At 42.8% G+C, this 288,358-nt stretch overlaps 3 protein-coding genes across 8 annotated transcripts; 2 read left to right on the top strand and 1 right to left on the bottom strand.

The window, feature by feature from the left end:
* The first annotated feature begins 83,011 nt into the window (after nt 1-83,011).
* SVIP (small VCP interacting protein) lies at nt 83,012-90,594 on the top strand. The gene is made up of 4 exons (XM_030560183.1): nt 83,012-83,155; nt 85,898-85,948; nt 88,495-88,614; nt 89,447-90,594. Exons 1-4 carry the CDS (start codon nt 83,093-83,095, stop codon nt 89,459-89,461), a joined length of 249 nt encoding a protein of 82 aa, XP_030416043.1. The 5' UTR covers nt 83,012-83,092; the 3' UTR covers nt 89,462-90,594.
* Nucleotides 90,595-111,321: 20,727 nt separating this feature from the next.
* Nucleotides 111,322-268,348, bottom strand: GAS2 (growth arrest specific 2). 6 transcript variants are annotated; one of them, XM_030560179.1, is made up of 10 exons: nt 268,273-268,348; nt 262,413-262,557; nt 244,792-244,866; nt 228,139-228,300; nt 216,477-216,601; nt 192,466-192,607; nt 176,407-176,470; nt 167,974-168,118; nt 163,315-163,422; nt 111,322-113,980 (listed from the first exon to the last, which is right to left on the bottom strand). In XM_030560179.1, the coding sequence occupies exons 4-10, from the start codon at nt 228,278-228,280 to the stop codon at nt 113,762-113,764; spliced, it is 945 nt and encodes a 314-aa protein (XP_030416039.1). In that variant the 5' UTR covers nt 228,281-228,300; nt 244,792-244,866; nt 262,413-262,557; nt 268,273-268,348; the 3' UTR covers nt 111,322-113,761. The 6 variants fall into 6 exon arrangements, with proteins under 6 accessions (XP_030416039.1, XP_030416036.1, XP_030416038.1 ...); XM_030560176.1 differs by lacking the exons at nt 244,792-244,866; nt 262,413-262,557; nt 268,273-268,348 and adding exons at nt 228,542-228,572; nt 240,975-241,123; nt 241,734-241,858; XM_030560178.1 differs by lacking the exons at nt 244,792-244,866; nt 262,413-262,557; nt 268,273-268,348 and adding exons at nt 228,542-228,572; nt 241,734-241,858.
* Nucleotides 268,314-272,161, top strand: FANCF (FA complementation group F). Its single transcript, XM_030560175.1, has one exon. It carries the CDS (start codon nt 268,371-268,373, stop codon nt 269,427-269,429), a length of 1,059 nt encoding a protein of 352 aa, XP_030416035.1. The 5' UTR covers nt 268,314-268,370; the 3' UTR covers nt 269,430-272,161.
* The last annotated feature ends 16,197 nt before the right edge of the window (nt 272,162-288,358 follow it).

Genomic DNA, 288,358 nt, shown 5'->3' with positions numbered 1-288,358 from the left:
AGCCCAGAGAATACGTTTGAGTGGCTGGCCCATGTGATTACACCCAGCATAAGATGTATGAAGCCAGGCCTGTCACCTAGAAGTAGGGTGACCAAACAGCAAATGTGAAAAGTTGGGATGGGGTGAGGGGTAATAGAAGCCTATACAAGAAAAAGACTCAAAAATCGGGACTGTCCCTATAAAATTGGGACATCTGGTCACCCTATTTAGGAGGTGCATTCAAGGAACTAAACAGGGTCTAAAGCACAGCCCTGTAGCCACGATACCTGCTATGTACCTAAGGTTCTAAAAAGAGGAGTTTGGAAACAACTCATAATTTGTATTTATCTACTATTTTGAGTATTCCTCCCCAAAAGGATGTCAAGTTTGGGGCAGTCCCAAAAGATGCAATAATGTGAAACTGTAGGGAAAAATTAAGGTTTTAGAAGAACATAAAATGTGGGCTTTTTACTCTTATTTTGAAGTCCTATTGCATTTACGAACAACTTAATCCAAAAATGAACACATCAGAAAACAGGCTGGTGACATTATAGGAAATCATGCCTGTAGTTAAACATTAAGAAATGATAAAGCACCTGATCTCAATGTCTTCTTCAGAATTGCTAAAGATCAGAGGTCTGGATTTAGTTTAACTTGATTCATAGGGTTGCCTTAAAAGTTTAGGAAACCAGTCACATTACAGAAATTGCGAAGAAGCCTTACCTGTTTTTGTTTTGTTTTGTTTTGTTTTTTCAAGAAAGGAGAAAAATTGGCTTGCTCAAATTATAGGGGAATAACACTGCTGGTTACACAGAAGATGTTTACAATCATACAACTGAACAGATTGAAATATTATCTCAACCCAAAAATATGAGAAAACCAGTGTGTTTTCCACACAGGTCGATTTACAATCCCTTCCATATAATCTCAGTGGAACATAATTGAAAAATAATGTAGAGTGACAATAGGAAGTTGACATTGCATTTATAGACTTTGCAGCCACTTTTGTTTCAGTGCATTGATTAGCACCATGGGTACTGCTGTGCCAGTATGGGGTGCTTGAGAATTTTCTCTAAGTTGAGGCCAAGAACTGACTTCACGTTCTAAATGTTGATCAAGGTGGCCCTCTGTTTCTCACTGTCTGCAGAAAGTCAATACAATTCATCAAGTAGAACATTTGTACAGGGCCCTTGACAATATGACCTTATTGCATTTTGTCTATCAGTAATATATATCAGTCTAGTAGATTATCTATCCCGCACTCTGATATCCTGACTCAGGTTTTTGGCTTTCCTCTGATACACAATGAATGAAAAACACCTGTGCATAATATGTCCATATTTTCTACTTTGAATTTTCAGTGTAGAAGACAAGTTTTTAAATAAAATCATGACTGCCTATATATAAACATGTTTCTCATTGCCTCATGCGACAGGAAGCTTAAATGAGGTAATGCAGCAAGATCAGAGATGAAAGACTATACACAGTCAAAATGCATGTGTTATGGCAGGTCAGTAGCATGCTAAACAGAAACAGGACAGGTTTGTTTTTAGCTTGCTTTGTGAAGCTGAGAAAAACAAAGTAAAAAAATTCTACTAAATGAGCATGTAAGAAATTAGGATTAAAAATGTCTTCCAGCTGCCTGAGATATATTGAATGCTATTTTGCAATGCTATCAGGAACTTGGAGGATTTGGATTTAGAATTGCAAAGGAAACATCAGTTCTTCAGTGACACAAATAGCTTTTTGAAAGTCTTTTAATATCAGTTAGAAGTATGGAGGAAGATGGATCAGTTCAGCTCTCTTTCACCATCTGCTAAATAAACTCCAGGTTGATTCTTATCTTTGTCAAAATCTGTGTAAAGTGCCTTGTGTGTTCCATGTATCTGAAATGGCCAGCTTTCACTTAAGGTGAAAGATTTTATGTGGACCACATCTGAGAAGAAGTCAGGTTTAAGTAGTCAAAGATCAAGATAATGTACCTGGAAAGATGGAGCAAGTTCACCACTCTTTATTGCATAGACTACTGAAAGTTTATTCAAAGGTTCCAGCTCCTCCTTTTGCAGTTAATAGCACAAAACCAAAATCATTTGTCTATATATAATCTCTCCTTCATGAAAAATGCAATATTCAGGCAGTTGTTCCAAGAAGTCCAGACTGTGTGCTCTTTTTATAATAGTCTTCTTACCATTTTGCAGTCTTATGAGTTATGCTTAACAGGATTTGACCAGAAGCTAAATGGATCCCAGATGTCTTTTTTGTATTTTATAATCAGTTTTATGACACATCTGTGCCAGCCATATATTACCAGAGGACCCTTTAGATAAATGCTAAGAGGTGTTTGTAGACAGGGAAGACTATTCTTCCATTATAGCATAGGCTATGTACATTGGGAATGTACATTAATCCTAACAAGTGTTACAAGTGTTAATCCACTCTTTTAATGAGCAGAGAATAGCTCCCAGCATCTTTTATATCACTGTCTAAGTCCATGTGGAAAAGAACTAGGAATTCATTCAAAAACTCTAAAAAGCCGTGATGGGTGAACCTCAAAAAAGGTTTAAAGTTCTGTTCAGCTAAAGAAGATAAATTGCTGCTTAACCAAAGCAGAACTTCTAAAATCTTGCTCTCTGGCTGAAAATCTCACAAGAACAATTTGTCACAAGAATGGGGTCTCCCCCTACGTCCAGGTGGGCTAGAAATACTATGACAGCCGGTCTCATTGTATATTGGCATTTCTCCTCCAAGCTGTATGAAAGTAAAGTCTGTTGATTAGAGATGTTAGTAGATCTAGAACAACACTAACAAATAGTTGTCCCCTCTCCCCGACAGCATCTTGCTACAAGTTCTTCCCAAAGAGCATGTTTCATAAACTGGATTACTGAAAAACTTCATATGTAGAATATGTGACTAGGACTGACCAGAACAAGAACTGTATCAAAGTTTCCAAATTAGTTTTTATTCCCCCATTGGAACAAAACATACCTGTTAAAGTTTTTCATGAAAAACATGGGGCCATTACCTGGTATTTAGAGGACCCAGAGTAGCTGCTCTGCCTAATTCGAAGGCAAGGACTTCTCTCCACCTACCCATTGTATACCTGGAGAGCCTGCATGACAAAAAAGTTTCAATGGAATTGAAACATTGATGGTTTAGACAAATCAGCTTTTCCTATCCAAAAAATCTTGTTCAAAAATTCACAACCAGCACTGCAGGGCATATTCAGAAACAAATGCAAGACTCGGTCATTTCTGTTGCAAGAAAAGCATTCTAAGCTCTGATCCTGCAAGGACTGACCACTCTCAATTTCCATTTATTGTAATGAGAGTTGAGTGTGGTAAACACATGACAGAATCAGTCCCCAACTTAATGAAATGCTGATTTCTTCCACAACAAACCTGAAGTCATGCTTGGCTCTGAACTGTGACAGGAGCTCTATGTTTTATGGCTCAGATAATGGAAAAACTGGAACTCCCCTTTGAAAAGCAAGCAAGTTAAGTAACGGGAGAGGTGAGGTAGTGGTCTCTGGTGTGCCGTTATTTTGATTTCTTGCATTTGCCAAACCAATCACTCTCTAGTTATGTTTTAACTGGTGTTATGCCAGAATTACTCGTACTATTTATATAGCACCATTGGTGTGCATGACATTTTACAGGCAGATACAGAGGCTCCTCATGAAGTATACAATTCAAACCTATCCTGTTGTTGCTATTACATATTTGTGAAGCCCCAACATTATGCTTATCACTATTAGACACAGAAGTTTATCTTCTAAAACTTGTCGAACTCTGATTTGGTTTCAGGATTTCTCTTTAGAATTCATGTGGTTCCCAGGGTACATAGTGAATCCCTGGCACAGTCAACAGCGCCAGCTGTATGCCATGCTCCGTGCTGTTCACAGCTGCACTGCTGTGTCTGAGTCTAGTTCCCAAAGATCCATTGTTAAGCCACAATCCTGCAAACACACATGAAGTTAAGTCTACATACCTGATTAGTCCCATTATCGACAACAGGACTACTCATGCCAAAAGTTAAGCAAATGTATATGTGTTTGCAAGACTGGGGTCTTCATCCTCCTCTGGAGGGGAGGAATCTAGTCTTTCCTACCGCATTAAGTTCCTTGCCTCTGAATGCCAACAAGATTTCTAACTGTGGTGGGTTTAATTAGGTGGACTCAAAACACTGGGAAATAGACCAATAAAATCATGTCCATTTACATGATTGACCCATGTGGTTAAGTCACAGGTGAAGATGACTAGAGTGACTGATTTTTAAAACACCTTTTGATTGTTCTGTAACAAATTGTGTCCAAACACCGAAACTGGTCATCCATGAACTTTGGGAATATTTAGATCTGAACCCAACCCTTACATCCTCCTCTAAGGGTATGTCTACACTATGGGATTATTCCAATTTTACAGAAATCGTTTTTTGGACACAGCTTGTATAAAGTCGAGAGCATACGGCCACACTAAGCACATTAATTAGGCAGTGTGCATCCATGTACTGAGGTTAGTGTTGATTTCCGGAGCGTTGCACTGTGGGTACCTATCCCATAGTTCCTGCAGTCTCTCCCTCCCATTGGAATTCTGGGTTGAGATCCCAGTGCATGATGGGGCAAAAAAAGTGTCACGGATGATTCTGGGTAAATGTCTTCAATCAATCCTCCCTCCATGAAAGCGATGGTAGACAATCATTTCATGCCCTTTTCCCTGGATTGCCCGGGCAGATACCATAGCACGGCAGCCATGGAGCCTGTTCAGCCTTTTTTCACTGTCACCGTATGTTTACTGGATGTTGCTAACAGAGACAGTACTGCAGCGCTACACAGCAGCATCCCCTTGCCTTTTGCAAGTTAGCAAAGACAGTTACCAACACTACTGTACTGTCTGCTGCTTTGCAAGTTGATGATGCTTACCAGTCACACTGTACCATCTGCTACTGTCATGGCTGCTCCTGGCCGGCCTCGGTGAGGTCGGTCGGGGGCACCATGGACAAAAATGAGAATGACTCCCCAGGTCATTCTCTTCTTTAAGTTTTGTCTAATGGAGAGTCAGTCCTGCCTAGAATATCAGGCAAGCCTACTAAAGAAGCAGAGAGGCAAATGGCCACTCTGGGTCAGAGTCCCAGACATCCCGCAGAAATCATGAGCTGCCTGCCTGTCATAAACAGATAGCTAAGGGTTAATGTTCTTTTACCTGGAAAGGAGTAACTTGAAACACCTGACCAGAGGACCAATCAGGAAACAAGACTTTTTCAAATCTGGATGGAGGGAAGTTTGTGTGTGAGTCCTTTGTTCTTGTCTTGTGCCAGTCTCTCTCTCGGCTATGAGAGGATTTCTGTCTCTTGCTTTCTAATCTTCTGTTTCCAAGTTGTGAGTACAAAGATAGGGTTTTTTTTTTGTATTTACATGTGTGTAGTTGCTGGAGTGTTTTGAATTGTATTCTTTTTGAATAAGGCTGTTTATTCATATTTCTTTTAAGCAATTGACCCTGTATTTGTCACCTTAATACATAGAGACCATTTTTATGTATTTTTCTTTCTTTTTATATAAAGCTTTCTTTTTAAGACCTGTTGGAGTTTTTCTTTAGTGGGGAACTCCAGGGAATTGAGTCTGTGCTCACCAGGGAATTGGTGGGAGGAAGAAGTCAGGGGGAAATCTGTGTGTGTTAGATTTACTAGCCTGACTTTGTATACCCTCTGGGTGAAGAGGGAAGTGCTTCTGTTTCCAGGACTGGAAATAGGGAGGGAACACCTGGAGGAGGGAAGGGAAATGGTTTATTCCCCTTTGTTGTGAGACTCAAGGAATTTGGGTCTTGGGATCCCCAGGGAAGGTTTTTGGGGGGACCAGAGTGCCCCAAAACACTAATTTTTTGGGTGGTGGCAGCTTTACCAGGTCCAAGCTGGTAACTAAGCTTGGAGGTTTTCATGCTAACCCCCATATTTTGGACGCTAAGGTCCAAATCTGGGAATAGGTTATGACACTGCCGTTCTAGGGGGTGCCCCTGCAACAACACCACCCGTTGCTTCCCTCCTCTCTCACCTCTCCTAGGCTACCATGGCAGTTATCTCCCCATTTGTGTGATGAAGTAATAAAGAATGCATGAATAAGAAACTACACTGACTATATTGCCTCTGCAAGCAGAGATCAAAGCGGGGAGGGCAGCCTCCAACTGCTATGATGTTCCAGGCAGGACTGAATCTTCATTAAACAAAGCTTAAAAGAAGAGAATGACCTGGGAGTCATTCCCATTTTTGCCCAGGTGCCCCCGGCCGACCTCACCGATGCCAACCAGGAGCACTCATGAGATGACGACGATGGCTATCAGTCCTACTGTACCGTCTGCTGTCCGCAAGGCAAGGAAAGGGAAGGGGATGCTGCTGTGTAGCACTGCAGCACCGCATCTGCCAGCAGCATCCAGTAGACATACAGTGACACTGAAAAAAGGAGAGAAAGGATTTTTTTCCCTTTGCTTTCAGGGACGGAGGTGGGGGCGACGACATATACCCTGAGCCATCCGCGACAATGTTTTTGACCCTTCAGGCTTTGTGAGCTCAGCCAAGACATCAAATGGTTTTTGGAGAGTTTGGGAACTGTGGGATAACTACAGGCGTCAGTCGCCCCTCCCTCCGTGAGAGTCTATTTCATTCTTTCTCAGCCCTTGTCTCAGCTCTTTAAGTTTCAGCACTGTGTTGAGTCCCTGTTGTGGCCTCTGTCCATCGTAGCCTTGGAGATTTTTTCAAATGTTTTGGCATTTCGTTTATTGGAACGGAGTTCTGAAAGAACAGATTCATCTCCCCATACAGAGATCAGATTCAGTATCTCCCGTATGGTCCATACTGGAGCTCTTTTTGATTCTTGGACTCCATGGTCATCTGTGCTGATCAGCACTCCATGCTGGGCAAACAGAAAATGAAATTCAAAAGTTTGCGGGGCTTTTCCTGTCTGCCTGGCCCAGTGCATCCGAGTTCAGATTGCTGTCCAGAGTGGTCACAATGGTGCACCATGGGATAGCTCCTGAGGCCAATACCGTTGAATTGTAGCCACAATAACCCTAATTCGAAATGGCAATACCAATTTCAGCGCTACTCCCTGTCATAACTTTAGTCCCAGATTTGGACCTTAGCGTCCAAAATATGGGGGTTAGCATGAAAACCTCCAAGCTTAGTTACCAGCTTGGACCTGGTACTTGCTGCCACCACCCAAAAAATTAGAGTGTTTTGGGGCACTCTGGTCCCCCTGAAAAACCTTCCCTGGGGACCCCAAGACCCAAATCCCTTGAGTCTCACAACAAAGGGAAATAATCCTTTTTCCCTTCCCCCCCTCCAGGTGCTCCTGGAGAGATACACAGACACAAGCTCTGTGAATCCAAACAGAGTGACTCCCCCTCTCCGTTCCCAGTTCTGGAAACAAAAGCACTTTCCTCTTCACCCAGAGGGAATGCAAAATCAGGCTAGCAAATCCAACACACACAGATCTCCCCCTGATTTCTTCCTCCCACCAATTCCCTGGTGAGTACAGACTCAACTTCCCTGAAGTTTCCCAGAAAAGAAAACTCCAGCAGGTCTCAAAAAGAAAGCTTTATATAAAAAGAAAGAAAAAATACATACAAATGGTCTCTCTGTATTAAGGTGACAAAATACAGGGTCGATTGCTTAAAAGAATATTGAATAAACAGCCTTATTCAAAAAGAATACAAATTAAAGCACTCCAGCACTTATATTCATGCAAATACCAAAGAAAAGAAACCATATAACTTACTATCTGATCTCTTTGTCCTTACACTTAGAAACAGAAGATTAGAAAGCAGAAACTACTTCTCCAAAGCTCAGAGAAAGCAGGCAGACAGACAAAAGACTCAGACACAAACTTCCCTCCACCCAGAGTTGAAAAAAATCCGGTTTCCTGATTGGTCCTCTGGTCAGGTGCTTCAGGTGAAAGAGACATTAACCCTTAGCTATCTGTTTATGACACTCCTGTCTTCGGGGTGGAGTATAGATATTGATATTAAGAGCCCTTTATATCGAAATAAAGGGCTTCATTGTGTGGACAGTTGCAGGGTTAATTTGGTTTAACACTGCTATATTTGAGATAAACTCGTAGTGTAGACTAGGCCTAAATCTTACAGCATTTTAAATTTTCACAAAATCCCTTGCTGTTCAGCAGCTGCTAGAGCCACTGGAGTGAAGTCTTGTAGTTTAGGCAAAAGCCTATCATTTCAGATGATTATTTGAAGTTTCATCTCAATTTCTGCGTGGAAAGAAATTGATTTGAGATTGCAGTCCAAGCCATAGGCAATATTAATACACATTCACAGATACCACTTCAGGAGACATCTCATTAAGGTTCACCTCTCTAATGCAGAATTGGATAGTTTCAGAGAAAACAGTGTATAATGCCTGCCCTTTGACTGACTGTCAAAAAGGTTGACATTTAGTTTTGAAATCTGCCAATATTTCACCATCTCTGGAACAGACAAGCTGCCAGATTTCCTTTGAGGAGGAGGAGACAGACACAGAGAGAGCTTTGCATCAGCTGCATGAGTGTGATTGATATGGGACCAGATCCTGCAATACTTACTCCAGCCTTACACAAGCAGACCTCTCACTAACTAAGAATTCTAGGATTTGTCTCACTGATTTCAGTCGTAGTTTAGATAGAGAAGGATTCCAGGATTTTGCACACAAATTAAACTGTACTGAATATTTTACAAGATTTCCTTTTCAAAGAGCCGTAAGATTTGCATAAGCATAAAATTCATAGTAAACAGTAAATACCTGACCAATAATTTTCAAGGCACAGAACTGTTTAAACATATCAATGATCACTGCAAAAGATTTAATCATAGAATATGAAGAGCTGCATGAAATCTATGTGCTTGAGTGTATTGTGAATGGCTTATTAATTGGAACTGGTCACTAACATGGGTAGTTAGTTTTAAGAGATCAAATATTCATTATTAATGGCTCACTGGCTCTTCATTATAAATGGATTAGATAAGATCAATGTAGAAAACTAAAGGTAGATGAACTACCATTAGTTTCCATTCAGAAGTTAGTAGAAATTATGGCTAGATCCTTTGTTGTACAGACTTACAGCAGCAGCTCTGTTCCCAGATCTCCCTGGCAGCCTTGGGAATCTGTGGAACCCACTCTTCAATGCCAGCCTAACCCCTCTTAAACAGCCTTCTGAAAACCCTAGGTTTGGGGGTAGGGGGACGGTACTACAGAGGCTTCTAGGGCTAGAGCTACAGAGGGATTTAGGTGCTTAATGGCACTTTAGGCACCTAACTTGAAAATTTAGATCCTCAAAACTTCCATTCAGCTGTAAAGTCCTTAGGCACCTAAGGCTACATCTACACTATGAGTAGAGGTGGAATTCCCAGCTCATGTACACATACTCAATTAGCTCTTAACCTAGTACACTAAAAGTAGTAGTGTAGCCATGGTAGCATGGGCAGTAGTGACAGGCCAGCTGCCCCAAGTACAAACCCTACTGAACCCCATGGACACATAGTCAGGGCAGCTAAATTGTGCCACTGCTCCTGCTGCTGCAGCTACACTACTATTTTTACCATGCTAGCTCAGATGAAAGGCAGCATATATTATGTCTACAAGACAAGTTTCCATCCTTGGAATCTAAAAGAAGTCTGCCAGTGTGTGACCCTTTCTTGGGGCATCCAGAATGAGTCAGTCACCCGTCTGCCTTAAAAGGAGAGGAATTTGGTGGTGGTATACTGTGTGACATTTCCCTAACACACTACTTTGATAGCTAGCCACAGGGGCGGCTCCAGGCCCCAGCTTGCCAAGCGCGTGCTTGGGGCTGCAAGCCACGGGGGGCACCCTGCTGGTCGCCACGAGGGCGGCAGGCAGGCTGCCTTTGGCGGCATGCCTGCGGAGGATCCGCTGGTCCCGCAGCTCCAGTGGACTACCTGCAGGCGTGCCTGCGGAGGTTCCGCTGGTCCCGCGGCTTCAGTGGAGCAACAGGACCAGTGGACCCTCCACAGGCATGCCTGCGGGAGGTCCACCGGAGCCGCTGGACCGGAGACCGGCAGAGTGCCCCCCGCGGCATGCCGCCATGCTTGGGGAGGCGAAATGTCTAGAGCCGCCCGTGGCTAGCCAAACTTCTTAGCATACAGCCATTCCTAACCTTATCTTGCAGGTTAACACTTGGTGTTCTTCAGTTTCCCAGCTGTCCAGAAGAGTTTCCCTGTAGCATCCAGCAAGTCACCAGATGCCCATAAAGTCAGCTGTCTGCAAAGCAACTACACATCACTTTGTTGGCTCAGGTGAGGATGCACACCTCACTAACAGCAGTGATGAATTTATAATAAAAAAAGTTTGAGATTCAAGTGATACTATGTAGAGATAACAGAAAAAAGATTACAAATGAAAAAAAATCATGCTTTCCAGTGACTACAACTTAACAGGATACAATCCTTGTCTAAGGCCTGGTCTACACTACGTGTTTAAACCGATTTAACGCTGTACTCATCCACACAACGAGGCCCTTTATATCGATATAAAGGGCTCTTTAAATCGGTTTCTGTACTCCTCCCCAACGAGAGGAGTAGCGCTAAAATCGGTATTACCATATCGGATTAGGGTTAGTGTGGCCCCAAATCGACGGTATTGGCCTCCGGGCAGTATCCCACAGTGCTCTACTGTGACTGTTCTGGAAAGCAATCTGAACTCGGTTGCAGTGGCCAGGTAGACAGGAAAAGCCCCGCGAACTTTTGAATTTCATTTCCTGTTTGTCCAGCGTGGAGCTCTGATCAGCATGGGTGGTGATGCAGTCCCAAATCCAAAAAGAGCTCCAGCATGGACTGTACAGGAGATACTGGAGCTGATTGGTGTATGGGGAGACAAATCTGTTCTATCAGAGCTCTGTTACAGAAGACGAAATGACAAAGCATTTGAAAAAAATCTCCAGGCTATGATACAGAGTCCACAGCACAGTGCTGCATGACATGCGTAACGGAAAGCCAAAGAATCAAATGAATGCTCATGGAGGGAGGGAGGGGGTACTGAGGACTCCAGCTATCCCACAGACCCCACAGTCTCCGAAAATCATTTGCATTCTTGGCTGAGCTCCCAATGCCTGTAGGGTCAAACACATTGTCCAGGGTGGTTCAGGGTCTATCTCGTCAATTTACCACTCCTCCCCTTCCATGATAGAAAAGGGGGAAAAATTGTTTCTTGACTTTTTTATATGTCACTCTATGTATACTGCATGCTGCTGGTAGACATGGTGCTGCAGCAGTAAACAGTAGCATCCTCTCTCCTCCCCTCCCCGGTGGCAGACAGTACAGTGCAGTAGGACTGATAGCTGTCATGAGCCCGTGAGTGCTCCTGGCTGGCCTCAGGTGAGGCCGGCCGGAGGTGCCTGGGTAAAAATAAGAATGATTCCCGGTCATTCCCAGCAGATGGTACAGAACGGCTGGTAACCATCCTCATCATAGCAACTGGGGGATGAGCTCCATCAGCCCCCTCCCTTTCATGTGTAAAGAAAAGATTCTGTACTGCCTGGACTATCATAGCAGCGGGATGCTGGGCTCCTCTCCCCCACACTGCTTAATGTCCTGCCTGGACTATCATAGCAGCTGGAGGCTGCCTCCCCCTCATTTTATCTCACTAAAAACTCTGTTTCTTATTCCTGCATTATTTATTACTTCATCACACAAATGGGGGGGACACTGCCAAGGTAGCCCAGGAAGGTTTGGGGAGGAGGGAAGCAATGGGCGGGGTTGTTGCAGGGGCACCCCTTAGAATGGCATGCAGCTCATCATTTCTGCGGGATCTGACATGGAGCGGCTGTGCTCTCTGATACACTGGTTCTCTAGTACACTTGCCCCATACTCTAGGCAGGACTGACTATTTTTAGATACCATAAATGAGAGATTGACTTGGGGAGTCACTCATTTTTGTCTTTGCGCCCCCGGCTGACCTCAGCCAGGGGCACCCATGACAGCAGCAAATGCTACAGAATGACAGATAATCGTCATCTCATTGTCAATTTATAATGGCGCAGCAGACGGTACAGAATGACTGATAACCGTCTCTGCTGTCATGCAAAGGCAAATGAATGCTGCTGTGTAGCGCTGCAGCATCACCTCTGTCAGCGGCATCCAGTACACATACGGTGACAGTAAAAAAAAAAAAAGCTGAATGGGCTCCATGGTTGCCGTGCTATGGTGTCTGCCGGGGCAATCCAGGGAAAAAGGGCGCGAAATGATTGTCTGCCGTTGCTTTCCCGGAGAAAGGAATGACTGATGACATTTACCCAGAACCACCCACGACAATGATTTTTGCTCCATCAGCCACTGGGATCTCAACCCAGAATTCCAAGGGGCAGGGGAGACTGCAGGAACTATGGGATAGCTACAGAATAGCTACCCACAGTGCAATGCTCCAGAAATTGACGCTAGCCTCAGACCATGGACGCACACCACCGAACTAATGCGCTTAGTGTGGCCGCATGCACTCTACTTTATACAATCTGTTTTACAAAACCAGTTTATGTAAAATCGGAATAATCCTGTAGTGTAGACGTACCATAAGGCAGTTCTCTCACCTACCACTACTTTCTGTCACCAGTGTCACATGCTTGGGGATCCACTGTCAAGGGAATGCAAAGAGCTCTGCCCTCTATTCCCTCAGTAATTGATATCAGGAGGCCATTAGTCCCCAAAGGTCATCTTTGCCTCAAGAGTCAGGATGACCACCTGGGGTTCAGACTGAGGTGTGACTTCCAGTGTGATGATGTCATGCTGTTTCTGCATCATCCAGAGAGCTATTTACCTCAGATGCAGATGAACTGCCCACTATCTCTGGCATCACCATGCTCAGTTTACATTAGACCACACCATCAAATCAACATGCCTTTGTTGAAGACGCACTTGTTAGTCAATTCTGTGCCCCAAAAATGTTAGAAACATATTTCTAGCACACAGACATAATTCATTGCATGATGTATGTACAGAAGGTATGTAAAATTAATGATCAGTGTCACCAGCTTTTATGTAAAAAGTCCTACAACATTCTTTGCAAATAAATACTATACAGCAATGTGTTAGGAATTACAAAAGTAGGCCCTCTGCCAGTTGGCACTGTGGGGCTTTTAGGGTCATACAGTGGACATTAGGCATATTCATTGGAGCAGGGACTTGAAGCCGACTCTCCCACATCCCAGAGCAGTGCCCTAACTGAGAAAAGAAAATAACCATTTCTTGAGTTTGTCAGCAAAGCAGAGATACTGCCACTTGCAGCAAAAACCCTCATTTATAATTGAAGACCTTCCTTTAACTTATAGCAGTGGTTTTCCTCTCAGAGAAGAACTAATTTGTGCAAGCACATACTTGGGAAAAGTCGGGGGGAAAAGCTATTATTCAGGGTGCTTCTAGCTATGCTCAAACTTAAGGTTGCCTAATGCTTCCCATAAGACTATTTTCAGTTGTCCTTAGCTTTTCTAAGATTCCGTTATTTGGGTTGAAGTTTCCCATGTCAGGTGTGCACCTCATGTGGTCTTTTTATTTTTTGGATGGTTTCAGCTAAAATGGTTCCGCTGTTTTACAGAATGAAAGCAGGTGAAATAACTTGTTTTGCCCATATTGAAAATATTCTTACAACTGGTTTTGAGAGAAACTCTAGCATCTCCCATGCTTTGGAGCAGAAACTTGAAATTCATGAGAGGGTGCATTCTGATGCCAGAAGCTTGCCTTTTCCTAGCCTCATGAAAATCTGCCCAAATTTGGCCAAGTTGTGAACCTCTGAAAAAAATGTCAGTTCACTCAGACTTTAGTTTGGGAGCTAAATTCTCCTAAGATTCTTCATGGAGCATACTCCAGCCTTTCACAGCAACTAGTCATAGTTACCAGATTGTGTCTGTGCCATTCCCACAAAGTAATTGAGTATGCACCAAATCAGGGACATGGGGGTTGAGCCAGACTCCCCCATCAATTCATCCTCCTGGACAAGGCCACTGTGGTGCCAGGCACAGGAGAGGAGAACAGGGAGATTGTCCTTCTTGTGCTGTCAATATTCTTGCTGCATGGAAAAGGAACAGCCAGCCTGATAAAAGTGGGAAGGGTGGAGGGTGTGGTGCTTGGGAGGGTTGAATAGGAGCAGAAGTAAAGGGGAGCATTGGTGAACTGGATGGAAGCACCAAGCCAGGACTACTCCTGGGGTTGTGCTTGTCCCTACTTGCTTCAGTCTATCTCAGAGTTTGCACAGGTTCAGATGCTACCACTTTACTCACAATTATCTCTTGGGCAGGGAATGTAGACCCCTGTACCAACACCCCAAATCCTGTCACCTTCCTCAGTCCCTACATAAAGTAGAATCATACTGATTCCACCCTTGTTTCTTCATGTGAACAATCTGGCTCTCAGCATGAATGTGAAACCCAAGCATCTACAGTCAGATCAATCCTGTCTTCATTAGTTGCCTGGGATCAAGAGTGTCTGATGAGGTGGCAGGGGGAGGAAAGTGAGACACTATTTAGATCCTCTAACTTACTTCCAAACTAGATAGTATAAAGAAACCAAAGATGAGAAATTTGAGGATACTTTGTCAACTTTAATCAAGTATTAAAGTTTAGTATTTGCACTGGTGCCTGAACTATTAATTACATCTATATTTGTTAAGTGACCATTTAGATCCTGACCTAAATCAAACTGAGAATAGTGGGGCTACTGGCTGTTTATAAACATTTTGCTGGATCAGTCCCTTAAAGTAGATCTGAAGTAGGAAACCAGAGATTCCTCCCCTCCCCAAGGCAACACAAATAAAGAGGACTTTTAAATTGGACTTAAACTATCAGAGAATCAGTGGGATTGGGCACATGCCCCTACAGTTAGTGTGGAAGCAGAGCATCCATGTGGATGGCCCAGACCTCTGGTGAACATCCAGGCATCTACTGGTTCTGGGCACTGAACATCTGGCTTCTATTATAGGGATCAAACATTGTCTGTTTCTTAAAGAATCCTCTTCTGTATAGGTTATTCCCACACAGGATAGAATGAGACACTGAATAGTGACTTCACGATTTGGCCCATTGCTTTTGAATATGTACAAGCTAAATGGCTTTTATATCTATTTGAAGTCTAACTGTGTCTGTTTATTTAGGAGATTGTTTTCTTTTGTAAATTCTGTGTGAACTTTGTTCAGCCAAGAAAGCAAGAAAATTTCCCATTCTTACCATCCACGCAAGCACTCCATTCAGTATTAGACCATGGCAGTGACAAATTCATATATAATTTGATCTGAAAAATACTTCAGTTTCAAACAAAAACCAGCTTCTGAAAAATCAATACTATTTTAGCTGCAAGGTTAGAACAAATCTAGGAAGAACACACGCCTAGCTAGATAGAATGTGATAGAGAAAGAGAATCACAAGGTCAGGGTTTCTTGCTGAGGGTAAAGTTTCCACAGCCAGAAAATTAATCTTTTCATGAAAAAATAGTTTATTTTGAAAAAATGTATACATACACACACACACACGCTAATGCATCGAGCTAGTGTAGGCACTAGAAGCCAGGGTGGTAACAAGAAAAGAATCAAGCTAAATTTGAAAAGTTCTTAACTTAATGGTTTCAGCAGAAAGTTGCTATCACTGATCATTTCTAATTCTTTTCAATTTCTCAGCCTGAATTAAACAAGCAGGCCATATTAAGGTAATCAAGTGTTTTCAGATCTCCAAGAAGAGATTGAAAACAAATAGACTTTTGGCATAGTTAGTGTTTTTCATTTAGGAGTAAAACATGATTTTGGAATGTTTTCTAAGAGGGTTCAATCAGGGCACCTCATTACCAGAAAGCAGCTAATGAAGGGCCTAAGCCAAGCCCCACTGAAGTCAGTGGAAGACTCCCATCGGACTTTAATGGACTTGGATCAGGCTGGTGACAAACACCATCATTGGTTGTGGGACTAACGGAATTATTCTGAGCAAAGAGTTAGATAGGCATTTTTAAGAGTAGGATACAACCACTGCTCTGAACACTACAACATCACTATTGCAGTCTGTAGTGATTAGGACCATGACTACAGAATACTATTGGCAGCAGCCCTGTCTAATATGGCCTTAGAACTATGGTTAACCCAATCCACCAAAACTGGATTTCTAACAGTGTTTCGATCCATCATAGGGGAGGTAACAACATTTAACACAATGCTAAAAGCCACATTATTGGCTATTAGGGTCCAGTCTACACTAGAAATATTTGTAACTATACTCAAGAGGTAGGTAGCACAGTGAAGTTTAACAGTATTACTGTTATATGTTTCAGTTACACCTAGAGATCAAGGCCTCCTTGTGCTGGGTGCTGTACAGTGAGATTGTGCCTGCCTTGTAGAGCTAACAACTGAACCAAGGAGGAGAGGGAAAACAGAATTATAGAATATCAGGGTTGGAAGGGACCTCAGGAGGTCATCTAGTCCAACCCCCTGCTCAAAGCAGGACCAATCCCCAACTAAATTATCCCAGCCAGGGCTTTGTCAAGCCTGACCTTAAAAACCTCTAAGGAAGGAGATTCCACCACCTCCCTAGGTAACCCATTCCAGTGCTTCACCACCCTCCTAGTGAAAAAGTATTTCCTAATATCCAACCTAAACCTCCCACACTGCAACTTGAGATCATTGCTCCTTGTTCCGTCATCTGCTACCACTGAGCACAGTCTAGATCCATCCTCTTTGGAACCCCCTTTCAGGTAGTTGAAAGCAGCTATCAAATCCCCTCCTCATTCTTCTCTTCTGCAGAATAATGAAGCCCAGTTCCCTTAGCCTCTCCTCATAAGTCATGTGCTCCAGCCCCCTAATCACTTTGAAGCAAAGAGAGGGCTGGGCTAGGCTTAGTGGCAAAAGCCAGAACAGAACACAGCTTCTTGACTCCTATGCCAATGCCTTATCTGTTGGACTGCACCATCTCCCCACTGCTTTAAAATGGTAGTATAGCAAGTTTTATATGGTATTGCCTAACCCTGACATTCTGGGGCATCATGTTATGGCATGCATCAACTGTGCTGATATACACAAGAAGAATCTGCTGTCAGTTACATCTGTCTATAGAGAAGTTTGTTACAGTGAAGAGTTAATCCAGTTTCACAGCGCCATTGAGTGCTGAATTTGGCCCTGGTCTTTAAATTGCCTCTTGATGTGTTCTATTTCAGTTTCTTAATACGGAGCAGTTTGGCAGTTTTCCTGTTGCTGTGTGGTCTAAAGAATGTGAGATAGTGTAGAATTAGATATTGATCCTATTCCACAGGTACTGATTGGGCCTGGCCCTGATAGCTGCTGCAGAATGTGCTGTCAGATGTGCTATCTGTAAGAGCCCTCTATCTTTGTCATTTTGATCAGTGACAAGTGTGTGTCACAAAGTCAACTTTTCTACTCTAATACTATCATTTGCAAAGGCTCAAGCTCTCTTTTCATTATCTTTAGCAAGAAGCTTTTCAGAGATATTTAGTAAAGTAACTACAGAGCAATTGCTCTTATCTCTGCAGTCTCAGCTCGTGATCAGGGGAATAGCAAGCTACTGTGAAGGGCTACCCAAACAAACACTGTTATTTTGATTCAGTTGTGTTTTCACCATTCACAAGATCAATACCGCAGTTATTCCACTTGCAGATGGACTGCAAATTAGCATCCTCAATGCTTTTTCCATTTTATTATCACATGTTTCTGAAAACAATTGGTTTGGACGTTCACTTTAAGGTACCGAAGGAGAATTATGCACAAAGTTGTTGGAAAAACTGCTTAACTGAGTCTTTTGACACAATACCGAGCAGTTGCAAGTCTCATACATGTTGCATTCATTCCAAGTGGGTAAATATAATTGACATCAATGGAGACTATTAAGGTATAGGAGTCTATTTGTGGCACAAGATATTACTCCACAATGTGAAAGTGATGCAACTGGGCCCTGATGGAAAGCTTTAAGTCCTCAAGGTGCTGTGCAAACATTTAGAATCAAGTATCATTGTCCTTATTTTAAAGATGGCGATGCTAATGAAGAAAGGCAACTTCCCCAAAGTCACAGAAGACCCATGATTAGAACTCAGAAGTTCTTGGCATCTAGTTCTATACCCAGACCATTAGAGGACAACTCTCTAGACATATGTACACTTTTGACCAATTAAAAAAGCTTGAAAATTCAAGATTTCAAATAAAAATCTCCATTTCTGTATTAATTTGTTACAGAACTCAATTGTTCTTCTAGGTAGAGCTCCAAGCAAGGGACAATACACAGGCCACTCCCAGGATGGGTCAGCACAGGAGACTTTTAAGGCACTTCTTTGCTCCAAGGAATTAACTTGGTGCTTGTTTTTTCCAATGGCAAAATTACTACCATCCATGCACTGGCTTATCTGTGCTGACTGGCTCATTGGAGAAACAGAATCAAGGCTCTGCTCATTTCCACCTGAATGCTCATACCCAAGGTCTGGCCACCGGAGTGGAAAGGTTTCCTCCTCCTCCTTATGCCCCTTTGTGGGCAAGTAGTCCAAGCCACAAATAAGTACTATATTTATCAATATCACTGATATGTGGCCATGACCGTATTACGGTAGCTGTGATGGACGAGGAATATTGGTGGGCAGTATCTGAAAACTATTTTCATGAGTTAAGATTCATAATACTGCTTCACTCTAAGTTGTATAATAGCTCCCTCCTGAGTGTCCATAGCTTCTCTATCACATACTTGGTTTAATCAAATTTTAATATATACATACTTCTCACAAGTGAGTAAAATAGGCTTTAAAAAGCCACATGTACTCTGGGCTGGGCTTACTTGCTGGTGACTGAGAACACTGGGCCAAATTTCCGTCCTTCATTATGCACATGCCTGTGTGTTTGCAGAATTGAGCACACTATTTTTTCCAGTGCATTTCACTGTGGTTCAAAGCATGCAGTAAGTCAGCCAAGGAATGACCTACGTATGTTGTTTTTCCAATTTCATTTTTGTACTTCTGAAGATTTGAAATCTAAACACCATTTTCTCACTTGTTTTGCCAATGTGTTGCATTAAAATAAGCCAAATATGTTTCATACTGTTTTTAAATTCAAATCCTGAGGCATCTCACTCACATCCACCTGCATGATAATTTATTTATGATAGAAACTAATAGAAAACAAATCCTTGCAGTATTGAAACTATAGGTTAAGAATTCTTGTATAAATTCCAGAGAGTTGTTCAAAGACTTCTAAAAAGGACAGAATTACAGTATATACAGGTTTCTAGAGAACAGGTTTACTTACTAAATTCTATAAGAATGGATATCAAATGTAAGAATACCAGCTAATTCTATTGAATCTCATAAATTTAATCAAATCATTAGAGCAAAACATTTCTGACAACTTTTAGTAAATGATAGACCTACAGCTAGAACAGATAAGTTAGACATGGTCAAAAATCCAGACCTGAATTTCCCTAACTTTGGATTGTTTGAAATGTAGATCCAAATTTGAGTCTTTTAGGAGATAAAATAGATCATGTGGCATACTTAAGTAATCATCTTGGATTCTTGTTTAGGACAATTTAGCAGTCTACAACTCTGTGCTTTTTAAGCTTAGAACATTTTTTTACTGTGTAATAACCTTTAAATCACTATACAATTATGGTAAAGAGATGAAATTTAACAGCTCTTGCAATAAAAAATTCTGCAATTCAGCTTAACTATTCATTAATTCAAAGCTTCTACATTTGAAAGCTGAATTTTGCTTTGCATTTACATCTTAATGCAAGAAAGAGAAAAGTAGCAAGCTTAAAAGACATTAGAGCCTAGAATATATGCCTAGAATTTGCCTTCTGAAAGTTCCTGTGAAAGCAAAGGCTTGTGAGGTGCTTCTACTTAATCCTTTGGAATGTCTCAGGTATCTGAATGAGATGCCATATATCTTTAGCACAGCTACCTGCATGATTTACAATAGTTACTCAATTCCATCTTTCAGATTCCCCTCATATTCCCTTTTTACACCTTTTCATGTACAAATCAAGTGTGGGATGGGAATATACTTAAGACAAAATACTGTAAGATACTAGACCACAGGATTTGCTAGTTGTTACAGGAAAGCCAATCTCTGTTCCTAGGTCTACCACAGATCGCCTCTGACCTCAGGCAAGTCACTTGACCTGATGTACGGGAGAGTTTCTTATCTATAAAATGGAGAGGATACTTCTTTTGTCCCCAAGTTTACCATCCAAAAGGGCAAGGATGGTCATTTACTTTATATATAAAATGGGGACCTGTTTTCAGCGGGGCCCTCTGAGAAGCACTACTGCACTGTTTAAGGGTTGTCCTGGGGCAGTCATATTTAGTAACCAGAGCTTCTGTGGAAGCACAGGACCGGTGGGTAAAGAGACATTGTCCACAATCCAATACAGGTAGATCTCAGGACATCTGAAAAAGGGTTGGTGGGCCTGATCTTTCCTTTATTTTTCAACAAGGAAAGGCAAACCTTTGAGCAGATTACATTCCAAGAGGGTAACCTCACTATTGACTAGTTACTGGACAATTTTTAAAGCACACATTAAAATTATAATCCACATTTATAATCAATCATGAATTGAAGCACAGCAGCAGGAGAATGCTCACATCCCACTATTACCAATGCAGATAAGATAATTATATCTAATTAAATTAATTCAGTTTAAATTTGAGTTTCTTGGTATGCCTTAAAGTTTTCCCAAATACGAAGTTGGATTATTATTTCAATTCAATGTCAACAAAAATCCACTGAAACAATGTAGTAAGGTGAAACTGATTTGATCTGTAAAAGATGGATAGTTGAGGGAAAGGGGTGTTTTACCAGTTAACCACCAAGAAATTTTACTCCAACTCCCCCTAAAAAAGGTCTGATCTACAGAGAAACAAGACATACTAGGCCAGATCTTAATGATGATTTCCATGCCAGTTCAGGAACGTTACTTCTGCTATTTTAGTTGCATTGGGGTTCTTTGCTAGGTCCCAGAGACCACCACAATCAAAGATAAGTAACAAAAAGTCAGTTAACTATGACTAGTTCCCCCACAATAGTCTCTTCTGTATGTCTATGGGGAGCTTTTAACAGATTACATCTTTGAGTGGGTCCTCCTTTGATGAGGACACTGCTGTAAGTTAAGATTGTCACAGCTTGTGGTAACTGCACCTAAATTCCCCCTCCATGGTTTGCTCCAGGAGAGCCTAGTCAGATCTAAGGTCTTCAGCTATCAGACATCTGTGAGCAGACACTCATGTCCCACAGTCTTCTGACAGGGGCTTTAAGGCCGAACAACTCCCTGCCGTACACTGATATTCCCCAACAGGCTTTTTAAGATACTTTCAGCCTCTGGCACATTTATTCTTAGGGCAAAAGCATGACAGGGAAGTCAATAACAGGATTTGAATGCTCACTAAACATACCAGGAATGACCCATCTTCCACATGGGGAATCTGGTATGTCAAGAGTCTTTCCAAAACTTCTGCAAGGGCTGGAGCCACCTGAGGACCAAAGATTGTATCCCTTTACTGAATCAAAAGAAAGGCCCTAAGGGGTTTGTTTAAATAGCCTTCTATACCAGAGCCTTGATTTGTTCCCTAGCTTCCTGAAAACGGTCCATTCCCTTATTTCCCATGAGACTGAGCTTCAAAGGCTGGGAATCTACATAGCCAGCCTTGTAATTTTGCATTAATCACCTCTCATGATCCCAGATTCTGCATGACTATTCCCTGCTTCTCCCTCTTCCACAATGAGCCTAGAACACATCACCTGTACTGATAGATACAGAGAGTTATACACATTCTACAGCTCATACTATTTTGCCCATCTCTGTAGCATAGATTGACTGTTTCAGGCTTTAAACAGCAAAAACAATATGGTCCCCAAAGACATTGCAACCACATGGTCAAAAACCAGTTTATATTATTCCCCAAAAAACAATAAAGAATCCTATCTTGGCATATCCTAGATAAATGAAATCTTTGCCCATATATAAACTTAGTTAAGGGTAGCTAATTCCTATCTGGTTTATCATTAATAGCCTGAACAGTTTATAAAATGGGTAAAGGTGATGTTATCCAAGTATCAGGAAACCAAAGGAAGTATTTTAAATAGAGCAACAAAGTGGGTGAGCTAATATATTCTGTATGGGAAAGAAGCTTTGGATTAACTCACAACGTCACAGCTAAATGCAAGGTGGAACAGATTGTTTAGCTAAACTGTGATGCTTGGAGTACCTTTCATAGCTAGGAAGAACTCTTTGTGCTTCAAAAGTTTGTGTCTCACCAAAAGAAGCTGGCCCAATACAAGATGTTACCTTACCTGCCCTGTCTAATATCCTGGAAGCAAGATGGCTACAACTGCACTGTAGCACAACTAAAGAGTAGTACTGAATCTAGCAAATTAATGAATATTAAGGGCTTGAATTCACCATTTCTCACTGTTCACCAGAGTAAGCTTATGTTCCCTCTCTAGGAAAATAGTTTAAACTATCTGGTGTTTAACAGGAAAAGCTGTTACTATCTTAAATTAGAAGAGCAATTCAATATCCATGGAAAATCACCACAAGAGAATTTAAGTCCAATTCCTGGGCAGTGCTTTTGTCAAGTGTCTGTCATAGATGCTCAAGTCTTGATGATTATATCAAGTTACATAAACTTGCTGAACTGAAAACTTGCTTTTTCTTGATGCTGTATTGTGGTTTTTCCAACTTAGCTATCTGCTGCAGCTTTCTTCTAGAGGGGCTGCTAGACAGAGCTGAGCCCAGTATTGAGTGCTACTGTTTAAGTTAAGAAGTGTGAGCAGAACGTTATTACTGCTTGCTCAATTCAGAGTTCAATATTCTTCTCTTTCTGCAGCTTTACACAGGGAGGAAGGGGCACTTTTTAGGGGGTTAGCTAGATTCAAGTATCAGCTGCTGTCATCCATTCATTGACTCACTTCCTTCATGGGCTGGTCTTAGGAAGATCTTCAGCTTGCGAATGTGAAATCTACTAATGTTTATGCAGCTGGGCACTTCGTTTTTGTGGCTGGCACTCAAAACATTTTAACTCTTCAGTCCATTTTCTGAGATAGCATTTTAGTTCCACCAGGATTTATTGGAATTCTACTTCAAACGAATCTCACATGTCACAAAGGTCTTTTTGCTCTCCAAATAGTCATTTTAAACTAAAATAATTCAGAAAATAATTTTTTAAACAAATGGTCATTAACTCATTGTTCTCTTAATATTGGAGAGGGGACTCCTGTCTGAGTTTGGTACAGAAGTTACTTACACATTGCTAGACAATTAATTCCCCCAATTAGTACTTTTATATTTAATAGTTGTTACATTAGTATATGATCAACAAATGGCCTTGCTATGCTTGTACATAAAATGTTTTACATACTACATGCTTCACAGTGGCATGCTGAAGTTGGTATATGGAGGCTGCTTTTAGATACAAAGTCCTAGCAAGTGAACGCCGTGAAAGATACTTATGCCACTTCAGTATTTAAGGAACAAAAAGGTTTTTCAACTTTAAAAAGAAACATGTTAGAAGCTATCAAAACATTTCTGCAGCTACATTTTCTTTAAAGTTAAAAGAATGAAGACCTTAGAGTGCTTCTAAAAACAATTATAATCAGGACATATCTAGAATTGTGTGGTTGCAAACTGAAGGTTCGCCCCCTCAGGCAGTAGAGGGGAAGCCCATTTTTACCCATTGTGACAAAGTTCCTCCTCTACCTTAGTGGGTCCTGCGCTTACTGGCGGATTTGTTCACCTCAGTGATCTTCCCCTCTTGTGGAACCCACAGTCTGGGTCAGCTCCTCTGGTGTCTGATCAGGAGTTGGGAGGTTTGGGGGGAACCTGGGCCCGCCCTCTACTCCGGGTTCCAGCCCAGGGCCCTGTGGATCGCAGCTGTCTATAGTGCCTCCTGTACCAGCTGCATGACAGCTACAACTCTCTGGGCTACTTCCCCATGGCCTCCTCCAAACACCTTCTTTATCCTCACCACAGGACCTTCCTCCTGGTGTCTGATAACGCTTGTTCTCCTCAATCCTCCAGCAGTACACTCTCTCACTCTCAGCTCCTTGCCTTCTTGCTCCCAGCTCCTCACACATGCTCCTTCTCCTCTGGCTCCTCCCCTGCCTGACTGGAGTGAGCTCCTTTTTAAACCCAGGTGCCCTGATTAGCCTGCCTTGATTGGCTGCAGGTATTCTAATTAAAGTAGCTATCTCTACTGCCTTCTAGAAAGATCTTAATTGGCCCCAGGTGCCTTGATTAACCTGGAGCAACTGCCATTTGGTTACCAGGGTACTAGGGATTTGTTTAGCCTGGGGCTAACATACCTGTTTCTCAGTACTTTACTGAAGCCATCTGGCCGTGCCCCATCACATATCCCCCCCTCTGCTCAACACCATAGGGTTGGGCAACTTGGGAAGCCAGGCAGTGTGCTCGTGAAAGACCATCAGCGTTGCCGTGGTGGCATCCAGCCCTGTGCCGTATGCGGACTGGAATGGTTGGAGGGATAAGAACCACCTGGTGACCCTTGCATTCTTTTCCTTATTTCTCTACATCCACTGAAGGGCTGCATGGTCTGTCACAAGAGTAAATCGCCGGCCTAAGAGGTAATAACGCAGTGTCTCCATGGCCCATTTAACAGCAAGGCATTCTCTCTCGACTACTGCATACTTCTGTTCTCTTGGGAGCAGCTTTCTGCTTAGGTAGAGGATCGGGTGTTCTTCTCCAATAATTTGCGACAGAACCGCCCCCAATCTCACCTCGGAAGCATCTGTTTGCAAAATAAATTCCTTGGTAAAGTCCAGGGCTACGAGGATGGGGTCATTACAGAGAGCTGTCCGAAGGTCTATGAATGCCCTCTCTTGCTGCGTCGGTCCACTTCACCATGTCTGGACCTCGGGCCTTCATCAGTTCCGTTAGAGGACTTGCCCTACTGGCGAAGTGGGGAATAAAACGTTGGTAGTAGCCTACCACACCCAGGAACGCATGAACCTGCTTCTTTCGGGTTGGACGGGGCCAGGTTTGAATCGCCTCTAGCTTATTAGTTTGAGGCTTCACTATACCCTGTCCTACAATATATCCTAGGTACTTAGCCTCTGCAAGTCCTATAGTGTATTTAGCAGGATTAGCGGTGAGGCCAGCCCGCCTTAAGGTGCGTAGTACGGCCTCAACTTTCTCCAAGTGGATTCCCCAGTCTGGAGTATGGATGATATCATCTAGGTATGCGGCTGCGTAACTAGTATGGGGGCACAGCAGCTTATCCATGAGGCGCTGGGATGTAGCTGGGGCCCCATGTAGCCCAAAAGGGAGGACTGTGTACTGGAATAGCCCATCCGGGGTGGAGAACACTGTCTTTTCTTTAGCTTCTTTGGTCAGGGGAATCTGCCAATACCCTTTTGTCAGATCCAGTGTAGTCAAGAATCGGGCACTACCCAGTCAGTCAACCAGTTCGTCGATGCGTGGTATGGGGTATGCATCGAATTGGGATACTTCATTCAGCCGGCAAAAGTCATTACAGAATCGCATGGTACCATCAGGTTTAGGCACTAGAACTATTGGACTGCACCACTGACTGTAGGATTCTTCAACAACACCTAATTCTAACATTTTCTTTACTTCAGCCTTGATTTCCTCTCTTTTGGCTGCTGGGATTCGGTAGAGTCTCAGTGTTACCTTGGCTCCGGGGATCATGTGGATATGGTGATAGGTCTCAGTCATCCGCCCCGGTTTTGTAGAGAACACATCTCTGTTGAGATTAATCATATCGGCTGCCCCAACCTTTTGATTTGGTGTCAAGTCGAGTGATATCCTCACTTGCTCGTGTTAAGTTATCCTTCTGGGGAAGGGTCTCCTGGGTGACCAAGCGTGCCTCTCGATCATGCCAAGGTTTTAGAAGATTGATGTGGTAAATTTGCTCAGGTTTCCTGCAGCCTGGCTGCCGCACTTATAGTTTACCTCTCCCACGGCTTCAATCACTTCGTAGGGTCCCTGCCACTGGGCCAACAGCTTGCTTTCTGCTGTGGGCACCAGGACCATTACTCAATCCCCTAGTTGGAACCGTCGAAGCTTTGCTTGGTGGTTATAATTGGGTTCGTTGGGTCTCCTGTGCTTTCTCCAAGTGTTCCCGTACAATGGGTGTAACTCAAGCTATCCAATCCCTCATCTGTAGTGCATGCTCGACTATGTTCCTTCCGGGATTTGGCTCCTCTTCCCAGGCTTCTCTGGCTATATCCAATATGCCCCGGGGATGGCGCCCATATAGTAGTTCAAATGGAGAGAAACCTGTGGAGGCTTGTGGGACTTCCCGGATGGCAAACATGAGGTAAGGCAATAGGGTATCCCAGTCTTTCCCATCCCGGCTCACCACTTTCCTGATCATGGCCTTGAGGGTCCTATTGAACCTTTCCACAAGGCCGTCTGTGGGTGGTATACAGAGGTCCGTATGGCTTGTACATGGAGCAATGAACAGAGATCTTTCATCAACTTGGACACGAAAGGTGTCCCTTGATCAGTCAGTATCTCCTTGGGTAGCCCAACCCGGGAAAAGATCTGTAGTAGCTCCTTAGCTATTGTCCTGGAGGCTGTGTTGCATAGGTGAATGGCTTCTGGGTACCGGGTTCCATAGTCTAGTACAACCAGAACATGTTGGTGGCCCCGAGCTGTCTTCTCTAGGGGCCCAATCAGATCCATGGCTATGCGTTCAAATGGTACTTCTATTATTGGAAGAGGTATCAAAGGGGCACGCAAGTGTGGGTGAGGGCTATGTAGCTGACACTCTGGACAAGAAGTGCAGTATCGCCTGACATCTTCATGTACTCCTGGCTAGAAGAACCTCCGCAGGATCCTGGCCTGGGTTTTCTCTACCCCTAGGTGTCCTCCAAACAGGAGACTGTGGGCGAGTCTCAATATGGCCTTTTGATGTTTTTGTGGCACCAGAAGTTGATGTATCTCCTGCTCCTGCATTTGCACCACATGGTACAGGAGATCTTTCTTCACTATAAAGTAGGGTCCTGGACCCCAGACCTTCCCCTCCACTGGTGTCCCATCTATCTCAGCCACCTCTTTCCTGACATTATCATATCTAGGGTCCTCTGCCTGGTCCCTCCCGAAAGTCTCTCTCCCAGGACTAACCTGCCTGAGTTCCCAGGGGCCAGCTTCTATTTCTTCCAACGGCTTATCACCATCATGGCTGGGGCCAGCCTCTGGCTCACCTTCCGTGTTGGTAGTTTCTCTGATGGCTGCTCGTGTTCGTCTGCCTACTAGCGCGGTCTTCTGGCCCTGGGTCAGGATCTGGGTTCCCAAGGCCTTCGCGGCCTTCCTTTCTTTTTTTTTTTTGTCTTCTGGGCCTTTTGGGGGGCTGAGAATAGATCCTGAGAAAACTCTGAAAACATTGGGGGTTGACATTCCCCCAACGATGAGTCGCTGCCAACAGGGTCCCCATCTCCCTACAGCTTCTCTGGGAGGAGTAAATTATCAGACCCTGGATAGTCCCTCCCAATGACTACAGGATATGGGAGTTTAGGAACTATGCCCACTGTCACCTCAATGGGGTTCCCCTGAACCTCTATCTCCACTGGGATGGTGGGGTAATGACTCATGGCCCCATGCACGCATGTCACTGCTACGCGTTTGGCTTGTAGCAGCTGGCTACTTTTTACCAGCTTACCCGATATAAGGGTGATAGCACTGCCCAAGTCCACAAGCGCTGTAGTCTCTACTCCATTTATCTTCACCAGCCTGGTGTAGTTATGCGGGGCTAATGCGACGCCTGCAAGGTGGATAAGGGAGCATGGGACTTGCCAATCCAAGTTGCATTGCATAGGCTCCTCAGTGCTGGGACACTGTGCTGCTATGTGTCCCCACTCCCCACATGCATAACATCTATAATTGTTTCTAATCATTCCCCTATCATGTGGGTTAGGGGGTTTAGTCTCAGGGTTTCCCCCACTCAGGCCAATCCCTTCCTTCTGGGGTCTCCGCTGGTTTTCGGCCCCCCTCTTCCTCCACCTAGGACTCCCCAGGGGTTTGGCTGTCCCATCTTCCAGGGCTGGGGTTGGGCGTTTGCTAAGAAAGGGGCTTTCCTTGGGTAATCAGGTCAATTCCCTGGCTGTCATGCGTCTTTCTACCAGCGTGATCATCTCATCATAGGTGGACGGATCGTTCTGGCCTACCCATTTGCAGAGATCTGGTGGCAGTGCCCTCATGTACCGGTCAATGACCAGAACCTCTAGTATCTCTTCTGGACTCCAGGACTGTTTGCAACCACTTTTGTGCAAGATGGATGAGGTCATACAGTTGGGACCACGGGGTTTTGTCTTCCTGGTACCTCCACTCATGATACTGCTGGGCCCGCACTGCAGTCGTTACCCCAGATCTGGCCAGAATCTCTGCTTTCAGCTGGGGGTAGTCTGCTGCAGCCTCTTCAGGCAGATCATGGTAGGCCTTCTGGGCCTCCCCACGCAGGAATGGGGCAAGGATGCCAGACCACTGATCTCTAGGCCAGGCCTCCCGTACGGCTGTCCTCTCAAAGGCAAGAAGGTATGCCTCTACATCATCCTCCCGTGTCATTTTCTGCAGCCAATGGCTGGCCCGTATGAGCCACGTCCTATCATGGCCACAGTTCAGCTCTGTAAGGGTCTTTACCTGCTTTACCAGTTCCCGCAACATAGCTCGGTCTTGAGAAACCTGGTCCATCAGCAGGCGATTAGTTTCTTGCTGCAGCCGCACTGCCTCCTGTTGGGCGGTTGCCTGGACACAGGTAGCCTCCTGCTGTGCTGCTGTGGCTTGTATCAGTGCCCGCACTACGTCATCCATTGTGGTGAGAAAAAAAAACAAACCTTTTTTTTTTTCCGCCGCGCTGTGCACACCAAAGAATCCCACCCTTGACACCAGTTGTGACAAAGTTCCTCCTCTACCTTAGTGGGTCCTGCCCTTATTGGTGGATTTGTTCACCTCAGTGATCTTCCCCTCTTGTGGAACCCACAGTCTGGGTCAGCTCCTCCGGTGTCTGATCAGGAGTTGGGAGGTTTGGGGGGAACCTGGGCCTGCCCTCTACTCCGGGTTCCAGCCCAGGGCCCTGTGGATCGCAGCTGTCTATAGTGCCTCCTGTACCAGCTGCATGACAGCTACAACTCCCTGGGCTGCTTCCCCATGACCTCCTCCAAACACCTTCTTTATCCTCACCACAGGACCTTCCTCCTGGTGTCTGATAACGCTTGTCCTCCTCAATCCTCCAGCAGTACACTCACTCACTCTCAGCTTCTTGCTCCCAGCTCCTCACACATGCTCCTTCTCCTCTGGCTCCTCCCCTGCCTGACTGGAGTGAGCTCCTTTTTAAACCCAGGTGCCCTAATCAGCTTGCCTTGATTGGCTGCAGGTATTCTAATTAAAGTAGGTATCTACTGCCTTCTAGAAACATCTTAATTGGCCCCAGGTGCCTTGATTAACTTGGAGCAACTGCCATTTGGTTACCAGGGATTTGTTTAGCCTGGGGCTAACATACCTGTTTCTCAGTACTTTACTGTAGCCATCTGGCCGTGCCCCATCACACCATTAGTTTGTGGCTCTGATAACATCTCTTATGCATCACTCCTATTTGAAGTATGCAAGAATCTCTTATTCTGAATTCTTTTACATTCAATTTAGGTCTTTTAAAGCATGAAACTCACATTTACAATTTGCAATTAAGACTATAAAAAATTCTAGGAGACAAATCACAATAACCAGTGCTTATATAGGTCACAATTCTAGGCAATTACGTTTGTATTTCCTCTCAGCGGTCCAGCAAGTGTGTCTGGTCTCAGACTCCTAGCTCCCCAGCCGCTGCCCTTCAAGATGGAGACCTGCATCTCCCTCTTCTGACTGGGGTATCTCCAGGCAGCACACTTCTCAGCACAGGCAGCTTGCTCAAGGACACTTGCTTGCTTTCTCTTCAGAGATGGTTAACAGGTATCCTTGCTACAGCTATATAGGTACCAACACTTCCTATGCAAGCCTACTTTACTCTTAAGTTTAAAAGCACTATACAAGAAAACGATAAGAACCTATTCCCATGCAAACAGGCTTACCTGACATAACCCCCCCCCCCAACTATAACATGGGCTCTGGCAGGAGCAGTCCTTCAATACCACATTCACAGGATTTCCTTTGTGGTCACAAAGTCATCACAACCTCGGCTCAGAACTAGCACCCAGTATCACGAGCCCACTCCTTTCACTCCTACCCTAAGAACTGGGGCCCTGTCCATTTGCTGGAAAAAGGAAGCAGTCCTAAGCCTGTTAAAAAAAAGAAACTATTTAGCCAAAAATCCTTTGCCTGTTGGTCCCAGAATCTAGTGTGAACTAGTATACATACATCTCTCCAGAGGGGAGCCTCAAATGGTGGTTAATAGAGGAAGTACATTAACATCCCCCTTCTACTAGAGAAGATACACAGAATGACAACGTAGAAAATTGCATTTTAATATAATGTACTTTTAAGGTATTATCCTAATTCAATATGGTTAAATTTAACTGTACTGAATTATCCTAATTCCAGAAGATTTGTTCCAGATATTGTCAGTCTGTCACAATATGCAGTCTTTTGAAAGACAGTGTAAGAGGGGTATAGAACATTAAAGTAAAATTGAAATTATAAAACTAATTCAGAACCTATGTAAACACTTATGGTTTTATGGCTTGGGGGGGCGGTCTTTGACACACTGGGATCCTGCCACACTGACAGTCAGCAGAGACTTTAAGAAACATAGTGAGCTTAAACCTTTCTTATAAAAAAAGCTAACAAGCTTGTAAATTACTATATTCTGACCATCATGTGTATGAAAGCATCTCAAAATTCAGCAGAGTGGACAAACACAAGTCTATAATTAATAAAAACTTCAATATTGATACAAAAATTGTTACTGATGAAGTTTATCTTCCACAAGAAAAATATTAAGAAATAAGTAGCTACAGCTGGCTAAGAATAGTGAGTCAATATTGAAGATGTCTGCCTGATGTGTACAGACAGGGCCAGATCCTGTAAGTCAATGGAGTTTCTCATCCAATCTGAGTATCCCACCTCCTTGTCTAAATAGTCCTCGTCTCCCTCCCATTCCCTGACTCCTGGTCATGCCTGTGAGTTTTCTTCAAAACACTTAGAAGTCAGCCAAATTTGAGCCATTTTTCCCCACAGGAACACCAAGAAGCACTTCCCTGACATGAGGGCAATACCTCTGCTCAATTTTGAATCCCTTCTCCAAAGCATAGGGGAAATAGAGCTTTTCAACAGAAGAGTTGTATGTTCTGTTTTTACGATGGGCAAAACAATGTCCCTCACCCTTAGAAATGGCCAAACTATTTTTACTAATGCTTCTCAAGACAAAGTTATGCCTCAGGCAGCCCCCAACATGAAGATTTCAACCCAAATGGTTAGAGTTTTCCAAAGTCACTGGAAATCGGGTCTTAAAAGCAGAAGCATCAGTGGTGCAACAGCCTGCACCAAAAAGCAAAAAAGTTAAGTATGCAGGGTGAAGGGCATGCTTATGATGATGAATACAGACTTTTTTTTTTTAAGTCATCTATCAACCATGGTAGCTGAGATAAAGGTACACACTTCACCCCTGTGATGTATGGGGCTCTCGGTTCTCCCACTTATGTCATGCCTTGTGCATTTATTATGTCTCACAAGCTTGTCTTTTTTATGTCTGTTCTTTATTTCCTCATTGCCCCCTTATGGTTCTCTTTTCAGAATCAAAGCTATTGTGCTAACTTTCTCCTAAAAACACATACCTAAACTTCTGTTGTATGTACTCTGTCCTGCTGTGCTAAGATGTTAAACAGAGCAAGCTGCTTCAGCTCTTGAACAGCTTACAAGCCATTCTTTCTCAAAACACACTCTGTTATAAAGGTCCTCAGAAACTTGCAAACAGACTGAGGAACAAAATTTTTAAAAGGATTTCTATGGCACTGAAGAAAATAGTTATTCTCTTTATGTTCTGATTGTAGGATTTACTTCGTATCCATAAAAAACATGCTACTTCTGCTGTGGTCTTAAGGGAATTGTTCCCTTTAAAAAGGGATGGGGCAGAGGAGAGAAGAATATATAACTTCCAAACTGATTCAGTTGATGTAAATGCAGACCAGGGACTAGGAGATCCTTCCTGTCACCACTTTCTCTTCTCTTATGACATTTAAAATTTGGCAGTGGCAGGGATCAGCATGAAGGCTGCTGTGAAACAGTCACAATAACAGCAGGCATAAGTATAGCAAATAAAGCCATCAAGTGACCCTAAAACCTGCTGAACCCTTTGACTATCGATACCGGAGTATATGGTGGAAATCATGCCCCCCCCCCCCGGGTATATCTACACTACACTCCAAGACCGGGTAAGGATGCTTGAGGTAGCACACTAAAATAGCAGTGTGAATGTTAAGGCACTAGCAGAGATTTTGGCTAGCCATCTATGCTCAGACGGGTCCAAGCTTGGGTGGCTAGGCACATTATTTATGCTTAGGTGTTGTTACATGGGCTTTGGTTGGCTCAGGGAGTAGAGATGAAATATTGCTATGCAATTCCATGCACATAAACTGCTTGTTACATCATTTAAAAAAGCTTATGACAACAAATATGAAGACCTGAACCTGCACACACTTTTGTGGTGACAATTATTTGTAAATTATCATCAGTAAAAACTCTCTCCTTTATAATTAACCTGACTCATTCTACACAAAGATCAATTTCATCCAAGGGTCTGACATCTTATTTACCCATCGGAAATATCCAATTTCAAAACATTTTGGGTTTTTTTTTGTTGTGACATGCCACATTGATGTGTTTCCTTATTTAGATTAATGTAATCTTATCAGATTTCCAGGGCAAACATGTTTACAAATTCAAGATTTTCCATGAGTTTTCTGCTACATTGGCTTAAAGTCTGTGGCTTCTCACACATCCCACCTAATAAAATACTCAGAGGAAGTGGAAGCAAAAGACGCACAAATGCAGGCAAAGTGAATTTATTTAAGTGTTCAAAGATGCAGAACGTTTTTGCAGTGTTCACTAACCTCTAGTCTTCAAACACTGTATATGAAGTCTATGGTACAGTATATTTATGTATTTCTTGTGTAAGTGGCAAAGTACTTTATGGCAAGTCATGCTGAAGAGCAACCAAGCAATGAAGGACACAAAACCAAAAAGTATCAAGATGCAGAATTCTGAAGAGGTCAAAATACATCAATAAGACAGACACCACTAAAGCAACATCATTCCTTCATTAATAAAGACGCTATGGAACACGGATGACTTCAGTTGGACCTCTCAAATAACTGCTTACCAGTGCAGGACAGGGTGTTACTCCATACTTCAAAGAAAATAAAGTGATGTTAGAACAAGATGGTCCCTGTCCTAAAGAGGGTACAGTATAAGTATATTGCAAGTGACAGATGGATACAAACATGAAATACATTTCCTAGGTGTATGTGATCTTACAAGATGGTCTGTGCTCAGAAGTTCAAAGAGTTGCCCCCGTTCTCAAATTGCTTCTGCCAATGTGTGGTGAGAAAATGTGTGCATTGTTTGTAAAAAAAAAATCACCATTCAGTGGATGCTTTTACAAGCTATGCTGAGATGCAGACTGTATAGTAGAGACCAAAAATGAGCTCAGATAAGAAACAAGAGCAATTAGAGACAATGGGATACTATATTCAAGAACAGAGTATTGTGTGCTCTGGTGGCAGTCCCTGTACACTAACAATTTATTTTGGACTGATAACTATAGCATAGGGATTTTTAAGTACTGTTAGCTTTACCTGGAAAAAATCCAAAACATCCATACCAGAAATAGAAATCCCTGCTGAGATGCTGGACCATCAACTGAAACAGCAGATTCCATCTACTTAAATGCACATTTGGGTAAAATCTATTATAGCAAAAAAAGCTCTGTCAATATCAAGGACAGTAACATTTTGTGGCTGCTGGTATAGAACAGATTAGAAAGATGAGAATGAGTGCTATATATTGGAAACTGCTAGCCAGTTTGTAGTGCTTAAGCTGAGTCAATGCCAGAAAACATCTTTTACTCTGAGATGGATGACCCTACTCCTGCAATACAGATTCTAAAGCTATTCTCAGTTGCTTAAGCTAGAAACAATACTACAGGCTGAGATGTTACTACAAAAGAAGAGTTACCAAATCTTAGCATAAAGTTTTATAAAATCAAATTTAGCCCTATTTTTAGGAAGGGTCAATTCATTGATGTCAGTGAAAATTGTACTTTCTGAAATGGATTCATGCCACAGGAGTAAATTATGCCACTTATGCAAGGGGCAAATCTGGTCTTCAAATTACAGTCCATCTTTTCATCAGCAAGGTTGAAGAGACTATTGTAGCCCTAAATGTGCCTCTCCTATGAATTTCTCTCCACACTAGTACATTTAAAATCTGTATATCTTCACGTATGCATTAGTATACATTTTTTGTAAATTTGTACTTGTTGGGACCAAATTTGAGACAGTATAGTACATATGAACCTAATGTGCTCTTTTACAAGTTGACTCACTTATTTGGTGCCTGAGATGAGCTCCTCCCAAAATCTGTCCCTTTGGCCCACATGTATCAGACATGTTCAATTGTTTTGCTCCTTAAGAATTTTATAACAAACAGACTGACTGTCAGAATTACAGAGCTGAACCTGATCCAAATATAAATAAAGACTATTAATTTTTGGAAAGTGTTCACATGTGCATTTACTGGTCACATTAATTCCCCTGTCAGGCCTGTCCTCCCTGGAGTCAATAGAAATTTTGCTATTGATTTAATGGGATCAGATCCATTTAAAAGATTCTCCCTTTAAGTGAGAGTTAAATCAAAAATCTTGAGAAAGATCAGAGAAGGCAACACCTACTGCATTTCCTTTTGTTTGTTTTTTTTTAAATGAAGTTTAATAAAAGAAAGTCAAGGACTACAATTCTGCCTGGTTAGGGGGATGATTAGAAAACTAATAAGTTTGCTCCATCTCTAACTTTATGATTCCATATCTAGTGTTTGGTTTCAAAGGTGTAGCCGTGTTCGTCTGTACCAGCAAAAACAACGAGGAGTCCTTGTGGCACCTTAGACACTAACAAATTTATATGGGCAAAAGCTTTCGTGGGATATAACCCGCTTCATCAGATGCATGGAGTGAACAATTCAGTAGGCAGGTATAAATATACAGCATATGAAAAGATGGGAGTTGCCTTACCAAGTGGGGGGTCATTGCTAACAAAGCTAATTCAATCATGGTGGATGGGGCCCACTCCCAACAGCTGATAAGAAGGGGTGAGTATCAAGGGGAAATTATTTTTTGTAGTGACTCAGCCACTCCCAGTCTTTATTCAGGCCTAACTGGATTGTGTCAAGCTTGCAAATTAATTCCAGTTCTCCAGTTTCTCATTGAAGTCTGTTTTAGAAGGTTTTTTTGTTGTTGCCATTGATGATGTTGATGAAGAATAATCACTTTTAAGTCTGTTATTGAGTGTCCTAGGAGATTGAAGTGCTCTCCTACTGGTTTTTAAATGTTAGATTCTTGATGTCTGATTTGTGTCCATTTATTCTTTTGCATAGAGGCTATCTGGTTTGGCCAATGTACACGGCTGGCACATGATGGCTGTAAGGGAGCGGACTCACCCCTGCCGCACCTCCTGCTGGTCCTCCATGAGAATTAGCTCTTCCAGTGTCCTGGAGTGCCCCCGCAGGCTGGTTATCCACCTTACCGCTGGCCCCTGTGTCCCTCCCAGGACTCCAGTGCCCCTTTCTCTGGGTTGCTGCCCCCACTGGCAATACCCCCATGCTCTGGGTCTTCCCACCCAGGGGAACCCCCACCCACTAACTCCACCTCGCCTCAGTGTAAGGCTACTGCCTGTCACCATCTAGCCCCACTCTCTGGGCAGACTTGTGCCACTTATCACAGGCAAGGTTGGGTTGGACCTGCTGCCTCTATAGCTGGGCTGCTCCTCTGCAGCCCCAGTACTGGTCTTAGGCCCTCAGCTAGGCCCACAGCCTGGGGCTTTCCTAGGCCAGAGTTCCCCAGCTCCTCTAGCCTTCCCCCAGCCTTGCTCCTCTCCCAGTACCGTGCTCAGCTCCCTAGCAGCCAGGCCCTTCTCTCTCTACAAGCAGAGAGAGAGTCCTGAGCTTATGGCTGCCCTGCACTTCTTATAAGGCCTGATTAGTCTGTTAGGGCATGGCCCCAGCTGCAGCCACTTCCCCCAATCAGTCACGGCTTTGCTCCCTTCCCTAGCCCCAGCCCTCTCCTAGGCTGTTTCAAGCCCCGCAGGGCAGGAGCGGGTAACCACCCCACTACAGTGGCCTATATCACATTGGTAGATGTGCAGGTGAACGAGCCCAATGGTGTGGCTGATGTGGGTATGTCCTACGATGGTGTCCCTTGGATAGATATGCAGACAGAGTTGGCAATGGCGTTTGTTGCAGGGATTGGTTCCTGAGAGTGTTTCTGTTCTGTGATATGCAGTTGCTGGTGACTATTTGCTTCGGGTTCGAAAGCTGTCTGTAAGCGAGGACTGGCTTGTCTCTTAAGGTTTGCGAGACTGAAGGATTGTCTTTCAGGATAGATTGTTGATCCCTGATGATGCTCTGGAGAGGTTTTAGTTGAAGGCTGTAGGTGACGGCTAGTGGCGTTCTATTACTATATTTTTTGGGCCTGTCTTGTAGTAGGTGACATCTGGGTACACTTCTGGCTCTGTCAATCTGTTTTTTCACTTCCCCAGGTGGGTACTGTAGTTTTAAGAATGCTTGATAGAGATCCTGTAGGTTTTTGTCTCTGTCTGAGGGATTGGAGCAAATGCAGTTGTTTCTTGGGGCTTGGCTGTAGACAATGGATCATGTGATGTGGTCTGGATGAAAGCTGAAGGCATTTAGGTAAGTATAGTGGTCAGCAGGTTTCCGGTATAGGGTGGTGTTTATGTGACCATCTCTTATTTGCCCTGTAGTGTCCAGGAAGCAGATTTCTTGTGTGGACTGGTCCAGGCTAAGGTTGATGGTGGGGTGGAAATTGTTGAAATCCTGGTGGAATTCCTCAAGGGCTTCCTTCCCATGGGTCCAGATGATGAATATGTCAACAATGTAATGCAAGTATAATAGGGGCACTAGGGGATGAGAGCTGAGGAAGCGTTGTTCTAAGTCAGCCATAAAAATGTTGGCACATTGTGGGGCCATGTGGGTACCCATAGCAGTGCCGCTGAGTTGAAGGTATAAATCGTCCCCAAATCTGAAATAGTTGTGGGTGAGGACAAAATCACAAAGCTCAGCCACCAGGTTTGCTGTGACATTATCAGGGATACTGTTCCTGGTAGCTTGTAGTCTATTTTTCTGTGGAATGTTAGTGGCTAGGATGGTGTTTCCTGGAAGATCACCAATGGATTGTAGTTTCCTCAGGAAGTCAGTGGTATCTCGAAGATAGCTGGGAGTGCTGGTAGCATAGGGCCTGAGGAGAGAGTCCACATAGCCAGACAATCCTGCTGTCAGTGCGCCAATGCCTCAGATAATGGAGCATCCAGGATCTTGGGTAGCAGATAGATTATCCCTGGTCAGGACTTTAGGGGTGTATGTGTGTAGATTTGTTCCTATGCTTCTTCATGGAGTTTCTTGAGCAGATAGTGCAGTTCCCTATACCCTCAGTAGGAACAGAGGGTAATGGCCTGTAGAATGTGGTGTCAGAATTTCCTAGCAGCCTCTCACTCATATTCTGACTTATTCATGATGACTACATCTCCTCCTTGGTCAGCTTTTTTATTATAATGTCAGAGTTGTTTCTGAGGCTGTGGATGGCGTTGTGTTCTGCATGGCTGAGGTTATGCTGCTTTTTCCACAATTTCAGCCCGGGCACGTCGGTGGAAGCACTCTATGTAGAAGTCCAGGTCTACTCTATGTAGAAGTTTGTTGTTTTGACTGTCAGAAGGAGTCCATGCAGAATCCTTCTTCTTGTAGCATTGATAAGGTTTCTGTGGGTTAGTTAGTATGCTGTTCAATGGTGTAGTGGAAATATTCCTTGAGTCGGAGATGGCGAAAGGAGGATTCCAGGTCATTGCAGAACTGTATCATGTTCATGGGGGTACTGGGGCAGAAGGAGAGCCCCGAGATAGCCTGGCAGAAGAGTCTGTCCTAAGAGTATAGCTGGATAGATTAACAATATTGTTGGGTGAGTTAAGGGTACCACTGTTGTGGTTCCTTGTGGCATGTAGGAGTTTAGATAGTTTAGTGCAGTGCTTCTCAAAGCCAGTCCACCGTTTGTTCAGGGAATGGGCTGGGGCTGGTTTGTTTATCTGCCGCGTCTGCAGGTTCTGCCGATCGCGGCTCCCACTGGCCATGGTTCACTGCTCCAGTCCAATGGGGGCTGCAGGAAGGGCAGTCAGCACATCCCTCAGCCCACGCCCCTTCCTGCAGCCCCCTTTGGCCTGGAGCAGTGAACCATGGCCAGTGGGAGCAACGAGCAGCAGAACCTGGGGACACGGCAAGTAAACAAATCAGCCCCAGCCCGCCAGGGGCTTTCCCTGAACAAGCGGCGGCCCAACTTTGAGAAGCACTGGTTTAGTGTTCTTTTTCCTCTGTAGAGAAGCAAAGTGTGTGTTGCTTAGTTTCTTGTCTAGTTTTTATAAAGTCCAGCCATGAGGAATTTTGTGTGGAAGGTTGTTTTTTTATGAGAGTCTCCAGTTTTGAGAGTTCATTCTTAATCTTCCCCTGTTTGCTGTATAGGATGTTGATCAGGTGGTTCCGCAGTTTCTTTGAGAGTGTGTGGCATAATCTCTGCTCACCAGCAACTACACAACAAAAACACTAACCCAGGAACCAACCCCAGCAACAAACCACGTTGCCAACTCTATCTGCATATCTATTCAGGGGACACCACCATAGAACCTAACCACATAAGCCACACCAACGGGGACTCACTCATCTGCACATCTACCAATGTGATATATGCCATCATGTACCACCAATGCCCCTCTGCCATGTACATTGGCCAAACTAGACAGTCTCTATGCAAAAGAATAAATGGACACAAATCAGACATCAAGAATTGTAACATTTAAAAACCAGTAGGAGAGCACTTCAATCTCCCAGGACACTCAACAACAGACTTAAAAGTGGCCATTCTTCAACAAAAAAACTTCAAAAACTGACTTTAGTGAGAAACTGCAGAACTGGAATTAGTTTGCAAACTTGACACCATCAAATTAGGCCTGAATAAAGACTGGGAGTGGCTGAGTCACTACAAAAAATAATTTCCCCTCTGTTGATACTCACTCCTTCTTTTCAACTGTTGGGAATGGGCCACATCCACCATGACTAAATTAAGCATGTTAATAGATCAATTCAATTACACTTCATGCTGAACAAAGGCTTAGGGACCAGTCCCTCAAGATGCTGAATGTATTCAAGTCCACTGGTTCCAGGCATTCTGTATGGACATTTAAGCAGGTGACTCACTCTTTAAATACAAGTGCCCAGTAACTCTGCAGATGCATATCTAAAGTTGCACATGCTCCAGTATTAGTGCACTTGCAAAGTCTTTCCATATTGAATATAATTGTTTAACTTGTTGCATCCAGCATTTGTTATTTAGTTTTAATTATTCGGAAAGTGATATAAATAGCAGAGGGATATTGGCAATAGTGATAAACAAACAGATGTAATTAAATCAAAGCTATTCTTATCTACAGCCCTTGACTTTTTTTCTTCCAGGAAGGGAGATTTGTAGAGTTAGAGACATAAAGCCCAGATGCAGATAAATTTTTAACTAAGATACAGTGCTAAAACTAATTCCTAACTGAGGCAAATTTCCTAAAGGAATAGTGAATAGTGATTTCAGGTGAAATTCTGTAACAGGAACATTGAGATTTAATCTTTGTAGGGTTTTGAGGATTTAATATTTGGTAGAATGCAGGACATCATTTCAGAAAACTTCAAAGGGCGGGTGGGATTTGCTTCCATCTCCGTGATGAGGCTGTACCTGCTTCACGGGGGTTAACAGGGTGCTCCTATCCTGGAAGGGGATGAGGAGGTAGTGTACTGATCCTATATGGGGGTGGGAGAAACGTGACGGGCATGACAGAGGTAAATCCCTGACACACACAGGCTTCCCAGTAAAGCCCTTTCCTTCCTAGCATGATGGAAGGGTGGACAGGTCAAATTTCAGTGAGGGCAATGTGACATGAAGTGACCCCCACCCCATTTCTGCAGTCTTTCCAGCATCCTTGGTAGGAGGCTGGGGGGCAGGAGGTGTCACTGGTAGCTGGCCTGGGACACAGATTGGGGCCCAGCTCACTCTGTGCTCAGTTCTGGCCCAGGCTCCTGCCACCTCATCCTATCTGGCCATCAGGAACTTGGAGGCAGCAGTGCTGATAACAAGGTAATCAGGAGCCCCAGCCTGCCTCACAACCACCCCCATAGGCCTGAAAAATAGTGCAGCACCAGCTGGCAAAGAACTTTGAAAAGTCGGGGGAGCGGGAAATCAAGGTCTGAGAGGTAATTGCCCACCCCCCATAGCAAATGGTGTCCCACACACAATGACTTAGTAAAACAAAAGAAGTAGTCAGCCAGCAAGTTCTTTCTCAGGGGGGTACTATTTATAACAGCAAAGTAAAAGTAGGCAGTTATAGGCTAATCTGATCCCAAGGCAAATTTCTTTCTAATACTTTGGGGATTGTCCTATAGCCTAAAGACATATTTCCCTTGTCTCTAGGTAACTGAGAACATTTCGTGAGACATTTCCCTCCCTGTCTCTCAGGAGAAATTCTTATAGACCTATCCATAGGAGTGGGACAAGCTGAATCTCAGCTTTTCTTCACAGGACTCCCCACACCTTATCACAGTTGAGCAGAAAAAGGATGACAGGTCTTAGAAGTCTAACAATTAGTCCTTTGTTGCTATTCAGTCCTTTGTTGCTATGCGGTCCATAACAGTCAGAAAGCTAAAGAAAAACAGTGAGACTAATCATTGTTTTACACTTTTAGACAGAAAAATGTGTGTGTATACAGCACCATCTTCTGGAATTGTAGAGTGATATTTCCTGCTAAATACCAGTCAAATTCTTATTAAATATCACACGCACATAAATACCATCAAGACTAATGTGTTCCAAATGAAGTGATAATGAATTGTCACCTATTCTGAAGAATTGCCAACAAATTTCAGAGCTGGAATGTCAAGATTTACACTCCTTATTAGAGCAGACACTCAGAACCCACCACGGCCATTAATTATCTTAATAAAAAAAACCTGTCACCTCATAACATTTTTCAAGATATATGCGGCTACTGATGTCATTGGAAACAAACTGTTCAAGCACATTATGAAGAAAGGTTAAAGGATCACAATTTAATGCAATTACTCCATTTCAATATTACTGCAGAAAAACTGTTGCCTCATTATGAGCCACTAGGTTGTAACCTTATTGACCTCATCATCAACATGTACTCAGCATTCAATCACCAAAAAACATTTTTTTTGTTTAAATGAGGAAAAGCACATTTAAACTAAACAATCATTGCTGTATTATCCACGGAGGTTGAAACTCACCCCAGTTCAGGCAGCAAGCACAAGGCCCTTTGTGCCATTTATGGATTACATGCCCTGAACATTGCTCCACAGGTACAGAACATAACAGCCATACTGGGTCTGGCCAATGGTCCATCTAGCCAATGTCTCCTGTCTTTCAACAGTGGCCAATGCCAGGTTCTTCAGAGGGAATGAACAGAACAGGCAGTTAACCAGTGAGCCATCCCATGTCACCCATTCCCAGTTCCTGACAAACAGAGGCTAGGGACACTTCAGAGCATGGTTTTGCATCTCTGCCAATCCTGGCTAATAGCCATTGATGGACCTATCCTCCATGAGCTTACCAGAGGTTTTTTTTGTTTGTTTTTTTAAAACCCTGTTAGTCTTGGCTTTCACAACATCCTCTGGCAAAGAGTTCTACAGGTTGACCGTGTGGTGTGAAGAAATACTTCCTTATATTAGGTTTAAGCCTACTGCCTATTACTTTCATTTGGTGACCTCTTTTTCCATATCATTTATGAATATGTTGAACAGTACTTGTCAGTACAGTACAGACCCCTGTGGGGGACACCACTACTTACCTCTCTCCATTCTAAGAATGGTTAAAAGGTAGGAAACAAAGGGTAGGAATAAATGGTCCAGTTACTGATCCATAAGAGGATCGTCCCTCAGCATATGACAGCTTACTTTTCTTAACAGCCTTTGGTGAGGAACCTCCCTAAACACTACTGAAATTGTCCCTGAACTGGTCCCACATAAGTAGTGTAGGCCACTTCGGAAGACCTGTGGGAGGGCCTGGAGGACAGCCACATATTCACAGGAATCTTGTTGACTCACTACCACACCTCATACAACTGGCACGGAAGAGCTGCTACTGCTATTGCAGTCTATAGGCTGGAGTAACAGCCACCATATGGTCTATGCAGTCCCACACCCTGGCTTTGGGTTAGAAGATGGATTTTGACTCCTCACATTCCACTTATGGAGCATCCATATACTCAGTCTTTATGTTGATTAAGTGAATTTCACCTAGAAAGGTAGGTTAATGAAATTGTCATGAACGGCTACTGAATGCTCAGAGCTTCCACTGACTTCAGTTGGGGTTGTGAATGTTCTGCACATCTTAAAATCAAATCCCAAGATGTTTCAAGTTGGGAACCCAAGTATTAAGGCACCCCACAAATCAGTAGTCACATTTAAAAGTTTTTTTTTCTAAGTACCTCCCCACAGCGTGAGCACCTGTCCCAAATGGGGACAGACAGTTCCAAAATGCAGAGTTCAAGTCCTGGTCCGAATGACTCTGGGACAGCATTTGTCCCAGATTCCCTGCAGCGCTTCTCCAAGCCTTTCCAAGTGCCAGCATCTTCAGAGGTGGGAGGACAGTGGTGAGCCTAAGGGCTCCCCTTAATATGAGGACCTCCGCTAGGGTTACCACATTTTTTTTTTTTGCATTTCAAAAGGAAAGTCTGCTGCAACCCCAATCACAAGGCAACTCAGCAACCCTCCGCCCCCATCAACAGCCATTTATCTATCTGTGTTTTCTCTAGATAGTAGAAGTTCGAGCACACTGTATGTCTCCTCACTCTGGTGCAGCTCAAAACCTCTCTCACACACGTGGTGCACTTGCATGTTTTTTTTTCCCAATATAAGTCTCTTTATACACCTTAGAGATATAAGAAATACTAAAAATACCAATCCAGATTACTCAAAGAAACCCGCTCAGAAGGATGGGGATCGAGGCTCTTTGCCCCCTGCCACGTCATCCCCCATCCCACTGCCAAGACTTCCCCCAGGACGGGGCGAGGAAGGAGACGGGTTAATGGGTGGGGGAGAAAAGACCTTCCATCCAAAGGTCAGACACCATCCGACAGCCCTGTGTGTCCCCCCCACTTTGCGATGGGGTTACCCCAAATCCTTCCTGAATGGAGTAGGGGCTTGAGCAAGGGAACCTGTGCAGAGGACTCCTGCCCAGGAGAGGCTGCCCCGAAGAGGGTAGTAAAGCCCCCAGCAGAGTAGCATGAGCAGTCACGCCCTGCAGCCAGCTCCCGTCTCCTTTCCCTGAGCAGCCGCTGCCGGCAGGGGTCTGATCTGGTGGGCAGACAGCTGCTGTATTTTCAACAATGTTGATCTATTATTGCTTAAACTGCTGAAGTGGAAACACTGCAGCATCTTTAGCTGGACACAGAACATTTAACATTAAATATCCCAGTGTATTGTGATGATAATGCAATTCTTTAGACCCACATAAAAACCTAACAGATTCTTATGGATTAGCCAGTTTGCAGAAAAATAAGCCAGCCAAATACTGGCCAGGTGGTAAACTCTAGGCCCCGCTCCTGCTCCTCCTCTTCCCCCAGACCCAGGTCCGAACTCCCTGGCCAGTCTAGAAGTTGGACCCAGGCCTTGGAAACAGCTGTTTTGGGGAGCCCCAGACCCTCCATCTGCCCTATGCAGTGTGTCCTGGGGAGGTGGGGACATGGGCCTGGAGTCGCTCTTGGGCACCCTGCCCAAGTCAGGTGGAAGGTCCTGGGCTCCCCACAGCAGCCCAGGCTCCCTGGGTATCTCTTATTACGGCCCATTTCAGGCTTTCAGGATTGAGGCCTCAGAAGGGAAGAGGAGAAGCAGGAGTGGGTCAGGGCTCCTGCATGTGTTCCACTTTGCTTTTTGAAAAGTTGGTCATCCTATTCTCCAGGGAAAACCAAAACCCAGTATCTGACCTCAGCATCTCTTTGTTTGCTATACAGTGAGAGCCAGATGGCTTGGTTTCACCGACAACTGGCATTCTTCCTGCAGCTCAGACACAAAGGTTGCCAACTTTCTACTTGTACAAACCCAAACACCCTCACCCTGCCCCTTCTGAGGCCCTGCCCCTACGTACTGCATTCCCTCCCCCTAACCTGTCACTCATTTTCACCACTCTGGCTTAGGGGAGTTGGGGTGTAGGAATGGGTGAGGGCTCTGGCTGGGGGTGTGGGCTCTGGGGTGGGACCAGAAAAGAGGAGTTCAGAGTGCAGGAAGGGGCTCTGGGTTGAGGCAGTGGGTTGGGATGCAGGAAGGGGTGAGGGCTCCAGCTGGGGGTGCAGGCTCTTGGATGGGGCCAAGGCTGAGGGGTTTGGGGTGCAGGAGGGGGCTCCGGGATGGAGCCAAGGTGTTGGGGCATCGGAGGTGGCTCTGGGCTAACGCAGGCGGTGCAAGCTCTGATGTGGGGCCAGGGATGACGGATTTGGAGTACGGTAGGGTGCTCTGGGTTGGGATTGAGGGGTTTGGAGGGTGGGCGAGGGATCAGGGCTGGGGCAGAGGACTGAGGTGCGGGTGGGGGTTGAGGGCTCCAACTGGGGGTGTGCTCTTTTGGGTGGGGCTAGGAATGAGGGTGCTCCAGATTGGAATCAAGGGGTTCTGAGGGCGGGAGGGGGAATCAGGGCCGGGGCAGGGGAGGTGGTCAGGGGTGTAGTCTCTAGGCAGCACCTACCTCAAGCAGCTCCCAGAAGCAGCAGCAGCACTCTCTACTCCAGTTCCTACACAAAGGCGTGGCCAGGCAGCTCTGTGTGCTGCCCTGTCTGCATGCACCATCCCTCCATGTCCCATTGGCCACAGTTCCCAGCTAATTGGAGCTGCAGAGCCAGCATTTAGGGTGGCAGCAGCACGTGGAGCTCCCTGGCTGCCCCTATGTGTAGGAGCCAGAGTGGGGACATGCCACTACTTCCAGGAGCCACGTGGAGTCATGGCAGGCAGGGAGTCTGCCTTAGCTCCACTGGCCAGGCTTTTAATGGCCCATCAGCAACACTAACCAGAGCTCCCAGTGACCCTTTTCAACTGGGTGTGGCAGTTGAAAACTGGACACCTGGCAACCCTACCAGACACCCTTTGTCATTTGTTTACATACATTTGTAAACACGTGGTTGGTGCTATGGAACAACCGAACATCTCATTCATGGTGCAGATAATGTGCTTATGCATAAGCACATTGTCTCAGAGGACTTACCTACCTCACAAGATCTCTGAAGTTCAATTCATTGCGGTCTAGGGTTGGGGAGGATCCTTTCCTATTATGTCTCTCCCTCACCCCGGGCAGGGGAGGACTATATGCAGCCACAGTCCCTGCATTTTAAGCAGTCTAAGGACTGCTCTTTTCTAATAGCACTGGGAGCACCAGTTATTCAAAGAGTAGTGGCATCATGGTCTCCTTCCCCTTTTTTCAGAGGAGAGAGCAATGCAGAACCCTAAATGAGTTGGTGGCTAGGGGAACAGATGGATAGGAATGAGGCAGAACCATAGCCCACTCATCCCCTCTCCATTCTGGAAAGAGAACATACTGTACACCTTATCTGCATGATGTGAATCTCCAGGGCAGTACTATGAGATCAAACAAGATCAAACTAGCTAGGGACATAAAAGGAAACAAGAAACATTCTACAAATACATTAGAAGCAAGAGGAAGACCAAGGGCAGAGTAGTCCTGTTACTCAATGAAGGGGGGAGACAATAACAGAAAATGGGAAATGGCAGAGGTGCTTAATGACTTCTTTGTTTTGGTTTTCACCAAGAAGGTTAGTGGCGATTGGATGTCTAACATAGTGACTGTCAGTGAAAATGAGGTAGGATCAGAATCTAAAATAGGGAAAAAACAAGTCAAATATTACTTAGGCAAGTTAAATATATTGAAATCACCAGGGCCTGAAGAAATGCATCCTAGAATACTCAAGGAGCTGCTGAGGAGATATCTAAGTCATTAGCAATTATCTTTGGAAAGTTATGGAAGATACTCCAGAAGACTAGAAATGCACAAATATTGTGCCCATCTATAAAAAGGGAAATAAGGACAACCCGGGGAATTACAGACCAGTCATCTTAACTTCTGTACCAGAAAGATAATGAAGCAAACAATTAAGTATTCAATTTGCAATCAGATGGAAGATAATAAGGTGATAAATAACAGTCAGCATGGATTTGTCAACAACAAAATCATGTCAAACCAACCCGACACGGTAACAAGCCTTGTGGATGGGGGGGAAGCGGTAGATGTGGTATATCTTGACTTCAGTAAGGCTTTTGATACTGTCTTGCATGACCTTGTCTTAAACAAACTAGGGAAACACAACCTAGATGGAGCTACTAAAAGGCGGGTGCAAAACTGGTTCGAAAACTGTTCCCAGAGAGTAGTTATCACTGGTTCACAGTCATGCTGGAAGTGGGCTCCTGCAGGGATTGGTTCTGGGTCCAGTTCTGTTCAATCTCTTTATTATGATTTAGATAATGACATACAGAGTACACTTAAAGTTTGTGGATGATACCAAACTGGGAGGGGCTGCAAGTGCTTTGGAGAATAGGATTAAAATTCAAAATGATCTGGAAAAACTGGAGAAATGGTCTGAAGTAAATAGGATGAAATTCAATAAGGACAAATGTAAAGTACTGCACTTAGGAAGGAACAAATCAATCGCACACATACAAAATGGGAAATGACTGCCTAGGAAGGAGTACTGCGGAAAGGGATCTGGGGGTCATAGTGGACCACAACCTAAATATGAGTCAGTGTAACACTGGTGCAAAAAAAGCAAACATTCTGGGATGTATTAGCAGGAGTACTGTAAGCAAGACATGAGAAATAATTCTTCTGCTCTACTCTGTGCTGATTAGGCCTCAACTGGAGTATTGTGTCCAGTTCTGGGCACCACATTTCAAGAAAGATGTGGACAAACTGGAAAAAGTCCAGAGAAGAGTAACAAAAATGACGGAAGATTGAAAAAACTGGGTTTGTTTAATCTAAAGAGAAGAGAAGATTGAGAGGGGACATGATAGCAGTCTAGCTTAGTGGTTAGAACATTGGCCTGCTAAAACCAGGGTTGTGCACTCACTCCTTGGGGGGGCCCATTTAGGGATCTGGGACAAAAATCTGTCTGGGGATTGGTCCTGCTTTGAGCAGGGGGTTGGACTAGATGACTGCCTGAGGTCCCTTCCAACCCTGGCATTCTATGAATCTATGAAGTACATAAAAGCATGTTACAAGAAGGAGGGGAAAAAATGTTGTTCTAACCTCTGAGGATAGGACAAGAAGCAATGGGCTTAAATTACAGCAAGGCCGGTTTAGGTTGGACATTAGGCAAAACTTCCTGTCAGAGTGATTAAGCACTGGAATAAATTGCCTAGAGAGATTGTGGAATCTCTATCATTGGGGATTTTTAAGAGCAGGTTGGACAAGCCTGTCAGGGATGGTCTAAATCAGTGTTTCCCAAACTTGGGACGCTGCTTGTGTAGGGAAAGCCCCTGGCGGGCAGGGCCAGTTTGTTTACCTGCCGCGTCCGCAGTTTTGACTGATCGTGGCACCCACTGGCCGCGGTTTGCTGCTTCAGGCCAATGGGAACAGCTGGAAGCGGCGGCCAGTATGTCCCTCGTCCCGTGCCGGTTCCAGCCGCTCCCATTGGCCTGGAGCAGCGAACTGCGGCCAGTGGGAGCCGTGATCAGCCGGACCTGCGGACAGGGCAGATAAATAAACCAGCCCGGCCCGCCAGGGGCTTTCCCTACACAAGCGGCGTCCCAAGTTTGGGAAACACTGGTCTAGATAATACTTAGTCCTGGTGCCTTAAGTGCAGGGGACTGGACTAGATGACCTCTCAAGGTCCCTTCCAGTTCTATGATTCTATGAACCAAGGACACAATCTGGCCCTTAATGTTTGAAGTACTTTGTGCGTTTGAAAGTCAAGGATCCTCCAGTTCTGGAAATATTTAAACCAGATAGAGACAACCACCAACCAACATTATATGGAACAATCCTGGACTAACCAGCGAAAAGAAAAAGTTAACTTAATAGCTTTTACACTCTGAGCTTCATGCTTCTAATGATTCCTTGCCCACCTCCTGAGAACTCTAATCACTCATCCATAAGAAATAACTGGGATCATCATTTTATTATTTGCTCATCCACCTCTGCATGAGCCCTTTCATGCAAAGGAGGATCCCGCACTGATCTTCAGATAACAGCAACAGATATTCCTGGAAGTATTTCACAAATATTTGTATGGGTGTGGGGAAGGATTCCTTCCTTTATGAGTTTACTTATTCCATTGGGCTGCCTCCTTTTCAGGGATGACCTCCATTATACAAACAGTAATTGCTGTTACTCAAGGAAGTAGACTACATTTCAGAAATGCTTACAGAATTTGGCAGGAGAAATCCTTAAGTAATTCAGCATATAGGACTTCCCTTTCTAATGGCTTTTAAGCTAAGTATCCCCCTTAAATCTAAACAACCTAAAAGTCTAAATTTTGCTTGCACCAGTCAGCTTTACAGTTATGGTTCTTATCAAGTCCTGCTATCAGCAGCCTACTTTCCCTCTATCATATGCAACATTCTCTCAGCTGCAGCAGTATTCCCCACAGTGGAGTACAGAGTCTAGTTTCCTGTGACAATGACAAGACTGACTGTCATAAACAGATAGTTAAGGATTAATAGAACAGGAGTACCTCATATCTCTTTTGCCTGTAAAGGGTTAACAAGATCAGTGAGCCTGGCTGTCACCTGACCAGAGGACCAATCAGGTGACAGGATACTTTCAAATCTTGAGGGAGGGAAGTTTGTGTGTGCTGTTAGATTTTGGTTGTTCTCTCTGGGTTCTGAGAGCGACCAGACGTGCAACCAGGTTTCTCTCCAATCTCTCTAATACAGGCTCTTATGTGCTCAGAATAGTAAGTATTAGGGAGATAGGGCGAGTTAGGCTTATGTTTGTTTTCTTTATTTGCAAATGTGTATTTGGCTGGAAAAAGTTCAAATTGGTATTTTGCTGAAAAGATTTTAATTTGTACTTGTATACTTAGGCTGGGAGGGTAATCCCAGTGTCTATAGCTGAAAGACCCTGTAACATATTCCATCTTAAATTTACAAAGATAATTTTTACTGTTTTTCTTTCTTTTAATTAAAAGCTTTTCTTGTTTAAGAACCTGATTGTTTTTTTCTTCTGGTGAGACCCCAGGGGACTGGATCTGGATTCACCAGGGAATTGGTGGAGAGAAAGGAGGGAAGGGGGAGAGAAAGGTTAATTTTCTCTCTGTGTTAGGATTACTTTCTCTCTCAGGGAGAGTCTGGGAGGGGGAGAGAGAAGGAGGGGGAAAGGTGGATTTTCCTCTCTGTTTTAAGATTCAAGGAGTTTGAATCATAGTGATCTTCCAGAGTAACCCAGGGAGGGGAAGCCTGGGAGAGGCAACGGTGAGGGAAAGGGTTTACTTTCCTTGTGTTAAAATCCAGGTGGTCTGGGTCTTGGGAGTCCCCAGACAAGGTTTTGGGGGGCCAGAGTGTACCAAGCACTGGAATTCCTGGTTGGTGGCAGCGCTACAAGTACTAAGCTGGTAATTAAGCTTAGAAGAATTCATGCTGGTACCCCATCTTTTGGATGCTAAGGTTCAGGAAGGGGGATTATACCATGACACTGACTATTGAGGGGCCCATTGTCTGACTGATGAAACATGAGGTTGTGAGCCAGGAATTTGACAATTCTAAACTGAGATCCAACAAAAAGTCACTTTATATGTGGGGACATGAAGCCAGAGGTTAAGACAGACTAGCATTATCTTAATTTCTTACTACTTTGGGGTTAAGATTTTTTCAAACTGACAATAAGGCAGGGCTAAATGGTGACTCCTCATTCACTGTGATAGAATAGCACAGTTATACCTTCCCAACCACAGCTCCAAGAGGCTAGAGGCAGGCCATCCTTGCTTCACCCTTTGAAGTGGTGCAGCATGCCCTCACCAAATTATCCCAGCTTTGCTAATCAGTCAGGAGAACACAACCATTCTACCTTTCCCCATATCCGCAAGTCTGACTCTACTCCCACTTAAGGCAGTGAGCATTTTGGAAGGCAGAGAAGCATGCACCAGGCCTGTTTCATTAAATGCCCTCATATATATGACATACAGGTACCATGTTTTTCAACAAAAAATATCAGGTTATAGAAATTTATTCACCCACTGGTGGGTGGGCATAGCTCTCCTCCTCCTGCCAACAACCACTTCAGTTGTCTGCTTCTCAGTACTCTGACCAGATGACAATCAGTCTCATCATTTTCAGAGTGAGAAAGTCCCTAAATGACTTCACACCATATCTGCAGACCCCAACTCCACATCCATTGTTCTTTATGCCCCTTATCTCAGGACTTTCAGTAGTCCTTACCCCCTTTGTATCAAGGGGTTTCACATCCTCTTCATTAACGGCAAGTAGGGGAACCCAGGCTTTCCCTACATGCCAGGTTTTAGTCCAGAATCCCTGTAGAGAGCAGTTAAGATCTGCTTCCTCAGACCCTTTGCTATTTCTCTGCATTTTTTTTTGGTTTGATGCCAGCTTCATTGGTCCTTTGAGGCAATTGCCAGGAGGCCAAGAAGAGTTAGTAACCGTGCATGCTCCCTGGTCACCGGGAGACTTGTATAATTTGATTAATAAATTCCCAAAAATTAGGAAAGACCCAGTTAAATTCCAGAATCAATTACATATGGTTGTTCAGTCTTATAATCCATCATGGGCAGACATGAATCAGCTCCTACAAGCTATGTTGCCCAAAAGGACACTAATCCGTCTCTATGGAAAGGCCAAGTACCCTGCCTCCGACACAGACCTCACTCAAGACAGATTGGTCCAACTTAGGGACAATTTGATGAGAGGTCCTGTCTGTGTGCCCTAAGAAAGCAGATTGGACAAAGATTAATGCTTGCAAACAAAATAAAGGTATTGCAGTGGGATCAGGCCTGTTATCTCGAGCACCAGGCTTGGCCTACTGCCCTTACAAATGCCTCAGGCATACCACCTGAGTTATGGCCCTTGAGATACTCTTGGAAATTATCTGGATGGAAATACTGGTGCTCACAGTACTCCCTCCAGGCTTATGGGCCAGTGAAAGGAGTGTGGGCCCCCTCATATCAAATCCTCCCGGGTCCTTGGGCCGGGGGGGTTGCATGTGGGATAGGGTAATCCACCGGGGTGTGTGGGAAGTAAGGCTGCCCAGCGTGCCTAACCGGTTCTTGATTGGCGCACCTGGAATAACACCAGACATTTGGATAGGATTAGGAAACCAGGGGACCTTCTGGCCATTAGAACTCCCACAGCTCCAGTGTATCCGCAAACTAGAGCCAGGAGAAATTGTCACTATCAATGACCATATTTGTTTGGAGGGTACTGGACAGATAACCACCATTGATGCACAGCCACTTATCCAGGCTAATAATAGCTGTCTCTATGTCAACAGTGCTATTTTGTGAGATGTATATTTTAATCTAGCTATGGTTATAGGAAATCATGACATCTACTGGCCTGCTGATAAAACCGTGCAGGTGACCCTCTGGTTTCAGGTGCCCTTTGACTGGACCACTCTGGTACCTGATCAATTCCACAATTTATTCTCACTGTTACCAAAGGTCCAACAAATCTCTGAGCTTCAGGAGCAAGTCCACCAGCTCCAAAACATTTACCAGGGTCATAAAAATGCTTTTCAGACAGCCTATAGAGTCTCAACACTGTGTACTAAGTATGATGCCTTGTATTTTATAACCAAAACCTTCCAGCAGCCCCAACCCCACCACATTATTGCTTGGGGAGCTATAGCAATTTTTCTATTAATTAGTATAGGCTTTTTTTATTGTTGCTGCAGATGATGTTTCCCCTCTTGTTGTTCCCCTCACCAGTCACCTACTCCAAAGGTAACCTCTGACCAGGTAGCCCTAATCCCTCTTAGGGAATTGGCCTTCAAAACACAGGAAACACCCACTTATGAGGAAATGACCACAAACAGGCGGGGAGCAAACAACTAGTAAGGAAATTAATGATTTAATGAACATCGAAGTTTAAGTTGGAATGATGCCAGGAGGGCATCAAAGGAGGGAAATGTCAGGGAAAATCAACCCCCCCGCCTTTGTCTTAGGCCCTAGGCCTTTGAGCAAAAATAATTTAGAGCCTTAGCTTAGCTTGTTTCTGTACAAAGGGCATGCTGAGGCCGAAAGATGTGGTCAGGGCCCCAAAAAGAGGAACTGGAATTGGATAAAGGGGAACCAGGAGATCTGTTAAATTACAACAGCTGAGCCCGCTGTCGGGACTACAGAAAAGGTGTTAGAACGGTCAAATCGCAGACTTGACTGGCAAAGACAATAACAGGAAAAGCCATAAATGGAAAATTGGGGCTCTGCCATAGATGGAAAATTAATTGGTCAGCTTGCTTGTTAATAAGGCAAATAACATGTGTAACCAACGTGCTACGTTTTGTGGTTTTAACCTTTATAAGCTTGGTAAAATTTGTAAAGGGCAGAGCAGTTTGTCTCTTGCGTGGGGCTATGCTGTCTCTCCCTGCATGCATGCTTGTATGGAATAAAGAAGTTTCGAGCTGTCTGATCTAAAAACAACTGTGTGGTCTAATTTTCCACAACAGCCCTTTGCCCCAGGCTCTTTCCAGGCTCTAAAGAGATCTTTCTAGGGCTTACAGCAAACAACACTTCCCTAGGCTGTCTCCCTGAAAATCTTATTCCTGCCTTTTACCAAGGCTCAGCACAGGAACTCTCCACCCCTATGGCTTTTCCAAGTCACTTTCCTAGGCTGTGCCTGGCATTCTCTTCCCAGAAAAGGTTAGTAAAACTCAGCTATCTTCCTTCAAGCCTAAAGCCTTTCCTTTAGGTTACAACTGGCTCTTATCCTTAATTGAGCCTGACACACCCTTTTGTTGCTACCAGGTGCCTTAACTGAGGTCTCCAGGTCACTTAATCACTTTCGTGCCGGTGTGGGACTAGATATACCCGTCACACAGATGTTTATTAAATCACAATTCAGATTTTGTTAGATTCCTTGTATGTTGGCAATAGCAACATGAGAGTTGGCTTTCAAAAGAACATTCAAGCCCTAGCATGACTAGCATATTAGAATGTGCTTTTAAAAGAGCCCATCCCAGTTACACTAAACCTGTACTTCTAGTTTTGGGGTGAATGCAAATCCAGTTTAAGGACTATCCACATGTAACAGACTGTGTTGATTTCAATGAACTTAGCACTTGTCTAATAATATACTATTAGTGTCCAGGATATTTTTTTACCAAAACAGAGTATGTACAGAAGTGCAGAGATCACTAAAGTCAGTAATTAAGAAATGTTAGTAGTTGCTCAGCACCAACAGATACCTGTATAATTGAAGGAATTGAAAAGGCTCTGTGTTAAAGAGCTGCTAATAGTTTTAGCAATATGCAGGTGGAATCCAAGAGTCTAGGATTTACCAGAATGATCTAGAAATTAATTAGGACAGTGGGTGTGATCCATGAAGATACTTAGACTGGATGTCTGGCTGGTGAGTCTTGCCCACATGCTCAGGGTTTAGCTGATCGCCATATTTGGGGTCAGGCAGGAATTTTCCTCCAGTGCAGATTGGCAGAAGCCCTGGGGGTTTATTGCCTTCCTCTGCATGTGGGGCACGGGTCACTTGCTGGAAGATTCTCTGCATCCTGAAGTCTTTAAACCATTATTTGAGGACTTCAGTGGCTCAGGTGCAGGTTTGATACAGGAGTGGGTGGGTGAGATTCTGTGGCCTGCATTGTGCAGGAGGTCAGACTAGATGATCATAATGGTCCCTTCTGATCTTAAAAGTCTATGAGTCTACACTAGCACTTCTGTAAGCAAAACTTTAGTCAGTCATGGGGTATGAAAAAACACACTCCTGGCCCCATCTTTTACTGACATTGAGAGTGTTTTCATTATGCCAGCAGGAGAACTCTCACCTGCTGGCATAGAGCAGCTATATAGGAGACCGTACAGCATTGCAGCTGCAGCGGTACAGCTGTGCCGCTGTAAGGTCCATAGTGAAAACATAGCCTTAGCCCCCAAGTCCTATTTTTGGGCATTGCTGCAATCCACAAAATTCCCGCTCAGCTCCACCTAATGCTGTAGGAACCTCTGTTGTTGCCTCTGACCATGCATACTGCAGTCTTACTCTGAGCACCCAGAGGCCTATCTACCATGTAATCCCAGAGCAATTCACAAACCTGGGAAGGCAGCTGTTTGGCTACCTAAATCCTGTGCAGAGGTTGAGTAAGTGTGCTTAGAGGCTGTTCTGTGGAGTTAGGTGGCCTCTGAGCAAACCTATCAGAGTGGGCCGCACACAAGTTGGGCAGCATTCTGCCAAGAGAATGACAGAGTTTAGCCTCTTAGCAGGTCTGCATCTCCTATTTTCTGCATGAGGAGGTTCCCTGAATAGCATGTTGCCTTTTGTGGATCATGGTCTAAGGTACCTCTCTCTCCCCATTCATTGCATAGGAGCCTAGGCATCTAACTGAGACTTTGTAGATTGCAGTATCATTTTCTAGGGGCCCAAAAGTTAGGCAGCAGGATGCTGAGTCTCAATACCTAAATCCCTTCCTGGATCTGGGACTTTGTCCCTAACAAAAAAATTTTTCTCCAAACCAAGTTTTAATTTCCACTGGGTTTATTTGCCATGTCAACAAATGACTAGACATCTGGGGGCTTGTCTACATCAGAAAGTTGCAGCGCTGGTGAGGGAGTTACAGCGCTGCAACTTTGAAGGTGTACACATCTGCAGGGCACCACCAGCGCTGCAACTCCCTGTTTGCAGCGCTGGCCGTACTCCCGTTTTGTCTGGGGTGTAGAGGATCCAGCGCTGGTGATCCAGCGCTGGTAATCCAATGTAGACACTTACCAGCGCTTTTCTTGACCTCCGTGGAACGAGGAAGCCTCTGGTAATCAAGCTGGTCTCCTTTCCCGGTTTGCTCTCTGGTTCCCGGAACCCCGAGCAAGCAGGTCTCCTTCCCTGCGGTTTGCAGGGTGGCTCCGGGAACGCGAGAGCAAACCGCGGTGAAGCTGGTCTCCTTTCCCGGTTTGCTCTCTCGTTCCCCGAACCGCCGAGCAAGCGGTTCTCCTTCCCTGCGGTTTGCAGGGTGGCTCCGGGAACGCGAGAGCAAACCGCGGCGAAGCTGGTCTCCTTTCCCGGTTTGCTCTCTCGTTCCCGGAGCCACCCTGCAAACCGCAGGGAAGGAGAACCGCTTGCTCGGGGTTCCGGGAACGAGAGAGCAAGCCGGGGAAGGAGACCAGCTTCGCCGCGGTTTGCTCTCTCGTTCCCGGAACCCCGAGCAAGCAGGTCTCCTTCCCTGCGGTTTGCAGGGTGGCTCCGGGAACGCGAGAGCAAACCGCGGCGAAGCTGGTCTCCTTTCCCGGTTTGCTCTCTCGTTCCCGGAGCCACCCTGCAAACCGCAGGGAAGGAGAACCGCTTGCTCGGCGGTTCGGGGAACGAGAGTGCAAACCGGGAAAGGAGACCAGCTTCGCCGCGGTTTGCTCTCGCGTTCCCGGAGCCACCCTGCAAACCGCAGGGAAGGAGACCTGCTTGCTCGGGGTTCCGGGAACGAGAGAGCAAACCGCGGCGAAGCTGGTCTCCTTCCCCGGCTTGCTCTCTCGTTCCCGGAACCCCGAGCAAGCAGGTCTCCTTCCCTGCGGTTTGCAGGGTGGCTCCGGGAACGCGAGAGCAAACCGCGGCGAAGCTGGTCTCCTTCCCCGGTTTGCTCTCTCGTTCCCGGAACCCCGAGCAAGCAGGTCTCCTTCCCTGCGGTTTGCTGGGTGGCTCCGGGAACGCGAGAGCAAACCGCGGGGAAGCTGGTCTCCTTCCCCGGTTTGCTCTCGCGTTCCCGGAACCCCCCTTGAAGCCGCCCAACAGCGCTGCAGTGTGGCCACATCTAACACCACTTGCAGCGCTGGTTGCTGTAAGTGTGGCCACTCTGCAGCGCTGGCCCTATACAGCTGTACTAATACAGCTGTAACAACCAGCGCTGCAAAATTTTAGATGTAGACATGGCCTTCGACGTTTTGGCATGAGGGCAGCATGCGATGAATGAAAGAGCATTGAATTGATATTGAAATATCCTCTTACTCTTTTGAAGTGGTTACTAAAGACATACCAATCCTTAAGCCTTTCAGTGTTGATTGGCTATTATTTATATAGAGACATTCTCTCAATAATAGTTTGCTCTAAGTCCTCAAACTCAGATTTAAAAAAGAACTGAAAGCAATCTTTTACATGCATAGTGATGGTAATTTAATAAAGCAGTAAGTGCACCCAATCATTTTTTTTCTCTAAGCAATTATTATCTAGAATCAAGAAGCTATGACTAGAAGAGACCTTGCAATTCATAAAGCCAGTCTCCTATAGCTAGTACATGTTATTCCCTTACACTATTATCTTGAGAGTGTTAGCTAATCTCTTTTGGAACACTTTCATTGATAGGAACTCAGTTACTTCCATTGGCAGCTGTTCTAGTCTCCATTGGGGGGGGGTTGATTTTTTAATATTAATACAAATAAAAAGAAAAAGATATTAAAAACAAAGTAACTAAACAAGGCCAAATCACACTTCCACTTGATATTAATAGGTGAACTTTTCCATCTTCAGTATTTCCCAATTTTCATTAAACCAAGATGCTATTGAAGGGTTTTCTTTTCTTCCAGTGAATTGCAGTAACACATCTATCAGCAATTAATAAGTGGTCACTAGTCTGTAACAGTTAATATGGGGCCTGATTCAACTTTCAGGCTTTTCACCTACTTTATTTGGAATTGGATCAAGTTGAATGTTGGATCCAATGAGACTTGGATCCATAAATTGTACTCACATGAGTTGTCCCATTTACTTCAGTCAGATAATCTGCTTGACTAAGGACTACATGTGTACAATGGGAGCAAGTTCAGGCCCTGTATATCTCTGTGATGGATGAAGAAAGTTAGTCTTAAATTAGGATGTTTTGGAGGGATGCCATACATGCTATGAACTCTTTGAGACAAATCTTTAGCTGGTGTAAATAGGCCTAGTGCTATGGATTTATGTTGATTTCCACTAGCTAAAGATCTGATCTTTTATTCTCATAATTGGAATGGATCCCATTAATGGATGCTTATAGTCTATAATGAATGTTTTCTATCAGTATGATAGATAGATAATTATAGCTAGTTTTAAATATTGTATTCCCAGGAGCTTAGTGGTACAATCTTTGAGCAGGAATGATCCAAAGCAATTCTTCCATTGACTTCAAAGGGCTTTAGATCAGGTCCTTTGTTACTGGAGATGGAAGAATTCACTTTCCCTAATTTCAAACGCATTCTAACATTATGAGTTTGAAAGTTCAATTCAAAAACTAATGTTAGAATGCTCTCATACTGCCTGAACGAGAGAGAGTAAAAAGAGCAGAGAGAAAAAAAAATCCTATGAGGGGAGGAAATCTATCAACATGCAGATATTGTGACAACCACTAATCCCTATCTGATCAGATGCATACACTACTAGTTGATGGACCCTTTTAAATAGAAACTTGATTTTGATCTCTCCTACTAACTTCACTAAATTCAGATTCATCCACATGAACTTTCACATGTGAGATGTATAAATGGACAAAATTTCTTTGAAGATTTTGGGATATATTAGAGAAAGCATTTTTCCCATTGACTTCATGGTTGAGAACCACCTAGAGACAGTATAGGATAAATGAAGAGGAATAGCAATGTGAAGAGGGCGAGAGTCCAGCTGGATAGAAATAGAGTCCATCACTGAATGGCTTACAAAATTAATTGTAGTCCCTGTAGTTTCCCAGGTCTGGCAAAACTGCCCTTAAACAGTATCTATTCACAAGAGGAATATTCTAGGGGAAAATATATTTTTTTAAATGTGAGTTAGTGAACATGATTTGAAACATCATTTAGCATCTACTGTAGGCTCAGTTTAGCACCTTAATTCAGTAAGAAATAGATTTAAATGAAACTGATACAAACCAGATTGAAAACAATTTAAGAGTGTCCACACTGGGGTTAACTAAATCAATTTTTAGTTAAAAATTCAGTTAAAATCAAATCACTTTGTAAATGGAGACAAGGCATATAGGCTGTCTACATAAGAAAGCTTCACTAGTTTAATTTAAAAGTTAGATTTTAAAATGATTAGTCAAACCAGGATAAAACCCTGTGTGGGCATTCTAATTTTGGTTTAAATGGGGCTTATTTTGGTTTAGTTTAAATCCATTAGGAATCAGGATAAATAAGCCCCTCTTACACAGGAAAAAGGAGGGTTCCACACAGAGATTTGCACTGGTTTGACTAAAATCACTTTACAAAAACAGTGTAAGTTGTCCTGCAACTTTCTCACATAGACACTGCTGCCTCACGGAGCCCGGGTCTGCTTCGTACGTTTGTAAGGATGGCGGGCGCACAAGCCCCCGCCAGCTCCAGCATGTTCATTAATTGGCAGACACTCTGACCCCATACCTAGGAAGCCCCTGCAAAGCTGGTGTAGCATAGTAAATTGCTCTGCATAGGAATGTGCTACTTACGGTGCACTAAGCATCTGCTGAAGCCGCTGCCCTTATTAGCCGTAAGATTCTGCGCACTGCTTTTGACGGGGTTAAAAAGTGGCAAAGGGGGTCAATCGGAGCAGGGAAGTGGCCAGCGGGTGGAAATTTACTGGTGGGGGGCGGGTGTCAAGCAGCTGGAGGCAGCATCGGCAGAGGGACTAAATGGCAAAATCAGGAATGAGGGGAGGAGGCGGCAGAATTAAGCCCAGGAGTGAGTGGCTGGCAGAGGATGACAGAGGGAAAAACCCAGCACATGCGGGGTAGCTGTTACCCCAGTGGGACTGAGACACCAGTGTTTGCAAAAATGGTGGGGGGCAAAGGGACTTTTTTATTTCCCCTCTCACAGACAGCACCTCTCAGCATCGGCTACCCAGGGCTGGGTTCTTAAAGGCACAGGCATCCAAATGCCTAGTCATTGCAGCTCTTCTTTGTCTGATCTAACCTACCGAGGCTACTTCTACACTACGAAGTTAAAAGCGCTGCCACGGGTGCCAGTGCTTCTGGTAATCCACCTCGACGAGGGGATTAGCTCTGAGCATTGAGAGCTGAGCCTGTCCACACTGGTGCTTTAAAATGCTCAAACTTGCTGTGCTCCAGCAGGTGATTTTTCACACCCCTGAGCCAGCAAATTAGAGCGCTTTAATTTGCCAGTGTGCATAACCCCTGAGATTTAATTCAGTGAAACATTTTACATATATCCCCTCAGAAACAAAGAATCTCTTATCACTGTATCTGAATGCATAGAGTCTCACAGCAGTTTCCCAAGTTATCCTATCTGCTGCTGGGATTCCCTGAATTTTTAATTCTAATTTTTTCTTCTCATTTTTAGAGCAGATGTTTATTTTGTTGGATCATCTGACTTACACTCTGACTGAATTCCTGGCCTAGTGTCAAAACTTTGAGTCAATTCTCTAATGGGGATCGCATTTTTGCAACTGTTATTTTGCCTCTCAGTCTAGCCCTTAGTGTTTTTCCATATGCCACTGTGCACAACTCAATTCTCGGATATTCAATAAAGGCAGGATACTATCTCCTATAACATCTTTCTCCCTGGAAAAAAAATCATTATAATTTTTGCAGAAAATTAGAACTGCCATCATGGATCAGATCAATAGTCTGCCTAATCTAGTGTCCTGTCTTGTGACAGCAACCAATGCCAGGTGCTTCTAAAGGAATGATTACACCAGGCAATGACTCTGTGAACCATCCCATTGTCCACTCCCAGCATCTGGCAGTCAAAGGACTGTTTAGGGACATGCAGAACAGGGGCCTGCATCTCTGATTATCTTGACTAATAGCCAATGTACTTATCCTGAGGAACTGATCTAATTCTTTGTTTAACCCATTCTTAGTTTTGCCTTTCAAAATATAATGAACACACATCTACAACCCCAAGATACCTTTACAACCACAAGAATCTAAAATCATGAGTTATACACCCTTGAGTCAAGAAATTTTAATAAATAAATGATATCTTTTTTATGTGCCTCTTTGTTCCTAAGCCTGTAGAGTGCAGTAAGGCCAGTTCCAATGCCTTGAGCCTAAACACCTGAATGAGTCTTAGCCCTGGTCTGCACTAGGAGGGGGGAGAAATCGATCTAAGTTACCCAACTTCAGCTATGTTATTCACTTACTTAGACATACTTAGATCAACTTACCATGGTGTCTTCACCGTGGTGAGTCGACTGCTGCCACTCCCCCATCAACTCTGCTTGTGCCTCATGGCACTGGAGTACAGGAGTCAACAGGAGAGCACTTGTGTAGACGTGATAAATTGATCCCCACTAGATCGATCGCTACCCACCTGGCGGATAGTGAAGACATACCCTGAATCTACCCTCATACTGTTCCTGTTACCTCTCCCAAACATTTCCTATACCTAAGGCCATATCTACACTTTAAGTGTGGGTTAACTCAAGTTATGTCAGCACAGAGTCACTACGGTTACTATGTCACTTGTGTGCATGCCTCCTGGACTCCTTGTCTCAGCAGTCAGGGTACTCACCAGAAGCACTTGTATAGATTCAGAGTGAGGTGCACCATGAATAGATATCCCACTGTCCACCCACTGTATTTTGGGAAGCTTTGCTTTGACAGTGTATGCTTGGTACCCAACAGATCAGACAGGGGTGGTTGTAGCCAGAGAATCCAACTTCCTATAATGCAGTTAACCATCCACTAATTTTATATTTATCCTATATGTAAATATATACACCTTTTTTTCCTATACCTACAAACCTGCCTGGCCCTCCTCACTGTCTGCCATCTCATACAGAATTATGGAGCTTGCATGGCTCTGCACTATTGTCATGAGCATTTCAGTACAAAGGTGCATGCTCCTTTACTATTTGCAGATCAGCAAACATACATGTGGGGTGTGACACTCTATATTCTTTAGGAAAATATGCTTGATATGGATAGGACATAGCTAATATATACTTTACGCAAGATGGCTGATGTGGGGTATCATTGCAAAACTTAAGATCTATTGACTGTGTTCATCCAATCTGTATGCATGTAACATTTGTATCTGAGGCTAGAAATACTGACCATGTCTCTATTTCAAATGTCCTCTGTTGGAGGAGGCAAGGCAATGTTAGTGGCTTATTGAAGGAATGCACAAACACAAAGATTACCCCAGGAACTGTCTGCAATTGAAGCCTCTGAATGATAGTACTATACAATGGAGACTACTTGACCAAGATCAGATACCTCTACCAGTGGGCACTGTGACCCAGGTCACAGCAAAAGAGCCTACCAGAAAGGCGAGGGGGGGGGAGGAGGAGGGAGAGAGAGAGAAAAAAAAAAGATGGACAATGACAGTCTACAAGAACAACCAGAAAAACCTGAGGTACAAAGACTGAACAGTGAGAAGTGATTGTCCTAGTAATCTGGATGGTGGGAAAACAGACACTTCCACTGAGCTCAGCATAATGAGAATGAGAAGGACCTGACATTATTGACCTTTTCCTCACCCCTTTTCCTTTTTTACAGGGGGGAGGGATAGCTCAGTGGTTTGAGCATTGAGCTGCAAAACCCAGGTGTAAGGGTGCAAATTCACCCCTGTAGCACCTCCTGCTTGTCTCTCAGGGAATTAGCTCAATTTCCAGCCCAGAGCACCCTCTGCAGGCTGGTGATCCACTACCGCTTGGCCCCCCATGTCCCTCCCTGGATTCTGGTGCCCTGTTAGCTGGGGTGCTGCCCCCTGGCAGTAAACCCTTTCTCAAGGTCCCCCCCCCAGGGGAATCCCCACCCAACCTCAGTATAAGGCTACTGCCAGTCATCATCTAGCCCCCATGCCCTGGGGCAGACTGCAGTATCAGCCTACTCATCACTGACAAGGATACATTTGGACCTGCTGCCTTAGCCTAGCCCTAAGCTGCCATCTACAACCCCCAGTACCTGTTGGCCTTCTGCTAGGCCACAGCCTGGGGCTTTCCAGGCTGGAACTCCCCAGCCCTGCTCCACTCCACTCTGTCTCTAGCTCCCTACAGCCAGGCCCTTCTCCCTCTACAGGCAGAGACAGACCATTTGGGTGCCTGACTCACAGCCTTTTTATAGGGCTGAGTCTGGCCCTGATTGACTGCATCCAGTCTGGACCCCAATTGGCTCCCAATAAGCCCTTCTCTAATTGGCTGCCTATCTGCACAGGCGCACTGGCCTGCTGCAACTCACTCTCTCAGGGAGTGTGGCGTCTGCCCGCCCACTTCCTGGATACCCAATAGGTACAGGGAGCGCTCAGTCTGTTCAGGCTGTCCTGCTGGCTGGAGCACTCCCCCTTCTCTGGCTGCCTTGCTGGGTGCAGCTCCTTCTCCCTTCCTGGGCTACTGCTGCTGGCTGGAGTGCTCCTTCCCTGAACTGCTGCTGGCTGGAGCGCTCCCCCTTCTCTGGCTGCAGCTCCTTCTCCCTTCCTGGGCTACTGCTGCTGGCTGGAGTGCTCCTTCCCTGAACTGCTGCTGCTACTTGCTGCCACTGCTGCTGGGGGGGGGCCTGCCGGCCAGCCCTCACTCCCCCACCTCTGGAGGGAGAGGCCAGGACCCCACCACCACTACAGCTACAGCCTGTGAGGGGTCCTTCCTGCCTGGCCACCAGGGTTGCTGGAGGAGGAGCTGCTGCTGCTGGAGCCTGGAGAAGGAAGAAGACTGACGAGACCACCGGCTGCTGGGGGAGCGCACAGGAGGACTCTGGAGACCACTGTGGAGGGGGCCATCAAAGACTGAGTAACTCTTTAACTGTGCTCTAGTGGTGGGGGTTTAGACTGTGTTTGTTGGGAAACAGGGTGTGGTGTGGAGCCTGCCCCCTGGTCCATCTGTGTGTCCCCCCCCAACCCCCACCAGCACTGCTGGCCCCTCCACCACCCCCACAGGCCACTTACCATCTGCCTCAGTTCCTGCCTCTGGGGCTCAGTTGCTCGCCTGGCCTGCCATGCACTATTGCCACCATTTGTGCCTGCAGCAGCAGCAACCAGCCAGCTATTGACTTTGCACAAGTGCTCATGGGTGCACACACCACCACCCCCGGACTGACCCCTTCCCCTCTGCAACAGACCCCCTAGCTCTGCTTCTTGTTGCCTGCCCTGTTTGCCCCTCATAACCTTCTCCCGCCCCCCCCCAGCTTCAGTTTGTTTGCCTGCCTCGCCCATCTCCATTTGCAGTTTTGTTTGTCCTGCCCCAGCTCTGAAGCTAGCCCCTTGGTCCCTCTGCCCCACTCCCAGCCTGGTTGCTCCCCTTCCCCTATGGCCCCTTCGCCCTGATTGGCCCCTCCCCTTGTGCGCCCATGCCCCTTTAGTGCACTTGTGCTTCCCCCCGTTTGAGTTTGCCCCTATTGCACTGCACCACCCATTGCTGTTGTATCCCTCCCCTCCCCTAGTGCAGCTAGAGGAGCCGAATTTTGATCCTGTTTCGATGACTGACCCCCTCCCCAAGTCCTTGATAGTCCCCTTCTCTGCCTCCTCCCCCTTTTGGCACCCTCCTCCCCTGCCTACAGCCTAGCAGGGAGGAGTGGTTGACCTGCTTTCCCTCCCCACCCTTTCTCCGGTATTTCCCCTCCCTCCCTACTCATCATGGTGGGGGATGTGGTGGGTGGGACTCCTGGGACAACCCCTGTCCCCCCTCCCCCACCTACTTCCCTCAAAACCGCCCTAGTTTCCACCTCAACCGCTCCTGCACTGCTGCAGCCCCACCACCAGCCGCGGCGCCCCTCTCCGCTATTCCCTCCACCAGCTCTGCAATTGCCCCTCCCCCGTCCCCCAGGGCATATGCCCAGGTGCCAGTGGCCCCCTCACCTGCCGCTATGTCATCTCCCCGACCGCCGCCTCCGCTACCCTCTGCAGCGGCCGGGGCCCTTTCCCCACCTTGACCAGGAAGCACGGTGTCCATTGCTTCCTGGTGCCTGCCTCACCCCACGTGGAGACCTATGTGCGGGCGTTGGCGCGGGTGGTGGGGCCCACGGCCATCGTGGCGGCCTCCAAGATGTACGGCAAGGTGGTCTTTTTCCTTACCTCAGAGGCCGCCATCCAGAAGGCAGTGGAGAAGGGCCTGGCAGGTTGGGGGGGGGTGTTTGTCCCCCTGGAGCTGCTGGAGGACCTGGGTGTCTGTCGTCCTGACCTCCATCCCTCCCTTCCTTCCCAATGCCGCCCTGTTACCTGCCCTCTCTACCCTGGGGAAGCCCATTTCCGTGGTGAGCCCTCTCCCCTTGGGCTGCAAAGACCCCGCCCTCTGTCACGTCCTCTCATTCTGCCGGCAAGTGCAGCTTCAACTGCCGCCGGTGGCAGAGAGGCGCTCGAGGGGTCTTTCTTGGTCCCCTATCAGGGGGCCCATTACCGGGTGCACTAATCTATGGGGGAGGCCCAGTGTTACCTCTGCCAAGCGACGGGGCACGTTCGGAGGGACTGCCCCTTGGCCCAGCATGGAGGAGCTCCTGGGACCTCCGAGCCCCGGCAGGGTGCTGGCCCCGTCATCACCGACGCCCCTGGCCGCCTGGTGCCCAGGGCCGCCCCTCCTCCTTCCCAGCCCATCACTGCTCCCGCTCGGGCCTCAGGGATACCTCCTCCAGTGCACCCAGACAAGCGGGAGAGCCCCGCCTCCGCTGCCTGCACTCTGGCGGGGCCTGTGGAGGAGGGTGCAGCAGGGGTACTGCCGGGCGTGGGAGAGGGCTCTCCCCAGGGGGAATCTTCCCTCCCTCCGGCTGTCCCACTAGTACCTCTCCAAGTCCGCGAACCACCATCCCTGCCCTCCGACCCAACCCCTGTCAACCAGCCCGCAGGCGACGGCATGGAGGACTGGACCCGAGTACAGGGTAAGCGGGGCAAGTGGAAGGCTCAAGCACCGCTCCTGCCACCAGATGTGGAGGCCCCCTGAAAGACCAAAAAGGGGGCTGCAGACACCGAGCCTTCCAACTTGCCCACGGGGTCGGTACATCGGCCAGTGCTGGCTGGGGACGACGTGGCAGCTCCAGAGGGTACCACTATCCCTCCTCCGCAGTCCCTCCCTGTGGAGACCCCAAATGAGGCCCCTCCTGCTCCCTTGCCACCTGCGCCCCCTGCAACACCGGAGGCGATTGTCGCCTCGGGCGCTAGTGGGGAGGACTCCGGGGTGGTGGGAGGTGAGCCGCCCTCCATCTTTGAGGAGATCGAGGCCCTGGTTCTGAACCCGGTTACCCAGGGGGAGGATGACCCTCTGCCAGCGTGCCTCGACATAGCTGACCTCACCCCAGCTCCCGCTTCCCTATGTTCTCTCCTCCTGACTGCTGCGTCTGCTCCCACTTCCGAGAGTCCCCTGGACTCCTCGACGTGCCCAGCCGCGGATGGCACCCCACTGACGGCCGCCGAGCCTGTTGAGGCGACGGCCGGTGCCTCGGGGCCGGGTGACGGGCTACGTAGGTGTCCCTCGGTGGTGCGGGGCAACCGAGTTCCTTCCCGGGCCAGGGCCCCACTAAGGGTTCTGCGTCTCTCAAAGCTGAGGCTGCCCTACCTGCGGTTGAGCCTGAGCCTGGCGTCACTAGGGACCCCCTCCCTACCCCTCAGGCCCCCGAGCCTGGCCACGAAGAACCACCTCCTGTTAGTCAGGCTCCTGCGGCCCAGGATCCCACCCCTGTCCCTCTCCCTGACCTTACTCCTGACCCCGTCCCTACCCCCTCCACCCCCCACAATGTTATTGCCGCCCCTGGGGCTGTCTCCTTCCCTTTCCTGGAGGGTGCCCCCCAGGGAGCGGCCTTTGTGTTTCACAGTCCCGACCCCCTAGGGGCTGCACTCTTCCCTCCGCCTCCCCCCATAGAGCCGGGGTCTGAGGCGGACCATGTGGTGCCAGCCCATCAGGTGCCACGTCGCGAGTCCTCCCCTTGCCTGCCCATTTCAGTAGGCCACGGGGCTATGTCGGAGGCCCCACCGGTGGATCACCAGAGGCCAGTGACCCCACCGCCCCATGTGCTGCGAGAGTTTCTAGAGGACGTTCGGGGCTCCCGCAACAAGGTACTGCTTGCTCTCCAGCGATGGGGGGATTTCCACCAGATCCTCTGGGCCACGAGGGCCCTCATGGGGGAGGGCAAAAGGACCGGGAAGCAGGGTGCTGCGGCTTACTACCAAGTCCGCAGCTTCCGTGACTCCTTGCTCACCTTCGGGCTGGGTCACGGTTTGCTGCGTGGCCCAAGTGGGGCTGTGAGTGCCCCTGCTGGTGAGGATACCCCCAGCCCTCCTCATGGCATTCGTCACCTTTGCTACGTCGAACACCCGGGGCTGTAGGGTGGGTTTCCACAGGAGCCACGTTCTCTCCTTCCTTTGGGAGAGGGGGTACTCTGGTTTTCCTGCAGGAGACCCACACGGATCTGGCTGCCAAAGCCAGCTGGCGGCTGGAGTGGGGGGGCGGGGTCTACTTCAGCCATCTCACAGCCCGTAGGGCTGGAGTAGCTACCCTGTTCTCCTCCGACCTACCCGAGGTGCTGGGGTCGCCGAGGCTGTGCTGGGCCGCCTGTTGCACCTCCGGGTCCGCATGGAGGTGCTCGTGGTCAACCTTGTGAATGTCTATGCCCCGACATCGGCCCCGGAGCGGCTGCAGTTCTATCAGCAGGCATCTGCCTTTCTCGGCTTCTTGGACCCTCGTGAATGCCTGGTCCTAGATGGGGACTTTAACACCATCCTAGAGGAGCGGGACCGCTCACGGACCGAGCAGAGCCCGGCCGCCGCGGACGTCCTCCGGGAGATTGTCAACCATCAATCCCTGGTGGAGGTCTGGCGCGACCACCACCCGGACGATGTCTCCACGTTTACCTATGTCCGGATGGGAGCCCATCGGGTTGGGTGCCACTCCCAGTTGGACCGCATCTGTTTGTCATGGTTCCATCTTTCACGGGCCCAGTCCTCCAGTGTGCGGCCGGCCCCCTTTCTGGATCACTGTGACAGCCTCTCTCTATGCGGAGAGGCCGGGGCCGGCCTATTGGCACTTTAACAACAGCTTGCTTGAGGATGCGGGCTTTGTGGCATCTTTCCAGGAATTCTGGCTGGCCTGGCGAGGGCAGCGGCGTGCCTTTCCCTCGGCGCGGCGGTGGTGGGATGTGGGGAAGGTGCGTGCCTGGCTCTTCTGACGTGACTACACCCGGGGTGCCAGCCGATGGAGGGATGCGGCGATAGGGCAGCTGGAACGGGAGTCTTAGAGCTGGAGAGGCTTCTGGCCACCAGCCCCGAGGATCCATCCCTTTGCAGAGTGTGCCGGGAGAAGCGAGAGGAGCTCCGGGTCCTCGAAGACCATTGGGCCCGGGGTGCCTTTGTTTGATCCTGCCTCCTTCGGGAGATGGATCGCGGCTCCCGCTTCTTCTACGCCCTGGAGAAAAAGAGGGGGGCCAAGAAGCACGTCACCTGCCTTCTGGCAGAGGACAGCACCCCCCTTACGGATCCGGCGGAGATGTGCGAGAGGGCCAGGACATTCTACGCACACTTTTTCTCCCTGGATCCGACCAATCCTGCCGCTCGCAGAGTGCTCTGGGACGGGCTCCCGATGGTCAGCGGAGGCGACCGGGACCGGCTAGAGCTGCCTCTCACTCTGGCAGAGTTCTCGGAAGCCCTTCATCGCATGCCCACCAACAAGTGTCCGGGCATGGACGGGCTGACCGTGGAGTTCTACTGCATGTTCTGGGATGTCCTCGGCCCAGACCTGGTCACCGTCTGGGCCGAGTCCTTGCAGAGCGGGGTCCTCCCTCTCTTGTGCAGGCGAGCCGTGCGATCCTTATTGCCAAAGAAGGGGGACTGCCGTGATTTACAGAATTGGTGTCCCGTCTCGCTTTCAGCACGGACTATAAAATCGTAGCCAAGGCCAACTCGCTGCGGCTGGGGGCCATGCTGGAGGACGTGATCCACTCAGACCAGACCTACACTGTCCCGGGCCGTAGCATCTTTGATAACCTCTATCTGGTCCAGGATCTCCTGGAGCTTGGGTGCAGGGATGGTCTGTCATTCGCCCTCCTGTCTCTGCATCAGGAGAGGGCATTCAACAGGGTGGACCACTGGTATCTCCTGGGCACTCTGCGAGCGTTAGGCTTTGGGTCCCAGTTTGTGGGTTTTCTACAGGTGCTGTACGCTTCCGCGGAGTGTCTGGTCAGGCTCAACTGGACCCTGACCTAGCCAGTCAGCTTCGGGCGAGGAGTGCGGCAGGGGTGCCCCCTCTCGGGCCAGCTGTACACTCTGGCTATCGAGCCCTTCCTCTGTCTCCTCCACAGAAGGTTGACGGGGTTGGTGCTTCAGGAGCCAGAGCTGCGGCTGGTCCTGTCGGCATACACTGATGATATGCTCCTCATGGTCCAGGACCCGGACAACTTGGTGCGGGTGGAGGCTTGCCAGGTGATGTACTCGGCAGCCTCCTCCGCCTGGGTCAACTGGGTCAAGAGCTCTGGCCTGGTGGTCGGGGATGGGTGGAAGGCAGGCTCCCTCCCATCCGCACTTCAGGCCATCCGGTGGAATGCGGGTCCGCGGCTCTATCTTGGCATTTACCTTTCCGCCATGCATCCTTCTCCGCTGGAGAACTGGCAAGGTTTGCAGGGCAAGGTGGCGGAGCGGCTCCAGAAATGGACAGGACTCCTCCAGTGCCTTTCCCTTCGAGGGAGGGCACTGGTGCTCAACCAGCTAGTCCTGTCCATGCTCTCGTACCGGCTCAACCCCATCATCTCGGCCCCGGGCTTCCTGGTCGACCTCTGGAGGGTGGTTCTGGAGTTCTTTTGGCCAGGACTGAACTGGGTCCCTGCAGGAGGACTGCACCTGTCCCTGGAGGAGAGAGGGCAGGGCCTGAAGTGCCTGCTCAGGTCCACGTCTTCCGCCTCCAGGCATTGAAGAGGCTTCTTTATGTTGCGGGTAGTCCGGCGTGGAGAGCGCTGGTGCACGCCTTCCTGCACCACTTCCAAGGGCTCTGATACGACCGGCAGCTCCTTTATCTCGATCCGAGTGGTCTTCCGCGAGACCTCTCCGGGCTGCTGGTCTTCTACCAGGACCTCCTCTGGACCTGGAAGCTGTTCTCTGCGACCAGGTCCATGGCGGCCACTAAGGGGGCAGATCTCCTTGCGGAGCCCCTGCTACACAATCCCCAGCTCCATGTGCAGGTGGCAGAGTACCCCGCGGTGTGCCAGAGGTTGGTCCTGGCAGAAGCTACCTGGGTCGGAGACCTCCTGGACTACGACTGGGGAGACTGGCTGGATCCCCCGACGCTTGCTTAGTGTATGGGGCTCTCCAGACCTTGTACTCCCCGGCGCGTACTACAGGAAGTGGAGGCCGCTTTGCCGCCCGCTGCTCGGGTCTACCTCAACCGAGTCCTGCGAGAGGGCATGCCTCGCCCACCCATCACCCCAAGCCCTCCGGACCTTTTCATCAGGCCCCTGCCCCGTGGATCAGACTGCCCCGCCCCTTCTCCGCAAGCCGGCTGCACGACCTGCAGCCGGTCCGCTTCCAAACCACGCCAAGGAAGCATATCTACACGCTCGTGCTCCACACCCTTCACTTCCTCACCCTCGTGTCCTGCCTCGACACAAAGTGGCGGGACCTCCTGCCACCTCTGGAGGGTGAGGAGCCCTGGTAGGCAAGCCTCTACTCTACCCTGGTCCCGAGGCCCACCGGGGATATTAGTTGGGGGCTCCTTCATGGGGCCGTGAGCATGGGCATGTATTTGGCGCGGTTTACCCCTGTCCCGGACACCTGCCCTTTCTGCAGCGTGAGGGAGACTCTGGCGCACCTTCACTTAGAGTATGCCAGGTTGCAGCCCCTATACCGGCTCCTCACCAATATCCTGTTACATTTCTGGCTGCACTTTTTCCCCTCACCTCCTTCTCTATGCATTCCCTGTCCGTGGCCCCACAAAGTCGTGGGACCTTTTGGTCAGCCTCCTCCTCACTCTAGCTAAAATGGCCATCTACGCAACCAGGGAGGGGAGGTTGGCCAATGGAGACTCCGGTGACTGTGGGGCTTGTTTCCAATCCTTAGTCCGTTCATGTAGACAGGCGGAGTTCCTCTGGGCAGCATCCACTGGCTCCCTTGATGCCTTCGAGAAGCAGTGGGCACTGTCTGGGGTTCTCTGCTCGGTGTCCCCGTCAGGCTCCCTTCTTATGATCCTTTGACTGCACTCCTGACCCTGTTCTTTTATTAGTTGTCCTCCGAAATCAGTTGGGTTTTTGAGGTCCTGTGGATCCTCCCCTTAGGCTGGGGGGGGGATCCTTTAGCACTTCCCGGAAACCCAATAGGCACTTCCTGGATACCCAATAGGTAGGGAGCGCTCAGTCTGTTCAGGCTGTCCTGCTGGCTGGAGTGCTCCCCCTTCTCTGGCTGCCTTGCTGGCTAGAACTCCTTCTCTCTTGGCCGCTACTGGTTGGAGTGCTCCTTCCCTGAACTGCTGCTGCATGAGGGGCCTTGCTGGCCAGCCCCCCACCTCTACCTCTGGAGGGAGAAGCCAGGACCCCACCACCACCACTGCTACCATCTTTGGGGAGTCCTTCCTGCCTGGCCACCAGGGTTGCTGGAGGAGGAGCTGCTGCTGGAGCTGTGTTTGTCCTGGGGAGCTGCTGGACCCTGGAGGAGGAAGAGGACTGAGAAGATCACCGGCTGCTGGGGGAGCGCACAGGACTCTGGAGACCACTGTGGAGGGGGCCATCAAGGACTGAGTAACTCTTTAACTGTGCTCTAGTGGTGGGGGTTTAGACTGTGTTTGTTGGGACACGGGTGTGGTGTGGAGTCTGCCCCCTGGTCCTTCTGTGTCCTCCAACCCCCACCACCATCACTGCCCCCTCACCATCTGCCTCAGTTCCTGCCTCTGGGACTCAGCTGCTCGCCTGGCCTGCCATGCCCTAGTACCACCATTTGGGCCTTAAGCAACAGCCGGCCAAACACTGACTTTGCACAAGTGCTTGTGAGTGCACGCACCCTCCCCTCCCCCGGACTGACCCCTTCCCCTCTGCAACAGGCCCCCTAGTTTGCCCCTTGTTGCCTGCCCCATTTGCCCCTCGTAGCCTTCCCCTCCCCCACTTCAGTTTGTTTGCCTGCTCCGCCTGTCTCCCCTTGCAGCTTTGTTTGTCCCACCCCAGCCCTGAAGCTAGCCCCTTAGTCCCTCTGCCTCACTCCCAGCCTGGTTGCTCCCCTCCCTCTGCGGCTCCCTCACCTTGATTAGCCCCTCCCCTCGTGCACCCATGCCCCCTTTGGTGTGCTTGTGCCTCTCCCCTTCACCCCCCACTGCTGTTGTATCCCTCCCCTCCCCTAGTGCAGTTAGAGGAGCTGGATTTCAATCCTGTGTTGGTGACTGACCCCCCACCCCCAGGCCTTGCTACTTCCCTTATCTGCCCCGCTCCCCCATTTTGGCACCTTTCTCCCCTGCCTGCAGCCTAGCAGGGAGGGGTGGTGACTTGCTTCCCCTTCCCCCTCCCTTTCTCTGGTATTTCCCCTCCCTCACTATTCACCATGGCAGGAGATGCGATGGGTGGGATCCCTGGGGCAAACGCTGCCCCCTCTGCCCCGTCTGCTCCCCCGACAACTCCTCTAGTCTCCACCTCAACCGCTGCTGCCGGGCCACCTGCCACCACTCCCGCTGAGGCACCGGCAGTGGCAGGTGACAGGGTGCCCTCTGCTGCAGCCACGTCCCTCGCCCCCTCTGACTCTGGGGAAGCTCCCCCCAGCCAGCAGAAAGGGCCAGGGCAAAAAGAAAGGGAAAGGCCCCGCTAAAAAGGTTAGGCCCGCCATGGCAGGGGCTGCCACTATTGCCACGGCCCCACTCCGGCCACAGCGTCCCTCCCTGCTGTTCCCTCCACCAGCTCTGCGAGTGCCCCTCCCCCGGCCCCCAGGGCGTAAGCTCAGGTGGTGGCAGCAGCCCCCCCGCCTGCCGCTACATCATCTCCCCCGACCACTGCCTCTGCTACCACCAATAGTGGCTAGGGCCCCTTCCCCACCTTGACCAGGAAGCACGGCGTCTGTTGCCTCCTGGTGCCCGCCTTGCCCCACGTGGAGACCTACGTGCGGGCGTTGGCGAGGGTGGTGGGGCCCACAGCCATCATGGTGGCCTCCAAGATGTATGGCAAGGTCGTCTTCTTCCTTGCCTCGGAGGCCACCATCCAGGAGGCAGTGGAGAAGGGCCTGGAGGTGGGGGGCGTATTCGTCCCCCTGGAGGACCTGGGTGTCTGTATGGTCCTGACCTCCTTCCCTCTCTTCCTTCCCAATATGGCCCTGTTACCCGCCCTCTCTATCCTGGGGAGGCCCCTTTCAGTTGTGAGTCCTCTCTTGTTGGGCTGCAAAGACCCTGCCTTCTGTCATGTCCTCTCATTCCGCCGACAGGTGCAGCTTCGCCACGTGCCGCCGGTGGCAGTTGAAGAGGCTCTCAAGGGGTCTTTCCTGGTCCCCTATCAGGGGCCCCATTATCGCATGCATTACTCTACGGGGGAGGCCTAATGTTACCTCTGCCAGGTGGCGGGGCACATTCGGAGAGACTGCCCCTTGGCTCGGCACAGAGGAGAGCCCGGGACCCCCGAGCCCGGCAGGGTACCGGCCCCGTCATCGCCGGCGCCCCTGGCTGCCTGGTGCCCAGAGCCGCCCCTCCTCCTTCCCAGCCAATCACTGCTCTCGCTCAGGCCTCAGGCGTACCTCCTCCAGTGTGTTCGGATGAGCGGGAGGGCCCTGCCTTTGCTGCCTGCACTCCGGCGGGGCCTGTAGAGGAGGGTGCACAGGGGTACTGCTGGGCATAGGAGAGGGCTCTCCCCAGGGGGAATCTTCCCTCCCTCATGCTGTCCCACTAGTACCTCTCCAAGTCCCTGAGCTGTCATCCCTGCCCCCCGACCCAACCCATCAACCAGCCATGGAGCGCTGGACCCGAGTACAGGGGTAAGCAGGGCAAACAGAAGGCTCAAGCTCCGCTCCTGCCACCTGATGCAGAGGTCCCCCGAAAGACCAGAAAGGGGGCCACAGACACCGAGCCTTCCACCTTGCCCACAGGTTCGGTCCATCAGCCAGTGGCGGCTGGGGAAGACATGGCAGCACCAGAGGGTACCACCATCCCTCCTCCGCAGTCCCTCCCTGCGGAGGCCTCCAATGAGATTCCTCCTGTTCCCTTGCCACCTGCGCCCCCTGCAACACCCGAGGTGAGGACCTTGGGGTGGTGGGAGGTGAGCTCCCTTCTATCTTTGCGGAGATCGAGACCCAGGGTCTGACCCCAGTCACCCAGGGAGAGGATGACCCTCTGCCAGCGGGCCTCAACCTGGCCAACCTCACCCCAGCTCCCCCTTCCCGTGTTCCATTGTCCCAACTACTGCGTCTGCTACCACCTCCGAGGGTCCCCTGGAGTCTTCGACTTGCCCGGCCACGGATGGCACCCCGCTGACAGCTGCCGAGCCTGTTGAGGCGACGGCCGGTGCCTCGTGGCTGGGACCCGAGCTACCAGGGGTATCCCTCGTTGGTGTGGGGCGACAGAGTTCCTTCCTGGGCGGGGGCCTCACTGAAGGTTCTACATCTCCCAATGCTGCGGCTGTCACACCTGCCATTGGGCCTGGGCCCAGCCTCACTGGGGACCCCCTCCTCTCAGACCCCTAAGCCTGGCTGAGAGGAGCCATCTCCTGACAGTCCAGCTCCTGTAGCCCAGGATCCCACCTCTGTCCCTCTCCCTGATCCTGCTCCTGACCCCAACCCTGCCCTTACTCCTAACCCCGTCCCTATGCCCTCCACCTCGTGTGATGTTATTGCCGCCCGGGGCCATCTTCTTCCCTTTCCCAGAGGATGACCCCCAGGGAGCAGCCTTTGAATTTCCCAGTCCCGACCCACTAGGGGCTGCACTCTTCCCTCTGCTGCCCCCCATTGAGCCAGAGTCTGAGGCGGACCATGTGGCGCCAGCTCATCGGGCGCCACATCGCAGGTCCACCCTTGCCTGCCCATCTCAGTAGGCCACGGGGCTGTGCCAGAGGCCCCACCGGTGGATCACTGGAGGCCAGTGACCCCACTCTCCCCATACGCTGCAAGAAGAGCTGTGGGAGTTTCTAGAAGATGTCTGGAGCTCCCGCAACAAGGTACCGCTTGCTCTCCAGCGATGGGGGGGATTTTCACCAGATCCTCCAGGCTGCGAGGGCCCTCATGGGGGAGGGCAAAAGGACTGGGAAGCAGGGTGCCGCAGCTTACCAGCAGGTCCAAAGCTTCTGTGACTCCTTGCTCACCTTCGGAGTGGGTCACGGTTGGCTGTGTGCCCCAAAGGGGGCCGTGAGCGTCCCTGCCAGCGAGGATCCCCCCCAGTCCTTCTCATGGCACTCATCACCTTTGCCAAATTGAACAGCCGGGGCTGTAGGGTGGGTCCCCGCAGGAGGCAGATGCTCTTTCCCTTGGGAGGTGGGGTACTCTGTGGTTTTCCTGCAGGAGACTCATACGGATCCAGCTGCCAAGGCCAGCTGCTGGCTGGAGTTGGGTGACAGGGTCTACTTTAGCCATCTCACAACCCATACGGCTGGAGTGGCGACACTGTTCTCCCCCGACCTACCCGAGGTGCTGGGAGTCACCGAGGCTGTGCCTGGCCGCCTGCTGTACCTCTGGGTCTGCATGGAGGGGCTCGTGGTCAACCTTGTGAACGTCTATGCCCTGACATCGGACCCAGAGCGGCTGCAATTCTATTGGCAGGCGTCCACCTTCCTCGGCTCCTTGGATCTTCATGAATGCCTGATCCTGGGCAGGGACTTTAACACCACCCTCGACGAGCGGGATCGCTCGGTGACTGAGCAGAGCCCGGCTGCCGCGAACGTCCTCCGGGAGATTGTCAACCATCACTCCCTGATGGATGTCTGGCGCGACCACCGCCCGGACGATGTCTCCACGTTTACCTATGTCCGGGTGGAAGCTCATCGGTCGTGTCACTCTTGGTTGGACTGCATCTATTTGTAGCGCTTCTGTCTTTCACAGGCCCAGTCCTCCAGCGTCTGGCCTGCCCCTTTTTTGGATCATCAACTTGTCACTGTGATGGCCTCTCTCTCTCTCTGTGTGGAGAGGCCGGGACCAGCCTATTGGCATTTTAACAGCTTGCTGGAGGATATGGGGTTTGTGGCGTCCTTCCAGGAGTTCTGGCCTGGTGAGGGCAGAGGCATGCCTTTCCCTTGGCGCAGTGGTGGTGGGATGTGGGAAAGGTGCGTGCCCGACTCCTCTGCTGTGATTACACCCAGGGTGCCAGCAACGGAGGGATGTGGCGATAGAGCAGTTGGAATGGGAGGTCTTAGAGCTGGAGAGGCTTCTGGTCGCCAGCCCTGAGGATCCATCCCTCTGCGGAGCATGCCGAGAGAAGTGGGAGGAGCTCCGGGTCCTCGAAGACCATCGGGCCTGGGGTGCTTTTGTTCAATCCCGCATCCACCTCCTTCGGGAGATGGATCACGGCTCCTGCTTCTTCTATGACCTAGAGAAAAAGAGAGGGGCCAAGAAGCATGTCACCTGCCTTCTGGCAGAAGTAGGCACGCCCGCCCCCCACGGATCCGACAGAGATGTGCCAGAGGGCCAGGGCCTTCTACACGCACCGGATCTGGGGAGAAAAGACCGATCCTGTCGCTTGCAGAGTGCTCTGGGACGGACTCCCAACGGTCAGCATGGGTGACCGGGGCCGGATAGAGCTGCCTCTCTCTCTGGCTGAGTTCCCGGAAGCCCTCCATCGTCTGCCTACCAAAAAATCTCCGGGCATGGACAGGCTGACCGTGGAATTCTAGCACGTGTTCTGGGACATCCTCAACCCAGACCTGGTCACCGTCTGGGCTGAGTCCTTGCAGAGCGGGGTCCTCCCTCTCATATGCAGGTGAGCCATGCTCGCTTTATTGCTAAAGAAGGGGGATCTCCGTGACTTACGGAATTGGCGTCCTGTTTTGCTCCTCAGCACGAACTACAAAATCATAGCCAAGGCCATCTCGCTGCAGCTGGAGTCCGTGCTGGAGGACGTGATCCACTCAGACCAGATCTACACCATCCCAGGCCGTAGCATCTTTGATAACTTGTATCTGGTCCAGGAGCTTGGGTGCAGGGATAGTCTGTCGTTCGCTGTCCTGTCTCTGGATCAGGAGAAGGCGTTCAACAGCGTGGACCATGGGTGTCTCCTGGGCACTCTGCGAGCGTTAGGCTTTGGGTCCCAGTATGTGGGTTTTCTGCAGGTGCTATACGCTTCCGCAGAGTGTCTGGTCAGGCTCAACTGGACCCTGACCGAGCTGGTCAGCTTCGGGCGGGGATTAGGGCAGGGGTGCCCCTTCTCGGGCCAGAGATATGCTCTTGTGATCGAGCCCTTCCTCTGGTCTTCTCTGTCAGAGGTTGACGGGGTTGGTGCTTCGAAAGCTGGAGCTGTGGCTGGTCCTGTCGGTGTATGCTGACAACGTGCTCCTCGCGGTCAGGACCCAGGGGACCTGGTGTGGGTGGAAGCCTGAGAGGCTGTTTATTTGGCAGCCTCCTCCGCCTGGGTCAACTGAGTCAAGAGTTCTGGCCTGGTGGTCGGGTGGCAGGTGAGCTCCCTCTCACCCATGCTTCAAGCCATCCAGTGGAGCGCGGGTCCGCTGCTCTATCTTGGCATTTATCTATCCGCCATGCATCCTTCTCTGCCAGAGAACTGGCAGAATTTGGAGGCCAGGGTGGGTGAGTGGCTGCAGAGATGGACAAGACTGCTCCGGTGTCTCTCCCTGCGAGGGAGGGCGCTGTTGCCGAACCAGCTAGTCCTGTCCATGCTCTGGCTCCAGTTCAACAGCCTGTGCCTGGCCCCGGGGACCCTGGTCAGGCTCCAGAGGACGGTCTTGGAGTTCTTCTGGCCAGGGCTGCACTAAGTCCCTGCAGGGGTTGAGTCTTCCCATGGAGGAGGGAGGGAGGGAGAGAGGGAGGGCAGGGCCTGGTCTGCCTGCACAGCCAGGTCTATGTCTTCCGCCTCCAGGCCCTGCAGAGACTCCTTTACGGTGTGGGTAGTCCAGCGTGGAGCACATTGGCACACGCCTTCTTCCGTCGCCTCAGAGGGCTCCGATTCAACAGGGGAGACTGGGTGGATGTCCATGTGCTCGGTCGGCGCATGGGGCTCTCCACCCTTACGGCCCCCCTGCACATACTCCAGGAGTGGAGACCGCCTTGTCACTCGTTTCTCTTGTCTTCCTGCAGCGGGCCCTGTGAGAGGGCAGTCCCCCCAGGTCTTCTGGACATTGTTATTCGGCCCCTGTTCCGCGACCCCTCCACCCCCAGCCTCTCCATTCCTACACTTCTAGCTGGCTGCATACCCTGCAGCCGGTCTGGTTCGAAATCGCGTCTAGAGACCAGCTGTACATGCTGGTGCTCCACACACTGCATTTCCTCACCCTTGCATCCCACCTTGAGGGTGAGATGCCTTTATTCTACCTTGGTCCCACGGCCCACCGGGGACATTGATTGGCGGCTCTTTCATGGAGCTGTGAGCATGGGCGTGTACCTGGCAAGGTTCACACCCGTGCCCAAGGCCTGCCCCTTTTGCGGCAGGACGGAGAACCTGGCGCATGCCTATCTTGAATGCACCAGATTGCAGCCCCTATTCCAGCTCCTCCAGAACCTCTTGGTGACGTTCTGGCTGTACCTTTCCTCGCACCTGTTCCTTTTTGCACGCCCCATCCATGGCCCCACAAAGTTGCAAGATCTCCTGGTCTACCACCTCCTAGCCCTGGCCCAGCTCTCCATCTATACTACCAGTAGGAGGATGCTGGATGAGGGGGTGCTCTGCGACTGTGGGGCCTATTGCCGTTCCTCCCTAGTTTCACGAATCTGGGCATAGTTCCACTGGGCAGTGTCTGCTGGTTCCCTTGACACCTTTTGAGGAGCAGTGGGTGCTGTCCAGGGTTCTCTGCTCAGTGTCTCCATCCGGTACCCTCATTTTGAACCTATGACCTTCACCTCAATCCCTGTTTTTTCTCATTTGTTGTCCTCCATGTTCATTTGGTCCCTGGGTCCAGTGGTCCCTCCAGCTAGGCTGGGGGAGGGGCCTTTAGGGCTTGTGCCCACCCACTCCCTGGGTTTCCAATAAGACTACACCAGGGTTGTGAGTTTAATCCTTGAAGGGGCCATTTAGGAATCTGGGCCAAAAATCTGTCTGGGGATTCGTCCTGCCCTGAGCAGAGGGTTGGACTAGATGATCTCCTGAGGTCCCTTCCAGACCTGATATTCTATGAACCACTGAAGAATAATCCAAGTGTGTATATCTTGTGTCCAACAGTATGCAGACATAGGCCTTTTTCTCACTAATAAAACTAATGAAATCACAAGACAAGTTAAGTTTTAACAGTGAAGACAAAGGCTAAAGAAAATGTCTCAAATTAAATGAGAGCAAAATAAGGTGACATGTGAGTACCACAGTTTTGAGTGTAATTTTTGTGGCGATACCTCTTTGCTCCGTGTGTATGTGTGTGTGTAACAGTGATAGAAGTGGAAATCTGTATAAAGCACAATGATAGATTTTCTGCCTTTGAGCTTGCTTTCCAAATGAATTATGTATTTCACGTACTATTTATAATGCTTTTCACTACTCTCAATGTTGTGTGCATTCGATGTTTTTTTTTTAATTAATAGACTGTATGGCTTACTATGTAGTGGAAAGGGACTAAAAGATTTTTTAAATGTTCAGACTTTCATTAAGGGTTTTTCATGCAATAGCCATGAAATTCCACTTGCAAAATATTTTTTTAAACAGTGCTGAAAATATAGGAACGTGGGGTTGGTTCTCTCTACTCCAAAAATGTGTTTGGTATCAAGTGTTTGTCTAATGGGTATTTTGAGACGGCGACTAAGCATCTTGTCATACAGTGAAAGTGTGACTTAAGATTTCTTGAGTAATAAAATATACATAAGGCTGTGACACTGGCCCTAAACCATGATGGATTTGATTTAAATTTAAATCACTAGTCAGGAAGACTCGATTTAATCATGGTTTTCTAGATAAAAGTACATTCTTGTTGGTTGTTATATAGCCTTAATACATATATTAACTGAGTTTTGGAGAATAACCTTCATTTCTAGAAGGTACACACTATACATTTTTAAACAGTGATTTATTTAGAAAATCTAACAGTTTTACAACTATATCAGAAAATGAATGTGTGACATTCTATACCTTGGGAGTGTACCCCATATTCCTCATTTTCATATAATCGTGATCTTGCATATAAAGCATGCCTTGTAAGGTATCAGGGGAAAGGGTTAGGGTTACACACCAAACCTGTCCAAAGGAAAGTTTATGGCAATTTTTTCCTTTCATCTTAGAGATGGGCAAAAAATTGGGAATACAACATGCTTCACCAGCCCATACCATCCACAAGCCAATGGACTAGCTGAAAACAGAAACAAATCCATCAAAAGGTAATTTTAGGGCAGGAAAAAATACAGTATTAATAGAAATGAGAATGTACTATGACAGAAGCTACAGATTGCTTCAAATGTTTAATACATTGAAACTCAACTTGTCTTTTATTTCAAATAAAAAGGAATTATCCCACTGCACTAGGAGGCCTCTTTACGCCTTTTCAATTGCATACAATTTCTCTCAGTAAAAACAGTAGTTTCCACTCCCTCACAAATAATCCATCACCATTTTTAGAGAGCATTGCGCAAGTTGGTTAACAGTGCGACTAATTGGGATGAATTTCTTGGTGATGTATTTTTTTTGCGAACAAAATCAAACATGACAACCAAATTGTCACCCTATCAACTACGGTATGGCTTTGAGGCAAGATTCCCAGACCAAGTCTGACAACAACGCAGTAAGTCCTTCAGCTTTCAGGTACATATGTTATTCTGAGATTGTTCATTTTAGAAACAACTCCTTCTCCATTTGTTTCCAAAGCCAACAGGTTTCGAGGAACTTGATGAAGAATACTACAAAGAGTACATCATGAAAATTGAAGCTAGATGTGATGCTGAAACTAAACTGGCTATTAGTAATATTTCAAAAGCACAAAAAAAGCAAATAATACAGTATGCCAAAACTAAGACTCGTAAACATTCAAGGTTTGTGACACTGTAATGTTACTGAATGCGAGAAGGAAAACAAGAAAGGGAGGGCAGCTACAACCTACCTGGGTGAGACCATACAAAATTGCTACTGTAGAAGGCAAAAGAGTTACATTAGAAAACAAGTTACTGTACAAGGTTGCTAAACCTTTCCCTATCTCCCAACTAAAAGTATTTAAAGAGCCTCAAAAATTAGGTGAGGAAAACATATCACAGAGAAACATGGAAAAGGAAACTGCTGTGGATGACACTATGGAAACCTCAGACATAGAAATGGGAGGCAATGTATCTCACAACAGCCAAGTGGAGGTCACACACATGGAAAAGGAGGTGTGTGTAGTGTCAGGAGTTTCAAGCAGTCATCCAGGTGATTTTGATGACATGGTTATAGAGGATGAAGAAAACAATGGTTTCTCAAAGGTGTTGCTTACAATACAGTTGTTTTTAAAGAATTTGTTGACACTTCCATTTATCAAGCATGTCAATAGTTTCCATGTAGGAATGGAATGTTTGCAAAAATAATTTCTTTTGTATACTACATCATACATGAGAGGTGGGAACACACCACCTTCTGTCTAACACCAGGTGATAGATTCAGACGGGTGAAAAGATCTGCTGCTGAAATCAGAATTGTAGCTGGCCTATTTACTCTTGAGCTAACAGGGCAAGGGAAAGTTGAGAGGACAAACTGGAGGCACACAAGGTGATGTAACTTGCCAAAGGTTACACAGCAAGTCAGTGGAAATCTTGGCTCTCATTTCCCTGTATTTTTCTTCAGAATCCCGAATTATAAAATTTCTGGATTTCCCTGGTAAATTCTCAAAAGGCCTGATCGGTGTATTCTCTCTGGTATATTCCCCCACTATATTTCCGGCAGCAGCTATTATCTGGCAGGTTCATCAACTGAAACGCTCATCTTTCCAAATGTCATCTTGTGTGCATTTTGTTTTGTACTGAGTGAGAGAAGCCAGATGAAAGGTCGGAAGTGTGATTGGGCTGGGCATGTGCAGGGTTTAGCAGAAAGCTTCTCTAACAAGAAAGATCTGTGAGATACTTGTTTACATTGCATTCTGTCAGCTGCAGTATTCAGCACTAGTTTATTTTGCTTCTAAGGAAAATAGCACAGTCGGTTTGCTTATTGTGCTAGGCCATATGTTTTCAAACTATGTATTGTGGTTTGTAAGAGAAAGCTGCTAGCTGGCTGTGAGACACTGTTTACCTGAGTGTTCACAGCTGTCAGGAACTGCTAATGGTAAGAATTCACTCTCTCTGCTACAGGTTGCAAATTGCTACAGGTAATCTCACATAGATCTGGTGAGAGAAACTGCTACCTCTAGGAATTAGCTTCATCACATATATAGCAGTGTTACAGGTAGCACGTCCCGACCGGGGGGAGGTGGGGGTGTGTGAGAGAGAGAGAAATGCTGCTATCTGTAGGACTGTGCTACCTGCAGCAGTGACAAGTCTTACTTTGCTAAAAAAAAAAAGGCTATCTGATGTAGCTAATTCAAGCAGTCTGACATGTAAAACCAACCTGATAGCTTTCTTTAACAGGGTAACAAGCCTTGTGGATGCGGGGAAGTGGTGGAAGTGGTCTATCTTGCTTTTAGTAACGCTTTTGATACCTTCTCATAAATAAACTATGGAAATGCAACGTAGATGGAGCTAAAATAAGATGGGTGCAAAACTAGTTGGAAAACAGTTCCAACAGTAATTATCAGTGATTCACAGGCTGAAAGCGTATAACAAGTGGGGTTCTGCAGGGATCAGTTCTGGATATGTTTTTATTCAAAATCTTAATCGATTGAGATAAAGGCATAGAGAGTATACTTATAAAGTCTGTGAATGATAACAAGCTGGGATTGCAAGTGCTTGAGAGGATAGGATGAAAATTCAAAATGATCTGGACACAGCAGAGAAATAAATAGTCTGATGTAAACAGGATAAAATTCAAAAAGGAGAAATGCAAAAGTACTCCATTTAAGAAAAAACAAATCAGTTGCAAGCATACAAAATGGGAAATGACTTCCTGGGAAGGAGTACTGCGGAAAGGGATCTGGGGGTCATAGCGGACCACAAGCTGAATATGAGTGAACAGTGTAATGCTGCAAAAAAACAGATCACAGCTATGGGATGTCCACTCTACTCTGTGCTGCTTAGGCCTCAGCTGGAGTATTGTGCGCCACTCCGGGCACTACAGTTCAGGAAAGGTGAGAACAAGTCCAGAGAAGAGAAAAAAAAATTAAAGGTCTAGAAAACATGACACATGAGGGAAGACTGAAACATAACAGTTTTCAAGTATGTAAAAATCAAGCAGCAGGGTTTTTTTCCCCCCAAAAGCTGTTTCTTACAATCCATACGTATCAATAACTGCATAGTAATTTACGTTATAGTGCAAGAAACTGCTGCCTGTAGGCATTTGCTACAGCATGTAGCAGTTTCTTACACTCTAAGCTATCAGTAACTGCTGCCAGCAGCACAGTCCTACGCGGAGCAGTTTACTACACTACACCCCGGGGTAGCCGAGACCTCCGCGAACAGGACACTGCTGGAACCCTGGCTCCCGCCTTCCCCCGAGCCTGCAACCAGCCTCCCCGCGGCCTTTGTCTCGCGGCGGCAGCAGCGGCAGCTCCGGAGCTGCAGGTGGCGCCGTGTGCCCCGATCCCAGAGCTGGGCGGGTCCTGCCGGGCTCCGCACTCTGAGGGTGCCGGGCGGGACCGCCGCGGCGCGTCCCCGGAGCTCTGGCTGCCTGAGGCGGGAGAGCGAGCAAGCGAGCGAGCGCTAGGCGGCCCGGCGGCGCGGAGCGGGCCCCGGCATGGGGCTCTGCCTGCCCTGCTTGGGGGGAGCCGCCGAGGACGTGGTGGAGACGCCCGACCCGGTGAGTGCGGCACCCCCGCTCCGCCACGCGGGAGCCCAGCTCCTCTCTCACGACACGCCCTAGCTGGGCCGCGGGCACGGCGCTCCTCGGCTCCTCCACACGCAAACTGGGCAGGGCCCCCTTCCCCGCCGCCCCGGAGCAGGCCCCCAGCAGGTGCAGCCTCCTTTCAGCTGCTCCTCCTCCTCCTCCTCCGGTTTTTTCTGGGCTAGCGGTTTGGTTGGTTCTTTTTCTATTTTCCCCCACAGAGAGGCGACTTTCCATGGTGTGGTTTCCCCATAACTGCAGGATAAAATAATGCAGCAGAGCAGAGGGGGGTATTAGATGTTCAGTCCTTAGGCAGGACAAGGGCAGCAGCAATGTTCTGGGATCGGTCAGCCCACCTGGGGTGCAGTGAGCTGTGAGGATTGCTGCCTCCCAAAGGTGCACCTATAACATTGTCAATGACGTACACGCAGTAAGAGATCCCGTTAAAAAACTGCGTTTTTAAATATTTATTTTGGGGACAGAGGGAATTAGGCCCTCGATGTATAATTAAAGGGTTAAGTATACCCATTAATTAAAAAAAAAACCATACTGATCTTGCACGGATCTGCAGAAGCAGGTCCATAGTACTCTATTTTATTTTATTTTTTGTTAAGAATGTTTTGCTTTAAAGGGACACCAACTTAAATCATTTTTGGGAGAAAATTTTCTACTTAATAATTTAGGTCTTACTTGTAACTGAAAAGTTGATGGGCAAACAGATATTTTTTTCCCATTCCATCTTGTCTGCTTTTGGCATTTGATATATCAGTTTCACTCTTCCCCCTGTATAGACTGGATCTTGCAAGTATTTGCACATATGGGTAGTATCCTCTGAATGTTTGTTAGTCAGTTTCTTCCTTGATTGGCAGCGGGTGGGGGGGGGGTAGGGAGATATAAACAAAAAACTCTTAAGAGCTAAAAAACAAAATCCAAACATGCATTTTAAAAATTAGTTTGTCAAATTGAGTATCTCTTTATAATGTTTTAAAACATTGAAAAATCATGTTATTTTATACTGTCCAAAAGTCTAGGTGCTTCTCAGTAAAGCTGGCAGCTGTCCTTCTACCAGCTGGTCAGTACCTTACCACACAGTATGTAACCAGAAAACAAAAACCATAGGGTAGCACCCCTTCTTAGCATGTGTACATGTCTCAGGAGGCACATGACCAGGATTCATCACCGAATTTGGTCCGCTGGTTGGATCATTAGCTTCCCTAGGCTGTGTACTGACTGGGAGACTCACATGAATGCTGATCCATACTCCCCTTAAACCCGGAACCTCTACCATGATCTAAAATTAAAACACAATTTGGAGTTTGTCACTCTCAGTCACAGTCTCAGTTCTGCACTTGAAGTATCTACAGGAACGCAAAGAAAGATCTGGCGGGACCATCTCTTAAGAGGGAGAGAGTAATTCTGTCTCTATATCCATTTAGTGCTTGGTCTCTGTTACACTCCTGTTTATGTTATACATACCCTGCTACTAGAAACTTTACTAAGATGGCGAACTCATTTCAGATATGCCATCGCTACCATTTATTACTGACATGGGTACAAGTCGTCTTAGCATAGTTCCCTGAGTCCTTGTGGAAGCCCACTGACTTCAGAATCAGTGAGATTCTTCATGGTTTAGGGGCCTATGCTAGCTGACCTGATTGTTGGATCAAGATCCTGGTTGGGATTTAACTGGTAAGGAAATAAATCTGCTTTTCTAACTTTGGAAAAACAGTGGAGCCTGGTTTTAGTGAACTTACATTCAGTGAAAATCCATTTATAGTGATTGCTATTCTAGTTACAGTTGTTTTGTAAACATCACTATCAGCGGTTCCATAAGAACATAAGAACGTCCGTACCAGGTCAGACCAAAGGTCCATCTAGCCCAGTATCTGTCTACCAACAGTGGCCAATAGGGAGTGAACCTAACAGGCAATGATCAAGTGATCTCTTTCCTGCCATCCATCTTCATCCTCTCTCAAACAGAGGCTAGGGACACCATTCCTTACCCATCCTGGCTAATAGCCACTTATGGACTTAACCACCATGAATTTATCCCGTTCTCTTTTAAACACTGTTATAGTCCTAGCCTTCACAACCTCCTCAGGTAAGGAGTTCCACAAGTTGACTGTGCGCTGCATGATGTTTGTTTTTTAAATATTTATGCTTGTGATGAGGCACATGTCTCATGAGGTTATTTTCATGAGGACCTTAGGGAAACAGCAATCATACCAAGATTGCATTTTTCTTCTCCTCAAAGGACAAGGATAATGTATGGATTATCTGTCCATTTCTCTGCCTTCTTATTGCATGTTTCATCCTAGAAAGGATTTGGGGGCGGGGGGGGCGGTAAAGATTCAAGTAATCTGAAATGTGACCTTCTGATGGCTATATCTGCATAACACTAACTACTGTTACTCAAAGACTGGAATACATCATAGCAGCAACAATACTCTACCATCTTAGTAACCAAAAGCATACTGTCCTTATGTAGTTACTTTAATACTTATAACGGAGAGAAGAAACAGCTGCCATTTGACTTAAGTTCAGAATTTGATTAAATAACTTCCATTGTTCATATGAATGACAAGGAATGGACATGGAGTAATCTATGCATTATATCATTGAATCTTTTTTAAAACTACTATATTTTCATCGTTAAACAATTTATTCTGCTTTCTCTACTACAGTGGAATATAACTCTTTTTTCTAAATTGTCTGTAGGAAATTAAGAGAAGACAACTTGCAGAAGCTGCAGAAAAGAGGCAAATGGAGGTAACATTACATTTATTCAGAAACTTGTTATGTAGCCACTGGTTTTAATATGGGAAATATGAAGTTTCTTTGCCAAATGCAACTGAACAGCATACGTGGATTATAAGCAAGTGGAATTTATCATTGCACTTGGCTGTCATGTTACTGATTTGTTGGGGATAATGTATTTGATGGGTATTTATACAATGATATCTTGGAAAATTGGCGGGGATTTTGAAAGAAGCTGACGATAATTAGGCATCTGACTCCCATTGAAATTCAAAAACCGCTATTAGCGCTGTTGAAAATCCCTCCCATTATAAAATATGAATGCAAAGCTGGAAAGTTCTTATAAACCAAAAGGAGGAATTGATTTTTGTCAGTGATATTTTTGTTTTACTTTGACCACAAACACCAAAGAGATTTCAGCTGCATTTTTCAAAAATTGCAATTGTTTTGGTGGCATTTGCAAGTGTTATTTTGAGACTTGCTACTTCTAAAATCCCCACATAGCTGAATTTGTTGGCTGTTCGCTTCATTAACATGGGGAAAATATAGGTCTCTTTCCTCATCGCAGTCAATTAAGCAGTGGCGTTGACAAACTCTGCGCCTGAAAAGTTGGGGACTTGGGTGTTGAAGCCGGGAGGTCTTAAACTTAGGGAAGTGGAGGTAGTATTTGCCTTAGGGCAGAAGTAATAATAGGAGGGTGGAAACACATACAGAAGCCTAAAGCAATAGAACTGTAGCCTTATTTGGACCTTACCAGACTTTTTTTTAAACACTGCATAATCCAAATTCTCTAAAGTATCTTGATGAATTTCAAATATGCAGCTGAAATCTGAAGATAATGAATGTGTGTATTGTATGAACATTGTTTGTGGTTGTTTTCTCTATAGTTTGTTGGCCTTTTGCTAATACGGGCTTATTCTGTTTGCTCCTGTTTAAAAGATGATTCATATTTGAGTCATGAATAAAAGCACTTTCTAAATTATTATAGCAGCATTTAAGTGATATTTAAAGGCCCTTTTATTAAAACCTTTGTTTTGCTTTGGACTACATTTTAGTTAAAAAAAAGATTTAGTACAGCTACAGTGCTTTGAATCTCAAAAGTACTTTCTAAATATATATCCTTGCAACAACCCTGAGTGGTAGGTAGATAAATACCATATAGGAAGAGATGTAGTAGATGGTGGAAACAGACACAAACTAAAGCTCATATTCTGCAAACATGTAACTTAACACATGAGGTGTCTGTCTGTCTAGAACTAAGGTTTCCAGCCCTCTGTTCAGACCATGCTGGAGCTAGTGTCATTCTGTTTCTGTGCAAACAATATGCTAATCTAATATACTGTTCAGATCACCCTACTTCATCTTTACTTCATATTTTATATATTGCATTGACAGCTTAATACCTCTTCACATTCTTACTCCGTCTACAGTCTTGCTTTGTCACAACTCTGCTTTGACCGATATCAATCACCTTGCATTTGTGCTAGCAGTCTGTTCCTCTTTCCTCTCAGCATAGATTTAACCTTATTTTTTCTGTTGCTCTCATGTAGTGTTATAGCTCTAAATTAAGAGCTGGAAGTGCATTAAAAATTCTGTAAAGTTCAGATTTCAAAATAAGTAAGAGGAAAAAAGCTATTGTGTGCTGCCTTGGTATTCATGTTTTAGAACGTTATATCGCTCTAATTTAGGTACTTATATGGCCCCATCACCATAGTATCTCAGTGCCTCCGTCTTGTAGTGTATATATCCTCAACACCCCTATGAGGTAGGGGAAGTACTATTAACCTTATTTTACAGATGGACAATTGAGGCCCAGGATCACAGAGAATATTTGTGGTAGAGGAACTGAACTTTGGATTTACACATCCTAAACTGATCCCCTAACCACTTGGCTATGCAATTCTGCTGCATGTAAAATTCTCATTGACTTCTGTGGTAGGGTTCACATAAGTACTGTAGATGTGGAAACTAAATCTGTTATCTCCCCTCATGCACTTATTGTAAATTATAATGAGATCTCTTGGCTAACATCTCTCTGTTAGCTATAGGATGCCCTGTACTTGCAGGAATCCATGTGGTAAGAGAAGGTGGGGCAGTGATCCCATAATAAACTAACAGTTTGGGTTCTTGGATGCAGCAGACTGCCTAAACCATCCTTTAAGTTAAAATTTAATTGGTGAGGGTAAGAATATGAAGCTCACACCAACTGAGAAACTGCAGGATCAGAGTGCCTGGGAGTTCTTGAAGGGGACGGGGAAATGTTTAATTTTACAATTTGAATACAAACCACATGCCACAACCACATTTACTCATTAAATTATGCCCAGCTGGATATACAAATAACATGAAATAAGAGAATACCTCATTGCCATCACTGACAAATACTGTGCAATGTGAAAAAGCACCTTAAAAAGTTATGATGCTGTGTTACATACTAGTATTAATTAGTGTTTCAATATTGCTTCCAAATAGAAACCCACAAAATATAGTTGCCAAGATTTTATTTCTTTGGAAAGAAACTGAACTGCAGTATTTTACCCAACCTTATTTTCCTAAAGGCCACCTCTCGGGGTGTTAAGAACCCATATTCTGTGGAGCACAAGAAAAAGAAACAGGAGGAAATGGAGAAACAAATTGCATCTACAAGCTCTGGAGGAGGCAGCGGCGGCGGACTTAGAGTAAGTTTTAAGATTTGCTTTGTTAAATCCTTTCTAAAATGTTTGTTTTTAGATATGCAAGCTTTCCTTTTTATTCCCACAGCAAAAATCTTGTTCAAACTCTTTATCCCACACTGACTATTGCAGCTGCCTCCACTTATGATTTCTCCAATACCCATTTGATCCTTCCCTCTAATCCATTCAAAATGCAGCTTCTAAGATCATTCATCTTCCTTCGTGTTGTCTTACAGTATCACCCACCCCCTCTTTGAATTCTTCCACTAGGTCTCCCTTTTCCTACCATAAATGCAAGTTACTTTTCCTAACCTTGAAGGCTTTTCACAGCTCTGTCCTCCCCCATTTGTCCAGTCCTGTCTTACTACATTGCTCCCATCCTCTCTGCTCCACCGTTAATGCTAATTTTGACTTCCTACTTACCAACTTCTCCCACAATCATATTCACACCTAAATTCCAGGTTACTCCCTGCACATGGAACACCCTTACTGACCATACTTGTAAGATGGCAACCTCCTTGAGAAACCATATTTTTTTCCTCCATGCTTATAAGGAATTAGCCAATTAATAACAAACAGGCAAGGGGAAAGTGATGTATTTTTGGTGTACATCTGTTTATCTACACTCTATATATGCTAATTTACCATCTAAAAGGAAAGCAGCAACTTATTAAAAAGATAAGGTAGAGGGAAACTTTTTGGGACAGGGATAGTATCTAGAAAGTTGTGCATCCTCTTGTTGCACATAAAAACATATTGGTGGATTTGAATGAAGTACATGAACCGTAATGAATCACTGAGTTTACTGCATACACACAACTTTGTTTTATTTTTCTAGTGGCAGGTTGGATAAAGAAGTGTGGCATTTGAAAAGAAGAGGATCAAATACTGCCAATAACTTGCCAGCTTCTGCAGCTGAGTGGCACTTATACATTGTGTGGCTTTTGCTGTTTGCATATGAAGATTCAACAGTACTTTGCCATTGCAGTACGACAGAGGATAGAGGTGTACGCTAAAAATATTTTTCAAGCAAAAATCTCAGAATGCAAAACAAAGGTGGCCAAAACTTGCCATTTTTTAAAACGTCTCATGCTTCAACTTTTGGGTGGGGTGGAAAGTGGGAGATGCACAGTTGTTTGGTAATTAACTTAGTATTTAATGGTGATAAAGTGAATGTATTATATTTCTGCTCTTGAAACTAACCTGCACAGCTTGGGTAACTTTTAGTGTGTGGGGGTTTTTCCTTTTTGTTTTAGCATTTAAAGTTTTGTTGAATTTTGTCTGCCTCTGTAAAAAAAAAAGTTCTCTTCTCTAGATACTTGTGCTGCTGTCCATCACTTCTGTACTAATTATTGGTTAATTACCTGTGAATTTAGTGCCTTTGGAAAAGCTTGGCTTCTGCAAATTGAAATTTTGTGAAATGTGCTATTAAAAAAAAAAAGTCACTTGGAATTATGATCGCTTTACATGCTTTTACTGAGGTAAATATTTTGTGGTCTTATGCCCGTTCTCTTTTCATTGATTCGCCAATTATGGATTTCGTGAGAGTACATAATTATAACATAACGTGCTGGAAGTTAATACTATTAACTAAACGTTGTTGGCTATTTTGTTCTTTTTTGCACCACAAGGGGGTAGTGTTGTACTTCTGGAAATATTAAAAAATGGAAAAGGAAAAGACCTATTAGGTCTTTTCTTGGATAGTTTATTTCCTAAAAGCTTCTGTACTACCTGGGTGGCTTAACTATATATAGTACAATAATATTTGCCAAGTGCTAGAAGCACTTTAACTGCTCTTTTGTATCAAGGAATGTCTGTAATCCTTTTCCCAAATGTGAAACTGCTTTTGATTATTTACAGCTAACTAAACTTATGTATATGAACTGATTCCAAAACTAGAAGTGATCTCAGAACACTACTGAGTAGATGAGGGAATTTAGAAAATGATCCTGTTGCAATAAAAATACAACTTTTATTTTCCCTGGAGGGCACTGTGTTTGGCCTGTTAGTGTCCTAGTGACTCCATTGTTGACCCAGGTTAGACTGTGGAAGTGTTGCTTGGATTAAATACACTCTTTTCCCCTTCAATCCAAAACTATCATCTGAAGTCCACTTTCTTGAAAGAACTCGCTTCCTGGCTTCTGCCTTCATAATTCACAATAGCAAAGGAATTCTTAAGAAGAGTATACTGTTAGTTTAGTGACAAAAGCAGTAGCTTTCATAGAAGATACTGATACCTCACATTTACTTTGAGCTGGGCATTTGCCCTATTCACTGTTATATTCCTATTTTACTGAATTAGACTACAGTGGAAGACTGTTATAAAATACAGTGTGCGTAATGTACAATGCAGCTTTCTGTCCAGGATTTCTAGCAGAGTGAGTATTCTACAGTGTGACTATGCCAAGACAATTTGTTGTGCCATTAAAGTGCCACTTTAATGGTGAGGGAGTTTGGGAGGGGGGTTGGGTTGCGGAGGGGTTTGTTGATCGTAGCTTTGTTGATCAGGAATTACTGAAGGAATTTGTGCTACTTGGGGTTAACCTCTGCATTCATTCACTTACACTGCATTGTGGCTTAGCAGTCAGCCAGGAGACAAATATAAATAAGTGTTGTGCTCTTAAGTGTGACATTATTCTGCCTACCAGCTTTTAACTGCTCCGTGACTCAACTTTGATTTATTTAAATGACTACCATACTTAAGTTTTAACAGATCAGTCTTGAGAGTCAGAGTTCTTTCAGATATATTGACTTTAAAAACATTCAAAAGTATTTGGCATCTTAGAGGATTAGGTTCATAGTTGTGGTTTGTTTGTTTTTCGTACCTTAGGGGTAGAGAAGAAAGTCCACGCTCTATTGAGCTAGATTAACTGCTCAAAAAAGTGACATGTCAATCTGTTTACCCACTTGAATCAGTGGTTTCAGAAAGTACAGGACATGTTGTCAAAAAAAAAAAAAATAGATTACAACACTGAGTGAACTTCAAGTAGAGTAATCCCAGAATAACTTTTTAGCCCCCACATTCTAAAAACTCCTGCCTTTCTGGTTTGCATCAGCATAAAAAAAAGTTAATTGAGTATTTTGTACTCGTTTTTAGTGAAGAATAATAGAGACTACAACTGTATCTCAACTTACCGTATTTACAAAATATGTTGACAAAGTACTGGACTACCTTATCTGAAAACAATGTAAAATTGAAGGATAATACATTTGTCGATTGCAAAATACATGTTTTAATATATATCCTGTCTTCTGTATAAACCCTAGGAAGAACAAAAAGCAGAGTTCTAAACAGTGCCTCACTAAAGTCTGTGGTAATTTTTCCATTGAGTTCAAGGGATCCAGAATTTATCCCTTTAATTTATATCATTTACATGCTCTATGAAATGATATTCTTATGCAAAAGTATATGCTGCTTATGGAAGCTGGCAATTCTTTACTTGACTGTGGAATCCTTTGAGTCCTTATAAATGGATGGGGAGGAAAGAGAAAATTCACAGCTAGAATATTAAAGTTAAGAAAATCTTTCCTGTATAAGTTTACGCCCTGATCCTGCAATTTGATCTATGCAGGTAGACCTTTGTACCTATATGGAGTTCTACTGGCTTCAGTCATACTCTGGGTCTAGGGGTCCATCCATGCAAATCCAGTTGCAGCCTTAAGGGTTCAGCATGATGTTTAGGAGTGTTTGCATGCTTCAGCGTATGTGACTTTAGGTAAGTATATGTAAAATGTGTGCATATATTTTTGTAATTCAGCCATGTAACCAAGAATTGACATAGGTTTTCCTACACACACTTTTAGTACATTAATAATTGATTCTCCCCATTCTTGCACTAAATGGAACTGGGTCAGGGAATAAATAGTTGCTGAAGAACCCATGATGCTATTTGCATGGGATTATCACCCTGAGAAGAAGGCAACACTGCATGTCTGGCATCCAACTAAAACATGTCCTGGTGAAATGAAAGGGATTTTTGCAAAACAAAATCAGAATTAAGGTCTGACAAAAACGGATTTTATGTAGGATTACAGATATGTGCAGTTGGAAAGACTGCAGGATGAGGGTCTTAAATGTGAATGATGATATTCGTCCATTTGCTGTTATCATTTTGTTTCTAGATCTACTGCCATTTTAGTGAACATACTGTAAGACTGAAATGGTGGTAGAGACTGATATCAAAGGAAAATTGGACCAACCCATATCTACAGCCACTGTTCTAATAGTGTAAAAATAAGAAATAGTCTTATTAGTTTTAGACAAATCAAATGGTCACTTTTGCAGAAAGCTTTTGGAATTAATTTTGTCTAATGCAGAAGTTTTAACAGGAGCAGAGGCTATTAAACTATAAGTTCTGTTAGTGTTCCTTTAGAATGCACAATTTGTACGAATGACTACAAACACAGGATGAATCCTATAAACGAATAAAACTACAATTTAAAACAAAACTTTATGTATATTTATCACAATCCACTGGTACATTTAAACATAAGCCACAAAATTAACACTATTGTATTAGGGTTTTTTTAAAAGGCTAGAAAGAAGGAAATATAGCTGCTTATTCACTGTCATGCTGTACGTGTTCTGCCACCCTCCAGCCTGAAAAATTCTGCATATACAGCCTCATACTTTTCCAAATTTAAGGCTTTCACCCTATATGCCCAGTCAAATTTCAAATAGTTTAAGTAGTGGGGATTTTATACCACTATTAATTTCCTGGAGTAAGGAGAGGCAGGTCCTTCCCCCAAAACAATTGATTTCCCCCCATCCAGTGCCATGAAAAGCACTAGCCCAGCCATACTCTGCTTTTGAGATTAACAAGACTCTTACTTGGGGGACATGTGGGACATGTCTGTATCAAAATGCAAACTTTGTTTTGTATTATGTGCTGAACACACTTCTAGTCTTCTCCAAGTCTTGCACATTGAATTGCATTCCAGCTAGCTTCTCTCAGATGCGCCTTCAGTCAGGTCTCAAGTCCTTTTACTGAGCCTGGCACCTATCAAGATGGCATTTTAGGGCCATCAACTTCAATAGTCTCTCAACTGCTGTCCTCTGCCACTGCAACAATAAATATATATTTTTTTTCTAATGAGGGGCCTATTGAGGCAAAGTTTTCCAGCTAAGCAGATGGCCTGGTTTCTCTGAACAGGGGCAGTGACCATCACCACATGCAAGGAGGACTAGCTGGAAGGGGAAAAGATAGGAGGGACTCTGCCAAACCTCTGACTCTCAGAAGGGATGAAATCAAATGAGGGGAGAGCAGATTTCAGGACTTTTGTTTTGAAAAGATTTGTAACTCTGAGATGCTTAAAGAGTAAAGTAACTGTGGTCGAGAATTCCTTTGTCAAGTCTGTGTACTTTATGCCCTTTGGGGACAACATAGGGAAGTAATCTAGGAGCTCAGAGAGCCGGCCATATCCTAAGTGGGACTCTAAGAAAGCTTCTATAAAACGATAGGAGGGAGGATAGGCCCTGGGAGGTCCAAAGAACTGATTTCGGTGTCTAAGGTGATGGGACTGCAGGGTCCCACATCTCAAAGAAGGGCACCACACATGGAGGTCTGACCCTGGAACTGTGCTTTATAGACTTACAGTCCCTTATTTGTGGGGATTGAGAATAAGGAACCAATGTCAGCCTCAGATTTGTTTAGGTCATCTCTACATTGACATGGACTTTTCACCAAAAGTCACAATCCTGAAGACAGCTATAAAAACACGTTGTCTGGCCAGGGTCAGTGTGCAACCAACCTTAATCTAAAAGATCATGAAGCTTAGAAACAGTATTTATCCCCCCTGTTCTGTGCTCCCCCTCCCAAAAAAAGTAATTTAAAAGGAAATCCAAGACCTCTTATGAAAATTTTTAGAAGAAAAATGTCAAAGTCTGCAGTTCTGATGGTCTTTTGACAAATCAGAGAGTCCGAAGGGAAAGAAATCTTCAGTGAAGGATACATGAGAAAGCTGGTCTTACGAAGTTCAATAAAAGCCTTTTGGAAACGAGAGAGAGAGAGAGAGAGAGAGAGTGTAATCTGTAAAATACTGTTCTCTCAAGTATGACATGACTGCCGTCCAAACTGCAGTGCAAGCCTGAGCCTCAATATGAAAGGTGGACCTTGGAGTCAAGTATTCCAATAAAATACCAAATCTACTAAACAGAGAATTGTGAAGAAACTGGTAATGGGACAAAAGACAAGTCATAAATCATCTTATTAGGGTCCCCAAATTATTAAATTACTTCCACTTAGTCAGAGCAAACCCCTTTTAATAATGTAGTCCCGTGCAACTGGATCCTTTTCTGATGGCTATGAGTACTCCTTCTTAGTCAGGAACCCAGCAGAGAATTCTGCTTGAAGATGAGTCTAAGTCCTGACAATATATCTCGCTGAAGTCCTGAACCCTGCTCTCTTTTGCCATTTTTAATGCTGAGTGAGCTTAACCATCAAACTAATGCCACACAAAAAACAAGAAAAAAAATAGAATGACAAACTTATTTGTAGACAAATATTTTAAAACAATACATTACCCCCCCCAAAAAAAAACACCCCACAAAACCAACACACACCCAATACAAGGATAAAGATTGGGTTCACATCTGCACAGGCATGCAGAAAGAAAAGAACTGAGAGGCACTTGGAAGGTTTTACTTCTCTTCCTCAATTGGTATAGAACACCACTATTTTATATGGAAGAGCTAAAAGGGCAAAACCAAGAATATATTTTGTTTTTAAGATGACTGTACTTTTAATATATCACTTCATTTTAACAAATACAGTGGATATATTTTGTAAGATTAATGAAAATCAAGTAATAGGAGACCTCAGCTATTTCCTGTTGAAGTTTTTCTGAGAAGTAGGCCCAAACTTTTTTTTGTAATATATATATTTAAGTTAGCTGAGTGAGAATTAGCAAGATTCTGCCATGGAAACTAGTACATTTATAGCTAAAATGATATTGAGGAGGATGAAATACAGTGCTTCATTCCAATGGCCAGTTACCTGCTAATATAGTTGGAGATGAAATGTTAAATTTCTTGCCTGATAGTTTTCTTTGTTAGCAGCTTCTCTCTGAATTCATTACTTATGGGCTAATGCCTCCCACCTGTGGAATTTGGAGGCAGTCCAATGTTGTTGCTGGAGCCTCCAGGACTAAGCTCTGCCCTTCAGCTCAGGTCACCAAGAGTTTTTCCACATCTGTGGAAACTCTCCAGCAACCAATTATTAGCATTACGACAACTAGATAAAACATATAAGGTTAATTTAAAGACAATATTTGTTTGTCTGTCTTTAAAGAACATTTTTTATTTGAATTCTTGTTATTTATAAAAGATTGCCAAGGTGGGCTGAATGAGACACTGTTAAACAGAACATTGTTAGGTAATAAGTTTTATTCTGTTGTACAGTTTCTCTTCTCATTCATTACTCATGGGAAGTAACAAGCAGTGAATCCCAAAAGTTAAGAGGGAAAAGAAGCAGAATTTTATTATTACAGTAGAATAGACAGGACTGGAAGTTCCCCTCATATAAAGCAAGAGCTTTGTAAACCTAAAGAATTAATTGGGAACCAGCGCAGGAGCATTTTTATACCAAAGGCTGACTTTTCAGATTTTCCTCAAAATTTACTTTGCAGATCTTTCTCAAAAGAGGCTCCGACACTTTCCTATAGTGTCTCCAGCAATTTCTGTTAATATCTTTTCAGATACCTAGCATGCCAATTGATGCAGGACTTTTACATCTTGCCTGCAGCAACTTAAGGTCTTATCATTTGGATAGAATGAGATGAACAGTCACTGGTATATGAACTCCATATGCTTGCTTTACAGCTCTAGGCATGGCCCTTTATGTCACAGTTTTCCAAGTACAAAATGATGGGATAATGATTTCCTATGAAGTGTGGAAAGAAGATTTGAACTGAAAGGTTTCTGGATCTATAACACGTTCCTCATAACAAAAGCAGTGTGATTCTTGTATGCATATGGTACCTAAATTCCAAAACTTGCCTTTTGGAGGTAATAGTGACTAGAAAGGCCAGCCATATGCTTGTCCAGTTTGTCATTATGATTAAACTTGGCACCCGATACTCAAATGAAGGATGTGATATGCTTAACTACAAAATGCTGCTATGCCTGGTACCGATGTTTCTACAGTGCTTAGTTGAGGGATCCAACCAAAATTTCCTGAAAAGACTCATGTTGCTGAGATACAAATAATCCCAAAGGCCTGGTTATCACAGTAGCAGCTTGAGGTCAGGGCCCATTCTGCTGGGCATTGCACAAACAGAGGCAGTCTCTGCTCCAAATAACTTTCTGGTTCCCTTCACATCAGAAGCAGTCAATACTGAACTACACTCCCTTTTCCAATGTCCAGGCTATGAATTGTAAGTGGTGACAGTCTGAATGAAAGTCTCTGCTTCTAGAGGTCTGCTGCTTTCTGCAGGTATAATATGGGGTGTCCTTTGCTATCTAGCATGTCCAAAGTATTTGAGCCAGTGGAGGACTATGAGAAGTACTTTAATGATACAAAAAAAAGGAAAAGGTATCCTTTATGGGAGCTGTCTTGAAATGCAGCAGATTCTTCTGTGCCCAGAACATTATTTCCGTTGCTGCAGATAAGCATTAGTCTTTGGTTACTCTATAATTTTGGAAGGGATATAAAACACTCATACCTCAGTCATAAGGCAGCTGCTAACAGGAAGTAGGAATCTTTGAGTACAATAATTGCTCACCATGTGATTTCCTGCACCTTTCCACTGATGCAACTGATACTAGTCACTGTCATACATAGGATACTGGAATTGATGGACCACTGGTCTAATTTGATATGCTCATATGGCCATGTTTGTGAGTTTGGTTTTTTTTAGACACCCAGTGGTGTCAAGACAAACAGAAAGCATGTGTACTAAAAGATTGAAAAAAAAGCCACACATACGCTTGCTTCCATAGTGAGTATGCAAGGGTCTAAAATGATAGTTTGGTTGGCTTTTAGCATTTTAACTGTACCTGACCACAGAGGGGTATTGGATGTTACCGGGGAATACCTCTAATTTTGCACTGTATCAAGTGCATGATGCTATGTCCTCAGGAGGAATTTCAGCAGGTGCATTTTGAGAAACCCATTCCTAGCCCTTGGAAATAACTGGCTACTTGTAACCTCTCAGGAAATTGATGCAATTTAACATTATGGGAAATTACAGGTAGAGCCATGTGTATTTTGATCTCTGCACTGGGATTAAAAGTTCCTCTTGGTTTTGAAGAGCTGATGGTTATGAATCCTTTCCAGCAGCTGTTCAAGATGTGTCTCTTGGGACAGGGTACTGTTTGGCGTGTTGTCAATGCATGGGTATAGGTGCATAACATGCAATCTGGGCTTGTTCTGACTCCCTAAACACCAGCCACTTAAGATTCTGGGTGCAGAGGGTGAATCAGAAGGAAAAAGTCATGCACAAGAATTGTGACCTTTCATACACAAAATGGTCTGTTTCCTAATGAGGATACTGTTGGTGTGGATAACATTTCTTTGGAAGATCCTGCTCCAGATTTTCCCCTCAACCCAAGGTAACAGTCCCTTCTTAGATACCCTTGGTCTTGGTGGCAACCAGCTAATATGTATTATTTTGTAAGATAGGAAACTGAGTCAAGTCCACCCAATTTTGTCTTAAATCAGTTTTCACCTTTACGTTTTCAGACAGAATTGTCACTTGGTTTCTGACAATAAATAGAAAACATGAATTTTTGGGGAGGGGGGAAATTACCAAGTTCCAGGGCATCAGGACACTCTCCTGCAATTCATGAGGATTGTGTCCATCTCATTTATCTAGTTTTTTGTCCGGTATTTCTCTAACTTGCCCCTCCCCTCTTCTCATTTGGTTCTTATATATTTCCATGTTACATATTCATTAGCTTTCCTTCAATCAAACACCAAGCATGTATTGAATAAAACTTTTACAGTACAAATGTGCAAGCTTCAACTTCTTCTGTTTGCAGTCACCACAGGTGGTAGTTATAGGAATTAGCTCTTGGCCCATCTTTTGCACCCTTCTGTCAGTTGCTGGCACTGTAGACCCTCTCTCTCTCTCTTTGTGACTCAGTCATCCAGCCAGGTCACTATATAGTCCCCTCAGTCTGGGGTAACAAAATTCCACTGGACAAACTATACATATGCGGTTTCAGGCAGTCTTCCATTCAAAGTGTAGGTCCAATGTTACTATCCCGGTGCCTGGTAGGGGAACCTGGGCCTGCTCACTACTAAGGGGTCCAACCCAGGGACTCTAGGATGGGCAATCCTAGTCTGCTCAGTCTCAGACCCTGTTGCTGTTTCCCTGAATTCCTTCCAATTCCATCTCTCCTTGCTTGTGTCTGGATTTACCACTGAAGACTTCTCTGCTCCCTGTGGCTACTTCACCCTTCTCAGCCTCTTGCCAGACTCCCCTGTCCAGGACAGGACTCTGGGGCTTACTAATCCCTGTGGATTGCCTCGCCTCCTTGTCCCTTACCAACTCCCTCTTTCTTGAGGTAGTGACAGATTTTTTTTGCAGTTCCCCCTTCCACCCAACATTTTATGGCACAGCAGCCTCAGCATGTAAGGCTATGACTGCCATCTAAGCAAAAAAAAAATCGCCTTAAAAACATGAAGAAGTCATGCTTTTTTAATGCTACTCCCCTTTCCCGGTGCTCACACCAATCCTTTCAGACTATGTTTTTTCACCTTGAAGCATCTTAGTTCTTCATAAAGAATCTGTGTAATGGTCCCTGCATTGCTACAGCAGATGCTCAACTATTTCTTGGACTTTCCGTGTGTCACACAACCCATTTGTGTGCTTGTTTAGGAAATTACCATTCAGGTCACTGACCTGGCAGCATGCTAAATATAGTTACTTCACTTCTATCATAGCTATTATGTATACCATTATCCTTATGTTTAGGACTATTTCATAGAAACTTTAGTCTTTTTCCCCCCTCTGGTTCATAGTTCTTGCTATTCCTTCTTAAATTCTCTTGAAAACTTTTGAAGTTCTGTTTACTCAGAGGGATCTTTATAATCAACCTCCAATTTTTAGCTGCTTTATCAGCCATTTCATTGCCCAGTATCCCAACATGTGCAGAATCCACACTATTACTAGCTCTGTAGTTAAGAGCAATATTAAAACATTCCTGCTTTCTGAGGCTTCCTTTCTAATTGCCATTATAGCTGATAAAGAGTCAGATAAGGTAACAGTCATAGTTGGGCACACATCCCTTATCTAAGTCAGTGCCAAGAGTATGCTCATCAAGTCAGACTGAATTGGATGGTCTCAAATCTCTTAATTCAAATTCAGGGATACAAAAGGCCATTCCCACTCTACCTGTGTTATCTCAAAGATCATCAGCATAGATTTGGCAATACTGGCACTATTTGCTACGTATAAAAACTCAGTTCTATTTGACAGTCCTACTCTTCCCTTTGTTTTACCGTACAAGTCCAAATCCACAACTGGAGATACAACGATCCAGCTATAGTCTGATTTCCCATGAATAAAGATTTTAGTTTCTTTCAGATCTTCCTTTTCACTCTCTTCGACTCTGTTAGAATGTAGGAGTTCTTGTCTACCTAATTCCCAACAGTCCTCACATATTCTTTAGGGCTCTTATCTTCATAATTTCTATTAACCTTAGACCAAGAGGTTAAATCTAACAATTTCATCCTTAAATTTATAGGAATTTCTCCAGTTGCTACCAGCAGCACACACAATGGAGTCATAATACTCATACCACAAGCTTGGTCTTGGATTGGCTCCATTTTTATTAGTGTTAATTCAGAAACTGTCTAAAAGGCTTCGTATCCATAATTTAACTGGTCTTAATGCCCTGTCAGCATAAATGTGTTCTTATCTGTACCCCAATTGTTCCCAGCAATACTTTTAAGCAGATTCCTCCTATCTTTGCATTTAGTCTTGATATTATCTATTGATCCTCCCAATTTAGTTTGATTCAACATTGTAAGTTTTTAAAAACTTTCTTAGGAGTTCTGTATGTCTACACAGAAAAAAAACACATTCCATTCTTCCCCAATCTTCCCTTTGTATTAAACAAGAGTCTGCCCATTCTTAAATCCACGAGTGCCTCATTGGTTCTCTCCACAGCTATCTTAAGTCTTCTATGTTTGCCCCATATAGCACAGTCCACAAACAGAGTAATACTTGCTCCTGCCCTTATACTCTGGAGGAGATCATTCATTAGAATGTGAAACAAGGTTGGGTAGCTAACACTCCCCTGTAGAGTGCCATTAGTAAGTTTATAAATATTCAACAAGGCCATCCCCACTTTGACTTGTGTGGTTCTATCATTTAAGACATCTCATTCACCAGAACATTCTTCCTCTTATTCTAATTGTGGCTAGTTTATACAACAGCCTTCATTCCATAGCATGTCATGCCCTTTTTCAAGGTCCAAAAAGACAACTATCAAACTCTGTTCCTCATGGGTTTTGTACATATGATTAGAAACAGAAAATATGATCAACAGTGCATCTTCCTTTCCTGACACCACTTTGTGCAATTTATATTTTTGTAAGTATGCTACTAATTGCATTTATCATTCTTCTCATAATTTTGCCCATAAATGATGAAAGCAATAGATCTATATGCATTAGGTCTTGTGTGTAATTTGCCAGGTTTTCCTATCATATTAACCACTGCTTGCTTCCATTCTGCTGGTACTATTTCTTTTCCCCATATATTTTTATTAAAATTTAATCTCCAACTCCCTTTCAGCAGGTGCTTAAGCGCATTACATATGCTATATTTAACTGGCTATATTTTTACTTTTGTCTATAACTTTTGAGTTCCTGTATGTTGAAATTTTCATTATGTCATCCTTATATTCTACCCAGCCATGTAAGAGCTCACAGATTTCTTCAGCAAATATTTTTTGGTCACTAAACTCTATTTATATCACTGATAACTTTTTGGAACTCTTTTGCCAAAATATTTGCTTTTTCTAAGTTAGAACTTTCAACTTTAAAATTATACCTGGTCTTATAGCAAATGATAATTTATCCCATTCACTTTTTACTTGTCTATATATCTCTGAAACCTTGGAATCAGTTCATTTTCTCCCACAGTACTTTCTCAAAGTCTCTCTCTGCCTTTTTAATTTTATGCTACTACTTTACATCCTTTATAGTTCATTAAGTCTTTGACATTTATTGTACTTTTTGCTTGTTTGTATGCCTTATTCCTATATTTAATTGTGGCTTTAAAACCTTCATTCCACTAAGGAACTGGATTTCTGAGTTTGTGACAATTCAACATCTTGCATATAACTAGGTTGGTGGCTGCTATATCTTCTTTTATTATATCATGAAATTTCTCTACATTATCATTTATACAATTGATACTTAGATATTCAGCACACTTATTCTTACAGAGTCCTCAATTTGTTTTAAGGCTCCGGTGTTTTAAACATTACCTGGGCCTTGATATGTAATTAGCATAGGGAAGTGATTGCTTCCCATTCCAACTTCTTTGTAGATTTCCCAGCTGCATTTACTTGCTATATTGCTTGTTGCAATTCCTAGATCTAAACATGAAAAGGTTCCATCCACTGAATTAAACTGAATAGGTTCTCCAGTATAGAGAAATACCAGGTTGTGCATGTCAATCACCTGCTCCAAGAGTTTGCCATTATTATTTAGTTTTCCTTCTTCCCCCTAATCATTATGGTTATTAAGGTCTCCAAAAATATAATATATGGATCTTTAATGCCCTTAACTAACTCTTGCAATTCTAGATTAATATGTTTACAACTCATGCAAACTAGACAGATTCATATAAACATGTTACTCTTCAGAGGACTCTCAACAGCATTGTACTCTAAACTTAAATTTTGTACATGTCAATGTAACCAAGACCTTCCTTTATAAATAGAGCTTCCCCGCCATTATTTCTCTCTGTCACATCTGATTACATCATATCCCAAGAATCTAAACTACTATGTTTCTTGTACACATCATGTCAGGTTTGTTTTCCTATTTTAAAATAAGTGTTCTTTAATTCCTGACTACGTGTTAAACTATGTGCATTCCAGCTAAAAACTGTTAGAACCCTGTTGTTTAAACTACATTCATTTAAAATTGCATGAATGTGGTCTAGCGAGAGATTGCCTATATGCAGCGGAAAAGCATTTGCTTGTTATAATTTTTATTCTTTGTCTTCTTCCCTGTTGGTAAAGTGCAATTAATCTCTTTTCATAAATGCTAGTTTTCTTTGCTTGCAAGTAGTACATCTTCATCCATTACTCTCTCTCCTGCCATGAACTGCATGTTATTCCACTAGTACTCTTTTTCCTCACCAGCATTTTCCTCCTCCATTCAGCTGTGATTATCTTTTGCCAGCTTCTGCATAGGATAGCTGATGGATAGTTTTAATTTTCTATATCTCTAGCATACACAACTGCCGCACACCCTTTGAATGCTGCACTGGGCTTTGCTGCCCAATTGCTGCATTTCAGGGCTATTCTTTCCATACAGTTCTCATACGAATGGTCTCCACATTTACCACATCTCATTTTGCCCTTACAGATAGCCACCACATGCCCAAACCTTTGACATTTATAACATCTAAAGGGGCCATGATAGAGGATTTAACCCAGAAGAGTTGATAGCCTGTCAGGAAGCATTGCACCTTTACATGTTAGTCAGGAGGACTGTGGATGGTTTGTTCTCTCCCCTTCTCCTGCTAGTCAGTTGTTTAACAAACACGTGGTCCTCACCTACACCCATTTAAGTTCCATCCTCAGTTATGCCTAGTGAAACTCCATTCATTACCCCTCTTTCTTCGGTCCTAAAGTTAGGTTGCTGCCAAATTACTTTTAATTTCCCTAAAATTGTAGTTTTAAGATGTTTCTCAGCCTATTCCTTAGGTATACAATCTACTAATAAATCTCCACCCTGCATTCTTTTAGCTCTTAATATATCTCGTACTTCACCTAATTCATTCTACTGTGTTCAAGGAATTAACATCTCTTATCTTTACATCTTCAGCTAGTGATTTGATTATAAGATAGATGCTTTTATCCTGTTTTCCTTATCCCTTGCTTCTTCTCCCTCATTTTCCAACATAACTTCCAGCTTTTCCCTATCAGCTAGTATTCCCAGCTTCAGCCAGCCAGCCCAACCCCGAGTGCCAAGTCCCAGCTCTCAGTCTCTCCCAGCCTACAGTCAGTCATGCATAATGCCTGATCCAGCTCAGCCCTTTTCTGCTCTTGCTTCATGGTTTATAATCCTATTCTAGCTCCTCCTCAGATGGGCTTCATTTGACATTAGGCTTTATCAATCCTTGGTTCCCTACCACATGCAGTATATAAGGTTAATTGGCCCCTTCTGGCCCACATTAACTCAATCAGGGCCTGTCTGAGGTGGATATACCTTTCATCACAACTACTTTTACATCATGAGGGAGGGATAGCTCAGTGGTTTGCACTATTGGTCTCCTAAATGTAGGGTTGTGAGCTCAATCTTTGAGGGGGCTGTTTAGGGAACTGGGGTGTTTAAAAAAAGCTGTCTGGGGATTAGTCTTGCTTTGAGCAGAAGGTTGGACTAGATGATCTCCTGAGGTCCCTTCTAACCCTGATATTCTATATCTTCATATTTCCTTGTTGTTTTTCCCAGTATAGGGACCTCTAGCATTATGTTTTGTGTATTTATTATAATAATTAACTTCCTCCAATGCAATAACAAAAACACTTTTAGGACAAAGCACTAACTAAACAAATTTGTATAAGAAATTGGAAACTCTCATGCCAGGCAAAAAATTAGGCCAAGGTTTTGACACAAATATTATCCTATCCAAACTCATCCACTATCCAGAAGTATAAACTGTTAAATTAAACTAGAAAACCTCTTACTTTTACCATTCAACAATTCTTCATCTTTATATTTTAATATTATAATTCAGCATTTGTATCATGCATACCATACAAAGTTATTCATTAATCTTTTTTTCATTTTATTGGGAAGTTATGAGGAACATGATAAATTTGACTTTGGAAGTCATCTTCTCCAAAACATGGGTTTTCAGGGAACTTTTGCTCAAAGTTCTAGCACCACAGTTGTAAATTATTAAAAGACCTTTTGCAGTAATTTTACCTGTTGCATTTTTGATGGGTACTTTTTATTTTAGGGCCTTGATAATTAATTGTTCCCCAAGAGATTGCTGTGCTAGCTTCAACAGTGAGGGCTGAGGCCTCTATGCAAGCTGTTAGTACTTACTCTAATGTTTCCCCCAATTACTCCTCACCTGCAACTTTACATCTACAAGATATCCATTTAAGTTGAGTGATGGCTATTCATGAGCGTAACACCACTTCCTTGTAACCATCAAGTTGGACTCCATTTCTGGTCACAAATTAAAGATTTGACCAGGACAACCCAAGACATCTCACTCTAAGGATACCGCTAGACAATGAGCCACTTTTTTTACTGTAAAGTAGGCTTTCTTTACTAAAGGAATGAAAAGCCTTTAGTCTGAAAGGCTATAGCTGAGACTTTGGACTTGCTGTGCAGTGTATCATCACTCCTGTGATCTATGGTGTCTTTTGGAAAGAAGTACCCTTCTGAAGGGATGACTGTCTTTGACTGGTGGAGCTACTGGTGCACCAAACTTAAGCTCCCCAAATTTAGGAAATTTCTTTGTTTTAAATATACATTTAGTTTAACATTTGGCTTAATCAGATGTCCTCACTTGGATCTTATGCTGTCCTCAAAGGCAGCATCAGCAGGAAGACTTGTATCTAATGTATTTTTTGTAAGCTATTGACCAACAGCCTGTCCAGGAAAAATCTTGTATGCTGGTGTGCGTGAGTGGGGGGAGGGGGATGGGGAGGGGGAGTGGGTGGCAAGGCATACTTCTTCCCCAAGATATTTACAATGGGGAGGTAATACAATATTCATCCTGGCATGGGGACCACACAACACAAGAGATAATGGCACACACATACCTCAGCTGTGGAAGTAGCTTGCTAGACATCCCTAGGAATCTGACAGGCTGCCTGCTTTTTCTCCTGGCCTGGCTACTATGGAGGCAAGTGTCTTCCACTCAGGGTTTTACTCAGTCAATCGGAATCATTGTGAACATGGGAAATGATTTCTCACTTATCTCCCTGCAACCTCATGACGATGCATCTTCAGGAGGAATGGAATCCTCTGGCACGTCTGTTCTGGTCAGAAGCTGCCTGAAGTGCTTCTAATGCTTTAATATGGAACCACTCTATGGAGGAGGGGAGAGGGAGAGGGAGACTCTTTCTTGCCTTTCAGAATCTGAACCCCTTTCCCTGACAAAGTAAAGGTCTTGCGCTGAAAGGCATACAGGCTCCATTTCCACTAGGCTGCCACCTGACAGAGCTGCCCAGGAGGCACAGGCTTCTCTACATATCCAGACATGCTGCAGGGTATAGGAGTATGACAGAGCGCTGTGTAGGAGAAAAGTCCCAGAAAACACTTCCTCTCCAAATCACTAATTGGTGAAGTACACACTTGCTTTTGGGAGTCTCTGGGATTTGCAGGATTTATCCCTGAGAATTTCCTGATTCATAGTGGGAGGACAGGGAGCTTTGTAGGAGCCCTGGTTCTTTGTCCAGGAAACTGAGCACCCATTTCAGTATTTAGGGGTGGAGATTGGTTGATCCCTTCAGGATTTTTTCCCCCTCCAGTCTCTGGAATGTTGCAGGACTCACCTCCTGAGCTGGCCAAGTAGACCCCTTCTCATCCTCAGACTCTCTCTAAACAGTTAGAAGTTTCTGACTGGGCTTTTCTTTACTGGAATCATGACTCTTCAGGACAGGATGGGGACCCAATATGAGCTCAGTTCCCTACTAATTCAATGCTCAGTTGGCTGGCTTCAGGCAGGGCATAATTCACCTTCTGTAAAGCTTGTAAATGCAGTCTCTCATAGGGAACACTGCTTAGATTTAAGCTGAGTGTCTGCAGGACAGCTCAGGCCCAAGTGGGGGCAGAGGAGTCCCACAGGGAGGCACTGCAGCAGCAGATCCAGCTAGTTGAAGTCACCATGCTGTTATTTATCCAATCCAGGTGAGGAAGAGGAATATTAGAAGTTGCACCTGCATGAAAATGAATAAAAATAAAGGTTTAAAACTGTGTGGCTTGAAAGCTTGTCTCTCTCAACAGCAGTTGGTCCAGTAAATGATATTACTGCACCCACTTTCTCTAAAAAAAAAAAAAGTAAGAACTAGAAACTGAACTGCCAATTTGTTCCACTGCCAGAGGCAGAAAATCTGGTAGCCTGAACTGAAGGACAGAGCTTGGTCCGGGATCCTCCAGCAATAACATTGCACAGCTGCTGAATTCCACAGGATTGGAGGCATTAGTTCATGAGTAATGGATTCAGACCCAAGTTGTGCTACAGAGAAGGCAAATGCTCATGCCACAAAGGGACTTTGTTTGGAGAAACTGATGGACAATTGAAAATGGATTCAAACCACTGATCAACCAGTCAATTGAAGAACAGGGTGCAGCCCCTTCCTGTACCCGAGAATACAGTGCTTCTCTCTCTACCTTGCAGTGTATCATGACCCTCTCCTTGCACCCCCATCTGAAGGGCACGCTGGATCGTGACTCCCTCTTTTTCCTGTCCCAGAGGTAGGCACTACAATCCTTCCCAGGGAAACCCCAGCCTTCTCCAATGGCCTGCATGCCCTCGCACCCCCACTCCATTAATAGATTAGGTTTCACAGGGTATAATCCTCATCACGAGATTGGCATCTCCTCCTGGTCATGCTAAGAATTAACTCAAAGCCGACACCCACACCTTGCACAATGGCACTCTGTCTCTGCTCCCACCTATGGCTCCTCTCAGCAGCGTCATCATTTCAACTCAGCCTCCAGCTAGATCATCTGGATTTCCCACTTCCAGGGGTAGATATCTCTGTCCAACAGTCCATCCACTTCCTCAGAGGAAAGAGGGGGGACCCAGGCCCACCCGCTACTCCAGGCCCCTACCCAGGGACTCTATAAATAGCAACCTCCAGCTGCTCCCCTGTAACCTTGGTCAATGCTGCTTTATTTTGCTGGGCCACTCCCCCATGGCCCCAGCACTTTCTTCACCTTTGTCTCAGGGCCTCAGCTGCTCAGGGCTCGTCCAGACTAGGGGAGGAAAATCGATCTTAGATACGCAACTTCAGCTACGTGAATAACGTAGCTGAAGTCGAATATCTAAGATCGAATTACTCACTCGTCCAGACGGCGCAGGATCGATGTCCACGGCTCTCCGTGTCAATTCCAGAACTCCGTTGGGGTTGATGGAGTTCCGGAATCGATATAAGCGCGCTCGGGGATCGATATATCGCATCTAGATTAGACGCGATATATCGATCCCCGAGCAATCGATTTTAACCCGCCGATACGGCGGGGTAGTCTGGACGTGGGCTCAGTCTCCAGAGCCAGCCACTGCTCTATCCAAGGTGCTTTCAGTTCTCTCAGCCCTCCAAGGATGCAGTCTTTACTTCCTGGACTCCAAGCAGCAACTCACCTTGCTCCACCCTGCAGCTCTTTTAATGTGGCCCTGTTCTTCACAGCTCTTCTTCTATTATCTGGTTCCCATGCAGCCTCCCCCGGGTTCTATTAACCCCTTCTCTGCCAGTGAGAAGTGGACACCCCATTGCACTGGGAATGGAGCAGGGATAATAAAGACAGTGGGCACATCCAGTGGGACAGGCTATGAGAGAAGGAGGCATCTGTGACTCTGCTAGGGCCTGGGGACAACTGAAAGGTGGTGGTTCCTCAAGAAGCTAGGTCCTCTGGTACTCAGAAACTTTGGGGATTTGGGTCTACCAGGTAGGCAGCAGCCTTTCAGTGCCCTGAGGCCCCCAGGCAGGTAGTGGTTCCTCAGATACTGACAGAGCTGCTTTTACGGTGGGAGGCCAGGCAGACAGAACTAATAGGGAGACACCCAACCCACCCAGGTAAAGGCCAGGTCCATGCCCAGCCCAGTCCAACAACCACCCAAAGGCATCTGCCCAATCACACTCCACTTCTGGCCAGTTCTGAACCCCAATGGTCCTGTGGCCTCCCTTTGGTCGAGGAGAGGAAAGAGTGGGAAAGAGGATATGTCATTTGCTTTGATTGGTCCCAGGGAGCGTGCCATCTACGAGGAAGGGATAATAGCAGGGAGCGGTCTGAACCCTAACATTGGGGGAGGGGTGCAGGGACAGGGAATGATGGGGAGGGGTGAAGATCAGTAGTAGGTGTCTCATCCCCAGTAGAATATTTGAGAACTCCAGCTTGGGCAGCATAAAGAGCACACACACGGGTACCAGGTGGGAGAGGATAACTCCCATAATGGCCACTAGCCATATTGACATCAGTCTCTAGGCTAAAGCACCAAAAAAACCCTGCATCTTCTCACCCTTTCTAATCCTTCTGCAACTGCCTATAGGAGGCATTTTGCAAGTGCCTTTATAGCATAAATAACTGTGTAGTTTAGATTGATGCCGGTCCCCCTCAATGTCTGGGGTAGTTGCTGATTTATGTCCCATCATAAACAGTTTGCCTATCAATCTTACTTTAACTTACCCTGGGAGTTTGAATACATTTTTCTTCTTTTTCCCCAGTTGTAGGCATTTGGTTTCCTGTAGTTTTCCAGGACTAAAACTTTCACAGATGATTACAGTTTGATTTGTGGTGTGCTGTGTGACACCACCAACTGGCCCAATTCACACATCCAGCTGAACTGTATAAGGAGTGAACAGGTGTAAAATGGCTTTGTGCCACCTTTGTGGCTCTCAAATACAGGGGCTGATTCAACCCCAGCATAAGTCACCTCAGTGCTGCTCTAACCTATGCTGAGCTGTCTATAGTTAGAAGATGTCTAGTTGTAGCCATGTCGGTCCCAGGATATTACGGAGACAAGATGGATGAGGTAATATCTTTTATTGGACCAACTTCTGTTGGCTCGAAAGTTTGTCTCTCTCACCAACAGAAGTTGGTCCACTAAAAGATATTACCTCACCTACCTTGTCTCTCTGTAGTTAGATGATGCTGTTCTAGAAGCCAAGAATAGCTGAAGCCCAGAGATGCAAAATAAATCTTATACAACACATTCATAATTGAGGACTGGTGCTTTTCTCTGTCATGAAGATTTTGTGACATTTTAAAAATGTGTAATAAATTTAAAGAACCCAATCTAGGAAAATCCTTTAATGATTATTACTGCCTGCCCCAAAATAACTAGCATGTAAGCAGACAGAAGAGAGACTTTTTTTGATTAACAATGAGCAGCTTAAACTCTCCATTGACTGATATCCTGCCACTTGGTATATGTCTACATTGCAATAAAACACCCACAGTCTGGCCTGTGTAGTTGACTCAGGTTCACAGGCTCAGGCTGTGGGGCTATAAAACTGCAGTGTAGCTGTTTGGGCTCAGGTTAGAGGTCAGGCTGTGGGATCCTGCGATGGGGGAAGAGACCAGAATACAGAGCTCAGTCACTAGCAGAACCTGAAAGTCTGTACAGCAATTTTGTAGTCCAAGCCCAAGTCAGCTGACATGGGCCAGTCACAGGTGTTTTATTGTAGTATACAGCTACCCTCATTTATTTTTTAAAGAATGAAATTGTCACTTATTTTAAAATGAAACTTGGACACAAAAACTTCATTTTGAAGGGTTCGGTCCTGCACTCAGTTCATTTGAAATCAGGTCTCTTGGTGTGATTGTTAAGAAAATGTTTCCCTTCTGGTACACAGTATTTTTACACCTATGTGTCACCAAGGGAATGATCCTGAGAGTGGCTGAACACTCACCACTCAATGAGGGTTGAAGTTGCTTGGCTCCTTTCAGAGCAGGCTCTCACTGAGGATGGCTACCTTCTTACTCATTTACTGCTAATGCAAATAGTTACTCTCAATAGAAAATTATTGAAAATAAGTCACATGCAACTTAGGGTACAAGTTATTTCTAAATGTGAGCAACTAAGCGGATGTGCTTTGTCTGTATTTAGTAGATACATATGGACAGTGGGGAAATTCCTGGGCCCATTTAAGTTAAGGTAAAGGTTCTACTGCTTTTAATGAGTCTAGGATTTCACCCAGGCTTGATCCTGCCCAGTTGAAGTCAATGGACATTTTTGCCATTGATTTTTAATGGAAAGGAGATCAAACTCATATTTAGGCATTCCAATTTACAGTGACAACCAACAGAAAACATTGATTGTAACTTTAAAAACCTGATTTTAAAGAAAAAACACAAATTCAACTTCTCTCCCACCCTCCAAAAATGAGAAAGTCCCTTTAAAGGGATTTTCAACAGAATCCATGTCTCATTTATATCACCTGCTGAAAATTTCCGTGTGCATCAATTTCTGTTCCTGTTCTTCAGTAGTCACATTTTGGTTGCACATAGTAGCAGTACAGTAAGCAGCTTGATTTCTTTGTGTGTGTGTGTGTGTGTGTGTGTGTGTGTGTGTGTGTGTGTGTGTGTGATTACAGTGGGGGATCATATGTTGCAAACAACAAATGAGACTTAAAAAAAAACTTTTATGAATATTTTAAAAAAGTTTCTGTTTATTCCATTGCTAATGAAACAACTTATTTCTGCTCAAATTTATAGCCATTCAAATAATCCTATAAAATGATTTTTCTAGGAAGTTACAAGGCACAAAGTCACCAAATATAAACAAGGAAAAGTAGACAAACCCCCGCCCCCCCATTCCCTCCCATCTCTATATATTTTTAGAGGCATGTGGATGATTTACAAAAATCTGAATTGCTCTAAAGAGTGAGCAATGGATCTGTTCATATTTGACCCAATTAATTTACTAAAAGTAGGGCTAGACTGTGCCTTTCAGTCAAACTCAAAGTAAGGGGCAGCATGAAGGTGACTTGCCATAAGGGAAGCACAAGGTTGCATTCTGACTCAAGGCTTGTCTACACTTCAAATGCTACAGCATTATGGCTCTATTGCTGCACCTGCGTTACTATAGCGTTTCAGTCTATACACTACTGACGTTGACCCCTCTGATATGTTGACAGGAGGCATTCTCCCATCAGCATAGGTAATCCACCTTCCCAAGAAGTGGTAGATAAGTTGGTGGAAGACTTCTTATGATGACCTAGCACTGTCTACATGGAGAATTAAGTTGGTTTAACAGCGCTGCTCAGGGGAGTGGATTTTTCACACCCAACCAACATATTTAAACCGGAGTGCCCATGCACACTATCTGCATTGTCAGTACTACATCCCTTTGTGCATTGTCATTTACAATCCCTGGTGTAATCAACCATTGCGTCTTATATCCTCCTGTCACTGGGCACCCATGAAAGGACCAGGTGGATTCAGGCCTGGATCCACAAAGGAACTTAAGAACTCAGCATTGCAAAGACTAACTTTTAGACACCTAGAAAAATCACTGAAATTCACAAACCCTGAGTTAGGCACCTACACTCCCTATAAAAGGCATACAGAGAGTTAAGCACCTAAGAATGGGATTCACAAAAAACAGCATGCTAGGTGGGGAGCCACCTAAACTAAGGAGATGTTGAGAAGAGGCGTGTGTGTTAAGCCTCAACCCTCTACTAAGTTAGGCAGCTAAGTCTAGGCTGTAGGGCAGTCCCATCTCTGCTTGTGAGCCAGAGCTGGGTAACCTTCTCCTGGGATTAGGTACCTAAGCCATTTCATGCAAGAAACACTGATAGAGGTGGGGGTCCTGCCTACCTTATAGCTAGTGATTAGATCATTTGGCCAGCATATGGGAGAGCTGCAAACAATGTCTCTCTCTGTCTGGTAGAGAGAAAGGATTTTGAACAGGGAGCTCCGACCTCTTGGGGACATGCCCTAACCGCTGGGCTACAGGATAGTCTGATGTGTGACTTCCTCAGTATCTCCTGTTGAAGCTGTTCTACCTTGTATAAATGCTTAGTCATTGGGCCAGAATGCTAAACTGAGAATGAACCTCGAAATGGGGGCATTCCTTTGGAAGATGGGAGACCCAGGGTCCACTACCTGTGCTCCAATGACTAATTATTTTTCCAAAGTGGAGCAGCTTCAACAGGAGAGTTTTAGGGAGTCCTACATCAGAACATCCCACTGTGGTTAAGGCACTCACCTGTGTGGTGGGAGACCCCTCTTCAGAAATCCTTTCCTCCAAAAAGGCAGAGGGGGGCAATTGAACACGGGTCTCCCACATCCCAGGTGAGTGCTCTAACCACTGAGCTAAATGTTTTAAGGGGGGAGGTGGCATTGCCACCACTTCCTCAGCCGGTGGGACTTTGAATGTACTCCTATTTGGTAGGCATGCTGTGAGTGAGCTAGGCAGGGGAATGCCTATCTTAGCCTCATCTGAGGACCCTGCTGGGGCATGAGATAGGCGTACAGATGTCTGATGTGAGGTTGTGTGCATGCCCGGAGGCAGGAACTTAGGTGCCTAGGGAACTTTTATAACAAAAATTGAGTTTAGGCACCCAAAGGATTAGGTGGCAGCCAAGCAGGTTTTGTGTATTGCAGTGGTGCCTAAATCTGCGATTTAGGTGCCTGAATCTGGGGAGTAGGTGTCTAAATCCCTTTGTGGATCTGGATCTTAAAATTAACTTTGTCAAAGTAGCTTAAGGATATACAAACTTTTTAAAATGGCCTTTTTAGGGAACTGTATAGCACACAATAATCCTTTTTTAAAAATTATTGCTTATTATTGCAACCTATAAAAAATAGTCCATTTTGATTTTAGTCTGTAGGCAGCAAGTGTTAGCAAATAGCTTTTATCACTCTGCACACTCAGCCTACATATATCTTTTCCAACTAACCTAAAAACAGTCATGGACTCAATGTCACAGGTTTTTCATACAAATATATTGTATTGCGGTTTTCCCTTTAACATGAACCACATCCTTTAAATCATTCCAAGTATACATTCACATATTTAAGAGTAATGATTTGGCTAAAAATATATGTCTATTTCTTATCTGATTGTAGTAATTAACCTATCAAGGATAATTTGCTATAAAAGGTACAGTACTAGAAATAAATAGTTCTACAGTTCAAAGATCTTCAAAGCAGGTTGCCATTTTCAGTCTGTTAAATTTTCTGAAGTCCTTTCAAAGCATAAACTAAATTTACTACACTCAAGAAGATAATTTGGACCTACATATATATAGTCCCAGTCAAACGAGAAGTTAATTTCACTTAATCTCCTTCTTGGTTTTGTAATGGGCAGAAACAACCAAGTAATTGTCTGGATTCATGTCTTTGATGGTCGGAGACTTGCTCTGGATTGGAGAGGTTTTCCCATCCACCCGAGAGATCTGCATTATTCGGCATGGGTCATGTTTCAGCAAGTACCCTGCAAAAGTCTCCCATCCTCCTCCTACACGAACCATCACATGTTTGTTGTGCAGCATCTGAAATTCCATAAAAGACAAAATTTTAAAGGGCTACCATCAAGTTGAAAATCACATTTCTGTTTGGATATGTTGTGCTTACTATAATTACAAGTAACATCCTTTTGCAACCTAGTTTACAACAAGAATGGGAAGACTCAGTAGCTTCTGGTTTGCACTGCAGGTTTGTGCAAAAAAGTGGGGCATGAGCAGGGGAGACAGAAAAGTAATTGCATGTAAGGAAATGGAGCAGCACCCAGTTAGATTTTTGCATTTTCAAAAAATGTTCACTATATGTTCTTCTAGCCTTACTTCAGGGCGTGATGTTGTTCTTTAGATGTTTATGAGTAAAACTAGATGGTTTTTAGCTGTATTTGCTGAAAGCATATTTAGTAATGATGCAGCTTTTGCTGTTGTAAAAACTGGCTTCTGATTTATTCTGGAGAAGGGGCCCTAGCTCAAGAAAGGGTCAACATCCAAAACATTCTACTCTGCCTAACATTGTTAAATGAGATGTGGAGTTAATTTCTTTAACAAAATGAAGCTCCCTTCAGTGTCAGTGATATGAGGTAGCATTTCTGACACACACTATAATGTACAACAGTCACAGACAGAAAGAATAAAGTACTGCGGGTCTAAAAGGAGGGACATCTAAAATAATGACGGTAGCCTGAACCTGTTATGGAGATGTCTAATTTCAGAAAAAAAGGGCAAGTGAAAATACAAATGGTGGTCTGGAGGTATTAAAATCATTATTATAAATTTGCATTCCTGTTGGGTCCAAATTAACCACACTATTTGTTATGCTTGTAATCTGTATTTAGGAGACACTTGGACATTAAAAAAATAAACATGTTGCTTGTCAGGACTCACTTGCATTAACAGAGCTGTGCTGCGAAACTTGAACACTGCCTATCTGCACCATGCTTGGTTCTAATGCTAAGTTATCTGCCCCTTATTTTCAGGAACTAAGTATGCATATTTAATCTAGTGCATTCTTATAGCTGAATTGTTATTATTATTGTGTGTGCGCGTGCACATAGCATGTGATATAGGTCGCAATCAAATATTAAGTGGTGGAACGTTGCAATATTATTTGTTATAAGTCTTTTTTCTTTTTCCTGATATACAGTGAGAAATGTGATCCCACCCAAGTAAAATGTAACTTCTCTAATGTCTTCAACTTGTATTTCAGCTGGTAATTTCACATTCACTTCTTTTCATCTCATGTCCTACAAAGCATAGTAAAACAAATGGCATCTGGGAATCATAAACCTGCAAGTTCTACAACAGCCACAACTTAATTCAAGGAATGAAAGGTGCTTTGATTAATATACTTCACAAAATGCTAGACAACCTTCATCTAGGCTGTAACAAATTAGAATTCTGGTTGGTAAGAGCTCCACCTCTGTGAAAATTACTCAGCATGCTTACGTAGTCTAGATAATGAGACTTGCATTAATAGCTGTGGTGTGTGTATGTGTGTTTGTGTGTGTAATTCACCTAAGGGGCCACACTATTTTGAGGACATAAATGAGACTTAAGTGCTACAAAGGCCTTGTGCTGGTCCTCTTCATAAGGGTAAATTTTATCCAATTTGTCATTTAAACCAGCAAAGAGAATAGTGGAGAGAGAGAGAGAGGAGGGAGGAGGAGAGGAAGTCAAGATAATGAAGTGTTACACTATTACTTAGTTTTTCACACCCGTAGCCTGCAGTAGCTTTTCTTTGGGGGGCTTAATTCCATTTAAAATATATATTATCATATGGAAACCGAAGAACAAGTTGCAAGGATTTCTGAAGTGTGAAAGACAGGATACCTTTAAATTGAATCAAGCTCTCAGTTTGAATTAGTAACTGAAGACAAAAATTAGAAAAGGTTGAAATATTTCATTCAAAAATGTTTTCAATTAAAACGGCCTTTTTTCCAAACATTTTTCTTTCAACATTTTATGAAAATGAAAAATGAAAAAAATGGTTTTCACAAACTGAAGACAATGAAAAAAATTTCATTTTTCATAGAGAAACAAGTAAAATACATTGAAAAATTTGTAATCAAATTGTTTCATTTGGAAATTTTTCACTGAAAATACTTAACCTTTTCTGATGGACTCTAATAGAAACAGAATGTTTCCTTATTTTGAGGCCTGGGCAACATTTTGGACCTGACTCTGATCTCCCTTACTCTGTTCTTACATTGGTATAACTGCATTGACTTTGCTTGAGTTACCTGATTCACACTGATAGAAAGGGGAGCAGAATCAAATGATCTGATTTTTATTAAAGTTATTCAAATACCACAGATGTGTAAATTGTTGGAGTGGGCTACATGGTCCTGAAACGGAAGTCAGCCAAACTTTGTAAAATTCTGTCACACTTGAATACATTTGGAGTTTTTCTGGATTTACCTAGTTGTGAGATCTGAATCAGGCCCTTACTGTGGATAGGATAATCACAAAAAACCCCAAAGGTTTTTATGTAAGGTTGGAGAAACCCCAGCTCAGCCTGTAACCCAGCCTTCCAGAAACTGAATATATAGTTCTGTCTCTTCAGGGGTTTTCTCCTGGGAGAGTGCTCTCTCCCATCAGTTACGGCTACCCTGGAGAGCTTACAGCTGCACCAATGCAGTTGCGCCACTGTAAGCTCTCTAGCATAGCCACTCTAAGCTGCCAGGAGAGATCTCTCCCAGCAATTTAATTAATCCACCCCCAACAAGCAGTGGTAGCTGTGTTGGCGAGAGAAGCTCTCCTGCTCACATAGTTGTCCACACTGGTGCTTAGGTCAGTGTAATGTATGTCGCTCAGGTGAGGTGGCTTATTCACACTCCAGAGTGACTTAAATTATTCCAACATAAGTGGTAGTGTAGACACAAACCTCTAAGACATGATCCAAAGCCTCTTGAAGTCAATGGACTTTGGACCTGGTCCCAGACCTGGTTCATTGTACCCATCTATACTACTGTGGGAGAGAGTTAACTCCTTGTCTGCTGGTCTTCAGGTGACGTTTCTACCCTTTGTCACACAGTGGCTCTCATTTCAAAAGCAATTAGTGTCTGGATTTTTGATTTTGTCATACAAGTTAGAGATGGAAAGTTAGCAAAACATATAGTAAGTTCATCCCCCTGCCAATGCAGGATTATTCCCTACAGTGTAACTTATAGTGTGTTGTTGTTTTTTTGTAATCTAACTTTAAATTTTGCAAGTGATGCAGCTTCCACCACTTTCCCCTTACAGACTATCCCATAGACTAATAAAACTCATTGTTGGTAAGTTATTTCCTGATAGTCAGCCTAACAGTACTCTACAGCCTCTTCTCTTTCCCCCAGGCTGCTTTCCCTGTTTTTGTATTTTATTATCATTTCTTATGACATAGTGTTAGGCATTTACTACCCATTCTTTCTATATATAAAAATGATGTTTTGTTGCCTCCTAAAAGTGTTCATTGTTTTGTACTGTGTTCTGCCATGGAAAATAATACATATATAGAATGTATTGTCATCTCATTTACACCAGAGCAACAATTCTGGCTTCAAATTACTCCAGATTCATGCTGGTATTAATGAGTTCAGAAACTGGCAATTTGATAAAACAATAAATAAATGAAATAGCACATTGCATTCTTCTCATTTGAAAACCAACCAAACAAATAAAAAACCATTTTCCCCCTACATTACAGTTGAGGATCTGATAGAGACAGTATTGTTGACCTGATTCAGTGACTCTGTCGGATGAGAACTTCAGAAACAGTAAAAATTTGGATCCAGCAAGTGTAAAGCTTATTAGTCAGACTTCAGCATTGACATGAAGGAATTTCATATTGCTACCAAGTGAATTCAAACTAAAATGAGAAAAACTTTACGATTCAATCATTTCCAGGAGATGTTTAAGAATGATATAAATCTTTATTATTTGCTGTTTTCTATGAAGCATGGCTTCCACAAGAGAGTTGTCTTCTCCAGAATCTGCATTTGAATTAGTATAGAAGAGCCTGTGGTGTAGTAGAAATATGAGAAAACAGCCTTAACAGGTAACAGCATCACAAAGGAACGTATAAATGATGTACCACTGTAGTATACATTAAAGTTACCTCAAGAGGTAACATGAAATAAATATACAGAGAAACATTTGCAGTATGAATCATGTGGACTGAACTGTCATTACATAAGACTTTGGAACTACAGTGAAATATACTAAAAGTGGATGTGTGTTTCACATAACTGAATGGACAGAGAGCTTTAGGGCTTATTAGAGATATTGGGCCTATACCCTTATCCCATGTAAATGTAACTCAATAAATAGAGCTATGCTGGTTTACAAGAATGCAGGATCTGGCCCAGTATGTTATTCTCTATACTATATTACAGTCATATTTAAGTATACACTTGGGGGGAGGGAGAAATTACACACTGATCCAAATCCCATTACAGCCAAATGGAAGGAATCCCAGTGACTTTAACTGGAGTTCTATCGGGACCTAGAAACCAAAATCAGCAAAATTCTACCTGGAGCAAGTTGGAAACCTCTAGCCCAAATTTAGTGGTGACATAAATAGTAGTGTAAGATACATGTTAGGCATACATTGTCATAAAATGCATGGGGGCTAGTGACAGAGTAGGATTACTTGCACTTATCTGGCATTTAGTGGTTGTGCAAAGTGAGTGAAACTTACACATTGAAAAGATGGAAGGTTGTAAAGCAGGAAAAGCAACTGATATTGGGTGTGTATGGTTCTAGGATAAAGATCACATCCACTTCTTCAACTTATCTCAGCTGAATTTGGGCTGCTTTGTCAAATTCGTTCTTGTCATCAGAGTAGGGTGACCAGACAGCAAATGTGAAAAATCGGGACGGGGGTGAGGGGTAATAGGAGTCTATGTAAGAAAAACACCCCAAAATAGGGACTGTCCTGATCTGGTCACCCTACATCAGAGGGTACAACTCTTGTTTGCCATAGTTTATCACTAAGCATCCCATTTTGAAAGTCACTTAGCACTACAGCTCCCATGGATGTCTAGAATCACCAATTTTTACATAGGCGAGGAGACAGACGCTCTTGGCACTTCTTTAGTGGTGGAGGTAGGTAGGATGGGTAAGAGTGCATCATGAAAGGAGTGCATTTCTGTGACAATTATTTACTATATGTTTAAAATATTTTGACATAATAAGGTGTGGAAATTCCTAGTGTACTGCTAAACAGCTACAGCTTTTTAACCCCAGAGGTGGCTGCATTTCAATGGTGAAAGAAATTATCCTTGTGCATTGTTGGCATATCGCTGCTAAAACAATGGGACTACTCACAAGCAAGTTAATTGCCTTATGTTTGCAGGATTGGAACCCTAGGGCCTGATTCTGCAATGTGATGCAATCAGACAACCCCCAACTCGCTCCAATGAAGTCAGGGGAGCTCTGCAAAGGCATGAGGGTTTTTCCATGTGCAGTACATTGTAGGAGCAGAGCACAATTTTGTAAAAAAAAAAAAACAAAAAAACAAAAAAAACAAAAAACAGAAGGGGGGAGGGATGGAAAATGCTAAAAATTAATTAGGGGATGGGCAAACTATTGAAAAGAAACCATTTTTTTTTGTGAATTTAGATCTTGTTACAGTTTGCAAAGTGTATGAACAGATCATGATTTCCATGAATTTTTTTCTTGTTCAAATTAATTTAACAAATATTTTATTATAAGAATATATATTGCATAATATATTAGGCAAATATGTTTCAGCCTATGGATAACTAACAAACAGTTCATTATTCACAGGAATTACTCTGATAATATAATATTCACAATTCCAAATTCAAATTGGTTTAATTGGACACAAGTAATTCAGTATGTTTCTGTTCCCTTACTGGTTAAGCTTAAAGTCTTAAAGTTAGATTTACAGTGCAAACAGTTTCTATTCTAAATTCCAAATCTGATTTTTCTGTAAACATTTTGCCAGTAATTTAATTTCCTAGAATGTTTGTGAAAAGCAAACCCAAAAGAAGTGAAAATGCTGTCAATGAGAATTCATTTAAAATGTGAATGAAAAGTTGACATTTTTTTCAGTGTTTGTTCAACCTTAATATTAAAATATTATGGGTTGTTTGATATAAATAAATTTCTATACAAAACACCTTAAATTTCTAAGCTTTTCTTAAGTTTTCAACGCTAGCATTCATGTAGGAGATATAGAAGTCAACATCTGAAATCAAAAGACACCAACACAAAGTAACTGGAGTAACTTCGATAGCTCCATCTGTTTTATGTATTTGGGGTATTATATGTTTTTAAAACATCATGTGTATTTTCAGCAGTCCATGAAAAATTAAAATACCAATTGGATTTACTAGTGTAAAATACCATGCTCTTAAAATTATTAGACTAACATATTCAAAATAGTACATAGCAAGTTGATATTTCAGTTATCATTAATGCAATATCATATTGGATTTTTATTTATACTTCATCACCTGACATCAGATATTTTGCCATCAACTAGTGTATTGGGCTCTTTTCAACAAATTCTCTTAATACATTCAAATAAGGAAGTAGCCTTTTAGAAATCGGTAGGTAATTGTTGCTATGTTTTAATAGCTTTGAGAATGTCTACTCATTAAAACAGGAAAGCAAGAAAATGAAATTTTCCAGCATGAATATGAAAGAACACCTGAATGGATACTAACTGAAATGGCTAACATTTTTTCCATAACATTTTGAACAAAACAGATCATTTAAAGATTACTGAACTGATTTTTGCTGGTGTTCCTCCAGAAAAAATCACTGATTTAAAGACAGAGCAATGTTACTGATTTAAACCAAGGGGATTAGTTTGTATTTATATCTGTGTAACTGAGATCCAAATATGTCTCTATTATCAGTATCTCCATTTGTTTTATATAGTCTCTCTCTCTCTCTCTCCCCCCACCTTTTTAATTAAAAGTCTATCTAGCTTAAGGTCACTCCCAACACCAAGGCGCACACTGAATTTTACAATAATGATATGGTCTAATAAGTTAGAGTAGCAGTTTGGCAGTTGTGACTCTTAGGCCTCATCTATACAAGAAAAGTTCTGTGAGTACAGGCTATGGTGGCAAACCCTCCTGTGAAGATGCAATTTTGCCCATATAGTTTATACCAATTGTCTGCATGAATTTGCAAACGATCCCAGGCAGATCACTTAACTGTAGGAAGCAGTCTGGTAACAGCAGGGGATTGGAAATGATCAGAATTAGGTTCTGCAATCAACTCCAATAGTAACTTAATGTGTGGCCATGTGTAAGTTCTCCAGTGCCTCAGTTTCCCCATTTATAAAATTTATTTACACTTCTTTGTAAAGGGTTTTGAGATAGAATATATTCTACACATATTGAGCCATATCCACAGGTACTTTTACTTCAATGGAACTACACCTATTTACATCAGCTAAGAATTTGACCCATAAAAGCTACAATACATACTTTGGGAAGATTGTACACTTCCACTATTTTATAATGAAAACATATCACTTCAAAGTGACATTTTGGATTGCATGATGTTCTAGCAAATGTTCACGTATTTCAGACATGTTAAACAGGAGTAAGATACCATGCTGGGAGGTGTTCAGATACTATTAACAGGAGTGTGGCTTAAATACATAGAACAAGAGATAACCCTGTATTCTTAGTCTTTAAAATATAACTTAGCAACCTGGACAAGAATCCATGTGATGAGAAATGGATGTAATGACAGAGGCAGGCAACAAGAGGATTTGATACTTCATTATATGAAGGTATATGTCAGGGTGAAAGAGGACAACATCAGGCCCCCTAATCAGTCTCTGAACCCCCAACTGCAGCATTCCCATTCTCCTCAACAGCAGGAATGAAGCCAGGAAGAGATCCATGTGTTATAGTTTATGGAACTCTACCTGCACTTTGGGTTTAGTGCAGAGCTTGCAGGGACAGGAGAAGTTTTTTCTTCCCCTCTTCCTTGGGTATATGTGAGCGGGAGGTGTTCCAGACTGCTTCGTAACTCCCCACCCAAACCCTTGGGATTTGTGGCAATATTGACCTTACCTAGTGGGAACGTGAAGCAGACAGCTATTCAACACCCCTCCAAGATATGAGGTAATGCAGGTGGCCAAAAAATCCCAAGAATGATAACAGTAGGAGGGGACGGAGGAGGTGGGCGTGGCTGAGGAGGTTCCCATGCATTCGTACAGGAGTTAAAGCATAGCTCCCCCTCTTATAAAAGCAGGAAAACTCTTGTGCAGTTACTTATCCTCTTGGCTGTGCAGTGAGAACTTTCCATCTTTGATTCTACTTTACGTATGTGTGCATCAAATATTTCTCCAGGGCTTGGTTTGAGTTTGTCAGAAAATAGGCCCAATTAGATGCTTAAGTGCTTATTTAGGTGCCTAGGTGCAGATTTAGGGAACCATATTTGAAACCTGAGCTGCCCACACCAATTTATGTAAATACAGGCACTATCTGCCTCTTAAGAAACTGCAGTGCAAATCTGGTAGCCAATTTCAGATATTAATCTTTGACCATGCTTGAGTTGGCTATATACAATATTCATGTATGGATTGATAAACAAAAAAATTAAATCGGAAGACACAAGACATTTCCCAGCTTTGAAAGAATAGTCAGAATCCAACTCCTTTTTTTTCCCATTCTGATAAAAAATTAATCTTATTAAGTCACATTTTGTCCAATCCTCTGTCAATGTGGCACTGTTCTCTTTAGAACATTTTCAAGTGTTTTATCACATTCTAAATGTCTCAAGTGTTCCAGCTTCCACTACCACATCAGGAAAACTATGGATTGTTTCAAACACCTTTTTTTTTTAAAAAGAAAAACCTCTGAGATTTTGGTTTCCAAGTTCTAGCTCTAAACCCTGAAAAAGGATTGCATATTGCAAATGCTGGCTGTGCCCTCAAGGGGCACTTGTGATAATGAACACACAGAATAGTTAATACACAGGGGTAACATTTCTGTCTTGTTGCTGTGGGATTTAACTGAATCCCCTATAACATGAGATGAAAAAAATTACCTATAATAAAGCTAGGTCTGAAAAAACTCTCCAGAGCTTTGTAGACGCCCTGTTAATTGCTTGTCACAACATATCCAGCTGTATCAAGAAGTGGCTTTTATAAATAATACTTCGTTTTGAGCTGTACTTCTAAAGAATCTTATATCAGTTTTAGAACAAAAGAGTCTATCAAACATGTTAAAATGTATTCCCTTGTTTATCAAAACAATGCATTAGTGGGCCCTCTTCCCTCTGAACAATTCACTGTGATATACTGCATACTCAGAGAACAGGCTGGGAATCTATTGCTGTAAAATATTTAGAACTTAGCTTCACTGATTTAAGTCACCAGTTCCAGAGTAAATCAAATGTAAAATTTCATGATTTTGTAGTGATCGTTTCTCATGGAAAATAAAATGGAATGGAGTCCCTTAGTTTCCACCTGAGACCAAGACAGATTTTACCATTACATTTTAATCTTTCTTTCTATTTCTTGCTTAAAGAGCTCAGTTTCCAAGTAGAAACAAATAGAATTAACAACTGCTGTAGTAAAATTGCCACACTTACGCATTGCACCCATTCTGACCTACATTTAAAATACACACACACGCACAATAAGCGCTTCCATGCAAGTAGCATTGCCTTAACCATTCAGAAAGTGCTAAAAGCTCCATCCAGCTGGAAGGAGTTCTGGCAGTTGCTGGTTCACCGATGCTACAGGCTTCCCCAGCTAGACAGAAACCGAGGCTACGATCTGTTCCCTTTTCAGCACCCACATTCTGCTCCTAACCCTTTCAGAGGAACAAGGTCTGTGATTGCTAAATGTGGTGATCAGGCTCTGGGGTGTCACTCAGCATGTGATCAGCTGCACACTCAGTGATATTCTTTCCCAGATGATTTAGGGCCAGATTTTCAAAGAGCAGAAATCCAGGGCAATTGCACAATCCAGTATTTGTAAACAAGTGTCCTGTTAGATGTAGGGCTGCCAACTTTCCAACTGAACAAAAACGAACACCCTTGCCCGCCCTCTTCCGCTCCCTTCCCCAAGGCCCTGCCCAGGCCCCCCTACTCACTCCAGCCCCCCTCCCTTTGTTGCACGCTCTCCCCCATTCTCACTCACTTTCACTGGGCTGTGGTAGGGGGTTGGAATACAGGATGGGGTGAGGGCTCCAGCTGGGGATGTGGGGTCTGGGATCGGGCTGAAAATGAGGGATTATGGGTGGTTCCTGGCCAGCAGGAGTTGCGGATGTGGCTCTGGGTGAAGAGGCATGACACGAAGCTTCCCTGGCCGCCCCTCCACCCAGGAGCCAGAGGGAAATGCTAGCCACTTCCAGGAGCAGCGTGGAGCCAGGGCTCGCAGGGACCCTGCCTTAGCCCTGCTGCATCGCTGACTGGACCTTTACTGGCTCAGTCAGTGGTACTGACTGGAATTGCCAGGGTCCCTTTTTGACCAGGTATTCCAGTTGAAAACCAGATGCCTGGCAACTCTAGTTAGATGTCCAAATAGTCATTTGCATGTGCTAATACCCAAACTGCTTGTGCAATCACTGGAGTTGTGGAGGGGGGGGGGTGGGAAACTGCTTCTGCTCTTTCCAGAAGCTGGCCACAAATATCAGTCAGTAGGGGAACATCAATCAAAGGGGCCTACAGACAGCTGTCTCTGAGCAGCAAACTGTTCAATTTTGGAAGCCAGCCAAGGAGAAGAAATAGGGCATGCAGCTTTAATTTTCTCCTCTATTTACAAAAAGCTGGAAACCATCACACTATTTTCATCATTTTTTTCTGAACAGGGATTGTTATTAGAATCAGTATATTCAGAAAAATAAGAAAATAAGAATAATTTATAATCTATTATTTAGGTAGTAAGGGCCAACTTCTCAAAGGTGCATGAAATCAATGGAAGTTAGAAGCCTAAATACTTTGAGGATCTGGGCCTAAGCTGTGTGGACCCGAAGCCCATCTTTTTGGTATGTGTGTTTACAATGCCTAGCACAATAAGGCCTTCATCTTTTGGTGCAGAATATGTGCTACCACAAGACAAATAAGTAAGAATAATGGGGCACAATGGCAAATTTATATGCCATTTTACCTTGGGCAAATTTCAAACTGCTTCAGAAAGACACATGCATTATTTCAGATTCATATTTAGAAAAGTTCCTTTTAATATTCTTTTTAGCAATGAAAATAATATTTTAATAATGTTTTGCAGACAACTATCGGAGGTACCTTGACTTCAAAGACAACCCTGAAAGAAAGCCATTCAGGACAAAATGAAAGATTCATAAGCTCTCGAGATCAATCAACAAACACCTTAAGATGTCACCATTCTACCAAGGGACCAGATGCTCGGGCTTTTGAATTATGATACCACTGTATTCTGATTAGGAGGTTTTATCCTCCCCAATCATGTCACTCATTTCAGCTACATAAGTGGACCTGAATAACATTGAGATTCTTACAGTATGTGTGCCGTGTCACCGGCTTAAATTAAGCTATTAAAGAATTATTTACCTGAGGCAAGCTGTTGTTACGTAGGATATAACAGCCTCTTAGCAGATTTTCTTTTGAAGAGGTAATGGAAATATTTATGTTGCATATAGAAAGGCAGATTTTTATTTTATTTATTTATTTATTTATGTTGCCAAATGCGGAAGCTTACTGACTTGGTGTCAGCAGAAAACCAGTTAATAATGTTAGCTATGCGCTCGACATTTACACTTTCTTCAAGATTAGTAGGGTTTTGTAAATGTTTTTATTTAAGTCAAAAGAAAGTCAAAAGCAAAATGACTTCTGGTAAACACAGTTTGGCAACAAACAGATTTGTGCTCATATTCGATCACAGTACATTAATTTTCTTTTTCTACTCTTCTTTTTAAAGTGATAAAATCGGGGGAATGAAGGATTGGATGGCTCAGGACAATGGGGTTGAACAGTATATGGAGTCTTTTACATCTACTTTACCTATTCAATCTGTCCAAGTGAGTAGTGACTCAAAATCATTACTGTCTGATAGTTGTTTAGCAGATTATGTAAACTGAATCCAGTTACTTGTTGACAGGTGCCCACAACACAAATCAGCCTTTCTGGCATCTCAGCAGAAAAGCCAGGGATTTGGCTAGTCATGGAAAATGAACTACCCTCTCATCCCTCAAGACAATTGTGCCAATTTAGGATTGAGGCACTTGACTGGGCAGTTTAGGGAAACTTGCACTGCCAATGCTTGTACTGCACTTGTTTTGTTAGATAATTATAACATTAATACTTCGTAAGAATGTGCATTAACAATTTTGACCTTTTTCTCACTTTGTTATTCGTCTCTCTTATTCTTCCCATGGGATTTCCTGTGATACAAGAAAAGTACTTGATTGCTTAAAGAACATCCCAAATATAGATGCACATACCAATATTTAGTGGCAGAGGAAAAGGTATGCTTGCGAATATGAATTTCAATATTGGTAGGGGTATGTTATTTTTAGCCATATGATACATGCAACAGAGATTCATACACAGTGGGCACAAGACACATTTTTTTCACAAACACTCAGCATTAATTAATAATACGCAGCACTTTTAATCTTCAAAGTACTTTGTAAACATTAACCTTCATGTGACCCCTGTGACGCAAGTAAGTAAATACTTTTAAACGCTCACTGCTAGCAAATTTCCTTAATATGCGCATTGAAGTCGAAAAAAAATATCGATGTTTCATAAAACTGACAGTCAGATTATGCAGCATTTTCATTTCAGCCCTGATCCAAAGCTTAAAATGTTATACCAGCATAGCTGTGCCACTGCAGCTGCGTCGCTGTAGCACTTCAATGTAGACATTATCTACACTGATGGGAGAGCTTCTCCCATTGGCATAGGCAATCCACCTCCCCGAGAGGTGGTACCTAGGCCGACAGAAGAATGTTTCCATCTACCTAGTGCTGTCTACACAGGGACTTCGGCTGGCTTAACAATGCCACTCAGCAGTGTGGATTTTTCATACCCCTGACTGATATAGTTAAATAACCTAATTCCCACCAAATTCCCACCAAAGTCAACTGCAGTCTTTCCATTGCCTTAAATGGGTTTTGGATCAAAATTTATTAGATCCAAAATGACCTTTCTGTTTTAGTAAAAGGTCTTTTTTTTTTTTTTTCAGAGAAAGACATTCAGATACTCTTAGGATGGACACTGTAGAAATATATTGCATGTCCTAACTAAGCCTACTCCTAATTCAGATGCCTTAGTGTTCTCTTTCATCCAGAAGACAATGCTATAAAAAATGTAGAGTAACACATGGCCCTGACTTGATCATGTCACAAAATTAGTTCCCTCATTGCAGAAAATGAACTTGCTCTGTTAAAATATAAGTGTGCGATAGAATGAATTGTTTTATAGCTTTCACAAGCCTTACCCTCACTTAATTGATCAGACAGTAATTTTGCTTTTATATTGCTTTTCCTTCCCTCCAGGCTCAGATTACTGTCCATTCTGCAACTTCTTTCATTTGCAGGAAACTTTTTTATGAGCTAGTCAGCCTTTAACAGCAGGAGTATGGAGAAAGCTGACCTAAATTTAGAACACTTTCGCCTATCGGGACTCACCATGGTGTGTTTTCAAACACCTTATTATTTATTCCATTCACAGGTTGTCTCTACAGGCTATTTGCACCTTGAGTGAGATTTTTTATCTCCAATTGAGTCTTCTGACATTTATACATCTTTTTAAGCTACTTTATGAGTCAACATTGTGTTATATGAAACATTATTCTAAGATGGAGCACTCCCAGCATGGGTCTGCTGATGTAACCCAGAATTGAGGACATTGGTATCATGTGAAACACTGAGGAACATGAAAACAGGTGTTCAGTAGGTCAACTGGAAATCAGACTACTAGCAAAGGCTGCATACTTACAGAAAGTCACATAGTAAGTGTGATCAGTATTACCATGGCACCTGCTAAATAAAATTATTTACCTGTAGTTCTGCTCCTCTGAACATATCCTTCCAACAGGATTCTAACTGCTGAGTTTTTTATCCTTGAGGATAGTGGGAGTCAGTAGCCAGACCCCTATTGACCATTGTGCACAACCTCTTTTAGGGTATAAATATTGCCCTCTGAATATTCTAGTCAGTGCCTTTGGTTGCATCAGAAGCACAGCCTCAGTTCAGGCCAGCCAAGATCATACCAAGGTGAAATACAATCCGCTAACCATTCATGACACTCACCACACTTGTAGAAAGCACTTTGAAATGAAAAGTGCTATGGAAGTAGAAAGTAAAGTATTATCTGTTTTACAAACTCTGAACACAAGTCAGAAGTCATTGCAATCTTATGTCTTTTATTTCCTAATTTCCAGAGTATATCAGATCCTTAGCAGTAACTGGGTCAAAGTTGGCTCACAGTTACACTGCTGTAAATCCTGAGTAACTCATGGAAGTCATGGAGATACTTTGGATACACACTGGTGTAAATAACAGTAGGATTTGGCCCTTTGGGATTCACACTTCTGTGATTAAACTTTTTGTTGCTCTTATTTCTGGCTTGTGTCTGGCACATGCTGCTTTTTTTTCTTTAATAAGGGTTGAGGATATTCTGCTTTTGGATGTCTAATCAACACTCCTGCTTCCAAAAGGAAGCATGTGTAGGCGAGCACCTTATATGTGAGAAATGATTCAGTTGCAGAAAGAAGTAAACCCACTTGTTTATTCATTAGGAGGCAAATGAATTTCTGGCAAGCGAAGCCTGGGGCTTCTCAGGCATTGGTGTAGGAGGAACAATATGAAGCAAAATTAATTGGATGTGGTACTCTCGCTCACAGAATGGCATTTTCCATTTCCACAGTACTTCACAGCAGCCCATTGCCACTGTACAATTAGAAGTACATAGGGACTGTAGGCTTGATCCAATAGCTATTGACTTCAATGCACTTTAGATAAGGCCCTGGGTGAGGGGAACAAGAGATGGAAACATCTTACGCACTTCTTCTCTATCCACTCATGCAGGGGCCAGCTACAATATAGGCTAGAGTTCGCCATCAAATTAAACCGGGGCTGGTTAGCAGAATCTAAGTACCAAACTGCTGCACATTTTCAGCCAGAGCAAGTGACTCATAAGAAATATTTTATGCAATGCTCAGCAGAAAAGATGATATGGTGAATAGATTAAATATGAAGCATAAAGCCAGGGGGAGAGTTGATGAGGTTAAGGGGAAAGACAAAAAATGTAAACTGGCAACTGCATGGAGACATAGAAAACCAGACGTATTAAGATTAAATAATATGGGAAGGGGAAGAAAATATATAATACAGTGCAAAACACATGAAACTGCCAAAGCAAAACTATGCATTATTGTAGGAGAGAGAAGGGCCAACTACTATCTTTGAATCAAAAGTACAGATCTCCCTTTTTAGATGTAGATAGCTAATTATTAATTCTTAGTTTTGTATCCATAATGTTTGTACAATCATCCAGAGCCTCGGAGAGCCACTTATTAAAAACAAATAATTAAGGGCAGATTCTGCCTTGCTTACTTAGGCCGAGTAAGCCTTTCTCATCCACTAGTCCCATTGAAATCAATAGCACTAGTGGAGGAGAGAGAATATGGGTGAGCGCATAAGTAAGGGTTGCAGATTCTGGCCCTAAATAAATAAACGCATAGTAATGCTCATCAGAAGCGATACTATAGAACAAAACTGTAAATAAAAAGAAATGCATTCATTTAAAGGGATACTATCAACCTATTTAGGTCCCCCAAATTACTGTCCTTCAAGGAAATTAAGTTTTTTAAGGGAGTGCCTGCATACAAAAATCCTAGTCACACTGATGTCAATGAAAGTTTTGTCCTTCAGTATTTTTATATATACCTCCCCCGACATATACGCACACTTTGCAGAACCTGTGTGAAAAATTTATTTATCATGCCCACTATAGCACCTAATCTGTTCTCTCTGCCTTCTAAACCAGTCCCTCAAAACTTATTCTACCATTCCAAATTTCTAAGCAGCAGCTTCAAACAGCTACCAATACAGAAAATCAGCCTGCACCCAAAACCTTTCTTCCTCCTCCACAAAATATGGAATTTCCTATCAAAATTGCATTTGGCTGATATGGAGGTAATGTACATGGCATATACAGTACAGGTATGTGATAAATAAACTTAGCATATGCCAGTGGAATTTATCACATAACTGTAACTGCACCACTTGCACACTAATCTATCTCCTCTGGGATCCATTTAACTTTCCAACCCTCTCAGCTGCTTTAACCAGCTCTCTCTCTCTCACTCTCTCTCTCGTGTATGTAATATCATTTTAGAATCTTGGAGTTAAAATGGCTTGTTTGATTTCTTCCTTTTTTGTGCACCAGCATCCATGGGAATGCCATTGCAGCCCAGACAGTACTGATATTCTATTGGTACACCTGCATTTGAGCTGGAAGGTACGATTCCTAACTCATGCAGACATATCCCTGCTAGTTCTGCTCAAGCTAGTGTGCTAAAAATAGCAATGTAGATAGCACAGGTGTTAGCTCGAGCTAACTGCCTCAGTAAATACCCCAGTGGTTCAGGTGGGCAAAAACCTGGTCAGTCTCTTACTATGTGTTTGTGAAGTCCTCAGCTCAATAGGGACCTGATCTCAGTTGGGGCTTACAGGTGCTGCAGTAATACAAGTAATTAGTACTTCATAGTAATAATATAAAATGAAACCTGGAACCAAACTGTTTTTATATTATCGAAGCAAAATCTTATCAAGAGGTTTTGTGAAAATATAATCACTCCCAGTTTTTACCTTTAAAGAGATGGACCCAAACTAGAATCATTTATCCTCACCTCCTGAACTTTGGGGTTTGTATAAAAGGCAATCCTGATCTAACCACCTTGTTGTCAGTCATCCCTAGTTGAACAGAATTATCATAGCTGCACATGCATACAACGTGTCAATGTGACCTCAGTGCTACAAGGCATACAAGCAGACCTTCTAACACAACACTATAGTACCAACAACACAGGTAATTGTCTAGACTAGCACCATTTCATGGAAAGCAAAAGTTACATGGGTAAATTAAGACTCTTTCAGGCTGCTATAATTGAGAGCAGCTTTTGGCCTACTGATTCATAAGATTTTAAACCCAGTCAGCAATGGGAGGATGTGCTGCTCCATTTGGTAATGGCATCTTGACACACTGGTGCAATGATACATGATGACAGAGCACAACAATGTGCTCATCAGTTCAGTAACAAGCCCTGATGTGTGAGATTGTCAAGTGATTGACTCTCACATGTTCCTGAGAAATAAATAAATAAAGATATGCCACATATGTCACTGCATTATTTAACTGACTAACGGGATCCAAGCCTATCTCCAGTCTTCTGGGGAAAGCAAAAAAAGATGGTGGAGCTGCAGTTATAAAGCAAATCACTAGGTGGCAGACACACACTGTGGCCAGAATATCTATATTAGAAGAAGGCACAAAGAGGATCCTTCAGACCAGCTGAAGTTCGAGGAGGAGGCAGTTTTGACCAATTAAGTGAACTTTAGTTTTTCTTCTGCTTATATTATCAAAACCAAGTTCATTGTGAAGGAGTGGAGTATGAATCAGATTTGAAATGTAGACAACCTGGAAGCATAAATTCCCAGGAGCATAACACCTTGCAGATACAGCCCTTGATTGGCCTCTTCCAGTTGGTATGCGTACTTCTACCTTTTCATGTACTCTGTATGTATAAATATCTTCTGTCTGTGTGTTTCATTCTATGCATTCGAAGAAGAGAGCTGTAGCCCACGAAAGCTTATGCTGAAATAAATTTGTTAGTCTCTAAGGTGCCACAAGTACTCCTGTTCTTTTTGTGGATACAAACTAACACAGCTGCTACTCTGAAACCTGTCAAAAGATACAGGACACTATTTAGCTTTCCTCTGCGCCTATGACCAGGTTACCCATATCCCCTGCACTCAGACAATACAATACATTCCAGCCTGCCTATGAAACTGTTTGAATTGTGGCAACCACTAGCCCTCTCACCTGTTTGTGAAGTTATGTAAACTGCGGTGAGGCAAGCCAAGAGTCTGTCTCACTCTGCTAGAATGGAAGATGGAGGCTTGACCTTGGGAATCCCTGAAAAGTTAGTGTGGGAAGTGGCCAGCTGGCACACCTTGCAGAGCCCAGGAGTGAGATGGAGGCCAAGAAGAAAACAACAATGTGGGTCCCCAGGAAGGAGTATTGGACACAGGGACTAGTTTCTGCTTCTGAACTCTGGAAGTGGAAATGTCACAGATTTTGGATCAAAACCCAGAAGATGGGCCTGCTGTTCCCAATCTGAATACACTAAAGTTCAGGGGTATTAAAATCTGGAGGTCCAATCTAAGACCATACCTAATTTGGGGGGATTTTGGAAAATGTTGATTAGCTCTTCTTTTCCCCAAAGTTTTGACTTCCAGGTTTGGAAGGTGTTCCAGAACTGGCAAACACCATTAGAAAGTTCATACATGATATTTCTGGCTCAGCTAGATGCAGGAAGCCATTGCTCTTCACTTTGCATAGCAGTCCAACAGCTGATGGAAAAACCAGGCTGCTGTATTCTGGGAAGCTTTGGGAGACACAATGATTCCCCGTGTTCTATCTGGGCGATGCAATGCCATACTGCCAGCAAGAGCGACCTGCAAGTAAGGCAGTCTTGACCTTGGAATTTAGAGAAGTAATTATTTCATTATGTTTCTCCTAAGATAGCAACAGTATGGTTCTCACAAAACACAGCAAGACAATATATACAATATGGCCCCAATTCTCTGCCAGCACAAGGGCCCCCAACACGAGTTTTGGTGCTTAGGGATCTGCTGGGACTCCTGCAGAGGCTGTCTGGAGTAGCTCTTTGGTACAGTGCGGTGCCAAAGACTCCATTGATCCTCCATTTCCTTCTTCCCACCCCCACACTTGCCATTGGGGCAACTAGGTTATGAAGCCTATTCTGGCTCTTTGCCTGAGTATTAGACACAGGATGTCTCTTATTACATTCTGCTTCCTGGATTTGACTCAGGAAACATAGGTTCAATTTCAGACTATGACAAAGACTTCCTTTGTGACCTTGGACAAGTCAATTAATCTCTCTGTGTCTCAGTTCCCCCTTATGGGGATAACAAGACTTCCTTTCTTTGACTATTTTGTCTGTAAGCTATTTGGGGCAGGAGGACTGTCTCTGACTATGTTTATGTACAGCACTGACGACATCATGGCTCGTAAAGACTACTGTAAAACTAAAAATGTATTGAAAATTTTATTTAAAAGCAGTTTTAAAGTTCTGTTAGGAAGCAGGACAGGTTTACAGGAAAATGTACATAAGACCAATAGCACTATATTGTGCCTTCTCATTGAATGCTTTCAGTTAAAATGGGACTGAGAATTCTACTGATGTGTTCAGCTAGCAAGGTTGTACATGGGTACTAAAGATGCAGTAGCTGTACTGCACTATTGCAATGTGCGCTAAGCTTCCCTCTCTCGGTGACAGCCGCTTAGAAAAAGGAAATGACAGATTGAGCTGGCTAGAAATATTAGTTAAACCCGTAAGTGAGAAGTCAGAAGCCAGTGGAGCACCAGTGTCTGACCTACTGGAGACAGCATAACAGAAAAAAAGAAAGAAATTATTTGAGAACGGTCATAATCTCCTTGGATTCCATTTACTCCAGTTCCAAACAATGTCACTTTTAAAGGCCTTTATGGGCTACATAATAAAGCATGTAGAATACAAAGCAATGTGTCCTTGGTTGCTTAGTGACACTAGAATGATGACAACAAGATGCTCATTGAGCCTTTATGCTACCCTCCTTTTCAGATGATTATATGTTAATTTTCTTTAGTGCGTAGGTAAATAATTATAACTTCAATGCCAAATCCTTCAATTAAATACACTTAAAAATATAATCTGATAATGAGAAGAACACAATACCCCTGTTACAATTCTCTAAAAGAGACTCTCCATCAGGATGTCTCTATTTTTTAGATACTGTTTTCAGAATCTCCTCCACTGGCAATGGGAATGAGAAAACATCACAGGTTAGGGCTTGTGGGGAGAGGTTAAGGTTTAGCAAATTTAGCATGCTAAATATTGGCTCATTCTTCTGTAATTTAACTGCCCTCTTTTCTGCTCCACCCCTCCCCCCACACCCCAAGGATGATTTCATCTGCTTTCCCAGGGTTTCTGTCTAGGGGCAAGCCTAGGATTGGAAAATAAAACATCTGCAAAGCCCAAGTGGAGGTAGGCATCTCCTTCCTACTTGGACTTAGGCACTGAACTCCCTGTGAGGGGCAGGGTGTAGGACACACCCCTCATGTCAGCATCTCCCGTAGGCTAACTTAGGCAGTTGCCTGCCTAGCATACTGGCTTTTGTGGATCCAAATCTTAGGTGCCTCTCTCTCTCCATTATAGGGAACCAAGCTGCCTAACTCAGGGCTTGTCTACATTACCTGCAGGATGAACGGGCAGCGATCAATCCAGAGGGGGTCAATTTATCACATCTAGTCTAGATGCGATAAATCAATCACTGAGCGCTCTCCCATAGACTCACTCACCAGAGTGAGAGGCACAGGCGGAGTCGACGGGGGAATGTCAGCTGTCGACACCACAGTGAAGACACTGGGGTGAGTAGATCTAAGTCCCTCGACTTCAGCGACTTTATTCACGTAGCTGAAGTTGTGTAACTTAGCTTGATTTCCGCCCCCACCAGTGTAGACCAGTCCTCAGGCCCTGTGGATCCAGAGGGTGGCTAGATGCCTTAAAATTAGGTGTTGCAACATTCAGCATTGCAATGTGTAAAACCGTTTGTAGATTTGAGCCTAAGTCTTTTGAAGTCAATGGACTTGATTATCCTTACAACTTTGGCAGGAATACACTGGTTTAACTCCACTGACTTTATTAGAGTTACTCCTGATTTACATTACTGTAAATCCTGCAGTAAATGAGGGGAGAACTAGGTCCCCATACTTTCTATAATGTTTATGTTTAGACCTTATTTCCTTTAAGCAGCACAAACCATCCTCACAAAGTTCTCAAGATGACATCACTGCAAGCCTACAGGGGATAATATTACAATGTTGGAATGAAATGATGTCAGTGCAAGTCTATGAATGCAACATTGTATAAAAGTAATGAACTAAGGCTATATTAATGCATATTATACAAACATTGCAGAAGCAGAAATCTAAGCAAATTAAACAACATTAAATAAAATTAAGATGAAGTCAGACTTACAAAAGCAAAGAAATTATGAATTATGTTGGCCAAATTCTCATCCACCAAAGTCCACCTGGCTTCAATGTGTGCAGATTGCCTGGAAGTCTCTGGGCCAATTCAACTGTGATATATGCAGTGGTGAAAACATGTAAGTAATCAAAGTAGTGTAACTTGCACTAATGTGGAATGCTGTGGGGACCAAATTCAATCCTGGGATAAGGAGGAACAACTCACACAGGAATGTCAGTCAACCAGATTCTGATTTCAGTTAAATTACCCTGGCTATATAGTAGTGTAACTGAAGTGTAGAGGACACAGGGCTGGCTCCAGACACCACCTAAGGAAGCAGGTGCTTGGGGCGGTCAATACAAAGGTGTGGCACTCCGTCCGCTATTGGGGCGGCACGTCTGGGTCTTCGGCAGGAATTCGGCGTAGGGTCACTCAGTCCCTCTCTTTCTTTTTGAGCTGCCGCGGAAGTGCTGCCAAAGAGGAAGGGAGGGAGTGAAGGATCTGCTGCCAAAGTGCCGCCAAAGAATGGAGCGGTGCGACTGAGCTGCCGCCGAAGTGCTGCCGATCAGCTTTTTTCTTTTTTTTTTAATACTTGGGAAGGCAGAAAACCAGGAGCCAGCCCTGGGAGGACAGTGTGGGAATAAATTAACATGGGCATGTGATGAAGGGACTGTTTTACCTTACAGTACTCTGTTAGCAACTTTTCCTGTTCCACTCTCTCCCTTTCCTTTCACTTTGGGGCCAGATTCTGTACTCATTTACACTGAAGTCCAAAGTTACACGAAATTCAGTGTCCATTTATATCAACTTACTCTGAATTTACACTGGTGTAGCTGAGTGCAGACCTCACTCTTCAGCATGTAGGTTATACTCATTTTACTCCTCCAAGATGGCAGTTTCATGCAAATTACATTACTTTGTGACTTGTAATATATTCATTTCCTGACCACCTGACCAACACCCAGTCTGTACTCTACACCATTGATTACATCAATGTTGACTATGACTGGATATGCAAAACTCCAAAAACTCAATTCACAAGGGCTTATGCAAACCTTTCCTTTGGTTTCAGTCCACATGGATTTGCATCTTCTGAGTTTTTCTCTGCATTTCTGTTTGAATTAACCCCAAAGTTCCATTTAAAATTCAGCTGAAATCACAGTTTCATCTGGCTTTGATGTGAAGCCACACATTTTCTCACGGTTTTGAAATAAAAGACCATAAATCTCAGATAAGCTTGAAACTGGGCAAGATTTGCCCCCGTGTCTCTTTGGTGGCAAAAGAGAAAAATACTAATGACTTGCCAAAGATCTTCTGGTTTTTTTTCATGTTTGTTTTGACAGCATGCCTGATATTGAGCTTGTATCTAATCCACTCCTTTCCCCGGGAAGGGTCCAGAAAAAACTATGGCAATACTATCTCTTTTGTTCTGTGGAAGTCTGGGTTTATCTTTAGAGTGAGTTCTGGGGCTGTTCACTGTCCTACTTTATTCTTGCAGCACTGATGAGTGAGTGCCAAGCTGCCAAGCCTGGAAATCCATCTACGTGATGGGATTGCTACCAGAAAAGTCATTTTTCTGGGGTGGAGGCTTAGATACTGAGCTGATGACCTCAAAGGGATGCAGCCTGTGCCTTGAGTGCCAGATTGAGTTTCCATGTTATACTTATCCTTATCTTAGCGGGATTTGATAGCCTTATGGCTCTGATAACTCCCTTGATGTGAGGATGAATTATCTGAATTTAGCATTAGCAGGCTAGTTTGTTTCTGATGGCTGCCAATTGTAACTTGATGGTGCTCAGGCTTAGTCCCATGAAAATCCCCTGCTGCAGAAATGCTAGTATGTTGGATCTCTTTGCACTCATCAGTTTTATATCTTTCCTCCTATACCAGAAGAAAAATCTTTATAGACTCTGGCAAAGGTCTTGGAATAGGTTCTAGCTGCCAAGGCACTGATTATTGTAACAGAGTCTCCTGGAACTTTTATTCTTTTTCTGAAAAACTGGATTCTGGTGTAGAACTGGGTCCTGTGACAGAAGGTGTTTTGCCAGTGAAAATTTGTGTGTAGCTTGGTTATCAATAACTCTGCTGTCTCGGAGTTCCATAGCCACTTCAGCCAATTTAGAGTGATCAGTATCAAATAACGCATTATCTTGAATCTTATGTAGCTTGCTTGGTATTAGAGGTGGAGAGAGTGCACACAGGAGCTAAGGGGAGACAGAGGTCACATGACACAGCATCTATGCCCTTCTTGCTATGACTTCTGTAACTGGTGAAAAATCCTTTGCCTTTGATTTTCCTCTTAATTTAAAGATGTCCACCCGTAGGCAACCAGAGCATGCAACTACTTGTTTAAAAATCTTTTGGCATTTAGGTTCCACTTCCCTTGGAATACTATCTTTCTGCTTAGTCAGTCTGTCAACTCGCTGGATTTTCCACAAATATTGCTCTCGCAGAGGATTTTGTGAGACAACTACACTGCATACAACAATTGGGAATTTTGTGGCATAGAAAAATGTCTGCAAGGACATCTTGTGTGGTAATGACATACAGTAACTCCTGACTTAAAGTCATCCCGGTTAATGTTGTTACGTTGCTGATCAATTAGAGAACATGCTCGTTTAAAGTTGTGCAATGGTCCCTTATAATGTCATTTGGCAGCCACTGCTTTGCAGAAAGAGCAGCCCATTGGAGCTAGCTCCTGGGGGCTTTGAACTAGAGTGGACCGGCAGCCCCCTATCTGCTTCCTTAAGTTCCCTGTGTGGCAGCTGTCCAGCAGGCTAGCAATTGCTAGGCAGTTCAGCTGTCCCTCTTCCCACTGACATGTGCTGCTCCTGCCCTCTGCCTTGGAGCTGCTCCCAGAAGCATCCTGATTGCTGTGCAGGGGTGGGAGGGAAGAGGGGTGCTAATGTCAGGGTGTCCCCCTTCCCCTTCTCCTGCCCCCTGCTCCTGTACCTCATCTCCACAGAGCAGGTGGTGAGGGAGGACACAACAGGGCTCAGGATGGAGGGAGCTTACAGGCAGCAGCTGCTGTCTAAACTTGCTGATCTACTTAAAAAGGCAATGGGGTCAGTGTTTTTAAAGGGGCAATGCATGTGTCTCTCTCTCACACACAGTATGTGTCTCTGACTCTCTCTGCCATGCTGTCTCCCCTCCCTCCATTCAGGGCCGGCTCCAGGGTTTTTGCCACAATTGCAAAACCGTCGCTGCTTCAGTCCCTTAGGGAGTGAGGGACCCGTCGCCGAATTGCTGCGGAAGAGCCGGATATGCCGCCCCTCTCCATTGGCCGCCCCAAGCACCTGCTTGCTGGGCTGGTGCCTGGAGCCGGCCCTGCCTCCATTCCTGCTGCCTTGTATTGTGTAAGGCTAAATTAACAACGTGTTAACCCTTGAGGACTCAGCTGAGTGCTAGCTCATCATTTAGCAATAAGGCATTCCCTGGGAAATATCCCACCCTCTTCCACCACCTCAATCAAGCTTCACAATCATCATTGCTGTGTACAGTATTAAATTGTTTAAAACTTTTCCTGTGTATATGTATATATAAAATAGTCTTTTGTCTGGCGAAAATAAATTCCCTAGAACCTAATCCCCTCATTTACATTAACTCTTATGAGGAAATTGGATTTGCTTAAAGTAACATTTTGCAGGAACATAACTACCTTGTTAAGAGATGAGTTACTGTATCTATTTGTATGGCTGTGTGGTATTTCTAAGTTGCTTAGCATTCTACAAATGCCTAGCAAAGGTCATAGAGGCCATGGAAATATGCATAGCTGAAGCAGATGGCTCAAAATTGCTCCCCAAGTACTCTTACATGATTCTGGTCTTTGGTATGAACAGTCCCCTTCAGAAGGAATTACTTTTCCTGTATCTACCTTAGGAAGGTCTATAAGCTCTTTTATGTCCATAAAGACCTTATACTGCCTATGGACTCTAGTAGTTGGTTAATAGAGCATGAAACTTTGTAAACAAATGTGCAGGTCTAGGCATCAGTTCTGATATAGGTAGACTTCCTGGAACCGCAAGTTTAAATCCTACAAATTCAACTCAACCTTTCATGCTAAATTATGAAGGTGACTGTCTGATTCTTTGAAATGGTCCTCTCTACCTAGGTCTCCATGCAGAAATCCACATGCAATTGCACAATCAATTTACATGCAAAATTACTATATGTACAATGGAAATTTAATGTAATGCATTTAAAGAGAAATAAGGGGTCTACTTAGTCATATGTGCACCAGTATATCAGCTGCTGGCCAATACATCTCTTTCTTCAATTTTTATGTAGTGTTCAGTATTTCATCACTGTTCACCCTGGAAGTGGCTGCATTTCAATGATATAGTATGTTTGTCCTGCCATTTGTGAAACAGTTTGAGATCTTCAGAATGAAAAGTACTGGGTGTATGTAAATACAAATAATACATTTTTCTCAACGCTATACCAAAAAAAAAATCTGGAGAAAACACAGGCTCCCTCCCTACTGCTACAATATTAACTGAAGGGAACACTTTTTTCTTTCAGAACTGCTGTTTCCTTGACTAACAAGAAAAAGCTAATACACACAAAAACACATAAGAAGGGTGGATTTGCCAGAATCACTGGCCTGTACTTTCTATGAATCTTGATTTCAGACATTATTCTGTGAACATGAAATTATGACCAAACATTTATACATGTCACTGTTCTTGAAAACTGTGAAATATCTGAACTGAAATGCTAATGGACCATAAAAATCAAGATCAATACTCATTTGAAAACAAAACATTACCTAAAATGTATAGTGAATTAAAATTTCAGCTGAGTCTATATATTTTTTTCTATTTATTTTGAGTTGGCATCCTATGGTATTTGCTAAGAAGTGTGACTTCAGTCTGAACTGATAGCTGAGAGAACAGTGTTGAACACATACATAAATAATACATTGATAGGGTTCACTGAGCCGGAGTGACATCACCAGTAATGCAGACAAGAGTTTTTAAATGCAAATAAACGGTTTGGTTTTTTGTGCACTGTATCATCAGAGCCAGACATTGGGGAGTACAGATGCAAGCCACAGCTTCTTTAGCTTGAGGGAATCTAAGGGTAATTTCAACTATTTTTTTTAGAGGGAAAAAAAAGATTACTAGACCTTTTCGTTATAGAGACAAGCTTGAAAATGAAAAATAAATCACTGAGGTTGGAAGTTTCTGATTTTTCCAAAGACCGTGGTTTATTCACTGACCCCACACAATAGCCCCCAGATAAGTATAGGGTTATAGGAGCTCTTGCCAGCTGGGCTAGAAATGATGATGATAGGGCTACTGAGAACTTTCTCCCAAAAGATTTTCCGCAGCTGAGCTTGGCCATCTGTTGAGCAGTTATTGTGGATTCTGACCAGCTGGGTAACATGAGAGGCAGCCTCACTTGGTGAGTTCAGCACAGGATTGAGAACAAGGGATTCTTGAGTTTTAATCTCAGTTCTGACACTGAGTGCCTGAATCTGGTTATATTACTTAAATCTTTTCTTTATTTTCCCATCCATAATATTCAGAATAATACTCACCTACTTTTCATGCATTTTTTAAAAATTATGGTTATAAATGCCAAAATTCAAAGGTATTCACCCAAAGTCCTCCAAAGGTTCAAGGCCTCAGAGCAGCCAGACTTCTGGCTTTTGGGGAAACATTCCAACAAAGACTTCTTTTAATTGTTGACAGACCTCAGCTCACAGTTGAGATCCACACTTCCTGCAGCAAAGATCACCCACCTTACTGTACAAAATTAGTCAATTAAACTCAGAGGCGTCTCATCCCACTGACCTTCCCAAAATGCTCAGACCACCCTTGGGAACAGTGGTGCGATCAGAGCAGAGCAAAGTCATATATGTCAGTCCAGAGCAGGGGCAGGCAAACTACGCCCCGCAGGCTGGATTTGGCCCACCAGCCATTTTAATCTGGCCCTCGAGCTCCTACTGGGGAGCAGGGTCTGGGACCGCTCTGCACAGCTCCCAGAAGCAGCGACATGGCTCCCCTCCTGCTCCTACGTGTAGGGGCAGCCAGGGGGCTCCGCTCTGCATGCTGCCTCTGTCCCAAGCGTTGCCCTCACAGCTCCCATTGGCCAAGAAATGCAGCCAATAGAACCTGTAGGGCAGTACCTGTGGACAGGGCAGTGTGCAGCAGAGCTTCCTTGGCTACCCCTCTGTACCCCAAACCTCTCATCACCAGCCCCACCTCAAAGTCTGGATCACCAGCTGGAATCCACCATCCCATGCCCCAACCTTCTGCCCCAGCCCTGATCCCCCTCCTACCCTCTAAACCCCTTGATTCCAGTCCAGAGCACCCTCCTACCCCTCAAACTCCTCATCCCCAGCCCCACACCCCCAGCCAGAGCCCTCACCCCCCCTGCACACATACACTCCTCCACCCCAGCCCAGAGCCCCTTCCCACATCCTGAACTCCTCATTTCTGGTCCCACCCCAGAGCCCGCACCCCCAGCCAGAGCCCTCACCCCCTCTCACATCCCTACCCCAATTTTGTGAGCATTAATGTCCCGCCAAACAATTTTTATACTCAGATGTGGCCCTCAGGGCAAAAGGTTTGCCCACCCCTGGTCCAAGAGATAAAGAACAATGCTGCAAGCCCAGCCAGAAATGCTATGGCTGTTTCTAAATGAAATATTCTTTACTAACTGTAACAAGACAGTTGGACATTCAGCACACTGGATGGTGTGAAACATACCAAACAAACTTATTTTGCTCTTTTTCTTAAGTACTCTACACACATGTAGACAATGGACTCTTCAGAAGGGGAACTAAACAAGGTTTAAAATTCGGGGTTATTTCCTTGCATTAGCAGCATATTTATCCTGTAGTTTTAGTGTATGGGAGGGATTTTCTAAAGCTCTCAGCATTGGCTCACTATGCTCCCATTGAAATCAATGAGAGTTTTACCATTGACTTCAATGGGAGCAGAGTTAGACCAACACTGAAAGACTTTTACAGATTTCACATGGGAGCATAGGTAGAAGAGGTACTTTAAAAAAAACAAAAAACAAACAAAAAAACCCTCCTGTATACACTGTTTGCCTTCACTTGTCTGAATTTAAGAGGCTTTCCAAAATAAGTCCAGCCTTTGTAGTCCTGTCAACAACTACGGTTAGACACTGACTCTGAGTGGAGTTAACAGCCCCAGCTATACACCAAGAATCATGGATGATCGCATGCATAATTCTCCAAAGACATCTGGACCATGTTTGCAATGGCTCTGAAAAGTGAGTTTATGCCCATACTACTTTTGGGAGGACTTCACACTTTCCAGGGCTGTCATTTTGCCACCTTTCATAAACACTAAATTTATTTCTCTCTCTCTTTTTTTTTTAAAGAGCTACAGAGAGCACCCTGGGGCGAGGGTCTGAGAACAATGTACACTTTCAGCATGAAAATACCATATCATCACTCTTTGGCTTGCTAGTATATATATTTTGGGAGGGGAAAACAGAAACAGGTATATTCGTACTGTTATGAAAATGCTAAATAACTGCCCTCCCTCCCCCTTATTAAATCATAGAGAAGCAGTTAAATAACATGAACCAAGAATCAAAACAATTAGCACAAAATATACCATGCTTATTTCTGAAAAATAGTTTTAACTAAAATGCCAGACTGTCATTTTATCTGATTTATTTGACTCCAGCTGACAGATCTTGACAGAATGTAAAACCCACCATAGACCTAGAATTTAAGCACAAATGGAGTATTGATCCTATTTTTTATTGGTTTTTTTCCCCCAGTGGAGGCTCCACAAGCTGGGCAGAGGCTTTGTTGACTCAATTTGAAACAGATCTATTTGTCTTACGTGTATATATAGAGAGAGCACGGTATCTAAGCTCTAACATTATGATTTTTTACCTGCAGTTGTAAATTGTCTCTGAGTTCACTTTTAAGTGTTGGGGGGAGGGATAGCTCAGTAGTTTGAACATTGGCCTGCTAAACCCACGGTTGTGATTTCAATCCTTGAGGGGGTCATTTGAGGCAAAAATCTGTCTGAGGATTGGTCCTGCTTTAAGCAGAGGGTTGGATTAGATGATCTCCTGAGGTCCCTTCCAACCCTAATATTCTATGTCACCTCTCACTTGTAGCTGTTACCAGCCTCCACTGTCACTTTTGTTTCAGTGAGGAACTGACTAGAAGTATATTTAATCATACATTAAAAAAAAAATCACACTAGTCTAATCATGCCAAAGTAGAGAAATTGACCTTATTTACAAGTGGAAATTATGACATGTTGGCACCCAGCAGACTGCTGTACCAGCTAGCAATACATGGAAATCCAAAATCAACAGGTTGCGCTTTATATATATAAAATACTCTAGTAGAAGTTAAACTAGACTAGGCAGTTAAAGATGGACTAATCAATGTTTGGTTAAAAAGCTGCTGGTATGCTAAAAGCTTAGCAAGAAGATCAACAGAAAGATGCTGATGTATATTGCATACTGAAAGGTGTTTTTTTTACTGGTTAGAAAAAACAGCTATTTTAAAATATTAAAGGACTCTATTTGAAATATGTATAGTGCCAGAAAGAAATGGTAAGTGGAAGCTGCTTTAACATTCATTTTATTTAAATGTCCTAGAGTTGCACATCTATTCTCCTACTAGCTTGATAAATCTCATCTAACTTTCAGATAGCATCAGGTCAAGAATCCTGATGGATCTATGCAGGTTTGCATTTTTGTCTGCATTTAATCAGACCATTTTTTCATGCACTTACTCTGTCTGCATGTAAGTACCAGTATCTCTTAAAGACCCAATTTTCCTATGCAGCCTACAGTGAATCTAACTGACCTGTATAAAACTTCCTTATTTACTGTCCACCTGCCTCTGTTTGCCTTTACATTATAGGCCCCTCAAGGAAGGGACCATCCCTTTTGAATGTCTGGAAAGTGCTTACCATATTGTGGGTGCTGCCACAAACAAATAATGAATAGTTGGAAAGAACTTTGCTTTGCATCATAGAGTCCTGGGATATTTCTCCCCATCTGACTTTTGGAAGGCACCAGAAAATTAAAAAATCACCTTCAATTTTGTAAACACTCTACTTGATGTTCAATCTCATTTAACTGCTACTATGTTTGCTTTTCTATGAGACTCTCACTTGGATTTTAAGGAAGATTGAACAAAACCAGAAAGGAATGCCAAAATATCAGCACTGTGATGAGATTTTCTAAAAGACAATATTGCTTTAAACTAAATGAACCAGCTCTTCAGCTGCTGTAAGTCTGCCTAGTTCCATTTGCTTGCTTGCTTTCATCTAATATTAGAAGATCAGGTGAGGCATAACAAAGATAATTAAATAAAGGAAATAATACATAAGATCAATACATTAATGGATAAACAGAAAGATCCATACAGAAAGAAACTAGTTGTGAGGGTTCCCCAGATTAATTTAGGAGTCATTTGAGATAAAAAAAATTTCAGTTTAGAAGCTTAAAAAAGCCACTAAGTGCACCTGATAGAACATCTTAAAAGCATTGTGATTAACTATTTTACAAGAGGTTTTATCTGAGATCTACCATTCTAATGGCCAGGGAAACAGCATAGCTGATAAAATATTTCTCAGCTCTAATGCAGAAAGTAAGCATTGATTTGTGACCTGAAGAGACACTGTAGTGCTAGTTCTTTTTAATGGGTTCTCATAAAAATATAACATGCTTGAAACTGTTGTGTATTAAGTTGCCCTAACAACAAAAATAAACAGATATTCATTCTATTTAAAACATCAAGGTGGCTGGTGATGGTTTTTCTCTCTCAGCACATCTTTCATTGCTAGCAGTGCGTTGCACCAAAAATGAGACCTGAAATGTTAAAGAATCTCAGCCTAGGTTTCTAAAAGCCAAACATTTGATAATGGAAATTCTTATTTAGTGACTCTGCTGTATACTGGGTGAGCCTAACATGGGCCCTTAGTGTATCACATCTGAGGTAATACAAGTGGAAGAGCACTGGTCACTCACAAAAAAAGCCAATCCTCAGATACTCTTTGGGAGCTATGGAGTTTATTTCTCCCATTCTCAGCTTCAAAAGGGGTCCCTCCTGCTTCTGCTTAGGCACCTTTTGGATTCAGCAGCATGCCAGAGTTCCTCACACCATTTGCTTCAGTATCTACTTAGATTGGCTTGTACTGCAAAGTCCAAATCCAGGTGTGAATTTCCCCAGGGTTTGGAGGTGTTTGGATCAGGAGTTTTTACTTGGGCCCACCTGTATGAGGAACTCAAGGTCCTCACTGCTTGCAATAGAGGAGAAAGAGACACACACTTCTGGAGGAAGGAATGACATGGATCAGAGGCCAGGTGGGTTATTAAGCAGAGTGGGTTGCTGGGAGGAAAGGAAGAGTGATTGGGAATACAGGAGGCCATCAAATCCTGCACCCAAAGCCTTTATTGCTGCTGCCTTAATGTGATTAGTAGGAATACTTTTATCAGAGTTCAAGTCGATTAAGATTTCATGAACTTTCCTGCGCTGAGAACACTGAGTCTCTTGCTTTATATTTAAGAACTGTCTCAGTTTGGAATTGTTGGGATCCTTTATTTAAATTAGAGATCCCTTTCTAGCTACGTATTTCACATATAGTTAGCTGTGTCTCTTTATGAATACATCATTGCTTTTAACTTCACATGGATGTATTTATTGTCAGAATGTTCATGCTAAAAGGTGATAATATTAAGAAAAGCCAAATTGCCACAGACTTTATCAGGTAAACATGGCAGAGGGAGTTGTTCCAATTTCACCATATACTGTGCAGTGATGGGTTTTAAAGGAAGATTTTCATACAGATTAAAAATGTTATATAGAGATATTTCAGCCTGATGTATATATATAAACATTCACCACCCAAAGTCTAATCACAAGTTTCATATTTTACAGCATTCAGTTCTCTCACCAATGCAATTTTATAAGCTTGTGTAAATCAGGTATTGATCTGTTTATGTAACCAGAAGGCATTTTTCTGACAATGAAGCTTGTTTGCGCACTGACCAGATCAATTTTTATTCCAATATGAATTTTGCCTAAATAGAGACTGAGCAAAAACTGAGTAAGGACTTCAGCATGTGGCCCAAGGATTGGAATATTGATTGCAAAAACACCAGAATTCCAAAAAACTGATGTGAATTATCATTTTAGTTATCCTGCTCCTAGATTATATCTCTCTCTCAAAAAAACAAAAAAACAAACAAACTCATCAAGCACAGCATCAAATGGCTTGTATCAGCTGGTGAGCAGTCAGGGTCTTGGGAATGTCATACTCTCTATCTGGCCTTCATTTGCATAATTTAGGATTTAGGACATACTAATTTGAACAAACATTCGAGTCACATATCTCCTAATTTCCCCATGGAGAATTATTTGCTGTATTTAATACTTCCTTACAACACAGGATTCTTGTCGTATAGCTATGAGATCCTCAAGAGACAAATACTGTATAATTTAATGCCAAACAGGCAGTGCTACTGCATGTATGTGAACAGATTCTGAATGCTCATAACATTAACATTTCTCAACCAATTCTCTTCAAATTCATTCCTTAGGTCTCAATGAGATCTACAAAACGAATAAAGTTTGACTAATGCTGCTTCATTTGTTTTTGCGTGATGTGTATGCAAAATTCCCAGTCATAACAGATGAGGAAAACATTTGCTTTCAACAATCACACCCAGCCCTCAAAACAAAAAGATGTAGCTCAAAATATCAACCAAAGGCCAACCAAAAAAAAAAAAAAAACCAACCCAAAAAACAACAACAAAAAAGGCACCTCTGGGCTCAGATCAAGCATAGAAATTTTCAGTCAAAAAGGAAATTAAACAGTGGTGATGGTTGTGGGTTATAATGACATTTTTAATGTTGTTTTATGTATAGCTTTCACAATAGGAAAAGCTGCACTAAGGCATAGCTTCATGGACTTCAGTGGAGTTATTCCAGATCCAGCTGAAGATTTGGCCTATTAGGTTGCAGGCACAACATAACTCATTTTTTTGAGGTGAGAGGACACTAATTATTGCCTTAATGCTTAGCTGCAAAAGGAAGGTAACTTTAGGAAATAACACTTGCTAAAATCCATTAACAGCTGATGTACAGAGCACAAATGGTCTAGTGATCAAGTGCTACAATGACGTACAGGGGCGGCTCTAGACATTTCGCCACCCCAAGTACGGCGGCATGCCGTGGGGGGCGCTCTGCTGGTCGTCGGTTCCGTGGCTCTGGTGGACCTCCCGCAGGCATGCCTGCGGAGGGTCTGCTGGTCCCGCGGCTCCACCGAAGCCATGGAACCAGAGGACCCTCCGCAGGCATGCTGCTGAAGGCTGGCTGCCTGCCGCCCTTCCGGGACCAGCAGAGCGCCCCCCGGGGATTGCAGCCCCAAGCATGCGCTTGGCATGCTGGGGCCTGGAGCTGCCCCTGATGATGTAGCATACTGCGAAGACATGAAGGGACTAAGGAAAAGTGAAGCACAAAACAAACAGCCGAATTCTAACTTTGGCTATGCGTGTGTAGTGCTCATCAATGGAAGCCCTGCAGGCACACTTGAAGGTAGCCCTGCATTAATTAGATGCAGTATGTAGCCACATACAAGTGTATCCCAATTCTTTCACACAGAAAAGTTATAATGTACAAAAATAACACAAAGATTTTCCTAAAATCTGTTGATGCAAAATAACTTTATCATAGGTAGAGTTCTGTATTTCTTTTTATCCAAGGGTCTCAAAATGCATTGAATTATGCCTAATTTCATACCGGTGAAGTAGGTATTATTATTCCTATTTTTACAAATGGGGAGATGGAAGGATAGAGTTTAAGTGACTTGCCCCAGTCTGTCCTTGAAGTCTATAGCAGAATTAGTAGCCAATCCTGTAATAAACTAACTAAAGATTTATTAACTAGGAAAGGAAATGAGAGTTATTTATAAGGTTAAAGCAGGTAACATACACACACAGTGACTAGTTAAGGTTTTGTGTTAACAGACAAAACTAAACTAAAATACCACAGGATCAACTTCAACAGGAGAGACTGAAATATACCCATACTAGAATACTCACAGCTCAGTGTTTAGGGAACTCACCGGGGAGGTAAGAAACCCAAGTCCCTGCTTCACTTCTGCAGAGAGAGGATTATGAACCTCTGTCACTCATACCCTGGAAGCATGTTTTAAAACCACTGGGCTATTGAGTAATTTTGGGTGATAGATAGGGGGATAGATGGCTGCATCCCTGTAGTTTGTGCAGGGCCAATGCTATAGACATGCTCAGAGGCTGCCATAGAGCAGTAGTTCTCAACCTTTTTCCATTTGTAGACCCCTAAAAATATTGAATGGAGGTGTGGACCCCTTTGAAAATATACCATCTGTGTATATATATAATTGAATTCTATTCAGTCAGTTTTCAGGCTGTCTCTTTCATGGACTCCTTAGATATAGTCTGTGGACCACAGGTTGAGAACCACTGTCTTAAAGCCTATCTACAGATCCAGCCCTATATGCAAGATAGTTGGGTGAATGCCTAGTTTGTGAATCCCACTGGGGCTTAGGTGTGAGTTAGGCACCAAGCTGCTCAGTGGTGTCAGAAATGAGGTGTCTGTGTACATAATTGGCAGAAAGGTAGGTGTGTTGGGTGGCAGCTGGGCAGGGGGGTTGAGACTCTAAGTTTTGGGCTTAGGCACCTAAAATCCCCTTTGCAAATCCCATTCAAAGTGTTTAAATGATTTTCTAAGGTCATACAGGAAATCTGTGGCAGAGCCAAGAACTGAACTCAGATTTCCTAAATCCCAGTCTACTGTCTTAACCCCAAGGCCATCTTCTCAGACCTTAAGCCATCAGAACTTATTGACCCAAATTTATTATTGGAGTAACTTCAGTGAAGCCAAAGGAGTAACAAAGGGACGCATTTAGCCACTTGTTTCAGTTAGACTGGAACATAAATTTAATTATTTTTATCTGGTTTAATGGGGCTAAGAATCTAAAAGACAATGTAAATAACAATGGATGTCAGTGGCTTAGGGTGGTTAGTTGCTCAGTTCATCAGTTTTGGGATTCTTTCATACAACTATAACCTCAGAGAGGTGGGGTTCAGTCTCACATACATAGTGTTGATCAAATCTTATTCATGAAGTTCAATTAATTTGGCAAAATGGAATACTCAAAGGGAGATTTCCAAAGGCATAAGCAGGAGTTAGGAACCCAGCTACCATTGGCTTTCAATAGGAACTGGGCACCTGACTGAGCTTTGTGCTTTTGATCATCTCTCCTGACAAGTTATATGCTTAAAAAGTGCTTCTCCTTAGCATTTCTGTAACCTAATGAAGATAGTTAAGATTTTCAATGGTGTAACTTGGTTTTTGTTTTGTTTCTTTTTTAAACAAAAAAACAACCTTCTCTCTCTGAGATGAGGAGACATTTTAAAAGATTGCCCTCAGATACATACAATCCAGTGGAGCACAACTTGGAATGTTCTTTGATGTGTAAATCCAAAGTATCTCTATTGAAAACACTGTCCGTTCCTGAATGTCCTTAGCAGGATTTGGCTCATATACCATTTGTGTATATATATATAGTTGAATTCTATTCAGTCAGTTTTCAGGCTGTCTCTTTCATGGACTCCTTAGACATAGTCTGTGGACCACAGGTTGAGAACTACTGTCTTAAAGCCTATCTACAGATCCAGCCCTATATGCAAGATAGTTGGGTGAATGCCTAGTTTGTGAATCCCACTGGGGCTAAGGTGTGAGTTAGGCACCAAGCCTAACTTGGTCTTCACTACCCACCGTATCGGCGGGTAGCAATTGATTTCTCGGGGATCGATATATCGTGTCTCATCTAGACGTCATATATCGATCCGCGAACGAGCTCCTATCAATCCCGGAACTCCAGCAACCCGAACGGCGGTAGCGGAGCCGACATGGGAAGCCACAGACGTCGATCTCGCGCTGCGAGGATGATAGGTAATTCGATCGAAGATACTTCGACTTCAGCTACGTTATTCACGTAGCTGAAGTTGCATATCTTAGATCAATTTTCCCCCGTAGTGTAGACTAGCCCAAAGTTAGGACACTCTGGGAACTGGATTTGATAGTTTGCTGCTGTTCAGAGTAAGGAGAGGACACGCAGCAGCATAAACTCATTATTAAACAAATACAGATTCTGATGCCTTTATTCATGGCAAGTAGTGTCTTACTATGAAATTAGTGCCACTGGACTGAATGAGTCTACTTGTAGTATAACACACTATTCAGTATAAGTAAGGGAATCAGATTTTGGCCCTTATAAAGCCCTGTAAATATAAACAGTGCTTAGCAAAGTAGACTAATTAATGCCTTAAACCCTCATTTGTACCAATGTAAATTGGAGTAACTCCATTGCTTTCAGCAGAATTATTCCAGATTGATATCGGAGAGCTGAATTTGCTCTGATGATTTCTGCCCCAAAGAAATGACAAGGGTGTATTTCACTGGAGTGCTCTAGCACTTCTGGCTCTAATGCAATGTCTTGTTTCATTGAAGTCAATAGTGTTATTTGTATGAATAAGACCAGTGTGATTTGCAAGCAAGGGCAGAAAAAACAAAGAAGATGAATAACTTCAAAATGGAAAAGGTTTCGGTAGGGGAAGAAAATTTATTCTTGAGTTTGTAAAAGTATTGTAAGGAATGGCAAAGTAAAACCAAAACCCCTAAAAAAATGCATTTGTATGTGTTCCTTTTATTTCAGCAGTAGAAAGACCATGTCACACATCACAAACACTTTAAATCCTACACACTGTATTGCCAAACCACTGGCCAATTCAACTCTAATTACACAAAAAGAACAGGAGTACTTGTGGCACCTTAGAGGCTAACAAATTTATTTCAGCATGAGCTTTCGTGAGCTACAGTACTCCTGTTCATTTTGCGGATACAGACTAACATGACTGCTACTCTGAAACCTGTCTAATTACACAGTAATACTAGTCTCATGTTAAAATGTAAAGCTTTTAAGTCTCCCTGGAAATCCCAATATAAACTATGTGTCATTTTAAGAACATTCAAAACCAGAACATGACCATACGTCTATAGAGATTGCAGTTAAATAATATCTTCATGCATGAGTCCTGAATGTGTAATGAGAATTGCTTCTATCGCACAGAGGCATGTTTGGTGTAGAAATATATGAGTCTTCTGCTGGTATCAATAATTTCTCTCAGCTGTATAATAATAATTTCATTTATATTTACAGCATTAAAGTAACCCCTTAGTAGTACAAAACATCTATATGCACCAAAAACCATAACTTAAACAATCATGCAAATAGTAAACATTACCACAATGCAGGGCTGCCCGGAGGATTCAGGGGGCCTGGGGCAAAGCAATTCCAGGGGCCCCTTCCATAAAAAAAAGTTGTAATACTATAGAATACTATATTCTCACGGCGGGGCCCCGGGCAAATTGCCCCACTTGCCCCTTCTCACTCCCCCCCCCCAAGGCGGTCCTGGGAAAAATAAACATTTAAAAATCTTCTGCATCTCAGCACAGTTTTGAGAAGTTCTTTTCAAGTCACCTTTACAAGGTATCACTGGTTCTCAGCATCATTGCTAAAAGGCACTAAAGCTCATTAAAAGGGTTGGACAAATATTTTCCGTCAAACTTCTTTTGGATGGAAAACTAGGGGTTTTTAAAAAGCAGAAAAAATCACGGACAGTGTCTGCTTTCCTTCAAAATTTGTTGTGAGTTTTTTAATTGAAAAGCTGAAATTAGTCTGCCAAAACCTGAACATGATTTGGGATTTCAGAAGTTTGTAGCCAAATATTTGCTGCTTGCTGTGTTTGATTGTTTAAAGAAACAATAAAAAAAATCTGCTTAAAAAAATCCAAAACTTTTGAACCACCTCAGCTTGTGACCAAATGCCTGACTCCATCCAGTCAGAGATTTTTCCAGGTTTCTGATACTCTGCTGGCTTCCTTGACTCATATCTGTTTCCATAACTTTGGGTTCATTTAGGTTAGAACATAAGAACATAAGAATGGCCATACTGAGTCAGACCAAAGGTCTGTCCAGCCCAATCTCCTGTCTACTGACAGTGGCCAATGCCAAGTGCCCCCGAGGGAGTGAACTTAACAGGTAATGATCAAGTGATCTCTCTCCTGCCATCTATCTCCACCCTCTGACAAACAGAGGCTAGAGACACCATTCCTTACCTATCCTGGCTAATAGCCATTAATGGACATAACCTCCATGAATGTATCTGTTTCCTAGAGACTGGCTCCATGGGATCCCTCACAAACCGGAGACGGTTACTGTGGGTTTGTCTTTAGTATAGCTTATGTACATGCTCCATGAACTGAGCATTTGAGTTTGTTCCAGAATATGGGATGAGCCCATGTTATGAAAACTGAAATGCTCAAAATAGCACATGCATGTGAATGGACACAGGGTGCTAAAACTAAATTAACCAAGGGGGTTGGGACCCCTCAGGGGGTCACGAGGTTATTCCTGGGGGTCACGAGCTGTCAGCCTCCACCTCAAACCCTGCTTTGCCTCCGGCATTTATAATAGTGTTAAATATATTAAAAAATATTTTTAATTTATAAGGGGGGATCGCACTCAGAGGTTTGCTGTGTGAAAGGGGCCACCAGTACAAAAGTTTGAGAACCACTGAATTAACCCCTCCGGAGCCTCGGGGAATGCAGTGGAGGCGGGGTCTCCCTTGGTAGGGTTGGGAAAGAGGTAGGTGGTGTAGGATATTGCTCTTCTCATGTGATCCTTTCCCCATGGCTCTCTTGGCTCTATCACTATTAATCTAAAGTGGCTAATTTTAAATTAAACTACCCTCCCCTGACATGAATCTCCCTATGGCACTGAAATTAAATGTAGACTATAATTTGGCATTTGAGAAGTGAAAGGGATGGTAGCCCTAAGGGAAAAGATAACAGCTTGGCTCTTTGTGTTAAATAGCTGTCTGCAAGCCTCAAACTGCTGAATGAGCTTTAGGGAGGGAAGTCTGTGCCTCTCCAAACAGCCTGGCCCTGTCCCCTACCCAACCCCCACCCACCTCCTGACCACCAACTGCCCCCTTCAGAATCCCCGAACCCCCCACAACTCCCCCCGCTCCCTGTCCCCAGACTACCCCGACCTCTATCCACCCCCACCCCACTGAGTCTTGACAGATTCCCGGAACCCCCACGATCCAACCCACCATTCCCCATCCCCTGACCGCCCCCCCCCACCCTCAGAACTTCTGCTCTCTCTCTGTCCCCTGGACTCCCTGCCCCTTATCCAACCCCCCATCCCCGGCCCCCTACCATGCCGCTTACCCCTACCTCCCCCCTCTCCTGGATCCTCAGCGTGCCGTGTCCAGGAGTGGCCCTGGACAGTGCTGCAGTGACCTGGCTCCAGCGGGGCCTGAGCTCGCAGCCCCTCCCCCTTACCATGTGGTTCCAAGTGGCAGGAGCTCAGGCCCTGCCCTCTTACGATGTGGCTCCGAGCGGCAGGAGCTCAGGCCCCACCCCCTTACCCAAGCGGCAGGAGCTCAGGCCCCGCCCCCTTACCATGTGGATCCGAGCAGGAGGAGCTCAGGCCCCGCCAGAGCCAGGCCGCTTTAGCTCTGTCCAGGGCCGCTCCTGGACATGGCATGCTGAGGGGCCAGCAGATGGGGGAACGCGGAGGCGGGGCCGGGGCCAGCAGGGAGCCTCCAACATTCTCGTGGGGGCCCCTGCAGGGCCCTGGGCAAATTGCCCCACTTGCACCCCACTCTGGGTGGCCCTGCCACAATGTAACAGTTGCCTAAAGATCAATTTCACTTAGTCCATAAGACATTTCACCATTAAGCCTATAAAACAAAGGTTTCTGCTTTGGCTAATTTGAATTCTGTCCACATAATGCTTCACCTCACCAATTGCTTAGGAAGGAAAATCTGAAGTGCATCATTTTCCATCCTTAAAACATGACTCCAATGGGTAGCTGTGTTCCCACTTCTAACACTCAGAGTTAGTAATTCCAAACTGTGGAAAGCATTTGCTGTCTCAACCCTAAAGCAAAATGTGTTTCTACAGTAAGACTTAATGAATTTCCAGTTACTCCTGGCATATTATCATAGCAAAATGGTATCACTGAACCTAAGAAAATTCCCTATTTTCCATGGATACTTCCAACTATAAGATAAACTTTTCCAGAGAACTGCACTTCAGTTCTTAAAGGAGAACACCTTGTAATGCTGATTTTTTAAAAAGGGTCCCATGGTGATCCTGGCAATTACAGGTTGGTAAGCCTAAATTTAGTACCAGGCAAAATGGCTGAAACTATAGTAAAGAACAGAACTATCAGACGCATAGATAAATACAGTATGTTGGGGAAGAGTCAACATGGCTTTTATAAAGGGAAATCATGCCTCAGCAATCTACGAGGGTGTCAGTGAACGTGTGGACAAGGGTGATTCAGTGGATATAATGTATTTGGACTTTTAGAAGGCCTTTAAGGAGGTCCCTCACCAAAGACTTCTAAACAAAGTATGCAGTTATGAGATAAGAGGGAAGATCCCGTCCTGGATCACTGACTAGTTAAAAGACAGGCAATAAAGGATGGGAATAAATGGTCAGTTTTCACAGTGAAAAGGGGTAAACAGTAGGGTCCCCCAAGGATCAGTACTGGAATCAATGCTATTCCATATACTCATAAATGATCTGGAGAAAGGGATAAACAGTGAGGGGGGAAAATTCACAGATGATACAAAATTACTCAAGATAGTTAAGTGTGACTGTGATGAGTTACAAAGGCATTCACAAAGCTGGGTGACTTTGTGAAATTTAACATTGATAAATGCAAAGTAATGCATACTGGAAAACATAATCCCAACTATACATATAAAATGATGGGGTCTAAATTAGCTGTTACCACTCAAGAAAAAGATCTTGGAGTCGTTGTGGATAGTTCTCTGAAAACATCTGCTCAGTGTGCAATGGCAGTCAAAAAAAGCTAACAGAATTCTAACAACCATTAGGAAAGGGAGTTTAACTGGAGTGGAGAATCAAGATCTGTGTATTTAAAGATGTTAGTGGATACTTCTAAGCCCTCATGAGAGGCTTTATCTGCCCAATGCTACTCTCTTAAGGGCCAACATGATTCTTTCAAATTTACTTCCAAAATACTGATATAGGAAAATAGTCTCTTCTTTCCAGGTGTCCTCTCAATTCTTTACATTGAGGTGGTTCCCTAACCTCAAAGAAAAAATGGATCAACCGTATTAGTTCAGAGGAACAACAATGTTATTAAAACAAAAAAAAAGTCTCTCCTTCCCCTAATCCCCACTTTTTTTTGACATGATACCTTTGCTGAGAAGTTGGAAGAAGGTCAGCCGTAGACGAAGTCCCCAGGATGGGGTTATGGGTCACAGGCATAGCAACAGAGGAAGTGGCAAATAAGAGGGTATAGAATTTAGAAGATGAGGATGCAGGTCTCAGGAGAGGCAGAACAGCTGCTGTGGTGCTGAGGGTAAGGAGGAAAGTTAGAACAACCAAAGATAGGTTGGAGGCAAATCCAGGCATAATAAGCACATCATGGGAAAACTGTGAATATAGCTGTGTATGAATCTCTGGGTCTGAATGGTAGCACAAAACATTTGGGATCATGGCAGTTTCAGCATCATTTGTGCTTTGAAAATGCCTCCCCCCCCATGTCCATATTATCTTATTTCCCATGATTAAATCTGTGATGATTTCCCTGGGTGGATATAAATCTGTATGTTTTTATAAACAACACATTCTTCTCTCCATGAAGGGGCAGTAGTGTATACTAGATTACTGTTTAGAGACTAATCATATGCACACACAGATATATACCAGTGCCCCTTTCCATAGTGAATCCCAAAAGAAAATGCCCAGGCTCTGTTTCCATAGCAACCAAACTGCAGTGATGTTCCATGCATGGGTTTATACATTGAGTTAGTTGTAGATGAATCCTTTGGTATTACTACTAGAACAGAATACTGAAGAATGTAAGTATTAAAAAAGCACCCAGATAATAAAAATGTGATTGTATATGAGAGAGTATGTATTACTCATCGTTTGGTTTACAGGGGATGATCCTGCAAAATATGGAGCATCTTTAATAGATTCATAGATTTTAAGGCCAGAATGGATTATTAGATTATCTAGTCCAGCGTTTTTCAAAGTTAGGGTTGTGACTCAGTACTGAGTTGCAGCATGTAAGGCACTGGGTCACTCTGGTCAGCACCGCCGACTGGGACATTAGAAGTCCTGTTAGCAGTGCTGCCTAGCTAAGACAGACTAGTGCCTACCTGCTCCAACACCGCGCTGCGCCCCAGAAACAGCCAGCAGCGGGTTTGGCTTCTAGGCAGGGGAGCCACAGGGTTCCACACGCTGCCTCCGCCCCAAGCACCAGCTCCACACTCCCATTGCCTTGGAACTAGCCAATGGGAGCTGGGGGGCAGAGCGCTGCCTGTGGGCGAGAGCTGCATGCAGCTGCTTGCTCGCCTCTGCCTAGGAGCCGGACCTGCTGCTGGCCGCTTCAGGCACAGAGCAGTCCGCAGTGCCAGGACATTCATGTAGCCTGCCTCTGCATCCCAGCTGTGCCGCTAACCGGGATCAGCCAGAGGTAAGTCCATGCCCCAATCCCTTACCCCAATCCCGTATCCCAGCCCTGAGCCCCCTCAAACCTGGAGCCCCTCCTTCACCCCAAACCCCTCATCCCTATCCTACCCCAGAGCCTGTACCCCTAGCCCAGAACCCTGACCCCCATCCTGCACCCCAACCCCCTGTCCCAGCCCTGAGCTCCCTTCCACACCCCGAACCTCTCATTCCCAGCTCTGTTGGGTAGCAGGCATCAACAATTTCCTTCAACTGGGTCCCCAGAAAAAAAGTTTGAAAACCACTGATCTAGTCTGACTTCTTTTATAACACAGGCCATAGAATGCCACCCAGTTACTCCTGTTTTGAGCCCAAGAACAAGTGTTTGACTAAAATATATCTTCCGAATGGCGTCTTGATTTGAAGACTTCAAGAGATGGAGAATTCATTTCTGTTGGTAGTTTGTTCACATGGTTATATCACCTTCATCGTTAAAAATCTATGCCTTACTTCTAATTTGAATTTATATGACTTTACCTTCTAGCCATTCGTTCTTGTTATGCCTTTCTCCACTAGATTAAAGATCCATTTAGTAAATTAGAACCTCAGAGTTACAAACACCAGAGTGACACACAAAAGAGCAAATACAGTACAGCAAATACTGTGTTAAAAGTAAACTGCTAAAAAAGTGAAGGGAAAGCAGCATTTTCCTTCTGCATAGTTAAGTTTCAAAGCTGTATTAAGTCAATGTTCAGTTGTAAACTTTTGAAAAAACAATCGTAACGTTTTATTCAGAGTTATGAACCTCCTCCATTCCCAAGGTGTTTGTAACTCTGAGATTCTACTGCACTTTCTATGAGGAGATAAGCACTCTGACGTGTCATTGACCTCAGTGGAAATCGAGGGAGTTAGTACCTCAGACCTAAATGAACTAATGGTAACAAAATCTAAAAAGACAAGTTATAAAAGGTTTCTTTTGATGAAAATTTTAAAATTTCACTATGTTTTTGTTATAATCTCATTATTCCATTTATTTTTTTAAAAAAACATTTTGTCAGTTTAAATACTATAGCTGAAGGATTGAGGCTATTAAGGAACAGTTGAGTGTCACAAAAACAGTGACACAATGGTGGGAAAGGGACACAATGAGCAAAATCATAGAAATTTAGGGCTGGAAGGGACCTTAATAGGTCCTCTACTCCATCTAGTCCAAGAGCTAATGTGCCAGTGGTTTCCTGTACATGGTATATGCATGTGGAAGCGTTAACTCTACACCAAAGGATCAAATTTACACATTATTAAATTGGATACCATCATTTCTTTTAATTCAAGTAATTAGCATTATTATAAAACATAGCTTCTGTTACCAGCATTTAACAGCCTTTACAGTTATCTACTCTGGCCTAGCAGGCAAACACCATATAAGTGAATAAAGGAAGAACAAAATAAACAGAAGATGCAATTCCTTTTTAAAATACAAGTGTTTTCAGTGTTTGAGTGTTTAAGCTTTCATGTTCAATTCATGGAAAGCAGGCTCAGTTTAAGCAGGGTCGGAAATCTAATCTGTTAATTCCCAATCTCAAGGAAATTGGAAACGGGAAACAAACCTTAGCTACACAATATTGTCAGACAGGTCCTTGCCATACTTTTAAATAAAGATTTCCATTATGCTTTAATATTGTTTGTTATGCATTTTGCTCTCTTTTTATATCACATGCAAATACACTCTGCTGAATACCAAAAAAAACCCCAGATTTGATGCCTGATCCTATAGTCCTTACTTCTGAGAGTAATATTCACTGAGGAAAGTAGTCCTGTTTGTTTCAGTGAAACAACTCACTTGAGAGAAGATTATTCATGTGAAGGATTGGGTTCGTTGTATTTTTGTTTTCTTTTTTATTTCAAAGAGAAAAAAATATTTTCTGTGATAAATATTCCAGGCTGACGAATAGTAATTTTGGGCAAATTGCACATGAGGATTGTGTTCTGCTAGGTTTGTTTTTTATTGGTTGGGTTGTAACTTGCTTTAAAAATAGCAGCATAAACAGAAACAAAATAAGGGATGTATTCTTAATTTGTCCATTAAAAAAGCTGTGGATCCAGAATGGAAGAGGAATTTATTGCAGAGGGATAACTGCATTAAATACTCATTAGCATTTTCTTTTTATTGTCCCATAATCATTAACTCATCTACTGTAGTTACAGTATAATTGTATTTATAATGAACACAACGGTATTAATGTGCCCATAATGTAATTCTACCATGACCAAGCAATAATAGTAGTACCATTAAACCAAAGTGCTATATAAGTTCTCAGACATGGTCTATGGTTACATCTACATATATAGTGGAGTAGACACTACCCACCCAGCTAGCATGGCTATAAATACCAGTCTGAATTGTGAGGTATGGGTTAAGCAAGCAGAGTAGGTACCCTACACAGCCCACATATCACATGTAAATGCCACTAAATGCCAAATAAATGCTTCTCATATTTACACTGCTATTTTTAGCAGTGTGATGTCCCACTATCTCCCCCGCCAAAGCCTTCCCCCCGTGACCAACCTTTCACTGTGGCGTATAGCTATACACTGCAGTCACAAGTGTGGCTGCAATCTGCCTTTCACATGTACTTCCTGTACTCTACACATCACCCTAAGTATAGACATAGCCTATCTTCTTACTTCACAAGTTTCACACACAGTGGTATCTAGGTACCCCTGGAGGTGGGTGACATCTAAAAATGGGCAGGCAAAAGTAATTTGCCTGTCCACTCAGCTAGCTTACAGGAGCAGGTGAACATTAGCCTGTGGGTAAAATTTTCAAAAAGTGCTTAAGTGACTTGGAAGCCGAAGTCCCATTTTTTAAAGTGAGGGCCAGATTTACATAGGTATTCTGATGTCTAAAGATGCAGATAGGTACCTAATGGAATTTATGAAAACACCTAAGTGACTTAGTGCCTAGCTCCCATTGAATTTCTTAAGTCACTTAGGTGCTTTTGAAAATGTTATCCTAGTATCTGATGCAAATTAGTGGAAAGTTAGATCCAGGATGGCAGAGCAGAATAAACAGCCAGTCAAGAGTGCTATTCTATAACTTCAGGCATCTCCACAGCAAAAATCAAGCCCAGCAGAGCAGCTCTCCACTGTGCGCAGAAAGATAGTTCTGGTCTGCAGACGATTTCAGTATTTCAAAGTTTGATTTTGTCCACAAAAGGGAAAGCCTTGAGGTCCCTGCTCTGAGGTGGGCTGCCCCAGAGCCACAGACTCCAGTCCAGAAGCCAAGCCATCAGTAAAGATTTTCACCATATAAGACCCTAACACTTGTCCCACTGAAGTCAGTGGAATTTCTTCCACTTGACTCTAATTGAAGAGCCATAAATCCAGGTAATATTGGTGCTGAACCAAACTAATTTAGAAATTTCATCCAGATACTTTGTATACACGGTGACAGTTGATGGCAGTGTCCAGGGAAACAATCTATATCATAAATGGAACAGATGGGACAGAATGAAAAGTTATCCCCAGCAACATCAGGAGAGATGGTGCCAAATGGCCAATGAAATTAAATGTCAGTTAAGCATCTCTTTACCTGCATTTCTACTATAAGAACATAAGAATGGCCATACCAGGTCAGACCAAAGGTCCATCTAGTCCAGTATCTGTCTACTGACAGTGGCCAATGCCAGGTGCCCCAGAGGGAATGAACCTAACAGGCAATGATCAAGTGATCTCTCTCCTGCCATCCATCTTCATCCTCTAACAAACAGAGGCTAGGGACACCATTCCTTACTCATCTTGGCTAATAGCCATTTATGGACTTCATCACCATGAATTTATCCAGTTCTTTTAAACACTGTTATAGTCCTAGCCTTCACAACCTCCTCAGGTAAGGTGTTCCACAGGTTGACTGTGCGCTGCGTGAAGAATTTCCTTTTATTTGTTTTAAACCTGCTGCCTATTAATTTCATTTGGTGACCCCCAGTTCTTGTATTATGGGAATAAGTAAATAACTTTTCCTTACCACTTTCTCCACATCACTCATGATTTTATATATTTCTATCATATCCCCCGCCCTTACTCTCCTATTTTCCAAGCTGAAGAGTCCTAGCCTCTTTAATCTTTCCTCATATGAGACCCTCTCCAAACTCCTAATAATTTTAGTTGCACTTTTCTGAACCTTTTCTAGTGCCAGTATATCTTTTTTGAGGTGAGGAGACCACATCTGTACACAGTATTCGAGATGTGAGCATACCATGGATTTATATAAGGGCAATAATATATTCTCCGTCTTATTCTCTATCCCCATTTTAATGATTCCTAATATCCTGTCTGCTTTTTTGACCGCCTCTGCACACTGCGTGGACATCTTCAGAGAACTATCCACGATGACTCCAAGATCTTTTTCCTGATTCGTTGTAGCTAAATTAACCCCCATCATATTATATGTAAGAAAGTTTCTAAAGGGTCCAAAAGAAAAGCCTAATACATGTATTTATGTATATGTGAAAAATCCATAGCTTGAAGGGTTAAAACAAGCTGGTGAAGAATTACTATAACCCAGTGGAACGCACCATAATGAGACAGATTCCAGTGCAACCAAACTATAATGTACTTTGTTTCTGAAGTACACTAACTATGGATCAAGCCTACTTCCATTGAAGTCAATGGCAAATTTTCCAATGACATTCATAGAGCAGGATCTAGCCCTAATACTGTAGTTTGATGTCTAATCCATATCACAGTTAGATTTTTTTTTTGGCACAATTCTACCTGGAATGCAGAAGCATGATATGAAATGGGGTGTTTTGTTTGCACACTTGGAATGGAAAACTGACTTGGAACAAACTGTATACCAGAGAAGCCAGCAGTAGGGAATTTGTGACATAAAATTTTAGAAGGAAAACTTACAGTTTATCAAAAAGAGAAGGTTAAGAATGGTTTAAGATTTGTGATTTAAGACCAAAAATAAAGGAAGAAATCAAAAGTGCAAGCTGGCTAAAAAGCACCAATTTTATACAAGGCTACTTTAAAAGTACAGCTGAAAAATTACAGTTACTCATTTTCCACTGTTAAAAATGTGTTTTTAATGGGAACAACAGTGACTTGTGAAACTTGATACTGTGAAATGTAATAGAGGACAAAAACAAAACTAGAAATGTGAATTATAAAACACCATACATTATGTGCATAAATGCACACTATGGCCTTTGGTTGATTAACATTAACTTTTGCACAAACTGATTAAAAAGTGATCATTTTAGTGCCCTAAAAATATTGTAGCATTAAAAGGAAGTCTCATAGGCAATAAAACATAATTCCTTTCTTTATCACATTAAAATTCCTTTGCATAGTCCATCTGTAGCCCAATCTTTCATTTCTTTTACACTCTGAACTCCTTCTGAATTAATTAAGGCTTTTCAGGCTCCTATTCAGCAATGCACTTAAACATGTGCTTAACTTTAATCACATGTTTTAAGTCCATTCCAATTTAGCAAAGCCCTTAAGTATGCACTTGACTTCAATGGGACTTAAGAATCTTCTTAGGGTTACGCATATCCTTTAGTGTTTTGCTGAACTGGGACCTCAAGGAATGAAGGACTGAGAATGTGAGGGAGTAAATATTAGATTGCAAGTTAAAAAGCTAAGATTCCTATTGACTTCATTTGGCTAAAAAGACTCTCACTGACTTCTACTGATTTTGGATCAGGCCCTAAACCCCCGTTATGCAAGAGCAGAGCCATGTACCCCTGGTGGAGTAGAGATAGCACAATCCATTTTCTCCAATGAGAAGAGGAGTTGCACTTTTGTCTGGCTACTACTTGGGTCTAGAACAAATGTACGTTGCAAGGGGGGACATAATGACAGACTGGATCTTGGCTTATATAAAATCAATAATCTGGGTATTTTCAAATTACTAAAATAAGCAAATATATAAAAGATTAAGATTTCAGAATGTATGCAAAATGGTGCCTTTTGGGGGCAGCTCAACCAGATAGAAATTCTATGTATATTACCAATACAATTCTGCCATACGTGAGTTAATGTGGTACCTGTGAAAGATGCCTGTGGTAGTGCAGTTTTGCCCATGCTACCCTCCCAATGTATGTCAACCATGGGATGGAGGGATGGGAGAGTAATTTAGACTCTCATTCAGTCTTTGACCACTCTCCTCAGACTGTCAATAGGGTACCAATTAACACAAAGTGGGATGATGGCTTTTCTGATAAGAATACTATTCCAACAGGAAATAAGAAACCATCATCTCTATTTGTGAAGAATTTTAGTCACCATTTATCACGGCCAGCATGGAATCAATGACCTAGAAGTAGGAGGATCTACCACATTATTAATTCTCTACCCCTCCCCCTTCCCGGGGACTGTATTTCCCCAGTTGTGCTACGAATGAGAATCTGTACTTGTCAGAAAGAAAATATTTTTTCTCATTAACCAGTGGTGCCATTTTAACCTGGAAAGAAGCAGCCCAAGCATTAAAAAATGTTGCTGTCAGATGGCAGATATCAGTGATCTCCGAAAGGGATATTGCATAACATGAAAAATGAAAACTTCTTACCCTAATAAAGAGGATCTTCTCTCCAACTCTGTACCGTCCTTGTGAAAGACGCTCCACACAGAATTTATTGGGGCATTTACAAGGAGGATCTTCAGAAATGTGTTTGACCTGAAAAACAAGTTATTATTGTATCTCTTTCATAGAGTGTATCTGCAGCAAACTGTTCAAAAGGGCAGTTAACATAATGTCATGCCCTTGATTTATTCTCTGTCATCATGACAAATGACTTCTTCCTAACACCTCTTCAGGCTTTTAATTAAGGCACTATTGCTGAAATTGTCTTACTTCTTTTTTCCCCTCAACTCTAACGTTTTTAATAGTATGGCACTGAGTGACATTTTAAGACACTGATTTTAATACCATTGTTGCTACTAATGGGCAAAATCATGAAATCTATACTAAGCTTCTATGTGGTCCATAGGGAACAATCCCAGTGCATTCAGTGGGTTTTTTGCTGAATTAAAAATGAGTAAAAACTGAATGAAGACTTCAGGATTTGGTACATCTGGTACATGTAAAGCCTTGAATCAAATACACCTCTACCCCCATATAATGCGACTCGATATAACACGAATTTGGATATAACGCGGTAAAGCAGCGCTCCAGAGGATCAAAGCAAGTTCAGTATAATGCGGCTTCACCTATACCGCAGTAAGATTTTTTGGCTCCCGAGGACCGCATTATATCAGAGTAGAGGTGTAGTAATAAACCTCATATAGTATTCACATATAAGCAACACAGATTCTCCTCTTATGTTAAGCCATGTGAAAGAGGAAAAAAAATGGGTGATCACAGCTTTTTCAGGGCCACTTTTTTCTCTCGCTCTGCAGAGCTTCTGGCATAGCTTGGGGACTCACAAGAAAGACCCTATAGATCTTAAAATATCTTCAAAAGGATCCTTTGCATCAGCATCTTCTGTCATAGCCCAGTAATGACAACACAGATGATGTGTCCTCCCTTTGGGTCATGGGCAGAGTTCAGATTGGGCCCAAGGACTGGGCCACAATATCTTCTTGAAATCTACATGTATTTTCAGTTACGTAAAATGCTAATATTAAACAAACCTATATTCTTACTTATTAAAAATATTAAAATGAAAAATAAATACAGCAGCAGTTTTTTAAAACATCTGTGAAATCCAACGTTGTGGGGATTCCCAAATCAAAAGGGAATTCCCAGGTGTGGAAAGATAAGGTAGAGGCCAGTGATGCTCGCAGACACTCAGTTTACCATGGAATTTCACCATATAACTGAGTGATGAACTTAGCTCAAAGTTTGTCAACCTGAGGTTGATGGTATGTGAATGGAATTGAACTCTACTGATTTTTGGTGGGCAGATTTACAATTTAATCTACCTACAATTCTCAGATGAAAAGTAAAGGAAGTCCAGTATTGGAGTCCTGAGTATATCTGATACACAAAAAGGAGGCTGTCCAGCAGGGCTTCCTTACTAATAAAATTAACACTACTTTAGCTTAGAGATAGAGTACCTGATTTCGCACTATCTTCACCTTGCATAGCCATTTGCACCTGGGTAAAATACTATGCCCTGATCAAGAGCCAGGATACAAGCTAAACTCAGTGCCGTTGAGAAGAGCTACAGGGAGAAAAGTGCCGTTTATGTTCCCCCTATCCTCAGCTCTGAGATGTTCACCAGTGCAGGGACATGGCCGAGGTAGATGATGTGCTGCTGCACTCTCATGATTGCCTGCTGTTGCATTAGCCAATTGTTATAGTTATAGTTATTGTTATGGTCTGTTATAGCCAGGTGTAATTTAGAGTTGCCTTGAGGCTTCTCTAAGTCACTGGTGTAAAAAATGGACCCCAAAGCCCAAGGATCAGGGATGAACAAGGGCTGTTGAAAGCTAATTTTGTCCCACTCCTCATTTACATCAGCCAAACTTCAGCTCCAACTGAGAATTCAGCTTTGAATGTGAAACCAATGACATTAATATTTAGTAGATGTATATTCTGAACTTTTAGGTGATCTTAAAGTAGCACAACCATCAATGTCAAAGAGCAGATCTGGTTGACTGAACTCTAATTTGACATTCAAATAGCACTTCCACTAAGAAACAACACTGACAAGTGCATGAAGGCAATCATTTCCACATACTGTCCTTCTCTTGGATGAAAGCTGACCTAATGCATTGATGTCAAATGAAACAAAATGCAGGAGGAACTTTCCAAAGGTTTTGTCCACTTCATGTAACACTCAACAGACCTTTTCAGATCCAGTTTGTAAACTAAGGCCCCATAAAAAGAGACTGAGAACAGAAAGAAAGCTGTCAGAATAACTTACTGATGAAAGTTTGAGTAACACTGTCTTAGACAGGAAAAACGCTAAGGTCGTGTACTGGACTCTGTTAGGTATTTTGGTTGTCTGACAAAAATACAGGAACAGATCTGTTATACGGAATAGGAGGCTTTAGGATTTAGGCTTTATATCTGAGGGAAAATTTTAACATGTCAAAGGAACGTTCTTTTTGTTGGAGGTGACTGGGGATATTTATACATGTAAAAAGCAAAAAGTTAAGTAACATCATTTTTTTCTGTAGTTGATCTTCTCAGCTGATGGGCAGGAAGAGGAACTTTTAAAATTGAGTTATGCTTTATCACCTAATTTGAGGGCTTTCCACCTTATTGCTAAAATGATCCAGTGTTACCATCTGACCAGACCTTTTCCCTTGTGGATTAATTGCTGAGAATGATTCCTCCTTCTCTCAAAAATGTGCAGTATATTGTCATGAAACTTACTTCATAGCTTGAAATTATACTTGGCACTAACACATTAAAAATGGTCATTGGGATTGATTTTCTTGTCACTTAATTGTTTTAACACCAGAATTATTCCAGTGACTCCAATGGAAATTCTCCTCTCATTCACAATGGCATAGATCAAGAGTATTAGGTCCAGGATGCTGAATATCAAACCAATCTTAAGATATTCCAGACCTCTACCATCCGCATAAATCAGGAGTAACTCTACTGAAGTCAATGGGTCATATCGAACGTAGGTTGCAGGAGGTGCAAGAGGTATATATGGACTTATATGTCCTCTGATCTTGGGACTGTGTACCAGAGTGATTCTCTAAATGCTCCCCAAATCAGCTTGCCTGTGGCCGCGAGGGTCGAACAGGAAGGGATCGCCACTACATAAATACATGCCAACCACACCGTCTGGTGACACTCCTTATACTAGAAGCCAGCAGAAAGGTGGTGTAGGACTTGTTATGATAACTCTATGCTGCCAAGGATTCACCTGAGCAGGAGGAGGCCTCTAGTAGCCTGGTCTGCCACCTTTAGTGTTGCTTTGTTCTGGGTAAGTAGCATAGAGCAGCTCAGTATTGGGGAGAATCAAAGCCAATCAATTTATACCAGTGTAAAAACTGATACAAACCAGAGGATAATTGAGCCCTTACTGTTGCGTTTGCCATTGCTGCCTCCACAACCTCACTGGCCTGAGGGGCATAGAAGTATTATTGACTGGAATTTAAAAATCAAATATGGAATTGGAGGGCAAAACTAAGCCCTGTTGGGTTTTTTTCTGTCTGGATTGTATGAGCGCTGCCATTAGTTTATAGTGTATGAGTCTGGGGGCAGTGAGGATCAGGAATTTGACTGGATAAATTCAACCCTCTCTATCCCTATTGCTTTTTAAATTAAAGAAGATGGCCGTTCATACTCTCTTCTCTGTTCCCCTGAGATACAGTCACCTCTTCCATTCTAAACATACTCGCATTCTCCACAATTCTCCTAGAGAAGCAATGAGTGAGTTTGCACAGTTAAAGATAACAAAATATAAAAGTTAAATGTAACTCATTTACATTGTAAAAATACATTTTTCATTAAAAGAATGAACATTATATTCCATCTGCTCATTGTAACACAAAAGTGGCACATAGGTTTTTCAAGAAGCGCTTTGTAACTCCCAGGTGGTACATCTACCATGTGATATAGCAGTTACTATAGTAACTGTTTCTTTTTAAAGAATATATTTGTAATTTCCTAGTTAACCTCTTCATTGCTTCAAAATGTCTCTTTCAGCTGATTCCAGCTGTTTCAAAATGAACCCCTCTAGTGGAGTGTAACTGAGAAGTATGATATAAAGAGCTTAATGAATTGTAAAGCAATGTATTTTCCTTGGTAATAGTGAGGAAAAATTTATTTTGCACTTGTTTATGCTACAAGAGACAATGTCTCTGAGACATGCAGAACTAGAGTATAAAAAGAGGCTCAAATGACTCAGAAATGCTTTGTTAGAAATATGTATAAGTTGGTAAGGGACAAATCTCACAGTCTTGATTCAGTCCTTCCTCAGGCAAAACACCAAATGAGAGTTCAGTGAACAACTAATTTAAAAAAATAAAATAAAAATAATGACAGCCAGACCTGGCCCTCAGTAAGAACTTCAGCACTGCAAAGCTGGGCCAAATTGCAGATTTCCACTATCCACTAAAATTCCCCAAACTGCAGATAATCATGGTCACAAGTGATATTAATTGTAGATGCTTGCAAATCTTGTTGTTAGACCTCTAAATGTGGTGAGATGTCAAACTCAGGCCCTTATGTCCTGTGTATGTCAGAATGTGTCATGAAGATGTTAGTCTATTTTTTTGTTGATATCTCATGATCAAAAGCTTGCCCAAGCACACTTACAGCATCATCCAACAGTTTTCCTGTGCTCTTTTTCCCCGGAGACTTTGTTGGGGAGGGTGAAGGAGATGGAAGAGGGGCTGAAAGTATTTCCTCTTGTTCAATCTCTTTCTCCAGCTTTATTAACCCGGGAGGTTCCACACCAAACCTTTTGAAAACATACAAACAAATTACCAGCGCTTACAAAGAATTTCATATCTTAATAGATCATGATGCATAAACTTCATACATACACAGCTGTGCAACACAGAATTGCTAAACATGCCAATGAAGGGATGAGTACATGATATATTATTGTAGCTGCTATCAGTATCATAAATATGCAGTGTGAAATTAAAATAGCATCTCTCATTTAATCAAATTTACAATAAATGCACTTAGTCTTCAGCTTGTTGTTTGTTGGGGAAACATCTATAAATATGTGATATGGTATTTGGTATGTGATAGACACATCCCAAAATTGTTATGATATGAGAGTTTAGTTCAGAGAACATCTACATCGCATTTCACCATCCTCTCAGACTTTTTCTAGGAATTATGAAAACTTAAATAGTTTTCATAATAAATCTATATGAGAAAAGATTAATCTGTTAAACCTGAGCATAACCCACCGTAATAGGTATTATGGCCAGTTTATGGATGGGTAAATGGAGACAGATTCAGGTCAAATTTTTTCAAGAGTGGCCACTGATTTTATGCACCTCAATTTTTGAGAGACCAAGTTTGAATCTGTGGGTTTGTTTGTTTGTTTGTTTGTTTGTTTGTTTGTTTGTTTGTTTGTTTGTTTAAGAACTGAACAGTACTTACTGTTCCAGTCTTAAAGGGTCTCAAGTTTGGCACTCAAAAAATCGAGGCACCCAAATTCAGCGGTTACTTTTACAAGTTTAAACTCAGCTGTTCTGACAGTTTAAACTCAGCTGTTCCCTGTGCAGTTCAGTGCCCAGAGTTAGGAGCAGTTTCTGACACCCTTGTTAATTTCACTCTCAGTTGTTGTTGGGTGTGTGTTACCATGGCAGGCGCAGTTCTTTTCTGCCCCCGGGATGAGGGGATCTCCTAAACACAATCAAAATCAGGAACTATTTCCAAGTTCAAATCTATCCCATTCCCTCCCCAGCAGAGGATCATGGTTAAGATGTCCAAACTGCTTGCAGATCCTCTTTGAAATGTTACTGTTTAAAAAAAAACAACACAAAAAACATGGAGAATATGGTGGAAAGATGTGTTATGATGATTAGGGTTTATTTTGGGCAAAGCAATTTTGCTAAAGCAACTAAAGATTTACGGGAAAAGCAAATAGCACCCATAGACAAAACCACAAAGGGACTGGAGGGGAAAACTGAATATTCAGCAAAATTATTGTGCCTCCTTTGAAAGAAATAGCAGTTTTCATTCCAATCCACCCTCTTTCTACATTGATTTAAACACCTGAAATGTCCTTAGGACAGCGAGTGCAATCTCAGATCTCTTTTTGTTTTGTCCTGCCTGCAGAGTGCAGAGGCTGAAATTAATAAAACTTTCTTTAAATATCTTGTATATTTCATGAAGGCTATTCCAGTTGTCCTTCATTCACCCCTGACTTTCCCTTCCTCTCTTCCTCCTGCCCACCGCTCCCTCCCTGACTGGCTGGCTGTGGTTTTTGCCTTGGTTACTTACTCCTTGGCAGACCCAGCACAGCAGCACCTGCTGGCTCTCTGCAGGTAGCAGCCCACAGGGGCCGGTTGCTGGGGTCGCTGCTGGTCGGTGGCAGGCTGCAGCTGCATTGTTTGTGACACATTCATACACATACACATACATACAGTATGTATGTGTATGTGTGAATGTGTGTGTCACAAACAATGCAGCTGCAGCCTGCCGCCGACTGCCCCGACCCCAGCAACCAGCCCCTACTATTGTATTTTAGTAGTATTGGAGATCTCCTCATCCAGGAGGCAGAAAAGAACTGCCCCTACCATGGTCACACACAGCTTCCCTCCTCTCCCAACAACTGGGAGTGAAATTAACAAAGATGCCATAAACCTATCTTAACCCTGGGGGCTGAATCATCAGGGAACAACTGAGTTTAAACCGTTCTTATGCAGGAGGCAGTCTCTCTGCTGCAAGCTAGAGGGAAGCCTCTGCAGCAGCTTCTGAGTGCCAGGCAGGGAGAAAGCACAGAGCCTAGCACCGGCAGCCTGGCTGGAGGAGGAGGAGGGAAGACACAGAGAAAAATGTGACAGTGAGTTTTCACTTTTTCAGGCTTATTCCAATAGTAAAGTTTTATTACAGACAGTACTGGTAGTAGTAATAGTAGCTTTATTTTCTCTATCTATGTCATGCAATGGGAGGGATCCATGAAGTATGTAGGAGAGGTGGGTGGGTTGCTTGCAATAGGACCATATGGGTAAGAAATGTAAATTACTTTCACCCCTGCCCAGACCCCAGGGCTCCCAGCCGCCTCTGCAGCTGGTAGCTCCAGGATTAATTTAAAGGGCCTGGCTCCTAGCTTCAGCTGAATCCCTGAGCCCTTTAAATCCTGATTTAAAAGCCCCAGGATTAAAGGCCTCACCAATTCTGATAAAGGCCATGCCTCTTCCAGTTGAGGTCCCTCCCCCTCTGCAGGACTCTGCAGTACCGGTAAGTCCTTTAAGTTACTTTCACCCTTGAAATTGCCCCACTTGCCCCCTCACTCTGGGCTGCCCTGTACTTGGCCAATGTCATATAACGAATGAGTAGCAGAGTTGAGAACAGAATCCCAGAATCCTGATGCCCACTTCACAGAACTAACCACTGAACTACACCCCATCTTTTTCTTTTTCAACTGAACAAGAAAAAAATATATATATTATATGATAATTTCCTTTTAGTTAAAGACCACCATGCTAAATATAGGTATTCACATCAAACCAATTCTATAGTGAAAATACATATTGTATTGTGTGTAAAATAAAAACCAGATCCAGAACTACGCTGATTCACACCAGCTGACGACCTAGCCACTAACGTTCTGTACCAAAGACATTATCATAGAACTTAGGGTACGGTACACTTGCACTTCAAAGTGCTGCCGTGGCAGCGCTTTGAAGTTTCAAGTGTGGTCGCAGCGCCAGCTCTAGGAGAGAGCTCTCCCAGCGCTGCATGTACTCCACATCCTCTACGGGAGTAGCTTGCAGTGCTGGGGGCCATGCTCCCAGCGCTGTGGCACTGTTTACACTGAGGCTTTCCAGCGCTGTATCTTGCAGCGCTCAGGGGGGTGTTTTTTTCACACCCCTGAGTGCGAAAATTGCAGCGCTGTAAAGCGCCAGTGTAGCCATGGCCTGAGTCATATAGGCAAAGGGCATAAGTGTATATATTGGCCCTTGCATTTTTCATTACAAATTACAAGCTAATCACACTGCTGCGTAGTAAGTTAATACCCAGAAAACTAAGAACCAAATCTGTGCTTGTATTGGCTGCTAACTGGTGCAGTCTGCCTAACGAAAAGTCAGCCAACATTGGAGCGAACACTTATATACAATCCATTTACTTCCTGTCTGTCTGCAGATGCTGACATGCTCTAAATCATTAAATTCCCCCTGGGCTCTAAGCCTACACCTGCATGAGGCCTTACTCATCAAATAAACCATTCCCACTCGCATTAATGCTGCTTCTTTGCTTCTGCTGCTTTTCAGAATCTAACTCACCTCTGATTTCTATCATTACAATAGACAGTATATAATTATTATAGATAATTTTAACAAACTTCTTTCTACTAATCAGCTGAAATTAAATTTAAACATATATCCTCCATGTATTGCATCACAATCAAACAGCTTAATTAGAAGGTTGAATCGACAAAGAAATCCTTCTGCTTGTCTCACAGTGGCTTGCCGTGCAAAAAAAGGTACAAGCCCCATTCTGAGAACTATGTTGGGAATTTCCTTGTCTACTCCTTTCTAGCCTGTCTTCTCCATAACTACAAATAGAGCAACATCAGACTGTAAAATGATCTCTGATAGACTTCTAAGAGCACCACTTCCAATTTTTCCCAAGGAAAAATTAAGTACAATACCAGAAAGATATAACTTCTCAACAGACTATAATTTTCAAACAAAAGACATCTGGGGGCTGATTTACCCCCTCCCAAAAAAAACTTTTACAGCCACGTAAGAATTCCAGTTCTTTTTGTAGAACAGACAGTTTAGCTATTGCATGTCATACCACCAAAAAAGCAGCACACAGATATATTTGCACCTAATTTGCTTTCCAGAATGTAATTATTCTTTAAGGCATATTTACACATGTAGAGAGATTGATTTTGTTCTCTTTTATGTCAATTTTACCTTAGTGTAATTCCAACTATTTCACTGGAGCTACTCCTACTTTACAAAAGTGTGAAAATGGATCAGACCTGCACAATCCCATTGATTGCAATGGAGCTGGATAGCTTAAGTCAGTACTGCATTTTACCCCCATAGGATTCATCCATCTTTCACAAGGACTATCAATCCACTCATGTGGGATCAGTCAGTACAGAATTTGGCTCATTGTGTTAATTGAATGAAAAGTCTCTGAGTCTTATGCACGCTACTCACATTTCCTGCTTTAATTTCCATCACAAGGACAAAAGAGAAAAATCAGGAAAGTTATTGATTGGGGCCAGTAGCTGATTAACAATTGTTTACATGCAGAACAAGATTTTAGTTTCTGATAATGGGCTGACCCTCTGTCTAACACTGTCCCTGATGTTGCAGTTCTTACTCTCATGAGTGTATTTCAACTGGAACTACTCATATAAGCAAGGACCGCAAGATTGGAACCACAGATTAAAAAGTTTATTAGAAAATGTTTAAAAATAAATGATACAGAGAGTTTGAAAAGTCAGTTATTGATCATCGGGGGTAGCATGCAGAGTATAGGGGGATGCTAGTAGTTTGGTATTGAACCGCACATAGCATATACAGTCTGCCATGTTCCCAATGTGGGGTGTACGGTAGGTGAGATCAAGATACAGTCAGGAAGCAGTGGGGGTACATCGCAGGCTCAGGCCCTGAAGGTCTGTAAAGAGCCTGAAATACAAATAAACTCGTCACTAATGAAAGGCCAACCCACTGTCAGAGGGTGTTCTTTTATTATTTATTTAGATGATTTCTTCAAAAATTTTACCATATTTGAAATTTCACATTCAGTCATTTAAGTGAATGCTCCAGTAACTTGCAATAGTTTCTCTCTTTGCTAGATGATGTGTTCTGTACAAATGGTGACAAAGCTCAATCAAGTCAGGCTGCTCCATCTCTCTGCTGAGTGGGCATACAGTATCAGTCCAGCTCTCTGAACTGTTACAGAAGTTGGGCACAAATCTAATGAAAACATGCTGAAAATTATTTAGATGGTTTCCTAATAATGAAGGCTTCCATAATGTATGGCAAGTAACTGGTAGCATCTACACAGTGACATGTACCTGATACTGACGTGCAAACTAGAAGAGGACAGATTGTGCCTACCTCTTGTCTGGAAAAGGCTGACTTTGCTCTGCCTTCATTGTAGGCTACCAAGACACAACATGGCCCAATGTTTGGGTTGTGTTTTCATAAGAAACCAAAAAAGTCAGGCAGTTTAATGGCTATCTCCCCCAATTAGGGCCTGCTTCTCTTCTCAGTAATGCGGATATAAAGTAGTGTAGCTCCACTGAAGTCAATGGAGTTACAATGATGTAAACAAAAGGGGAATCAGACCCTTGATCAGCAAAATAAGTAATCTGAAAATCTCCTGAGAAACTCCCTCAGACAAATGCAGAGGTCAATTATGGTCTGGAGTAATTCCATTGATGTCAATAATTACTCTAAATTTACACCTGTTTAAATGAAATTAGATTTTTTTTCTCTCTATTTCCTCTACATTCCAGTTACAGTTGAAAAAAGTCTCCAGTCTTTACAGACCCTTAAAAGGTTTGTTTCTAGAAACAATGCCAGTTTAATAGGGTGAGGGGAAGGTTTTGGTTTCCCCTACAAAAAAACCATCTGTACTATCTATCACTCAGTAAAGGCCTGATCCAACTCCCATTCAAATCAGTTGAAAGACCCACTAGTCAATGGCTTGACTAGGAGTTTAATCAGGCCCTAAACACTGAAATCTGAGAAAACAGTTTTTGAGGATTTCATAGGTGACTTTTCATAGTGAATGGATGCTCTCTCCAAACACCTCCTTGTACTTTTGGAGGAGGAAGAAAAATGTATTTAGAACTGCTCAGTGTCTCTTCCTTTCCAAATTCCTTAGGGCTCTGTAGAAGCTCCATTTTAATGTCATATCACTGAGATTCCTGTTCTGAAAAGTGGGCCCCACAGACTGTTGGTTCAGTTAGTTCAATCTTCAGGGTGAGCCGGGCTTTAAAAAGCAAGAAAGATGTCTGTTTAACATCTTATTGTTCCTCATGGGTAATTTAAAGCAATACCTATAGCAGAGATCAGTTTATTAAAATGCTTTTTTCTTTGTTAAATCCAGCCAACATGCAAAACACAGAGTCTATTCAAATCACTCTTGTCTCCCACGTAGCTCAGATTTTAGCACACTTAAAGCAAGAACGCCACTAGACACTTGTCATTTAAATGACATAACCCTGTTATGTTACCCCTTCCAGCATTTCCTGTGCATCTTGAAAATTTACTAGGCGGTAGAGAATTTTCAAATCCCATATTAGGATAGGATTTTTATTTTTTTTTTAGGGTGAGGGGGAAGGAACAAGTTAAAATGGGAAGAAGGTGTTGCCTGTTACTCTGCTCCCAGGTTGGCTAAAATATGAGACATATGTGAAAGGAAAGGGGCTTGGAAGGCTTTGTGTGCTAAGGCAGCCCCACCTTTCCAGCCCTGGCAATCATGCATGGTAGGGAGCAGGGCTTTAAAAAGGAGGGAGCTGCAATCAGCAAGGGAGGAAGCCCTGAGAAAGGTGTGGCTGGAGTGGCTCCTGTGTAGCAGAAGTAACCATCATGCAAGAAACTCCTACAGCTCTGTAAGGAGTCCAGAGACCCCTGGGGCAACCCTGATAGGGAAAGACTGACTTGGCTATCCAGCTGTAAGGACTCCAACAAAGTAAGTACCCCTGAAGTAAGGTGGTGCCACGAATATTTCTGCTTTTTTATTGATCTCAGGAGAGGCCTTATTTTGTGTTGAATCTGAACTTTTGTTTTCCCCCTACCTCGAAACAAAGTAAACAGGTCCACAAGGTGAGGTCCACTGCAAGGATTAGGATACTGTGGCCTGTACTAGGCCAATCGATGGTGACAACTGGGCATGCTGAGGAGCCCCAGCCCAGCTAGGGCTGTGCCCCAGAGAGAGACTTTCTTTACACCATATCTTGATACATTTTTTTTAACATTAAATTCCCATTGACTGCATGGGATGATGAAATGAAGAGTATCTTTTATAAACCAAAATAAACAGCATGGTTTGTTTGTTTTTTTAAAATGCAAAGTTGTGCTTAATAAGTGATAGCACGATATGGCTTGGAATTTGTTTTTACACCTAAGGGATACACTGCTATGAAAGAGTACAAATGGGAAAAGTCAGGATATACAAACTTAAGTTAAAGAAGTCAAATGCATCTGGCAAAATTCTACATTCGTTCCCATGCAATCCCCATTGGAATGGGGCTACATGGGTGGGAGGGAACAATTTAGTGAAGTTGCTTTTCAAGACGTGAATTAATTTAAAGCAATTTTTTGCTAAAAACAAAGAATGATACCTTGTTGAGTTATAACGCCCCGTGACTAGCTTGTGACATTCTTACTAACATTGAAAATACCTTACTCCATAAGTAGCCACTTTGATTTCATGTAAGGGACTACAAGTTCACTGTGACTATGTAAGGATATCACAATCTGACCTCTACGAATAAAGCATAGACAGAATCTAGCAAGAGCAATAGTTGTCTTAGTAGCAGAGATTCAATCTCTGAGCATGATTCTTATCTTAGACTTGTGCAAATCAGGAGTAACTCCACTGAAGTCAATGAGGTTACAGCCAGAGTAAATAAAATCAGATCTAGGTTATCTGAAGGCAGATTCTACTACCACTGAGGTCAACGGGAAAACTTTCATTGACCTCAGTGGGATCAGGATTAGATTCTAATATAGAATATTTAGGGAGAAAATAGTTTTGATTAGTTACAGAGACATGATTATAAGGAGTAAGAATTTAACAACTTTATTTAGAAAAATCCTGTTCTAATTTTAAACTTCTTTTCATATCAGTTTCCCCCTTGCAATATGAAGACAGCAGAAAAATCGTATTGCTGTATTAAGGGAGATTTGATAATATTGTTTGAACAACTGCCCACAATGTTCTTGTGTAACTATCAGTAGGTGTTTGCCTTGACCCTGGCCAGTGTAAATGTTAACATGAAGATGCCCTGAGTTAGTAAGTCTCTCAGTAGCCACTGCAATCAAAATATAAATATTTTTTAATTCTCGAAATATTTTCACCTACCTGGCTGCAATTCTTCCAAGTTCCAGCAAACAAAGACACACTTCTCTGGGCTGCTTGTGGAGGACTGCGAAAGCAAAATGAAGATAGAAAATATTTACAATAAAAGCTATTTTAAGGGTTTCAGTAATAAACAGATTGCAGCTTACTAATGGCTGTCAATAGCATGTTAGTCCTGAATGCCTCTTTTAGGCAAAACTGTCATTGGCTTCCAAGATATTTTTGCCTGAATAAAGAGTTCAGGATTAAGACCCAAGATGTAGTGTTTCCAAAGTAGCTTCCAACTCCCACTGAATTTCCCATAGGGTCCTTTGAAAATCCCAGCCTAGATCAGCAAAGTTTGGTTTATACAATTTGGTATAATACAGCCTACCTATAGCCATTATACATTAAATGGAGGGCTCCTAAAGAACGTTAAAAACTAATGAAATATCAAAGGGTTCTGGATCACTTTTTATAAACTAAAAAGATGTTTTCTGTAGGAAACCGTTTTTCTTCCTCTGCTTAAATGAGCAAATATTAAAATTATATTAGTGGAGATAAATTCTTCTGTAAACTTGATCTTGTATTACTTGTGCACCCAAGCACTCCCTCTGAATACAATGTGTGTTTAGGGTACTCAAGGAAGTCACTCAGCTCTTGAAAAGAAAGCTACTTATCTGTAAATATTGTTCTCTGAAGATATGTATCTATGCAAATTGCCAGGCTTGGGTCCAGCGCAAGATGGCGGGGGAGGGGGGTTGAAGAGTTCCCATAGCTTTTACGCTTTGGAGGCAGCTGCAGTACCTCATAGACCACTTGGTCAGGTACTTTTGGAAGCACCATCATGTTCCAATATTAGTTCCTTTAAAAACTTGGAGACGGTAACACCCTCCTACCCCAAAGAGGCCCAGTAAAATACATAAGGAAAATATACAAAAAATGTGAAGGGAGAAGTGTGGGTGATGAGCAATCCATTTGGAAGTATAGCTTCAGAGAATAAGAATTATGGGTACCTTGTTTTCTTTTCTCCAGAGATACCTGTCTTAGTGGAATCCTGCTCTTGGGGATAAATTCAGACCTTGCTATAAATGGACAAGTTTCCCCTTGTCTAATGGAATATTTGCCTTCTTACTCCAGGGCTCAATTTTGCACCTGAAGAATAAATGAATCATGAACCAGAAGACTAGTGGCAGAGAAATCGGTCTACCTTAGTTGTGTTCAAGAGAGCTTAGATAGATGTTATATGAACATATAGGGAATTTGCTGACTCATTTGATTTAGCCAGGTGAAAAACATCTCCCAATAGGTGCCTCAGAGGCTAAAAATTTAAAGTCAATGAAGTTTTCATCTTCTCCTCCATGCTGTACACAGGGACCTCTGAGTGGGAACTGCTGAGATAGATATATCTGAATATAATTAATACAAAGTTGGACAGATCCTCAGCTGATGTAAATTGGTATAGTTCTATTGATATCAATGGAACTATGACAATTTATTCAGCTGAGGATCTGTCCCAATAACTTTTGGGATTGTATATTCAGCAATACTTTGAAAAAAATATATATGCATTTTCATCCTAGAATCTGAACCAAAAATATTTCCAGAAGGAAAACTGCATAGCAGAAAAATAAAGTGGCAAAGCATTGAGGACAGAATTTCCATTCTACTGCCATCTGTTGTTAGATATATCAGAGATGTAAAAAAAGACCTGGATACGCCATCCTTCCTAGTATTCTTCCTTGCCATAAACTAATTCATGGATAGAAGGGACTTAATCTTACTGAGAAACCAATATGTTTAAAAAAAATAAAGTACACCGATGTCCCAGACTAATATTCTGCTGCTTCCACCTGAAAACTGTTTCAACATAGTCAATATTTTAAATGTACCTTAATGCTAAGAAATATATAAATATAGAGCCAGAACACATTGGATAAACCAGTTCTGGAAATATCTTGGTGGGGTATAGGGGGCAAATATTTTTGACCGCTACTTTACATCTGATGTAAGGCTGGGCAAGGGAGACTGCATTTTTGGCGGGAGAAGAATTTGTAAACATAAGAAGAAGGTTTGAATGAAGGATATAAAGTCTCTGCCAATGCTCAAACTTCTACTTCTTAAATGAAAACAATGTGCTCCAGTGAATCTGACCCACAATGCTCCAGACACATTTCATGCATTTCACAATGAACAATGTGAAAGAGTGAAATCATTGTTAGAGCATGACAAGCTGTGCAGGCAATAACTAACCATAAAAACAAACATCTGGTGATGTGATAAGAATATGGTGATTACAGTATTTCTAACAGCAAAATGTTAGCATTCCTGAGGACTATACCAGCATGCACATTCATGAACTTTGGGGGAAAACAAAGGCCATTCTGTATAGAATACAGTACCCACTGGAAATAGTTTAGATTCTCAAAACAGAATTCTTATATTTTTACAACTAGTGCTTTTAAATGGACTATTAGCTAACAAGGCAATGTGGTCAGGAAATGTGGTTCGGAAAGTCAGAAGATGTGGGTTCCATTCCTACCTCTGTTACAGACCTCTTATGTGAACTTGAGAGAGTCTCTAAAGCCAAAATTTGCAGAAGTGAGCAATGATTGCGGGTGCCTTTTTTTGGATGCTCAATTTGAGATGCCATCTATCTCAAACTGGAGGTACTCAATATTAGTATCCACTTTTTGAAATGTGGCTGCTACTCTGCACATTTTCCCTCTGCAAAATGGGGGGAACAAAACCTCCTTTTCTAACAGAAGCGCTGTGAGGCTAAATTCAGTGTTTGTAAAGTGCTTTAAGATCTTTGATGGAAGGTGTGATAGAAGGTGTGGAAATCTTCTAAACTTTTTATGCCAGTGTGACTTTCATTTATGTTATCCTTTGACAATGATGTAAGCAGGTATTTCAGACTGTAAATGTGGAACTGAACAGGAAAACCTGTGTCTGTCTTTGTGATTTTTGAGGAAAATGCCCATGCATTGTCTGCACTGGAGCAAGGTAGGAATCCTGTTTAATGTGTCTGCGTTCAAGGGTTAAAAAGCAGTTCCTTGATACCAGTACATACATATATTCAGTAACAAGTAATACAGTTCATGGATTAGAGGAAATTCCTCTTTGGAGTGAGCGATTACAGATTCAGATGGAAATCTTACATCTGTACCTGTGGTATGCTGTTGCTTCCTGTGGGAACTGTATTCATAATTTTCTGAATTACTTACTGGAATCTAACTTAATGTATGTTTCTAAATTATTACCAGTACCTCAACTTCTGATATGAAAGGTTACCTAATCCTTCAAACACTGAGTGGCAAATACAAGTTTGCTAAATACCAGATTTATTGTAATTGTAGCAATAGACATTCATCTTGACAAAGAAAGCATCATAAGGAACAAAATAAGACGCAATGGGCCAAAATAATTAATGTTATAACTCCACTGATGTCTATAGAGTTACACCAGGGATAAGTGTGGTCCCTTATGTCTTCATTTAGGGCAAAATTCTCTTCTCATTTACAACCCAGGTCAATGTACTGGATGGATCATAGAATATCATAGAATATCAGAGTTGGAAGGGATCTCAGGATGGATGGATGGATGTAAAAAAGGAGACAATTGTATTTTCCTGCCAACAATTCACTCTGTCCTTAAGAAGTACATCATTTAGCATATGTAGATTCTTTAATTATATAGTTTATATAGCAATTTAATCCCTCCCAAGCAGTTTGTATAAAAATATACATTTGTGATTCATCTGTTCTGATACCTAAGTTTTCATCCTTGTGTTTGATGTTCATTTTCTTATCACATGTATTCAATGCATTTCTAGTAATAATTTCAAGACAATATTATTAAACGAGCACTAACACACTGTCTTATCACATACATGTAACATTTATGACATCCAAAAACCTACATTAAAAACTGTTAAGGTTGCAAAATCAAGCACTTCATAGTCAGAAAAAGACAGAAATAAGGCTGCCTACGCAAACTTAATTTGACCCCCCCTGTGCATTGGCATATGCCAAAGGCTTTAATTTACATGATCACATACTACTTTTTCCACAGGATCTCTGACTCATTCTGTGCACAGGATGAATAGTATTGTCCATTTAAAAAAAAATCCTCATCATTCAGTGTGTGGCCACATGCATTATTCACTGCACACTATCCAAACCCTGCATTGAATACAGAAATATTAGTTTCCTTCTAGGCTTTTCTGTGGTGCTGTCATCTTAGTGGTTTACAACATTAATGAATTTATCTTCACAACACCCATATAAGGTAATGTGGTATTATTATCCCCATTTCATACATGGAAATGGAGCCATAGAATTAAAGCCAAACTTGTCAACTAATTTGAAATGCCCTATTTGAGATAATTAGGGTCTTATGTTTCAGCGTATGTAGCATTTCTTAGCATCCATTGCCCTCTGATACAGTTGTGAGAGCTCAATGCTTCCACAGATCAGACCCCAGTGTTTCAAGTCAGACACCCAGAAAATGAAGAATACGCAATCAGCAACCACACCTGTGAAAATTTTAGTTTAAGTGATTTTTCCGAGCGACACCAGGTGGTTGGCCATAAAGCGAAGGTACTTCCTGTGTGGTGGAAAGATGGCAATGTGGAAGTACGCGTCCTTCATGTCGAGGGCGGCATACCAGTCTCCAAGATCCAGGGACGGGATAATCGTTCCCAGGGAGACCATGCGGAACTTCAACTTGAGCATCCATTTGTTGAGTCCGCGCAGGTCTAGGATAGGTCTGAGGCCTCCCTTAGACTTGGGAATCAGAAAATAGCGGGAGTAAAACCCCTTTCCCCTCTCGTCTAAAGGTACCTCTTCTATAGCTCCCGCAGCGAGGAGAGAGTGGACCTCCTGTAGGAGGACTTGCTCATGAGAGGGGTCCCTGAAGAGGGACCGGGATGGGGGGCGGGAGGGCGGTGATGAAGCAAATTGGAGGTGGTATCCTTGCTTCACTGTGCACAGAACCCAAAGATCCAATGTCAATTGGGACCACGCCGGGAGAAAGTAGGAGAGACGGTTGATGAAGGGAGGGAAAGGATCCTGTCCTGAGACTGGTACGCCATCCCCGGGCGCACCTTCAAAAGTTGGACTTAGGGCTCGGTGGTGCCTTAGAGGGCCCATGGTTTTGGCCCCCTTGGGGACCAGACTGGTGTCTGCGGCCACCCCGCCCGCGCCTTCTACTGAGGTCCTGCCTCTGGCGAGGTGTAAAATATGGGCGGTGTGCTTGGGGCCTGAAGGGTCTACGCTGGGTTACGGGGGTATGCATTCCCAACGAGCGCATGATGACTCTATTATCCTTCAGGCTCTGCAGCCTGGGATCAGTCTTTTCCGAGAACAAACCCTTGCCATCAAAGGGTAGGTCTTGGATGGTGTAGTGCAGCTCAAGAGGCAGGTTAGAGACCTGGAGCCAGGAGATGCACCTCATGGTGATTCCTGAGGCCAAAGTTCTGGCCGCTGAGTCAGCCGCGTCTAGGGAGGCCTGGAGAGAGGTTCTGGCCACCTTCTTTCCCTCCTCCAGGAACGCGTTAAATTCCTGGTGTGAGTCCGGGGGTAGCAGCTCGGTGAACCTACCCACTTCTGCCCAAGTGTTATAATTGTATCGGCTCAGTAGAGCCTGTTGGTTGGCCACTCGGAGCTGTAGGGCCCCCGCTGAGTACACCTTATGACCCAGGAGATCCATCCGTCTGGCCTCTTTGGACTTTGGGGCCGGTGCTTGCTGGCCATGTCGCTCCCTTTCATTGACCGACTGGACAACTAAGGAGGAGGGAGAAGGATGAACGTACAAGTACTCATACCCCCGAGAGGGTACCATGTACTTTCTCTCGACTCCCTTTGCCGTCGGTGGAATGGAGGCTGGAGACTGCCAGAGGGTGTCGGCAGTGGCCTGGATAGTTTTAATGAATGGCAGTGCGACCCGGGTGGGAGCATCAGTGGTGAGGATGCTCACTACAGGGTCCTCGACTTCCAGGACCTCCTCCACTGGGAGGTTGATATTGAGGGCCACCCTGTGAAGGAGGTCCTGATGTGCCCTGAGGTCTATCGGCGGGGGCCCTGAGGATGAGGTCCCTGCCACAGCCTCATCCGGTGAGGAGGAGGAGGATACCCCGGGGATGAGAGGGTCCTGGGTGGCCTCCTGCTCCTGGGACGGTTCCTGCTCCAGCTGCCCCGGGGAGTCCGGAGGATGTGTCGCGTGCTTTTCCGACTCAACCGGGGGGGCGGGAAATGGTGGCCTCTGGTGCCCGATGTTCTGAGGCAGCAGAGCGGGTCTGGACTAGGGGGGCACTCTGGGGTTGGTGGTACGCCCAGGGTGTCCAGAAGGACCACTGTTGAGGTCCTATGTCCTGCGGCCGAGAGTCCTGGAAAACTCCTGTAGGTACCTCCGTATCCCGGTCCTGGTCGTAATAGCTGTCCGCCTGGGAGGATACGGATGTCTGTCTGGACGGCCATGGTGGAGCAGAAAAGCCTGGAGCCGAAGTCCCGACGGATCTCGCACCCCTCGATCGTGGGGACCGGTGCCGGTACACAGAGCGGTACCGAGAGCGAGACTGGGACCTGCGACCGGAGTGCCAGGAGGTCGACCGGGATCTCTAGTCTCTACGCCTTGACCTGCTCCGGGAGGTACGGTGCCTGGGATGGTGCCGAGAACTGGAGCGGTACCGCGAGTAGCGGGTTGGGGAGCGAGAGTCCGACCGGAGCCGAGAGTCCGACCGGTGCCGAGAGTCCGACCGGTGCCGTGGTGAGGAACAGTGCCGAGACCGAGAGCGACGTTGAGAGCGGGAGCGACGTCTCGACTCAGAGCGCCTGCAGGATCACGATCTTGAGTGGTGCTGGTCCACTATGCTGGCAGATGGTGGTCTGGTCAGGGTCAGCTTGCCCATGGACTGCAAAACCCGCACCGGCAGTGCCGGGGGTAGGGGCAGTGCCGCCTCGGTGATGGTGATCAAGTCCCTCACCTCGGAGAAAGTCTCCGGGGTAGATGGCAAAGTGAGCTCTACCACGGCCGGTGCCGGGGAGCTGTCAGGTGCCGGACTCAACGGCCCTCGTGGGGCTGGAGTCGACGGTACCGGTTTTGGCTGCGCCGCAGCAGGTAATGGTGCTGGGCAGTCACACCTAGGTGCAGTCTCTGGCTGCAATGCGGGTGTTGCCGTCTGACCCTTCGCCATCTTCAACCTCGGGGAGAGGGAGAGAGGGAGTGGCGCGGAGTTGATTTCAGTGCCAGCGGTGGCCGATGCCAGGAATCCTTAGGCGTACCGGCGACGCCCAGTGCCATAGGGGTGCCTCTGCTCACCGACTGGCTCGTGCTCGGTGCCAAGGGCGACGGTGTCAGGGCCGCTTCCATTAGGAGCTGCTTTAACCTAATGTCCCACTCCTTTTTAGTTCTCGGCTTAAAAGCCTTGCAAACTGGGTACTTAGCCGATAAGTGCGATTGCCCTAGGCACTTCAAACAGGAGTCATGGGGATCTCCTGTTGGCATCAGCCTATGACAGGCTGAGCACTGCTTGAAACCCGGTGAGCCAGGCATGAGCTCCGGCACCGGGTGCGGGGAAGGGGTTACCCCTCGAACCTCGCAACACCTACTAACTAACAACTATAACTATGAACTATAACTAAATCTAATGAACTATATATATAGAATAACAGTTAACTACACTACAAATATAACAACTAGAAGAGACTACGAGTAGCTAGGGAAGGTGGAGGTCAGCTAAGCCGCACTCCACTGTTCCAACGACTGACACGGGCGGTAAGAAGGAACTGAAGGGTGGCTGGGTCGGCTGGGGTATATATCCAGCGCCACAGTGGCGCCACTCCAGGGGGCGCCCAGCCAACCCACCGAGTGTTGCTAGGGTAAAAGTTTCTCCGACGAACGTGCACGTGGCGTGCACACACCAAACTGGAATGCATATGAGCAATCACTTGAAGAAGAAAAAAGGGTATCTGAATAAGTAATTAAAGACTATCATAAAGCATATGTTCAAGAGGGCTGAGTTAAGGTTACAAGTGCAGCCATAATTTGAGCATTTTCTTAATTCTTATTAAGAAAAATTCTCTAATTAATTACTTAATTCTGAGTGCTTGACTTTCCAACCTTAATTTTCAATTAATGTAGGTTTTTGGGATGCAATTTCCTAACTTTAAAAAAAAAATTAAATATAGAAAAAACAGTTTCATCTTGTGAAACTATATTGACCCTCCTCCCCCCCTCCCCATATGGATCATCAGCAGGATGGGGATCTTTAGATCCACTGGACACCACTTGAGCAAAGGGAATAACTGGTAATAGTAGAAGGTTGTTATCTTCTATGTGGGCCTCCCACTAGACGGGGATGGAGATTCACACTTTGCAGGTTTCACAGCTATTTGCTAGACAGCAAAGGATTGTTGAGTACAAAGTCCTTTAGGTTTTCTAGAGAAGTGTTCTCTAATAGTTACAGACTCTTCTGCACCTGTCCCCTGCCCTCCACCCCAGCCTCTCTCTGTCCCATTCTGCTCTTATTCCCTGCTCCCCAGCTCCTACATATATTTCTCAGCTTCTCCCCCACAACTCCTGCCCCATCCCCCGATGCCACAGCTCCTGCCCATCCTTCTCCCACTTGTGTCCTCCCCCACCCTGGCTCTTGCATCTCTCCTCCACCCCCTTGTCTTTAATCCTCCCCCATTTTGTGCCCCGCTCTTCTCCTGCCCCTTTCTCCCACTGCTGGATCCTGTTCCTAACTCTCCCCAGGCTTCTATCACATTCCTCCCTCACCTCTTATCCCTATCACCCCACCCTACATCTTTTCATCTTCCCACCCCTGTTTGTCATTCCTCTGCACTTGAGTCAGGCTATTTCTTCTTTCCCCTCCTCACTATCTGGGGAGCATTCAGAATGCAGGAGAGACAGTTTTCAAGTTTGTGCCTAGCACCACAGAAGGCTCCAGTATCTGGGAAGAGTAATCGCAGGGAAAGTCCTGCTCAGCCCCTGCAGACTTGGCCTGGAACATACTCAGTTACTCTGTAGGGATGGCACCTGCAGTCTAGTCAGCATTTAGGAACTGTGAGAGGATGGAGCATGCTCAGCTGAGACAGAAACTTCAGAAAACATAGCTGCTAAATTTTAAGAAGTCTTTACCAAGCATGTGAAACTTGTCAGAGGTTTATAACTTGATCAAATCTGGGCAAATTTTCACTGAAATGGCAAAAAGCACATCCCTGACACCATGGTGACCTGGCCCGCAAAATGCTCCAAAGTATAAAGGTGCTCATTCTTATTTTCATATTTTCCCCTAACTCTCAGGAATGGATGAACCACTTCATATGAAACTTTCCAAAAAAATTCAGTCTGAGGCAGAAATGCTCCATAGAAGATTTCAGCCCAAACAGTTTGAGGCTGGCAAGCTATAAGCAGCTGAAAACAAGCTTTTATGGAAAGCGTCTGGCAACCTTAATTATAGGCGTCACTGCCTACACTGCCTATTACAGCAGTTGGGTTGAATTTCCACTACTTGTGACTAGAGTATTATATGTCATTAATGTGGATTTTCCCTGACCTTTATGGGGGAAATTTTCAAAAGCACAAATGAGATTTAGAACTTATCTCATTGACTTTCAGTGAGATATAGGCCCATAACCCACATTTGTGCCTTTGAAAACCTCATTCTAAATACCTGGTATCCACCCCATAATCACCAAAGAGGTTTGTATCCTTTAACCTTCATAAATACCTGAGGGAAACAATCCCACATATTGGGACAATATTATGACAACAAAATAATAGTTATTCTCCACCTTCCCCCAAACTCAATTTAGTTGTTCTGCACCACGTTCAAGTTTCTCAGTGTTCCAGAAAGAGTGATAACATCACACTCTTATCTCAGTGAGCTACTTCACTATTTTTTTCACTATATTCAATTATAGTGTTGGTATATCTCTCAATCTGTAAAAGTTTTTCAAATGGGATGTATCGTGACTTCTAAATCTCAACTGTGATATAAGTATGGAATTAAATATGGAACAGCTAAACTCTTGAGATTTACTGGTCTATATTAATGTAGTGCTAATAAAATAGGGTTCAAGGGGCTTTTATAGTCCTCTGAGTGACCAGACACACTCAACAATGATGTGGATTGTTTAGTCAAACACCGTGAAGGATAGAAACAAAGTCTTATTCTGATGCAAGTGGATATGAAATATAACCCGATATTTCAATTTGTAAATAGTCATTTGAAAAAGAGTGGCACAGTCATAGATTTTATTTTGCTTTTGCTTTCTTTTTAATGTGAAATCTGAGCAAATACTAAGAGTATTACAAAGTAAAAACTGCTCTACGTTGTGCATATAAAAATGTAAGCAATAAATATTTGCTTGATATTTTTGACAGAAGTGAAAAAGCAACATTAGTGTGGAGGACATAGACATCTGTGTTTTATTCTACTACTAACATTAGAACAATGCAGACCACTGTTTAGAGCACCTACTCTACTAAAGGGTGGTCATTGTATTGCATCAAAAGAAGTCAATGTCAGACATCTCTCACACACACACATGGAATATACAAGCACAAACGATGAATAGAACAATACCATCAAAGACACCTAAAACAAATCACACGCATTAGCATGCTGGCACAGTTAATGGCAAACCCTTTTCTTGCGGTGTAGATTCTTTTCGAAGAAATAGATGAAGAATATTCTTTGGCTCCACATCCTATAACCATCCAATAACATTAGAATATAGACACAGTCATTGTTAACAAAGAGTCCTCAACTTTCTTAACTATGTGCATCAGCTGAATTCTATAATTCTTACCTTGGCAAAACTCCTATTGAGGCTAATGGGAGTTTTGCCAGAGTACAACATTCTTCAGGTCTAAGCCCCATACCAAAATAACCTCAGTATTGAATGCAAACTTCTTCTAGTAAATTGCATTATCATAGTCTCATGGATCCACTGGCCTATATCCCTGCACACGGGAATTTCTACAGGATGTTGTAAGTGCAAATGCTACTACAACCCATGGACTGCAACACTCGTTATTTGCCTACAGGACAAAAATTTGGACCGTAGATAAGGTTGTTGCTGGTAAGTAATTCTAATCCCATATTCTTTAGATATGCTGTTTGTGAAAGACATGACTGAAAGGGACACTGTGTTGGAGCACCAGTGCTGAGGAAGATGCAAGGAGTCTCCCCAACCCCCCCTCTTGCACAACTGCATTGTGGCTGGTCAGAGCGGTACTGATCAGTTGTAGTACTCAGGACTGTTCCATGCTAGTGTTAATACTGCTGATTTGGTAAAGGGTTGAGGGAAGGGAGAAATGTGGTGTGAGAGAGCGATGCCACTGGTAGTTCCTGGGTCTTGATGCATCAGTCCCCTCTACTGCTGGAGACATTACGCCGGATTCTTTCCTGCCTTGCTCCTTGTGCAGTCATACCTGTTCATAGTAAGTGCAAAGTGAGTATGACATGGTATCATTGAGCTCTAGTAGCATTTTATACCCACTTTACATGGGTGTAACTAACTACATAGGGGGAAAGGCAATGGAGAAAGAGATCTATTGGGCCAGCCTGAGGCACAAGGACCCCAGAGTTCCCACTGAAATGAGGCAGCTGAGCTTCACAGACTCCTTTGTAGTGGAACAATGCAAGTCTAAAAAGGTCTAAAAGTATCTCATTTGACGATAAATTACTAAGGAGCAAACTATTCTATAAAAAATGAGCTAGATTCTGTTCTCCATCACTCTGGAGTAAATCAGAACTCACTTCTCTGACTCACACTGGTGTGAATGAGTGAGATTAGGATCAAGTCAAGTGTGTGTACACACTATTTACACACTTCAGGATTTATACCCTTTAAGGACCTCTGTAAAATCAAGTTGCTTGATGACATGATCATTGTACTTAGAAAAATAAATAGAATACATCATTTCTTCTACTTCCTTACCAAAGATCCTGCATTCTCACCTGGTCCCACAGGGGCTGAGCACTCTGGCCTTGCGCCAACAGAGCACTTAAGCTTGTGCTTATACTTTAAGCACAGGAGCAATAGCTTTAAAAATATACAGGAATTTGAGGGGAGAAGTGTAGGCGACAGTGGTAATCCATTTGGATGTATACCTTTTGTTCTTAAATACATTACTGGATCAGATCCAGAGTGCTCAGTACCTTGCAGAATTGAGGCCTCCCTAACTCCCAAAACTCCCATTAAAATCAATAGTTTGTCGCTCTTTGGGGCAGTGATTATACCTGCTTCTGTGTTTATACAGTGCCTAATTCTGAGGGAGGATATCTGTGAGTGATTATGGTCTAAGAAATAGATCATAATGGGAGCTTTGGATGCACAGGGAGTACATATTTGTGCCACTGTTATGATTTCCATGATTTATTAAATGATTTTTCCTCCCTCAAGAAGGAGGATCCAAATTTAATAAAACAATCTATACTATTATTATTATTACTATTTATCAAATGTGTCCGCAGTTTTATTCCCTCCTGCAAGAGACTCAGGGCATTTTGCCATTATTTCATCATAAATTATTCAAACATTTTCAACAACTCCACAGAAACATTATCAAAATCATCCTCATAAAACCAGACACGGCAAAAACAGAAAATTAGAGCAAGAGCTTATAGGACAAGGACAGGGAAATATTCTAAATACAGATGTAATAGTGGTTCTAATTAATTAAAGCAGGTTTTATATACCATAGGCAGGCAAGCAAGATAATAAAGAGAGAGGGACACAAAATCAGGTAGAGTACGAACAATAAACTGAGGACCACGGAGACTAGAAAAGCAAACATTTGCTGTACCGCTGACAATTTACACGAGTTTTACACATCAATTCGGTTTATAGCAAAAAAAAAAACTGTTACCTTAGTAACCACTCCATCTCCAGAGCTATGCAGTCTCAAAGACACAAAGATCTTTCATAAAGTAATGCAAACACCAGTATGTCATGTGCAGATGTATCTCACCACTGTTATATTTCTTAGCTCTACTGAATTTTTATTTGCTGTCCAGAGGGAAAGTGAATGTAAAGGTCTATAACAGGAGTTGTTATTTCTACTGCATTGGCACTTGAAGGGCCTAATCAGATTAAAGATCCCATTGTGCTAAGAGCACCAGCAAAAAGCAGGTAAAAATACTTGTTCTCATTGCTTGAAGCTCCATAATTTAAATTGACACCATCAATCTGTGATCTAGACAATTTCAGAAAAGGAGCTCAAATTAGTTTCAGGTCCTACATCTGACACTGGTTCACTCCTTAATTATTCCAGGTGTTCTATCCATTAGCATAGATAGCTTGCTAGACATTAATACTCAAAACGAGAAAAAAAATACATAAACAGCAAAATATGTTTTTAACGGACCACTCAACCAGTCAACAAAAATGAGTTGCTTAATCAAGTTCTTCTAATAAAGGTTGAACTGAATTGTACTTGATACATTCAGGAATACTTTAGCTTCATTTCTTAAGAGAGGAAGCTGTCCAATAAGGAAGGCAGGGCCAGCTCCAGGGTTTTTGCCACCCCAAGCAGCAAAAAGGGGGAAAAAAAAAGTCATGATCAGCTCTACCACCGCCGCTTCAGTCTTTGGCAGCAATTCGGCAGCTAGTCCTTCACTCTCAGAGGGAGTTAGGGACCCGCTGCCGAATTGCTGCCGAAGAGCTGGATGCCTCTCCGTTGGACGCCCCAAGCACCTGCTTGCTGGGCTGGTGCCTGGAGCCGGCCCTGAAGGAAGGTCTCTTGTACTTGTATTTCAGTGGAATTGGAAGGGGCACGGCAGGCAGCCAATGGCAGCACTGTGTCTGTGAGCAAGGGAGGGGCGGGGGAGAGAAAGTATCCAGGGACTTAACCTTCACACAGATACCAGATTAGCACAGAACCAGCTGTCGATCTCACAATATTCATACACTTAGGGGTCCATTCCTCTTGCTCCCCCATGTGTTTGCAAACCCCTCTTCCTCAGATATTCCACAGCTTCAGAGCTTTGAAAGTGTGATCATTTTGTTTGCTTTCCGTGTGATTTTTTTTTTCCCATGGGAGAAGGATGATTAACCCGAAAATACAATTAACCTACATAAACTGTGATAAAATACAATCCACATATCTTCAAAGCAATAGCCTCAAAACTGGTCTTTGTCAACACATGCTAAATTCTTCTCTGCCAAACATTTTCCCCCAAGGGATACGCAACAGTTTTGTGTATTAAACAAAACAGCGTAAGAATAGAACAAATCAAGTGACAAGTGAAGCAAGATCCTTTCACAAATAATAGTGCTCAAAAAGCACAACACTAGAACAGAAGGGGAACAGATCAGTTGCAACAGAAATAAAGATTTTACTTATACAGTCAAAGACCTTTTGAGGAACTGAATACAGAAGCCTCTTGATGCAGTACAGTGTGTTCATTTATCTTCAGTACAAACAGATTAGTCTCATCAAAACAGCTTTAGGCTTGTATCTGAGTTCAGATCACAAGCAAACAATCAATTCTCTTCATCTTGTGTTTTCTACTGAAATGCAATCTTGAGACAAAAAGTTGTCCTACATTTTCTTTCAAAAGAGAAGAGTAATGGGTATGAAGCATTATTAGAATGCTGATTTAGCTGAAATAGTCCATTCTTGTAGTGGAGCAGCTGCAGGCATGAGTGTTGAATATCACTCTCCTCCTCAACTGCCTGGAGGAATCAGCTGAAAAAAAGTCAGTGTGGGATGGGGAGAATAATTTCATATTCTCTCCCTTCCTGAGATATACATACCAAATCTGTGGTATAATGGTGAATTCCTGCAGCCAAAACTGTGAGTACATTTGGACCCTACTCTCCAAAGACAAAAAGAATCGTCTTATTTGGTGAACTAAGGAGCAAGAATTCCAGGCCATTCTAATATCAGGGATTTGTACAATAAAAAAAATGTACTTGGCATAAAACACATCTTTGTGCAGGGGGCAATTACAAAGTCCGTGTTCCTCCTAAGTCCTGCTTAAGTGGGATTTAAGTGGTGCATAGGTCTTATGCCCATTCCTTGTGGGGGACGGGGGGTGAATGCAGACTCAGGAGATATTACAGTATCTTCTTCCTCCTAATTTCTGTCACAGCTGCTCTTTTTAGTTTTATCTTATTTATTATTATTATTATATCTATTACTATAAGATGAAATTCAGTTGTACTTTACTGCAGGTTTCAAACACTGTCTAAACTTCAATTGATCTTGGTCCTGGTGCTTAATTAATTAACATTTTCTGACCAATGGTAAAGTTCTTGTTCAGAAACAGAATTTTTTTTTCCTTTTAACAATCCATTTTAACACAATGAGCCACAATGTCATGGAGCAATTTGGTCATTAATGACTATTATGTATCTATTATGGTCTCACATATGTAGATATTAAAATATGACTAATTCTGAACATGTCCATTGCATGCTCTTAATGCTTATAAGTGTCTGTCCAGAGGCACCCCCACTGCCCTGGCACTCCATCAGGTTAGCAGTAAGTGGTGAGATCCAAAGCTCTAGACAGCTGTGGCCCAGCCAGGATATCACTGATAGGGGGCTGCCCTTTTAAAGGTTCCCCCTTCACCATTGGATAGCAGTGGCCTAGGGCCACTCGAGTGTCTAGTGCCATCCCTGACTGTGCACTTCTTACTCAAACTAAACTGCCAGTGAAATAAATAGGAATTTTGATTGATTAAGGGCCACAGGTTGTGTGCCTGCAATATATTAAGCAACTTTATTTCCAGGTTTTAAAAACACTGTGTTGGTATTTTTCTTCCTAGTCATCTGTTTTTTTGTTTTTTTGTTTTTTAAACGAATATAGTATTTTGAAATGCTATTTAACCAGCTTTAGTGGATCGCACTATACATCTAACATATGTGGCCAGGCACATATGTCCATCTGGACCAAAAAAATATTCAGTGGTCAATTCAGTTTTAAACAGCCATGCTTTTGCCTTATTGGTTTAATCCAATTCCCATTAAAATCAGTGCGAGCACAGTTGAACTTTTAGTAGACACTATAAAAGCGGAATTTCTTTTAACATTGTCGATTACCATATAAGCAAGTACATACCCAAGCCTTCTGATTCAAATAGGCATGTGTCGTCCACCCCCACATCTCTGCACCAGGATAAGAAATTTGCTGTGTTGTCTCGTGCAAAAAAAGACCCTGAAGGAGCATTGGCTTTGCATGGAATCTTCCGCACTGGCAGGATCTATAAAAATAAAACAAAAAATCCTCATTCTAGGCATACGATATTTGGAAAGGCAGTATTTGTACCTAGGGAACGTGAAATCACATCATGCAGCATAGATATATATGTATTGGGTCGACTGTCACTCTTGCTCACTCCCTAAAGAATGACAGCCAAAGATAAATAAATAGTACAATTTATTTGGCACAGAAGCGTTAGCCTGGCAGAGCTTTTAAAAGTACTAAGAGATTGACCCAAGATGCGAAGTTTGGATCTGGATAAGTACTAGAACTTTCCTCAAGTTTGGGAGCTTGGAATCCAGTGTTTTGGTTAAGCTAATGGAATAAGAAGTCAGCTGTTAAGTAAAGATCCAGATTTGGATCTGAACTTCCTCAACATTTGGGGTGGATTGCTTGGGATTCAGTTTCTGGTCATTTATAAAGGTAACACTACAGTTTTGAAAATACTGTATTCACATCTTTCATTAGTAACCAAGAAATATCTTAGGAACAGGGTAGTGATGCATGTGCTAAAGTCTTTGGGACTGTAAAATTCTTAACACTGGCAGTTTTGTACAATCTACACTCTGAACAGCTGACTTTACAAGCCCATTGAGTAAAACACACACTATCATCCAGTACTTACAAAATCAAGGACTAGGATAGAGCCAGATTCTCATATCAGTGATACCAGAAAAATTCTAACTAAACACCACTGATTCCTAGGGAGTTACTTCAGATTTAGTCGGGTATAACTGAGATCAGAATCTGGTCCAAAAAGAATTACCAGCAGAGAAAACCAGAGCGAGTGTTGTACCCTAGTTGCATTTGCAAGAGATACATGCAAAGCTTCTATCAAAAATTTTAATGTTCATGTAAAGCTCATTTTTATGGTGTCAAAACCTATATATCTGCCACAAAAGGCCAAATAAACTGAGAAGTGACCATTGTTACCCCCTAACTTTCCAAAGTTGCCCCATCACTGAGAAATTCAGACCCCAAAATTGTTTTTATTGTGCAGCTTTGCCATTAAAGTGATTTATGGAGTAACTACTTCTGTTCTGGAGCTGGTTGTTAGGTCCAATAGCCAATAACTAAAGAACTGAGAACATGCAAATGGTGTCTGTAGCAGTTTCCAATTCTATGTCCAACAGTTACTATCAACACTCCAAATAATTCTTGAAAGCATCACATAAAACAGTGCAAGAAAAAAAAATCAAATGACTTTAGAAGGCTTTCACCTGACCCCCAGCTGCTGGCAGCACACTAATTACAGGATTTAGGAACAGCTGGCTTATGTGGGGCAGTCAAGATGGGTGGGAATCAAACACTTATCCTATTAAAGTCACTTGCAAGACTTCCATTGACTTCACCAAGACTAGGATTTGGCCCAATCTTTAAGAAATAATTCTCTAAAGAACTCTGAGATGCAGTTTGTATAAAATATGTTACACAGCAGTAATGTATAATCAAGATAATACACCCAATTGTCTGGTCTAATATGACCTCTTTGTGCTGCCCCAATAGTACAAAGAAGACATAAAGCTGGCTTAACCAGCCAGCTCACAGTTTTTGCAAGATGTCTGCCCCTGCAAAACAGCCTTAGGGACTCTAGCCTAGAGTGTGTGACCAGAGTGCTGCTATGTTCCAGCAATGCCCATCTCCAGAAACATCCACTAAGTGACAGGTACAGCTAGAAGTAACTCAGTAGCCTTGGGACCGAACCAGCCCCTAGTTGGACCAGAATAGGGAGAGAAGGGGTATAAAGGCCACAAATCCATGTTCCCACATGTCAGCTTTTTGGGTCCTGTGGCAAGCACAGTTTAGCTGAGTTCAAGAATTAGGCCCAATAATTTTGAGTTATACAGTTTTGAAAAAAGAAATTATTCCTTTTGTTAAGGACCAAAGGATGTAGTGTAGAACAATGCAACTTCCCAAACATCACTAGTTTATTTTAAATAGTGAAAGGCATTGGAATAAAAGTTTTAAGAAAAATATCACTGATGCTGATGACACTCAACTATATATCTCATTCTGAACTGATGGAACCACAGCTGCTACTAAAATGGCAGACTGCCTCCAGGAAATGTGCTCTTGGATGAAAAGCAGCTGGCTCAAACTGAACCCAGGCAAGGCTGAAGTGATGCAGGTCAGAAAGGGGAAACACACTGAAGATCTAGCCAAAACTCTGTCTCCACCTTCCAACGAAGCCAGACAGCCCCTATTCATCAAAGTGGTGTGACGCCTTAGAGGCTTGTTTGACTCCTCATTAAACTTGAGTATCAGAGGGGTAGCTGTGTACCATTAAACTTAGATGATCAGGTAGCATCAGTTTCCCAAAATGCTTCCTTTCACCTCCAGTTTGCCAGGGAACCTCATCTCTTGCTCCTGGATGAGGACCTGCTATACCATGAGTCAGGCATTTATCAGCTCCAGGCTGGATTATTGTAACTTGCTTTATTTAAAGCTGAAGAGGATGCTCAGGCTCCAACTGGTAGAGATCTGTGCTCAAGTCCCTCCGCTGGCTCCCAGTCAGCATCCAATCCCAGTTTAAGACAATGGTCCTAATTTTCAAAGCAAAAGCCCAGGCATACCAGACTGAATATTGATCTATGAACCCTCAAACAGCTGTGCTCCTCTGGAATAATGCCCATCTCAAAGTCCAGAACAAAGCTGAAGACAAAGTATTCTTGGTCAAGGAGGTTTAGCTCTGGAACAATTTTCCACAGAAGATCAGGTGAATCCAGAATCTGACCATCTTTAGGAAATATTGCAAAGCCTTCCTCTTTGAGAAAACTTTTACTACCATAAGAAACACTCACAGCTTGAACACCCCTTTTATTCCCAAACTCCTCTCAACCCTCTCAAAAAACCTACCCTACGCAAAATCTGACCCTATAAAAGAAGAAGTTACAGAGACTTTATGAAGTCCTCTAGCCACTTTGCTGACGCTATTGATTTTACATACAGGGCTCTTAGATAATATGATGATGTGTGGCAGTATAAAACTTTAAGATCAATAGAGAGAGTTTTCCCAGCTCCTGATTTTATTGCAAGTCTGTTGATATTTGGTGTTTTTTCTTAAAGCTCCAATCCCAAGAGTGAGGTGATTATGTTCGAATCTCAATTTTTTTTATTTTTCAATAGGTTTCTAGCCCTCATAGGTACAGAGAAAAACTTTAAGAAGTGAACACCAGAGACAAACACCATAAGACAAATAAAAGAGGAAATACAACATTTATTTATTTATTTATTTTAAATTTTCATTTTTAGGTCAATTTCATTATTTTGGGAACCTGTCTCATGATTTTGCACACAGGGGTTGGCAATACCAAGAATGTGACACGTTAGGCTTGATCTCATAGGGTAAGAGCCACAGCAGATACGGAGGGTAGAAAAATACTCTTGAATTTAATTAAGAGTTTGTTGATCACTGTTTGAAATCCTACCCAGTCCTCCTAGCTGTCCCCCTTCACTCCACTTCTAATGTTTTCCCCTTCCATTCTGGCTTAGGTCCTCATACTGAGAAGTGCTGAGTTGAAGTCAATAGAAGTTCCTCTTCACAGGACTGGGCTTTAACAATATTAACAATTAGCATTAGTCAGGTTTCTAGAGTAATACCTTCTTCATATCAGAACAGTCTCGAAGAGCAAGTGAGCATCAGTATCCTGAGGCAAATTCACACTTTAAAGCACTGACTGCTTCACATTTTCAATTGAATTCTCTTTCGTGACCTGCACCCTTCTTGGTGATATAATGAAGCATTCATCCATGTCAACCCAATCCTGCATGCCTTTCTCAGTGAACTCTCAGTGAATGAGAATTTCATTGGAATAGAAAGTAACGTACAGGAAGAACAATAGTAAAAAAGAAAGCTAATAAAAAATCAGTGGTAGTTTTGTCAGAATAAGGATTCAGGGGCAGGCTATGTCATTCAGAAAGCCACCAACATAGAGATAAATCTTGAGTTTTATGAAACTGAGTCCTTGATGCTGATGGTTCTCCTAATGAATACAAATTATACCACTATTTCACCAATATCATTTCCAACAGACACACACTGGACCCAAATCTGACCTCACACTGCTGCAAATCAGCAGTAATTAATGGAATCAGCAGAATTAAAATAATGCAAGACCAGTGTAATGAGTTTAGAAATTGGCCCACTGGCTTATAATACTTTTTACTATAATCAAACCTTTGAAAGATATGTTAATTTACAATAGCTCCTATATATGGGTGAACTCAAAGATGTGTTGTTTGGCAACATTATTTGTTAATTTGACTCACTAGACTATATATCCACCCAAAACCCAGTCCGATGCTGCTACATGAGCCTATTGACACAGAGCCAGATCAGGTGATATAATTGAAGCTAATGGAGAGAAGTCATTTACATCACTTGAGGATCTGGCCCTTAGTATCCCCACAGATAGGTGGATGATCATTTTACTCAGTTGTGACATTAAGATCAAATGAACTCACCTCACAAAATCTGGATATCTTCTCATTTGTAAATCACTTTAGGTGTGTAATAACTTCATGCAAGACTAATTTAAGAACCAAACCTTGGTTGACTCCCATCCCTTGATACATAATTAAGAAGGTGGCATGCACAAAGCTTCCTCCTTTGCACATCTGGGATAGGAGTCAGCCAGGATTGCAATCCCTGTGCTAAGAGCCTCCTGAGTGTTTACTATCTCAAAGAGGGTGGGAAAGAGTCAGAGCCTCTATATTGGGCCGCAGAGCTGAGTAGGTGTGAAGTAGAGCATGCTGCACACTAAGAAGGGGAGTGCAGCATACATGATACCAGGGATCTCAGAAAGGCATTATGCCTTGCTGGGGCACAGTGTCTTCCAGAGCTCTCACGCAGAGTAGTGTGGCTCTGCATCGTCACCAACACATGGTGTCACCAACACAATCTGACTCGAAATATTCTGTGTCTCCTAGTTTAAGTGGATGGAAAAGCCTGGAAATAGAAATACAATTGAGTATGGCCATTCAGTAATGTGTCAGGCCCATATCGGGTTAGTTTCAGTACATAATGTTTATTTAATGTGCTACCCATAAATTAAGTATATTCACCTCGACAACTGAGGTCAGCCTCTTAAATGTATCAGTGAAGCAAGTTTCACTGTGAAAGAGATATTTTCATGAAGCTAGCAAAATCTCTTACTTTTATAATGATTAAGACTTCTAGATTACACAATTTATATGAAGATCCACTGAAGACAAATCGCAAAAGTGTCTAGGTTCCTGAACTATTAAGCTTGTCTGACTGCTGTGTTATCCAGTCTAACCAACAGACATCTTGCCAATGTCACTGACAGGTGGCCTGAACAAGTATGAAATCAGAAGTGACAAGCAATGGCATGTAAACACAAAACATGTGCTAGACTCGGGGGGGCGGGGAAGGAGGAGGGAAAGGGAGAGTGTTTTGCTTTATAAATAATTCATGGCCTCTCTTCTATTTACTCAGATGACAACTTATCAGTACAAACAGTATCACTGTCAAAAACGCTTAAAATAAGACTACAGAATAGCAAAGTACTATACAGCCTAAGTTACCTTACATGCTAAAGAACTATATCATGCACTGAATATATATCACACTATATTCTACCCCATTGCCCACAAACTTAGGGCCCAATCCTGTTCCCACTGAAGTCAACAGCAAAATACCCTTTCATTTCAATTACTGGAGATTGGGCCAATTCTGAAGAATCGCAGGGGGATACCAATATTTTCTTAACACCTGATAAAATTCCCTACCTCCTTTTAAAAACAGGCCTTTTTTTTTTTTTTTTTTACTATTTTCAAATCTATTACTGTAACGCCCAACTCTAAAACACATGAAAGTTCTTATTAAAGACAGGTTTTATGCTCAAATATTCTTTACTGATTTGTTTAAATGGCTTGAATGTCTCAAAAGTGTTTTGTAACAGATCATTCAGAAATAATTAGGTTTCCATATGGCAAGAGTGACTTTTGTTGACATAGTATAATATATCCACTGTTACTTTGAAACAGCAGTGCCCACAATTACTCCTATCAAATATCACGAAAACAGTTCCCCAGTTACCTTCTTTTTACAATCTTGTCTTGTTGATGTGCATCATGTGGTTTAATGCAGGATGTGAAAGTGTGAGTGAAACAGATGATGTAATCCTGGAAAAATGCTGTTAGGTTCACTTCTATACCCAAGAGGGTCTCTGTTTCACTGTGCTGAGAAATCACATGGAAAAAGAAATGTATTTCTATACTTTTTTTTCCAAAATGAGATCCATAAATAAATGTTTTTTGTTTTGTTTTGTTCTTAAACAAACATATTTTCTTTAAGCAGACTCAAAGCAGGTTTGAAGGCTTCGGATAATGGCTACATTCCTTTTATTCTCACCCCCATTTTTGCCACAAAGTACAGGGAATATATTAAGCCATTTTTATTGCTAAAAAAGGCGTTATAGCAGGCTAGGCACTTCCACAAAAAGATCTATTATGTTTTGAATTACCTACAATATCGAAAAAGGGAAGAAAGAGTTATTGTTAAATACTGCAGTATCTAACCACAGATGTATACCTCTATGATAGTTATTCAGCTAGTAAGAGATATGAATTGACACTCAAAGAAAACAACTAAGAAAACTCATTCCAAACCATTTCAGTGTCTCAGCTTCATATCTTCTTTCATTCTGCACCTATATTTGGAACAGGATCTCATTTCTTGTCCTGCAAGTACCATCTTCCTCCTTCTCAAACCTCTCCTTAAAATACACTTTCTATCCTAATATTTTGTCTGAATTAGCGCATTAGGACAGGAAACCCAAAAGCAGAGTTTTGCCATTGACTTCAGTGTGGCCAGGAGTTCTCCTCTTGTCCTTCATGAATTGGTAAAGTGTGAAATATACTTAAGGCTCAATTCTGCAAACACTTACTACCGAGTGTCATACTGTAATGGGTCCTGTCACAGAAGTAAGCCATATGCCTAGTAGTGTGTGCAGGACAGGCCCCTTACTGTGTTCCATAAACAGGAAGGAATAATAAACTGCCTGCATATGAATAATAAACAACACAAGTTAAACCCAGGCAACATTTATGTAGTTGCTATACTCCCATTCCTAAATGGCCCTCCTAAAACACCTTAGTCCCCATCCACGGCTCACAAAAATGTTGCCCCCAGTGCATTCCACTTGAGGGTTGGAAAAAAATATGGTTCCAACTGCTGTATATTGGTACTGACCCTGAATTTGGCAGTCATATCGACAAGTGTAGGTGAGTATGAATTAAACACTGTCTAAATGATCAGAGAACATTCAGTGGGGTAAACAATCCCTTGTATCAAGCTGCACCCAGGTTCTTTTTTATTTGTTATTTTGCAGAGCATTTTCAAGAGGCACTAAACAGACTAACACTGCAAGAAACTATTAACTTTAACAAAAAGTTAAAGAGCTAGAACTAGCCGTCATAACATCTCACATCACAAAAAGTGAAAGCCTCAATAATAAATAATAATAATAATAATAAAGCTAAAACTTGAGGCAGCTGTAGGTGAAGACCAGGAGCTACAAGAGAAATCTTAAAAATGTAAGGCTGGAAGGGACCATGAGAGGTCATCTAGTCTGGGCCTCCATGTTGAGGCAGGATCAAGTAAACTTACGTAGACCACCCCGACAGGTGTTTGTCTAGCCTGTTCTTAAAAACTTCCGGTAATGGGGATTCCACAACCTCCTTCGGTAACCTATTCCAGTAACTAAGTATCTTTATAATTAACAAGTTTTTCCTAGTAGCTAACCTAAATCTCCCCTGTTACACATATAAGCCCTTAGCGATGTTGGATGGTGCAAGGAGGATTTAGATGATTTTCATTGTGGTCATGCCGACAGGCCCAAAGCAATATCAAGGTCCATTTGCACTTAGTACAGTACAAATGTAGTAAGAGACAGTCCCTACCCCAGTAGGATTACTATCTAAGTAGAAGAGAGACAAAAGTATTTGCATCAACATTGGATAAGTGAGACCTGAGGCACAGAGAGATTAAGTGACTTGTTCAAGATCATACAGGGAGCCTGAGGTAGAACCAGGGCCTGAATCTAGATCTCCTTAGTCCAACTCTTGTACCTTAACCCCAAGACCAATCTTTCTGTGGACAAAAATGTCCTAGTTTCTGTGGCACTCCAGTAGGTAAACTGAAAGTTGGGTACCAGATCCATGCATTTATTTTGATATTAAATATAATTTATGTTACGCTCCCTTCACATTTCAGTTTCAATGTCTATGGATTTTTGTAAGGACAATGCATAATTGCATCATATAAGTTTTTAAAGAGGGAAGCTAGGGGATTTATCATTTGGACAGAGGACAGCTGAGACTTTTGGAATGGGGGATGGTGGTGGACAGTTTGGGATTCTGGAGTAAGCTACATTAGCAGGATGTTTCTGCTAAAATAATCATCAATGAAACATAATGTCAATATTTACATTGCAATCTTTAGGTTTCATAATTAAATCATAGAAGAGAATGGGGCAGTTCTCATAATTATTGTTTCAAGCTGTCTGCAGAATCAGGAAGACAACACGAGTGTATCCTTGATTTATGCTTTCAAAGATTTTTTTTCACAATCATAAAGCTAGTAAATGGTGGTGTCATTCCCCCTTCCCCCCAACTATTTAGATTCCAGACCAAAACCACTACAATCTGCCACTCCATGTTCACTCTGGCTGTGCCTCATTCTGAGAGAGAGATGCACACCCTCTTCCAGCTAACATCTATAAGAGTTAAATGAAAATTGTGCAATACTGCAGCCTTCTTAACGCATTTTATTAGAAACAGAAAATGTATGTGGCACATGGACACGGTGCAGTCATGTTAGAGACCTGAATTTGATTCCCAGCACTTTCAGAGCTGACTTTATGCACCTTCCTGTTAATTTCTTCTCCTCAAACTCCTTGTATAGGTTTGAGGTTTTGTTAAAAATGATGTTCATGAAATGCACAGTATTTTTAACACCAGTTAGTTCATGGTCTTCTGGCTCCCATTCTAGCATACTATCCCTGCATGAATATTTGATGGGGGAAAGCTGGAGAATCAATTTTGTCTATGTTCCACTGAGAGCCTAAGCTTTTCAATATCAGCTTCAGAATGATGCATGGGGCTGGGCAGGGCCTGAAAACATATGCAGTGAACTCAGGACATTCAGTAAAGAAAGGAACAGTTGTTGAATGAGTTTTACTGGCATGCACAAGTGCTGATTTATAATATGTGGAAAATAATCTAAATCTAAGAGGATTTTCACAGGGATGGCAAAAGACACTTCCATGACCCCATGACCAGCCCTGCTAAATCTGAAGTTCCTTCTTCAAAGGATGGAGGCACTCGGTTCTCTTAAAACTGAAAATTAGTCAGAAAAAATCTTGAACATTAACAAAACTTCCTATTAATCACTAGCCTCATTCTCAAAAAATGATAGTGCCATTTTTCCTGAATCTTTTAAAAAAAGTTCAAGCTACCAAGCATGGAAAATTTCTGCAGGGGACTGGGGCATAGGCAGTCTTGCCTAGCAGTCACAGCTTGGCTGAGATCTGCCTACCAGGGATTGGAGTCACCAGGCCGAAGTTGGAGGAATTGCAAGGCCAGGTCCCATTAACAAGAGCAGGGACGGCTCCAGGCCCCAGCACGCCAAGCGCGTGCTTGGGGCGGCATGCCGCGGGGGGCACTCTGCTGGTCGCTGGGAGGACAGCAGGCGGCTCTGGTGGACCTCCCGCAGGCGTGCCTGCGGAGGGTCCGCTGGTCCCACGGCTTCAGTGGAGCATCCGCAGGCACATCTGCGGGAGATACACCGGAGCCGCAGGACCAGCAACGGGCAGAGTGCCCCCTTGTCATAACCTATTCACAGATTTGGACCTTAGCGTCCAAAATATGGGGGTTAGCATGAAAACCTCCAAGCTTAGTTACCAGCTTGGACCTGGTAAAGCTGCCACCATCCAAAAAATTAGAGTGTTTTGGGGCACTCTGGTCCCCCCAAAAACCTTCCCTGGGGACCCCAAGACCCAAATTCCTTGAGTCTCACAACAAAGGGGAATAAACCATTTCCCTTCCCTTCTCCCTTCCAGGTGTTCCCCCCCCCCCCCCGGGTTCCTGGAGAGATACACAGAAGCAAGCTCCATGAATCTAAACAGAGGAACTCCACCCTCTCTATTTCCAGGCCTAGAAACACAAGGAGAGAGAGCCAATCTCTCCCCCACTCCCCTCCTTCACCCAGAGGGAATGCAAAGTCAGGCTAGTAAATCTAACACACACAGATTTCCCCCTGACTTCTTCCTCCCACCAATTCCCTGGTGAGCACAGACTCAATTCCCTGGAGTTCCCCACTAAAGAAAAACTCCAACAGGTCTTAAAAAGAAAGCTTTATATAAAAAGAAATAAAAAGTACATAAAAATGGTCTCTCTGTATTAAGGTGACAAATACAGGGTCAATTGCTTAAAAGAAATATGAATAAACAGCCTTATTCAAAAAGAATACAATTCAAAGCACTCAAGCAACTACACACATGTAAATAAAAAAAAACATATAAATCCCTGTCTGATCTTTTGTACTTACAACTGGGAAACAGGAGATTAGAAAGGCAGGAAACAGAGATCCTCTCATAGCCGAGAGAGAGATAGGCACAAGACCAAGAATAAAGGACTCACACACAAACTTCCCTCCACCCAGATTTGAAAAAGTCTTGTTTCCTGATTGGTCCTCTGGTCAGGTGTTTCAGGTTACTTCTTTCCAGGTGAAAGAGACATTAACCCTTAGCTATCTGTTTATGACACCCCTGTGGTGTGCCGCCGAGCTTGGGGCGGCGAAATGGCTAGAGCCGCCCCTGAACAAGAGTCTGGGTCAGAGTCAGGCCAGGGTCAGGTAGTACCAGGTTAGAATCAAGAGGCAGGAATCAGGGTCAGAGTCAGGCTGGAGTCAGAGATAAGAGCAGAGGCAATACTGGGTTAGAATCAAGAGGCAAGAATTGGAGTCGAAGTTGGGTTGGAGTCAAAGACAGGAGACAAGGCAAAGTCTGTCATTGCAGCAGGCCAAGGTCCATGTGGTTGCCCAGACAACTTCCTGGGCCAACCCCTGCGGTTAAGTAGGGACACTTGGCCCAATCAGAGGGCAGCAGGGTACTGTCACTCTGGGTCTCATGGGCAGTATTTCCTGTAGCAACTACTCTCCCCAGTGCTCCCTGGCCCTATGGTTCCTCCCAATTTCCGCCTGAATAATCAAAGGTATCAGCAACTGAAAAGAGGCTTATAAAGGGAAATGTTAGCAACCTTATCATAGCTGTTGCTAACGCTTCCCGAACGACATAGTGCTGCTCCCAAAATACTAACATTTTACACAGACCTATGGAACTGAAGGCAGATGACCTGCCATTGGCTGGTTGAGTAACAAATTCCTAGGTGTAGTCATCATGACATGGTGTTTATCATCAAATTAAAATAAAGTCTCTTCTCCTTCTTCTAATTCCTTCTCTTCCCAGTTTTCTCTCAATGATCAATCTCATGCCCTGTGATTCTTTTAAATGCAGTAGTGCCGGTGAAGGGGGAGATTCTTTCCCTTCCTGCAAGATTAGTTCCAAATGGGGCTTTACCTAACATGAGCCAAATGTCAAGAATAGGGACCAAGATAGTGATCTAGGAAGGAAGTTCTCTCTTCCTTTAGACTATTTTTTTTTTGCAGTTGCTTTATCTGTTTTCTTTTCAGATTTCCAGATGTTTAACAAAGATACAGCTTTTATTTGACACCAAAAATGCTCATATAGGATTTCATGCATAACTGTACTAAAGTTAAGTTTGATTCTACAAAGCCCTTGCACATTTGTTTTAAACAAAAGTTGCATCTTTTTCTTTTTGATAAAACTTTTGATTTTCTGTGACTTTTCCAATTAGAAATCACAAGGAAGCTGCTGGAGCTTTGGGAATTCTAAGAAAAGCTTCCATGAGTTTAAAAACATATTGGAATGTTAACCTATAGATCCTACTTTCCAATCCAGCCTTAAATCAGTCTAAAATTATGAACAAAGCTTTATTGTGTACTTTTGCTCAAAGAGCTGTGTATTTACATGTGCAAAGAAAAATACATGCATATGTAAAAATGGGAATTAGATGTATAATTGTTCAAGACATACACAGTTTGGAAGCCATGCTTGAAAATTTTGTTCATAATGCATGATTTCTTCTGCCTTATGTTCTCCACTTGTGCCTTTGTATTCCACACACCTTTCTATTTAACAATCTCTGCCCAGTGTTGTAGGATTCACAGTCTTTGGGTATAAGAACCAAATCTTGTACTTACAAAGTTATTGCTCAGCCCAAACTAGAGTCCATGGGAATTTAATCTAAATAACGACTGCAGCGGTTTAGCTCAAAGCAATTGTTTGCTCTTGATGATAAATTTAACATGAATGTAAAAAACAAAATCATATGATGCACTTAAGTCCAGATCCTGCAATTACATCCAACAGTGTGTGTGAGAAGCCCCATATCAAGTGTTCTATTATAGGATATACACATTATTTTAAAGTACTTAAGAAAAGATGTTATAGTAACATGTTAGCAAGCATTTAGTAGAAATGGGGAAACAAAAAATTTCTAGGAACAAGTTAAGTAATGAATCTATCTGTCTATGTTAGCTAATACTGACTCATCTATTCCCATAACTGACACAGCTATAATGATAAATCATTTGGAAAGCTAACAGGTAATACTAAAACTGGTAAGAACATTATTATCCATGCATAAATGCAAGAGACATAATTGTCAGCTAATGAAAGCACATGACTGGAAATCCAAAGATCTGGGTTCTGCTACTCATTCTGCCAGAGTCTTGCAGTCTGACTTCAAACCAGTCACTTGGGGTAATATTTTCAAAAGCACATTCAGGAGTTAACCACTAAGCTCCTATTGATTTTTCCAATGCAGGCTAAAAATCAACTCCCACCAATTTTGGGAGCTTGATAGGCTTTGGGTGCCCAACTTCTTAAGCTGCTTTTGAAAATGCCACCTTTAATATCTGTGCCTCAGTTTCTCCATTTGTAAAATGGGAATGATCGTAACAACCTCACACAAGTGTTGTGAGGATTAAATCGACAGCCCAGATTCTGAGCTACCCTGCAAGGCCATGCAGAGGCAGAGGGGTGAACAAGAAACACTATATTCCCTTCCATGGCTGCACCGAAACCATGACTGCAGCAGGGCTGGTGCACGATGACAAGCAATCTGCTCCATTCCCAACCAAGAGAGCAAATTAGGCTTTCTCCCTGTACAAGAAGCAGCAGCATGCTTTTCAGAGGCCCAATGTCTTAGTGCTCCCACTGGGGTTGTGTGGCTCCACACTGCCCCTGACTCAATGCTGTTATTTTAAAGCCATGACTTGGCCCTCAGTGTTTATAAAGTGTTTTGGGATCCTCGACTAGAAGGTGCTATATGGTTGCAAACCATCATACTTCTAGAATAGTGTCAACTGGTGTGGTAGTATGCACAACTCTACATCAGCATACAGTCCTCAGCAGACAGACAATTTTTCCATTGGACTCAGTGGGAGAGTTGCTTGTCTGAGGCCTGCAGAATCAGGCCCTTAGTGCATCTGCTATAAACTTGGTAGCAATCCAGCAGAGTGTCTGTAAGTGAGTTTAATATATTATTGACAATGCTGAAAAAGGTGTAAGGTATTATCTGACAAACGGCTTTACAGCCTTGTGAAAATAATCCCATCCAGATGGATTAATGCTTGTAAAGGGTTTTGCAAGGTTATCTTTTTTCCCCTACACTGTGTCAGCAATCTTCATTCAAAACAATTAACAGAAAGCTGCATATGTAATTATTACCTCTCCTAGTCATTATGCATTCTAACATTTTGTGTGTTTTTCATGACAGCCGCTACACATTGAGCAGAGGTTTTCATTGAGTTGCTCTCACTGTGTCAGTTTTCCCTTGAGTTCTTGCATTAATTTAGAACCCAGTAAAGTCAATGTGTAGTTCCAATTATTCCTTCCAGTGGTCACGAGATTGTCTGTCTTCCTGATTTACATCTTACATATGGCTAGCTAAATTTTATGCTCCTTTCTGCTGGCTTCACTAAGGCTGGATTCCCATTTTCTGAAGGATACCTGTTCTGCTCACATAACCTATTGAATATTGTCACTTAGCCATACTGGTTCATTTCTTGCATGTCTGCTTTTTTCTTTAGATGTATGCATGCCTTCTGTGGCTGTCATATAGTATGCTTCAGCAATCTCAATACAGAATCTAAGGATTTTAATCACCACCACTGGGCATTTTTGATCAGCATCCTCATATTAAAAATCTCTAAACTTTACCACCCTTCTGTGGGTTTTATATGATTCCTCCCGTGAGAACACTGAACTTAATTATTTTGTTATCATTACTACCTAATGGCTCGATTTTAGTTACTTCTTGAAGCAACCCATGTGTTGCTTAGGACAATTGAGAATAGTCTCTCCTAGGACAATTGAGAATAGCCTTTCCTTTTGTAGGCTCTAGGACTAAGTGTTTTAATAAAAAACTGTTTAATAAATTGAGAAACTACTTCCCTAAGTCTTGTCCCACTGTAACATTTGATCAGATGGTATACTGATGTCACCCATCATGGCTACATTATTAGATTTAGTTGCTTCTGATCTCCCTCAGTATTGTGCATTCAATATCCTTTTCCTATTCAGGCAGCCAGAATTATAAACTTGCTCATATCTGCCTTGGGATTTTGTCATCATACACATTCTAATGTATGGTCCTCTCCACTCTGAAATTATATTAAATCATTAGAGTCTATGGAATCCTTTATGGACAGTGCTACTCTCCCATGTCTATGTCATGTATCAATTCTAGACATGGATTGCAGTACCCCACTGATTTTTGTCATTCTACTACTGAGATGCCTGATTCTGATATGGAAATATTTAATGCTTCTCCAACACCCCACATAGCCCTGGTGCTCACCAACACTGTCCTAATCCCTTAGCAATATACAGCTTTGGCTGCTGAAGGTAAAGTACAAATTTTGTTAATATAAATAATTACTGGCCAAACCTCAAAGTCATTACTTATTCCTGATTCCTGACTCAGTGAAACTTAAGGAGATGTACCAAATCCTGAGCAGCTAGTCAGCATCCCAAATTTCCTAACATTCTGATGCAGTAGTACTATATTTTGCTAAGAACTGTCATCTCATGAAGTTCGGAGCATTTGGTTGATTTGGCTGATTAGGACATAAATGATCTTCCTGGTAGAATTGTTGATTTAGTTCCACCTAGTATATTCAATATCACAAATCCAAGAGCCCAACCTTTTGGGTATGAATATATGTGTGCACCAGTGACCTAATTAACCTCTGTATTCACATCCTACACATTATTGTAATAATCCTTGTACAAAATAAGCCTTGTGAAGTATCATTTGAAAACCAATAATTCACTGGTCAATAACATCAGGGTGAAATGTATATAGCAACATTATATTTAAAGTTATAAAATCCCCCCCTCCCCCATATAATGTTAAAGGCAACGTTCAAACTCACGTAGCCCTGATTAGGTAGGAGTGGTCAACCAGGTCTGTCTTTAATAAAGGGATGTATGTTTGAATATAAGCTGTAACCAGTGAGAGGGGGAAGAAAGAAGACAAAGTAAATCTGCATTTCAGCATACACAGGTGAAGAGAAATAGCATGAAGCCTCCCTCCTTCACCAGACTCCATGTGTCCTTGTTCTCAGCTAAAAATAACTTTAACTAGGGATTACTCTCATGAAAATGGTTTTCAAAGGGTGACTGAAATATTAAAATGTGGGGCAAAAGCACCCCAAGTTCCCTTTTCCTATCCATCGGTCTTTTTTCACCTAAGAAGGCAAAACAGCCAGCCATTGGGCTTTTGGGACCAGATCCTGGCCTGAGAGTTTGGTCAGCAAAGTTACTGGAAATGTGACAAGAAACTTCACCTTGAGACAAGTCTAGTTTGTGAAGTTTAGAAAGCATTTTATCTTCATTTTTCTTGTAATTGTTTCTGACTTTAATGCATCACTTCTTGTGCTCACTTAAAATCTCTTTCTTTGTTAGTGAATAAACTTGTTTTATTCTTTAATCAAAACTAATCTAGTGTTGTGAACTGTGTGGGTAACTCCATTTAAAGTGCCAAACCGTTGAATCTTGATCCCTTTAGAGGGGTGACAGACATATATCTGGACTGTTCGGGACAGGGCTGGATACTTTAGAACATATGTTTTTTGGGGAAAATCTGGGACTGGCAGTATGTTGGGGTTACTCTGCATGTATCAATTCTAGACACGGATTGCAGTACCCTACTGAGCATGTTGGAAGCCAGAGTGTGGCTCGTGTTTGTTCACAAGTTGCTGGGATCAAAGCTGCTGGACTAGAGCTGTAGCTCTACACAGATAATCTGGGTGTGGCCTGCATGCTGTTTGGCTTTGTGTGAGGAACCCAGATTAGCAAAGCACTGTGAGACACCCCATCTTGCAGAGCAGGTGGTGACACAGCCCCTCACTGGTCTGGACTGAACCCTAGAATGCCATAGTATCCCTCCATCTATAGTCAATCACAGACCTTCTCAAGCTGATGGGTGTGCTAGCCACCCTTCATTCCAGCTAAACAGAAGAAGTTATAGGGCAAGATAGCTAGAGACAAAGCAAGCCACCACTTGAGGTATGAGGCCACATGAAAGGCCAAATCAGCAGCTAAGCCATGTGGATTGAGAGATTTCCCTGTGGACTGATTGCAAAGGAAGGACCTGTGGCATTGATTGGTTATAGCTGTGTGTATATGCAGGGTTGGCTCTAGGTTTTTTGCCGCCCCAAGCAAAAAAATGTTTGGCTGCCCTCCACCCCAGCCCTGGGCTCCCCCCCTCCCCCGCACTCCCCTGCTGCCCCAACCCTGGGCTCCCTCCTTCCCCTGCCCCCCCACCTGTGCCCTTGACAGCAGAGCCTGAAACTAACTTGGGTCTCCAGCCTTCTAATCATGTGCTTTAGCCATAAGGACAGCCTTCCCCATTTGCACCCAGACACACATTGCCCTTTAATACATATTTTTAAAAAGGAGAACAGAGATTTTGAATTGTATAAATTTTCACCATTATATGAGCTCTACAAGTGACAACTGCTTAGCTTAGCTTCTCTGAGCTGTCAAAGAGGCACTCTTTAACATGAGATATATCCTCATGAGAGAGTTTAGTTAGGGCAAAATACTCTTCTCAAATTCACAATGTACACCTCTCATCTTCACTATAAAGTTCAACATGGATACTCTGCAGTCACTGGGCCAGGTCCTCAGCTGATGCAAATCAGCATAGCTCCACTGAAATCAATGTGGCTACATCAATTTACACCTGTTCCGGATCTGAGTCACTGTACATATTTTCCACTGCCACAAATGCAAGCTCTGGACTTGGAACAAGTGCACAAGTATGATAGAAACCTTCAATGTGATTAGAGGATGGACAGTGTGGACCAAAGAAGAGACTCATCCTGAAAATACAGACAATGATTGCAAATGTATTCACTATCTATGGGTCAAATTCTGAACACAGGGGCTGCATATGTCTGCATCCAAATGCTAAATTTGTTCTATTAATACAGTGGCTGAATTTCACTGCATATGTAGTCTAATCCTACAGAGTCATTTTAACTTGTCTCCCATTAGACAAAGAAGACACACTGGAAAGCCGTCTCCAATCCCCTTACCACAGGGACTTTAGGATTTTTGCATCTCGATCCACTATGAAGGTCAGGCCTACCTCTGTTATTGGCCCAAATCAAAGCCTAAGGTGCAGACTCTCCTTGGGGGTGGGAGAGGAAGAGGGAAGATTTGGATTCAGACCCATGATTCAGGCTTATATCTTAAAAAACAAAATATTTGAAGTCAAGCTAAGCTAGGATACCCCTTCAGATAGGTCATAAAAAAAACCAAGCACGAGTCTGTATGAACCTCTGGAGACTGAAAAATATGTCCACTGAATGTTTTATTTGCTTTTATTTGCTATACAACCATTATGACCTTAATGGAATTCAATCATAATACAGCATAAATATACATCCAGCTTTAAGTACGGTGGGCAGAATATTATGTCCTGTATATTAAAATACTGATAACTATTAACACATTTTATTTAAGCTTACTTTAAAATCTTACAAGTTGCTTAAATCATTCCTAGCAAATGTGCACTCCGTGCATACCACACATGCCTCGATGCTTTAAATTTGTTTGTACAGCTGTGAAATTCTCAAATTAACTATCTGTCAGGAAAAGTAAAATATTGCCTGGAGAGTTAGGAGATGAAATCTAAGTCAGTGGGAGAAAATTACAAAATGGCATCCTGCAATATGAATCACTTTTATGGAATTGCACTTGTTGTAATAAGAAGTTTCTGGGCAGCAAGTCATTAACTGCAACATGGGTAGTTTCAGACATTTACTACTGTACAAGTCTCTGGCATTTATTAACATCACTATCTCTTTATCTGCCAGTTTACTAAACCTGCAGGATTATGACTCATTTGAAATAGCAAACAGCACATATTATGCTTCTGAAAGAAAAATGCAGCCCCTCTTGCAGAATGCTTTCTACACTGACTGCACTCCGGGGTCTCCAGCAGTGCATGTGCAGACAAAGTTCCCATAAATGCCAGGAGGAGTTTTGACTGATTCAGCAGTGTACGATCAGACCTCTAATCAATATAGACCATGAACAGCATTTTTAAAAGCCCCTATGGGCCAAATTTTCAAAGATGCATAAAGACACACAAAGGCACTAACTAGGACTTTAAGGAGCACATAGGTACCTAATTCAAAAGGGGTGCTTTCAAAAATCCCAGTTGCCTTTCTGCATCGTTATGTGACTAAATACCTTAGAAAATCTGGCCCTGAATAATCATAATAATAATCAGCCTAAATCTATGGGGCTAAGGAATTAGGCTACTAAATAACTCATACATTTTTGAAAATTTGACCTTATATGCAAAAGGGGCATGAAACTATATTTGACCTCAGAGAATTTCTTTCAGATTTGTCCCTCAGAGAGGCAGGATTTTGGTGTGCTTGCCTGTGGAAGTATCAGAGAATTCAGCCCCAGAAACCAGGGATCCCTCAAGACCCAGGCAGAGCCTATGCTTTTATGCTGGCTTCTGGCTCCCCACTTCCCTTTCCAGCTTCGTGTTCAGCCAGGGAACTTCCAGCCCACTGCTTCTTCTGGAGGTACCCTAATACCACAGGGATGCTTCTATGTCACAGAGGGGGAAGCAATTTAATTAATGCTGTCAGGGTCCTCCAGGTTTGGAGAGAGGATAATGCTGTAGAAACAGCTCTGCCATTGGTTCACTCCCTCCTAATTCTTGCAGTCCCCCACCCACAAAGGCCGATTCTTGTGGGGCTCCTAAGCAGTTGAGGAAAAGGGAGGGGAACAATCCCATCAAAGCGATACTCCCCAAATTGCCCAATCATCCTGGATTTTTTTTACCCTCCTATAACTAAAAGCACCAGATTGTGATACTACCTTGCAGTAGGAATGGGGCTGCTTATGGTGTAAAGCATTACTCAGGCTCAATAAGGGTATCACAATCTGGCTCCGTGCAATTCCAATGAACAAATGAGCAATAACTTCCTTCGGTCATTCAGTGTGTGCATTATCCATTTTAATGCGTTCCTAGATGTGTTACTGGACATGACACCAAAAGCAGACAACTAAGAGGCTTTTAGAAGGGCACTGGGCTTAGCAATGTACACCTGAGATAATAGGATGTATCTTTTCCCTTAAACTTGTAAAAATGAATTAAACCCAAAGTATTTTATCGAGCCTGAATTACCATTTGAGAAGCAGCTCACACAGAAGGGAGAGCTCCACGTTTGGAAGTAGTTTAAATTCTCTCTAGTCTTTAGGATTATGGCAGTACCTTGTGGGATTTTTCCATTATCTGACTCCCCTGGTCTCACCCTATACTGTCTGCCTCCCCCTCACTCAGCTTTGGCCTGGCTGCTGCCTCCAAACCAGTTATTCTGGCTGCCATTCCTTTTATATCCTTTTTTTTTTTTAAGGATCTAAGTGCTTTCTCTATTTTAATAGAAGCTGGAGTGTCTAATAGACCTAGCTGCCAAAAATGTCATCTTCAAGGGGGTTGCTGGGTGAAAGCCTGTTATGTTTCTTTATTCCTATGCACTGAGTAACAACCTAATGGCTCCAGAATACCACATATATTATTAACATGGTATACAGTAATGATTCCAGAGAGTATTGTAGAATTCTTACTATGCTAAATTTCATACACTATGATTCTCAAATAAATTTCCTTGGCACCAAGAGTCAAATTTTCCAGTTGTGGAGTCTACTGCCTAGGACTGCTACATTAGGGAATTACAATATGAAAGGATAAACAGACCCCTAATAGTTTGTAATGACACACAGCATTACACTGTCATTTTTTTGAATTCTTATTATTCCAAATATGAAATATACATTGAGAAATAGCTTTGGACTGAGATTTTTCTATGTTATTTCAATTTGTTATACCAGTCTGACAAAGAAAATGATCTATAAATCTAAATAATTACAGTATAACAGATTGCCAAAGTTCTAATTGTCCTATTCTTTACCTGCTGCCATACTTACTCCAAAGAGTGAGTTCAGTGAATTTTGGCTCTTTTAGGGTCAGATTCTCACATGGTGATAGTGTAAGCCCAGACTGTCACAGGATCTGAGGACGTGGCCCTACATTTTGATACATTTCCAGTTAATCTTTGCTAACATTATCTCTCTCTCCAAGCAACAGCAGATAACAAAGGTATGCGATAATACAGGGGTAGGCAACCTACAAAGGCGGCATGCAAGCTGATTTTCATTGGCACTCACACTGACCAGGTTCTGGCCACTGGTCCAAGGGACTCTGCATTTTAATTTAATTTTAAATGAAGCTTCTTAAACATTTAAAAAACCTTATTTACTTTACATACAACAATAGGTTAGTTATATATTATAGTCTTATAGACAGAGACCTTCTAAAAACATTAAAATGTATTACTGGCACGCAAAACCTTAAATTAGAGTGAGTAAATGAAGACTCAGCACAGCACTTCTGAAAGGTTGTTGACCCCTGTGATAATGTGATGATGCAGAAAATCAAAGTGCAGGTGTCCAACAGAATTGCATTGCTTGAGGTATTGATTTCATAAAATATTTGTTAAATTGTAACTACTGGCTAATTCATCTTGATTCAAAAACCTGTCTCATCTGCCTATTGAATTCCTCAATAGTCTATATAAAAAGTAGGAAAGAGGAGGAGAAAGCAAACACAGAATCATAGAAATGTAGCTCTAGAACGGACCTCAAGAGCTCATCTAGTCCATCCCTTCTGTGCCAACCTGTGCAAATGACTGACTTTCTGGCTCACCAAGAGACTTCAGAACTCTATAAAGGAGAGCTATCAATAGAAGTTCTAAATCAATATTTTAGGTAGACCACCGTAACTTGCATTAAACGTTCTTCTTTATTGTGATAAATAAACTGTGGTAAATAGAGGAGGTCACAGAATAGGAAAAACTTCCATAAAGTGTCTTTGTCAAAAAATTCAAATTTGCAATTTTTTGGCTCTGCCCTAGTGATTAATAATTGATAGAATTTAAGTAAAACTCATAGCTGCCAAATTTTGCACAGCCCCAGGTGTGACATTTTATGCAAACTATATGATAAACTAATCTACATCTGGATTTGAAGATTTTAAGGCCAGAACAGACCACTCCAATCATCTTAATGTGATCTCTTGCACACCACAGACCACAGAATTTCAACAAGTGGTTTCTTCATCAAGCCCATAAGTTCTGGTTGAGCAAGGGAATAAGTTTTACAAAGAAATCCAATCCTGATTTAAAGACTTCAAGTGATGGAAAATCTACCATATCCTAAAGTATGTAGTTCCAAAGGTTAGTTACTTCCACTATAAAAAATGTGCACCTTATTTCTAATCTGAATTTGTCTAGCTTCAGCTTCCAGCCATTGCATCTTGTTATGCCTTTGCTAGACTAAAGAGCTGTCTACTATCAGAAATATTTTCCCTATACAAGTACTTATAGACTGAACTCTTAACCTTCTCTTTGTTACATTCTTTAGCCTCTCATTGTAAAGCATATTTTCAAGATTTCAGATCATTCCTATATATTTTCTGAATCATTCCTATATATTTTCTGAATCCTTGCCTATTTGTCAACATCCTTTTCAAAGTGTTGACACCAGAACCAATGCTATATAGAGAGGAAATAACACTTCCCTACTCCTACTCGATATTCCATTGGTTATATATACACATCCCGAGCATTTGCTTTCTTAGCCTCTGCATCACACTGAGAACTCACGTTTAACTTATCTATCATGACCCCTACGTCCTTTTCTGAGTCACTGGTTTCCAAAATACAGTCCTACATTCTTGGTTCCTAGACAAATGGCTTTGCATTTAACTGTAATAATGCATGTTTGTTCAAGAAATGAGATCTAGATCATTCTGTAGACCTGTCCTGTCATCATTTATCACTGCACCAATTTCTGGGTCTTGTGTTTGTGAGTTTTGCTTATGTACAAACATCTGCATATGACCATAAACTTTAACTTATCGTCAACACATCCTGCCTCAGTCAGCGGCAAGTGACGGACAGGAACTGCAGAAAATCTGGCAGCTTGTGGCTAGTGTAGGTGGGAGTGATTCTGAGGAGCTGCTAGGATAGATGGCAGGTAAGCGCCAGACCGTGTCTGAGATGGATGAGTGCTGAACAAACTAAGGGTGTCTCAGGCTAGGTGGGTGCTGGAGGGAGTCTGGGATTGCTGAAGAGGAGGACGCAGGGAAAACTGGGATTCTCAGAGAGGACTGGAGGTCCACTTTTGGAGGGGTGTGGGGCTAGGAAAACCTGTTTAGAGGTAATCTGGAGACTCAGAGGAGTTGGCTGGATTCATAGGGGAAAAGCCAGATGTTGGGATAGGTGACTGTCTGGTAGGATGCTGGGGATTCTGGTGCTAGTACTAGGCCCCTCACCTCTGCCCTATGACTGTCTTCTTCTCTTGGCAGCTCCTTCCCTGCTGTGATTCAGCATGGAGAGACAGACAGGCTACATGGCTGCCCGGCTTCAGGCAGAGCAACCACTACAGTGATCACAGACGGCCTGTGACAGCAACTGCAGACATTCCTGCAGCCCAGATCCAATTGAATGTGTGGCAAATGTTACCAAAATTATTACATGTGAAGATGTGTAAGATGGAAAGAGCCAAGCTTGACTCTCAGAGCTTAGGCTTTGTTTTCAGGACTGGTGATTAAAAAAAAACATCTTTTTCTACTTGTACACTGAGTTCATTTGATAGGAAACTCACTGAAAGACAATGAACATGAAATCCCACTATGTCATTTTTACAAGGTTAAATTGAAGAGCAGAACCAGACTTTAGGGTTGATCAAAAGTTTACTGAAGCAAACAGAAAGACTTTCATTGTCCCCAACGGTTTTTGAGGTAGTTCATTTAAGAACACATTTCAAAGCAACCTTTGCTGCTCTTCTGTGGCTTCCAGGCTGTTCGCTGAAGTTCTGCTGCAAATGTGCATTACATTGTCAAGGATACCAGCACAATTACTAAAATAGCTCATTTTTATGAAAGAATTGGCATATATGAAAAAGCACTCAGCATTTGGAGGAATGTACACTGATTTTACTAGAGTTTTATTTTCTCATTTTTCTATGTGGAGTAGTGGTCCCAGGTTCCGAGGGCTAGAGCCTCCACAAACAAAACCTCTGAAACTCTCAAATACAATTAGATCCATGAAGTTACAGATCCCAAATGCTGATAGCGTATGTGATATGTTATCTAAGACTTACTTTGCCAGGCTTGTTTGCATCAAAACTGTTTTCTTTAAATTTCTCTTGTAGGGTCTCAGCTAGTCGACAGAGCAAGGCACCATTATCCAACTTCTCCATAAAAGTTTCCGCAGTTATCTCCCTACCTGAAAGGCAAGAAGAAAATTAACATGGCAAAAAAGGATGCCTGTGTCTACACAAGAAATGTAAATACTGGATTTGCAAGGAAAATCTATAAACCAAACCCCATTGAAGTCAATGGGAGTCTTTTCATTAACTTCAATGGGCTTAGAAACAAGCCCTAACTAAATAACTCACATTATACTGAGTTTTTATCATTTAGTGTTGCTGCTATTTTCCTGGCACTGACACACAATTTTTTGGATATATTTTTTTGGTTGGATAATTGGATGTTTTCTTTGGGATGGTATATTTTTAAACATTCATCTTGTCAAACAACACATTTTTGTAGAATGAGTCCAACTAATATGCCAGATTCTGTTAATCTTGTTTTACCATTTCTGAGTATACAGGACCACTTTTTTATTGTAGTGACATTAAAAAGGTGCCAGATTCACAGCTCTGCAGCATAATGTCTTAAATTTATCCTCAGAACAAGTATACTGCAAGCTTCACTCTCACTCCTAGTAGTCCCCAGTTTTAGAGATGAGAGGTTAATTTCTATTTCATTGTTAATTTAGGGTTTGATCCTGGAAGGCGCTGACGATTTTCTGTCAAAATTGTTTTTTGAAGGAAAGTGGAATTTGACAAAATGAATTTTGTCATTAAAGTAGTATCTACTTTCCATGGAAAATTACCAATTTATCTGGTCTAAAAACTAAATGCTCATAAACAAAAATATTTTGATTTTGGTAATGCTGTCACATTGTTTCATGAAGACCGAAGTTTAGTTGCTTCATTTCCCCACTGCTCTCTACAGGCTGGGCTCCCTAGTAGATTATGTCTCACATGATACACTGCTGCCACTCTCCAAAACAGGACATCCTGGTGCACCATAGCAGAAGTAATCCAACCCGGGTACCCAGCCTATAGATATGCTTGGAAGGATTAGACTTTTATCAGTAAGTGTCAGTAAACATGGATTTCACTATACACGGACAAAATGATAAAATATTTCCATTGATAGTAACTGAAATTTACAGATAGGCAAAGAAAGAAAATGCTGCTTGAAAACTTAAGAATTTCATTTAAGGATACTTAATTTTATATTTTAACATGTGTAGCTGACCATTTTGTTTTAACTGTTATAAAGTTATAAAACTTTTGAATCTCAATGCCTGCTGTCATTAATTAATTATTTTCTGATACCCCCCCATAATTTCCTGCAAGTGTGAAAACTAGAAATAGATAAAAACAGTAAAATTATTTAAAATAATCAATATTACCAATCAAAATTATATAAAATATAAAAATTGAATTCTGCCATGCTTTGCAATAGAGGAGGGAATGAAGCAACTGAACTTCAGTACCAGGCAAATTAATTGGAACTATAGTAAAAAAAAACCCAACAAATATCAGACACAGGTGAGCACAATAAGTTGGAGAAGGTCAACATGGCTTTTGTACAGGGAAATCATGCCTCACCAACATATTAGAATTCCTTGAGGGGTTCAACAAATGTGTGGACAAGTACGATCCAATGGATATAGTGTATGTGGGCTTTCAAAAAGCCTTTTGACAGGATCTCTCACCAATGGCTTTTAAGCAAAGTAGGCAATCATGGAATAAGAGGGAAGGACCTCTCTTCAATCAGTAACTGGTTAAAAGCTAGAAAACAAAGGGCAGGGATAAATGGTCAGTTTTCACAGTGGAGAGAGGTAAATAGCAGGGTCTCCCAAGGAAATGTACTGGGACCTGGGCTGTTCAACATATTCATAAATTATCTGGGAAAAGGGGTAGACAGTGAGATGGCATAGTTTGCAAACAATACTAAATTACTTGAGACAGTTACATCCATGTCTGACTGCGAAGAATTATGAAGGGATCTCACAAACCTGAGCAACTGGGCAAGAAAATGGCAGATGAAATTCAATATCGATAAATGCAAAGTAATGCACATGGGAAAACATAATCCCAGCTGTACATACAAACTGGTGAGGACTATTTTAGCTGTTACCACTAAAGAAAGAGATCTTGGAGTCATTGTGGATAGTTCTCTGCAAACAGCTGCTCAATGTTCAATGACAGTTGAAAAAGCTAACAGAACATTAGTAATAAGACAAGAAATATCATGCCACTATATAATTCCATGGCATGTCCACACCCTGACTACTGAATGCAGTTTTCATCTCCCCAACTCAAAAAAGATATATTTGAATTAGAAAAAGTACAGAGAAGGGCAACAAAAATGATAAAGGGTCTGGAAAGACTTCCATCTGAGAAGAGATTAAAAAGACTGGGACTCTTCAGCTGAGAAAAGAGATGGTCTCTAAAATTATGAATGATGTGGAGAAAATGAATAAGGAAGGGTTATTTAGCTCTTCACATAACAAGAGAACCAGGTCACCCAATGAAATTAATAGGCAGCAGGTTTAAAATATAAGGAAGTACTTCACACAACACATAGTGAACATTTGTTGCCAGGGATGGTGTGAAAGGCAAAAGTATAACTGGGTTCAAAAAAGAATTAGATGAATTCATGAAGGGTAGATCCACCAATGGCTATTAGCCCCATGCACTAGTTGTTCCTAAATCTCTGATTGCATATAATAATACAATGCAGTACATACAATAATAACCATTTTTAAAAACTTTCTCACACTTCCATTTAAAAAAGGAGAGAGGGGAGAAAAGAGAGAGGTTGGGATGTTTTGTTTTGAACCACATTCTCTTTTTAAAAAAAATAAATTCCTCTTTTTTCTATCCCTTTAAAACAAAATAATTTTTTGAAATATTTCATTTTGTATTTTTTGTCCAAAAATATACAAACCAGAACAATTTTAATCAAATTTTAATTTACAAAAGCACAAAAATCAAAAGGATACTAGGATTTATCTGACCATGGCTTTGAAATTGTTGGAAAGGTTTTAGGTATTTTGACAATAATGTAACACCTTGAAGGAAAACAGTCCCCAGTGTTCTTCATTTTGCAGGCTAAAACCAGAGAGGAATAAAACAAGATCTTTAAAGCATGTGATTCTCAGATGCAACAATAGACTCACTTTTCTGGTTCAAGTTAAACTTGCTATTTCTGATACATTTATTCTTTCAAGAACATCTGTTTGACGTAAAACCTTTTTTTCCCTTCATTTTTTAGCCTTGATTCTCTCCACTGTAGATTTCATATTGTAGCCTCTAGTGTATATAATGACTTCTGCAGGTGGCAGAAGAGCAGTAGCAGCACTGCATCACAATGGAAGTCTGTGCATAACTGACATTATTTTAGTGGTGCATGCAGCTCTTCTGGAGCCAGGAATTAAATTAATAGCCCCAGACACAAAAAAGTCAGCATCCCAGTGCCTTAATACCTTCACCACCATGTTTGGCCTACATTTTCTATTGTTAATAATGAAAAATATTTTCCATTTTGTCCCTTCGGTCGAAGGTGCCGAAACGATCAGAAAGCTAATTTAAAGAATGAACATATTAGAAACTGTTTTATTTTAAAAGGCAGTATTATATGTTAATATAGAACCCTATTGTAAGATACATACATTAATATCTTTAACTATAACTGAAGTTTTATTGTTTTAAATGCAAACTCTTTAGGATTTTCTATATAGGTAAAATAACCCTCATTTTAAATGCCTATGATGTCCTGTGATTTATGGATTTGGCTATTCTCCTGGCTGCTTTTATAAATCTGATTAAAGCAATAAGATTAAAATATATATTCCTTTTTAAACAGATGCAGAAAAAAATGCTTTCTATCTTCTCTTGCCATTTAACAACACAATTACATTAGCAGTTTGATTATTGCATTTTATATATTAAGCTGGAACATTTTAGTTCTGCTGCCTTTTATGAATGCTGAAAAATGAGTTTTACATTGAACATCTGTATTTAATGAAAAATATATTAGGTGTTAGCTTTCAGTTCACTGTATTTTATGGCCCCAAAAAGTGGCATTTCTTTGCTAAAAGAGACACCACGACATATTTAACAGTTGAAATCTATTGACTCAAATGAGAGTTATGTTCATAGCCTGAGAACAAAAAATGGCTTCATATATTTGGATAGAAAAAAACATTAAACTCCATTTAAAAAATCTTTAAAAGAGCTATAATTACAAGAAAGCAATCTGTATATATGATGGTAACAGCATAATCTATAGTAAAAACTAATGCTAGAAGCATGCAAACAGGAAAATAAGGTCTTCTTCAATATAGCAACCATTGCTTATCCAAGTCACCCCACTGATTTTAATGGGACTATCTGCATGAATTAGGATAGCTGCTTACATAAATAAGGGTTATTTAGATCAGGCCCCAGCTGAACTTACTGTCAAGAGATCCCAGTTTTCATGTGCAGACTTCTAAGAATTTCCTAAGACCCATTTGTGCAGTGAAGTCATGGGATTACTAAGAGAACCATTCAGGCAGTTAAAAATCTCTTGAAGACATCTATATGTAACTATAGTGACCCATATATAGACCTGTTGAACCTATGAAATACACCAATAGAAGGATAGGCTTCCCCAGTACTGATGCACATAGATGCACACAGATGAACAAGGATTTTACTTCCCACAAGACCTCTTTTGCTCAAACTGAAGCAGATACTAGACTTAAAAACAGAACAGGAAGCAAAGCAAAAAAGACAATTTTACAACAGGCATACAGAACCATTGTTCAGGTTGACAAGAAGGTGATTAACTCGCTTCACAACAGATGATAAAAGCTGGAAGCCAGTGAGTTTTGGCTCCCACAAGAGACAAGTGATCTTATATTGTGAAAAGTCAGCAGCAGAGAAATAATCAATGTCTACTTGAAATGAAATACCTAAGACATCCCAAAGGCATATTGGGTCAGAAGGAAAAGAGGTGAAAACTCAAGGAACATGCAACAGAATGAGAATCATTCTGTGTCAGTGCCAGAAGAATCATTAGAGGCACCAATACTACCAGTGGCTTGATTTTCAGATGCCTACATCTCCAACTGACTGGAGCTGCAGGTGCTCAGCACTACTGAAAATCAGTCATAAACATCATGAAGGATGACAAGTCCGAGTAGCTAAAGTGAAAGTATAAAATGCCTAAAATGAAAGTAATGTTACCAACTAGAGCTAATCAACACATTTCTCAATCAAAATTTGAAATACTAAAATTTTCATCAACTTTACAAATTTTGAAATCTTTAAAACCAGCTCTCCTAGTAGCTGTGCTTTGAGAAAACCAACAAAAGACACACAAGGTTGTGATCAGATGTAACTGACTCAACAAATAATTGAGGGAAAAAATCTATTTCAAAGTTAAATATCCATAAAAGGGAATAAAGGGAGGCAGTAAGGAAAAAGAATGCAATGTTTCTGTATGAGAGTTGTATGCCAATGAGATTATGTAATAATAGTATGGCATGATTATACTAATCCTGTGTTAAGCATGTGACCATGCCTACTGTGAAACAGAAGTTTCCAGAAGTTCAAGGAGAACTAAGCTCAGTGCTTGTGAAGTAGAAAAAATATGCTGAGCTTCCTCCCCTGATAAACCTAGCTCCTGGGTGCTTTATAAGCATTACAACAAACTCTCAAGCTAAAAAACTCAAAACACCTACTCCACAGAGCTAATTGAACCTAATTCTTAAATCTAGTACTTCAGTGACCTCTAAACTGGACAGGGCTCAGAAGGGCTGCCACTTTGTACAGTAGGCCTCATTGTTATTAAACTCAGAAGAGGGGTGACAGGGCCAAAGCCAACTGTTCAGGAGTCTCTGAAAAGCCCTAGCCCATTAAATTTGATCTGTGGTCTTATGTGGCTTCAGATTTGGCAACCTGGTTCAATCAATCCTGAAAAGAAGTGGGAATCAGAAGGTACTGAAGTTCCTATCAGGTGTAATGAGGCAATGGACATTACACTTTAAAAGAGATTAAGGAGTTGTCTTAACTACAGAGGTAAATTAACCTAAGTCATGCTACTCTAGCTACGTGAATAACATAGCTGGAACCGACATAGCTTAGGTCGACTTAGTGCAGAGTCTTCACAGCACTAGGTCAACAGGAGACACTCTCTGGTCGACCTCCTTTACTCTTCTCGGAGAGCTGGAGTACCCATGTTGACTGGAGAGTGCTCTGCCATCAATTTAGCAGATCTTCACTAGACCCGCTAATTCAATCCCTGATGCATCAATTGCATCAGGGTCAATCTCCCTAGTAGTGGAGACCAGCCCTAAGTAACTGCTGGAACATAGGCTAGCTTATAGCCAGTTTGGGAGTAAAACAAGTGAAGTATCCCTGTTTGGGACTTGACACACTGACTCTGCATTCCCAATATGCCATCTTTTCCAGCTATCCAGTGTAGAAGGCAGTGATTGTACAGAGGCCACGGCCCAGATCTTCAAAGACATTTAGGAGCCATTTATTTCAATGGGAGTTAGGCACCTAAATACTTTTGAGGATCTGGGAACACATCCTTCTTCAGCAAAAAACTTAGGTGCATGCTTAACTTAAAGCACATGGCAGTCCATTTCAAAAGAACTCAGCTCCAACTGAACAACCATGCTGGGTGCTGATCTCTTTTGAAAATCAGCCCCCTAATTTCACAATGGGAATTATTGGGTGCTGACTGTTTCTGAAAATTGGGCTTTTATTTAGATACCTAAACACAAGCTCTTTTGAAAACAAGGTCCTAAGCATGATTCTGAGAATTGGAAAAATCTTGCCCTTATTGTAGAATACAGAATGATAATTATAAAGAAGGGAGGCGGGGAGTGGACTCTATTAAGAGAAAACAAAATATGGGAATAAATTTAAAGGCCACTAAATAAAAAATAAACAAACACAAAGAGCTGAGAGTATACATCCATGTCAGAGCTAAAAATATTTTCCAAATAGGGCTGAAAGAGACCATCTAGTTCATCCCCCACACTGGGGAAGAACTAAATATAACTAAACCATCTCTGTATCTAAGCCTGTTTTTTAAAAATTTCCAGTGATGGGGATTCCACAGCCTGCCTACATAATCTGTTCCAGTGCTGAACTGCCCTTATAGTTAGAAAGTTTCTCCTAATATCTAAGCTAAATCTCCTTTGCTGTAAATTACGCCAATTACTTTTTGTCCTACATCCACTGGATATGGAGAACAATTGACTACGGTCCTCATCACAACAGCCCTTATCATAATTTGAAGACTGATGTTGCCCCACAGCCTTTCTTTCTCTAGACTTAACATGCCCAATTCTTTCAATCTTTCTTTATGGGTCACGTTTTCTAAATCTCTTATTTTTGGTGCTCTCCTCTGCACTCTCTCCTATTTGTCCACATCTTTCTTGAAGTGCGCTGCCAAAAACTGGCCACGGTACTCCAGCTGAGGCTCACCAGTGTAAAACAATTACATCCAGTGCCTTATACAAGACATTCCTGTTAATGCATCCCAGAATGACATTTGCCTGTTTTTGCAAGTGCATTGCATTATTGACTCATTCGATTTATAATCTCAGATCCTTCTCTGTAGTACCGCTGCCTAGCCAAGTTTTTCATGTCATTCTTCATGCTGAATCAAAGCAAAGGGACATTGTTTTAACTCTTCAGAGTTAATGGGGGATAGGGGGTCATAGAACGACTGACCAAAAAACTAAAAAACAAAAACAAAAAACCACCATACACAGCAATAGTACACATCTCAGTCTTCTCTGAGCTCCTCATCTATTTCAAATCACAAATTCAAGTTGCATTGCCCAGCTCTCCTGAATCTATTGTCCAAACCTCTATTTACATTCACAGTCTCAGCCAGTACATTGTCATGGTTTTCAGTTTGTAATTCTGAGCTTAAATCATAGAAGCTGGAAGCAAAACTACTGTCACCTTTATTTCCACTGATCAGTATTTGCCTCTGCAAATGAAACTCCAGGGATACACCTGCCCCATTCAGTAAATAGATTCAGACCGTACTCTTCGCAAAAGAAGATATTTTATGTATTTGTAAAACTCTATACAGTAGAACCTCCGAGTAATGAACACCACAGTTACAAACTGACCAGTTAACCACACACCTCATTTGGAACTGAAAGTACACAATCAGGCAGCAGCAGAGACCAAAAAAAAAAAAAGGCAAATACAATATAGTACTGTGTTAAACATAAACTACTACAAAAATAAGGAAAAGTAGCATTTTTCTTCTGCATAGTAAAGTTTCAAAACTTTTTAAAGAACCATAAGGTTTTGTTCAGAGTTATGAACCATTCCAGAGGTGTTCATAACTCTGAGGTTCTACTGTATTGCTGTAAGTCCAAGTGTGTCTGACTTCCTGTCTGCCTGACTGTCGTGCAGCTTAAGTGGCATGCAATGTAAATTAATAAACAACAGCTAAGTGAAACAAAAGTGTGTCCTGATTCAGCAAAAACAACAATGCATAGTCAATTAAGAAACTTGTTTTTAAAAACATGGGCCAAGTCTCCTGTCTTGTGAAGATATGCGGTAACTCCCTTGAAACCAAAACTTGCATAAATGAGAGGATCCATCTGTAAAAAGTAGTGGGAGAATGAAACTGCTGGAAACTGTATGCTGCATAACTAAAACAAAGCTGCACTTAACTAGGTTAGCACAGCACTGTGAAGGGTCGCAGTTTGACATGCATTTGAAAATAAGATTTTTAATTATATTTGGCATTTCAGACCCTCCTGCTGATGCCACTTTCTTGCTGAAAAGTGACCTCATTCATGATCTTGTCAGTGTGAGACCTATGTGTTACTGACTGTAAGCAGTTTCCATTTTGCTTCATTAGCGATTAGTAGTACTTTCCTGTTTAATGTTTAAGCAGAGTGTTCAATGTTTAAACCATGAAGAGCTTCTTGTGACTTTAAATGTTATTAAAATAGAAAAAGAGAGCTGTCTAGTGATTAAGCGAGGGTTAGGCATCAAGATTCTCACCTCTATGGCTGACTTGGGCAATTCTATATTTACAGTGCCCATTAACTTCAATGGGAGTTCCATGCACAGAAGGCTTGTAGAATCAGCCCCTTCTTTTGTGACCTTGTTCAGACATTTCAGTTTGCTGTGCCTCACTTTCCCCATCTCTAAAATTGGTGTTAAGAGCTGTTGTAAAAAGCTACACAATAGACACTTAGAAAGCAGAACAAGAAGAAATGTTATTGTTCCTATAAAACAGAGGGATTATGTTGCATATTCTTGAAGACCATGTACTGACATCTTCTCTATTAACTGTTAACATGTGTACAGACATTTCTCCTAACAATGATATTTACCTTCTTTACAGGTAATATTGTGAGGTGAATTGCAGGTAATATTGTGAGGTGCATTTTTATAAAAGCCTTTAACATGCTCATTTGAAAAAGCACTATATATATACAGTGGTTTATGTGAAATTGTCACTGAGAAGGTTCAAATCATAGAATCAAAGAAGTGTAGGACTGGAAGGGACCTTGAGAGGTCATCTAGCCCAAACCCCTTCACTCAAAGCAGTACTATGTAATAACTAGATCATTCCTGATAGGTTTTATTTCTAACCTGTTCTTAAAAACCTCCCATGACAGATTCCACAACCTCCCTAGGCAACTTGTTTCAGTGCTTAACTACCTTGACACTTAAGAGTTTTTCCTAATGTCCTATCTAAACCTCCCGTGCAGCAATTTAAGCCCCTTATTTCTTGTCTATCCTCAGAGGTTAATGAGAACAATGTTTCACCCTCCTCCTTTATATACTTAAAAACTGTTATGCCCCCTTCAGTCTCCTCTTCTCCAGACTAAACAAACCCAGTTTTTTCAGTCTTTCCGCATAGTCATTCTAGACCTTTAATCATTTTTGTTATTCTTCTCTGGACTTTCTCCAATTTGTCCACATCTTTCCTGAAATATGGCTCCCAGAACTGAACATAATACTCCAGCTAATAAGATCTTATCACTGCAGAGTAGAGGGGAAGAATTACTTTCTGTGTCTTGCTTACAACACTGCTTTTAATACACCTCAGAATGGAGGTTTGCATTTTTTGCGATAGTGTTGCACTGTTGACTCATATTTAGCGTGTGATCCACTATAATTCCCATATCCTTTTCCACGGTACTCCTTCCTAGGCAGTCATTTCCCATTTTGTATGTGTGCAATTGATTGTTCCTTCCTCAATGGAGTTCTTGGTATTTGTCTTCATTGAATTTCATCCCATTTACTTCAGACCATTTCTCCAGTTTGTTCAGATCATTTTGAATTTTAATCCTATTCTCCAAAGCATGTGCAAATCCTCCCATCTTAATATCATCTGAGAACTTTATAAGTGTACTCTCTATGCCACTATCTAAATCACTGATGAAGATACTGAACAGAACTGGACCCAGGACCAATCCCTGCAGGACTCCACTAGATATGCCCTTCCAGCTTGACTGTGAACCACGGATAAATACTCTGAGAATGGTTTTCCAATTAGTTACACACCCTCCTTACAATAACTCCATCTAGGTTGTATTTCTCTAGTTTGTTTATGAGAGCAACTTATAACCCACTGAAGAACAGAGACTAGAATGGAAGTTATAACTTACCCTTACAGTGCTTACTATCACAACTACTAAAATACGGATGCCCCTTTGGCACCTGAAGGGTTAGCTAATAGTTGAAACCTTGACAAGATTTTTCAGTTAGGAGGAGAAACAAATTATATGATTCAAGTACTTCTTTGACTGAGCTTGTTTATTTACAACAAGGAATATACATAAAGTCCTGTTTCCCTGAACAGAGTAGAAACAGGATGCATTTTCCTGACTCACAAATTACAAGTCTCTTTCTCCAGCGGCTCCTGTGCCCCATAGAGATCTGTCTTTGCTCCCGCTTAGGGCTATGCTCACCACTTCTCTCACTGTCTGCTCACTTTCTGCCTATCATACCCATGGACACACACAGCTCCAACCAAGCAATACCTCAGATCTCATATTTGCAATCAGTTCCCAGGAAAACCTCTTGGCTCACATGGCTTAGCTCTGATTGGCTTTATCATACAATGCTTTGCCTTGGGAGGCAAATTCTTATACTTTAGCTATCAATACACAAAGGGACATTTAAATGCTCCTTCCATTTAGCCTGAATGAAAAGTCACCCATCGACTTTAACCAGGTCTGAAATTGATGTCAAGATCAAAGAAATGATTGAGGGCAACCATTAACCTCTTTCATTGTAACAACAAGAATACTGAAACACACAAAGACATACTTCAAATAAATGTCCATTTTTCTGTTTCAATATTCAAATGTTTCAAGGACCAACAGTTACCAGGTGAAGAACTATGTTTACCTAGCTAGTTGCTTGATAAATAATGTGAATGCGTACCTCTTTTAAGAAAGTCTTTCTGATCTTGCTGATGGCTGCATGCATTACTCAGAGGGAGCCAGTTAATTGGAACTAATTATTTGGAAGGGAAAATAGTCTGGAGAACCACTTTTCCAGTTGAACTAGAGGCCAAAAGTTAACATACTAACAAGTGTAATTTGTCAATAATTGTATTTTAAATATGTGTGTGTGCTCATGCATGCATACATACATACATATATAACTATATAAATATTCTTACCCAGTAGGTTTGTGAGCCACAGCGCAAGATCCTCTTTCATTGGTAATAAGTTGGCCTCATGTCTGCTGGCCAGCCACTGGCTGTACTGGTGCATATCAGAAAGGCCAGGTCCTCGTGCCGTTGGGCTCAGAGCACTGCACATTGTTTATCCACTTGTAATACCTGTTTTTTTAAAGAAGTACCTCATTATACTATATAAGGCCAGAAGCTTTTCTTTTTTTTTTTTTTTAAGTTTATTGATGGTGCTTGAAACGAACTATGATCTTGGGATGCAAGATGTCAGAAAAAGCTATATAGGTCTAACACATGGAAACAACATACACGATGAAAGTCTTTTTTTGCTAATGGAGCATTTTGTTGGTAATTTAATCATATAGATAATGTCTGTTTTATTGGTACTCACCTGGTACACATGTTCCCAACAATCCACTACTCTGCAAAGAATAATTAAAACCAAATCAAAATAAACATTTTGAGATACAGACCTAACAATTCATTAGGACCTGATCCAATGCCCATGGAGAGCTTCAGTGGGCTTTGGATTAGGCCCTAGAACAGCGTATGAGTATGGGAGTTCTGCAACTACAACAAACCATTAACAGTACTAAATAGATACTCATTCCACCAAATGAAATCAGTCAGTTCCACAGATTCATTGTCATAAAAAAATACAAAGAATCCTTTATACAAAGGATATTATTTAATTTACTGTATTATTCTACAAAAAATATACAAGGCATGGCAGTCTTGGAGGATAAAGTTTATCCACAAAACAGATACAGTAGCAGTACAAGCTTCCGACTTCACCGTCCCGACACAAATGCTAATGGGTCTCAGTTCTAAACTATGGAAACCACCTCTAGAGGTCAGAGAGTACTTCATTTTCCCATTCAATATTTTATTCCTTATTTAATTTTTAAAATCATTTCCATAGCCAGAGGTGTAAAGTGCTCACTGGAATTGTAGTTCTACTAGTGAAGGTCAAATTCTGCCATCTGCTGCATGGGTGTGCTCAGGAAAGAGGGTGTCAGACTCTCCCTGTCCCTGTGAAGCATAGTAGGGTTTCAGCCTAATGCTTAAGAGAGTGCCAAGTTAGGGGACTGGCTACTGTCCCAGCTGGCACACCATGGCTCCTAATGAGCACAGTCAGGACCTGGTCAGCCAGCTCATATGCTGCATTGTGCAAGGGGCATTAGGTAGGGTTCTCACTGTTCTTTTCCAAAGGATCAGGAAGATGCTTATTTACCCTGGCTATTCTGTGCCATTGTGACCTGCACTTGTAAGGTGATTGCAGGGCAGGATGCACTGCTGATGGCTGTTTCCTTCTGCCCCGTGCACAGTGCCTAGAAGTCATGAGTCAACCCATATGTAACAGTGACTTTAAAAACAGGGAAGAACAACTTGCTATCCTATGACAGTGGTCAGTGTATTAGGGATGGCAAACATAATATAGTGGAACCCTGATTTTATGAACATTGATCTTATGAACGACCTGTTATATGAACCATTTTTCTGCCAATGATGGCACGTCTTTCTGATGCCATATGTGATTTCAATCCAGCAGCTCCACAGATTTGAAAAGACAGATTTGGTGGCAAAGAGAAGATATGGATCTCTCGAAGAAAAATCAGGCATGCATTTGTTACCATTCATTATGTACACAATTATTTAACAATGAATAAATTAACATATGCATTGTATCTACTGTAATTTTGAGATATTCAATTTTATTAACTTCTGGATTTTATTAACTCAATATCAAATTACCGTATATACTCGATCATAAACCAGTTTGATTATAAGTCAACCCCCCCAAGATTGATAAGTAAAAATGGAAAAATTTTATAACTCGTTCATAAGCTGACCCTATAATTCAGGGATCAGCAAACTTTGGCTCCCAGGCCATCAGGATAAGCCGCCAGTGGGCTGAGATGGTCTGTTTACCTCAAGCGTCCACAGGCACAGATGTAAACCTAGGTAAACAAAGTGTCCCGGCGTGCCAACTGCTAACCCTGATGGGCCAGGACAGCAACTGGTGGGGAAATTTTTTGGCGGGGGAGAAGCTGGGAGTCAGGGGAGTAACCCCTATGATCACCTCCCACATGACCCCACCCCTAGCCCGGGACCCCCACACTCTTCCCATCCCATCCCTTCAGGATGTCTCTGATCTGGCTGGAGCTACTCCAGCAGACTGGACAGCGCAGCTGCAGCCGGAGGGCAAGACCAGGCGGCGTGGCCACAGCGTGTTCCAGTGGGCTGGGCCATGCTCCCCTCAAGGTAAAAGTAAGTTTTTGAATTATCATTAGAACTTAGATGTACGTTGGTAAGAGACAAAAATTACAAATAATGGGCCTGATCTTTAATTGCTTGTGCAACAAAAACTCCTTTGCAAGTCACGGGACATTGGAGTGAAAAAGGTATGCAATTAAAGTGCAGCTCTGCTCTGAAAATTGACTATGTAAAAATGGCTTCATGGTTTATAGTTTTTTGGTTAACGACATCCAGGTCAAATCTGCTCATTTTTCTCAGGCAAACAGCAAAAGATTTTTCAAGCTGTCAGCTCCGCAAACTCAGCCTGGAATCTGACTCTCCAAGTGGGTTCTTTCTGGCCCATACATCAAAACCAATAAATATTCCACAATCAGAACTTATTTCAAAGCTTTTCTATGTCATTCATCACCACAGTAGCTGAGTGCCTCAAAACTCTACAGTGAAATAGGGAGGTATTATCATCACCATTTCACAGCTAGGGGAACTGAGACTCAAAGAGGTTAAGCGACTTGTCCAAATTGTCACAGGGATTCTATGACAGTCAGTATTAAAATCTTCTCTACCTCCTTCCTCTCCAGAAGTTATAAAGGAGTCAAAAAGTTCTTCTCCTGCAGTTAATAATTAGGTTGATGTGTGAGCCAGAATGTAATCCAGGTCACTCTCCCATAGCTGTTTTTATGGGGGAATAGTAGCAAAAACTTATCTTACTCATTCAAATAAATACATATGACTCAAGATGCACAAGGGAAGCAAAGTAAAAGGTAGCATTTTTGCACAGTCACTTTTTAGATTTCTAGATAATACTTTAAAATGATAATCTTTTTATTTCATTTATTCTCTGATACATTCATTGGAAAATCTAGAAACTGCATCATTGCTCTGGAAGAAATAAAAAGAAACTGTGCTTTAGGATTCTCCTTGGGAGCAAGCTGCCTTTCTGCATCCAAGGACACACATATGGTGAAATGTTCCCCACCAAGGAGTTCCACCAATAAATGTTGAAACTGTAGTGTGGCTGTGATACTGCTGCCACTGTGGTTATTTCTACACTGTAATTAAAAGCCTACATCTGGCCCATGCCAACTGACATAGGCTCACAGGGCTCAGGTTAAGGGACTGTTTAACTGCGGTATAGACATTAGGGCTTGGGTTAGTATCCAAGCTCTAAGACCCTGCGAGGTAGGAGGATCCCAAAGCTTGGGTTGCAGCCCAAGCCCAAATGTCCACATTGTAATTAAACAATCCATTAACCCGAGCCCCCTGATCTGAGTCAGCAAGCATGGGCCAGCTGTGGGTGTAGTGTAGACATACCATGTTTGACTTTTGGTGGTACTGGGGCTGCTCCAACCTAATTCTGTAGGCTGCATTATACATGACTGCCACTAGGGGGTTTCTGGAGGCACACACAACAGGGAATATGGAATTAGTGCAAAAAAACAGACAAAGGACAGCATTGTCTGCACATGTTCCCTGCAGACCCAAGAGCATATGGGCTTCTGCCAGCAGAAGGAGGCACAGAGCATGGAATTCAAACATACATGTTGCTGTTTCAGTTCAGACTCACAGTACAGGGCTGTTTGCACACACTCCCTGCTGGCCTAGTTCTTCCATTTTCCAGACCCAGCAACAAATAAAAGATGGGGAGGGTTCTGAGCAGAAGGAACTTTTGAGCCCGGTGGTGATGGGACTTAAGGTTGCCAACTCTGACTGCAGCTATTCCAGAAGTTGTTTTTCCCCAACATGAGGTAATGTCATTTTCTTAAAATATCCTATTAAAATCTCCAGATTCCTTTCAACAGTCACCAGGAGATTGATGCTGATTCTGGGAGACTCCAGGCCAATCCTGGAGGGCTGGCAACCCTAATGAGAGAGGGGAATAGTACTGATCATGGAGGTCTGGGTGTGTAGGGCGGTGACTGGTGGGAGAAGATTCACACTCAAGGGAATGTTTCTGAATGGTAGTGAGTTTAGGTAGAAAGAAGAGGGGGTCTCAGTATGTAAAGGGTGAGGGTGGCTCTTCTGAGCTGTTAGGGGTTGAAAGGACCTGGGCAGGGGAAGGGTTCCAAGCCAGGAGTGGGACACACTGAGATGTTATGGTTGAGTTCAGGTGGAATCAAATCAACTGGTGAATGGGGTGTAGGTGAATTGGTGGTGTGTGCATGTGAAAGGGGGGATTGTAGGGGAACAGCTAGACTGGCAGGGGTGAGGCTAGGATGAGGAAAGAACAGTGAAACAATCACAGATGGATAAATACTATATCCACTGCCTTTTGTAAACTTTCACTATTTCTCTTCCTAAAAGGGAAGGAGGGTTTCCCTTTTTTTCCCAGTTCTCCACCAACCTGTCTTATCCCCCACAGCTAACCACTTCCCTTTGACACCCATGACCACTTTGAGAATAATATCAGCCTAAAAGAAAAGGCTGAAGATTGGTAGGTTTGACCCTGTGCTTTCAAGTTGTCAGTACCAGTGGCAGTTGTGGAATTCTTTATTGTTTTTTGGGTTGGTTTTTTTGTGCTGATACTGACCTTCCTCATATTAAATCTGGGAAGTTCATCCAAACTGAATTTAACGCTCCACAGTGACTGTGTGATTAAAATATCTGGCTTCCACTTAAACACTTGTCTCAGTTCATTTGATTAGAATTACCAGCCCAAATGTTGCCTAGTATCATTTCTCTACACATTGGTTAGGATTTTCAAAGAAGCCTAAGGGAGACAGACACCCAAATCCTACTGAAAGTCAATGGGAGTTGAGCACCTAGCTCTTGTTGAAAATCCCAGCCATAACCAAGGCTGGATCCTGCCGTCTTTGCTCAGGGGAAATGAACTTTCTGTATTTTGATCCACTTTCCCGTAGTATCTGAAAATCTCACAATCTTTAATGTGTTTATGTAGTGAGACAGGGAAGTACTGTTATCCCAAGTTTACAGAGAAGAAACTCAAACATAGAGAAATGTAGGTACATCTACACTGTGAGAAAAGATCCACGGCATGGACACAGCTGACGTGGGTTAGCTGACTCGGGCTCATGGCACTATAAAATTGCAGTGTGGGCATTTGGACTCGGGCTGGAGACCAGGCTTTGGTATCCTCCCCCCATGACAGGTCTCAGAGCCAAGACTCCAGTCCCAACCCAAACATCTACACTGCAATTTTTAGCCCCACAAGCCCAAACACTCTTAGTCCAAGTTAGTTAACCCAGGCTGCAGGTTTTTTGTTACAGAATAGACATGCCTTAAGTGACTTTCCTAATGTTGCACATTCAGTCTGTGGCACAGCAGGGAACTAAATCCTAACCCCAAAGTCAGTCTAGCCCTGGCTCATCCCTCCCCTCATTGAAATCATTAAGGACTCTACAGTCTAGCCTTAAGTTACTAGCATTTTGCCCCCAAACATTATTGTATGTCAACCATAAAGCCATTTATATAACATCAGCTATAGCAAAGCATTAATATCAATTTGTATAAATGCAAGTAGAATTTCTCTTGTTATGGAATCTGTCAGCTTTTCTACAAGAAATTATCACCAGACACGCATAAGAATTTAAAAAACTTACCACTAAAATGCCTTGCTCCTCAAGAAACAAATTTCATCCACTACTCTTCTGAAAGTGACATAAGCTAAGACAGAACGTTACTTACATTCTGTTTTGTTGCAAGTCATATTTATGCAGTGCAATCCTTTTTTCCCCCATCTCTTTGACAGCCATAAGGCATCTCAAATTCTTAGGCTCATTGTCTAGGTAAAGAATTCAGTTCAGGATAGTTTACAGTACACCTAATGACACATAACAGTTTCAACAAGTTAGAAAGTTACATTCCTCCTTGTTTGCTGCCACCAAACAGTGAAGTTTTTATTTTGCTTTACAGTAGCACATTTAGTTTTTTGTGTACTGTAACTCAACTGAGTGTGTTGCCAGCAGTGTAATTTAAACTATCTGCTGATGTTCATCAATGATCATCAGGTGTAAGCCATAGAGTCAATTAAGCAATTTTCTGTTATTCTTCTGGCTTTTTGTTGGGAATAATTATTACTGCAGAAAGCACCATGAATACTACACATTGTTTATTAAAAAGCATAGATGGGTAGAAGAGAGAACAGAGAGGAGAGATGGTCCAGTGGCCCAGGCCTACCCTAGAACTCTGCAGATGTTTGTTCAATTCCCTGCTCCACTACAGACTTCTTCTATAACCTTGAGCAAGTCACTTGGGCCTAGATTCTCAGAGGTATTAAGGCACCTCACTCATTCATTTCAATGAATTCATTTCCTTTGAGGATCAAGGCCTTAGGTCCCCACCTATAAAGTGGGGATAACAGCACTTCTCTTTGCCACAGGGGCACTGTGAGGTGCTCAGACTCTAGGGTAATGAGGGACATGTAAGTATCAAAAATAGGGAAATAGTAATGGGATACAGCACCTTTCACCTCTTACCATTACAAATCAGCACAGGTAAGCAATGACTGAAAGTTGTTACCAGCTGAAGGCTATTCAGTGGCCTTCATGAAATGAATTGTGTTATCTTGGTCCATTTTGTACTGGATGGGCATTCACATCAAACCCTGTGTCTGCAATTTCAGCAGAGCAAGGGGCTGAACAGGTGCATAGCCCAAATTCTTTTCTCACTGCTCGAGTTTGTCCTTCCGGGTCAAAGGTGAGGCAGAGTATTGCAGCAGTATGGTAAACCTTTTTCTGTGGCTACCAGTGCACTACTTGCTCTGTGGATTAATAGAAGTTTTCAGTATCTAGGACTGCAAAAATCAGAACCATTCAGGTGATTTGTGTTAGGATATTAAAACCACACTCACACCAAGATTTTAAAAAAGTGTTTGGCAAATGAAGTATTTTCACAAGCCAAATAGAGACTGTGTTCAGTACTCTAACCCAATTCATTCCTGGTGCTAGGGCCTACCACAAGTTTCTCTACACCACTTAAGCCTAGCCTGAAGCTGTATGGGTATGCTGAACAGCAGAATGAGGTAACTGTGTACCTGCTACATGTCGTGGAACTAGTATCTGTGCTGGCCTAGATTCAGAGATTCCACGGTCACAATGGACCATTGTGATCATCTAGTCTGGCCTCCGGTATAACAAGGCCATACAACTTCCCCAGAATTATTGCTAGAGTATATCTTTTAGAAAAACATCCAATCTTGATTTAAAAATTGTCAGTGATGGAGAATCTACCACAACCCTTGACACATTGTTCCACTGGTTCATTACCTTCACTGTTAAAAATATACAGCTTATTTCCCATTTGAATTTGTCTAGCTTCAACTTCCAGCCATTGGATCATGTTACATTTTTCTCTGCTAGACTGAAGAGCCCATTATTACGTATTTGTTCCACATATAGACACTTATAGACCTCAGTCAAGTCACCCGTTAACGTTCTCTTTGGTAATCTAAATAGGTTAAGCTCTTTGAGTCTGTCTCTACAAGGCATGTTTTCTAATCCTTTAGTCATTCTTGTGCCTCTTCTTTGAAACCTCTCCAAATTATCAAGAACCTTCTTAGATTGTGGGCACCAGAACTGGACTCAATATTCCAGCAGCAGTCATACCAGTGCTAAATACAGAGGTAAAATAACCTCACTACTCCTACTTGAGATTCTCCTGTTATACATCTAAGGATTACATTAGCTTCTTTAGCCACAGCATCACACTGGGAGCTCATGTTCAGATGTTTATCCACCATTCCTCTCTCCCACACCCCACCACCTCTTACAGAGTCACTGGTTCCCAAAATAGAGTCCCCATCCTGTAAATATGACCTACACTCTGTGTTCCTAGATTTATACAGTTACATTTAGTGATATTAAAATGCATATTGTTTGCTTGCATCCATTTTATCAAGTAATCCAGATTGCTCTGTTCTCTTCATTATTTACCACGCCTCCAATTTTGGGGTTATCTGCAAATTATATCAGTGATGATTTTGTGTTTTCTTACAGTCATTTGATAAAAATGCTAAATAGCATAGGGTGAAGAACTGATCCCTGTGAGGTTCCACTAGAAACACTTCCATTCAATGATTTCTCATTTACAATTACATTTTGAGTCCTATCACAATTAGCAAGCTTTTAATCAATTTAATGTGTGCCATTGTAATTTTAATATTGTTCTAGTTTTTTAATCAAAATGTTGTGCAGCACCAAGTCAAACACCTTACAGAAGTATAATACATCCTCACTATTACCTTTATCAACCAAACTTCTAATCTCATCAAAAAGTTTGACAGGATCAGTTTTGCATTAACTCATGTTGATTGGCATTAATATTACCCTCTTTTTATTCTTTATTATAATTCTATATCAGTCACTCCATTATCTTGCTCAGGATCAATCTCTGTCTGACAGGCATATAATTACCAGGTCATCCAGTTTATCTTTTAAAAATATTAGCTTTCTTCCAATCTTCTGGAATTTTCTCAATGTTCCAAGCCTTATTGAAAAGCAATATTAATGGTCCAGTGAGCTCCTCAGCCAGCTTTTTTAATACTCATGGATTCAAGTTATCTGGACCTGTTGATTTAACATGTTCAGCTTTAGTAGCTGCTGTTTAACATCCCCCTGAGACATTAGCAGAATTGAAAGTGTTATCATATGATATGACTACATCATCTGCTTTTCCAAAATACAGAACAGAAATATTTATTGAACACTTCTGCCTTTTCTGCATTATTACTGATAGTTCATACCATTTCTATCTAGAAATGGAACAATAACATTGTTAGGATGTACTTAAACTCTCCCTTACTATCCTTGACTCAGCCTATGTGGGACCAATGCAGAAAGTCAATTTGCAAGTGAGCTGGTGTTACCTAGGACTATTGAAGGAACTATTGATCTGAATTTAGGCTGATCCAGTGCCCTCCATGTTCTGCACAACTGGTGTTCAAGGGTTGTGTGGCAACCCTGCACCTTGGTCATGGATTAGAGGGGTGAATTTCATGCATATAACACAAATACTCAGGGTTTATGCTAGTGGGCCAAATTTCCTTCTGTGTGAGATGAGAGTTTGGAAAGCATACTAGCTGCAGAAGTAGCAAACTATACTATAAAGTAAAAGGTTCACATGATACATAACTCAGCAGTAGCTTCACAGTCACTGGTAACAGTGGGAAAACATCTTGGAAGTGAGTAGCCAGTGCTTTCACCACAGGGACTGCAGTCTAATGCTACACAGAAGCAGTGTATACTGCCTATGTCTGCAGTTGCAGCTGATGTCCCTCTCTCAATCTCCTGCTGACTTAGAGAGTAGGTAATGTATTGGATAGCAGTCATTTTGGAAAGGGAGAAAACTGAGGATCAAAAGCCAGAGCAGAGCTCATGACTATCTGGCATGGATCTCTGCTGGATCACCCTGTTAGTGCTAATCACATCAAGAAGGGGATAGAAAAGAACAAAATTCTGGCCCTTCAGCAGAATTTCAGTGTGTTGTTTGGTGCATTGGTTGACTCATTTGAAATAAGCATATGCAAATAACTACATATTTGGGGGGTTAGCAAAAGAGGATATTAAAAATTAGCAATTTTAATAGATCAAATTTTCATCATTAGGGCACATAAATTTCAAACACAAAGTCTATTTGTGTAAGCAAACATGAACCTGCACACAAATGAGGTCTCTTATATGCAATCATTGCTTTCAGAACAAATGCAGGTTTTGCATACACAATAATTTTGAACATAAAATATGCAGGTGAAATCTAAACACCCACATTTGAAAAGTTGATCTTACTAATGTTATTAAAAACAAAAATACAAGTTGTCCTTTGCCCAGTGCTTATGGTCCTGCAGACTCAGAACATGTATGAGATTAGTCTACAGACTAAATGCTGCATTTGAAATAATCTTTTGTTTTGTTCCTAATATATACATTAATTAACATCTTCCTGAGAGCTACAGAGGTAAACAACAATTTATGTAATTGTTTTCCTTACTGTCTGGAAATTCTTCCCAGTAGCAAAATCTGCTAGACAGTAGAATAACTTCCCAAGGGAAGTAGGGGAACTTCCATCACTTGAGACACTTAAAACTGGACTAAAAATAGCACTAAATAAAATAGAGATAACAATCAGATGTTGGCAAGGACAGACCATATATGATCTAATCGGTCTTGTCATCTCTGACTTCTAAGATGCTATGACGTACTATAACGTACCACAATAATTGCTCTCATTGTACCCTTTAACTCTTATGAAATAATAGAGACTATACTTATCCAATTCTGATTTTGCTGCCATGACAGATTATTCTTACTGGACCCTTAAAGAATTTTACCTTCTATAAGAAATTAGATGTCACTCTTACCTACATTATTTTAAGTACACATATCTCTAATTTTAATTAGAGAGACAAGGTGGGTGAAGTAGTATCTTTTATGGGACCTCACTCATCTTGTCTCCTAATATCCTGGGACCAAGATGGTTACAACACTAATTTTAATTGTCTTTTCTAACTACATGAGTTAATAGGATAAAACCTATTTGCACAGATGCAGAAAGCAAGATTATAATTTGTAAGAAATTCATTTTTTCTAGTTACTTTATTATCCTTATAACGATACACAACTAATGTAGCCCAGTCTTTCTGGTGCTCTCCCAGATTAGCTTGGAGTATACTGTACATGTTAAAAAGGAGGGGGAATAGAGGGGAACCACCATCTGAAACTCATTAATCAATTAGAATTTTTAAGGGCTTACATCAAAATGTGATCTAGACTGATAAAGTAAACTCTCATTCACAAGAAGCTTTTGTCCCTTGTGTTATGAACATACAGGATACAAATGTGCACTGTACTTAAAATGTGTATCTGGAACCTGGCACAGGATTATATATTGATATTTTGAACTTATAAGACCCTGGGTTTGAAGCCAGCAACAAATTAACTTAAAAAAAAAATCTTTCTAGGTTACTGAAAGCCTAGGAATTTTAAAGACTGTTTTTACCAGAGACAATGTTGCTGTCTTGCTAAATGTCTGTCCCACCAAAAGGAAAGCAGGAATGTCATTTGTCTCTCTCACACACATAACAACAAAGCTTTAGGAATGTTTGATATTAACTTTGCCATAAAATGATATGTCCTCAGTAAAGATCCTAAGGCAGGCAAATGATCTAATAATCCTAAGGCAGGCAAAAATCCTGATAGGTGATTTGCAGGACTGCAGGGTCTAGCTCTTACTCCTCATTTTTCTATTTGCCTAATCAAAATGATAGTTTAAAAAATCTGTACAGAAAGGTCAAATCTAAATCTTAGTCTCCTTTAGCAAAAGAAGTGATAAAATGTATTACAGATAGCAAATTTTAATAGGTGTTTGCTTCATGAGTTTAATTATGTTTTTAAATGCCTGCTGATTTGTGCAGAATAATGTGGGTTTATTGCCAATAATCACCAGGTCCTATGACTTTGCATTTAATTCTTAAATGTTGCTAAGCCTGCTCCTGCTCCCATGAAATCAATGGCCAAGCTTAAAATGACTAATATGGGAGCAGGACAGGTGCCCCTAATGTTAAGCCTGTCTCCTTTCTGATCAAAATTATAATAAGGACATAGGGGTTTTTGTTGTTGTTGTTGTTGTTTTCAAAAGCCCCTAAGTGATTCAGGGGCCGAAGTCCCACTGAAGGTCAATAAGAGCTGGGTGGCTGGAAGCAATGCTAGTTCCACATGCCTCACCTCCTTTATCACGGTTTGGCTGAGGTTCCAACCTGGGTTCCACACTGTAATTCTCATCAGATGGCCTATTGTACCATATGAAATGAATTTAGGAATGTCAGCTAATTTCCTATTAAATCACAATCCCCATCACAAAACCATTACACTTGGCACAGCCTCGGCTCGGCAGCGAAGAAACAATCCAAGCTTTAATGTGCGTGGAGACTGGAATAAAAGTACCTTCTCCCCCCTCCCCCCCGCGCAATTTCAAAGAAATGTCAGATGTGCTCCGGAGGTGACCGGGAGGAAGGCTGCAATGCGTCTGCCACAGATATTAGCAAAGAATGCTCAGTCCCTTTACCTTTCACGCGCAGGCAGAGCAAGCCATGCTGCTATGCTAGGCGATCGCCCTGCTGCCCCGCATGGCTGCAACAAGGAGAGAGCATTCCTCGAACAGGAATGGATCCTTTCTAAAAAACATATAAATCTGTGGAGCAACCAGAAGATCCCAGCCTAAAAAGCAAAGCCTGCCAGCCCTTCCGCTGGTTGTGTCTATTGCGTGAGAAAGAAGGCAAAGGAAAAGAGCTCGGTTTAGAATTAGCGCTGTCCTGCCAGCCCTTTGGGGGTGTCAAGACTGCCCTAATTCCAGTGGCCCAGCTCTGTGGGCAGAATGATGGCACTATAGTTTGCCAATGCTGTAAACAACCTACCTTTCCCTCTTCTTCCAGCCATAGGGCTGGTGAACGGAGTAGGAGCAGACACAAAGCAGAGCAGGGTCCCGAATGGTGCGCGAGACATGTTACAAGACTTTCATGCAACTAAGGCAAAAATATTCTCCTCCTGGGATCATTCTGAATATTTTGTTGCCAAACACTCACCCCTAGCCCGAACCCTAGTAAGTGAGCAGCTCACCGTCTGATCCATACTATTCTGGGTGGTTAGGATTAGTTTGCTCTCTTCGGGGCCCATGCATATGAACCCGGACCGATGGCTTTGCCGTGGGTGAGTGTAACACCGGCTCATTAAAGGAGAGACAATGCAAACATTCATGGAAGGTTTATCTGCATTCAAAAGCGTTCGTGTTAGTCGCGCGCAGAGGCTGCACCCTGGCAGACTCCTGAACTGGAAATAATGATTCTCAAATCATGAACGTTGCTTCCTTCCAGCCCGCCGCCACTTTGCTGCCGTGACACTTTCAAACTCCGGATCGTCCGGGGAGAGGGGGAAGAATGCTTCCCCAATGAGTAGGCAAACGAAAGATTTTTACCTGTGCAGAAGCGCACCGATTGCAATTTGCAAACTTCCTAGCCCCGCTCTCCCCTCCCCTTGCCTATACCTCTGCTCCAGCGCTCTAAGCAGTTTCCCCTGCTGTATCCATTAATCAACTCTTTGGAGGTGAGATTTCTTGCAGTTTCAAGATAAGCGGAAGAAAACAAAAGAAACCCCACTCTAAGGTGACAAGCTGAAGGGAAATAATCTTTTTCTTGCTTAAATTCCCCGACCCGTCTCTCAATTCAAATGCAGCCGTGAAACAAACCAAATCAAACACATTTTAAAAGAGCCCGGGGTCTGACTTCTGTAAATGCAGCCAGATGCCTGCACTAACTGCAGTAGAAATTAGCAGAGCTCTCTCCCCGCGTTAGCCATTTATTAGTGGCCAGCATGCCTCACCCCGCACTCCTTAAGCGCTTGCTTGGAAGAAATCTCACTCACTTTCTTCTTGCAAAGCCACAAAGCCCTTCTCCTCCTGCAGCCCGTCCCGCTCTCCCAGCCTGAGCACACCACCACCAGCAGCAGCAGCACTGCCACTCTTCATACTTCTGATCGCTCCACTTGGTGCTCTCTTTGGGAAACCTCTCTCCCCCCCACCCCCTCCAGAAACAGATTTCCTACATTTCATCAGTCCACATAGACTGAAAGGAAGTTAAATGCTTACTTTTTCTGGGGGACGGCAAGCGCAATTGACACTGAATTACCCTTGAAACTCTGAGATATTGTATTACAAGCCTTTGGCAGGAACTTGGCGCTTAGGTCCAAAGTGCCTTTTATTATTATTCCCCTTCAAAACTATGGTGGGGAGGGGCAGGGGTGGAGGAAGATCCCATATTTTAAGCTTAGACTTTTTTTCCCCAAAAAATTGCTGGCTAGGATTTTTTTAAGCACTTACTAGCACCATTTTATATTATAAACCGTTTGATTTTGCTGCCCGTAATTTCAACTTTGTATCTTGTGGGCATTGTGTCTTTGATAAAGAGCTTTAATTACACTTTTTCTCACAAGATTTCATACTCTTCTATAATATATTTTAAATTAAAATAGATACAGAAAAATATATGGAGATATACCCATCTCATAGAACTGGAAGGGACCCTGAAAGGTCATTGAGTCCAGTTCCCTGCCTTCACTAGCAGGACCAAGTACTGATTTTGCCCTAGATCCCCTCAAAGATTGAGCTCACAACCCTGGGTTTAGCAGGCCAATGCTCAAACCACTGAGCTATCCCTCCCCCTAAAACCAAACTTCTTGTATCTCATAGAACTGGAAGGGACCCTGAAAGGTTGCTGAGTCCAGATCCCTAGATGGCCCCCTCAAGGATTAAGCTCACAATGCTGGGTTTAATAGGCCAATGCTCAAATCATTGAACTATAACACTGATAATTCAATGTTGTGCTTCTAAAAGATCTACTAATTGGTGAGGTGTTTTGTTTGGAAAGGTGTTTAAGTTGTTTAAATACCCACCCCACTTTTATTGCATTCGGTATATTTCAATGTTATGGTAAATGACAGAGATAATGTTCCCTAACTGTTGTTTATTAGTCCATTTTTTGTATGTGCAGAGAAGCCGTTTCATGAATTCAATAGAGGGAAACAGATGTTCAAACTTCTGCTTCTCCTTGTGAATGGATGGATATTATTGTCTGGTTGAGTTTTCTAATGGTATCATGTTATCACTTTCCATAAGAAAGTCCCAGATGAACAGCACACAATTATTTTTCTTTCATAATGCTACTTAATTGCTCTGCCCTATGCACATTATGAACCATTATACTGAAATGGAATTGTCTTAACCAGTCAGAGTGGAGAGATGCAGCTCATACTGACCCTTATTTCTCAGAAATGCATTTTTTTTCACTCTGATCAGCTGGAAAATCTGATTTGCATAATTAATGCATGCTTATTTCTCAATACCCTATGTAAGCAAATTACAGTACTCTGATTATTAACCAATCAGTTGATCAGTAAGTGGAGGTTTTATGTAAATTAATGTATCCTGACTGGCTATTCTAAACCTGGCTGGTTTGGCTATTACCTGCACAGCTGGTTTTTTTTTCATCAAATCACTGAGACTCCATGGAGAAGTACATAACTGTGATGACATTTATCCATCGTGTAAGTATCTGCACATTATTAACGAAACTCCTGGAGTCCTTGCTCAGCATTTACAGTGTAAAACTTGGGATGGATGTTCTGAGGGCGGTATCTTCTTTGTTTAGTCCAAGATCCTAGAAAGGCACATGGAGGGATAGCTCCAAAACTGTGCATAGCCCTCAAAACTCCGCACTGTTATGCCCAGGAGAAGAATAACAGAACAAATACTGAATTAAAATAAAAATCTGACAACAAGTAAAGTGAAGTTAAAGACTTCATGTGAATTTGAGAAACAATCTTTTAAAGAATAATGAGCAACATTTATATTCCATATCAGTTCAGTCTTAAAAACCATCTTGAGCTGAGAAGGAACTTTCCAGTACCACTGTATTGATGAACGACCTGCTGTCATCTAATAGAAAACTTTAAAAACATTCCATTTAGAAAATGTTCTGTGTCTCTAGCTGAGTCTTCCATGCATGCACTATCTCCAAAGCACATGACTTCCTACTATATTCAGGAAAAATCCTACACATGGACGATTCATTCTCATAGAGTTTGGCTATATTTAATCTTTTTATACTTTTATTATTTTAGTTGCTATGATTACTCATCATCACTTGGACAAGAATTGTCAAATGCTAGAAGGGGAATATGTAACATACCGTACAACAGTTAAAATCCAGAACACCTGTACAATTTAACCGTATCCAAGAAGGACTGGTTGGAACAAACTACCAAGCATGCATCTGAAATCAACATTATACATATACTTTGGCGCCATCAGTAGTTACACCACAATTATGAGTGCATTGAGATTTGCACTTAAAAGGTTAGGACTAAAATCTCTTTTTCCTACTTTAATAACTGAATCTAGCATTTAAATTTAACACAGTAGCTTATCAAACAATCTTTGAATTTTCTGTGTAAGTTTATGTTAACTTGTTAACTTTTGCAGAAGAAACCATAAAAATGCTCCCCTTTTGAAATTTTGTCCTGTTTTCTTCAGATTTCCTTGGATCCTTCTAGCTGAACAAGAGTCCCCCAAAACATTCAGCTTTATGCACTCATTCGGGAAACATCCAGACACAGACCACCACCAAAGGAGCCTGGGGGATGAGTGGGCATCAAGGGGAGGGGCAACTATAGAGAGGGGGTAGCAAGCAGAGTGAACAGGGCTTGAGGAGGCCTGAGGAGAAAGCGGCTTGTGAGAGGATGCCTTGGTCCGCAGAAAGTCTTAGTCAATGCACATTCAGTTTCAATTATTGCTATTCTGTGTCAAAATTACTACCACGTTTAGGACAATATGTTCCATACGTGGTCATTCACATAACTTTAAGAATAGGAAGGGTGACATTACCTCTGAATATGGTATTGCTGAGACCACCACTTGAATATTGGGTCCAGTTCTGTTGTCCACATTTTTAAGAGGATGCTGAAAAATTGGAAAAGATTCAGAGAAGAGTTATAAAAATGATTTGTGGTGTAGAAGACATGCCTTATATGCCTCTAAAGTAGTTCCAACTATTAAACTTATGGCTAAAGTTAAGAGATTATGTGATCATGGTTTATAATTATCTACACCGGGAGAAGCTACACTAGAAGCTCTAACAGCTGGAAGTTGGAGTCAGCAAAGTTCAAAGTGGAAATAAGATACAAATTTGAAGGGGGAGGGGGTAATTAATAAGTTACCAAAGACTGTGATATGTTTTCCATCGCTTGGAGTCTTTAAATCAAAATTGGATTTTTTTCCCCTCTAAAATAAAAGCTTAAAAAAATAATCAGAGGTTACAGTATTTATCTTGATGCAGGAATTGTTAGGTGAAGTTCTATAGCCTGTGTCATGCAGAAGATCCCATATGGGAATTCAGCATTTTTATATCTTCATTAAATAGAGTAGACGAATGAACAGATTGAGGGTAGTATGCGTCATCTCTGTGTTTGGCAGCTTGAAGAAGAAACATAAATATTTTGAAAATGGGCAAACTTTCAAAAGAATTCAGTCACACATTGAAAGTAACAACTGGATTCATCATTTCAACTGTCATGAAAATTAGGCAAGCCAGAAATTAACATTGTCTTTATAAACCCATTGCACATGTTGATTTTATAAGCATTTATCAATTCTGCACTAAAATTTACATTTTTATGAATAATATCTACAGACAATTTTGACACTATAAGGAAATATGATTTACCTCTTATTGGGTAAATTTGCTTTACCACAAACACTTTCTATAAGTATAGTTTACACATCATTTATAACTACTTCAAAAACTTTCACAAAGTTTTATTGCTATCTGTCACAATTGTGAATTCATTGCTATAGAACACAGTCTGAGCAAAAATACCAAATGACATTGTGTTGACAATTGCAAATCTCAACAATAATAAATTGGTTCATTTTTATCATAGACTTGATGTATTAATTAAGGCATCACTACTCATGTTGATGCTCTTATGTAACCTTCCCTAATACAGAAAGGAGACTGATGATCTGTATCTGGCTAGATATGTACAACATTCTGTCCAGGATAGTGGAAAATGGATGCTTACCACAGTAATCTATGACATTATCACTTCTAGAATTGGCTAAAAATAATTTAAGGTACCATAGCTCTTACAACCATTCAACAATAAGAAAATCCTTATCTGCACAGATTACTACTGTTGTTTTTTAACATGCTTACTAGTTTGCTAGGTGCTTCACAAAACATATAGAAGACACTGTTCCTCCTCATAAAATGTTATAATCTAAAGGTCAGATTCTGCCACTCTTACTCACACTGAGTAGCAACTTATTCCACCAGCATCCCCAATAAACTCAGTGGGGCTGCTTATTACAATGAAGTACTACTCGACATAACTAAGGGTGTCAGAATCTATCCACTATGGACACAAAAAGCAACAAGGTGAGGGGGAGGTAACAGGAGGACAAGAGTTCGATACCTATGTTGCTTAGAGGGTAATATGACTTTTGATGGGTTTTTAAGGTATGACTGGGTTTGTATTTTTTTTCATGTTAGTATGTTCTCAAAGTATTCTTTTATTATAGAAATATAATTTTCTTATCCTGTATTGTGGCAGGGCAGCCATTTACTAAGCACTCCTTCATGACCAGGGATCACTTTGAAGGGACCCTTCTGCTCCTAGCTCCCTCTTCAGGCCCCTTAAGCACACCACAACATCACTCTTGTGTTTAATAGCACCTCCACCTAGGTCTAGTTTAGTAAGATTCAAACAGCCCCCAAAGTCCTTAATAACAAATTGCTCAAACTCTCCTCAGAGAGTCTCAAAATAAAGGCCATTACCATGATACAAAAGTTCATACTTAACCCTGGTTTTTCTGCCAAACACAGAGCTCTTCCCCCTCCTCACTCTACTCCACCCAAAGCCATCAGTCTTAGCCCTTTCTAGCTGGCGCTTGTCACGGAGTCCCTGGGTGATGCTCTGGAACTGCTCCCCACAAAGCCAGTCTGGACTTTGGGGAGCCTCCTCTCGGTTGGAGCTGACTTGTTCAGGCCAAGAAGCTCACATGTCTTTGCCTCCTGGGTCTCTCCTTGGAGCATTCAGCATCCTCTGCCCCTCCGTGCGCTTCCCCCAGTTAGCCCACCCCAGAGGGGTCCTGGGAAAGCCACAGGGTCCTGTACCCCCACTTCGCAGTCAGACGTGACTTTCAGCCAGCCAGTAAAACAGAGTTTATTCAATGATAGGAACACAGTCTAAATCAGAGATTGTAGGTACCGCGAGCCGGACCCCTCAGCCGGGTCCATTCTGGGGGCAGTGAGCCAGACTCCCACGTCTGCACTTCACTCCTCCTCCCCAGCCAACTCCAGACTCCAGAACCCCTCCAGCCCCTCCTCTCTGCTCAGTTCCTTTCCCAGGCCACGAGGTCACCTGATCCCTTTGTCTCCAAAACCTTCAGTTGGCACCTTTGCAGAGGAGGGGCCCAGGCCATCAGTTGCTAGGAGACAGAGTGCCAGGCATTTAGGTGCACTGGCCCTTTGCTCTGTAGCAATAACACACCCTTATTCCACCACCTAGATATTTAAAAACTGCATAGGGGACACTGAGGCACCAACACGGTAATCAGAGAAAACATTAAGAACATTCCCAGTTCGCCACAACTTGGCCCTAGCTTCTTTCTCTTTCAGTGTCTCCTCCATTCTGAGGGAGAAGGCAGTCTATATCCTGCCTTCCTTCAGAGAGCTCCCTCCTCCTGATCAGCTGGAAGAGAGGAAAGCCCTGCCTCACCCTCAGAAGGGTTCCTCATCCCAGGCCCTTAAAGCAACAGTGTCCTGGGATTTTTTCCCCATCCAAATCTTAATTTCCTGGGATGGCTTCCTCTCACTGCTATCAGGCCATTTCCTGAGCCTTTGTCCAATCCAACTCCCTGGAACAGGGTCTTCTGGATTCCTCTGCCAATATATGGCCTATTAAAGTGTTCTTTTGGGTCCCCTTCACTTTTCATATTCGAGCATTGCATTGATAATATGGGAGTTACTTACATGGACTGAAGTCAAAATAGACTCTGTAGACTAATGATTTTTAAGAAAGTACTTTCTGTCTGATAATATTATGCATTAAACAGGACTTTCATAGTTAACTACACTGAAAGTTATGAACACATTGAAACACAGAAGATCTATTCTTGATGTTAAATTCCATCACAGAGCCAATGAAATACTTTAGGTTGAAAATAATAACATTTTTCCCTGTAATGCCAATCACATGATTTGTAACTAAGACATTTTTTGTACTGTGACTGATTAGAAAGGAATGATGAGCTAGTTTTCCATAGGACTTAACTGACAGATGCTATGCCATGGAGCACATTTCACTATCATGTTATACAAATAGTCCACATGTAGATCTCTCCTTTTTAAAAAGTAAGCAACTGTTCCAGAACAAGGATAACGGAAAAACAATGAATTATTCAAAAAGAATGCAAATCTTTAAGAACAGGTAATTGATTTACAGCCCATTCTGCCTGACCACCTGCTCTCTTTTGATTGGTCATAATTTCACCTTCCTGCTTTTTCACTTTACTTTTCAATTCTTTCTTTCTTCAGACACAAATCTAGGTTTCTCTTAAACTCATTAATAACTCTTTCCTCCAATTTCTTTCCTAGTAACCTTTTCATGTGTTTACGAGCTCTTATGTGGAATTGTTTTTGCTGAGTTTCCCTATATATTGTATTCTAGGACCCAATCCTTCCTCTAACAACATAAATGGTAAAAAACCCCATTAACATGAGTGAAAACAACATTAGGCTTTAATTTTTAGATTATTTCCTCTAGTTTGTGACCCTTTCATCAGCACAAACATTCTGAGCTAAATTATAGGCCACTGCCCCAAATCTGGAAGAGCCATAACTAAGCAGAGATGATTAAGAATCTCCATTCTCATAGCTGTGGATTCATCCCTAAGTCCTCACAACCTAAGCACTTTCATATTGCTACTGACACCCTGAGAGCTGATTTACAGTTATTAGAGATATTACTATATTTATAAGACATTACTCAGTGAGGTAAAAATAAAAAAGTATATTTATTTAAATAGGCCTTCTTATACCGTTAGAAGCAAATGCTAAGCTGAGCAGATGCCAAGGATCTCACATGGATGTGTTGGGATATGTGGAAGGGATGGGGATGTGTCTTCCCTCTAAACTGCAAACTGGTTGTGGAACCTTGATCTTTTTACATTGCTATGCGGGAAGTTCCTGGAAGAGAGTTCCACACCATCTGAGGTAGTGCACACCCGCTACGTATGTATAGTTCCCCTACTTCCCTGCCCCCTTTGCACAGCAGAATTGTGACATTTCACTGCCAGGCTTCTATGGCCATGGAGGCTGAATATGTCCCCTAATGCAGTATGAGGAGAATTAGGAGCACATTTATAGTTTCAGGTAGGTCTGTTCCTCTTTCTTTCTCTACTATTTTCTTTGTCCTCACTTTCTTTCTGTTGCTTTTGATCTACCCTTTTTCTTTTCTTCACCACACTCTCATCACCTTTACGCTGCTCTCCAGGTACACTTCACACTGCTTTCTATTAATTTTTCCTATAACTATTCCCGGTCTTCTCCTCAAAGATAAACTGCTGCAATCAGTTTTACCTCCCCACTCCCTCAACCCCCCCCAGCTTCTCCTTCTTTCTCCAACTGTTCAAAGAGTCATTCCTAAACCTCAGGAAAGGCTCCGGTTCCAACAATCCTTTCCATTCTTCTGTTAAAGAGGCATCACTCAAAACATTCTGAATGGAAAGAACATCCCTCAGTGTGTACCCCATTACATTGTCACATGAAACAGGTCTCCAGCTCATTTCATGAACATAAATGACTCCCATTCCTTAGGAGCTGGTAGACTTATGTTCTGTTCTAGCTGGCCACTGATCTGTTGTGTGACTTTGAGCAAGTCACTTCACTCTTGTTTCAGTTGCCCTCTTTTGTAAAGCAGTTTGACATTTATGAATGAAAATCATTATATAATAGCCATGCATTATTATTAATTATTTATTAATTATAGTCTTCTTCTATTTACATAAGCCTCCCTCATTTATTTCTTTGTCTCTTCCCTAGGTCTTCTATCTTTCTTCCTTTTGTCTCTCTGTCCATATATAGGATAGTATGCTGTGGTTAGAACAGAAAAGTCAGGAAACCTGGGAATAATCCTGGCTCTGACAGCCACTTGCTGTCTTAACCAAACAGAAAACTCACGTGTGATCTTGGGAAAGTCTTTTTAATTGATCTTCCACTTGCCTCAGCATCCCAATCTATAAAATGCTTATTGTACCAACTTCACAGGCGTGTTTAAGGCTTATCAAGTAGCATTTATGAAATACTTTGAGATTCTCAGATAGAGCTGCTAAATAGTATCTATTTTGATTTATCTCTTTTACTTTGTGCCAGCATTTCTCTTGTCACAAAGAATTTGCCACATTCCACAATCCCTTCTTTAATGATGATCTTCTAGAACACAATGGATGTGTTGTTAAAATGGCTTCCTTTGGTGGAACCCCCTAGATTTATTGCACTATTCCCTGAAATGTGACACCATAGACCAGTGGTTTTCAACCTTTTTTACATTTGTGGACCCAGAAAAATTTTCAAATGGAGGTGCAGACCCCTTTGGAAATCTTAGACATAGACTGTGGACTCCCAGGGTTCTACAGCCCACAGGTTGAATTCCACTGCCCTAGACAAATGCATATATAGCTGCTGATTAAAGTCATCCCATTATTAATTGTTGTTATATTCATACTAAGCACAATAATATACTTTTGGTACCGTTGATTCAGTTTTTATTTTTTAATCTTGGAAATCATTATTCTGATTAAATACATTTACGCATTCTGTAGGATCTTTCCTTTTAGTGCCTCTTCATAATCCCCCTCACTGGCAATGGTTCTTTATTCTTGTGACAGTGAGTCATTCTGATGTCCATGTGTAGGGATTGTTTTGTTCAGCAGGTTTCTTGTTTGGTATGAATGCACAACGTCTTTGTCAAATGCTCACTTTTGGTTTTCTTCTAGTGAGTGATTTGTCCTGTCTCTGTTTATACTACGGACTGTGCCTTAGGCATGTTTTCCTAATTAGAGCTGGCTGAGCCCTTCTTGCTTTCCTGGGGCTTGTCATAGGCTGAATTACAAACAATGGTGAGACTAGTTACCCAATTCACTTCATTAATGACACATGTTGCTGAAGCACATTGAGAGACTATGAAAAGCTCAAATTTCAGACCAACCTAAAAACCAGACGCTCAAAACCAACAATGAGAAGAGAAAGCCATAGATAATAAGCCAGAGCTTTACCCTTTGTAAATAGTGTAGGCATACTTGAAAATAAGACAGGGCAACATTTTAATTTAACTTGGAGGTGTGCAGCGCTGGGAGTTACAGCTGTGTAGGGACAGCGCTGCAGTGTGGCCACACTGACAGCTACCAGTGCCGCAGTGTGGCCACATTTGCAGCATTTGCAGCACTGTTGGGATGGTGCATTGTGGGCATCTATCTCACAGAGCACCTCGTCCCACTTAGGCGCCGTGGGTTGTGGGAAGGGGACGGAAGGGTGCGGGTCATTCCGCTTCCTGTCCCAACGCCCGTGGTGCATCGCTTCACATCCCAGCAGTTTGACGCCATTGTGAGTCTCTGTGCAGCGCGATTTATGTGGGAAATGGAGCCTGAGCTGCTGAGGACTTTGCTGATGAATGTCGCCAGCACATCACATTTGGCAGTTGAGCTATTCCTTCAGCTCCAAAATGACAGTGAGGATTCCGACGATAATATCGAGTCGCCTGACGCATGTGACACAAAATTGCTTATGGCAGTAATGGACATGCTCAGCACCGTGGAACACCACCTTTGGGCTCGGGAAACAAGCACTGAGTGGTGGGATCACATCGTCCTGCAAGTCTGGGATGACGAGCAGTGGCTGCAGAACTTTCGGATGAGAAAAGCCACTTTCATGGGACTGTGTGAGGAGCTCCCCCGCACCCTGCGGCGCAAGGACACCAGATTGAGAGCTGCCCTGTCAGTGGAGAAGCGGGTGGCTATTGCAATCTGGAAGCTAGCAACTCCAGACAGCTACCGATCTGTCACGAACCAGTTTGGAGTGGGAAAGTCGACCGTTGGAATAATGTTGATGCAAGTTTGCAGGGCCATTAATCGCATTCTGCTAAGAAGAACCATGATTCTGGAGAACGTGCAGGACATTGTGGATGGCTTTGCACAAATGGGTTTCCCTAACTGTGGAGGGGCGATAGATGGGATGCATATTCCTATTCTGGCACCACCCCACTTGGCATCCGAGTACATTAATCAGAAGGGGTATTTCTCTATGGTTCTCCAGGTGCTTGTGGATCACCGTGGGCGTTTCATTGACATTTACACAGGCTGGCCTGGAAAGGTGCATGATGCACACATCTTTTGAAACAGTGGCCTGTTCAGGAAGCTGCAGGCCGGGAATATTTTCCCAGACCGGAAGATCACAGTAGGGGACGTCTAAATGCCCATTGTGATACTTGGAGACCTCGCTGACCCGTTAATGCCTTGGCTCATGAAACCATATACAGGGAAGCTTGACAGGAGCAAGGACCGGTTCAACTACAGGCTGAGCTGGTGCAGAATGACTGTGGAGTGTGCTTTCGGCCGTTTAAAGGGACGCTGGAGATCTCTTTATGGGAAGCTAGACTTGGGGGAAAGCAGCATCCCTGCGCTTATATCCGCGTGCTGTACCCTCCATAATATTTGTGAAGGGAAGGGTGAAACATGCAGTCAGGAATGGACCTCCAAAGTTCAAGGCCTGGAGGCTGAATTTGCACAGCCAGAGAGCAGGGCTACTAGAGAGGCCCAGCACAGGGCTACAAGGATTAGGGATGCCTTAAGGGAGCAATTTGAGGCTGAAAGCCAACAGTAATGTTTGGTGCCTTGCACGGGAGAGAAATGCAGTGGTTACAATGATTTGCAGTGCCTGTTTTTTCCTTGGGGTATGGTGTCTCACTTTCTGCAATAATAAAAACTGTTTTAAAAGCAAAGAAATCATTTATTGAAAAGAAAGTAAGTAAAAGGGCAGGGGGGTAGGGTGGTGAACTGTACAGTCAGAGGTTTGAATATGTCCTGCCTGGAGTGCTGTGCAATGACTGCTGCACTTCAGGATGAAAATGCTGCATGGTGATGGGGGTTGAGTGCAGAGGGTAAGGGTCGTAGTTCTCAGGGCTGGTAGGTGAACATACCTGACATTGGGGCACAAGGGAGAGAGCTTTGGGATTAGGGGGGGCAGCACGGTAGTGCTCTGCCTACATGGCTACCAGTGACTGCATACAGTCCATTTGGTGTGCCAGGAGGCTTATCAGCTGCTTAGTGCTTTTCTTCTTAGCCAATTCCTTTCTCCTGCTTTGTGTTTCCCTCCACTGCTGAATCTTTTCTCTCCAGTCCTGAAGCCTCTTGCTCTCTCTGACAGACTGATTCATAACTGCTTTCACCAAATCTTCTTTGTTTTTTCTTGGTTTCCTCCTCAGGTTTTGTAGCTTTTCAGCAGTCTGTGATAGGGCCGGTATGTTACTAGTACTAGTCAAGGACACTATCATTAGAAAAAAAAACAAAAATGGAAACATTTATTACAGAGGCTGCATTGTGTATAATCACAGTGAAGGAGTTTTTAGTCTCATTGTAGCATACTTTACACATAGCAAGCACAGCACAGAGAGGCCACAGCAGCGAAGACATGGTGAGTAATGGGAAATGAGTGCTCTCACTGCCGCGGCTCACCTGGGAAGGGGAACTGCTTGGGTCAGGGCTGCACTAGGGTTTCTGTGCATTGGGGAAGGTAGAGAGCAGCGTGGTGGGAACGGCACTGAACACTATCCCTACATTTTACACAGGAGTTAATCCTGTAAGATATTTTACCGCCACAGCTCACCTGGGAAGGGCAACTGCTTGGGTCAGGGCTGCATTGGGGTTTCTGTGCATTGGAGAAGGCAGAAAGCAGCGTGGTGAGAACTGCACTGAACATTATCCCTACATTTTACACAGGAGTTAATCCTGCAAGATATCTCGCTGCTGCGGGTTACCTGGGAAGAGCAGGAGGGTCTTCTACAGCAATGCGGATTCCGCCCTGGCCCCTATGCAGCTTGCCTGTGTGCAGCAATGGTCCCCCACCCCTCGTGGCACAGGGGTGCGGACGCGTTAGCCTGACTGGGACAAGGACCACAGTGGCTCTCCCTATAAACTTGCGCAAGCGCATTGCCCACGCTCTGGCAGAAACTTTTGAAGAGATTACAGACGCCGATTACTGAGACATGATACACCACATCAATGGGCTATTCCACATCTAGGCATGCATGCAGCCATAACCCCCTCTCCTCTCCCGAAACATTTCCATCCTGAAAATAAAAGCTGCTTACCGGGAACATGCTCCTCTGCTTCTTCTTCACTAACAAGTTCCAGCTGCTGCAACTGGCTAGCTTCCTCCTGGCTTGAGAAGAGTTCCTGGCTGCATGCCTCCTGGGACTCCGGGGCGTCTCCCACCACCCCAGTACCCTCACTCTCGGTTTCCTCCTCCCCCCCTCCACCTCCCTCTCCTCTCCCTGCTCTGAACAGTCCATTGTGGTCCTCAGATTGGCAGTGGGGTCACCCCCAAGTATCGCGTCCAGCTCCTTGTAAAAACAGCAGGTCGTGGGGGCAGCACCTTAGCGGCGGTTTCCCTCACGGGCTTTGCAATAGGCACTCCGCAGCCAGGGCCGGCGCTACCATTTAGGCAGCCTAGGCAATCGCCTAGGGCGCCAGTATTATTGAGGGTGCAGTATTTTGCCGGGGGGGCGGCAAGTGGCTCCAGTTGACCTGCCGCAGGCATGCCTGCGGAGGGTCCGCTGTTCCGCGGCTCTGGTGGAGCTGCCACAGTCATGCCTGTGGACGGTCGGCTGCCCCCATGGCTCCAGTGGAGATGCCGCAGTCAGGCTTGCGGACGGTCGGCTGCTGGCGCAGCTCCGGTGGGCCACCCGCAGGCATCCCTGCGGTAGTTTCACTGGAGCCACGGAACAACGGACCCTCTGCAGGAATGACTGCGGCAGCTCCACCAGAGCCGCAGGATCAGCGCGGGGAGCAGCAAAATGGCCGTGCGCCTAGGGCGCGAGAAACCTTAGCACTGATCCTGTCCGCAGCTCGTTTACTTTAACTCTGCATTGCACCGCGTCCCGCTCATGTCCCCTTTCCAGCATGGACTTTGATATCTGCCCATAGGTATCATAATTCCTACGGCTGGAGTGCAGCTGTGACTGCACAGCTTCCTCACCAAAAACACTGATGAGGTCCAGCAACTCGCCAGTGCTCCATGCTGGGGCTCGTTTGGCGCGTGGAGGCATGGTCACTTGGAAAGATTCACTGATTGCACTCCACACCTGGCTGAGCAAACAGGAAGGGGATTTTTAAAATTCCCGGGTCATTTAAAGGGCGGGTCACCTGAGCTCAGGGCAGTAGAGTGCGAACTGATGAGCAGACTGGCTGAAAAGGTATTCTGGGATACCTCCTAATACCCTGGAGGCCAATAAAAGTGCTTTTGGTGGCCACACTTGACGAGCAGCACTGCATCACCAGCGCTGCAATCGTTACACCCCAAGCAGACCAGGTGTACGGCCAGCGCTGCAGCCAGGGAGTTGCAGCGCTGGCTGTGCCTTGTAAGTGTGGACACAGAGTAAGTTGCAGCGCTGTAAACCCACCACCAGCGCTGCAACTCGCCATTGTAGCCAAGCGCTTAGTATGTTGCACATTTTTTATTTGTCATGGGTCAAGACACCATGACAAAGAGTTTCTAAAATAATCAAATTAATAATTACCCTACCAGTTTGAATAAGAACCCTGTGCATAATTTCATACCGTGAACAGGTGAAAATCACTGGGACCCAAGTGGATTTGCTCTTTATTAATATTCAGACCAGATATCTGTATAAGCTGGATGAGTACTAATAGTGCTGTCATTACAACAATAAGTAACCAGTCTTCAAATGCTCCTTGTATAATACATTTCTATGCTACCAGGGAATTTGAGGATCTCTGGACAAAAGACAGGACCTGAAAGGTAGCAGCATTTGAGGCCTTCTGTGTATAATAGCCCAGTGCTTCATAAAGAAGAAGGTAAGTCTGAGACAATGTAAGTGAGAGTAAGCCCTGGTCTATACAACAAACTTATGTCAGTATAATTAATTAAGGTAGTTATACCAACTTAACCCTCGGGCCCAGTGCACACAGAGCTATGCCGATGGGAGGGCTTCTCTTCTCAACATTGCTACCCCTGGGAAGCTCTTCTGTCAGCACAGGTAATGTCTTCACTAAGTGCTACCGCGCACGGGTGCAGCTGCGCCACTGCAGACTGTGAGTGTAGACAAGCCCTAAGGGTGGAAATAAACACTTGTTAAGGACCCTTTGAACTCTGTGCCAAAGATTGTGTGTGTGAAAGTATGGGTTAACTTGTAATTTTGTTTCTAATTGAAGAGAAGAAACAAAATGTATATTGCAAAATATGTAATGGTGTGGCTGGGCATGCCCGGTGATTCACATTTCTTGCCTTACCATTTTGGCTGTAAAGCTAAGTCTTACTGGCCAATGATAAAATAATAAATTGAGCAGGGTGATTGACTATACCCGAGCATTTCTTAATAAAATAAATAATAATAAATAATAACAATACCAATAAAATAAAAACCAGTAGAGAAGATAGCAAGGTATAAAAAACTCTTTCACAAAGTGGAATGATTATGGAAAACTAGAATAAATACAATCCCAGTGATTACGGGGGCACTTGAAGTGATCCCTATGGGTCTGAATGAGCACCTCAAGAACATGTTAGGAGTGCAAGACATCAGGATAAGTGACACCAGAAGACAGTGCACTTAGGTACTGTGAGAACTTGAGAATTTTAAGGAAGCTCAAAGGAGAATGAATGCATCTGAGCATCTAAAACGCAGGAATTCTGTGAAGGATTTAATAAAAATGACTCCACAAACCTATTGAGTTGGTTCACAGTCAGGATTTATTGGTGATAAATTTTAGACAGTAGCTTTCCTCTTTTTATGCTTAAAGATCTTGTATGTTGTGAAACTATTAATTTTGTTGTTTAAAAAAATTCCATGATGTAACACTGAGAGATGATAATAATTATAATATCTAGCATTTTTAATGCTCTAGATAAACCTTGAGAATGCCCTGGGCCTGCTCCTCCTTTAATTATGCTGCTGTAAATCAGGAGCTATTTAATTGAAGCCAATGGATTTATGCCAGAGTAAAAATGGAGCAAGCAAGAGGAAAATTGGGCTCATCCTGTGTAACTCAGGGAAAATACAGGTTTGAAACATGTTGAAAAAAAAATAAAGTCTGGGCAGGACTTCAACTTTGGTAAGATTTACTCTTCCCATTAGCAAACCAGAAGCTCAGAACAATTAATTAGGCCCTGAAGAATGCTGGGAGTGATTTGCATATAGTTCAGATAGAATAGGCTGGATACTTTCAAAGATTTCTTGATAACTACATAGTTGAACCTCTTTGGGGCCAAATTCAAATGCATACCGGGGCAGGTTTATGGGCAATAATTCCGGTTTATGATACTTAATTCTGTAACCCAAGACATCATCAAACAGGAGCAGGGTCTAAACTATGGAGTGTATGCAATTTACTGATTAAACCAAAACAAAATCATATCATCCGCCTATATTCCTTTTTGACAGACATCCTAAGGGATATTACCTCAGGATATGTCCTCACTGCAGACTGGAGCAAGCCTCCAGGTCAGGTAGGCAAACTCATGTTAGCAGGGCTCAAGCTAGCACTCTAAAAACAGCAGTGTGAACATTGCAATTCGCGCTGCAGCTAATGCTGTCACATGCACCTGACCCTTTAGGCTTGAAGGCCAAAGCTGATGCCACACTGTTTACACTGCTATTGTTAGCATGCTAGCTCGAGCCCTGCTAGCACTAATCTGTCAATCCGAGCTGGGAGGCTCGCTCCCAACTTCAGTGTAGACATACCCTTAGAAGCTTGGTTAATTCAAATTATCTGAGACAGAGCCTCAATAGCCAATGAAACAAGTAGGTGAGAAAGAAGACATCCCTGTCTTGCTTATTAGCAGGAAAATTTGTCTAGAATCAACCCACTCCATGTAATTTGAGTTTTCTGATAAGGCCTGAATCTATCTACTAAACCTCTCCCCAAACCAAAACTTCGTAAAAACTCTAAATGGAAAGGGGCCTGTAAGCTTGAGTAGAAACAAAACGCCCCCAGAGAGAGTCAGGTCTTTCAGCAAAGAGAATCTTTATAAACAAAAATCAAATCAAGTAATATATGCAAAAAGAGAAACAAAACTTCCCGTCTGGGAAGTGCCAATATGGTGGTAGATTCTGTAATGTGAACACCTGTCCGCTGAGTATCAGACAAAGTCCACCAGAATAATTTTGGAAACATGAGGACACAACAATAGGCCAGTAACAACTGCTGGTTATTTCCAATCTCTGCTCAACTCAAACTGGAAACGTAGAGTCTCTATATCACATTACTTATCCCCTGCACAATTGTATCAGTTTTTAATCTATTTGACACCAGAAAATGCTTAATTTAGAGAGCAGAAAAACACCACTCCCTATATTTAGCAAATTAAAAAAAAAAACAAACCTTAAACTTTCCTTAAATGAGGGGGGGCGGGGCAACAGACCGACCCTACCTTCCAAGCTGTGCATTAATATTGCTTGAAACAACCATTTATATGATTTTTCACAGTACATTCTTCTTAATGTGCTGCAAATAATGCATATGAAACTCTTTAATCATTAATGAGATTAGCATACAACCCTCACCATCAGAATATTCACTTAAGTAATGAGACAAATGCCAGCCCTAATGATTTCTGCCATCCCCTTTCCCCCACATTTGCTTCACAATGGAAAATTGAATTCCTTTGTAAATATGAACCAATGATCTTCTTAGCAAAGATTGAAAAAATGTATATATCCTGTGGTTTCCATTTCCTTGGCTTTATTGTTTTTATGTAAATTCTCCCAGGACATTTCAGGTTATATGTCTGGAAACCCCAGCTATCCAGCAGAGGAAAGGTTGAGAGAATAATGAGAAACGTGCTGGAAGAATTCACATAAAAGCTTTGGAGACATGAAAATGGAAACAACAGACACTGAGAAACAAAAAATAAATCTCTATCCAGTGTGTGTGTATTCATGTGTCTATGTGTGTATACATTGTGCACATGCACATATACTAAATAGGTAACTGAAATATTAGCCCATCCAGACAATGAGAAGTTCTGAGATATCAGGGCAACCATGAGATTGAAACTTGAGTGGCTTGTGTTATTAGAATCCTGACAGATATAGAAATAGATTTATTCACGGTTATCCTGCATTGAATTTTATATACATTAAAAATATAATGGGCTCCAATATGAAAAATGTGGTTTTTTTTAAACTTTCCTATACCCTTGTGAATGATAAAGTTTTGTTTGTCACTGAAACACATGAAAACTTTTAGAGGTGTTTTTCTTAATTGTACAATTTCATTTTAACACCACTCAGAACAATTCATTGTTCAAAAGTAAAGCTGTGAGATGCTGGAGTTAACTCAGTCCTGGCATACTTGACTACATTTACATACCATAGCGCTACCTTTTAAAATCAAGATTTTCAAGAGTGACTAGTGATTTTGCTCTTGAATTGATTTGGCTCAGTTTGATGTCCGACTTGAAATACCTTATCAGAACACTTGTTTTCAGAAAGTGCTGATCATTTGTCCTCTGAAAACCAGGGTCTCTTTAAAGTGTCTCAGTTTGGGCACCCAGAATAGATGTGACCTAAAATGCTGTAAAAGTTATCTGGAGTTTTCTCACGCAAACCATATGTCAGACCTTGTTGCAATGCTACCCTAAATAAGCAACTGAGGATTTTCCTGGCATGAGGGAATCATCACCTGGAATAAGAGGCTTGCGAGAAGCATGCATGGCTACTGCATGCTGTACACCAGCTATCTCTGTCTGGTGTAATTGTTCTTCAGGAGTTGTTACAAGCTGGCATGACTTACAGCAGCCTGAGGCTTCTACAAGTTGCAGCAGGAGCCAAACTGACCATCCCCAGCCTCAGGAGAACAAAAGAGGTGGTGTAGAGCCACCTTTACCCACAACCCCTCAGATGCACTGACTGATCTCCAACATGGATGAACTGAGCTGTATGCCACAACTATGATATTACCAACATGATTGATAACATCAGAACTACAGAAGAACCCAAGCAACAAAGCTTGGATACTGATCTAAACATCCCAAAAGATCAGAGTTTTAGTTTGGCCCACTATTCAGAAAGGGGGCTGACCAGGAAGTTAGATCATAGAAGCAGATGTCTCTAAATATCAAGGATGTTCCAATTTGATGTTTGGTTTTGTCTGTCTTTAATACAACAGCAAACAATTCATTTTCGATGTCTGGCAGAGGGATGTTTTAATCTCTTCATAGCCAAAATCTAATTGGCTGAGACATGTCAGAGGTCTATAAATAATTGTACACTAATCACCAGGAAGGACGACCACACACTATTGGCAATTTAGTAATTTGCCAAGTGGCCAGAAGTTTTTGGAACCTTTGACAAAACAGTAACAGGTGACATGACACTGTCTCCCCCAAATATCTTGTGTTTAGAAATGAAAATCTTTTGCAGCAACCCATTTTGTAGTGCTACATATGTGGGAGAATAGAGTATACCGCATTTTTTATTTTTAGAGGAAAAATTATGCCCACTTTACAGTAAATGTGACTACTGAGAGAAAACAGAATTGAACAACAGATTACAGATCTCTGGCACATTTGATCAGTTTTGCTGCAAACTGACCAGTCTTGCCTGAGGAGTTTTATTGGCTTTATAACAAAAGAGATGAAATTCATGAGTTTCACAAGGTTTCATGCAAATCTTTTGCTTGAATTCTCAGGTTCAGACAAAGCATTAACAGTAACTCAAGCAAAATACAGGAGTTGTGAAACCATGCTGGTATGGGTCACTGAAAACTGGGTTTGGCTGGCTTATTACTCCTCTGGTTCTTTAATCAACAGCATCTTCTCATCCAACTACTCTCTGGATGGCCCTACATCCTATCCATCAAAAGCCACTATGGGGAGAAACTTTTCTCCTTAATACTGTTTAACACTATGGCTGCTAAACACTCTCACAGATGATCGTTCCTGTTTAAAATCTGACTTCAAAAATACATTAAGGATCTTTATTTAAAAAAATAATAAGCTTTGATGTCTATCTTGCCTGTTCTTCATCCTGCCTGCTTTGCATGAACATTTAACATAAGAACTAAAACAACCACTTGTGGGTGGGTATTTACAACAAATGTACACATAGACATGCAGTAGAGTACCCGAAATGTGCCTGGATCTCTGATACCTCTCTCTCTCTCTCTCTCTCTCTCTCTCTCTCTCTCTCTCTCTCTCTCTCTCTCTCTCTTTAATTAGACCCTAAACATGGAAAATGGGCAAATACATCAGATCTAATATATATATAACATCTACATGAAATAAAACAACAAAAAACAGGAAAAACAACTTACAGACACATACACATTCTTAAAGAAACTTGTAGATACAACCAATGGATCACAATATCACAAACAGATGATATAGTAAACCAGATGATACTACTTTTTTCTTTAAAGAAAACAGATTTTAAACCATATTCCCAAGTGGTGAAAACAGATATAGCTTCAATTAAATCAGTGAAATTATGCTATTTACATCATCTGAGAATCTGAACCTTTGTTGTAAATCTAGGCAGTGGGGATAAAGGTATTATAGTGAAAGATATTTTTAAGGCTGGGCATTGAGATAGTAAGTTCTTTGGTTTCCTTACAAATGCTACTACCACACTTTCCCCCTCGAAATAAATAAATAATAAAAAAGAGAGAGAGACCTCATGTACTATATCTAGATGATTTTCTTTTGGATGTTCTTGTGGCTCCCTGTTCTCCCTAAATGAAGTATTGAGCCTATGTTTTACCCAACGTGAAACGTAACCATATCCACAATGCTGACAATTATTGAAGCTGCCAAACCGTAGAAAGAAGGCTTCCAACTCTTAAAAAGTCCTCCGGGGAAAAAAAAAATGTGGACATGGAAAAGACAGCCAGTTTGACAGGAAGCAGCTTATGCTCTTCTTGACCCAAAGAAAATTCTCCATCTGCTCCACTACATTTGATTATTGGATCAGACCAACCTATCAGGCTGATCAGTAGGCTTCAAATTTATAGTGGAAGGCCTCAAAAGATACTGCTAGGGCAGTCAGATACTAAAATGATAAACCCAGATGCCGTTATAATATTAGCACCAAGGTATGGGAGATTAAGGTAGTTTTCTGAGTGGAGAGTGTGGACAAGGGAATTTATGGCTAGATAGCTGTCATGCTGGGGTCACTGCTTATTACACAAATCATAACTTGTCTGAGTGTTACCTTGTGCTCTTCTCATCTGTTGTATTTGATATCTTCAGTCTTGGATTGCAAGCTCTTTGGACCAGGTTCTGTCTTTTCATTCTGTAGGTATGTACAGTGGCTAGCCTAAAGGGGTGGGGGACATCCTTGGTACCTCTAGGTGCTTCTGCAACACAAATAAATAACAATAGCTTATTACAAACCTGAGGGAAGAATTTGGCATCTGAGATCAATAGCTCAGGTTGGGAGGGACTTATGTGAGGTGGAGGTTGGCATGTTGAGATTAAAGGTTAACAGTAAGAGAAAGTGCAGGAGTTTTGGTTAGAGAGATGGGGCAAGTCAGCTGCACTTGCTGCTATCGCAAAAGAAGGGTTTGGAAGTTGGAGGAGCTTCAGATTACAGGTGTTTACCACTACAGGTGTGCAAGAAAGTTTTAGGGTTTGTATTGTGAGGTTCTTTTAGAGGTTCTGAGGAGATATGGCAACCAGGAAAAAGAGTTGGCTTGGGGGCACCCATTTTATTAGAAAACCAACATGAGCCCCAACTCCATAGATTTCCCATGATGTCAAGACAAATTTTATCAAACTGACCTGTTGTAAATTAATACCCATACATGAATACTAACTAACAAGCTAAGGCACCTCTTTGTTGCCTTGATTGTCAGCATCCTCTCATGGAATTAACATGGCAATGTATAAGTATTGTCATTTCATCTAACTTTGCCTAAGAAGCCTGCACAGGTATCTCTTGGAATACAATTGTCTTAGCTTTGATCATTCAGATTCCAAATTCATTTTACAACAATAGAGGAAAGCATGTGGAATGGATTAACATCTACTGATTGTTTTGGGGACTCTTCTTGGTGCTCACTTGATATTAGTGAAATCCAAACAGATCGCATCTCCCATAATGCACCATGATCTCCCCCTGGGTTTGATCCACCACGTTGCATCATGGGAGTCTTCCTGTGGTGGAATTAGCAACTGGAATCTCATGAAACACCATGGCACCTCAGGCAGACACAGAGTTAAAAATCAGGACATGAAAAACCCAATGGGAAAAAAAAGTTTAGTTTTGGATCAACAAACTGAAACAAAACATTTCATTTTAGGAAAGTCCAAATGTTTCATTTCAATTAAAAATGTCAGTATTTTGACTTTTGATCCCAGTTTGGAACAAAATCAAACGTTAAAATACCAGAATTTTGCATAGACTGGAAATTCCATTTTTCAATCAGCTCTACAGAGGCCTGTTAGAAATCCCATCCATTTCCCTTTATATGCAGGAATGTTGCAGATTTCTTAGGGCTTTGTCCAGTGCAGTCATATGTTCACAGCCTGTTTTTGTTAGGTTCCTTGTGCTGCAAATGTGATTATTTGATTTCTTTCAAGTGAAATTTACAGGCACATTTATGTTTATAAACATGTAGATTTCATCCAATAAGACTAAAGATCAGAAACCTTCAGAGATTCCCTATGAGAAATTCCTGAACGGTAATTTCTCATTTATTTCTGCTGTGGTGCATACAAATTTCCAAAATAAATCCTTCATTAAAATATACATGGGTGGAGAATTTAGTGAAATTGCTCACTTTAGAGACCGTAACACTTATTGCAAGACAGACCGTGTTAATACAGGTTTCAGAGTGGTAGCTGTGTTAATCTGTATCAGTAAAAAGAACGAGCAGTACTTGTGGCACCTTAGAGACTAACAAATTTATTTGAGCACAAGCTTTCGTGGGCTAAAGCCCACTTCATCAGATGCATGCAGTGGAAAATACAGTAGGAAGATAGATATACAGAGAACATGAAAAAATGGGGGTTGCCATACCAGCTCTAATGAGACTAATCAATTAAGGTGGGCTATTATCAGCAGGAGAAAAAAAAAACTTTTGTAGTGACATCCTGACCAAATTCCAATTCACATAACTCTTTTCTGACTGTCTAAACTTCCACCTGTAGTTTCAACTGAATGCAATATTCCCCACTTCATATCTTAAACTGTCCTGTTGCATTTGTTGCTGTGTACTGTTGAATGGTTGATACAGTCCACCTGTGAAATGAAGTATTTCAGCAATAAATGAAGTATAATATGCTTTTGAAATAAAAGATATGTAAACATAAACTATTATTAATGTTAATAGCAATTGTGATGAGTGTGTACCACACACCTGTAATGAAATAGTTAATTAGAGAGAGGGAACAATTAGTGTACCTGGTTGCACGTGAAGGTGAGCCAGGCTCAACTGAAGATGAGGTTCAGCTGAGGGATGATCTGGGTGGTGAACACAAAGGGTAGAAGCCCAAATATAAACAGGGCTGGAGGGAGTAATCCTTCTTTGAATCCTAGAAAATGGAAAAAAGGCCTAGGGAGAGACTAACTAAAGGAAGGCCAAGGTAGAAAGAAGTCTAGAGTGATAGTGAGGCCTCTGAAGGAGCAGACTTTAGCTGCTTACCACAGGGTCCCTCAGGGCTGCTGGGGGAGCAAGTGGGGCAATTTGCCCTGGGCCCTGCAGGGGCCCCCACGAGAATATAGTATTCTATAATATTGCAACTTTTTTTTTATGGACAGGGCCCCTGAAATTGCTGCCTGAATGGCACCCCAGGCAGATAGGAGAGTGGGCGAGCATGCCTGTATCTCCCTACTGGATCACTGGAAAAGATGATGTGGAAATACTATGAGAAGAGGGGGAAGGAATACTGATTGCAAACCTTCTCCTCCAGGGAGAAAGCTCTAGGAGGTGATGCTCTGCACAACAGTGGGAGAACAATGCTGCAGAGCCTTGGTAGGAGCAAAAAGTTATGTCTGACTTTAGTTTAGTGGCTCCTTAGCTTACCCTAGAAGGAGTAAGACTAAATGTGAGCTGGCTGGAGGCTAAGTCATGAGACGAGGTAGACCCTTAGAACGCTAGAGCAGCTGTTGGCAGGGTGCATGCTGAAAAGAATCTGCTAGGCCATGCCCAGCCATAAGGGCATATGCCAACACTGAGTCCAGTCACCAACAAATACATTACAATAGTATTGTGGAAATCTAGGGACCTGTGGCCCTCAGGTAGGGTGACCAGATGTCCTGATTTTATAGGGATAGTCCTGATGTTGGGGTCTTTTTCTTATATAGGCTCCTAGTCTCCCCCGTCCCCTGCCCTGATTTATCACACTTGCTATCTGGTGACCCTACCCTCAGGAGAGAATATGCAGTTAATTCTGAACTGAAAATCTATTCTAAGACTTTTAAATTTGAGTGTTTTCAGAGAGTGTGTGTGTGTTTTATTGATTTATTTATTAAAGGATTGAAGGACTCATTCTGACTATCTAGTTTGATCCGTTGGCTAACACGGGCCATAAAACTTCACCCAGGAATATCCCCATTGAGCCCATAATCTTTTAGAAAGACCTCAGTCTTGATTTTAAACACGCCTACTGATGGGCAATCCACCTCATCCTTTCATAAATTGTTCCAGTGGTTAAGTACCCTCACTGTTAAATACACCAATAAGAACCTTCTTTATTTTTAAGTCAGCACATCAGTATGGGGAAGAAGTTGGGGGACTGAACTATCTTCCTCAGCAGTTCAAAGAATAGTTCTGAGCTGGCAGTGATGAGCATCTGCTCTCTATTCTTTAGTGCAGAGGAGGGAAGAGAGAATAGCTCTAGCAGTGTGGGGCTTAGTGAGGACAGGAGCTTCACTGTCTCTGAGTGAGTCTAGAGTGGTACTCAGGAAAGGATGGCTCCTCTTTTGTACAGAACTATTTAAGGTAGCCTAGGAGATGGGAAAAACAGGTGAAACTGAGAACCAATAACCATTTATGGTTTCCCCAAGTCCATGTTACAGCAGCTTGTGGAGATGTTCTAATTTGCACCACTGCAAACAGTCTCTTAGGGACCAAACACTGTCTAGGGACAATCAAAATGCAATACCGTCAAGCTGCTTCCCCTTTCTGCTCCTAACGTACCCCTTTGTGCTAGGAGCTTCCAAGAGTCAGGGCTTGCTATGCTATCTGTAGGCCTGCTGGGAACTTCCAGATGGTTTGTGCTCCCTTTATATCATCTGAGTGGTACAAACGGAAGAGAACAAGGCAGAAAACTTGCCACAGATCATTGACCTTCCTGAAACGATATATGCGGCCCTCAAGCTGAGAAGTTATACATTAGTGCTCTACACCATAATTCGGAGCTTCATAGCAGCAGTGAGGATAAAATTGATGATTCTAATACAAAAAGATAGGGCCCTGCCATTTGAGCTAAAGAAGAATTGCTAAAGATAAATAATGCAAATAACAGTGGGAAGCTGGTCCTAGCACCAGGACACATGGAAGTAAGCATATGCAATGTGGATGAGTGGGGGCTTGGAATTGGACAAACAATGCTGTGAACTCTAACAATTTTGACCCTTGCTGTAGGTGGTTTCATGAGCATGTGATAAGTTTCCAGCCAACTCTCATCATATTCCAGCCACTTTGCCAGCCTTTCAGAAGGAACATGCCAAATTAAGTGCTACTGTAACCTGTACTAATAGAGTGACTCTGGGTCATCCTCTACTGGTTTGACAACATATAGAGATTTATGACTGCTGCTGCTTGCATGCCAATACAGGGGTTCTCAGACTTTTGTACTGGTGACCCCTTTCACACAGCAAGCCTCTGAGAGCAACCCCCCTCATACATTAAAAACATTTTTTATATATTTAACACCATTATAAATGCTGGTGGTGAGACAGGTTTTGGAGTGGAGGATCACAGCTCACGACCCCCCCATGTAATAACCTCATGACCCCCTGAGGAGTCCGGACCCCCAGTTTGAGAACCCCTGTTCTAATACATCTGGCTCTTCAACTCAACTAGTAGAGGCTTATGCTCTTATACATAGGGTGAGGGCTCTGTCCCCACAGATGACCCAAATAGGAGAATTGCTATATTTGGATATGCTGACTGTAATTACTAGATCACAATCTGGTACTGGTACCAGAACCAGGAATAGAAACCAACCTGATGCCTGGCATTCCACTGCAGTATCACAGATAGTTGTGTAACCCTCTTGCAATGTGTGTATTGTGGTCCAGACCAACCCTGGAGAGACATAGTGGGTAACAGCACAAGTGTGTGTGCCATTTCTCTATTATTCTTATAGGTGAAAGGGAGAGGTCACTGATTTGTATTGATAACCCTCAATCATGAATCAGCCTGCCTAAAATTATGACTGTATAAATCTCATCATGATTTAAAAACTATTTGGAGATCATTATTGTTTTTTTGAGTCTTTAGGGTGCATTCTGATAACATTGTCAACATTTTTTTCCACAACTGTAAGAGCTAGAAACTTTTAAAAATGAAAACTGAGCCACACTTAATCACAGGATTATAGCAAATAGGGATTTAACCACTAGAGCTGGAATCACTGTGTAGTTGTAGATGTGAAGACTGTGGGTTCAAACATTGGTGAGAGTGGGGAATAAAATGTGTATATGTAAAAGTGAGTGTTAGAACCCTGGCATAATTGTGGGATTACTTTATATTGTACACCAGTGCACCCTTATACTTCAATGGTGTGTTTCTATTTTATTTGTGTTGCAGTCACAGCAGCCGCACTCTGCTTAAAGGGCGCTGTCCCTCTAACTCCAGAACAGTTCACTCAATAGCGGGGGCTGTTGGAAGATGCCTGAGAAGGCCATGTCTATACTGCAAGCGGGAGTGTGACTGCGGGCTGGCTAGTGACGAGTGCTCCTAGCACCGCTGCACCACTCCTGCCGCTCCACCTAGCTTTGACCCTGCCTGACCAAACAACGCACCCTAACCCCCGAGTCCTTCCCCCGGTGATCTAAGGGAAGCGAAAGTGATATGCAGGGGACTGACATCATCATCAGCCAATGGGATTGCAGAGCTCACCTCAAGCGGGTTCCGATTGGGCTAAAACAGGAGCGGAAGGCAGAACCGCTGTTCAAACTTGCGGCGGGAAGCGCCGGGGGCCCAGACGAGCCGTCGCCATGGAGACGCTGTTGTGGCAGGTGGAGCAGCTGCCCGGGCTCCTGGCCGTGTCCCGCTCGGGGCAGGTTCGGGACTGGGACCCGCCAACCCTGGATAGAGCCCTGCAGTGGGGCCGTTACTTCCAACACCTGCACGGCCGCTTCCGCGCCCAGCCCCGGCTCCGGGCCGCCCTGGGGCAGCGGCTCCGCCGAGGGCAGCACGGGCCGCCGCTTGGCTTCGGACACCTGGGGCGCTGCCCGGAGCTGCTGGGCCTAGCGCTGCTGGGCAACCGGGCGCTGCCGCCGGCCGCCTGCCACCGCCTCCTGCGGAGCTTGCTGCTGCCGCCCAGCGGCCAGGCTACCCCGGGGCCCTTCGGCCTCCTGGCCCGGCGCAGGGCCGCCGCCCAGCTGCTGCTGCCGCCGCCCAGCCCAGCCCCGGCGCGCCCTGAGGAGCTGGAGCTGGAGCAGTCGCTGCGGACCGAGGCCCAGCTGCTGCTGTCCCGGCTGCAGGAAGACGAGGAGGAAGAAGAGGAGCAGGGACCGGCGGGTGTCCTGGAGCATCTGCCCAGGCCTAGGGTCTACCGGGTGCTGGCGGCGCTGCTGCTGGAGCAGGCCGGGGACAACGCTGGCGGAGAGGGGGCCAGCTGGGCAGAGCACAGGGAGGGGCCCAGGCCGGCTGCAGCGGTGCTCTCCTGGCTGCTTGGGGAGCCAGGCCGGCTCTCCGTCTTCTGCCGCCTCCTCCCGGGCTCCCTCCTCGTTGCCCTTTCTGCCCGATACCCCCAACTGGGCACCCCTTACTTGCATCTCCTTACCAACTGGGGCAGCCGCCTGCGCTACGATCCCCTGAGCGGCCAGTGGGCCAGCAGCCGCTGCCCTAGTGAGGACGAGCTCTCCTGGGAAGAGCTGCGGGAGCGCTTCAGCTGCTTCATGAGGGGACCTGCCCCGCTCCGAGAGGCTGCCCTGGCTTCTCTGAAAAACCTGAAGATCCAGGATGGAGACTTCGAAGTCTGCGGCCTGAGTGTCTGGACTGACCTGTTGCTGGAGTTGGAGGCACCTCTCCTAAAGACATTCGAACGTTAGCTCGGAGGAAGAGAGGACTAGGACATTAAATAGGTTTCATAGGAAATTAAATAGTCTGAAATCCAAGAAACCGGAGTAACTTTCTTTTCTCCATAACTAACATCAAAGTCAAATGGATTATATCTTGTTTGGAGTGAAAGGGCAATTTTGTGATCAGATTGCATGCCATAAAACTTAAGTAAATTAGCAAAGAGTGCCTTAGGGATTGGGTTCTGCTCGTGCACATGCTGGTGTAAACCTGGACTGACTCCTCCTCTACAGGAGTTACCCATGTAAAATCTGTGTAAATGAGCCCAGAATCAGGCTCCTTACATCTAGTCAAGTAGTTCCCAGTTACATTTCTCTTACACTGGGAACAAGTTGACTAGGAATTTTCTTCTTTCCTCTTCCAATTTATTTTCTTCCCTCCACCTCTTATGTTTTTACCAGCTCTGATATTCCCCAATACTTATGGTTGGGCTGTTCAGTATAAGAGTACCCTTAATTCTGCTGATCACTAACAGGAAATGCTTCCACCCCCTATTGGCACTATTGCTACAAAAGTAAAGTGTGTGAATACCTTAAGATATAGAGAAACTAGCTTAACTTTCTGTGTGTTGAAAAGGTAGAAATTGAACTGTGTATTGCCATGGGCCCAGTGTGTTGACATTTGTCTGTTTCTAGCAGTTGCAAACTGGCAGAGTACAAAAAGGGGGAAAGGGCTTTTTGTCTCACTTAGGATGCTCATAATTCCAGGTTAAATGTATTTTTCACTATCACCTTGTCTTCCAGTGGTGGTTTATTTTTGCCTTTTTTTCCTTCATGCTTCAAAATATCCTAGGCACAATGTGGGTAGGAGTGCAGAGGTCAGAGGCGACTTCATGCCCAATGGGAAAGAATCCAGAGAGCGTACATAAAGCCTGCTGATTTGATCTTTTATCAATCACGGTGTAGCATGTTTGTTTCTATGTTGCAGTGGAAACTTCATTTTCCTATCCTACAAATGGATACTCAGTAGCTTAGCTTTTTGTTGAGAGTTTCTTTCACCAAACTGGAACCAGAATGGGAGAGTAGAAATACCTTTTTTCAAATGGGTTGGGCAACAAACTGCTTTCCCTCCTAGATGATTACTGAAGGACCTGCTTGTCTTAATTGTCTTTATTAAACTATGACTCTGATCACAATCTCTATGTGGGAAAATAATTACTGGTCAGGATTTGCTAAATGAAGGCTAGATGTGCAAACTGACCATGAACTATAAAATGGGCATTATCCTGCAGTTTACTGTGAAAAGTCTAGGTTAACTGCTCAGCTTTTTCTTTTAATAAAACACTTTATTACACAAAGCAAGAAGTGGAATGTTACAGGTATGGAAGGTATTTGACCTACAGCCTCAATATACATCTGAGCTATGATGCTATCTAACTGCACATAAAAATAAACAGTAAATCTGTTTTGCAAGGCAATTGAAATGCTGTATGGTGATGATACAGGGCCAAATCACAACCTCCCTATGTCTGTGGGTGAGCAGTTAATTGATGAGACTACCCAGGTAATGTTACTACTTGTGTGAGTGACTGCTCATCAGTGGACCATAAAGGGGGAAATCATAAGCTGGAGATATCTGAAAAATGCTTTAGATTGTTCTGTTTTAAAAGCACTATGTAAATGGAATATGCCAGAATTCTTAAAATTGCTCTACATCAGCAAGTCTAGTCTAATCTGAGAGCAAATTTGTATGGGCAAGTTATAAACCTAATAAAATAGGAAACTATGCTATAAACCCCTTAATTAAAAGGTCTTTCTTTATTGTAGTGGTAGTAAATGAGAGAGAGAGAGCAGAAGCTCCTCAGTGAAGCTTGAGTCATCTGGTAATACTGAGTTTATCTTCAATCCAATGTGGCCCATTAAAGCAAGGAATTTCTGCTGCCAGAACATTCAGACCCCTGCTTATCACCCACTTAATGAGGTTCTTACAGAGGTGTGGTGTGTTTTTGTTTGTGTGCTTTAATGAAAGCTGAACATCTAAGCCTGTTTCTATTGTTGCCTTACTGACATTTTGCAGAATGCACATAAATTTCAAAGCACAAATAAATACACAATAAATGATTCAAATAAAATACCATTGAGACTTTTGGAACCCTAGTATTCCTTTGCTGTGCCACAAAATGTTGCAAATATTCTGTTGCTATGGAAATCTTATTCCTTAACCTCATATTTGATAATTTAACAATCCTACTTATCAGACAGTATGATGAAAACCTAGACTGTTTGCAATGGGAATTATAATTAGCAAATATTTTCTATTCATGTTTTAACTTGAGATCTAGCAGAGCTAATGTAACTTATATCTTGTAGTTCCACTCCCCTTGAACTCATGGCATACTAGTGAAGTAGTAAATATGTATATCAGGCTCCTACTTCTGCTTTCTCAGCCTGTTGTATCAAGTTTTATCCTGTATTTTCATACCTTGTTGGCACCTGCTTCTTGCTGTTACACAGGAAAAGAATACTATGGCACCAAATCTCCACTTTGTACTTTATTTCTCGGTAACTATACTGAAGCTACTACCCTTTCCAGAGTCTTACTGAATTATCCTGGAATTTCAAACCATGCCCTGGATGGGAATAATTTGTTGCTACCAGTAGTGCAGCATGTGCAACATCTAGATCAGTGATACTCGGACTGAGGCTGTTCAAATCTTCATAAATTATTTAGATACTGGCATAAAGAGTACACTTATAAAGTTTGCAGACAATACCAAGCTGGGAGGGGTGGCAAGTGCTTTGGAGGATAGGATTAAAATTCAAAATGATCTGGACAAATTGGAGAAATGGTCTGAAGTAAATAGGATGAAATTCAAAAATTGAAAATGCAAAGTACTCCACTTAGGAAGGAAAATCGATTATATACCTTCAAAATGGGAAATGACTGCCTAGGAAGGAGTATTGCGGAAAGGGACCTGAGGGTCAGAGAGGATCACAACCTAAATATGAGTTAGCAGTGTAACGCTGTTGTAAAAAAGCAAATATCATCATTCTTGGATGTATTAGCAGGAGTACTGTAAACAAGACACAAGAAGTAATTCTTCCTCTTTACTCCACGCCTCAAGTGGAGTATTGTGTCGACTTCTGGGTGCCACATTCCAGAAAAGATATGAACAAATTGGAGAAAGTCCATAGAAGAGCAACAAAAATGATTAAAGGTCTAGAAAACATGACCTATGAGGGAAAATTGAAAAAATTGGGTTTGTTTAGTCTGGAGAAGAGAAGACTGAGAGGAGACATAAGTTTTCCAAATACATAAAAGCTTGTTACGAGGAGGAGGGAGAAAAATGGTTGTTCTTAACCTCTGAAGATAGGACAAGAAGCAATGGGCTTAAATTGCAGCAAGGGCGGTTTAGGTTAGATATTAGGAAAAACTTCTTAACTGTCAGAGTGGTTAACCACTGGAATAAATTGCATCGGGAGGTGGTGGAATCTCCATCATTGGTTAACAATTAAATCATAGAACTGAAAGGGACCTCAAGAGGTCATCTAGTCCAGTTCCCTGCACTCAAGGCAGGATTAAGTGTTATCTAGGCCATCCCTGACAGGTATTTGTCTAATCAGCTTGATTGGAGATTTTTAAGAGCAGTTTTTACTATGTTAGTAATCGGTTGTAGTTGATAAAATAATACTTGGTCAGTCATTTTGCTATGAGAAATGTATAGTAAATTAAACCATGAATTCACACTACTGTGGTTCTTTGGGGGTAATGTTGATTGCTCATTTGGCTTCTGAATCACTGTGGTCTGATTATCACTGATCTAGATGTTGCTTTACATGGTGTAACTTTAGTCTATTTTTAAACAATGGCAGTTGTATAATCCAAAAATTAAAGTATTTTCCTATGTTATGGCACTGAGTGCACTACCTGTGAGATTATATTTTTCCTTTGCCTTCCAACCCCAAGAGGAGTCATACCTTCCAGTTACATATTAAAAAGTGCCATCGTGAAACAGTTTTAACAATGGTAAACACAAACATTTTAAGTATAACACCTTAGATTCATCTAGCTGAAAGAAATAAGAGGCTATTGGCACCTTACCTAAGGGCCATCACAAGTGAAAATCCACCAATGACCACAGCAGTGGGGAATTTTAACCAAAAAATTGTTGTGTATACAAGGCCTGTATCTGTTTTAAATTTACCCTTTAAGTAGTGAATATTGTCCTAACTCTTCATGTTTGACTGAATTTTCCTTTTGATCTAGTTTTATATTCAGCTGAACTGCGTCTGATCAGCCTTTTGTGTGGGAGGTTTTTGTTTTGCCATTCACAAGCAGTAAGAAGTCATATGAACTGCCCTGATGGAAAATGAAAAGCAAAGAGATGGAAAATGTACGCTGATGCTTTTAGCCCTGTCAGTTTTATATTGCATGAAGTGCCTTTCTTTTGATAGACAGACATATAAAATGTGTTTTAACATTTGAACAAACTGCCTCTGTGTATTCACAAAAACTTTAGAAAATTAACATGTAGCATATAAACTTGATGAAAGTAGAATTTTCTTGATGCTGAAGGTCATATAAACATCTTTAGAATCACACGCCTAGCAGTGTAGGAAAATGGGCCACTTTGTAATGGTCAATACAGTGTATATTACACTTTGTAGCTTTTAAAAAGCTGTTTATCATGTTAAATGCATAATAAAGGATGACCATGTTCTGGACACTTATTCTTATTTCTACTACTGTTGCCTTCCAGTTCTGTGACATAGGTGTGGTCAGAATAGGCAACTCCTGAGTTACAATTGCTGTTTGACCTTGGTTTAGTTAGTTAATTCCTTACTTGGTTTTCTCCATCTGTAAAATGGGGATACTGCTGAACTAGCAGTTGGGAGCAGATTGGGGTTGGAGATTGGCTGGAGGGGAAAATAAACATCATCTTTGAAAGTGGAGCAGTTTTGCCCCTAGGCTAAACTAATTTTGATTGATTTTCTGCACACCTTGACCACTAGAGGGTGCTTATATTATTGTAGGAATTAAACAAATACTGAGAATTAGGTGGGGGAAAACAGTACTGGGCTAACCTAGGTTAGTCACCCTGAGGAATAGTGGAAACTTTGTTGTTTGGACTTCCAGATTCTGCCTGATTGTTTTCTTCTCAGAGGGATGAAAAGGAGGTGCTCCCACTCACACAATTTAGACACCTATTCTCTATCCTGAAATGTCTGTAGCCTGTCTTATCTGTGAGCAGATCAAGTTTATCCCTCTGTACTTGTACTTTTTGGATTGCTGACACTCCACTGTACCCTCATTTGGGGGCTGGTGACTATTCAGTGGGTCATAGAATAAAACATTTAGGGCTTGGCTACACTCGAAACTTCAAAGCGCTGCTGCGGGAGCGCTGCCACGGCAGCGCTTTGAAGTGCTAGTGTGGTCGCGGCACCAGTGCTGGGGGAGAGCTCTCCCAGCACTGCGCATGCTCCACCTGCTCATGGGGATTAGCTTTTAGCGCTGGGAGCCGTGCTCCCAGCGCTGCGGCACTGTTTACACTGGCGCTTTACAGCGCTGTATCTTGCAGCGCCCAGGGGGGTGTTTTCTTCACACCCCTGAGCGAGAAAGTTGCAGTGCTGTAAAATGCCAGTGTAACCAAGGCCTTAGTCCTTTACTGAAGTCAATAGGGATTGACTAGGGATTGGATCAGATCTTTAGCACTGACATCATTGATCATTAATTTACACTTGGAATCCCTGCCCCTCCCCTCTTTTTGGGTCAGAGAGATAAAGATAAATATCTTTAATCAAATAAAGGTGTGAGAAATGGACAAAGATGCTGTCCTCCTGCAGCAGCTGTTTGTTTGGAACATCCACAAAGGAGTTTCTGCTGTGTCAAGTGTAGAATCAAGATGCAGAGTAGCCATTTGCCTTGTTCTAAGAAATAGACAGATCAGTGAAGATCTCTGGTTAATGTGCAGCTGTTGTCAAAAACACAGGAAAGATGTTAAGATGCATAAGGAATGGGATAGAGAATACAGAAAATATACTGATACATAAATCAGGGCTGCAGCCTCTTTTGAAATTGTGTGTGTGTGTGTGTGTGTGTGTGTGTGTGTGTGTGTGTGTGTGTGTTAGGTAATAAAGCAAGTCCTCACTCACCTCTCCAACACCCGAGGTTGTGCGGAGTTGGAATATGGGCCCACAATTCTGTCAGAGACCAGACACAAATGCGTTGATCAACGGGCTCACACTAACCCCAAAGCTTTAGAATAAGTGTGGCCCCTTTATTAGGGGTGAGCATCAATATTTATACACAGAAGTAAACAAAGTGATTAATAAAAGATAATGGTCATGCATAATCAATCAAGATTTTACAGGAAGAGCAAGTTTAACAAGTAAATGCATAGAGATAAAAGGCTAATGGCTACTTGAGGAAGGGGGTGTCATGAGTAGTTTGCAGGTCAGTGCTTTGTTCAAAAAAGGTTCAGAAAGGATTATGCAGAGACGGCCAGTCTGGGTGTTTTTTGGCTCCAAAGTTCACCAAAAGTTTAGACCCAACATTCCTCCATTTGTAGCTTTGAGATAACTATTAATCAAAAAGCTACACCCTATTTCAAGATCTCAAGGGCCGCTTGGCAATTTCAGCCTGGGCCAATTCGAAGAGAGTAAGGCTTTTAGCTGAAGTGGGAAAAGAATAAACTGACTTACATGAGTTTATGAGGGAGGGGACACACTGAATACAGCAACACAGTATTATAAGGACTACCATGGCCCCAACAACACCCACCAAGAGGTTTTTAACCCACCCAAATCCGGGCAGCCAATTCCATAAGGCTCCCCACCAATCATAAGGTGGCTGGCCAGAGGAGTAGTTTTTAGCCATTTCCCTTAGGTGTTTGGTACGTTGAAAAGTGTCAGAGTAGGTGTCATTTACAAAAACACAGCATTCTTCATTTATGAGGGCGCAAGTTCCTCCCTGGGCTGCTAACATCATATCTAAAGCCATTCTGTTTTGCAAAGCCAACTGGCGCAGCTGGGACATTTCCCCGGCCTGGTTCTCAAATAGGGTTGCAGTTTCATTGGTCAAAGATTCTAATAGTCCCTGTAGACGGATGATGGCACCCTTCAAGCTAGTGTGACCAGCCCACCGCTGCCAGGACAAACCATCACGGAGATTAATATCTCTGTCAGTTTCACGGATGTTACGAACGTGGGGAAAATGAGGGGGAGTGAGGGAGATCCGAGGAGGCGGTGCTAGCCATGCCAAATAACATGACCCTGCCCAATCAGGGGAGAGAAAATAATAAGCCTTGGGCCCGCACACCCAGTATGTTCCATATAATGCGTTTTGGGTATTCCATTTCTCAAAGTAGGAGGTAACCCACCACCCGTTGTACCACTGTTCCCCTGGTAACGCAGAGGGATCGTTGTGTGAACTGCAGAGGCACAATTTGGTAGTGTTGTCCTCAAAGGGCAGTGTAGTACTGCTTGAGCAGTTGTAGAAGGCAATTGTGTATCCTTTAACAATTAGTTGGACACCTTCGAGATCTGAGCAGGGCTTTTTAAAAACTGACTCTGAAAACCTGCCCCTCCATGAAAAAGTTGAAAAGGTTGGATCGGGGTGAGGGATCCACATATGGGATAAGTGGGATGCGCAAGGCTTGAAGCCAAGATTTTTACTAAAGGCGGTGCCATTAAAATATATGTTGCATTTACTTGTTCCCACAAAAGTTGACCCTTTTTCTTTAACAAAACACAGTGATCCTGTTTGATTGGTTACCCTGAGATATTTGTTAATTGGCACTTCTGTTTTGTCCCATGTAAGATTGGGTTGGACTGGATCTTTTATTCTAGTCGGTGGCATCCAAGTCATATTAGCAGTGGTTAGGGGAATGGGTGTGAAGGGGAGTCCCTGTGCTGCATTTACTGGAAATTGAGTACATACCCAGCAATCACTTCTATTTCCTAAAATACGAGTTTTAACCTCGTGGGAATATCTAATAAAAGCATTATCTTCATAAGCAGAAAATAAACTGAAAAAGCATAAAAAACATACAGTTGTCAGAATAAAGGGTCCTCTCATTTTTTTCGAGTTAATTTAAGTCTAATGTCTGAGAGAGGTAAGCTGGTCCACTGGTCGAAGGCAGTGTCCTCAGTGGTGACAAGAGCTGCTGGTCCGTCACTGTGGTCCACTACGGCTGGCTTGACGTGGGAGTGGTGGATCCAAGATTTGCGTCCTTCCAGGAACACTGCAGTCTGGGTTGTCAAAAGAACCTGGTGGGGTCCAGTAAACCTTGGCTGGAGGGTGTCGTCACGAACGAACTTTTTGGCCCAGACGAAGTCCCCTGGTTGGAACGGGTGGATTTGTTCCTCCAGCGGCACGGTCTGGGAAAACTGCGAGGCTTTCCAAAGGGTACGGAGGCGAGCCTGTAGGGAGAGAAACTGACACGCAGTCATATGATCCCCTCCCAATAGTGAAACATCAGCACGTGGTAGCGCCCCGCCTTTGAAAGGGGGGTGTCCATAGAGCAGTTCAAAGGGGGATAATCCCAATGCGCGGGTTGGGCGAGTACGAAGGTGAAACAGGACCAAGGGAAGTACCTGAGGCCACTTTAATCCTGTTTCCTGACAGTATTTAGCCAATGTAAACTTAAGTTCCCTATTCATACGCTCAACTTTCCCGCTAGACTGGGGGTGGTAGGGTGTATGAAAGGAGTGTGAAATGCCCAGTCCTTGTTCTAAATGGCCAAGGACATGACCAGTAAAGTGAGGTCCGCGATCTGAGTCGAGCACAAGAGGGATGCCAAAACGGGGTACAATATCTCTAAGGAGAATCTTCGCCACTGTGGCAGCAGTACAATTAGCAGTAGGAAAAGCTTCGACCCAGGAAGTCAGAGGGCAAACCAAAACAAGGAGGTGCTTTTTCCCAAAAGCCTTTGGCATATCTACAAAATCAATTTGAAGATGTTGAAATGGAGCAGCAGGCGGAGGTCTTCCACCCTTAATTTTGTTAAGAGGTGGAGCAGGTCCATTACGCTGACATGTGCTGCATGCTTTCACTATTGATAGGCAATAGGGTTGAATGCCTGGAGCATACCAAAAGCGAGCGATAGTGTCCACGAGGGCGTGCGTGCCGTAGTGACCCCCTTTATCATGGTGCCAGCGAACTGCCACAGGGTATGTGGAGCGAGGGAGGCAGGCTCGGCCATCTGGCATAAGCCAGGTCCCTTTGACCAGAGTGGCCCCGAGGCTTTCCCATGATTTTAGTTCAGCAGCGGGTACTGGTACGGGGTGCGGTGGAGTAAAGGAGGAGGTTGCAATAGCCAATGTGGGCATGGCTAAAGGTAAGGTGGCAGCCTTCTTGGCGGAGGCGTCAGCCAGGGCATTCCCACGGGTAACGGGGCTGCTATCTTTAGTATGGGCCCGGCAGTGAACTACAGCCAGGACGGAGGGTTTTTGGAGGGCATCCAAAAGCTTGTGGATGAGGGGGAGGTGCTGAATGGGTTTACCGGCAGCTGTCTGGAAACCTCGAAACTTCCAGAGGTGGATATGACAATGCACAACTCCAAAAGCATATTTGCTATCAGTAAAAATGGTAACGGTCTTACCAGCGGCCAACTGGCAAGCTCGGGCCAGGGCATATAGTTCAGCGGCTTGGGCTCCCCAGTTGCCTGGCAGTGAGGCGGCCTCTTGAATGTCCCATTCAGAGGTGACAGCATAACCAGTGAAACGCTTGCCATCAACATAGAAGGAGCTTCCGTCCGAGAAGAGGATGCAATCGGGGTTGTCCAGTGGCACGTCAAACAGGTTGTCTCTTATCTGTAAGATGCTGTAAACTACTTCCACACAGTCGTGCTGGTCCTGGGGGACTGGCAGGTCAGGAAGCAAGGTAGCTGGATTAAGGGGTCCACACCTTTCAAAAAGTAGGTTAGTGTCTTCTAAGAGTTCGGCCTCTAGCTGTTGCTGACGATGGGCCGAAAAGACTTGGGTTGTGCCCCTACGCAGAAGGGCTGACAAGGCATGAGAGGTCCAAACCGTGGTAAAATGACCCAGGGTTAGGCTCTTTGCCTTTGTGATCAGCAGGGCAGCTGCTGCCAGAGTCCGGGTGCAGGATGGGGTTCCCTGAGCGACAGGGTCGATTTGCTGAGAGTAAAAAGCAAGCGGGAAATGGTGGGGCCCGCTCAGCTGGGTAAGGACACCACTAGCAATTCCGCCCCTCTCGTGGACAAAAAGGTGAAAGGGTTTGCTGTAATTGGGGGGGCGGAGAGACATGGAGGAGGCCACACTGTCCTTGAGTAACTGAAAGGCTTGAATAGTGTCCGGGGACCACTGCAAAGGGTCAGGAGCAAGGTTAGCAGTGAGTCGGTGGAGCGGTTTGCTTAACTCCCCGCAGGACGGCAACCAGGGGTGACAGAAGCCAATTAATCCTAAGAAACCTCGAAGTTGTTTCTTGGTGTTCGGTAGAGGGCAGTTTTGAATAGTCTTTATGCGGGCTGGGTCCATCTGTCTTCCTTCTGGGGTTAACAGGAAGCCCAGATATCGGACCTTCTGTGAGACCCACTGAATCTTTTTAGGGTCTACCTTGTGGCCTCTGGTGTGTAGGTATAATAAAAGTGCCTTACCATCGATGCGGAGGGCAGCTTCTTCGCGATTACCTAATAGGATGTCATCTACGTATAGGACCAATGTGGATCCCTGCGGACTGGTGAAACCTTCCAAGTCGTGGCGGAGGCACTGGCTGAAAATCGTGGGGCTGTCTCTGTAGCCTTGAGGAAGTCGTTGCCAGACATAACTTTGTCCCTCCCAGGTGAAACCAAAGAGATACTGAGAGTCTGGGTGCACAGGAATGCTGAAAAAAGCTGATTTTAAGTCAATAACAGTGAACCACTCAGCATCCCAGGGGATTTGGCTGATGATAGTAGCTGGGTCAGGAACTACTGCATGAAGAGGGACCACATACTGATTAACAACTCGTAGATCCTGTACAAAGCGCCAACGAACAGGGTCTCCGTCCTTTTTAGGAGGCTTTTTGACAGGCAGTATAGGGGTGTTACAGGGAGTGCGCTGAGGGCGGACTAGCTTTTGTGCAATGAATCCCTCAATAATGGGGCGGATGCCCTCCCGGGCTTCCAGCGACAGGGGGTATTGAGGGACTGACGGGGGGGTTAAGGAAGGCTTTACCTGAATCCTTACGGGCTCTGCCGAAAGGAGCAGGCCAACATCAGTGTCAGAAATTCCCCAGAGGGTTGAAGGCAAGTCAGTGAGGTCAGGGGAGAGAGAGAGAGGTGTTTCCCAATTACCCTGAGTAGGGGCCGAATCTCCTAATACTGTCATCAATAATCCTACCCCTTCAGGAGTGCAGGTTAAAGTAGCCTCAAGCTTACAGAGTAAATCCCGGCCCATCAAAGGGATCGGACAAGCTGGGGAAAAAAGAAAATGGTGAGAAAAACATTTATCAGCATAAATAACATTCAAAGGCAAAGTGAGTCCCAGAGACTGTGGGTTGCCCTCCACCCCAGTCGCAGTTTTAACCTCAGAGGATAGCCAGGGAGAGGGGGCATGATTTAAAAGAGAGAAAGTAGCCCCAGTATCAATGAGGAAAGAGACAGGCAGTCCCTGGACTGAAAGGGTTAAACAAGGCTCTTTGCTGGGAGGGCAGAAAGTGAGAAAGGAGCCGGCTAAAGACATTAAGGAAATAAGACCATCACATTGTTTGCCTTCGCCCCCGGGGTACCGTCATTGAGGAGGCTGAGTTTGCTGCGGCTGCTGCTGTTTCCCGTAGTTGATCCAGGCCTGGGGGATGGGCTGAGCTGGTGGTGCAGGGGTGTATTCCTCACTTGTATAAGCATCTGCGGATGCAACCAGACCCTCTGGGCGTCCCCAGGGGCATTCACGTTTAAAGTGACCAGGCTGTCCGCACTGAAAACAATTTCCTGATGGCTGGGGTCGCCAGGACCCTCTTCCCCGGGCACCCTGGAATCCCCTGCCACGGCCACGGCCTTTGCCTCGAACACCACCGTGAAAAGCTAAAGCCATCAGCTTATATTCTTCCTTTTTCTTTTTCTTTTTACTACTTTCCCTTTCTTTCTCCCAGGCAAAATCAGCTACTTCCAACACTGAAGTGACTGACTCACCTCCCCAACCAGGGCGAAACTTTAAGAAGTAATCCCTTACAGGGGGCACCGACTGATTCACAAAAAATGAAATAAGAGTAGGGTGGTCTGCTTCTCTCTCAGGATCCATCTGAGTGAACATTCGGGCCCCCTCCAATAGCCTCGACCAGAACTTTCTGGGCGGCTCATCAGATTCCTGCCGAATCTGCATGAACTTAGCCTGATTAGGCGAGCGGCGAGCCATTTCCTTGAGTCTCTCTAACAATCGCTCTCTATCTGTTCGCAGCTGAGTCAGCCTTAGCTGAGTCCAGTCTAGGGGATTCCAGCCAGCGGCCAGATCCCGCCTATCCATCCAAGTAACATTAGCTGCATTGCTATCTCCCCATGTCCTTTCTGCCATCCACAATCTACTACGTTCTTCTCCAGTCAAAACTCTACTTAACAACTGATCCACATCCGTATAAGTAGGATTATAACTTAAAAACAATCTTTCTAGAAGTTCTATGATCTTTCGGGGATTTTCCCCAAAAGACCCTGACAACTGTCCCCACTCTTTCAAATCCCATTCTAGCCATCCTTTATATTCCACAATACTAGCATGTTGCAATCGTCCATCATTGCTCATATAAGGTTGATCGTGCACCTGTAAAGGCATCTCTATAACCATACTTTTATTATTCGCAAGAGATTTGACAGAGACATCCTCTGGGCTATCCTCAGGGGGGGGGCATGCACCCTGCTGTACCTGCTTGGACCTAAGCCTAGTAACTACTCCTCCCGAGGTTTGCCCCTCCAATTCCTCCTCATCCTTCTGCACAAATTCCAATCTGGGATCCTGCAGATTCCCCTCTGCTACAAGGAGAGAGTTCCCCTGCGGAGGAATAGGGGCAGGTGCAGAGGGGACCAGCTGACGAGTCAAAACACGCCGTGGTCTACACCCTTCATCGAAATAACCTGGAGGGGGTTCACTCTCGGGAGAATACCTGACTGCCATAATTTTTAAAGATTTCCACAGCTCTGCTGCTGTGTCCCAACAAAACCAGTAACATAACTGTCCCGGATGGTCTTTTTCGATCTGGCTCTTTACTCCTCTTAAGGCAGCCTGCTCGAAAGAGCCATACGAAGGCCACCTCATCTCCGAGTCGGCCAATACCGCGGTATACCCAGTCCAATTCCTTACACATAGTGTGTACAACTTCTTCCTAGACATTCCTGTCTGTACTGGGAGTTTCCCTTCGTTCCATAACTTATTTACAATCCCCAACGGACTCTCAAGAGGCACGCTAGTCCCTTGACCCATGGTGTCTGACAGGAGCCCTCCAACTGGCGTTTACCCTGCTGTCCAATACACGACCCCTCAATATTGAATTGGCTAGGAGAAATCTCCTGTGGCGCCTTGCCAATTCATATATGAGTGGTCCGACCACTGGACAGAGGTACCGCACCAGAAGGAATCCCGGACGAGCCCCCAAATTGTTAGGTAATAAAGCAAGTCCTCACTCACCTCTCCAACACCCGAGGTTGTGCGGAGTTGGAATATGGGCCCACAATTCTGTCAGAGACCAGACACAAATGCGTTGATCAACGGGCTCACACTAACCCCAAAGCTTTAGAATAAGTGTGGCCCCTTTATTAGGGGTGAGCATCAATATTTATACACAGAAGTAAACAAAGTGATTAATAAAAGATAATGGTCATGCATAATCAATCAAGATTTTACAGGAAGAGCAAGTTTAACAAGTAAATGCATAGAGATAAAAGGCTAATGGCTACTTGAGGAAGGGGGTGTCATGAGTAGTTTGCAGGTCAGTGCTTTGTTCAAAAAAGGTTCAGAAAGGATTATGCAGAGACGGCCAGTCTGGGTGTTTTTTGGCTCCAAAGTTCACCAAAAGTTTAGACCCAACATGTGTGTGGTAGTGGTCATTCCATTTCAAACAGGATATTACAAAATTAGGATCCAGAGAAAGTCAGCACAAATGATCATGAAAAATAACTTTCATACCAGGCAATTGGGATTTTTTATCGGTGGAGACAAAAATTAATATAAGTATATAATGAAGCAGGGAAGGCAAACAGGGAGCTTTTGTTCTCCCCATCTGACAGTACAATATGGGATGCTAAACTAATTAAAAGGTGTCAAATTCAAAACAGTTACATGGAAATAACTTCACACAGGCATAATTTGTTTGAGGGACTAATTGCCACAGAATGTCATTGAGGACAAGAATTAGCTAGATTTTAAAAAGATTAACACTTATACAGATGAAAAGAATATTCAGAATTGTAGCTAAAGTTAGCTGACGTTGAGAGGGATATTAAACCTTTATTTTTTCCTTGTTTAAAACAATCTTTAGTTAATAGAATTAGGATTATCCCCCATCTGCCTATTGCAGGGTTCTTGTACCTTCTGAAGCATGTGATACTGGTCACTGTCAGAGAATAGAATACTGACCTAGATGGACCTCATGTTTGAGCCTCTATGATAACTCCTGTGATGCAGAAAGGACTAAGTAGTCCTTAATGGATAAAAAGTATAAAGAACATGAGTTTAAACTGTATTCAGGCCTTGCTGTATTTTGCAGATATGGAATTTACTATTAAGTCCATTCCTTGCCACAAAATTATGCTCCAGAATTGAAGTTTTCACTTAATTTTTTTTTCTAGCCCTATGATAGTATAAAAAGATTCCAAGCATAAGCAAACTGTAAACCAATGCAGTGGTGTCTTCCTAAATCTATACTATCCATGTTAGTCTGAACATTCCCAGGACAGTTTAGATGTGGATTGGCGTCTCCTAAAGTCCATTGTCAATTAAGTGTTTCTTGATTGGGCACTTACTGAGAATAGTCCTTTCTCAAGAAGCTGACCAAATGCTTCACTGAGGCTACATAGAATCAAGTACATATCCAGCATTCATATCTTCAAATACAAAAATGATACATACATACATACAGACATCATAATCATAACCAGCAAACTACAACCTTTCCATGGACACTCCCACTTGACCTCCTCTGTACAAGACCTGGTGCAACCAGGGGACCCTGGTTGCAACAATGATCTAAACGGTCACAGTTCAGGTCAATAACTTCACACACAGGACTAACAACATCCAAGGCACATGTTGCAATCAATATTTCTTCAATCATGAGACTTGGCAGCTTTTACTATTCATGGAGCTACACAAAGATACTAAATCTGATGTGTGGAGTGTTTTCATGTTTATAGTATTGCCAGATAATAAAACAATCTTTGAGTTTTGTAAACCCATAAGTTTCATAAAGATGGTTATGTGCTTTCCAAATGGTTTAGTGCTCATTCCCTCTAATGGCTGTCTGCATGCCTATAATATTTTGCCAGCTACTGCAACAACATCTTTGCAGTACTGCAGTAGCTGGCAAGCATTCTAGTGTATGCTTTAGTTTGAGACTACCATAGAGAAAACTAAGGATTCATTCAAGAAAGAAAAATTGTAAGAAAAGAACACTGTAACTTGCAAAGAGGCTAATTTCAGCATTTGATAAAGCATTGTTGTTTGAAATCATGATGAGTTTTAAGTCCCAATCCAAAGAGTTTCAGTTTGCATTCTTCCTTTGGGATTGTTTCCCAAAATCAAATAACACAAGCCTTCCTAACCTACACATTCACATCTTCATTCCTCTCATGTTGTTATATTTTATAACAATCTGAAGAGGAGATCTTATGTCATCTAGCATTTCTGAACAGAAATCACAATATTGTTCTCTTAATATAAAGGTAGCAATTAAAACAAATGGCATTATGACTTCTACAGTGTTCAACGCAATAGGAAGACACTACAACTTCCAGTAGGAGTACATCAATAATCCAAAAAGAAATCTTAAAGAACTAATTGTAGTATGATATAACGATCAGAAAATTTGGAGAGCAATATTCTAGTTCTGGCTGCTAAAGGCCAGAAATAGTATAAAAGAGACAAGGTGAGTGAGGTAATATATTTTATTGGACCAGCTTCTGTTGGGGAGAGAGACAAACTTTTGAGCTTGCAAAGCGCTCTTTAGAATACGAGGCAATTTTGTTTATTCTGCTCTCCTAACTGGTGAACCTTCTTGAACTACTAGGACTCAGTACTATATATAGGCAACGGATTCTTTACCAGTTTCTTATCAATGCAAATGATCTAGATAGGAACAATTGATTTCTCCCAGGAATTAATTGGACACGATCAATCCCTGAATCTATAGCGTGACAAGATCATTCATCAGCTGCTTAATTTCACAATGGGCTACGCTTGTCCTTTCAGCTGGGACAAGATGGAATACCCTTGTGGGGAGGAGGAGGTTTAAATCATTAGGCTGTTGACAATTAATGTTTGTACTGCTGTCTCCCACAGCCTTATTACTCTTAATACTGAAGTGCAAGTTGTTGAGCTCAGAGGGGCTTTGTGATGTTTTTTTATTTCTGTGTATTTTTATCCCCTTTTCAAACTCAGTTCTCCAAATACACATAATTATAGCAGAGATGCAAGGAAAATGAAAAGCAGAATCACAACGCATAAAAAATAGCAGCTGTTATTGAACCAGTCTGTTGAAAGGACTGGCCTAGGTTTTGTAGCACTTTAACTAGCTCCCTGCCCACCTATGAAATCCTCCCTGATGAAAATCTCTATGTATTTGTCAGTGTGGTTGTATATGCTGAAGACGGGGATTCTGTACACTATAATTTTGATGTTAGCATTCTGTTTTGTGGGAAAATCCTTGTATGCACTGGAGAGGGATGATACTAAGAGAGAAGAATCTTCTGCAGATTTTAGAAGAAGAGAGAAAGGCAGAGTATGGTGCTATTTGCTCCTATGTCTGGTGGCCTTTTTAAACTGGTACATAAGCAAATACCTTCTACTGGATTGTCCCAATGAGATGATTTGGCTCATAGCTGATGGAATTTGTCATTAGACATTTCATATATTAGTTTCTGAGCATGAATTCACTTGCAATTTATATTTTCAAATTTGCTATCTCCAAAACTAAGGACACATCTGCCCATCTATAGCACTTAAACAAGCACAGAAATAGGTTCAGTTTTAAGGTAGCATGCATAAGAGAATGACAAAGAGGAAAGTGCTACATTTCAGAATATAACTTCCACAGCATATCTATTTGGTACTAGAATATACCTTCTTACTACTGGAATAGTGGGAAAAAGTAGTTTCCTTAATTTTTATATGAAGTTTATATATAAAATTAGACATATGTTCCTCTTCCATGGCACACAAAATTTGCTGAAAAGAATGCCAGAAAAATGTTCATGGCAGGTATGCCATGCTACACTCTTGAACACAGTACCAAGCAGAATGAGCATGTGTTTAAAAACTGTGCCTATGTCATTCACAGCTGAAAGCTACATTCATTCTGCTGAGCTAAATGTATATGCCTACTGCAAGGAATGGGGATACTGATCCTACACCATTTAGTCTGTTCATTTCAACAAGAGGCCTCTGCCATCACTAGCAGATCCAGAGTGGCCTTCTACATTCCACAGGCTACTGACGCTTATTCATATTGAAACAAAGCGGGATGTAAATTGTGGTCTGGAAGATAATGATGACTACTGAAGCATTAACCTACCATCCGGTTTTTACATTGAGTTGCACTGTGGTGTGACAGTATTGTGTGATTTAAGCTATTTTCCTCCTGGCTCCTTTCATTGTTTTCCAAGCCAAGCTCTTTTTCATATTCAGCAAAAGTGGTATATCTTCATAGTGGAATGTCTGATCCAAATATTGGTAGGGCATCATGCCAGTAGTTTCCTGTCCCCATTTCAGAACACTGTGTCTAGTTGTTTATCACACCTTGTGACAGTGATCTCCTGTAACTGGTGAGTGTAGCACAGATCATATGACTTAATGGCTAAAAGCAAAGCTGTAATATTTGTGAACAGAATATTGTTAAAGACTATTGGACCATATCCATTAAGAGTGAGGAAATAAGTTTTGTCTGGATGGGCTCGAAAGTGCTCCCATTGAAAACAATTCAATTTTTGCCGCTGACTATAGTGCGAGCAAAATAGGGTTCAAATGATTGTGTGAAATGGCAGAGGTATTATCAACAGCAATGCAAGAAGAAATGATTGCTTAAGCCATTTGTGTGTGTATGACAACACAAATAAGTGCTTCAAGGTAGCAATTTATATGTATGGAATTTACAATATGCAAAATCCAATTTCTCATTTTAGGATAACTTAGAAATATTTTAACTGAACAAAAGTCTTTTATTTGATTAAACTGACAGACAATTGCATACTGTACTCTCCCACACCCATCCCATCCAAATCAGGTTTTCTGACTTTTTCTATAGATTACTTACATACATTTTGTATCAGGTTAACTTGCGGAGGGGAAAAAATGACACACATCATTCTTTGTCTGCTTTTCCAATAATGTCAAAAGCATGTGTCACTGACACTGTCAGTTTCAGATTGTTGTTGGAAACATGGAATAAATTGCAAGGGTTTAACAAGAACAATTTTCAGAAAGTACGTAAGATATAAATATATATGCACCGCACTAGTCAGCAGACATATGGTGGCATCTGGAATTACTATAGTAAGCAGAGCTAATAGCGAGCATACACCATTCACTAATTACAACAGGAAAAAGCTGGACCCTGTGCACTGCACTGGCAAATTGGTCCCAGTGGTATCTAAGGTATTTCACTGTTGTCATTATAGCCTCAAGCAAAGTCAGGATATTTGAACAGAGTATGGTTTCTGCAACCTATTAAAGATATTATATCCCTATTTATAGTCTAGTTCCATGAACAGAACATTCCAGTAGAAGAACATTTACTGTAGAAATTTTGGAATATGGAGTTTTTAAAG

This window comes from Gopherus evgoodei, chromosome 4 (assembly GCF_007399415.2).
Source record: "Gopherus evgoodei ecotype Sinaloan lineage chromosome 4, rGopEvg1_v1.p, whole genome shotgun sequence".
Lineage (NCBI taxonomy): Eukaryota > Metazoa > Chordata > Testudines > Testudinidae > Gopherus > Gopherus evgoodei.
This window is presented reverse-complemented; position numbering and strand designations above follow the sequence as displayed.

Bases quoted from the DNA above. Each gene is read 5' to 3' on its own strand.
- GAS2 (XM_030560179.1), bottom strand. From the start codon at position 228,280: ATGTGCAGTGCTCTGAGCCCAACGGCACGAGGACCTGGCCTTTCTGAT. The intron at 216,602-228,138 runs GTAAGAATATTT...CTTGCCTTTCAG, and splicing joins GTGGCTCACAAACCTACTGG to GTAGGGAGATAACTGCGGAA. The intron at 113,981-163,314 runs GTAAGAAGTTTT...ATGGAATTTCAG, and splicing joins AGAAGATCCTCTTTATTAGG to ATGCTGCACAACAAACATGT.
- FANCF (XM_030560175.1), top strand. From the start codon at position 268,371: ATGGAGACGCTGTTGTGGCAGGTGGAGCAGCTGCCCGGGCTCCTGGCC.
- SVIP (XM_030560183.1), top strand. From the start codon at position 83,093: ATGGGGCTCTGCCTGCCCTGCTTGGGGGGAGCCGCCGAGGACGTGGTG. The intron at 83,156-85,897 runs GTGAGTGCGGCA...AATTGTCTGTAG, and splicing joins TGGTGGAGACGCCCGACCCG to GAAATTAAGAGAAGACAACT. The intron at 85,949-88,494 runs GTAACATTACAT...ATTTTCCTAAAG, and splicing joins CAGAAAAGAGGCAAATGGAG to GCCACCTCTCGGGGTGTTAA.